Source organism: Dromiciops gliroides, chromosome 3 (assembly GCF_019393635.1).
Source record: "Dromiciops gliroides isolate mDroGli1 chromosome 3, mDroGli1.pri, whole genome shotgun sequence".
NCBI classification, from domain to species: Eukaryota; Metazoa; Chordata; class Mammalia; order Microbiotheria; family Microbiotheriidae; genus Dromiciops; species Dromiciops gliroides.
Window position 1 is genome coordinate 357,886,001 of NC_057863.1, and position 263,064 is coordinate 358,149,064.

Here is a 263,064-nt window from a genome sequence, read left to right on the forward strand (position 1 = left end):
GTCAGAATCGAAAATGATTTTTGACAAACTAAAACATTAGGCCAAATCTAATAAGATTAAATGTATCGGGGATAAATCAATATATAATTAAAGTCTTATGATGTCAATTTCTTAAATCCTAGATAGCAGAGCGATGGTCAGATAGCAGTTTGATAAATTTGGGGAGGAGGGAAAGAGGAGGGTTTCTGTGAACTGCCAGCTCAGTATGTGATATAAGCAGGCCCAAAACAGCTAATATAATCTTGGGCTACATTTCAGAGACCCTTAGCTTCCAGGAATAAGGAGGTAAGAGAATCCTGCTGTCTTCCACCCCCCAGGTCAGACCACACCTAGAGTATTTATTGGTTCTGCGACCATGTTAAGCTAGAGAAAGTTCAGGAAAAGGCAACCAGGACATGGAAGGGAGCAGAAGCCATCTGGACCTTATAAGGACTGGTTGAAAGAACAGAGGATGTTTGGCCCCGAGAACAAAAGACTCAGGCCCAGGAGGGTGGATGCCTACTCATGTACTTAAAAGATGGTTGTATGAAGGAGGTATTAGACTTGTTGGTTCTCCAAAAACAGACAATGGGTGGAAGTTGGAAGTAAGTAACTAGGCTTGAAGCCAAGAAAAACTTCCTCACAATTAGCGCTATCCGAATTCCCACCACTGACCGTCTTTGAGCAAAGCCTGGCCGGCCCCTTGCTGAATGTCTTCTTGTAGGAGGTATTATTTCGTAGGGTCGGGGCTTTGTGCCAGAGCTTCCTCTCAACGCTGATTCTGTGAAATATCCGGTATTTCTGGTGGATAACACATTATAGAAGATACAAACACAAAATAAAACTCTGTCCTCCAGTTGTTTACAGTCTAGAAGAGGATGCGAGACAGGTGTAGGAAGACGGAGGATTTTCCCAGGCCAAAATAGGACAACCAAACCAGGAGATTGCCGCTACAGATACACATAGTGAAAGCAGGAATGAGAGCTGGGTGGGTTGGGAACAATGAAAGACCTTGTCTACTTAGCGTCAGTTCTGATCCACATTCATTTGCTGGACACACTCAGAAGAATCTTAGCATAGCCTAAGAGAGATATTCCTCTGGGACCATGGGTCCCCACCTGGGCAACCCTCTGGTCCCATTCCAGCCCCCCCCCCATGTTTTTACTTTCACCCTACCCTATCCTTCCCTCTCTCTTCCCCTATCCATATCTTATTTATCTTACCACCTCCTGCATAAAACCTCTCACACTGGTCTCTCCTCCTTCCCCTAAACTCCTGTAACACTTGGAGGGTGTTTCACACAACTTTGAACTTTCTAATGATTTGCTCTGCATTAATTGTTAGTTCTATTTCGCCATCTAGGCTGTAGTTTTCTGGAGAGCAGTGGCCATGTCTTATCTTTTAGCATAGGACATACTGGCTTACTGATGTGTGGTGCCTTGCAGAAAGTGCTGGACCTGGCTTTCGGAAGATCTGAGTTCAGATCCTGCCTCAGACACTAGTTGTGAGACCCCAGCAAGTCATTTAACAGTGGTTAAGATTGCCTCAGTTTCCTCTTTGGCAAAATGGAGATGATAACAACACCGACCTCACAGGATTGTTGTGAGGATAAGATGAGGATATGAAGAGGTCTTTGAAAACCTTAAGTAAAAATAAAAAGTTAACTATTTTATCTCCTAATTGTGGGGTGAGGGAGAGTGAGCTCTTTGGCCTTAGGGAGGAGGAAGCTGAAGAACCAACCAAATACTCTATAGCAAAGTTCTAATATATCCGGCTGTGTGGTATCACTAAGGAAGAGAGTAGAACTCTGAACATGGTGATCTTCTGAAGGAATGGGGTGGGGGTGGAAGAAAGATGGCGCCAGACATCCCCTCGGGTTCCCAAATCCTTGGTGCTTAAGGGAGAAGAGGATTTCCTTGGAGCTGGGAAAATGGCCAGAGGGGAAAGAGGGAAGGAGACAGGGAGACGGGGAGACAGGAAGGGGGGTGGAGGAGAGAGGTGGGAAAGAGAGGGAGAGGGAGAACGATCCCGTTAAAGAATGCATTAGGGGACACCTCCGCTGCAGGTTTCCCACAGACTTTGCTCCCTAGACCAGCTGTTGCTCCTCCCCCTCCCCCTATTAAAGCGATCCAGCAGAGGACATTCTTGTTATTACTGGGAGCATATGTGACCTTCTCATAGGAGAAGCGTCCTCAAACCCCTGTTTTGCCACCTACCACAAGCCCTCCGTTCTCCCTTTAGACCTGAAGGGAATAAACTGAGGTTTAGAGAGTAGAGCAAAACCAGGCTCGAAGTCCCTAAGCCGCTTTGGACATGTCGCTCCATCCTCTGAGCCTCAGTTTCCTCGTCTGTAAAACTGAGAAAGTTGGCACTTTCCAATTCGAACGATCTTCTGATTTCCCCAGCCAAAACATCCACAAGTAGTATTGTGCTGGGGTTGGAGTATCCCCAAACTATCGGATGGAGGAGCGGGAGGATGAGCAGCTTGGGCAAAGTGAGGGCGGGGATTGGGCGAGTGGGCCGGGATGAGGAATGAGCACCCCAAACTCTAACCTAACGCCGCAGGCTTCTCCTCCCCACTCCCCCCACCCCCACCCCCACCCCCGCCACACCCCTTCTGCTCGCTGACCAAATAGCTAACAAAGCCCATTTGGAACCTAAAACATCTTGTTACTGCCCCCTCCTTAGTGACAGGGGTTTCTGATGTTTTCTGAACTCCACTTCCCAAACTGGACACTGGGGCCTGGGGACAGAAATCCACAACGCCCACCCCACCCACTCCGCCCACCCCCAAACCTTCCAGTCCTTCTCAGTTTCCACAGTGAGTGGGAAGAGGGAAACTGAATAAGCCTCAGAAAGCTCAGAAGACCGGATCCCAGGTTTCTGAAAGGGCCCCACGGTTTAGTCTCTTCCCACCCACCCCACCCCCCAGCCTAGCCCAGCCCCTCCTCCAGGCTTCCGAGACAGCTGCTGTGAGCATTTAAGGTAATGTTTTGATTGGTGTGAGCAGCGGCCGCCCTGCTGCGGTCCCTCCCTTTTGACCAGCCGCTAGGCAATAATCTAGTTTAAGGTTCTAGGTGAGACCACAGACACTGCTAGAGGCTGGAACTGTGCCCCATCAGATCCCCTCATGGGGACAAGGGAAATTTCTTTGTTCCTTTTTCTTCCATGGGGCAATTTTGATTTAAGGAAGGATATTTTCTTCCCAGGTTGGGCAGAGGCCTTGCTGAGAGCTGCAGTAGGTTCCAAAGGAAGGTCCAAACAGGTGGGTTGGGGCAGTGCTAGAGGGAAGGAATCAGTGGTGGGAGGCTTGGGAGAAAAGGGGCATGGGGCTGGACATCAAAGCACACACAGGAAACAGATCTGAGAGCTCGGTTTATCTCCCCTTCCCTCTCTTGAAGTGGAAGGGGGTGTGCTCTGGAGCCCCTGTGCTCCTAATCGCTGATGACCGTGCCAAATCCCGGAATATAACAGTGATTCATCTCAGTTCAGAGGCAACAGGGAATCAAGAGTGGGCATTGAAGGACACATCCAAAAGTAATTTCTGCCTTCCCGAATTGGGAGACCCAGACCCATAGGGAGATCCCAGATGGATCACGGGCCCCTCTTTCTCCAATTCCCCGCTCTTCCCTTTACCCCTACCCCTAAATACACACACAGACAGAGTAGGGAAGAAGGAATGGAGAAGCCTGGAACTCCCGTGGGAGCAGCTGGAATGTTGGGAGCCTGGGAACAGGCCCTCCTGGTCCCTGGGAAAAACAGGCAGTGGGAATTCCACTGAAAATCTCCCCTCACCATGAGGGCAAAGGATGCCAAGGACCCCTTAAGAACTCAGTTCATGGTAGAGGAAGGAGAAGGGTCCCCCACCTACTCAGGCCTGGCAGGACCCCAGAGTTCAGTAGGCCAACTGTGACGAAGATGCTGGGCAGCTCCGCCCCTCCCCCTGCTTCCCCTTCTCAATCTCAACATAATCCTCACTATTGTACAGGCCCTCTTGGCCCCCCTCAGACCCAGCCCCCTGCACAATGGAGCCTTTGCTGCCTCTGGCACTCAGTTAAGAGATGAACTCATGGTTTTTCCACATTTAAAAATAGGATGTCCCCCTTTTGCCAAAGAGCCCCCCACTCCTGGGGATGCCCTTCCAAGATCGGCGTCACTCTCCTTCCTCTTGCCCTGACTCAGGTGCAGAGGACACGAGTGAGACGTCGTTTGTCTGGATCAGGGGAAGGGGGGGTTGCTTCCCCCCATTCAATCTCTTCCCCACATCCCCCTCCCCGACACAGACCCAGTGTCCTGTTTCCTGGCCCTAATGATGACCGCAGCAGCAGCTGTCCACTCCCCTTCCACCCTTTCTGTTTTCTGTTCCCCCAACCTCTTCCCCCACCCAAACCCCCCCATCAAAGAAAGCTCTCCCACCCACTCCCTTGCCTCAGTCTTCTCCCCCATAGTGTTCCTGCTGGGGGTTCCCAGGCCTTCCTCTAGGACTGCATGGGAAGTTCTCCATGTTAACTTCTAATTGTTCTCTGCACGTAGTATGTAGGCATTTAATAGTTGTGGATTGCAGCTGCAGATTCATCTTTATAAGCTGTAGCTTCCTTCCTCCTCCCCCTCTCGTGTCCCCTCTAACCCTATCGGAAGGGTGGTGACTTTATGATTATAGAAAAAGTAGGAGCCTGTGGGTGAAGTGAGATGTAAGACTCAAATGTTTCAACTCAACATTATTGTTTGTCCTTCGTTCCCAAAGAGCACCATGACATTGGGGTGATGTTATGACTTGCACTGAATTGGATTTTTAAGTGAGGCAGGGCTATGCAAGGTCACTGACCTCACTCTCTCCTTCAGAGCCATCTGAGTCCAGTGGCAAGATACATATCAGGACGACTGGAGATGGCCCTGGATGTTTGAGGCAATTGGGGTTAAGTGACTTGCCCAGGGGGCAACTGGATGGCACAGTGGATAAAGCACTGGCCCTGGATGCAGGAGGACCTGAGTTCAAATCTGGCCTCAGACCCATGACACTTTCTAGCTGTATGACCCTGGGCAAGTCACTTAACCCTCATTGCCCCACCAAAAAATAAAAATTTTTTTTAAAAAAGTGACTTGCCCAGGGTCACACAGCTAGTAAAGTGTCTGAGGTGAGATCTGAACTCAGGTCCTCCCAATTTCAGGGCCAGTGCTCTATTCACTGTGCAACCTAGCTGCTCCCAACTCAACATTAGTGAGCCCCCAGATGATAGAATCTAGGTGGCTTTCTTTTGGGGGGTAGACGGCTACTCTTTTCCAATTTTCAAATTCCCTTAGATCTGAAAAAACATAAGACAAACCTCAACCAACTTCCTCCCCCAGTTGCCTCCTTAGACTCCCAGTGTAAGTCCTCTCAGCCCTGAACATACACACACACACACACACACACACACACACACACACACACACACACACACCAGCAAGGAAGAGACTGTGGATGAAGACCGGAGAGAAGCTATGGTGCTTGCTTCAGTTTCATCACTTGCAATCCCACAGCTACAGATAAGTGATTCCAGTCTGCTGGGCTCCTTTATTCCTAAGGAACTCCCAGTTTGACTAAGCTCTGCAAGGCTGGGGAAGAGAAAAAACAAGCTTCTTCCCTACAGAGGGAAGAAATAATGAGATACAGAATTAGATTATTGCCCCCACTTTGGTTATCCGATCCTCTGGTCTGGACTTCCAATCCAGCTCACAAAGACGAGCTTGGCACCATAGAAAATCTCTCTTGACTTTGAAGATACCCTGAGGAGGAGAAGATTCCAGAAGGAGCCTGCCCAATAATACGTCCTGCTGTATTAGCACTGACCCTTGCTTCTATGAAGTTCTTTCATAGGATTATAGTCAGCCAACACACATTTATTAAGTGCTTACCATGTATGAGGTACTGTGCTAAGCTCTGGGAGAGAGAGTGAGGCTGGTGACTTTGCACAGCCCTGCCTCACTTAAATCCAATTCACTGAAAGTCATGAAATCACCTCCTGATGTCTTGGTCCTCTTGGAGAATGAAGGACAAATGAGGCAATCTCAGAGGGAAGGGACTCATATTGTGTGTGTAGGGGGAGTGAAAGGGAACTGAGAAAAGCATCTTGCAGAAGGTGGGATTTGAGCTAAGTCTTGAAAGCCTGGAAGGGAGAAGGGAGAGAATCCTAGGCTTGAATGATAACTGAGAAAAAGGCTAGGATCTGGGAGATGGAGCAAGGAGGCCAGTGCAATGAGATGATGTAGCATGAGGAGAGTCAGGTGTAAAAAGACCAAAAGGGTAGGAATAGGTCAGCTTGTCAAGGACTTTAAGAGCCAAACAAGATTTTGTATTTGCTCCTGGAGGCAATAGGAAGCTAATGGAGTTTACTGAGTAAAAGGGTGACATGGGCAGATCTGCACTCTAGCAGCTGAGTAGAGAATGGACTGGAGTGGAGAGACTGGGCCCAGCATTGGGTGGGGACAATGTCAGAGTAGAGAAGCATATATATCTGTTGGCAAACAGATTGGCTATGGGGGCTAAGAGAGAATGAGACTCAGTTGAGGATGACATCTAGGTTGTGAGCCTGGGTGACTGGGAAAATGGAAGTGCTCTGGAGAGTAATAGGAAAATTTAGAAAGGGGAAGGTTTAGGAGAAAAGCTGAGTTCAGTTTTGGATATATTGAGTTTAAGATGTTTATGGGATGCAGTTCAAAATGTACAAAAGGTGGGGCAGCTAGGTGGCACAGTGGATAAAGCACGGGCCCTGGATTCAGGAGGACCTGAGTTCAAATCCGGCCTCAGACACTTGACACTAGCTGTGTGACCCTGGGCAAGTCACTTAACCCCCATTGCCCCGCAAAACAAAACAAAACAAAAAAAGATCATTGAGGGAGCCATTACATGCAGCAGCAGCAGCAGCACTACAACCAAGCTGCACAGCCAAGATGTGTGACTTCATGGAGGATCAGACTGCTGAGTTCAAGGAGGCCTTCCAGCTGTTTGAGCACCCGGAGGATGGAAAGATCTTATACAGACAGTATGGGGACATGATACGGCCCTGGGCCAGAACCCCACTAATACTGAGGTGCTCAAGGTCTTAGGGAATCCTGAAAGTGATGAGATGAATGTGAAGGTGCTGGACTTTGAACACTTTCTGCCAATGCTATAGACCTTAGCAAAGAATAAGGACCAGGGCACATATGAAGACTACGTTAGGAAAAAACCCTCATACTTACTGGCTGTGTGACCCTGGGCAAGTCACTTAACCCTCATTGCCCTGCAAAAGAAAAAAAAAAAGGAAAAAACCCACAGAAGAATGTGCTGAAATCATCTTCCAACCAAGGACAGCTTGGAAGGTCAGAAGGAGGGAGCTGCTGTGTTGAAACAGGAGTGGAACCCAACCCCACAGTCACACTGACACAGATCCAGTCCCAGGAAGGCCTCACCAGAGAAAGAGACACCCCTCCCTCCCCCAAGAGTCTCTGAATCAGCTGCAGCACAAGGGTTGTCTGGAACTAAGCTCACAGTCTGGTGAGAGGGCTGAGCCCTGGGCAGGGGGGGAGACTACAGGGGTCTCTGCTGGTGCTGAGGCAGAACGTGGGTTTTTCACCCCTGCTGAGAACCAGGAGGTAGGCTTGACTAGCAGTGACCCAGGTCGGGGAGGGGCACAGGCTCCTCGGAGCTGACAACCACAACACACAAAGCTGGTTGATAAGTAAGTTGGTCTGGGGTCATCTAAGAACCAGGGAACAGGCCAGTCGAGTGAAGAACCTGATCCTCCTTAAATCATACCACCTGGGACTTCTTATGCTTGGGATACTGCAGCCTGGAAACAGTGCCCTGCTTTAAGGAGCTAAAAGTCAAGTAAAAGAAAGGCAAGATGAGCAGACAGAGAAAGGTGAGGACCATAGAAAGTTTCTTCAGTAACAAGGAAGATCAAGGTGCACACTCAGAGGAAGAAGTCAACATCAGGGTCCCTATATCTAAAGCTTCCAAGAGAAATATGAATTGGTCTCAGGCCATAGAGGTGCTCAAAAAGGACTTTGAAGATAAAGTTAGAGAGGTAGAGGAAAAAATGGAAAGAGAAATGAGGGTGATGCAGGAAAGACATGAGAAAAAAGTCAACAGCTTGAAAAGTCAAATGGGCCAAATGGAAAAGGAGGTACAAAAGCTCTCTGATGAAAATAATTGCCTAAGAATGATTGAACAAATGGAAGCTAGTGACATTATGAAAAACCAAGACACAATAAAGCAAATCCAAATGAATAAAAAAAATAGAGGACACTGTGAAATATCTTTTTGGAAAAACTGCTGACCTGGAAAATAGGTCCAGGAAAGATAATTTTAAAATTATTGGTCTACCTGATCAAGGAAAACGCTTAGACATCATCTTCCAAGAAATTGTCAGGAACAATTGCCCTGATATTCTAGAAGCAGAAGGTAAAATAGAAATTGAAAGAATCCACCCATCACCTCCTGAAAGAGATCCCCAAAAGAAAACTCCTAGGAATATGATAGCCAAATTCCAGAGCTCTCAGGTCAAGGAGAAAATATTGCAAGCTGCCAAAAAGAAAGAATTCAAGTACTGTGGAGCCCCAGTCAGGATAGCACAAGATCTAGCAGTTTCTACATTAAAGGACTGGAGGGTGTGGAATATGATATTCCAGAGAGCAAAGGAATTGGGATTACAACCAAGAATCACATATCCAGCAAAACTAAGCATAATCTTTCAGAGGAAAATGGGACTTCAATGAAAAAGAGAACTTTCAGGTATTCATGATGAAAAGACCTGAACTAAATGGAAAGTTTGACTTTCAAATGCAAGACCCTAGAGAACCATAAAAAATTAGAGTTGGGGGAAATACCTGAGGTTGTGCAGTGGGTGACTGTCTTCTGTCTGAGCCCAGGTTTTGGCCAGGTTCCCCCTGCGTCGAGGGTGGGTGCTTTGTCCACTATGTCACCTAGCTGCCCCATGATGACATCTTTAGAGTTAAATTGAGGGGTGAGGGGAATGCACTGGGGGAGGGGGAAGGGCAGAGGTAGCATAGGGTGAAATCCCACAAGAAAGAAACAGGAAAGGGTTTATGGAGTAGGGAAAGAGATGGGGGAGGAGCAGGGCAGTAAATGCATTTTACACTCATCTGAATAGGCTGGAAGGTCTTAAACTCCTCAGAGTTGCCTCAAGGAGGGATTAACGCACACACACCCAATTGGGTAGAGTAATCTATTTAATCTGGGCAATAAATGAGCCTAACACTCATCAGAATTGGGAAGGAAATAACAAATACACTCAATTGGGTGGAGTAATCTCTCTAACCCTGCAGGAAAATAGAAGGAGAAGGGGATAGAGAGGGGCAAAAGAAGGAAGGGCAGAGTGGGGGAGGGGACAACAGAAGCAAATCCCTTTTGAAGAAGGATAGGGTGAAAGAAGATAGATAATAGAGTAAATATCATGGGGAAGGGAATAGGATGGAGGGAAACTGAACAATGATGATCATGAAAAAGAGAAAAGGGGGGAAAATTGTACAAAAAATATTTATAGCAACTCTTTGTGGTGGCTAAGAACTGGGAATCAAGGGAATGTCCATCAAATGAAGAATGATTGAAGAAGCTGTGATATATGACTATAGTGGAATGGTATTGTGCTATAGGAAATGACAAACAGGATACCAGAAAAAAACTGGAAAGACTCATATGAACTGATGTATAGTGAAGTAAGCAGAACTGGGAGGACATTGTGCATAATGACAGCAGTATGGCTCAATGAGCAATTGTGAACGACTTAACTACTCTCAGAAATACAATGATCCAAGATAATCCCAAGGGACTGATGATGAAGCATATTATCCACCCCCATAGAAAAAAAACGATAAAAAGAGCACTTATGGATTGTACATATATAACCTGGTTGATGTCTTGTGGAGGGGGGAGGAAAGGGAGGGAGGGAGAAAAATTTGAAACTCTAAATCTTATGAAAATGAATGTTGAAAACTACCTTTACATGTAACTGGAAAAAATAAAATAAATGTTGTTGAAAAAAAAAAGACTACGTTAGAGGTGTCTGATAAGGAAGGGAACAGCACAATCATGGGGGCTGAAATATGACATGTCCTCATCATTCTAGGTGAGAAGACGACAGAGGAAGAAGTGGAAGTGTTGGTGGCAGGGCATGGGGACAGCAATGGTTGTATCAGTGATGAAAAGCTAGACCAGATGGTGCTCAGTGGCTGAGAACAAAAGTCCCCTTTCCACAAAGAATCCTCTAACTTTCTCAGTGTGAAAATGATCCTCTCATTCCTGAAGCAACTAACTACATTGTCAAGGTTACCAGCATGCTTCCTTCCACCCCCCACCACATGTCCTCTTTGCCGTACCTGCTCTCTGCTTTCACCAAATAAACTTACTAACTACTCCTAAAAAAAAAATTCATTGGGAACTTTGGAGAGAGAAGTCTTAGTTGAATGATGAGTTTGGAAGCCAGGTTGCAGAGAGTTTAGAAGTGAGCAGAGAGGAAATGGAGGAATTGACTTTTTTCAACTTTTTAACTAAGAAGGGGAGGAGAAACATAGGATGGGAACTAATATATCATATCAAGAATAGTAGGATCAACAGGGGCTCTTTTAAGGGTGGAAGAGACATGGGTATGTTTGGAGGTAGTAGGAAAGGAGTCAGTAGTTAAGGAGAAAAGGAGTTGTTGAAGATTAAAGGGGGTGCTGATCAAGGGGGGGAATCATCTGAAGAAGGCAGGATAGGATGGGATGGATTTGATGGGATGGGTTGGGATCAGAGATATGTGTATTTGTCTTGTCAAGGAGAAGGTCCATCATTTCATGAGAGATGGGGTAGAACAGATACTAGGGAAAGATGTCTGAGTGATGTGAAATGAAAAGAGAGCTCTCAGCAAATGACATCAATTTTTTTTGAAGTGTAAATGAACCCCTCAGCTGAACCAGTTGATCAAAGGATGCCATGGGAGCCTTGAGGAGGGATGAAGAAATTTAGAGTAGCCACTGTGGTGAGAGATTGAACCATTAGGGAAGAGTAAAAGGATTGCCCTGCCCCAGGGAGAGGCCATCTTGTCCAACCCTTTCATTTTACAGATGAGGAAACTGAGGCCCAGAAGATTAAATAATTGGTCCAAGGTGCCAGAAGTGGGATTTTAATCTTACTCCTGTGTTCTTTCCACTTTCTTTGGTCTAACTTTATCCCCTTCCTGCTATAATAATAAGAACAAGAACAAGAATAACAACATCTGGCTTTAAGATTTGGAAAATACTTTATGTACATTATTTCATTTGAACATCACAATGTGATGGGAATTATAAGTACTATTGTTCACATTCCACATATGTAAAAACTAATGTGTAGTGATTTGTCTAAGGTGAAACAGCTAATAAGTGTGGCAGCTGGGATTTAAATCTGTTTCCTAATTCTAAAGCCAGTGTGCTTTTCCCCATCCTACACTATTTATCCTAATTTTTCCTGTTTCAAGCTCTGTGGAGCTAGGAAGCAGCTGTTTATCACCTCCCAAGAGCTCCCCTAAACTATCTTCTCACTCTTTACCCTATTTCATAACTTACTCCTAACACTTCCCATCAGTATTAATCCTCTTGGAATCCTCTACAATGTTACTCACTCCATTTCTCCTAGGTTCTTTTTGAAATCAAGAAAATGCCTAAAGTCCAACAGGAAGAGATAGAAAGAGAAATTCAACTATGATAGACTTTGCTCTTCTCAGCAATACAATGATTCAAGACCATTCCAAAAGACTCATGATAGGAAATGCTCTCCACATCCAAAGAAGGAACTATGGAGTCTGAACACAGATCGAAGCATACGATTTTCACTTGTTTTTTTTTTCTTTCTCATTTTTCCTTTGTGTTCTGATTATTCTTTTACAACATGACAAATGTGGGAATGTGTTTAACATGATTGTACATGTATAACCTATATCAGATTGCTTGTAAGGTCTTCGGGAGGGAGGGAGGGAGAAAAATTTGGAACTCGAATCTTATTAAAATGAAATGTCACTAAATAAATAAAATAACTGCAGGGAGTATAAAATACTTGGGAATCTACCTGCCAAGACAAATCCAAGAACTAAATGAACACAATTACAAAAGAAATTTTACACAAATAAAGACAGATCTAAAACAATTGGAGAAATATCAACTGTTCATGGGTAGGCTGAGCCAAAATAATTAAAATGACAATTCTACCTAAGTTAATTTACTTATTTATATGTTTATATATTTATATAAGGTACTTATTTACTTACCAATCAAACTGCCAAACAATTATTTTATGGAGATAGAAAAATAATAACAAAGTTCATCTGAAGAACAAAAGGTCAAGAATATTGAGGAAATCAATGAAAAAATGTGACAAAGGTGGCCTAGCAATACCAGATTTCAAACTGTATTACAAAGTGGTAATCATGAAAACAATCTGTTACTGGCTAAGAGATAGAGTGATAGATGAATGGAATAGATTAGGTATGTAATACACAGTAGTAAATGACCATAGCAATCTGTTATTTGATAAACCCCAAAATCCAAGCTTTTGGGGACAAGAACTCACTATTTGACAAAAATTGCCATGAAAACTGGAAAGCAGTTTGGCAGAAACTAGGTATAAACCAACACCTCACATGATATACCAAGATAAAATCCAAATGATTTAGACATAGAGGATGGTATTATAAGTAAATTAGGGGAACATAGAAAATTTTACCTGTTAGATCTATGGATAAAGGTAGAACTAAAGAAGAGATTAAAAAAAAATCCCAGGAATTAAATGGATAATTTTGTTTAATTTAAAAGGTTTTGCACAAACAAAATTAAAGCAGCCAAGATTAGAAGGAAAGTATGAAATGGAGGGGGTTGGGGGGAGAGGATTTTACAGCAAGTTTCTCTAATAAAGGTCCAGTTCTCAAACACATAAGGAACTGAGCCAAATTTATAAAAATATGAGTCATTCCCCAATTGACAAATGGTTAGAGGATATGAACAGGAAGTCTTCAAATGAAATCAAAGCTATGTATAGTCATATGAAAAAAATGCTTTAAATTACTAATGATTAGAGAAATGCAAATTAAAATAACTCTGAAGTACCACCTCACACCCACCAGATTGACTAACATGACAGAAAAGGAAAATGACAAATGTTGGAGGGGATATGGAAAAATTGGAACACTAATGCACCATTGGTGGAGTTGTGAACTGATCCAACCATTCTGGAGAGCAATTTGGAACTATGCCCAAAGCACTATCAAATTCTGCATAACCTTGACCCCAACTATACCACAACTAAGTCTGTATCCCAAAGAGATGAAAGAAAAAAGCCAAAGGATCCATATATATATTCATAGCAGCTCTTTCTGGAAATTGAGGGGATGCTCATCAATTGGGAAATGGCTAAATAAGTTGTGGTATATGATTGTGATGGAATACTATGATATTATAAGAAATGATGGGGGCAGCTAGGTGGCTCAGTGAATAAGGCACCGACCCTGGATTCAGGAGGACCTTAGTTCAAATCCTGTCTCAGACACTTGACACTTACTAGCTGTGTGACCTTGGGCAAATCACTTAACCCCCATTGCCCCGACCAAAAAAAAAAAGAAAAGAAAAGAAAGGAAATGATGAACAGGATGGTTTCAGAAAGACCTGGGAAGACTTATATGAACTGATGAAAAGTGAAGTGAATAGAACTAGGAGAATATTGTATATACTTTCAGCAATAGATCAATACAATGATCCAAAACAATTCTGAAGGACTTATGATGAAAAATGATATCTACGCCCAGAGAGAAAACTGATGTAGTCTGAGTGAAGATTGAAGCATATTAAAAAAATTTTTTTCTTGCCTTTTTTCCCCCCAAAATGGCTAATATGGAAATGTTTTGCATGATTTTACATATATAGTTGATATACTACTTGTTCTCTCAATGGGTGGGGGAGGAGCCAGAGAGAGGGAAAAACCTCAGAACTCAAATTTTTTTAAAAAATGAATGTTGGGAGGATGAGCAGCTAGGTAGTGCAGTGGATAGAGCACCGGCCCTGGAGTCAGGAGGACCTGATTTCAAATCTGGCCTCTGACACATGACACTTACTAGCTGTGTGACCTTAGGCAAGTCACTTAACCCTCATTGCCCTGCCTAAAATTTTTTAAAAAATGAATGTTAATAATAAATATTTATTTTGAAGGGAAAAAAAACAAAAAGGACACCTCACCACATGTTGTTTACTACCTTTAGTCCATTCTCACCACTCCCACAAAAAAAAATACAAAAACTATCAGGTTTAATTAGAGAGGGGGAGCTGGAGGGTCTTATTTACTATAAATAAGGAGATTTGGCTTGACATTCCTAACTGGATAGAAATGACCAGGGAATTCTCCCTGATTTATAACCTTAATTCCAACTCTTTGGATGCTGCCCCTGCCTATTCCTTCTCCTTTCCCTGAAGCTAAAGAAGAATCTAGAAGTGTCTGTCCTTGTAAACTGCCCGATCGTTGGCTGGCTTCCCTCTCAGGCAGGAGAAAGGAAGCCAGAAGAAGGATGGTGAGTTAATGGTGTTAAGTGGAAGGAAAGGAGGAAGGGAGGGGGAAGGGCAGGCAGTTCACTGCTCAGTCCTTGGCCTTGTAAAAAAAAAAAAATTTGACAGTACGTTTGAGTCATCCCTTCCTCTGTTTTTCAAACAGTAACCCTCATTCTTCTCCCACCCAAATTCCCCTTCATACCCTTCCTGAATTCTGGGTAAACTGGGGTACCTGGCCTATGATATCCCAGGCACCTAAGTCTCATCTGGATCAGAAGGCATTCAGGAAGCAGAGGATTCTAGGGTCCATGCCTCCCTCCCTCCCTCCCCCAACCCCAAACCCTCCTGCTTTGCTTTCCCAGCTATCTATCAAAGGAGAGTGCTAGGAGGAAGAGGGGCATCTGTAAATATCTGGAACACAGAAGCTAATGTGGTTTGTGGAGTCATCAGTCATCCAAATCTGCGTCATCACTAACACACACACACACACATCTTTTTGTTCTTATTACCCCTATTCTTATAAGAAATCTCAGCTTCATCTACACTAAGCTCGCTTTCAGCACTGTCAAATACCAGAGTTCCCTCCCGTTCTGAGAAAGCCCCCTTCCTAGTCCCCCAGATCAGACCCTAGAGGAGGTTTGGGATAAAAGGTGGCCCATACTTTTCTCTCCTTTTTCCCTGAAGAGCTGATATGGACAAAGGATCCTGGGAGAAACTGGAGGCTAAAGTAGTGGGATCTTTGGTGAACCTTGTCAAGATGGACCCCTAGGGAACCTTGATCCTGTTCAGTAATCCTCAGGTCAGGAGGGGTTCATTCTCACCTAAAGAAAAGGGGGACCTTAGATCTAGGTCTGGACTGAGTTTAAGGAAATATTGGGGTTTCGGGGAAGTCTTTAATGAGAGGTTTTTTCAATTGTTCTCCACCCCCACCCAAACAAAAATAAAACTATTCTACCTCACCTGAGCCCCAACCAGGCAGGGTTGCTCATCTGAAAATAGGCAATTGAAATCAGATCACCTGTCCTTCTCAACTTGGGCTGAACCACCACAATCGATGACCAGAGAGGAGATGCTGTGGCAGATGGATAAGATAGATCCAGAAGGGCTAGGATGTGGGCAATAGGTTCAAGGACTCTGAGCCCTCCCCCAATCACTTGTTTCTCCTCACTGTACAAGTGACAAGGTCACTGTTATTTAGAGTTGGTAGAAACCTTAGAGAACTTTTAATTCAACTGTATCTAGGAGCTGGGGCAAGTGTCTATTGTATGCAGAAACATTGGGCCAGGCCCCAAAAGATATGAAGATGAAATAGCAAACAACCCTTACTCAGAGTCTACAATCTATTAGAAGATGAGCCTATAAGCAAATATCTATGATACAAGAGGAAAAATGTGATAAATACAGGGAACTCCTGGTAGTGCTAGAAGAGATAAGAGGAGGGAAAGAATACTTCAAGTTAGAGGGACCAGGGAAATTCACATAAGTGAAGTGGTACTTTTGAACAAGGGATAGACAGAAATGAGGAATAGCTCGTTCCATGTAAGATAAGAATGGGGTGTGGGCAGGAGAACAAGCAATAGGGAGCAATCGAGTTTGGCTGGAAATGTGTATGAGCTAAGGGTAGAAGATCAGACTGGAGACAAAATGTGAATGTCCTTGGACGCCAGGATAGGGAGTTCATAGACAATGGGAAGTCAATGACGGTTTTTTAATCAGCATGACAGCAGCAGACATGATCAGAGCATTAATGATTCCCTTTATTCTTTATGAATAAATAAATAATAAACCTGAAGAAAAGCAGAGCAGAAGGTCAACCTTTATTGTGTTGTGGAGTTCTGGTGAAGCCTATAGACCCTTTCTCAGAATAGGGTTTTTTTTTTAATTCATAATTTAAGGAAATGCTAAATTTCCCTTAATGAAAATAAAGATGTAATGTTTTTTCTCCATCCGAGTTTCGCGGACCCCAAGGTTAGGAACTCATACGTTAGAGGCTAAAATAGTTGGCAAACTTTTAAGCTCTTAATAAATGCTGCCTGATATTATTCATACAGGTGAGGTAAAGAATCACAGAATATTAGAAGTCAGAGATCACCTAGTGCAGGCTCCTTGTCAAGATGAAGAAACTGAGACCCAGCCAGCTAGGAGAAATAACTGGCCCATCATCACACAGCACACGAGTTGCAGAGCAAAATGCAAACGGGTGTGCAAGCTGGTCAGGCTTCTGTAGATCCCTGGGGGTAGCTGGAGAACAGTAGGCTGGGGGTAGGGGCCCAATACTCTCATCAGCACCAAGGAACCTCCCACCCCACACCCTGATCCACAGCAGGAGTTGCTAGGGGGTGAGAATGAAAGGGTACAACCATTCAAAACTCGCCTTCCCCTGTCACCAAGCTGTCTTGGTGTGTGTCGGGTTAGAAAGAAGGCTGCCTAGCCGCCAACCCCCCGCCCCCATGCCAAAAATGTGCCAGAGAGAAACGGGAAGGGCTTCAGCAGTCGCTGGAGTGCCAGGGAGGAGCTGAGGGAGCGAGGTGGCTGGTGCAATCTGTCCGAAAGCGATCGATGCCCTGACCTGAGCTGCGATGGTGAAGAGCATTAGTCTGGGAGAGGAGCTGAGCGGGTCTGAGCTTAGAAGGGAGGAGGAGGGGCGGGGCGGGGCGGGGCAGGACTCGGAGGGTCGGTTTGACTGAGATACTAGGGACTTTGTCTGCTATTTGCTCCCCATTTGGTGCTGGGAAATTGCTGGGGGAAGTTACCTAAGGAACCCAGACATTCGAATCTCCTTGGGGTCAGAGTTAAAAGGGTCCTGGGTAGGGGTACATGTGTATGTGTGGGTGGCTCGGTGTGTGAGTATTCGAGGCGAGAAGAAAGATCCACGGGGCGGGGGGCGGATTTGGAAGAGGGAGTGGTGCTTAGATGTCCTGGGAAAGAAAGCCAAGTCCTTGATAATCTCTTCCGGACTTTCTCGGTGGTTCAGTCCGTCCGGCCCCCGAGACACCTGTCTCGGTCCCTTCTTTCTCTCCCTCCTCCTATCCCCTGCCCCCAGTTAAAGACCGTAGATTTGGGGGGACGAAATGAGCCTCCTTTTATGTTCTCGTCCCCATTCTGGCCCATGCAACTCCAGGAAAACGTGTAAATGGGGACCCTGGCCCCTTGGGGTTGCAGAACCAGGAGGGGGGCGGGGGGCTGCGAGAGGCGGGGCAGATGGTCCGGGAGCTTCAGGCCCCCTCCCTCCGCCCCCCTGACGTCAGCCCCCGGGCTGCTGTGAGCTAGCTCACTCGGCTTTAGCCCTCCGGCCGGGAAACATGGATCTGACCAGGCTGCTCTGCGCTCTTCTGCTGACCGCCTGCTGCTGCCGCCGCTCGGCTGGTGAGTTTGCCAGGAGCCCCCAGCGAAGCAGGGGACCGCATGGCCTGGGGACTTCGGGGGCGCTTCTAATGAGACTTGTTTGGTGGGGGGCGGGGATGGGGTCCTGGCATCTGGGCGCACGAGACCCCTTCTGTGCCCCATCCCGGAGACAGCAGACTGCTCGTGCAGCCTCAGAGTGGTACTTGCAGCTGCGGCTGAGCAGAGTTGCGGGCTTCCCGAGTCCCAGGATCGCGATCGTGGTTGGGGGGGCCGGTATTGGCAACTGCTGAGTCGGGGAAGGAGTGTTGGAGCGGATCGGGAGCCTTCGAGGAGTGGAGTGGAGAGTGCATCTCCCCCATATGCTCGCCTTATGTGGGGGGAACCCTGGTGGAGGCGGCCAGTAGCGTTGCCTATGCCCCTTCCCCCAAAATCCTGAATGAAATAACCGCCTCTTGCGAGGGATGGCGGTTTTTCTAGCGGGGATGGGGGAGAGTCCCGGGAGCCAGAGCCCCTCCTCCCGTTTTTTGGTTGTTTGTTTTTTTTGTTGTTGTTGTTTGGTTTTTTTTTAGCCCGGGCAGAGGGCCAAGTTGGAGGTGAGGTGGGGAGGGGGATGGGCGGCCGGGACTCCCCTCCCGCCCTGGGCGTTGGCAGAACTACCAGCCAGAGGAGGAGGGTATCTGGTCTGAAGCCTGCCTATGCTAGGGGAGGAAGGAAAGAGGACTCAGGTACTTTAGCCAAGGCAAAGCCCCCTAGGGACAGAGGAAGTCCAGGCTCCTAGACCCACCGAGCTCAGGAGCATTTGTAGACAGTCCAGGAGCAAGGGCCCCACTCTTTGCTTCCATACTCTTTTCATCCCTGAGCAGGGAGCTGGGCACACCGGGGTCCCCTCTGCCCTTGTATGGCCCGGAATAGAGCTACAGATGTTTCTCTTGGCTTGGGCTCCCCAAGGCCCTGCCCCAGTCAGGCTGGGGGGTGGAGGATGAAGGGGCAGTACCCAGTTCTCTGGCCCTGTTCCCAGTGCAGTCCCAGGGGTCCCTGGCGCCACCTCCCAGACTAGGTTTATTTCTGGGGAAAGAGCTAAAATGGGCTTCTGAACTCTGAAGTATGTTCAACTGACCCAAGCCAACTCTCTTACAAGAAAAGAAACTGAGGCACAGCAACTGAACTTCTGCCTCTCTCTTTAATGAAGGGCAGCCCCTCTGGTTCTACACCTATGCCAGTTCCCTCCCACCACCATGGTATCCCCATTCATGTACTGTAGTGTCAGGATTCAGACCCAGACTTCCCTACATACAGCCCTGGCCACAGGACTGATGACATCACCAGCCTGAAGGGGATGGCAGTGCGGGCACGAACAACTGGCACCAGTGACATCATCCTAGGAGGGGGCAGGAACAGGGATGAGGGGAGCAGAGAATCCTGGGGTTCACTGGCCTACCACCTCATGTTCTTAAATGTAATTGCTCCTGAGGGTTCCAGGGTGCTAGGTGGTGACAAATGAAGGAAGCAAGAGAGGATGCCCCATGTGGAGTGATGTGCTTCAGGCCCAGGGCATGTCCCTGGTACAGGAAGAGAACACTGACCATTTGAGGAGAGGTCACATAGGCCTAGCACCTTCCCTTTACCTCTGGGAGGGTGGCACACAAAGAATAGCTGTATTTGCTGCCCCAGCCCTCCCCAACCAGACAAATGCCTGACATTCCCACAGCCTGAGCTCACCAGAAGAAAGCTGAAAGGAGGGCTTCCTCTCGGCTCCAAGCCAGGGCTGCCCCTCTCTCTTCCTCTGCCATCTGGCTTCTGGAGAGATCTAGCTTCATCTCCAGGGCTCCACCCTAACTAAGCAGGTGCCTCTAGGACCCAAATATCCCTGACTCCTGTCCAGTAGGGGCCTGGTAGCCTGAGAGGGGAGGAAACCCAGCCAAGGGAGAGAAGGAGTTGAGAGAGGACAAGGCCAGGGTCAGACCCCATCTCTCAAGGAGTTAAGAGGACAGCTGTTAGGGAACAAGGTGGGGGTGGGGGGAGAGGCTGATGGGAAAACAGCTGGAACTGGGAACAGCTGCTTGGGTAGGGGCTCCTAATGATTCTCCCCTTCTCCTTGCACACACATCCATGTTCACCATCCCATTCTAGGAGTGCCTGGTGAGGTGGAACCCATCACAGAAATACAAGAGTTTCAAGTGGGAGACAACGCCCGTCTTAACTGTGACAGCTCCTTGCCCATTGTCAACCTCAGCCATGTCGACTGGTTCTTTGTAAGTGCATAGACACTTGGAGGCAAAAAGGGAGAGTCAGGGTGAGGGGAAGAAGCATGGGCTAATGGCACCCTTGGCATTGCCAAAGGTTAAGGGGAACTACCACTGTCCCTTGGGAGTGGGTGATACCTCTATTCCTAAGGTATCTTGGTAACCCTCATATTGTTCCATTCATTCTTCCCTCCATCCCTTAGACACATAAGGATCAACACATTCGCATGTTTCAAGTGCGCCGGGGTCAGGGCCAGCCTGATCCTGGTGAATACGAACACCGACTCACTCTCCTGGATGGGGCCAACCTTTCTTTGGCACATGTTACCCCCAAAGATGAGCGTATCTTCATTTGCCAGGTCAAAACTGGTGGCTCCCGCACCCAAAAGAAATACACCCAGCTCCGCATTTATAGTAAGTGCTTCCATCCATTCTTTTGTGTGTGTGTGTGGGGGGGGGCAATAGGAGTTAAGTGACTTGCCCAAGGTGACACAACTAGTGTCAAGTGTCTTTGTCTGGATTTGAACTTGGGTCCTCCTGAATCCAGGGCCAGTGCTTTATCCACTGCACCACCTAGCTGCCCCTGCTTCCATCCATTCTTCCTTTTTTTTTTTGGTGAGGCAATTGGGGTTGACTTGCCTATCCATCCATTATTAACCAGCATATTCTTCCCCTCTTGCCCATGGATAACTGTCTTGGGTTCCCTGGCACTGCCTTTTCTCCTTTGTATGTCTGTATGGATCTTCTGTTATGTTTCCACTTCTACATGCCTATCTGTTGCCCCTCACTCACTTATCCGATCAAACTTACAGAAGCCCCCAAGGAGCCTACAATCCAGGCCAGCACTTCTGGCATCTCTGTGACCAGCCAGGTCCCTCAGGAGGTAAGAAATGCATAGGCAAAGGAGAATTAGGAACTAGAGAGACCGGGATCCAATGCTTAGGGACCCAGGAATACTCAGGTTTGGCATCTTTCTTCCCAGGTTGCCACCTGCAATGGGGAGGATGGATATCCGATCCCACAGGTCACCTGGTATAAAAACAGGAGGCCCCTGAAAGAAGAGAATAATAGTGAGTAACAATGTGTCCTGTGCCCAGCTGTCCACTGCCCACCTTTGAGGAGACCCTTTGCTGTGCCAGTCAGCCATTCCCATTTCTCTTATCTTTCTTGGAGGGAATAGTACCCACCCTGTGGCTATCAGATGAAATTGGTATTAGATTATCTAAAAGGTAATGGTCTAAGAGGCAGAGAATAGAGCCAGCTGCCTAGTGTCCTCTAGTCAGGGACACGGGTAGATACTAGCAGTCTGGCTCATTTAGGAGAGAGGCTGTAACCTTTTTCTTCCTTTACCCACCCTTTTCAGGGATCAGAATTACAGAATTACGAACCAAAGAGTCGAGTGGGCTCTACACTGTGAAAAGCACTCTGTGGGCACAGCTGGATAAAGAGGATAAGGAGGCCCTCTTTTACTGTGAGCTCAGCTACCGGCTTCCCGGGGGTGACCACATGAAAGAATCCAAGGAGGTCAATGTCACCGTCTACTGTGAGTCCTGCTCCTCCCCTTAAGTGGATCTTTCTGCGTTTGTGTTTCCAGTGGGGTAGGGTCACACTAGAGCCCAGCAGCTGTTCTTTCTTCTTTACCGCTTCCCTCTCCAGGCCCCAACCTCCCCTTCTCCCGTTGCACAGGAAACCAGTACTAACAGCTTTGCCCTCTCCCAGAGGTGGGTGGTTAAGGTGCCTGAAGCTCAGTGCTACTGCTTGTGTCCCTCTAGACCCAATGGAGAAGGTGTGGCTAGAGGTGATGCCAAGTAGACTGCTAAAGGAAGGAGACAGGGTCGAGCTCAAATGCTTGTCGGACGGAAACCCTCCACCACACTTCACAATCCGGAAGCAGGTGAAGAGGGCATGGCGGCCTGGACAAGACCCCAGGCGACTCGGGTCAGGTCAGGGAATTGTGGTAGAAAGCTAGTGTTTCCTGACATCAGGTTGTCTCCCTCTTTACCTTCCAACTGCCTCGCTCTTCCCCCAGGACCTGACCAGTGTCAGTTGGGTTGACGTAGAAAATGTAAGTGATGGGGTACTGATCCTGGAGCGAGCACAGAGGCATCACAGCGGACTGTATGAGTGCTTGGGTCTGGACTTTGAAACTGGAGCAGAGGCAACTGACCAGCAGCAACTCTTGGTGAACTGTAAGAGGGCCTGATGCCCAAGGGAAGAGGGAGGTCATTGGGAAGTGAAACCCTAGGCAAGGTGATGGAGGCCCGCAAGATTTCTTTGGGCTATGGAGGGTTGCGTTATGCATGTCCCAATACTGTTGGCTGTGTCCCCAGATGTGTCCAACGTCCAGGTGCGACCCAAGGCTCCGGTGATATTGGAGGGCAGCAGCCTGAAACTCAATTGTTCTGCAGAGAGCTCCCAACCTGTGGTATTCCACTGGAAGCGAGAAAAGGTATCCAAGTAGGATAGGTAGGTCTGGGGTGGGACAGGGTGAAAAAAGGCAAGCCCACTAACTTCCCCTCTCCCTGAACTTTCTCATCTAGACCGAGGAGGTATTGAAGAATGGATCTGTATTGCATCTGACCAACGTGACTAGGGAGGCAGGAGGAGGCTATTTCTGTGTGGCCTCTGTGCCCAAAGTGCCCGGCCTGAAACAGGCACAACTGGTCAATGTCACCATTAATGGTGAGGTCCTTTGGGGGTGGGGATAAACTCATTTTCATGCTTTGTTGTTTTGTTGGCTCTTTTCTTAGCTGATATTCTGATATCTATATGCTTCCTTCTGAAATGCCAACTCCCTGTGAACAGGAACCCCTAACCCTGCCCAGGTGGAAAGGGACCCAGGCTAGGAAAATTTACCCAGGTAAAGCAAGCAAACAAACAGATCCTAGGACACCTGGCTCTACTCCACCCTTCCCTCTCTCCCAGGGTCTCCGTGGGTGATGGCAAAGGAAGCACACATCTGGGTAAGAGAGAATGAAGTGGTGAACCTGACATGTGAGGTCTCAGGGCAACCCAGGCCCACCATCTCTTGGAGTGTCAATGGAACGGTAAGAGGGGGTTACCACCCGTAACCCCAGTGGGTTCTTCCTCCCCAATGAATACCCACACCCTGACCTTCAGGCCTCTACTACCCAGGACCTGAGGTGCTCCCTCACTACATCTTCCCGTCCCCACTCCTTGACGCAGTGTCCATCTGCTGAGCTGGGCCATTTCTTGGGCAGGTCCATGAACATGACAAGGATTTTCAGACTGTCCTGAGTACTTTGAAAGTCCGAGTGATTCCAGAACTGCTAGAGAAGGGTGCCGTATGCCAGGCGTCCAATTCCCTGGGAAGTAACAAGACCACCATCTTCCTGGAGCTGGGTAAGATCCTCTGCTCATGAGAGGAAGCAAGCAAGCAAGAAGGAAGCCCCCAAGGAACATTACCTCCTCCTCCACTATTTCTAACCCCCTTCTCTACCTTCCAGCCAATTTGACCACCCCCACCATCACTACCGCTGAGAATACTACCAGCAGCCAGAGCACCACCACCACCACCACCACCACCACCACCACCACCACCACCACCACCAGCAGTCCTTCTGCCAAAGGCAACAGCACCTCTACAGGTAAGTCAGGCCCAAAAGGAAGAATAGAAAAGGGCAGGGCAGAGAAGTGCTCGTTCACTCACCTTACTCACTCCCCCTCTTCCTTCCTGTGCCCACCCCAGGAGACCCAGTCAAGAAAGGTGAGTATTGCCTGACTTCCTCCCCTGCTCCTGCTGTGAATTGTGAGCCCTGGACTGAGGGCAGAGGACAAGAGGAGAGGGAGAAAATCCATCACAGGCAGTGAATGGATGTCTTTGGGTAGCAGGAACAAAGCAAGAGAGCAAGGGAGTGGTCATCGTGGCGGTCATCGTCTGTATCCTGTTGCTGGCTGTGTTGGGTGCTGTCCTTTATTTCCTCTACAAGAAGGGCAAGATGCCTTGTGGGCGATCAGGCAAACAGGAAATGTAAGAATAATGTGCCCTCTTGCCAGCCTGTTTGCTGCCAAGGGTTGGCCCCTGCCTGCTCCTGTGCTGAAGGGGGACTATGGGGGATGGGGAGAGAATGCATGCTTCATTGCCCACCACCCCAGCTTCCATTGATCACACCTCCCAATCCCATTTCCCTCGGAACTGTTCCTGGAGGAACAATGTTTCCCATAGCACCCAGCACTTCAGCCCTTGCACCCTTGTGCCCCACATTGTCAACCTCTCCCTCCCTTCCCCTAGCACACTGCCCCTGGCTCGTAAGAACGAAATTGTAGTTGAAGTTAAGTCAGATAAGCTCCCAGAAGAGATGGGCCTCCTGCAGGGAAGCAACGGAGACAAGAGGGCACCAAGAGACCAGGTAGGAGGCAGCTTCCCCCGGCTAGTGCCTGGCCTGGCTCCATCTTGCTAGGGACCGGGGAAGGTGCCTAACTGGTCCTCCCAACCTAGACATTTACTCTCCCTGGTCTTTGTCTTCCCCTGAAGAGGTGGAGGGGGTCATGGAACAGAGTCCAACCTGCTTCAGTCTCTTTGGTCCTTTTCACAGCTATCAGGCTGAGGATAGGGGTCGAGGGGTTTTGGGAGGGGAGGGGAGAGAGAAGGCAGCTAGTGACAGAAATGAAGATCTCAATGAGGAAGATAGCGAAGTCCTTCTCACAGCTGTTTGTTGCCATGTCTCTTGTCATTAGGTGGGAAATAGAAGGTGGTTTGTCTGTTGTTGGTTTTTTGTTGTTTGGGGGGTTTTTTGGTGAGGCAATTGGGGTTAAGTGACTTGCCCAGAGTCACACAGCTAGTAAGTATCAAGTATCTGAGGTCACATTTGAACTCAGGTCGTCCTGAATCCAGGGCTGGTGCTCTCTCCACTGTGTCACCTAGTTGCCCCGTTTGTTGTTTTTTAAGCAAAATCTAGGGCTTTTTTTTTTAACTATGCCCCAGACATGGAGGCTCAAGTCATAGTCAAAATTTTTCTTTCCCCCATTCATTCTTCCTCATCTCTGCTGCTTCTATTAGAGGCTGCATCTGGTTCACCAGCTTCTGCACCACCCTCTCCTCCATACCCAGTGTTGTCTCTTTCCCCTGGGCCACCATTCCCAAATCCTTCTCTCACTTTTGTTCTCCACCCACTTCCAGGGAGAGAAATACATAGATCTGAGGCACTAGCCCAAAGAAAGTCCTGCAGTGCTTCCTCCTCCCCTGTGTGGGACAGCTTCTGCTCTTTTTTACCCCTCCACCATCAGCACCCGGGATGACTTTGAATAGATGGAAACAGCTCTCCTGCAAAATCCACCGTGGAAACCAAGGGAGTGCAAAGAAGCCAGGCTGCATCGTCTTATCAAGTTTACCTGACCTTGAGGATGGGGATATCATCTCCTCTATCTAAGGGGCCCAAGTGGAGTTCATACCCCAAGCAGAGGCCTTAGAGTCCCAGGAGATCCCCTGTGTGCTGGAGGGATGTTGTAGCTCCCCAGCTTTCTCACGACATTTGTGGAGGTCTTATAACTATGTTCTTCTGTCAACAGCTGAAGTGAGTGGTCCCATTTTTGCCAGCAGATTTTTCAGGTAGCCTTGATACCTAACAGTGGTATCCATTTGTGGGAGTCAATGTGCCTCTAAACCAGAATTCCTGTCCCACTAAGGTGGTCATACCTGCTCTGCAGGGAGCAGGCTCTGAAAGCCACTGACAACAATGTTGTTCAAATCACTTTGGGGTTTCTTATGGCTTCCAACTGAAATCATAGGGATGAGGTGTCCTTCATTCTCTACCATCCTCCATTCATCCACCATCAGTAGGATGTGAGCTTTCAAGTTTCTTGTCACAGTGACTAACTTGGGTAGGAGGAGACAGAACAGTTTCTCTCTGTGAAGCTAACTGGCCCTTATAGTTAGGGATTTAACCTGGGGGCTCATTAGCCTCATACTACCAGTTGAGAAGCACACATCCTAGGGTATGGCCCCAATAAAAGTGAATGGTACTTGGAAGTTAGAAATGGGATCTGGTCAAGGCTTTGGTTTCTGTGTGTGTGTATGTAAATGTATATATATATACATATATATATAGTTCTGTTGGGATGCATGTAAATTTACAAGTTTGTTGCAGGATTTATATATATATATATAGATATGTGAAAAATAAATTTGAACTATCCCCAAAGTTTCTCTGCTTCCAATCCCTTATTTAACTCTAGTGCACAGGAACCAGGGGCTTTTAGGGTTGCAGATGCTAGAAGAGAACTTGGGCAGACCTCTTCCTGTAAAGCAAGTGGCGTAGTGGTCTGCCAACAGAAACACACACATCATTTCTCACTGGGAAGCCTCTGTTCTTAAATGGGAAGGTATGGTGGAGGAAGGTGGTGTTGGGAGCCTACCAGCCTCTCCTCTCCTCCCTTCTTGACACTTTGGAGATTCTCTCAAATATGACAGTACTGACTTAGTGTGTCAAAGGAGCTGGCCCAGTCGCCTGAGAATCTGTTTGCTTCCTGTGTCTCCAAAATGGCTGGACAGCAAGTCTGCTACAACAAAAGGAACTTTATTTAAAAATAATTTTTTTTGACAGACATGGGTGCGTGGAAAAGCTCTTTAGTTGGCTATGTATGGGAATGAAAAATAATTAATAAATAACATTAGTATAACAGACCTCTAAACATTAACAATGCATTGGCAAACAAAGTGGACTTAACCCAAAATGAATCTTAAAGCTCTGCTAATTACTCTCTGCAAGAATATTTACCTTCTGTTTCTTTACAGGTGAGAAGTGATTAAATACTGCTAATATAAACTTTATATTAAGGACACATACTCTTTAAAATAGTCCACGAAAATCTTGTCTGAGTTTTGTTGGTTTGGTTTTTTTTAAACACTGATATACAAACTGGGATTCTTCATTCTGAAGAGAGAAAGTTACTGGTTCTTCTCTCCAGCCCCACCCATAAAAAGAATTTTGAAATGAGAAATAAGTATGAATGAAAAAAAAATAACCTATTTCCCAATCCTTTTGTTAGTTACCAGTAGGGAGAAAATGAAGGGAATGAAAGAGAAAAAACACCATCAAGTACAGAAAACCCACTTTCTTTGCTTGAAATCAAAACTTATGGCAGCCACAGACACTGAGACTCTCTGAGGGGCAAGGAGGAGGAGTGATTTGTGGCTGCCTTGGACTTATCTCCCTGGGGTCAGTAAAGCCCTGTGGAGGCACTGCCTACTTCATGCTCAGTCTGATGCCTTCACCTAGGGAGAAGGCCAAGGTGTCTGGAAAGGCAGGAGGCTTGCAATTGTACATGGGATACCCAACTCCTCCAGCAACATGGAAATTTCTAGCTGTCTCTCTTCTCTGGCTAACACCTACACTGTAATTAAATGACTCGAACCACCCCAGTGATCCTGGGACACAATGCTTCCTCTTCCAACTAAATGCTGTGACAGGGACAAAAGGACACAGGTTACCGCTTACGGCATTTCAATCTGTCGTCTCTCCAGCTATATATAAGCACTCCCTTCCCTGGCAACTTTCTTTTCTCTAGGGACTAATGAAACTGGGTGGGATAGGGCTGGGGGAAGACTCTAGGATTTCCACAGTAAGTTCTTAATATGTAACTAGGGATGCAGTGCTCCCATAGAAAAGGCACAAGACATTTGGCTTTTTCAGTGTGTGAGAAATGAATAACTGTAAATAAAGAAAAAATATCTTTATGGTTAAAGTCTTTTATAAAAAAAAAATAAAGTCTTTTATAAGTGACTCGGGTCATCACAGAACCAGAGTGGGAGGAGTGCTCATTACAGCTGCCATTTGCTCCTCTTTCCATGTCGTTAAGTAAAAGGCTGGGCTTTTCCTTCAAGGATAAGTTGATTAACTACTTTAGCTCATGTTGAAAGTTAGGAAGGAAAGGCATCTCCGAGGGCTGGCAGTGTATCTGCAGGCTTTTCCACTGAGGCATCAGAACAAAGGAGGGGCTGGCCACAGGAGAGGGCACATGTTCTATAGCCAGCCACAGCAGCCGTGTTCCCCAGAGATTCCATCCAGTCCCTGCCATGCCGGCCACACAACAGGGTCAGAGGTGGACCAGCAGGAGGGAACCAACACGTGAAACCCTAAGCCTTGGGGCAGAACAGAGGGCACACACATGGCCTCACTCTAGTTTCAGGAGCATGAAAGCAAGCTCCACATGGCTTGCAGGCTGTGATGCTCACTCCTGTGAGCACTGCTTCCCTCTCCTTTTCAAATCTGTTTCTGAGGGTGGAGAGGGAATGAGATGAGTTTACTGGGGATTGGCTCTTTGCATTTCCTCCCGGGCTTATGAAAAAACATGATCCCAGTCAACTGGGCTAGGTTGTGCTGATGCCAAACCAGTAAGCAGGAGTCCCAAGCCTGGCCTCAGGCCTTTGCCCTGCACAAGCAGGCGGAGTGGTTAGACACACTCACACTACTGAGGGGTAGGGACAAAAGGTCTCAAACAACTACCTCTGCAGTAGCTGCTTCTGCAGCCTGACACTTCCTCCTCCACAGCACCTTCACCTCTCCTCCCTTTTGCCCTGCTTTATGCCAATCCCTGTGACCAAGAGGCAATGGGGAGTTTCCTCAGTGTCTTACCCAGGGTAGAGCAGAGCCAGACTTTGTTCACTAGTAAATATGGGCCAGTCCAGCTGAGCAAGTGCATCAGTCTCCCCAAAACTATGTGCCTGAAATGTCTGGTCTCTTCTGAGTTATCACATTGTGTATACATAAAGTGACTAGGAGCTAATCAGCTAAATTAGTTTGCTAATTCTCCCAGGAGAGACAATAGAGAATTAGTAAGAGCAAAAGAAGCAGGGAAGCTAAATAAGTAGGAAAACTTTTCAAGTTCATAAAATGGGGCTGAAGAGGTATTCTGCTAGGAGGGCCTTAGTGAAAAGTTTCCAAACTTTCTATCAAATTCAGGTACGTGTAACTGTCAAAACCTTAAGACATTTAACTGCTATCGCAAAGTGGTTTCTATTACACTTAAAATAGTTGACCATCAAATACTACCTGGGTTAGCAACTCTATACCATTTTTACTTTTCACAGCTTATTTCTTCTTCCATATCTGAATTCAGATTCTCTAAAAGCTCTAAATTGTTTCATAATGACTTCCATGGCTAAAAAAAAATAAAACAAAATAATTTTTTTTTAAAAAGGGTTTCAAGGTTCCAATGTAAGCTAGGTGGGCAGCCCTTCAAATATCTGCTTTTAGTTAAGGGTTTCATGAACGCACAATGTAACAAATGAAAAAGGCAGCATGGTGTGTGAGGACAGCACTACATTTAGATCAAGGATAGAACCATAGCATTCTGCTGTTTCCTTACTTGTGTGATTTTCGTCATTTCCCCTCCCTGAGCTGGAAATTTCTCTGACTTGTAAAAACAAGGGGAATGAACTAGAATTTTAAGGATCCTTTCAGCTCTAGATCTTATGATCTTTCTCAACAAGATAATCAAGTGCCTTCACTTGTGTTTGAATGCAGGGAGATCCCAAGGTTCTACAATTTCTCCCATTTTGTGCTCGTATTTGTGAGAAAGTCTGGAGTTCACCTAACCTCTGTGAATTCCTTTACATGGAAGGATCAGGGAGCAGGAAGCCAAAACTTTGTGGTTGGTGGTTCAGAGCAATCATGTGTTGATCATGTTGAACAAAGGAGCTACAGATGTTACAGACTGTATAAAGCAATTTGGGGAAGGTCTAGAAGAAGTAGGATTATTTAATTGTATTAAAAAGCCTAGTGTGGAGGAAGATTTTTTTCCCATCCATCAATCTAAAAGGTAGCAGAAGATAGACATTTTGTAAATAAAAGGGGGAAAGGGGTGGTGTTTTCTTAGCAGACAACAGAACTCAAGGCTAATTCAGTTAACCTGAATAGATGACAACATAACTAGGAATTGATAAACTAATGGGGGAGAATTTCCTAAGGGAGCTCCTTGGGCCAAGACCCCTTGACTTATAGCCTCCTAGCAGCTATAAAAACATCAAAATGTCCATCCTAAAGCAATGTTTCCAAATGAAGGAAAGAATCAATTTGGCTAGTGATTGCCAGAACAGTTTTCAGATTATAAAATACCCTTGATATGATTCAGGGATCCGGATAAATTAATCTGAGATTTTCTCAGTCTAAGCGGCAATAAGCCCAAACAAAAATCCCATGTAGGCAGATAGATTTTGTCACAATAGAAAAAGAACATCTCCCTAACAATTAAAGCTACCTAAAAATGGAATGGACTACAGTCGGGAAGTATTAAGTACCTCATTACTGGAAATGTTTAAGCTAAGATTAGATGACCACTGTGTGGGGGATGTTGTAGAGGGGATTCTTGCTTCAGGTATACCCCGGACTGAACAACCTCCAAGTTTCCTCCTGGCTACGAGATTCCATGGTTCTATACCCATTTTCTGTGAGCACAGACAACAAACTGAGTCAGTACACGACACATATGCACTAATAACCTGGCACTGGCTCATGCTCACGGGGGAAATGTCACAGATCAAAGGTTGGGAATTGCCCCAAATCAAAAAGCATGTGAAAGCTTTTGAAGATTCACCAGTTATCCTAAATTTTTGCCTCAATTAAAGGAAAGCCTCTTAGAACAAATGGTCAAAAAGAAAGTCTCAGGTAAATTGATTTGGATCCCTGAATGTTAAGACATTTACTAAGGAGGTGCCCATCAACTGGGAAATGGCTGAACAAATTATGGCACGCGAATGTAATGGAATAGTACTGTGTTGTATCAATGAAGAGATAGCTTCAGAGAGACTAGAGGAAATCTGTACGGATTGATGCAGAGTGAAACGAAAAGAACCAGGAGAACAACTTATAGCATAACATCCATACTGCAAAAACAAAAAAATCAAAAGATTTAAGAACCCTGATCAACAGACTGATCTCAGTCATTTATTCCAAAGGACCAATGATGAGGAACATTATCCACATCCTGACAGAAGGGAGGCGGACCAATATGTAGAATGAGACACACATTTTTGGACATGACCAATGTGGGAATTTGTTTTGCTTGACTATGCTTATTTGTTACAAGGGGTTTGGGCTGGGGTGGGGGGTGGGGTGGCGGGCGGTGTTGTTTGTTTGTTTGTTTGTTTGAAGAGCAAAGTTGCTGGGAGAAAAAAGAGGCATTTAGCAAATGCCTGCTGTCACTATGTCATATATCCCTAAACACACAACCTTATATGTAAGGCTTTAGACAGAGTTTTTGCAAGTCAAAAAGGGATGAAATGGTCTGTATTTTATATAAGCAGAAGAGTCAGCTGTAGAGAGGAAAACTTTGTATCCACAAAGGTAGTATGTGTAACAGATAAATATTATATATTTGGAAGCAGAAGGCCCCGCAACAGCTCTAGACAAGGAAGAACTCCAACAGCAGATTCTAACAGTGCACAAGGAATTGCTGAGACTTGTTCTTTGATTCTTCCTCAGAGTTTCAATGTCTATGCAAAGGCAGTTGGCTCTGGTCTCAAGTGGTGAAGCTCTACACTGGTCCCTAATAGTGGATGGTGCTTCACTAGGACAAATTCTACTTCTTTCCTGCCACTCCTGATTCCTGAATGTGAGATGTGTATGTGTGAAGAGAAGCTTTTCTATATCTTCCTTGGTAGACTAAAAGGATCTGGGGTTTACTCCCTGGCTGCAGCAATTTACTCTATGCAGGGGTACAAAAGCTAAGGATCGGAGAGACAGGGGAAAAGAGGCTGCATTCTCTAATGCTACAATCACACAAGAGTTGGTCTCTAAGCCCGTGGATAAGCACCAACCTAAGCAGGGAGCTAGCAGTTGCACACCATGACAGCAAAAAAAAAAAAAAAAAAAAGTGCCCCGTATTTTGGGGAAAACAAAAGGGAAGATTTTCTGAAAATGCTAATTTGGCCCTTGCTGAAGGAAGACACCTGCAAAGCCTAAAAATTTCATAAGAAGGAGAGCCAAACTGATGGATGCTTATACTTAGTCTGCTTTTTTTCATTCATTATACAAAGGTAAAAGCATATGGCCCCACGGCTCCAGAAAGCTTCCCAGTATCTGGATTATAGCATTATCTTAGATATGATGCCACTTTCCCACAAAACAGAAAAGCATCTCTCAGGGCACACACCTGGTATCAAGGCAACTGACTCCTCCTCTGAAGCATACGGAATGTATCTGAAGGCCTCCACCTCAGTTGAGCCACAGTTTAATTAGGATAGTTAAAAAATCTTATTTTGCCAAATTCAATGTTCCTATTGAAACAACGTTTTGGAGTGACCAGTGTTAGCTGCTAATGTCAAACACATCTGCAATGATAATGCAACAATACTTTATACTCCACTCTCTCTACCCCCCTACAAAAAACAAACACAACCACATAAAAAACGGAATATCTCATAAACTCCCTGGCTTCACTTAAGTTAGTCATAACCAGTCCATGGCCAATGACAAGAGCACCATGGACAGCAAAGCAAATAACAGAAAAGGAGACAGTTTAAAAATACAGGACTTTAGCTATGCACATGATAATCTGGAGTAGCATTGAAATCACAATACACACTAGGATGGGGGTATAATACCACAGTAGATGGAAGTTACCAAAAGATCCCTTCCTAAACCTCTTGTGCCTATCCCCAGGAAATGGAGGCCTGTCTGGGGTTAATCTTCTGACCACAGGACACACACACACACACACACACACACACACGCACACGCACACGCACACGCACACGCACGCACATGAGTGCACACATATATATACAAAGTGACACCCACCCACCTAAGCTGGAAAACTCAAAGCCCTCAGTTTGGTTTTTTCCTCACAATACTTGTCCCGATGCCCTTGGACTGCTTCCCAAGGGGCTGAGCTGCACCATACCATGTCATCGTCAAAATGAACGCTCTCTCTAAACGGGGACTGAAGGCAAACTGCCCTCAAACACACACTATAAAGTGAACAAAACAAAACAACATCCTAGTTGTTTGCTCTGTGTTTGTTCCACTGCTTTGAAATCTTGAACCACAGATGAGACATCCACCAGACAGGGCAAGACTTCAGTTTGAAGTCTCCAAAAAAATCCCTTTGCCCTCTCAGGTGCTCCTGGAGCATGTTGCCCAGCTCACTGGTCCACTGAAATTGGAGGCAAGGAGGTGATGTGCTATGTGGCTACATGGGCAGGGGAGGAAATAGAAACAAATTCTCGGAGGATGTTTTTGGCCATTTCAATATTGTTATGGGCAATGACCAAAGCTTTTTGAATGTCCTGATATGAATACCCCTGGCTCATGAGGCTCTCAATTTCACTGGATAACTGAGGAGAGGTGGAAGGAACAGCACCAGCCTGCTGACAGCTTCCTGCTTTCCGTTCAGAGTTGATCCTCCGAGGGAAAGGCTTGGGAGGCCTTTCAGGAACTTGGGAACCCTCAGTAAAACCTATAAGGAGAAACAGTAAAGTAATTGACCATCTGTATACCTGGTCAAAACAATTAGTGACATTAATATGAGTAATAATGTTTTAAAATGAAGAAGCCACTAGCAAACCAGCTGTCAGAAGAGAATATACTTCCCACCCAGTTGTGGGGATGGATCCTCAGTGATATATCATAACTTGAAATTTAAAGTCAAGAACCTAGGGCTTAGTTCCTCATAAGATTCTCCTAGTATTGGGGGGAACAAACTCACTAAATATCACAACTATTTATCAAGCACCTTTCCTAATCAACATTGGGACAACATATCTGTATAGTACTTCCGTGTACATTATTTCATCTGATCTTCAAAATGCTCTATGAGGTACTCAGAACAGATAGTATTATTCCCATATTCAAAATATGGAAAAAGACAGATTAAATGACTAGCTAAAGATCACATTGCTGGGGGCAGCTAGGTGGCTCACCGGCCCTGGATTTAGGAGGACCTGAGTTCAAATTCGGCCTCAGACACTTGACACTTACTAGCTGTGTGATATTGGGCAAGTCACTTAACCCTCCTTGCCGCCCCCCCCCAACAACAAAAGGATCATATTCCTAGTGAATAGAACATAGGTCTTCCCAACTCCTAACATAGTGTTCATTCTATCCCACTCCCCAGTCGCTTAAGAAGCCTTACAAAGAGTCCTAGGAAGAAATTAACTAAAGTTGCAATAAGAACATACTAGGCCTTAAGGAAGGAATTACAAAATCCCTGGTCAACTTGGTGCCAAAAGCAACTCTCCCCATTATTTCCTACTGAACAGCTGTTACCCTGGGAGTTGCCTCAAATTTCCAAAGTGACAGCAACTTCAGTTACCATCCTGCTGGGTAGCAACAGGTGCAAGAAGTCTGGCCCTTGACAGTGAGTATCCAAATGTGGGCTGATCCCCAAGTCTGCCTAGTGCTATCTCTAGATCCAATAAACTCTCTTTTCTAATGGGAACTGAGCCAGAAACCAAGAACATTTGGTATCAAGTACCAAGCTTAATTACCAGTGTCATTATGTATACTTGGAATAGCTAGTAATCTTAATGGCCTCAAGCAGAGTGTGAGCTGTGGTTTAAGGACAAACCTAGTATCCTTTGGCAAAATACTGTATCCACAACCTTCAAACTGACCAATATTATTAGTGATCTAGTTTGGGGCCTACATGATTCCTGCCCCCCACCCCAATCTCTGCCAGCAGTCATCTCTGCTTCAGGACTAAAACCGCATAGCAAGCTATCCCAAACTTTAGGGCCCACTCACCTGTTGTGGGATCACCATCCAAAGACATCCAACTGAAGGAAGAGCTGGCATTAGAAATGTCTGAGAGAGTCCGACGAGCCAGGACTGCTGGCACAGGGGGCTTGGGGACATCATATCCATCCTCCTCATTCTCTGACTCCTCAGGACCATTGCTGGGAAGGGTTGCAGCCAGATCTCCCTCGACTAGCGAGAGAAGTTATATTTTACAAATACTTCTTAGAGTAGAAGAAATCAAATCCCATTGCTAATTGAGAACAAACACTCAGATATTTCAAAGGCCAGCAGTAATTCCACAACTGACCTCAAATGATCATCCAAAGGCAAGCAAGGGACCCTGAGTTCACTGGCTTCTTAACCTTTCAACTCAGCTAGTTAAGAGGGGAATTAAGTACTCCCCACCCACACACAAAAGAATTCCATCAATGCTGCAAAGCAATAGGAATAGAGAGGAGCAGCCTACAAGCAGGCCCAGGCAAAGTAACCTTCAAACGCCCCCAGGCCTTGAGAAGGAATTAAAAACAAAAGAGCGACTGGTCTGTGAGCCCCAGTAAAAAAGTGTTAAAACTGGTTTGAAGTTTAGCCTCCAACTCAAGAAGTTGCCACTTCAGTCAAGTTATTTACATGAACCAAAGGGACAAAGGCTCCACATTCCACTGCCCTTAAGGTGGAAACACTCACCAGATGTACTACTGCTCTCTAGGCCAGAAGAAGTTGCCTGTGACTGAATGTTGTACATGGCCTCATAGGTGCAGCTGTCAATCTGCTGCTCCGAATCAAACACTCTGAATGGGGAGAAAAAAGAGAGCATGACAAATTCTTCAAAACAAGCCTAGCCTTCATGCTACTACCTAAAGGATGGCATATAAGACTTCTAACGAGTATTACCCAGAAGTCAGTCTTTTTCTTGTGCAGTCAAATGGAAAAGCAAAAGGTGTGCATAGTTTAAAGCTTTTGCTGATGTTGAGAAAAAACACAAATAATATTAATAAAAACTGCAAAAGAGGATTAATAACTAAAGTTAAAAAAGATTGCTTTAATATTGACTAATCAATGCTGAAAAAAAATCCAAAAATAACAAGTGGTATACAGACTATGGCAATGAAACCACCTGCAACAGCCAAAATACAGACAAAAATACAGAAAGGACCTAGATATGTCAAAATATTCACAGCAGAATTTTTGTTTGTTTGTTTGTTTGTTTTTTTGGTGAGGCAATGGGGGTTAAGTGACTTGCCCAGAGTCACACAGCTAGTAAATGTCAAGGGTATGAGGATGGATTTGAACTCAGGTCTTCCTGAATCCAGGGCCGGTGCTCTATCTGTTCCGCCACCTAGCTGCCCCTCATAGCAACATTTTTTATAGTAGCAAAGGGGGAAGGGAAAGTACTAAGCATTTAGATAGAACCTACTATGTGCCAGGTACTGGTCTAAGCACTTTTTGATTTTCACAATAACTTTGGGAGGTAGATGGTATTAACACCCCCATTTTACAGATGGAGAAACTGAGGCAAACAGCAGTTAAGTGACTTGCCCAGAGTCCCAAAGCTAGTAAGTATCTGATGTTGGATTTGAACTCAGGTCTTCCTGACTCAAAGCCCAGGGCTCTATCCACTATGCCACCCAGCTGCCTCTAAAGAAGCAGAGGAAAAAAAATTTCTGCAAAAAGGGGCAAACAAAGTGAGTAACGGAAAACAGTTAAATAAATTATGGTATGGGAATGTAATGGAGTATTACTGCACTCTAAAAAATGATTAATATGATTATATGAACTGATATAGAGTGAAATAAGCAGAACCAGGAATACAACATATATGATGTCTACAACAATGTAGACAAAAAGAATGAAAAGAAACTGAACATTGTATAATTATAATGACTAAGTTTGGCCCTAAGAAGATACAAGAACTGAAACTTCTTCCTTTCACTGCAGAGTTGGAGAACTACAGTGGTGGAATGCTACATGTTTTCAGCCACAGTAGATAGGTGGAAGGTTTTGCTGAATTGGGGTTTTAGTCTTTTTAAAAAAGAAAAGGAAAGGGAGCAGCTAGGTGAAGCAGTAGATAAAGCACCGGCCCTGGAATCAGGAGGACATGAGTTAAAATGTGGCCTCAGACACTTGACACTTCCTAGCTGTGTGACCCTGGGCAAGTCACTTAACCCTCATTGCCCCTCCCCCCTCAAAAAGGCCTATTTGGAAATAAGTGTAGTGTAAAAGCAAAGGGCATTAATAAAACTTTTAAAAAACATAAATAAAAAAGGGACATCATAATCATTGCACAAGTAAAGTTTGGGCATGTTAGAAACTTACTGTAAACTGTGGGTCATCTCCGAAGGTCTTTTCAGTTCTACCTTTTGGTGGCTGGCACCAGGAAGCACCAGAGGCCGAGAAGAAGGAGACATATACTCTGTATCCTCATCACTTCCACACTGCTCCCCAAGGGGCAGCTTTGGCACAGGAAGAGGTCTGGGAGGTACAGAAAACAGAAGAAAAAACATCATGAGAGAATAAATCTAATCAAGCAGAGCTAACAAACCAGTAAAGAGCTAGAATACTATCAAGGTTTGAAATAAGGCTTGAAAATGGTTTCTATCAAAGAGGTAGTAAATTAAGCCCAAAATTCATGTTAAGCTTTTTGAATCCATTCTTTCTCCTGACAAGAGAGGTAGCTAGGATAAGGTATACTTTCTCAGGGCAAGAGACATTATCTGCCATCACCCAGCAGGTGTGACTTCTATACTGAAGATCTTCGACATTTATACAGCAACTTGGCTCTTGATAATACTAATCCCAGAAATTTCATTTTAAAGACTGGGTCCTAATGGACCAGGAGTGAATTTTTTTACTCAAAAAGTTATGATTGGTATTATCAGGGAACTTTTCTGACAACTCTTCTAGAAGCATAAATTCATTTTTTTAATTCCAAAAACTCTTTACCCAAAAACTTTCTGAACTACTCTAATAAACTGATTCCATCAAATTTGGTTTTAATAGTATACCTGGCAGCAAGAGAATAGATGGCATTGGCAGAAGAGGAAGGCTTGATTTTAGGGTGTTCACACTCTGGCCCAGCTAATGGACTGTTGTTCATGGTCTGGAATGAGAAAAGAAGTGCTCAAAAGCTCTTTCCTGTCACCACGATGCATTCAAATCTCCCCTTTCCCTTTATCTATTTCAGACAACATAGTGGCCATTTAGACCTTTCTCCCATGGCTTTGTTACAACTGAATTCAGCTCCTTAAGAAAGCTCACATAGGAGAAGGATCATGAAAGAGTGAAGGAAACAGGATTATAGATTTAGAGCTTCAAGGGACTTTAGAAGCCACTGAGGCAAACACCTCTATCTCTATTTTTTAGAGGAAACTAAGGCATATAGAGGTTAAATGATTTGCCCAGGGTCACAAAACTAGTGCCTGAGGCAGCACTGGAACCTAGGTTCTCCTGATTTTAAGTCCAATGCTTTATTCACTATACCATACCGCTTCTCAGGATTTACCCCATACATTAGATATATGACAATAACACAGACTAACAACTTTTCTACCATAAACATTTATATCCAAACTCAGAATAACATTTACATATTGATAACCAGAAAATTAAATTCATTTGTTATTTCCCTACTTAGCTCATACAGAATCATAATGAACAAAAATGGTGGAAGAATGAAATAATGAAATTAAATTCTCCATTATATGGAGGCCATTTTCTTTATCCCCTGCCTTTCCCTGCTCCAAGGAATGTTGAGTTCTTCTAATATAACCAGAACAATTATGTTCTTCATGTCTCATGGAGCATTAGCTTTCACTTGACCAATTCTAATTTTTAAGAAGTTTTTTCCTTCGGTCAAGATTTATACCTTTTTTACATTTGGCCAATTCTGATCTTTAAGGAGTTGTTTTCTTTTTCTTTTTTGGCTAGGCAATGAGGGTTAAGTGACTTGTCCAAGGTCACACAGCTGGTAAGTGTCAAGTGTCTGAGGCCACATTTGAACTCAGGTCCTCCTGAATCCAGGGCCAGTGCTTTATCCACTGCACCACCTAGCTGCCCCCAAGGAGTTGTTTTCTTCAGTATTTTCTTTTCCCAACTTTTCCTCTCACACTCTTACTTGATTTTTAAACAATTTTTTTTTTGCCTTAAAAAATAAAAAAACAAAAAAACCCTTTTTCTTTAGCCCTCCAGACATTCTTGTTCAACAGATTGATATACAATCTACATTTTTCTTTGAGGCTTTGCTTGTAGATATTTTCAAATCACTGTCTTCCAAATTTATGTCCTGAGCTTCCCTATCACTATAGTAGCTTTTTATGGTCAGGTTCTTCTTTTGTTGTTTACTCATTTTCCTAGCCTACTTCTTGACTTTGAATTTTATTTGTTTGTTTGGGGTTTTTTTGCACGGCAATGAGGGTTAAGTGACTTGCCCAGGGTCACACAGCTAGTAAGTGTCAGGTGTCTAAGACCAGATTTGAACTCAGGTCCTCCTGAATCCAGGGCCAGTGCTTTATCTGCTGTGTCACCTAGCTGGTCAACTTTGAATTTTATATTAGAGTTGAGTTCTGCTCACCTCTGGGAACGAGGGTGTTGTCTCCCCCCTCTGTGTGATGGAGTAAGGAGTGGGGGGAGGAGGAAGATGACTGGCCTGAGCCTCTGTCTTTTATGGCCTTCTGATGCTTTCATAGCTCAATTTGAGCACTTGTAGGTTTTTGGTGTTTCCAATGGAAACACCAGCAAAGGAGCTGGACATTGCCTTTTTGTTCTTGTCCATACAGAGGTGGGGCCCCAGCTCCCTAGTGACTATGATCACTCTTCTCCGCCCTGGAACTGAGACCCAGAATTGGCTAATAGGCAAGAGACTTGCCAAATGGTACCTGGTCCTGGTCTCAGTGCTACTATTGAGATCCCCTGGGATCTCTTTCTGACTAGATGTTCAGTCTACTTACTGTACCAGGTGGCTGCTGATGCCCCACAACTCACAGCCCATATTGCTTCCATGTCACTTTGCTGCTAACTCCAGTATCCACAGACCTCTCTTTCTGTCTTCCTAAGCTTCCCTGGGCTAGGAAAATGTTTCCCTTTGACTTTCTGCTGGCTTTACCGCTCAGAATTCTGTTCAGCATTTTCTTCTGTAGTTTTGTAGGAGAGATTTTGGAGATATGGCAGTTGTGACATTTCACTCCTCCATTTTGACTCTGCTCCAAACAGAAGATTCTGAAAAATTATATCCACCCGTTCTTTCCTACTGGCCTCCCATCTCTTCCCCTCTGACTGCCTGCTGAATATGATACGTTACACTTAAAACTCAAATCTTGAACCAGTTATCCAAACTTGACACTTCTTTGATGCCTACCCTATATAGTTACCAAACTATTCTTTTTTCCTTTATAATCATGCTTATGAATATTCTCTTCTTTCTGTTCTCACCACTACTCCTCATGCTTTATCATCTTTCCTCCAAAATCTGTTTCTCTTGACTTCACTACCATTTACCCAATCTATGTTTGAAACCTTAAAGTTATTTGACCTTTTCCTCTCCTTCACATCACCTATCCAATCCATTACCATATAATATATGTAATCTTAGCTCTACAATTTCTCAACTATTTTCCCTTCTCCCTATTTCCATTGGCACCATACCCAAGTATAGGTTTTCATTATCAACTACTAGTCTATTTCAGTAGCATTTGAATAAGTCCCTGACTCCATTCTCTACTCCCCTTTAAACCATCTTTTACACAGTTACCAGCCTTGGTTTTGTTTTGTTTTTCTTTTAATTTACAAGTCTGGTTATAACACTCCTCTGCTCAAAACCTTTCAACACCTCCCTATTTCCTACAGTATTAAGTTCAAATTCCCTTAGGAGGGCAACTGAGGCCCTCCACAATCCAGCACTATCCTACCTTTCCAACATTATCTCATACTATTCCCAGCTCCTCCTTCTTCCCAACCCATTGTCTTCATGAAATCCACACTTTAGTCGAAGTGAACTAACTCACTGTTCTCTACACATGTCCTATAGTAACCCATCTCATGTCCCTGGCTTATGATTCCTATGCTTGGAATGCTCTTTACTCATCATTACTTGCTGCCTGAAAGAGTTCTGTCGAGCCCAATTTAAATGTTAAATGTTATGTTATCTACCCAGGAAGAAGTCCTCCTTCCCTGATACCCCCAGTCAGTAATGATTCCCTACTCTTCTACTCCCACGGGCATCACGTAACACTCTATTAACACCTTTCTAATACATGTATTATTGTGTTCCAGTTATTTGTGTATGCTTATCTTGTCATACTACCGGACTATAAATTCTTGAGGGCAGGACTGCAATTTCTAGGTCAGCTAGATGGCACAGTGTTTGGAGCACCCAGTCTGGAGTTAGGAAAACTTCTTCCTGCATTCAAATCTGGCTTCAGACACTTATTAGATGTGTGACTCTGAGCAAATCACTTAACCCTGTTTGCCTCAGTTTCCTCATCTATAAAATGACCTGGAGAAAGAAATGGCAAACTACTCCAATATATTTGCCAAGAAAATGCCAAATGGGGTCACAAAGAGTTGGACATGACTGAAAAACAACTTTACAAGAGTACCTGCCAGCACCTAGCATGGTGTTCTTTATATGCAGTATAACAAATTAGACTATTACAATCATTTAACACCAATTTAAAGATAGAAATAAGCTTAAGGGTCCTCTATTTCAGAGATGAAAAAATGGAAGCCCAGGCAGGTTAAAGTTGATTGACCCAAGCTCAAACAGTCACTAATGCAAGAACATCCCAGATTCTATTTCCACCTCAGCTCCTTACCTATCCTGCCGCTACCCCCCATCCAACTCATCTTTCACACTGTCACAAAATTAATCTTCCTACATGATCACTTTCACTATTTCAAATATACAGTGTCCAACAATCTCTATAGGTCTTCCCTGTCCAGAGAATGAAGCCCACTCTGTTTAGCCTGGATCCATTACCTTCCCATACGATTCCAGCCACCCTTTTTGGTCTTATTTCCTACTATTCTCACCCATGGATTGTCTACTCTAAACCAGTCTATTTATCATTCCTTAAAAAGACCTTGCATTTTCTTGATTCTCCCCATAAACTTGGAAAATCCTCCCTCCCATTTACAAGTTCTACCCATCCACTGAAGCCCAGATCATCTTCACTGGAAATAATCCCTTCCACTTCCAAGCTCTTTTATGACTTATTGTCTTTGTTCTCATGTGGCCTTTATATTAAAGAAGAGTTGCCTGGGTACATGTTTCCCCTAATATATGCTTTATAGTCCCCAGAGTATCTGCTCACAGTGCTATGTACAGATAATCATATTTTTTTAATAGCTTATAATAAAACTGACTTACCACTGGGGCATCCAGGCTGAAAGTGCTTCCATGCCTAAGACCATCAGCTCTGGGATCCATCTGAGAAGGCAGTGAAAAGGGAAGCGAATGACGATTGGTCAATTCTCTGCCTGACCAGGGGTCACCAGGACTTAGGGTAGCTGTAGGTAGTTTGGGTATTGGCCGGGGAAGCCATGATTCCCCTGCACGGCCAGAAGGAATAGGGGGAAGTTTGTCCCTGGATGGACAGTCGCCTGGTGTACAGGGTAGTGGGCGTCTCTGAGGCCGACTCTCTGCCCCAATGGAATGTGGTCTGTCTGGAGGAGGTGGTGGAGGGAGATCTCGAAGTGTGGGAGGGATTGGCAAAGGTTTGTCTTTATGAAGGGAGCCAGGGGCAACCTGTTGAGACATAATGGAAGATGGTAAACATCTACTTTCTCAGCACTAAAAAAACCCAGGGAAATACCAAAGACAGAAAAGTCTTTACCTTTGAAGCAGTTCCAGGACTAGAAGCACCTGAGGGAATGGATGTTCGCTGTTGCAAAAGATCCAGTCGTGGTGGCACTGGAGGAAGAGAAGCTTGTGGGGCCATGGAGAATGGAGAAGGAGGCCGTTCAATCTAGAAATAAAAGTTTGTTGCAAGGAGTTTCATGTTCTAGGGAAAAAAACCTATCCCAAAATAACACTGATTTTCTCCAAAGTAGCATCTAGCAACTGCCACACAAACACCAGACGGTACAGATATGGCAAAATCAGTCCAGATCCTAGTAATCCAAACATCTATTAAAAAAATATTCTTCCAGAATCAATGTTAAATTTCGACTGGGATTTTACTGCCTCCATGCCACCATGAGAGGGCACTCAACCCATAAACACCAACCAAGCAGGGATCCAGTTAGCTATCAGAGAATAAATTTGGAAGAAGGAGCCTTAAGTTTTCTCTCACGTTGTTGCTGTCCTTTAAGAGCTCATTCCACTTCAAGTGGAAAAATCTTTACTAAATTGCTCTCTCTTGTTTTTCTACTGCTTTCTTTCAAGAAAGGTTAACTGCTAATGCTTTTCAAGGTTAAAAACACAGCCCACAAAAAGACAGGACAGGAGCAAGAAGATATCAGCCTGAACAAATCACCAGGAGAAATAATGTCTTTAGGACAAGATAAGAAAGTAGACCCATGGGCTTTTCTTTATATGGTTTTTTCTTTAAGAGAAAATACAGGGGCAGGGGGCGGCAAGGCAGCTAGGTGGATAAACACTGGCCCTGGATTCAGGAGGACCTGAGTTCAAATCCAGCCCCAGACACTTGACACTCACTAGCTGTGTGACCCTGAGCAAGTCACTTAACCCTCACGGCCCAGCAAAAAAAAAGAAAAAAGAAAAAAAAAGAAAATACAGGGGGCAGCTAGGTGGTGCAGTGGATAAAGCACCGGCCCAGGATTCAGAAGGACCTGAATTCAAATCTGGCCTCAGACATTTGACACTTACTAGCTGTGTGGCCTTGGGCAAGTCACTTAACCCTCATTGCCCTGCCAGAGAGAGAGAGAGAGAGAGAGAGAGAGAGAGAGAGAGAGAGAGAGAAAATAGAAACTAAAAGGAATTCATGCATATATCCATGCATCCTCATACTGAAAGACCTTGATTAGCTCTTTATGGCTACTAAAAAAAAAGTCAAATTCCTTAGCTTTACCCTTCAAGACCCTCCCACTTTGACAATCTGGTGCACATCTTGCATTTCCAGTCTTCTACTTTTCCTCCCTCATCCATGTGTGCTATACACTTCAAACAAACTGGACTACTTTCCAGTAGTCACATATGTCCTATATTGTTATCATCCATCTCTATACCCTTGCTAATGCTATGCTCAGATTCTGTTCTACCCACTCTCCACAGCCTCAGTGCCATGTCTTCTATAAAATTTTCCCTGGTCTGTAAGGATCCACTCAGACTTCACCAAGTACTTCAATTACACTTCCCTCATACACTTACACATGTCATTATGATACATGATGTTTCAAAAGCCCATACTAGACTATGTGTGCCATGAAGGATCATGTTTTATCTTTGTGTTTCCCCATATACCCAAACGGTGTTTTGCACATAACAGATGGGTGCTGAAGATCATGTCTGTTGAATCCTGAAGAAGATGAATGAAATTTTTACAGATGAAAATTTTAAACTAATGAGCATCTTCAATTTTTTGGGGGGGAGGGGCAATGAGGGTTAAGTGACTTGCCCAGAGTCACACAGCTAGTTAACTGTCGAGTGTCTGAGGCTGGATTTGAACTGAGGTCCTCCTGAATCCAAGGCCAGTGCTTTATCCACTGCGCCACCTAGCTGCTCATCTTCAAATTTTTAAAGAAACATGCTACTTCAATCCAATAAATAGAAGTAATTAAAACTTATCTTTCCATTAAAGTAAAAAACAGGCCCCAAATTATTTGAAACAAATATAAAGCTTTTTCCATCTTTCTCCACAAAATATCACAATGATCAGATAAGCACTTGGCACAACAATCCATGCAAAATGCCTCTCTGTGTTCACAAGAGAAAACAAAACTAACAGAAGATAGTCAAATGTATATTGAATGCACTCATAATAAGATGACAGCCCATATTTCCTTAACATAAACAGCATGCCCTGCACTTAGGCCAGTTATTATTGCTGAGCAGAAGGGGGAAAGAGAGAAGATGACAGATCTCATCTTCTGGAGCAGCTTGTGCTTACTTTTTTGTTTTGAGAATGGGTTCAGTTTCTGCTGACAAGGCAATAGAGGAAACCATAAAGCAAAATAAGATTGATCTAGATTGTATAATAGGTTAGACTGACTTATTTCATTCTCTCATTTAGTCACAGTTATGTCAAAATTTCCCTTGAAATCTCTTATCAATTCTTTCCTATCCATACCTACTATCATCATTCCCTAGTGCAGATCATCAATTGAGACTTAGGTTATTACAACAACCTAATAACTAAGTTCCGTATCTCTAGTCGATCTCTAATCCAAACCAGACTAAATTTAAAAGCCACCAATCACTTCCAATTTCCTACCAAGGAAAAGAAGAATGTCTATTTTCCATATTAAAATAAGCATTTTAGGGGGAAGCTAGGTGGCGCAGTGGATAGAGAACTGGCCCTGAATTCAGGAGGACCTGAGTTGAAATCCAACCTCAGACACATGACACTTACTAGCTGTGTGACCCTGGGCAAGTCACTTAAACTTCATTGCCCTGCCCCCCCCCCAAAGTATTTTAATGGATAATCTGCAGAATTTGTCCATCGGTGTGTATATGTATATCTGGGACATAAAGTACAGATGGGAAGCAATTTGGTCACAGAGATGAACAAGAGAAGGAAAGTGAGCAAACTCCTACAAGGACTTCAGCTTCCCATGAGAACAAAGGGAAATTTTTTTAACACCAAAGTTCTATTATTGCTCCTATATGTGAACTACACATGAATACAACAATCTCCAAAGAATTAAAAATGAATCTCACTCAAAGGCAATGGAAAGGCATATGAAAAGTATGAACAGGCTGCAAAATATAACCAGTGAATAACTGTGATGAACAGTAGTAAAAAATGTCATCAGGGAATTGTGTGATAGTGAGAGAAGTGGGGCTGATCACAAAAGTGAGGAAAGAAAGGTAGATAGCCAGAGTGGTCCACTGGTGCTCTTACAATATAAGGAGAAAGAAAGGAAGGCCTCCAGAGAGTAGACAATCTGGGTGAATTGTGGGAGGATATGCTTAAGAGTCATACAGGATAGGGGCAGGTAGGTGGTGCAGTGGATAGAGCACTGGCCCTGGATTCAGGAGGACCTGAGTTCAAATTTGGCCTCAGACACTTGACACTTACTGGCTGTGTGACCCTGGGCAAGTCACTTAACTCCAATTGCCTCACCAAAAAAACACACCACAAAACAACAACAAAAAAAGAGTCATACAGGATATGTAGGCACTGGTAGGTTGAAATCTGCACTGGTAGAGAGAAATTCCAAGCTGATGAGATCAGAGATACAAGTGAATGTGTATATTTGAATGGTATGACTTCCCCCATGACTATTTAACAGCTTTGTTAGGGTGATCCAGGGTTGAGGATCTTCAAAAACACAAGCGGACAAAGATGCCAAGTATGAAGAAAAAATTTTAATTGATTTGGTAGATGATAGGCTTAATACTGTTACAGTAAGAAAGTGAAGGCATGGTTGGGGTAAGGAACCAAAAGGACAGGAATGGAAAGTCAGAGCCCAAAGCTCATGGTAAAGATAAAGACGAGGGTTCAGAGGAATAAGGCAGAAGGAAAGATAGAATAATAAAAACATAGGATCACAGAGGAGAATTTCAAAGTTCAAAATCACAAAGTTGACACAATTGCGAATGATGGTGTGATTAAGAGTGTGATCATCCCTAAGGGGATGAAGTGAAGTGAAGATATAGGTCATGGGAGTTAATTTAGTTGATGAACTGGGAGCCCACCATGTTCAAGGAGACATCCAAATGTATATGGAAGTTCCCAAGTATGAAGGAAAGGGCTAATGCAGGGAAGGAAAACTACAAGTCCAGTACTGAATTCTTTAAAATGGGCTAAAGTGACCTGGAGGGTAGTACCACAGAAATGAGGATCTAAATTGGGTGATACTGACTGATGGAATCAATGACTGAGCAGGGAATATGCTAAGATCACCATCCTGGCCCCAAGTATTAGGGGACATGAGAAAAGTCAGCCCCCAAAAAGATCACAAACAACAAAGTTTCTGTGACTACAAGAAGCTGGAAAGAATGTGAAAAGAAAACTAGGATGAACAGAAGTTAACAATAGAGCAGGGCTTCCTAAGAGTACAATGGAAAGGAAGAATCACAGGAGGGAAGCAACTAGAGAAGAATAAAGTTGAATTAGATGGTGATGAGTGCACAAGCAGAGGTAAGGGTAACATGCTGTAGTCCACGTCTTTCTAATATTGTTTGGGAAATTGCAATTTTGATTCCTTTATAGCAATACAGTAACACCAGGAGAACATAGGTATTTTAAAAACAGGATTTTACAATAGGGATTATCTTGGGGTCATGGGAAGTGCTGCATAATTTTCCCAAAGGTTTAAGCCCATTCTTTTCCTCCTTAAATTTTGGGCCCAGCTCATCTGCAGTGAATAAGATACCTGTATGCAGTAATCAATTAACTCAGAAAGCTAGCCTTCAGCCAAGTGCATGCCCTAAGTTAGCAATAGGAATTTTTCATCTTGATTTTTTCCTGTGTGAATTGTATTTTTCAGTTGCACAGTGTATTTTCAGCTTTATCTACCTCTCTCCTGACCCGTCAACTTTTTTGTTTTTAAAATTGCACCATCAATTTGATCATCATTTATTTTCTTATTTTAATTTTTTTCTGGTTCTTTCTTTCTTCTTCCTTTTTTTTTTTGTGGGGCAATGAGGGTTAAGTGATTTGCCCAGGGTCATATAGCTAGTAAGTGTCAAGTGTCTGAGGTCAAATTTGAACTCAAGTCCTTCTGAATCCAGGGCCAGTGCTCTATCCACTGCGCCACCTAGCTGCCTCTTAATTTTTTTAGAGATACAAAAATTTTAGGGGACTTCTTCAATTATATCCCATGAATTTTGGTATACTGCATTACTGTTATCCACTATTTATAATTTTTATGATGCCTTGTTTGGCATACTAATTATTGAAAATGTTTTTTAAAACCCTAATTTAGGTGAGGCAGTCAAGGCTTTGCCCAAGTGCTATTGGTAGGACAACAGGTTTCCTTCCCACTGGAGATTGTCATTCTTGTACCTCAGACCTTGTGGTCTTCCACTGGCCTCTAATCTACAGAGGTAGGGAGGGAATAACTCAGTTAAATCTCCAAGTTGCAGTATTACCTTGGCGCAGGCCAGTTCCTTCATCATGAAAAGGGAGTCATCAGCTCTTTCATCATCATCATCATCATAATTTGGTGAAGGAGCTCCCTCTGCTCCTTGCCTAAGTAGGCCGCCCCCTCCTCTGGGGTCAAAGGGATCCACCACGATAGGCTCTGTACCTTTAATTTCACACCGACAGAAAGGACAACCTTGACCTTCTGATTCCTGTAAAGAAAGAGATTAGTGCCAGCCTCAGACATCTGAAAGTATTTAGAATAGCTTACACTTGAGGATAGTGTAGATTATATAGTGATGAAAACTAGACAGATAAGTTAAAATCTAAACTTATCAATCACAGGTCATGATTTCATTATCTGAAAAAGGGCTGAAAATCAAAAGGAACAATTTTGTAGTGGGACTATCTTGACTTGAAAATGTAGGATTTGGATCCATACCTGCCAAGCTGTGAGACAGGATGTGCACATGAGGTGGCCACAAGGTTCAATCTTCACATCTTTGTCATTTTCAGCACATATTTTACATAGCTGGAAGGTGGAGCCCATCTCACAGTATAATTCATATTGTTCCTTATAAGAAAAAACAAAGATCACTTAATCTGCTAGAACCATATATCCTAAAATACAGATCAACTCAAAAACATTACTTGTTTTATAGGTCTTCCTAGAGGTTTAAAAAAAAAATCGGTTTAAAAGAAATGCTCAGAGTTTCTTCCTTTAAAACTAGCAGCAGCTATTCCTAGTGCTACTGGATTATAAATATAATGACAAGACTGGTTTGAAAGAACACACAATCTGACTAGTTTAACAAAAGCTATCAAAACAAAAAGCAGCTCTTGGATGATATTCCAAATAATTCCAAGATGGACACTACACCTTGAGACTTCACACAGTTCCTTCTCATAAGACTGAACTAATGAATTCAGTGGCTTAATTTTTGAGAATAGGGCAATTATTACAAGGAAATAAGTATGCAATTAACCTGGGTAACTTTAATGTGGTCTTGAGGAGTAGGCTCACATAAGCCAGTCAGGTCGGGATTTTGATTTCGTCCATCAGGAAACAAATAGCTAGAAAATAAATAAGACAGGTCTTATTGTTCTTTTTTATTCTCTGTGATTAAATGATGTCTTTTTTTTTAAAGTAATAAACATCTTTATTTGTAGTTTTGGGTTCCAATTTTTATCCCTTTCCTCACCCCCAATCTTCCTGAGGCAGTAAGCAATTAGATATAGGTTAAACATGTACAGTTATGTAACACATTACCATATTAGTCATTTTGTTTAAGAAAACTTGAAGAAAAAAAATGAAAAGAAAGTGAAAGATAGCCTGCTTCAGTCTGTTCCATTAATATCAGTTCTTTCTTTGGAGGTGGATAGTCTGTTTCATCAATAGTCCTTTGGGATTGCCTTGGACCATTGTATTGTTGAGATTAGTAAAGTCATTCACAGTTCTTCATCAAACAATATTGCTGCCTCTGCGCAATGTTCTCTTGGTTCTGCTCACTTCACTATGCATCAGTTCATACAAGTCTTTACAGGCCTTTCTAAAGTTATCCTACTTGTCGTTTCTTATAGCACAATACTATTCCATCATCATCATATACCACAGCTTGTTTAGCCATTCCCCAACTGATGGGTATTCCTTTGATTTCCAATTCTCAGCCACTACAAAAAAAGCTGCTATAAATAAATATTTTTATACAAATAGGTCTTTTTCTCTTTCTGGGGATGTCTTTGGGATATAAACCTAGCAGTGGTATTGCTGGATTAAAGGGTATGCCCTTTGGGCATAGTTCCAAATTGCTCTCCAGAATGACTGGATCTTTTTTCTTTTGGGGGGGGGGGGGTGAGGCAATTGGGGTTAAATAACTTGCCCAGGGTCACATAGCTAGTAAATGTCAAGTGGCTGAGGCCACATTTGAACTCAGGTCCTCTCGACTCCAGGGCTGGTGCTCTATCCACTGAGCCACCTAGCTGCCCCACGATTGGATCTTTCCACAACTTTACTAACAGCGGATTAGCATTCCAGCTTTCCCACGTCCCCTCCAACTTCCAACATTTTCCGTTTTTGTTATATTTGCCACTCTGATAGCTGTGAGGTGATACCTCAGAGTTGTTTTTAATTTGCATTTCTCTGATCAATAGTGATCTAGAGCGTTTTTTCATATGATTATAGATAGCTTTGATTTCTTTGTCTGAAAACTGCCTGTTCATATCCTTTGACCATTAAATGACTAGTCTTCTGTGTCACTGTTATGAAATAAATTAATAATAAGACAGGCACATCAACACTTCAGATTTTTTAGAACAGGTTCCCTCAAACCTTCACCTATTGAAAAATCTTTTTTATTCCTTCAAGGCCCAGCAGAGATAGCACTTTCTTCCTTGAAGCCTTCCATGATCTATCTAGGCAAACATAATCTGTCCTTTCCTTGAATTTCTCATGCTTGACCCCTCCAAACATAAGTAATCTTATTCTGTTTTTATTCTAGTTATCTATGTATGTGTCTTACCTCCCCTATTAATTATTTTGGGGAGTTGGTGGGGCAATGAGGGTTAAGTGACTTGCCCAGGGTCACACAACTAGCAGTGTCAAGTGTCTGAGGCCGTATTTGAACTCAGGTCCTCCTGAATCCAGGGCTTGTGCTTTATCTACTGCGCCACCTAGCTGCCCCCTCCCCTATTAAATTATAAGTTCCTCAAGGGGTAGAGGTTATATTTTTTCTTAATCTTTGTATTTTCAGCAACAATGCACAATATTTTGCACATGTAAACACTTAACAAATGTGACTTCAAACTATATTACTAATGACTGATGATACAAAAAAATAGAAGAGAGGCAAAGACAAAATTCACAAGAATTTCTACAGAGAGTAAAATGACTAAAAAGAATTCTAAGAAGATGATGTTATATTACAGTGATGTTTGTTTTCAGGATGCACAGTTGACAGAACATTATAACATGGAGAGAGAGGGGCTGGCATTTTCCCATACAATAGAAAAACAGGATATCAGTTCTTGCTGGGAGTTTCTTTTTAACCAAAGGACTTAAATGTCCTTGGGTATCTAATTACTACCACATTAACAAAAATCTGTTTTAGAGATGGAGAAAACACACTAAGACACTGAGATCATCTACCAAGAAAGTTCAAGCATTTATTGCTACAAGGTCTTTGCTCATATGTTTCTGTGGGTCGTGCGGAGACAAAGGGGAAAACTGACTTTCCTCATCCTTTTAAAAGGAATGTGGCATGCAGATACTCAGTCATTCCTTGTTACGCTCTAGGTATGCCAACAGATATGCAAATCAGCAAGAGTTTTGAGTCAAATGTTGGATCAGAAAGAAGTCAGAATGCAAATAGACAAGGTTTTTTAACATTGTTAAATTGAGATTCTCGGGTATATTCAAGCACTCAGATGTCCTTCTATAATACGGCTATATTGTGGAAAGGTCAAATAAACTTATTCTGTTTTTTCAAGGTTTATCAGATAAAAAATAACAGATAATCCCCTGCTCATAGAAAAGCAGAAAACCAAATAATGAAATACAAGAAAGCTCAATATCCCAAAGAAACCAAGTTCGACATAATGGGAAGGCCAAGACAATAAACTATAAATACACACCCCAGGTGAACCTATAGAAAGAACATGAAATAAAGTGCTGGGATGGTGCTTTAGCCCCTCACGTTCTTAGACACCATTGAACGATAAACAGCTACTCACAAGCCTTCCCTGAAGCCATCGATCAGTGCTTGGAAGAGAGGTTTGTTGTGAGGGATTGTCTGGAGGATATTCCCATCAGCAGTGACATAGCCAATGGCCCACTGGCCCAGCCTCGTACAGCTCAGTCGGAAAATGTAGCTGAGAACAAAGACAGAGAATGGGTTTAATATATGCTGAAGTGAGGATGGCAGAGAAGAAAGAGATTCCCCCCCCCCAAAAAAAGCTTTACAAAGCATCATGGGTAACTTCTTTCATGTCTCCAGATAAAAAACCAAAGGGCTATTAACTTAATATTCATAATATAAAACAATTCTCAGATCACTATAGCAATGTTTCCATTTGTTTCTTTAATTAAACCTCAATCTAATGACGAAATCTTGGCAACTGGATACCAAAGTCAAGATTCTGCTTCCAATATTCTAACAGAAGCCATAAGATAATAAAAAAGACAAATTCCAATAGGGTGCTAACCTGCCAGGCTTGTGAATGAATTTCTGGAGCCGGGCTTTCACTTCATCATATGTCAGAAAAGCCATGTAACCCGGATGAGTCACAGCAAGGCTATTCCAATTCCTGAGCAAAGACGACCAAGGCTAAAGAAACAAGAGAGTGATCACAGACTATCGATAAACAATAAACAATTATTAATCGCCTACTATATGCCAGGTACTGCTGAGTGCTGTAGATATAAAAAAAGGCAAAAGATAGTTACTGCCCTTAAGAGGCTTACACTCTACTCTGGGAGATAACATGCAAACAAATCTATACAAAGCAAACTACATACAAGCTTAATAAGGAAACAACTGGAATTAAGAGAAGTTGAGAAAAGCTTCCTGTAGAAGATAGGATTTTTGTTGGGACTTAAAGGAAGTCAGGGACCTCGGTAATTGGAGTAGAGGAGGGAGTGTTCTAGGTATTAGGAAAACCCAGTGAAAATGCCAGGAGTCAAATCAAGTATGCTGTTTCTGGTATTCGTGCTGTTCAGGAGGCCAGTGTCACTGCAAAGAATATATATCAAGGGGTAAGGTGTAAAAAGACTGGAAAGGTAGGATGGAGCTAGGTTATAAAGGGCTTTGAATGCCAAGTAGAGAATTTTGTATTTGACCCAGGAGGTAACAGGGAGTCACTGGAGTTTATCGTATAGAGGGCTGATGTGAGCAGAACTGTGCCTTATCAAAATCACTTTAGTGGCTGGTTGGAGTTTGGATTGGAGTGGGGAGAGACTTATGGTAGGCAGACTCACTAACAGGCTACTGTAATAATCAAGGCATGATGTGATGAGGGTCTCACTATTGGGTGGGAGTGTCGGGAGGGTGGCGGTTGTATCAGAGAGATGTTGCAAAGGTAAAATCAACAGTCCTTGGCACCAGCTAGGATATGGGGGTGACAGATAGTGAGGAGTCCAGGAAGACTTCTAGGTTTTGAGCCTACTGATATTATCCTCTATAATAATATGGAAGGGGATAGGTGGAAGGAAGGGATTAAGGGGAAAGAGAACGAATTCTGTTTTGGCCATGTTTAGTTTAAAATGTCTGCTGGACATCCAGTGCAAGATGTCTGAAAGGCAGCTGGAGAGGTCAGTTTGGAGGTCAGCAGAGAGGCTGGGGCAGGATAGGTAGTTTTTGTTAATTAAATCCCTGGGAGCTAATGAGATCTCCAAGTGAAGTAGTATACAGGAAGAAGAGAAGAGGACCTAGGACAGACCCTTAAGGGCCACCTATGGTTAAAGGGTGTGACCTGGAAGGAGCTCCAGAAAAGAAGATAGATCTGTAACAGTCACATAGTTAGAAGAAGCAGGAGAAAGTAGTATATTGAAAACCTAGAAAGAAGAGAATATTAAGGAGGAGAGACTGATCAACAGCATTCAATTTAGCAACTAAGAGATCATTAGTAATTCTGGAGAAGTTTCCAGTTTGGTAGAATGATAAACTCACAAGCTAGATTTTAAGGAGAGAGAAGAGAGAATGTGGAGGCACCTGCTGTAGAGTCTTTTCAAGGAATTTAGCTACAAAAGGCAAAAGAGATCTAGGATGATACTACGCATCTCAATCAATCAATAAGCCGTTATAAGCACCTACTAGGTTCTAGGCATTATGTGAGGTACTGGGGAGAGAAAGACAAACATGAAATAGTCCTTGCCTTTAACGAGCTTTCTTTCTACCAGGGGAAGCAACATGTACATACATAAGTACATATAAAATAAATATAAGGAATTGTCAGAGGGAAAGTACTAGCTAGGATCAGGAAAGGACACACAGAGCAAGTAGCATTTGGTTTAGCTTTGAAGAAAACTTGATTGTATGAAGAAGGGAAAATAAAGCACATACACACAACGGATAACAAGTACGTACACAAAGAACACGGGATGTCATGTGTGAAAAACAGCAAGAAGGGTAGTTTGCTCACTATAGTATAGGTGTGAAGAGAAGTAATATGTAATAAGAATGAACTAGGAGTGGGTAATAAAGAAAGGTGTATATTTATATAAGAATTTAGCTTTGCTTTAAAAAAAAGGTCAAGAAATCTGAGGTCAGTTCTGGTCAATAGGAGAGAGAAATTAGTTAACACAAAAAGGGATAAAAGGGTAGGTCCTAGATGTGAAGTTGAATTTCAAGAAATCTATATGAAAATTGGCATCTCCATGCCAAAGCAAACACTGTAGAAAACAATGTTAAGACACATCATGATTAATAGTCCATAGTTAAGAATACAAATGTGCAGGGTTTGACCCACCTGAAAGAGTCGTGTGAAGATATCAAATTCAAAAACTGAAATATAATCATTGCAGGTCAGATCAATAGTGGATTTCAGGGCCATGGCCTCTAGTCCAGAGCTGATGGGATGTACTTCATGAAGTGCCTGTCGAAAGCTCTTCCAGGGAACTATAGTCCTGATTAAAACAACAAAAACAAAAACCCAGTCAATAATTCTAGGCATAAATGTAATCAAGAATAAAGGGAAAAGGGGCAGCTAGGTGGCACAGTGGATAGAGCACTGGCCCTGGAGTCAGGAGTACCTGAGTTCAAATCTGGCCTCAGACACTTAACACTTACTAGCTGTGTGACCCTGGGCAAGTCACTTAACCCCAATTACCTCACAAAAAACCCCCCAAAAAACAAAAAAAAAAGAATAAAGGGAAAAGTAGAAATACCTACATCACACTTTTCAAAAGCAATTTCAACTGTCCCTAAGTGAAGCTGAGTTTTATTTTGGAATGGGAACATTTGACTAAAGGCTCAGTTTTCATTAAAGAAAAAAAATTTCTATCTCTTTTTAAAATCAATTGAATTTTGAATGTTGCTTTTCCCTTCAGCCCAGAGAGCTACACCTTGTAACAAAGAATTAAAAAGAAGGGGAAAGAAAAATTTAGCAAAATTAACCAATGCACCAACTGAGTCTGACCATACATAAAATCTGCCACATACTCATAGTTTCCTACCCCTATAAAGAGGGGCGGGGGGCGGCTTCATTTTTTCATCCCTTCTTTGGGGCAAACCTTGGTCATTATATTTGCACATGATTCATGGTTTTTTGTGTCGTTTTGTTTGTTATTCTTTACATTTATACCACATGTAATCCTGGTTCTATGTACTTCTCTTTGAATGAGTTCATGTCTTTCCATGCATCTATATTCTTCATGTTCATTGTTTCTTACAACATAGTCACGGTTCCATTACAAACATGTACCACATTTTGTTTAAACATGCCTCAATCAATGGGCATTTTCACCACTACAAAAAAACACTGCTATAAATATTTTGGGGGTGTACCTGTCCCGAAAATTCAATTTTCCAACTTTCCATTGGCTAACAGGAAAGGAATCCTTTTCTACTATTCCTTTTCAGAACGTCAAATTTAATACTACAAACTAATTCATGACTTGGTGCTGTCACTCAGATATGCTTCTTTTATTACAAAAGTGTATGGGTGGGGCAGCTAGGTGGCTCAGTGGATAAAACACCGGCCCTGGATTCAGGAGGACCTGAGTTCAAATTCGACCTCAGACCCTTGACACTTACAAGCTGTGTGACCCTGGGCAAGTCATTTAACCCCCACTGCCCAGGGGGGAAAAAAGAAAGAAAAAAAAAGTGTATGGGTAAGAAGACAACATTAATGCTCTTTTTACTGTCGCAAGCTATTTGTGGTTTGTCTCTTCCATAGATCCTTAGTAACTACTGTTAATTTATATTTTTGAGTGTATATGCTACCACCTGCATAGAATAAAGCAAAAAGAAACAATAAAATTGCAAGTTCTGAGAGAGATAAAGAAGAAAGTTTTTCCTACAAGGATAATTAACCCATAGGTAAAAGCAACCAATTCAATTCAAATATCTACAATGTGACTACTAAGTGTAAGTCACTGCTAGGATACTGGGGACAAAAAGACAAAAATGAAAAACAGTCCCTGCCCTCAAGGAACTTATACTCTCTTGGGGGGGGGGGGGCAGGGAGACAGTATGTACACATATAAGTAAATACAAGGTAATTTAAGGAAAGAGAGGACATTAACACCTAGGATCATCAGAAACGCTCTGTAAAGGATATGGCAAGCACACTGAGTCCTGAAGGTTGAGAATGCTTAAGACACAAATAGGAGAGGGAACACAAGGAAGAGATGGAATTTCACCACCATTTCTCTGGAATAGAGAGTAAATGAAAGGGGATATAATGAAAAATAAGTCCATGAAGGTATGTTGGAACCAGACTGTGAAGGACTTTAAAGGCTAGGCTGAGGATTTTGTACTTTTTTCAAAAGGCAATAGATAACCACTGATAATGTTTATGCAGATGGAGTGACAAAGTCAGCGCTATACTTTAGAAGATTCCTAGGGCAGTTGTGTGGATAAGGGATTGGAGAGGGCATGGGCTGAAATCAGGGAGGCAGCTTAAAAGGCTATTATAGTCATAAAGGTGTGAAAGAAGAGTGATAGTCATATGAGTTAAAAGGAGGAGGGTACAAGAAATCCTGGGGAAATCTAATCAACAGGGCAGGGCAACTGATCAGCTATAGAGAGTGAGGGAAAGGGAAAAGTCAAGGATGACTTCAAGGTTATAAATAACTCCCCTTGACAGAAATAGAGAAGTTTGAAGGAGGGGAGCAGTAGGAGTTAGGGAAATAAAGATAAGAAGTTCCATTCTGAATATGAAATGCTAATGAAATACATAGGTTAGTCCTACAGGCAGTTGTTGAAGTAGGATTGGACTTTGAGGGAGAGAGATAAGAGCTGATTATATAGATTGGGGAAGAGAAAGTGAAGAGAAAGTTATCTATGTAAGGATTATGTTTGAACCTATAGCAATCACTGGAATCACAGGGGTGTAGAGGAAGAGAAAGGAGAGGCAGCGTGGCACAGTGAAAAAAGGCTGGATTTTGTGTCATAGAATCTGGGATCAAATTCCTGATCTGACTTTTGCTTTTTTTTTGTTTTTTTGGTTTATGCAATTTTATTGAAGAAAAATAAATCAATTACTAGCAGAACTATTAGTTGATCACTCATCCATTGACAACTTTGCATCATTTATTCAGTGTTATATTAAACAGTGTATTGGAAGATAGATTAACTAATAGCTCCAAGCCTCTTAACAAAATTTAAATGAAAATTACAAAAAGTTCAAGACCCTATTTTGGAATACAAGGGGTGTCTGACTTCCAATTTCCATCCTCTGTAAAACAAGAACAGGTCATTCCTTTATTGACATGCATAAAATACATCACATTTTCTGCTCTGCTGATGCTATAAATTCAGTACCAATTCTCCAACCACATCAGTTATGAGCATAAAGTATATCATGAAACCTCAAGTCTCTAACAATGGAAGGCTTAAACAAGATGGATGCTGCTACAGTAATGTTACTTCCTTTGATATGATAATTGCACATCCATCTCCCTCCCCCTCAGATGGTATCCTCGGCATCTGTCAGAGCAGTAAGGAATGGTTTTAGTCTCATAACCAAGTTATAGTGAAGACACTGGCCACATAATACACATGCTCCATTTTTTAAAAAATTCTGAATCTTGGGCAATTGTTCTCTTGTAACTACTTTAGAGTTTCTAAAAGCGGTTATTGTCCAAAGCTGGAAGAACTTAAGTCTTCTCAGAGGAGCATGTGCATGAATGGAGGGAGGCAAACAAAAAATAAAATTAAAAAAGATGAGGTCTGCTAGGGGAGCAGCCGGATAAGAAAATCAAAAAAGGAACAGTAATTTAAAGTTTATTCCAGCTACAATGCAGGTTATTCTGACTTGAAGGTAGTATCGCATGGCATACTTCTGAGTCCTTTCTCGAGATATTCTGTTGTACTTGTCTCTGTCTGTTTTATAGATCCGTGCAATCTCTGGCACTAAGGGCTCATCTGGGTTTGGATCACATAGCAGTGAACAAATGGATAAAAGAATTTTAGAAATAGTTAAAGCAGGAGACCACTGTGATCTTAGAATATCGAGACAAATGCTGCCATTACTGTTAACGTTTGGATGCTAAATTCTTGATGTAAATGCAACCTTAGGTGGTTTGAAGGGGTAGTCTTGTAGGGAAATGAATTGTCAAAAAGAATACACCGCCTTGATATGGGCTGTCATTAGGTCCCATAATTGTGACTTGCCAATGAAACATATCATCCCCAACAGGACCTGCAGAACACTGCTGGATGGTCATGGGCCAAATCACTAAGTTCCTTATTTTTTTTTTTTTTTTGGTGAGGCAATTGGGGTTAAGTGACTTGCCCAGGGTCACACAGCTAGTAAGTGTTAAGCATCTGAGGCTGGATTTGAACTCAGGTCCTCCTGAATCCAGGGCCAGTGCTCTATCCACTGTACCACCTAGCTGCCCCTAAGTTCCTTATTAATCTGTTTCAATGCCATGGTGTATGCTTCTTTCTGCCTGACTCCTCACTCTCTTGATGGGCAGAAGGATCAGGCCAAAAACTCTGATTATCCCGGGCAGCAAGGAAGGGTTGGGGGGAGGGGATCTCTCTTCTTACACCGCCTCCACCCAACACAGGTACTAGGCCAGCCCAAGTCCTCTGGCCTCCCTTTCCCTTAGTCACCCACACTTACGCATACAGAGGGGCCAGGGCTTCAGCCTCCTCCCTGCCTTGGCCTCCTCCCCAAACAGCACCTGGTGCTTCCCCAGCCCTACAGGGCTCACATGCATGACACAGCCACAAGATGTCTGCTCTGATGGAACTACTCCTGATTTTTGCTTCTTGAATGACCTTGTGTATCACTTAACCTTTCTGCACCTCAGTTCCTCATCAATAAAATAAGTGAGATGGAATAGATGCACTCTAAGGGCACTTCCAGCTATGATTTTATAAGAAAAGAGAATCAAGGACAGACCTCTGAAAGGCATCCACAGAAGGTGAAAGATGGGAAATGATCCAGTAAAGATAAGCAAGAGTGAACATATATTAGGAAGAAAACCAGGTGAAAGCAGTGTTATGAAAGTCAAGAAAAGGCAGCTAGGCACACAATAGATAAGAGTGTTGGACCTAGAATCAGGAAGAACTGAGTTCAAATCGAAGCTTCAGATACATACTAGCTGTGTGGCCCTGGGCAAGTCACTTAACCTGTTTGCTTCAGTTTCCTCAACTGTAAAAAGGGGAAAATAACAGGACCTACCTCCCACAGTTGTTGTGGGGATCAAAGGAAAAAATATTTGTAAAGTGTTCAGTACAGTGCCTGCCATGTAGAAGATGCTTTATAAATGCTTATTCCCCCTCACCTTCAAAGAAAAAGTGGTCAACAGTATCAAAAGCTGAAGAGTTCAAGAAGTTTGAAGGACTAGGGAAAAGCCACTGGACTTAGCAATTAAGAGGTCATTGGTAAGGGGCAGCTAGATGGCACAGTGGATAGAGCACTGGCCCTGGAGTCAGGAGTACCTGAGTTCAAATCTGGACTCAGACACTTAACGCTTACTAGCTGTGTGACCCTGGGAAAGTCATTTAACCCCAATTGCCTCACTAAAATAAATAAATCAATAAATAGACAGACAGACAGACAGATAGATAAGATAGATAGATTAGCAAACAAATAAATAAATAAAAAGAGGTCATTGGTAAGCTTGAAGAGAGCAGTTTATTTAAATAGAATGGTATAATCAGATGGCTGAGAAATGAAAAGGAAGTGAAGAAATGGATGCAATGAATATAATTTTTTTTAATTTTTTTTTGTAGTTTGGCTGTTAAAGGGAAGAGAACAATACCTTTCAGGAATGCCACAGTTCACTGAAGGCTTAAGGATGGAACTCTGAACAAGATAATGATTAGTGATGATTCCTCATGATATAGAAATGATAGACTAATATGCAGAATGATTCACATGTTTTTGCACATGGGCAATATAGGAATGCATTTTTCTTGATTAAAAAAAAAGCTGTGTTTTTTAAAAATGTATTTATTCATTTATTTATTTGAGGTTTTAAGAATGGGAGAGCGCGGGGCAGCTAGGTGGCGCAGTGGATAGAGCACCGGCCCTGGAGTCAGGAGTACCTGAGTTCAAATCCGGCCTCAGACACTTAACACTTACTAGCTGTGTGACCCTGGGCAAGTCACTTAACCCCAATTGCCTCACTAAAATTAAAAAAAAAAAAAGAATGGGAGAGCGACCTGGAACCACAGGATGGCAAAACCAAAAATAAGTACATAAGGAAAGATTACATTTGACTTTCAAATACAAGACCCTAGAGAAGCATAAAAAGGTAAAAAGGAAAAAGAAATCATAAGGGATATTAAAAAGTTTACATTCCTACATGGGAAGATAATACTTGTAACTCATAAGAACATTCTCATTATTAGAACAGCTGGATGGAGTATATTTAGACAGAGGGCACAGGTGTGAGTTGAATATGAAGGAATGACATACTTTTATTTTTTATTTTGGTGAGGCAATTGGGGTTAAGTGACTTTCCCAGGGTCACACAGCTAGTAAGCGTTGAGTGTCTGAGGCTGGATTTGAACTCAGGTCCTCCTGACTCCAGGGCCAGTGCTCTATCCACTGAGACACCTAGCTGCCCCATGATATCTTTGAAAAAATAAAATTAAGGGTTGAGAGGAATGCACTGGGAGAAAGGGAAAGGGAGAGGTAAAATGGGGTAAAGTATCTCAAATAAAAGAAACAAGAAAAAGATTATACAGTGGAGGGGAAGATGGAGGAGGTGCGGGGGAGTGAGTGAGCCTTACTCTTATCAGAATTGGCTCAAAGAGGGAATAACATACATTCAACTGGGTATAATAATGTATCTTACCCCGAAGGAGAAGTAGGAAGGGAAGGGAATTGGGGGGGGGGGGTGTGGATAGAAAAGACAGCAGATTGGGGGAGGAGATTATAATGGAACACTATTGTGCTATAAGAAACGATGAGCAGGATGCTATCAGAAAAAAACCTGGAAAGATTTACACGAGCAAAGTGAAATGTACTGTATACAAAGTAACAGCAATATTTTAAAATGATCAGCTATGAATGACTGAGCTATTTTCAGCGATACAATGTTCCAAAACAACTCTGAAGAACTTATGAAAAATGTAATTCATCTCCAGAGAAAGAACAGATGGTGCCTGAATACAGATTGAAGCATAATTTTTTTAGTTCCTTTTTCTTAAGGTTTTTTTTTTTGTTTTCTTTCACAACCTGACTAATGTGGAAATGTTCTGCATGACTACACATGTATAACTTATATTTAATTACTTGCATTCTTAAGGAGGGATGGGGAGGGAGAAGGGAAGAGAATATGGAACACAAAGTTTTAAAAACTGATGTTAAGGGGCAGCTAGATGGCGCAGTGGATAGAGCACCAGCCCTGGATTCAGGAGTACCTGAGTTCAAATCCAGCCTCAGACACTTAACACTTACTAGCTGTGTAACCCTGGGCAAGTCACTTAACCCCAATTGCCTTACTTTAAAAAAAAAAACCCTGATGTTAAAAATTCTTTTTACATGTAATTTGGGAAAAAAATAAAATTCTAAATAAATGGGGGGGCGCAGCTAGGTGGCACAGTGGATAAAGCACCGGCCCTGGATTCAGGAGGACCTGAGTTCAAATCCGGCCTCAGACACTTGACACTTACCAGCTGTGTGACCCTGGGCAAGTCACTTAACCCTCCTTGCCCTGCCCCAAAACAAAAAAACTAAAACTAAAACCAAATAAATCGGGGGGAAAAGTTGTTGTTAACTGTGGAAAAAGCACTTTAAGTCAACTGCTTAGGAAGGAAGATTATAGAGAGCTGAGAAAAGCAGAAGTTACCAATATTGACATTTTTTCCCCTAAGAATTCAGCTCTGAAAGGGAGGGGTGTTTTTTGTTTTGTTTTGTTTTGTTTTGAAGAATAGGAGAGTTGAGAACAAAAAAAGAATGGAGAATGATGTAGAGATGTTCTGAAATGTGGAAGATAGAAAAAGAGAAAGTTCATGACAGATGGCCTCAATATTCTCATGTAAGATCATTTGCGGAAGAGAGGGAAAGTATGGGAAGAACTAAATAAAAGTATTAAATAGTCAGTAAGGGAACATTAAAGAAATGACGTGATGCAGGGAAATTAGGAAGTATGATAGCTCGAACACTGCACCTTAGGTCAGGAAGACTTGAATCTGGATCCAGTCTCAGAAACTTCCTAGTGCTGGGACCCTGGTAAGTCACTTAAGGTCTGTTTGACTCTGCTTCCTCAACTGCAAAATAGGGATAATAATAGCGTGTCTTTATTTCCCTGGCCCAAAGCCTAATATTCCATCCATTATGGAACTTCTAGGAACTAAAAAAGCAGTTCTCGGATCTCTAAATGCAATAATTAATCTGCATTTCAAATTCAAGATCCAATAAAAAGAAGGCTTCCTTCAGAGAAAACTGGCTCAACTTTTTTTTTTTTAATTTTTTAGTGAGGCAATTGGGGTCAAGTGACCTGCCCAGGGTCACACAGCTAGTAAGTGTTAAGTGTCTGAGGCCGGATCCGAACTCAGGTACTCCTGACTCCAGGACCGGTGTTCTATCTGCTGCGCCACCTAGCTGCCCCTGGGTCAACTTTTAAATGAAACAAACCCTTAAAGAGGAACTTAAAGCTAGAAGGGGCTTATTTTATTTGAAAAGCTTCTTTCCTTCCACATGATACTAGTTCCCTAAGAACTTCAGGAACTAGTCAAAAGGAAGTACTTGTATTTCTTTAGATATAGAAATATATACTTTACCTCCCTTTCTTTTTTAGACTAGAGGTGGAAGGTTATGGGTATGGCATGTGTTATATACTGCCAAAATTATATTAAAGAATTGACTGATTTAATTAACTGAATCTTTATCTCTTTTTAAGTCTTTGATATAAAGGATGGTTTGCTAGGTAGAGGAAGAGATACTGATATATCTGGAAATTAAGGGAATGAAAAAACAAAAGACAGTAAATGGTCCAAAGTAAGTATACTGAGACTTACTTTTCTCCAAAAGCTTTTCTCCAAAACTCTGCAGCATCTGCCTTGGTTATCCGGAATGTATCTCCTTGGAAGAGTCCACTTGGAAAGATACCTTTTAGTTCTGCTAGCATGTGGCTGAAGATCAGGGATAGTTTGGTCAAATTTCGCCTATAAATGACAACAACAGAATACTTAAAGGAACAAAAGGAAAAGATTTAAGTGAAATGCAAATGGCTGACAACATACAGTGGCAAAGTAACAAAGGTATCCAAACATATCTAGATACTATCTGGATATTTTCTCTGGCAAATAGCATTAAAAATATTCTTCTACATTGTCACCCTTGTTTTGTCATACATAGAAAGAACATGGAAGAAAATACTTGTTTTCTTTTCATTAAACAGCTCACTAGCACTCCAAAATTTACCGGGTACTTTCCTCAAAAAAACATGTGAAACAGGTAGTGAGGATGGTTTTATCTCCATTTTACAAATGGAGAAAACCATGGTTCAGCAAGCTTTTTATAAAAAATAATAAACTTAAAAAAAAAAGTTTTGAGTTGCAAATTCTATCCCTCCTTCCCTCCTCCCTCCCTGAGGCAGTAAGCAATCAGATATAGGTTATACATGTGCAGTTATGTAAAACATTACCATATTAGTATTTTTGTACAAGAAAACTTGGATAAAAAAAGAAAGTAAAAAATAGCATGCTTCAATCTGTGTTCCATCAATATCAGTTCTTTCTTTCAGGTGGATAATATGCTTCATCATTAGTTCTTTGGGATTGTCCTAGATCATTGTACTGCTTGAGAATAGTTAAGTCATTCACAGTTCTTCATCAAACAATATTGCTGTTACTGTGCCCAATGTTCTCCTGGTTCTGCTCACTTCACTGTACATCAGTTCATACATGTCTTTCCAGGCCTTTCTGAAATCATCCTGCTTGTTGTTTCTTATAGCACAATAATATTCCATCACAATCATATACCACAGTTCAACTTGCTTAGGTGACTTATCTGTAGTCACATACAGTCATTCTTCAGTCAACAATCATTTTTTAAGCATGCGTGATGTGCCCAACATGACACAAAAGAAAGCAAAAAGTTCCTGCTTTCAGGTACATACATTCTAATAAGGAAGACAACAAATAACTTGATACATACATGATGTAAACAAAAATCAGTAAAAGTAATCTGAAAGGGAAAGGCATTAGGAGCTGTGAGATCTCGAAAAGGCCCCCTGCAGAAGATAGGAATTTAAAATGAACCTTGAAGAAAGCAGAAAGAGGTAGAGATAAGGGGGCAGAACATTCCAGGAATGAGGGACTACCAAAGCAAGAGCACAGACTCAGGAGATGAAGTGTCCTATTGGAGGACCCACAAGTAGCCCAGTGTTCTGGGATCATAGAGCATGTAGAAGGGAATAACGTATAAAGAGCTTTAAAAGGAAGAGGTCAAGTTATGAAGAGCTTTAAATGCCAAACAGGGGACCTTATATTTGATTTTGGAAGTAATGGAGCTTATTGGAGACTGAGGTATGTGTGCCACAGTCAGACCGATGATTTAGAAAAGCCCCCCCCCCCCAGGAGGGTTTAGGAAGAAAGATAATGAATTGTATTTTGAACTTGTTAACTCCAGATGCCTACAGGATATCCAGTTTAAGATATATAAGAGATAGTAGAGCTAAACAAGAGGAGCATGACTATAGCTGAAGGGAGAGACGGGGTTAGATAAACAGATCTGAAAATCATGATAATATAAAATGATTAGCACTTTGCATGGTGTTTTATGGTTTGGAAAGTGTCTTTACATGTTATCTCATTTGTTAAATCTACCATGGGAGCTAATGAGCTCATCAAGTAAGATTGTATAGAAAGGGGGTCAACAGGCCAATTGCCTGCTTTTATACTCTCATCACTCTAATATATCCTCCAATTCACCCACCAAAGTGATTTTCCTAAAGCATAGGTCTGACCATGTCACCGCCCCCCCCCCAATAAACTCCAGTGGTTCCCTATCACCCCCAGGATCAAATACAAAATGCTCTGTTTGGCATTCAAAGCCCTTCATAACCTAGCCCCTTCCTACCTTTCCAGTCTTCTTACATCTTACTCTTTTTTCTTAATATTATTTTCTTTTTTCCAATTACATGTAAAGATAGTTTTCAACATTCGTTTTTTAAAAATTTTGAGTTCCAAATTTTTCTCCCTTCCTACCCTCCTCAAGACAGCAAGCAATCTAATATAGGTTATACAGTATATTCATGTTAAGCATATTTCCACATTAGTCATGTTGTGAAAGAACAAAAGGGGAAAAGCACAAGAAAAAAAAAACAAAAAAACACACCCCCTCAGACTCCATAGTTCTTTTTCTGGATGTGGAGAGCATTTTCCATCATGAGTCTTTTAGAATTGTCTTGGATCATTGTATTACTGAGAAGTTCTAAGTTTATCATAGTTGATCATCACACAATGTTGCTGTTACTCTGTATAATGTTCTCCTGGTTTTGCTCACTTCACTCAGCATCAGTCCACGTAAATCTTTCCAGGTTTTTCTGAAATCTGCCTGCTCATTACTTCTTTTTCTTTTTTTGGTGGGACAATGAGGATTAAGTGACTTGCCCAGGGTCACACAGCTAGTAAGTGTCAAGTGTCTGAGGCCGGATTTGAACTCAAGGCCTCCTGAATCCAGGGTCGGTGTTTTATCCACTGCGCCACCTAGCTGCCCCCCCTGCTCACCACCTAGCTGCTCCCTTTTTCTTTTTCTTTTTTGCAGGGCAGTGAAGGTTAAGTGACTTGCCCAGGGTCACACAGCTAGTAAGTGTCAAGTGTCTGAGGTCAGATATAAACTCAAGGCCTCCTGAATCCAGGGTCGATGTTTTATCCACTGCGCCACTTAGCTGCCCCCCCTGCTCATTATTTCTTATAGCACAATAGTATTCAATTGCATTCATATACCACAACTTGTTTAACCATTCCCCAATTGATAAGCATCTCCTCAGTTTCCAATTCTTTGCCACACCTTACTCTCCAACATGTACTCTTTGATCCAATGATACTGACCTACTGGCTCTTTCATGAACATGACACTCCATCTCTCAGTTCCAGATCTTTTTTTCTGGGCTCTCCCCATGCCTGGCTAGGATGCCCTCCCTCAACTCCTGGCTTCTTTTAAGTCCCACCTAAAATCCCATCTTTTACAAGAAATCTTTCCCAACCCCTCATAATTCTAGTGTCTTCTCTCTCTTATTTCCTATTTCTCCTCTATATAGATTGTTTGTATATATTTGTTTTGCATCATGTCTCTCCCATTAGACTGTGAGTTCCTTAAGGGCAGGAGCTGTCTTAGGCACTTAATAAATGTGTTATCAATTGATTGATTACTGCTTGCTTACTTTTGTTTTGCTAGGGAGCTAAGAATGGTTTCTACATTTTGCAGGTGGCTGGCTAGCCTTGGCCCATGGGCTGTATATAGTGTGACAATCCCTGTTAAACAATCAAGAGAACAGGGACCCAGGACAGAGCCTTGGGAAATAACCAGTTAGTGAGGGAACGTGGATGAAGAAGCAACAAAAAAGTCTTTGCAAGTGTGGTCAGAGAGAAGAGAACCAGAAGAGTGTAATGTCACTAAAATTTATAGAAAAGAGTATCCAGGAGGGGGTAATCAACAGTCCCAAATATTTCATAGTAGTCAAGGAAAATCAGGATTGAGAAAAGGCCATTAGATTTGGCAATTAAGAGATCACTAGTAACTTTGAAAAGTTTCTGTTAGAGGATGAGCCTAAGAGGAGAGCGTAGGAGGTTTGGAAAAGAATGAGAGAAGAGGAAATAGATAATTTTCCCAAACTCAGCCATAAATAGGAATATATTATAGGATGATAGGGGGCAACTTGCTGGAGAAGTTAGGTGGGAATGAGAGTGCATGTAGAGGAGCCACCACTTAGCATCTGAGATAAGAGTGTAAAAGGAGGTAGTGGAGGAAGATGTCAATAACAGATGAGAGAAGATAAACTCTTGTAGAATCTCAGTGGAGTGTTGGGGGAGCCCCAAGGGAAACTTGAAGAGAAATTCTACTTTGGGAAGTAGAATGGTGAATTACTCGGAGAGAGATGACAAGAAAGATTTTTTTTGCGGTGGGGAGGAAGGGGGGCAGTGTAGTTTTGTGGCTTCATTCACCAGCATATGAATGGGAAGGAAGGAAACCATTGTTGGGAGTAGTCCAGGATTAGAGCTTGGCAAGATTTGTTCAGCGACAGAATAAGGGAGTAAAGGAATTGTTCGGTGGATGGAGGATCATGCAGAGTAGAGATGGATTACCATGAAGTTAAGAAAGATAAGGGGGGGGGGGCCAGCTAAGTGGTGCAGTGGATAGAGCACTGGCCCTGGATTCAGGAGGTCCTGAGTTCAAATCCAGTCTCAGACACCTGACACTTACTAGCTGTGTGACCCTGGGCAAGTCACTTAACCCCCACTGCCCCGCAAGAAAGAAAGAAAGAAAGAAAGAAAGAAAGAAAGAAAGAAAGAAAGAAAGAAAGAAAGAAAGAAAGAAAGAAAGAAAGAAAGAAAGAAAGAAAGAAAGAAAAAGGAAGAGAGTATAGCCAGTGAAAAAGTGATAGTCTGAAAAAGGGTAGAGGAAATGGAGGTCATAAGATAAAAAAATAAGGCTAGTGATTGTCAGACATAAGGAAAGCTAGAATAACAAATTATGATCAGATAAAGGAATTCTGGAGTTTATTAACATGGAAGTAAAGAACACTTGTGAGTGATGGCGATATCAAGGGTGTGGCCATCTGTTTATGTAATTACAGGGAGTAGAGGAATAGATCATAGGAACTGAGTAGATTGAGGAACTGGGAATTCATGATATTCGAGGGGGTGGAGGAGCAAGGAGGAAAGACTTTAAGCCAGGCACTGAACTCAATGAGGAGGGAGAAATAGGAGAAATAGAAGGGAGGGAGGGGGAGATGAGTAGGGGCACAGGTTATAGATAACAACCACCAGATTCTAGATTGGGTGATAAATCAAGAAAGTATGAAACTAAGGGAGAAGTAGCTCAATAGAAAGTAGGAATGGGGAACAAGGAATATTCTTGCTCCTTCACCAACACCAGTGAATAAGAGAAAGTATAGTCAGCTACAAATAGCTAATAAGTGGTAGAACAAGGCCTAGAACAAAGAGTTCTAGACTTTTAAGCACATAATATGCTCTTTTAGATACCAAGCTAGCTCTCTTAATTAATGGTTTATGAAAAGTGTTAACAACCCAGGGGAATGAAATCCCATCACATACACAAGGGTAAGACAAACAAGAATGAATGTTATCTTAAGCCTAAATCTTAAATTTCGCCTTAACTTATGCCAGATAGGTTTGAATTGAAGAACCCACCCATCACCTCCTGAAAGAGATTCCAAAATGGAAACTTCCAGGAATATTATAGCCAAATTCCAGAGCTCCCGGGTCAAGAAGAAAATATTGCAAGCCCCCAGAAAGAAACAATTCAAGTACTGTGGAGCTACAGTCAGGATAACACAAGATCTGGCAGCTTCTACATTAAAGGATCAGAGAGCATGGAATATGATATTCCGGAGGGCAAAAGAATTGGGATTAAAACCAAGAATCACCTACCCAGAAAAACTGAGTATAATCTTTCAGGGACTTCAATGAAAAAGAGGACTTTCAGGCATTCATGAAGAGAAGAATAAATGAACAATCCAGGACTGATGATGAACTATGCTTCCTACCTCCTGACAGAGGTGATAGATTCAAGAACAGAATGAGCTGTACAGTTTTAAACATGGGCAATATAGGAATATGTTTTTGCTTGACTATGCACGTTTTCTATGCACCCACCCCATCCCCCAATAGAAGTGGTCAGAAAGGAGAGAAAATTAATGCATAGTAACTAAAAAAATAAAATAAAATAAACTTTTAAAAAAATAATTAATTAGTTAAAAAACATTTGATAAACCTTTATATTTATATTTACTATACTGTAGGTGCTTCTCATGGGGGTTACAAATACAAAAGACAACTAGTCCCTGCCCTAAAGACATTTATATTTTAATAAGGAGAGAAAGAACACACACAGAAAAGTTAGTGGCTAAAGAAGAATCCCTTCCTCTGTCTGGAAAGTCATAGGGCTAGTTAAGTGACTTGCCCAGAGTCTATCTAAAGTCAAATTTGAACTCAGGTCCTTCTGACTTTAGGACTGGGGTTGTATCCACTGTGCTACTGTGGCAGCTGCCTGCTTTGGCAGTCAGTTCTAATGCATGCACAGGAACATGGAAGGAAGACAGCCAAAGTGAAGCACGGACAAGAACTGCATATGTAAACAACACCAGAATGTTTTTTAAAAAATGCATTAGGGGCAACTAGATGGCACAGTAGATAGAGCACCGGCCCTGGATTCAGGAGTACCTGAGTTCAAATCCGACCTCAGACACTTAACATTTACTAGCTGTGTGACCCTGGGCAAGTCACTTAACCCCAATTGCCCAGCAAAAAAAAAAATGCATTAATATGGTATTAATTAATACGCCTCCTTAATGATCAACCAGTCTAACCCTCTCATTCTGCAAATGAGGAAAAGTGAGAAAGAATTCTACCTCAAGAGTTTATTTTCTCAAATTGAGACAAAGTAATTTCAAATCATTAAATACATCATACAACATTAACACTTAAAAATATCATTTTCTATAATACCAATAGCCTTTGCTTCTCAGGTAGCTAGGCAACCCAATGGATACAGTGTTGGGTCTAGAGTCAGGAAGACCTGAGTTCATATCTGGACTCAGACACTTACTGGCTGCATGACCCTGGACAAGTTACTTAACCTGCCTGCCTCAGTTTCCTCAACTGTAAAAGGGGGATAGATAAAAATAGCATCTACCGGGGCAGCTAGATGGCGCAGTGGATAGAGCACGGGCTCCGGAGTCAGGAGTACCTGAGTTCAAATCCGGCCTCAGACACTTAATACTTATTAGCTGTGTGACCCTGGGCAAGTCATTTAACCCCAATTGCCTCACTAAAAAAAAAAAAAAATAGCATCTACCTCACAGGGTTGTTGTGAGGATCAAATAAGATAATATTTGTAAAACCCTTAGAACAGTGCTTGGCAAAAATAGTAGGTGCTTAATAAAAGCTTATTCTCTTTCTTCTCGCCCCCCCCTCCCCTTTTGCTTTAGGCCTTTTATTCAGCCTACTGTCAATCCCATTACAAAAAGTTGTCAAGACAATATTATTAAATTTTTCATAGGGCCTCAGAAATGATCCATATACTTTTCTTTCTGGAAAAACTTGCTTACTCTATGAAATAGCTCAACACAAAAGATAAAGGTGACATCATGAATCTAGTTCTTAAACTCCAATAATTATTCTTTATATACTTAAGATATTGTTACTACTATTCTTTAGGTATTTATCTTCTTTTTACTAAGGAGGAAATTAGAAATTTAAAAGGCTATGGGATAGGGGCAGCTAGGTGGCACAGTGGATAGAGCACCAGGATTCAGGAGGACCTGAGTTCAAATCCGACCTCAGACACTTAACACTTGTACTAGCTGTGTGAACCTGGGCAAGTCACTTGACCCCAATTGCCTCACCAAAAAAAAGGCTATGGGATAGGTCTTGATCCACAAAACAAACATGAAACAAAAACACCATAATCTTCAGTTTATGTTTCTAAAATATCAGATTTTTTTAAACACATGACCAGTGGATGTGAGCATTTCCGAAATGTTTAAAAACTGAATAACTCTAAGGAATATCAGCAAAGCAAATATTTTTGTTCCAAAAACTAAGGGAAAATTTTCCTATGTAAAGTAATTTTTAAAACTTTTAAGAGCTTAAATTAGCAAACTGGTTGTACTGTTGCAATCACCCCAAACATTTGCTTCTTCCATGCGTCCTCTTGATTTCTTCATCTCTGCAGGCCCTGTGTGCTACCTTCTTCTCATGATACATTTAACCCCACACAGACAAAACAGCTAAAATGAAGTAGCATGGAATGATGTTCTGAAAATGAGCCTTGTGAGAAATGCATCCTGGAGATTTATCCTTTTTCCTATTACAACTATATAAGCTTCAGCTAGATTACTTGCCCTTGAGCTGGCAGGAGAAATGGCCATCTCTAAGCAGTGGCATACTGTAATGATACTATTTCCCTAGCTTAAGAGAAAAAACCAAAATTAATACAAAATTAGAAAAAACAAAAATGAGGAAAAAATGTGTGACAAAAACAAGTTATTGTGCCAAAGAATAGTAAATGGATAGAGAAAAAAATGATGTCCTTAAACAGATTACAACAATTTCATTAGAAAGAAGTTTAAGCAAGTTAAGAACTGACATAGTGGGAGCAGCTAGGTGGCTCAGTGGATAGAGCACCGGCCCTGGATTCAGGAGGACCCCAGTTCAAATCCGGCCTCAGACACTTAACACTTAACTAGCTGTGTGACCCTGGGCAAGTCACTTAACCCCCAATTGCCTCACAAAAAAAAAGAAAGAAAGAAAAGAACTGACAGTGACAAGACCAAAAAGACTAAAGTCGAAGGAGCAAAAGAAAAATCAAATTTAAACAATGTTTGGCAAAGGACCTAACCAAGCAAGCAAAACCATACCAAAGGAACTTAAGGATGAACTTTGAAGGAAGACAACCAACAGATGGAAGAGAGAAAATATGGCAAAGATTTTTTTAAAAATAATAAGCCTCATCACCAAGAAGACTGAAATAATCACATATGGACTCTAACATAACTGTCTCAGATGTGTTTATCTAGAAAATGGAAATGGCATGGACGAAAACAAATATGGAAGAAGCAACTAGATTCTGCAGAGTATAAATAGAGTTAAGTCCATGCTGGAGACAACACAGTTTTGAGGGTGTTGAGATTTATTCTCAATTAATCTGAAAGAGAGGAAAAATAATCTCAGCTCTTATTAGGATACCCTCCTCCAGGAGTAGTAGTAGTAGACTTCCACCAGTCGTGGACGACCATGGATCAGCGCCTTGAAGAGACACAGGCCACAGTGTGGCTGTGCGGTCCGATACAGGAGCCGCAGCTCCTGCCTCAACAAGGACATCAGAAAACTGTGCTCTCTGTTGCCCATCGGTTCCTGCGTCTCATTCGTTTTTCTTCCTCCTGAGCTTGAAGGCCCATCTCAGCTGCACACAAGCTGCTCCTGAGTACTTGAACTCCACTGGGTGCGGTCCTTAGCCATCTCCTCCCAGCTGCCAATGTCTATTCCCAGAGCCCTCAAGTCTCGCTTGCATACATCTTTGTAGCGAACCTAGGAGCGTCCAGCAGGTCTTTGGCCTGAGGCTAACTCGCCATAGAGTAGGTCTTTAGGAATGCGCCCCTCTTGCCTGAGGTGCACATGACAGAGCCAGCACAGCTGTCTTTGTTTCAGTAGTGTGTAGATGCTCAGAAGTTGCGCATGTTGGAGCACTTCTGTGTTGGTGATCCTATCTGACCAAGATATGCCAAGGATGTGCCGAAGGCAGCGCATATGGAAGCTGTTAAGCTTCTTCTCTTGTCTAGTATATGTAGTCCATATTTCGCTGCCATACAGTGAGGTACTCAGGATGCATGCTCTATAATAGACAGCAAATTTGGTTCATCTTGTCAGTTTACTGTTACTGATACACCAGCTACCAGTTGGATGTTGTAAACCAATTCTCGTATCTTGGCTCTATTGTCGGTGACAATTTGTCACTTGATTCTGAGATCAATCAGAGGATTGGGAAAGCTACTTCAAACATGGCTAAGCTTGCCAAGCGTGTCTGAGCAAACTCCCTCCTCCAAGATATTGATAACTGTCAAGCTATGTGTTTTCCCATTTATACAAAATTTTAAGAGAATAAGATATACATGCACTGTCATCCTTGATGAGAATATTACAAAAAAATAGGTAGACTTTCACAAGTCATCTTACCATCATAAAAATCGAGAGACGCAGAGAATACAGTATCTCGTTATAAAAAAAGTAAATTACGGGGGCGGCTAGGTGGTGCAGTGGATGGAGCACCGGCCTTGGATTCAGGAGTACCTGAGTTCAAATCCGGCCTCAGACACTTGACATTTACTAGCTGTGTGACCCTGGGCAAGTCACTTAACCCCCATTGCCCTGCAAAAAAAAAAAATAAATAAAAATTGTTAAAAAGTAAATTACCGTCCACCTCCTGTCAGAGCTGGATTAGAGATGAGACACATTTTTGGCCATGGTTGGTATAGAAAATTATTTTGCTAGACTATATGTATTGCTTCAATGGTTTTATTTTTCTTTTTCCAATAGGATTGGGGAGAAGAGAAGGAGAAAAAATAAAGTCATGTTAATTTAAAAAAAAAAGAAAAGCATGGCAGGGCAATGAGGGTTAAGTGACTTGCCCAGGGTCACACAGCCAGTAAGTGTTAAGTGTCTGAGGCTGGATTTGAACTCAGGTCCTCCTGAATCTAGGGCTGGTGCTCTACCGACTGCGCCACCTAGCTGCCCCTAAAATTCTTCTTATTATATGAGTTGGATGGCCAGTAAGTACAAATTGAAAATTACTCTAGGTGAAAAATCTATTTCTGCTTTGTCTGAAAAGTCCTGAATGTTTGTTTGGTTTTTAAAATCTTAACTATTATGATATTTGAACACTAGGTGGCACCTGAAAAACTGGTCTCCAGCTAAGCCACAGAATACTATAGAGTTGCTGTATCCCCAAATGATTTGGGGTTATGTTGTGTTTGTTTTTTAAAAAGGATTGCCAGAGTTAAAAAACAAAAAAATTTAATGATCATCACTGTCATTTCTAAGTGTAGCATTAAATGCATTGATACGTGGCTCATAAAGATAATTAGTTGATTTTTCAAAAAAGAAATGCCAAGAGATTTGCAAGGACTCTAATAACTTTCAGAGTTAAATATAACGTAACCTTTGCGGCCTTGTGTTATGACAGATATTGAGACACATTTTAGGCAAAGGATCATATGAAGAGTTGAAACTAATGATGAGTAACTACACAATACTCGGTGATAAGAATATTCCATTTGTTGTTACCATTTTAGTAACAACTGTGTTTTGCACATTCATTTAATTCTAACTCATATACAAACACTGATGTCTTCCAGAGAATGCTGAGTGAGAAAATGTTGAGAGATGACAGATGACATTTATAACTAAAGTGCACCACAGCCTCCACTGCACACAGTAATCAGCTTTAAAAATAGATACAGCGGAACTACTTTCACCAAAGCTCCTCAGGAAGTGAACAAAGTAGTTTAACTCTTACCTGCTTGTGAAGCTTTAAAAACAGAAAAACAGCACCTATTAAAAAACCAGACAAGTGGATAAAGCACCGGCCCTGGATTCAGGAGGACCTGAGTTCAAGTCCTGCCTCAGACACTTGACACTTACTAGCTGTGTGACCCTGGGAAAGTCACTTAACCCTCATTGCCCTGCCCCAAAAACAAAACAAACAAACAAACAAAAAACCAGACATTAAGAGTCTACCTTTAAAAAGATAAACCATTTCACTGATTTTATGGCAATACTGTATTTAAGTTATTGAAGTCCTCTATTTTATCACCATTTTTTAGAACCCAAATATGACCACAGTAAATTTGTAATTAAGGAAAGCGTAGCCATTTATGTTCTTAACTAAATCAAACAATTCTTGAATCCTGGAAGCTGACAAAGCGCCCCAGCAATCATCTAGTACTTAAACTTTTAGTCTAGTTCTTAAACTTTTAGTCTCAGGACCACTTTACACGATTTTGTTTTGTTTTGGGGTTTTTTTGCGGGGCAATGAGGGTTAAGTGACTTGCCCAGGATCACACAGCTAGTAAGTGTCAAGGGTCTGAGGCCAGGTTTGAACTCAGTCTTATCTTCTGTGCCACCTAGCTGCCCCCACTTTACATACTCTTAAAAGCTTCTGAGCACCCCTCCACATCCCTGACAAAAAGTTTTTCTTTTGTGAGTTAAATCTACCTCTGTTTACAGTATTTCAAGTTAAAATATCTTAGTATTATTACATAGTTTTGACCTTGTGGACCCTGAAAGGATCTTGGGGGCTCCCAGGGGTCCCCAGACTACACTTCAAGAACCACTGGACCAGTAGAATTCATTAAGCAGATGGGATACAATGGGACACCTCACTGCTAAATTAGTGAAATGAGAACTCTCCCTTTCTTAAGAGTCCAACTCAGGTACCACCTGAAAGTTATCTCTTGGAATTTCTCGAAGAAGAGGGTATATATGTAATTTTCCTTTGCCCTGATCATTTCCCCCAGTTTTCATGTTAATTATTTATGTGTTTTATCTTTCTGGACAGACCAATCTCTATAAGAGCAGAGACTAAGTCTGCTTTTATCTCTTTAAGGCCAGCACCTAAAGCCAGGTTGTTCCCTATACTGTAGAGATGCTGAATTTGAAACCAAGTATCTGGCTCTGTTTTACTGACAGGCAAGAAAAGATTAAGTTTTGAAATCTTCCCACTCTCCCCGCCCCCCCCCCAAAAGTCTGAAAATTCCTCTTTGTAGTGCTATATATGAACCATTTTGCACTAGATGGATTTCTGTAAATCCTATTATTGGAAGATGGGACCACTGGAAAAAAGCACATGACAAATGTACAGAGACCACTTCTCCTTTCCCTCTTCCATCTCTTTACTCCACCCCCATTTAGATACTAAGTGTATTCTAGAATCAAACCATAGTGATTAATAATGTGATATTTTCAATTAGAAGAACTGCCTACTGAGGCAATTCTTAAGTGTTAACACTTTTGGATTTAAGTGTGCATGGAAAACACAAAAATAGCTATAAGAAAAACATCACTGTAAACACAACAGCAGTAATAAAACTTGAGTTAGAAGGCAGCTGTAGTTGGTTTTTGTTTTAATTTTCTAAAATAAAGGCTGGACTTGGTTATTATTTCAACACACCATACACCTTCGTTCAACTTGTATTCTGAAATACAGTTAGCTACATATTAAGTAAGGTTATATGTACTGGGTAACATTTGTCCTTAACTAAGCAAAGTGGGTTAACCCTGCTTCTTGGTTAGGACTTCCTTATACCACTTCCTCAAACAGATGTGCAAAGGCAGAAGAAATGAAAAAAGAGGGGTGTACATACAGAAAGCTATGTGGAGCTTCACTCTTTTATATTCTTTTTAAAAAATGAAATGATACTACGAAAGAAAGGAGATATATGCCTTACATGGCCCTAAATAATATTTCAAGAAGCTCATCTAGTTACCATTTCCTTAATACTTCAAAAGATGTGGGAGGATCATCATCACCCATTATCCCCCCACTGATACAATATCCAAAATCCTCCCACTTGATTTGGTAAATGGTTTCCCAAGTTTGTGATGACCCCAAAGTTCAAAGTTCAAAGTAGTCAACTTTTCATCAAAAGTCTACACTTACATGAGCAGGTCATGGTTGAAAAAGCCTGTTTCAGGGGCAGCTAGGTGGCGCAGTGGAGAAAGCACTGGCCCTGGATTCAGGAGTACCTGAGTTCAAATCCGGCCTCAGACACCTGACACTTACTAACTGTGTGACCCTGGGCAAGTCACTTAATCCCCATTGCCCTGCAAAAAACCAAAAAACCCTCCCCCAAAAAAAAGAAGAAGAAGAAAAAGCCTGTTTCTAGGCCCATATTTAAAACCTTTCTAGTTTTATCAGTTGAACATATATTAAGCTCCTAATACACACTAGGCACTGAGGATGTAAAGAAAGGCAAAAGACAAACCCTGCTCTCAAGGAGCTTATGGAATAATGGGGAAGACAACACGCAAAAAATATGGACAAACACGATATAAGCAGGGGCAGCTACATGGCACCGTGGATGAAGCACAGGCCCTGGATTCAGGACCTGAGCTCAAATCCAGCCTCAGACATTTGACACTTAGTAGCTGTGTGACCCTGGGCAGGTCACTTAACCCTCACAGCCTTGCAAAAACAAACAAAAACAAACATGATATAAACAGAGAAAATTAGAGCTAATCAACAGAGTAAAGGAACTAGAATGAAGAGATATTAAGGAATGCTTGTAAAATATGGCATTTTAGCTAGGACTTGAAGGAAGTTGGGGAAGCCAGGAGGCAGATATGAGAAGGAAGAGTATTCCAGGCATGGGGTACAGGCAGTGAATGACCAGAATAGAAAAATGCAGTGTTTTGTGTAATGAACAAGGAAGACAGGTGTCCCTGGATCAAAGATTACAGAAGGTATATTAAAGTGTATGAAGCCTGGAAAGATAGGAGGGAGACAAATTGTTAAGTACAACCTGAGCAAGAGTCCACTCCACTGATAGAACCTTTGACACCTCAGGGTCACCTCCAAACCATAATCTTTGGAATACAACTTTCTAGGAGGTGGTCTATGGCTCATCAGATATTATGTCTTTCATTTAAATATACCACTCCCTCATTAGGTCTAAAGAAGGTACATGCTACCACTACAGTTTGCTATGCCAGAGGACCAGGAAACATCTAGAGCTTCCCACTTTCCTTTTATACAACTGCAGAGCCAAAACTAGGATCCTGGGCTACTTCACATTTCTCTACTAGTCCTGGAACTTGAGATTGTTTGTCATTTTCTTCAATATCATCCGCGAATAAGGAGGCCTGGTGCATATTAAGTAAAAGGTAGTGCTACAGCCAACTAGATTTGGAACTGGACCAAGGTTCAAAGCTTCACTCTACCACCGATTTCCTGTCTGACCTTGAGTTAGTCATTTCACCGTAGTTTTCTCATGTGTAAAAAGAAGAGCTGGACTAAGGCCCCAGAGTTACTTATAGGATCTTTAGGGTTATTCTACTGCAAATTCACTCAAACACAATGAAATCCGATGGCATTCTAACTGAAAAAAAAAAAAAAGACACTGGAAGATGAATTAGTCAAGATGGGTGTTTTTGGTTTGTTTGTGTTTTTTTTTGGGGGGGGGGGGTGGAGCGCCTTGATGGCATTAGGTACAGGAAAAGGAAAAATGTGGTAGACAAATTAAGATCTAGTACATTGGTACAAATTTCTTTTGTGAATTACAGTATAAATCCATGTGAATGTTGTTAATATTAGCTAGCCCAGCACAGTGCACATCGCAGCTAGACGGTACAGTGAATAAATAGCCAAGTCTGTAATGACCCAAGTTCAAATCTGGCCTTGGACACTGTTAAAAGGAAAATTCTTTGTTCTGGCTTTCACCCTGACTAAATGAGGCAAAACTCAGGACAGAGAGAATTAAAAGGAGTTTATTAAAAGTACACCATGGGAGCAACGCTTTGACAAGCTGATCCCTGGAGATCAGCAAGGGACGAAAAATGGATACCTTCATAATGAGTTAAAGACAATTCAGAAAGGTCCAGGTCAGCAAAACAGAATGGACCACTGCATCTCAGCAAATTCCCAATTGCCAATATGTGAGGGCTACATGATGTTGAAGAGGTGTGCAGGGCAGTGATTTGGTACTTGTAAATAGCAGGTAATACAAAGGGGAAGACTGGGCAATGTCTCCCCCAACATTTACTGACAAGCAGGTCTGGGAACAGTAAGTCACTGAGTCAGCATAACTTTGAATATACTAGACGTGTCATTGGCTAAATCACTTAATCCGTCTTCCTCAGTTTACTTATCTATAATGTAATGATTGGAATGACGCCACCTGCTGGAGAGTTACTGTAGGAAAGCTCCGCTATGAGAAGAAGGTGTCTGAGGGCAAACCATGCGGCTTTCCTTGGCGTCTGCTTGTGGGTACTGTCAATCAAGGCTACCAACCAATTAGCTTGGAGATGTGTGTGCATGTGGATGGGATGTTGCCAGTTTCACATGGGCCTTGTGGGATGAAGGAGGTGTGGCTCACTCTCTTTTGTGAGGACTCTCATGGAAAGTGGAGCTAAAACATGCTCTCCCTTTGATAGCCTTTCTTTCTCTCTTCACCAAATTCTTATTCTCCTTAATAAATGCTTAAAAGTCTAAACTCTTGCTAAAGCTTATAATTAATTGGCAACCACTCAGATATTTTAGACAGACTAGCTAGAATTTTAGCCCCTTACAATAAAATAAGGATAATAATAGCACCTACCTCACAGGACTGTTATGAGGATCAAATGAGATCATAATTGTAAAGTGTTCAGTACAGTGTCAGCTACATAGAAGGTACTATATAAATTAGAAGTACTAATAGCAGACATGTTATTTGTGAAATCAAATGATCCAACAAAGCTGCCCACTTTTTAGAAAGTTTTGCTAATTCTTTACTTGTTCTCCTAAAAGACTAAAGTAAACATGACCATCAAAGGCCCAATCTGTTTCCTAGTTTGCTATATATAGAAAAGATGAGGAAACGCATAGACTGTCAGCATTTCTTAGCAACTTCTCAGTCTCCAGGGCTTGGGACTCCAGCTCTCTTAACCAGGCCTCTCCACCACAAAACCAGCGTGGGATTTGCATATTGATGTTAAACAAAACTCATACAAAGTGTTTATTACATTAAGTCAGACTTTTTTTTTTTAGTAAGGCAATTGGGGCCATGTGACTTGCCCAGGATCACACAGCCAGTAATTGTCAAGTGTCTGAGGCCGGATTTGAACTCAGGTACTCCTGACTCCAGGGCCGGCGCTCCATTCACTGTGCCACCTAACTGCTCCCAGTCAGACTTATTAATACAAAGGAGACTTCAAATTCTCAAACTGAGACTTTAAAATGCCAAAAGAAGAAAAACATTCAATTAAAATTTTGTTAGTGCCCAAAGGAATAATAATCAATAGCAAAATTGAAGAAATCACATAAATGATTTCACAGCTGTCAACAAAAAATAGTTGTGCTGGGGGCAGCTAGATGGCACAGTGGATAGAGCACCGGACCTGGATTCAGGAGTACCTGAGTTCAAATCTGGCCTCAGACACTTAACACTAACTAGCTGTGTGACCCTGGGCAAGTCACTTAACCCCAATTGCCCAGCCAAAAAAAAAAAAAAAGTAGTTGTGCTAGAAAATACTTGCCAATAAAAATCTTTGGGGAATTTATGGGTCTAATAAAAATACAGGTATATATTGGACAAGGTAAGATACCAATAATGAGAAGTTCAATAATAAAATAAAACTGAATCCTTGTGAACCTGAGGCCTGAGACTGTGTGATTATGATCAAGTTTGGACCACTGAAAAGAAATTAAATGAGAAAAAGAGGAAAAAATTCTCCTCTCCTTTCATTAGAGGTGGAGGGGTATGGATGTTAAATACTGCATGTCAAATAGTTGATATGACCATTGGTTTTACTGAACTTTTCACACACACACACACACACACACACACACACACACACACACACACACACACAAATCTGTGTTACAAGGAAAGGCTCACTGGGCAAGGTAGGTGAGAAACATATATTAAGAAATTAATGAGAGGGGCAGCTAGGTAGCACAGTGGATAAAGCACTGGCCCTGGATTCAGAAGGACCTGAGTTCAAATTTAACCTCAGACACTTGACACTTACTAGCTGTGTGACCCTGGGCAAGTCACTTAACCCTCATTGCCTCGCCACCCCCAAAAGTAAAGAAATTAATGAGATGTAAACAACAAAAGGAAGGCATCAATAATACTCTAAAAAGAAAATTTGAGGTAAACCAAAATAGACACTCATAAATTATGTAATAGTATTTCTTTTCCTCCATATTTAATAAAGAAAGAGCTCCTTATAAATGACCTTCAATAAAACATGACGCTATCTAAATTGCTACAAAAAAATTCTGATTGTATTATTTCTAGGAATCATGATTCCTGAAGACATTGAATCACCACAGCAAATTCTCAAGAAGTCACTAACGCCAAACTTTTCTTGGCTTTTTTTTCCTGCTGTCAATTATAGGAATATTTACTATGGGGGTGTTAAAATGATTCTATAGTAAGTGGGACCAACATAAAGATAAATATAGAAAAGGAAGGTTTTATCAAAACCTGCCAATAAGATAAAATGTGAGAATACATAACGCTTATTGTTTTTAAATTGTGAACTAAATTAGATGACACACTACCATTACAGGCAAGAACTAAGTCAGCTTCTACATCTATCTGGAATATATGATTACTGTTCATCCTGCTGCAGTGATATTACCAGCATTCTTATGTATGTCTTATAAAAGTGCTTGTGCTCCATACCTGCTTCAGTGTGTAACAACACAATTTGCTAATCAGCCAATGGACAATAAGTAAGAAAAACTAAGAAGTTCTACTCTAACCAATAGTTTATTTGATTTGAAGGCACAGTGGCTAGAGCACCGGCCTTGGAGTCAGGAGGCCCTGAGTTCAAATTCGGCCTCAGACACTTAACATTTACTAGCAGTGTGACCCTGGGCAAGTAACTTAACCCCAAATGCCTCGCCCCCCCCCCCAAAAATTTTTAATTAAAACTAATCTGACTTTTTTTTTCTTTTTCTTTTTTGGCAGGGCAATGAGGGTTAAGTGACTTGCCCAGAGTTACACAGCTGGTTAAGTGTCAAGTGTCTGAAGCTGGATTTGAATTCAGGTACTCCTGAATCCAGGGCCATTGCTTCATCCACTGCACCACCTAGCTGCCCATAATGTAACATATTTCAACTAAATTCATAATAAAAAAGATTTATCATCTGTACTTGGACAGAGTATATAGCTATAGTACATATAGAAGGAACTTAATAAATGTTTGCAGAATGTTCCCTGTGGGTTTATGTGGAAGTGGGAGAATTTGATTTCCCTCTTTAATAGAGAAGTGGAAATATATGCTGTTATCTCTCTTGTCTCTTGTTTTTAAAGGAGAATAAGGAGGGGGAAAGGAGATAGAATCAATTATTCAACCAATTCTTTTAAATGTAAATCTTATGAAAGATGAAAGTAAAATCAAGTCATGGGATTCTAAATAAAACTCATTATATTACTATAGAGTGAGGCATTTTCAAACTTGTATTCTAATAGCCTTTCTATATTAAAAAGAAAAAAGACACTCAACTGCTTAATGATGGTGGTGCATGTCAAAGTAGCTGGGGGAGGGGAGGAAGAAAGGAGAAAAGAAAGGAGAAAACAGGAAGACTAAAAGAAGCTTTTTATCCTGTTCCTACACCATATTTAATCAATTATATTTGCATTGTGCAGCAAATATATGTACTTATAGTGCAATGTACAATAAACAAAATACAAAAATGGACTGCCTACATCTCAGGTTCACAACACTTCAATAAAAAGCAGTAGATTTCAAAATAACTGGATTTTTTCAGAGGTAGAGCAGTTGCCACTTTGTACATTACAGTCATTCTTGTAGCCAGCTTTTGAGTGTGCACTTTAAGATGTTCTCATTTAAATGCAGATTGGCTCCACAAGTATTATAGTTTTAAAGCAAGTCTTGGTTAGTTCCATTAAGACAAAGTATTTAGGAAAGGACTCTTTCAGGCTAATTGATATATGGTTCTCTCTCCCCACTTTTCCCAGTAATGTTTTATAACAGCATCATTGATTTTCTATGCTCACTCAAATTCCTCAAGAACTCCTCAGCATTTCTGAGACAAACCTGTCTAGTCAGAAATTTTCTGGTTGTACTTTTCTGGGTCAATTATAATTAGTGCCTAAGTATTTCTTAGGACAGAGACATTCACTATCTGAATGGCAATTAAAGGAGAAAAACATTTTTTTAAAAAGTTCCTTCCACAGGGTTATCATTCTTCTTCCTCTGAATCAGTACAAATATTCCCATTCCCAGAAGATACTGAATATTTGTGACATTTTCAGTACATCAATAGTTCTCAAACTTTTTGGTCTCGGGAACCCTTTATATTCTTGAAAATTATTGAAGATCCTAAAGAGCTTTTGTTTATTTGGACTATATCTATCGATATTTGCAATATTAGAAATTAAGATTTTGGGGCAGCTAGGTGGCACAGTAGATAGAGCACGGGCCCTGAAGTCAGGAGGACCTGAGTTCAAATCCGGATTCAGACACTTGACTTACTAGCTGTGTGACCCTGGGCCCCACTCAAAAAAAGATTTTAAAAATAAGTATTCATTAAAAAATAGCAAAGGGGGCAGCTAGGTGGCGCAGTGGATAGAGCACTGGCCCTGGATTCAGGAGTATCTGAGTTCAAATCTGATCTCAGACACTTGACACTAGCTGTGTGACCCTGGGCAAGTCACTTAATCCCCATTGCCCTACAAAAAAAAAATAGCAAGAACCCCATTAAATGTTAACACAAATAACATTTTTATGAAAAAGAACTTTTCAAAAAAAAAAGTTTCTAACAAGTTTGGCATTGTTTTATCTTTTTGCAAATCTCTTTAATATCTGGCTTAATAAAAGATAATTGGATATCTGCTTCTACATTTAATCTATTACAATACATTTATTTTAGTTTAAGCATAAGAAGAAAATACAGCCTCATACAGATGTTGTTCTTAAAGAAAACATCACAATGTTGGGGTAACTGGCTCTATCACAGGTCAGGCACAAACAGTCTATTTGAACATTTGGAATGGAAATGTCTATAGATTTGCACATTTCCTGTTTCTTTTGAGCTACTGCTCACAGATCAGAGCTGCTTTATTGATGCAGGGAAACCATGCTGGGCAGTCTTATGCCAGTGTCTCACAATCAATACTAAAATTCTTTAGAGAGAGCTTGAGAGTGAATATGTATCACTTCTTTTGACTTCTGTGTAATAACTTGCCCTGTGTGAATTCTCTGAAAAATAATCTTTTAGGTAAACATATGTTTGACATTTAGGTCAAGTGGACAGCCTGTTAGAGTTGCACTTAAGAGGACCTCAGAGGGGGCAGCTAGGTGGCACAACAGATAAAGTACTGGCCCTGGATTCAGGAGGACCTGAGTTCAAATCTGGCCTTAGACACTTAGCGGTGTCAACACTTACCAGTTCTGTGACCCTGGGCAAGTCACTTAACCCTCATTGCCCCACAAAAGGAAAAAAAAAAAAAAAAGAAAAGGAAAAAAAGAGGACATTAGAGTTTGGTACCTTATCTTGCCAGGTAATCTTCAGAAACTTCCTAAGACAATTCAAATGGAAGCAGTTCAATTTTCTCACATGGCACTGGTAGACCATCCAGGTTTCATAGGCAAACAATAATGAAGTTGGCACAATGGCTCTGTAGACCTTCAATTTGGTAGCAGCCTAATACCTTTTCTCTCTCACACTTTTTTTTTGGAGGGGAGGAGCCTCCCAAAAGCTGAGCTAGCTCTGGCAATGCATGCATCAACTTCATCATTTATATGCACATCCCTGGAAAGTATACTACCAAGGTAAGTGAACTTATCCACCGTGTTCAAAATTTCTCCATTTGTTGTAACCAAAGCTTCCACATACAGATGATGCACTGCTGACTGGTGGAGAACCTATTTTCTTGATATTGATTGTCAGGCCCAAATTAGCACAAATGCCAGAGAACTGATCCATACTATGTTGCATCTCAGCCTCAGATGCTGCACTGAGCGCATAACCATCTATCTACAAAGAAAAAGTTACACACCAACTCTCCCTCTACTTCAGTCTTGGCTTATAGCCTTTTCAAGTTAAATAGTTTACCATCAGTGTGGTAGCTGACCTTAATGCAGCTTTAATCCTTGTTGAAGGCATCTGAAAACACTGTGGAAAACATCATGCTAAAAAACAGAATAACAAGCACACACCCCTGCTTCACTCCACTGGTGATTGAGAAAGTATGAGAGAATTGTTCTTTATCCAGAACCCATGCAAGCATGCCATCACAAAACTGGAGGACAATATTGATGAACTTCTCAGGGGCAACCAAATTTGCCATCATCTTGCACAAGCCTTCACGACTGACCATGTCAATGGCCTTAGTGAGGTCCACAAACGCTGTGTACAGACCTCTATTCTGCTCCTGGCATTTCTCCTAGAGCTGTTGGGCAACCAACACCATATCCACTATTCCTCAGCCCTTTCTGAAGCTACACTGGTTCTCAGGTAGAGGACCATCTTCCAGGTGAAGAATCAGGTGACTAAGGAGAACTCTGGCAAGAATCTTAGTAGCAATGACTAAAAGAAAGATACACTCCACCTCCGTGACTGTCACAGGTCAACCCGTTTCCTTTTCCTTTATAGAAATGAAGCATCCTTGAATTCCTAGGGGAAAAGCTCCTCTTGCCATATAGCCTGGAAGATTTCAGTCAGTTTCTGCATAAGCAGAATGGGATGGAATCAGCAACAGGCACTTTGCTATATAACAAGAGCTTAATGGCTTTAAATACCTCTTGTTCAATTAGAAGTCCAGCTAGAGAGGGACTGACTTCAACCTGATGTATATGGTCAATGGCTTCAGCATTGATTGATGACAGTCTGTTGAGAACACTATGGAAGTGTTCAATCCCTCTCTCCTTATTATGTCCTTATTATTATGTCCTTATTCACTGATCAGTATGGTTCCATCAGTGCTGAGTAGCTGAGATGCACCAGAGGTCTTTGGCCCCTAAACAGTCTTTAGGACATCATAGAAATACTTTGTATCGTTGCTATCAACTTCAAACTGAATCTCATCTGCCTTCTTACTGAGCCAAGAACCATGATTCTTTCTAAGCTTTGCCTGCACTTCACTTGTGATGGAGTTAAACACTTCCTTCTTAGAGACTGATGAAAAGGTACCCACTCCTTTTCTGCTCCACTGTTGATAACTGTGTGCTAACTCAGCTTTTCCTCCAGGTCAGCAATAAACTGTTCACTCACTGGCTGTTGGGATTTCTGATAGTCATCTTGCCTTGGGGCTCCTACTTTTGTTGAATGTGAATATTTAGCTTGTAGAAGATAAGTCTATGATCAGTTCAGCACTCTGGCCAGACATTGCCTTCATCATTCAATGACATAGTCCATTAGTGCCAAATTTTGCTGTGAGAGTGTATCCATATTTTATTATGTTTCAGTAAACAGAAGACAGTGTTGGTGATGAGAAGGTCATGAATCCCACAAGTCTTCAGTAGTAAGTAAGTGACTATTGCTGTTGCTATTTCCAACTGTTCCTCCCAAGGACACCTTTTGTATCAGATAGTCTGTGCTTATTCTGGTGTTAAAGTCACCCAGAATTACAAGCTTGTCCTTGATGATAAGGGTCTCCAGCTCTTCATACAATTGTTCTTTGACCTCATCAGAGCACGTCATAGTGAGAGCATGATACCCACCAACGATGATAGCACGGTACTTTCCTGCAAGTGGTGAACACATTGTCATGAGCCTGTTGTTCACTTCTGGGAGGCATACAAGCTTGCTTACTAGATTAGACAGAGCTGACTGCAAAACCTGCACCAGCTTCTGGGTGTTCCTCATCACAGTGGCCACTCCAGAAAAGCATGTATCCAGCTCCGACTTCAGTAAGCTGGCCTTCATTTGCCAACCTTGTTTCGTTCAGGGCTGCTATTTGGATGTGACACCTGTTGAGTTCTCTCACAAGAGCTGTTTGTCTTTCAGGTCTATAGGATTTCATGTTGTCTGGGAGCCAGTGCACATTCCATATACAAATGGTGAATGGAATTATATCTGCTTCTACATTCAATCTGTTTGCAATATGTTGTTTTGGTTTAAGCATAAGAAGAAAATACAGCCTCATAGATCTTTTAAAAATAATTGTAGATATCATTTTTTGATATTACACTAAAACTCAACAAGTAGTAGGTTCTTAAAAGTCAGTTGCAATATGGAAGCTGAAACCATATCAATGAGCTTTTCATATTCTATTACATTAAAATCCATTGGTCTATCCTGTACTTTAAAAAGATCTTTTATCCATGCATAATTTTGTAATGTCATGCATTGATCATTTGGAAAACATTTGTTCACTGAGTTATGCAGCTCTTCTAAAAGGATGGCACACTTCATTATACAATATCAAAAAAAAAATCACATTCATTAATATAGCACCACCAATCTCATTATCAAAGTTTTTAAGTATTCCAAAGCTGTCAAGCACACAGTGGTAGATACCAGTTTTCCAAAATTCTAATTTTCACTTGAAAGCTTGTATTTTATCATTGGCAACAAATACTGTCACAGTTGTTTTTCTTGAAGTGACAGGCTCACTTTGTTCATTTTCTAGAAAATGTCTGCCAAATACTCAAGTCTGAGTAACCAAGTTGGTCTGTCAGTACTTCTTTCAAGTGAAAGTGGTGTTCAGTGAAAGAAAGTGCTAGTTCAGCTCATGAGTCAAAACAACTGCACAAGGGCTTTTCCTCCAGACAACCACTGTCCTTTAGTATGCACCACTAGTGTTTTATGCACACTTCCATCATCATATAGAATATTAAAAAGACATGTTCTCAAGGAACAAGATTAAATAAAATAAATCATTTGTATTGCTTCACCAAGGAAATTCTTAAGTGAAAATGACTTTTTTTAAAAAACTGTAACATACATATATTACTTTGGTGCTACGACCAGGAATCTTGCTTAAGGTGCCAACAGTTTTACCTACTATTATTTTTATCATCAGTGCAAAATGTCTACACAGTCGTACCAGGATAAACCATGAGATTCTCAAAAGTTATTCAACATTTCAGCACCACTTGTGCTTGTTGCCAAGCATTCACATAAAAGATATTTACTGATATCAAAAAAATATCAGCAAAACAACAAGTCTAACTCCATGCATAGATTCATCCACTTGCAAGGATAAGTACAATTCTGCAGATGACCTATTAACAGTCTTCATGTTTGCAGCTAAATCTTTAATTCACAAGTTTATGTAGCCTCTGGAAGGCCCCACTGTATCCATGTGAGAGAACAAGAGTAGAAAAGGTAAATAACGCAAATATGGCTTAAACCTCACAGATCCCCTGAAAGAATCTCTGGCACCTCTAAATGTTATGTCTTAAAGCAAAAAGGGGCAGAATTATGAGATACTCCTGGGGCAACATCACAGTATGTGAATTAAGGCAGGACTATTCAAATATGTTCCAATTCCTCAAAATTTATACAGTAATACATTTCATATGCCTCAGCCAAGCTTCCCAAAAGGGTACATTTAATACCAATTTTTTAAATACCAATTTTCTCCCCATGTTGCTATATGGCAGTGACATGAAATACAAGTCTCTGAAGATTTTTGTTGTTGTTGTTAATTTCACAAAAAAGACAATGGATAAGCCTATGGTGGGCTGTGATCAGTCTTCAACATATGAACAATGAGGAATTTTTAAAACGTAAGTAAAATATGTTATGAAACACACAAGGTAAAGATATCTCATTTATCTTGTTGGTTGGCCAGAGGCCAAGTTGGCTTTTAGAATGAAACAAGAAAAGGAGGTAGCAATCTCAAAGATTCCCTTCTCTGGGTATATATTGATTTGGCCACAAACTCCAAAAGCTTTAAGATCAGGGCAGGAACAGCCTTCATTTCACTGTCATCCAGAAGTTGTCTATAACTTTTTTAAGACACAGAAAAGTGTTATAAAACTGTATAAAACAGGGGCAGCTAGGTGGCGCAGTGGATAAAGCACTGGCCCTGGACTCAGGAATATCTGAGTTCAAATCCAGCTTGAGACACTTAACACTAGCTGTGTGACCCTGGGCAAGTCACTTAACCCCCATTGCCCCGCAAAACAACAACAACAACAACAACAACAACAACAAACAAGATTCTGGATTAGAGAATGCGGCTGATGACCTTGCACAGCTCTTTCTCACTTAAATCCAATTCACTAGCAAGTTGAGACATCATCCCCTTGATGTCATTGATCCTCTTCCAAGAATGAGGGATGAACAACATAAATTTGTTTCAGGGCAGCTAGATGGTACAGTGGATAGAGCACCGGCCCTGGATTCAGGAGTACCTGAGTTCAAATCTGGCCTCAGACACTTAATACTTACTAGCTGTGTGACCCTGGGCAAGTCACTTAACCCCAATTGCCTCACCAAAAAAACAAAAACAAAAACAAAACCATGAGTACAGGCAACCAGGTAGAGGTTTGGTAAAGGTACATTGCTCTAGGGCAAGTGTTCTCAACCCAGGGTCCCTAAACTTGGGGCTTTCCCCCTAATATTTTGATAATGGTATTTCAATATAATTAACTATGTTCATAACTACACACACACACAAACTATGCATCTAAAAACATTCTGAAGACTCTCTAGATTTCACTGCCTGCCCAAGGGGTTCACAGACTGCCTGCCCAAGGGGTTCACAGACACACAAGTTCAGAACTCCTGCTCTTGGGAGTATTCAGTCAGCATAATATTTTTTAGGTACCTGCTCACATGGGGAGAGACAGGGAAAAGGAGAAAGGGGAAGTGGTTATTACAAAGTCTAGGGGCAGCTAGATGGCGCAGTGGATAAAGCACCGGCCTTGGATTCAGGAGTACCTGAGTTCAAATCTGACCTCAGACACTTGACACTTACTAGCTGTGTGACCCTGGGCAAGTCACTTAACCCCAATTGCCTCACCAAAAAAAAACAACAACAACAACAACAACAAAGTCTAGATAAGGTATGATCCTTATCTTCATAAAACTTTATATAGTCTAATAGATAAATAGATAAAAGTTACAGACAAGCATACAACATGTAGAGGCATACTGTACATACGAATGTACACTATACAAAGTATAACATACAATATTCAAAAGGTGGTCTTACAAGTTATTCCCTTCTACAATCTCTCCTATGCATGTTAAAATCATACAAAATTCCTTGATATTTCCAAGAACAGACAATCTCTAAATTGGATGATAAAACACAACCTGATACCTTTTATGAGGTAAATATGTTGTTGATTTTAAAGCCTGGCAAAGATAACACTAAGAAAAAAGATATTTCCGTAATGAATATAAATGTGAAAAAGTAAAAATATCAGCTAGCATAAAATATGGTGATATATCTTTAAAAATTATAGCAGATTTAATTCTCTTAGGTATGCAAATCTGGTTGGAATTAGAAAAATTATTGGCATAATAACAGCCAACATTTATAGAATACTTCAACACTTCCTAAGTACTTTACATATTCTTATTAATACAACCAGAAATAAAAAAAAAAATCAACAGATATGGGAAAAGGTCTGATTAAAATCTAAATTTTCTTCTTGACAGACATGAAAAATAATTAGAATACTGAGATTGTTTCTCAACACAATAAAAAGGTAACCTAAAAGCCAATATAATATGCAAAGGAGAAAGATTAGAAACCTTACCATTAAAAACACATACAACAGAAGGATGCCTGCTTTCACCACTTTTTTATGACACAGTTATTCGAAATTCCAGCAGTTACAAATAGAAAAATATACCAGAGGAATTAACACTGGAAAGAAAGAAATCAAAATATCACTGTTTGCAACATAATAGTGTTTCTAGACAACACAGCTTTCACAAACCAAAACTTAAGAAACAAGAAATTAGTTTGGTAAGATTATAGGATACAAGATTAAATCATAAATATATTTAAATTCTTATTTGCGAGATAAATGTAACCAGAGATCCTCTGTTTGGTGACCTTATTATCAATATCAAATGAAGGTGGTAAATAAGATGGCTGACTGAATAGAAGTCTGTAGCTTAGCTCCACCCCTAACCCCAACATCAACAAAAAAATTTAAACTGTACAAAAAATCCAAGGAGAAACTGGAGTGATTTCTGTCATCCCAGAACTGTGCAAAAAGTCAGTCTGAAACCGAAAGGCAAGAGAAAAAGAACCCTCCAGAAGAATCAGTAGAGGCACACCTCATTTTATTGCACTTCACAGATATTAAGCTTCTAACAAATGAAGGTTTCTGGCAACCCTGAATTGACTAAGTCTATTGGTGCCATTTTTCCAACAGCACGTGTTCACATCATGTCTCTGTGTCACATTTTGGTCGTTCTCACAATGTTTCAAACTTTTTCATTATTATTATATCTGTTATGTGATCTCTGATCAGTGATCTTTGATGTTACTGTTTTAATTGTTTTGAGGAACCATGCCCATATAAGACAGCACACTTAATAAGTATGGGGATTCTGACTGCTCCACCAACCAGCCATTCCTCCATCTCTCTCCTTCTCTTCAGGCCTTTCTATTCCCTGAGACACAATAATACTGAAATTAGGCTAATTAATAAATCTACAATGGCCTCTAAGTGTTCAAGTGAAAGGAAGAAATAATCAGTATAGCAAATTTCATAGCTGTCTTATTTTAAGAAACTGCCATACCCAATAACTTTCAGCAACCACCACCCTTAAGAGTCAGCAGCCATCAGCATATAGCAAGACTCTCCACCAGCAAAAATTATATTATAACTCACTGAAGGCTCAGATGATGGTTAGCATTTTTTTTTAGCAATAAAATCTTTTTTAATTAAGGTATGTACATTTTTAAAAGACATAATATTATTGTATACTTGATAGTCTATGGTATGGTGCAAACATAACTTTTTTTAAATTTAGTCTAACTTTACTTTATTTTATTTAGGTTATACATATACAATCATGTTAAATTTCCACATTAGTCATGTTATGAAAGAAAAAAATCAGAACAAAAAGGAAAAACCACAAGAAAGAAAAAAAAACAAAAGTGAAAATAGTATGCTCTGATCTGCATTTAGACACCATAGTTCTTTTTCTGGATGTGGAGAGCATTTTCCATCATGAGTCTTTTGGCAGTCAGTGTGTTAGATCATTGTATTGCTAAATACACTGTCTATCACAGTGGATCATCACATAATGTTGCTATTAGTATGTACAATTAAACATATAACATTTATATGCACTGGAAAAGCAAAAAACTTGTATGACTTGCTTTATTGCAATATTAGCTTTACTGTGGTGGTCTGGAACCAAACCTGCAGTATCTCCAAGGTATGCCTATTGTAACGACTGGAATGACGCCACCTGCTGGAGAACTATTGTAGGAAAACTCCACCACGAGGAGAAGGCCTCTGGGGGCAAGCCATGTGGTCAAGGTCCCTGGCATCAAAAAGCGATGTTTGCTCGTGGGTACTGTCTATCAAAACTACCAGCCAATCAACTTGAGGAGCCTCCCATTTCTAGGAGAACATGCAGTAGGAAGCAGACACTGGCAGAGGGGTTCTCTCTCTTTTGGTTCCTGACCTCGCCATGGTGGGTCGGATGATGGGGTCTCTTAGAAATCATTATATTTTTACCTTTCTCTATGATCCTAATGCTCTTTAATAAATACTTAAACACTTAAATACTCTTGCTAAAGCTTATAATTTATTGGCGACCACTCATTAGATTTTAGATAGTATAGCTAGAATTTTAGTCCCTTACATTATACTCCCATTCAAACAGGTCTGTGGCCTTCCTGCCCCACTAGTGATATAACCTGCAAGGCCCTTTCTGCAGAGACAGTAAGAGCAGAGACTCCTTGGGGAAGGCAAGGTTCCTTGGAACAAGGAGAAACAGCCAGGCAGCAAGCACAGTGCTCAGACTAAGGCAGCCCCAGACCCTGGACTCTGAGTTCCCTAGTATTCTGTCCTGGGATGACAAAGATCCTGAAGATCCAATACTCTGAACCTCAAAGACCCAGGAGGGTGTAAGTACAAGAGGTAGAGGTCAGCGTAGAAACCCAGTGACCCTGGTTAAGACCAAACAGGGTTAACCACTCCACCAAAAGTGTAAGACAAAGCAGAGCTTGATGATCCTGGCTCAAAGACCAGATTCATAAACTAAATAAAGCTGTGGAGATGAACAAATAGAAGATACAAAATGACTATTAAGGATTATAGCTAGGGCAACTAGGTGACACAATAGATAAAGCACCGGCCCTGGATTCAAGAGGACCTGAGTTCAAATTTGGCCTCAAACACTTGATACTTACTAGCTGTGTGACCCTGGGCAAATCACTTAACCCTCAATGCTCCACCAAAAAAAAAAAAATTATAGCCAAAAATCCAATTTAAGTAAACTCCCTAAGAACTCTAAGTAGATACTCAAAGGAAAAATGGACATTCCACAAGGACTACATTAATATCTAAAAGAAATTGTAATAAATAAATATTTAAATAAAAGCCCTGAAGAAAAGACTTTAAAAGAGAACAAACAGCGTAGTTTCACTTGACCATGAATGTAATTTCCAGTTTCTGTTCAGATCTCAACTCTTCTACTTGCTTACTCATGTCCAGGAGCTACTCACTTAAGTTCTCCAAGTCTCTTCTGTAAAATGAGAGGGTAATACTGCTACATTCTATTGGGAAAGCTGACCTACACATGGGGGAGAAAGAGCCTGAGAAAGCCATTTTGACTTGGAAAATTATAGCAAAGGTAAGTAGAGCCACAGGGGAGTAGAATGACACATAGTTTCCAGTAGCAATGGTGGTATTGATTTGATTATGGGTGGATAAGCAGAGACTAAAGTGGAACTAAGTAAGGGTACATAGAAGACAGTTTAGTCTTGGTGAAAAATAGAGCTCCTAGGGGCAGCTAGGTGGTGCAGTGGATAGAGCACCGGCCCTGGAGTCAGGAGTACCTGAGTTCAAATCCGGCCTCAGACACTTGACACTAGCTGTGTGACCCTGGGCAAGTCACTTAACCCCAATTGCCTCAAAAAGAAAAAAAAGAAAAGAAAAGAAAAGAAAAATAGAGCTTCTTCTGGCATAATGTGAGCGATTATGCTAAGTAATTTTGAGCAATAAATGAAGGGGGGCTGAGAGAGTTCATGTTGGATGTCCTTAATCTTCTTGTGAAATACAAGGCTACATCATCTGTTTTAAGTGCCAATATCTTTGCCAAGAAAATCCCATAATGGGTCACAAAGTCAGACACAACTCAACAAAAGCAACAGCAACACAATGATTGTAAGAATAATCAAAGAAACATCTGAAGTTACATAACAATTTATAATAATCAAAGCTAGCTAAGTTTCAAGATTTTTCTCTACTGAACAAAAAAGAAAGAGAAACTCAATGGCAACCCTTTTATTAAAGTGGGGTTTTTTTATAGAAAACTATTTTTTCTCCCTCCTACACTCCCTACCCCACCAGAAAAAAAAATCCCTCTTAACAAATATGCAGTCAAGCAAAACAAATTCCCTTATTGGCCATGTTCAAAAACATGTCTTATTCTGCATCTTGACTCCATCACTTTTGTGTCAGGAAGTAGACAGCATGGTTCCTTATTTGGAATTAGGGATAGTCATTGCATTTTAAATATCTTCAAAGGTGTTTGTTTTTATAATATGGATCTTATAACATAAATTGTTTTTCCAGTTCTGTTAGCTTTACTCTGCATTAGTTTACATTAAGTCTTTTCATGTCTCTCAAACACTTTCTATGTACTCATTTCGTGTCACAATTCTATCACATTCAGATAATACAATTTGTTCACCTATTCCCTCCAATTGATGGGCATCCCCTTAATTTCCAATTTTTTGCTCCCACAAAAAAGAATAGCTATAGGTATTTTTGTACATATAGGACCCATTTCTATTTCTTTGTTCTCTTCTAGGTACAAGACCAGAGGTGATTTAGCGGGGTCAAAAAGTATGTATGCATTGTTTACTAGCATTTTTGTGTATAATTTCAAACAGTTTTCTAGAATGGTTGTATCCATTCACAAGTGTACCTATAGTGGATCAATGTGCCTGTTTTTCCCTAGACCCTCCAACATTTGTCATTTCCCCTTTCTATTATCTTTGCCAATTTTATGGGTGTGCGTTAGAACCCCAGAATTATTTTGATCTGCATTCCTCTAATTTCTAGGGATTTGGAACATTTTTTTTTTCCCACATGGCTATAACTAGCCTGGGTTTCTTCTTTTAAGAACTGCTTGTCTATAGTCTTAGACCATTTATCAATTGGAAAATGGCTCTCTTATTCTTAATGTTTTGGTTTTTTAAAGTGAGGCAATTGGGGTTAAGTGACTTGCCCAGGGTCACACAGCTAGTAAGTGTCAAGTGTCTGAGGCCAGATTTGAACTCAGGTACTCCTGACTCCAGGGCCGGTGCTCTATTTACTGCGCCACCTAGCTGCCCTTGGCTCTCTTATTCTTAAGAATTTGAGTTGGTGGCATTGCACTCTGGTTCGGCTTAGCCATGGCGGCCCGTGTCCTCTTTGCTTGTATCCGCCACCTGCCTGCGGCCTTGGCACCTCCGTCCAGGCCCTGGGCCCCCACGCTTGCTTTGGGCTTGGCAGTGGGTTGGCAGAGGGCAGCCGCGCGGTTCCGGTCCCTGCACACATGCAGGTTTCTGGGTTATCCCTACAGTTGAGCTGCCAGTATAGAGACATGCCCCCCTGACACTGGAAAGCATTAAGGACCGTGTCCTCAATGTCTTGAAACTATATGATAAGATTGATCCAGAAAAGCTTTCAGTATCTTCCCACTTCATGAAAGACCTGGGCTTGGATAGTTTGGACCAAGTAGAAATCATAATGGCCATGGAAGAGGAATTTGGGTTTGAACTTCCTGACATAGATGCTGAAAAGTTAATGTGCCCACAAGAGATTGTAGATTACATTGCAGATCAGAAAGATGTGTACCAATAAGTTTGTTTTTTTTTAAATCAGAGATCCCAGCGAGTGTCTGAATGTGAGAACACATTATGAGACCATCGCTGATGTTGTCGGAGTATTTCTGTTGGAACTATATTTAAAGTTGTCTAAATATGTGTGGGCCTTTAAAAAATAAATATATAAAGTCAATATTCTCAGGCCTTTTGCATATAGACAATATTCTTTCTCAGGCCTTTTGCATATAGAGTACTGCCTTTATATTAATTCTGTTTAACGTTTAAAAGAGATCTCATTGTTAAAAGAACCTTTATGTCAGATACAAGGGGCTTTTCTGGAATTAAACATTGGAATTGGTTCCCAAACTCATGTTTTCTCTTTAGTACGACCATCCCTCTCTGAATAAACATGCAGGTTTTGCTTCCCAAAAAAAAAAAAAAAAAAAGCATTTGAGTTGGAAATGTGACCTTAATCAAAGAAATTTGCTACAAAGATTCTTCCTGATTGTTTCCCTTTTAATCTTAGTTTTATTAGATTTGTTTCTGCAAAATCTTCTAACTTTATGTAGGCAAAATTACCCATTTTATCTTCTGAGATTTTTTTTTTTTAATTTTTCCCAATATTTCCTATTACACTGTTTTTGAAGGTAGCCCCTGTAGCACCACAGCAAAGCATGAGCAGATGATCCTGGTCCTTAATTCACCTATATAACTCAAGTTTAAAGGCCTTTTCACAAAGAACCACAAAACAAAGGGAACTGAAAGTTGCAAAATGACAAAGAGTAAGTTTGGTCCCAAAGAATAAATATGAAAAGACATCTCCTCCCCCCACCCTCTGCAAAAGTTGTGGTCTACAGGTATGAATCACTGCATATAATGTCAGTTTTCAATTTGCTGAACAGTTTTGCTGAACCTTTTTTCTGTTCTTCCATTGTATAAAAGCTCCTTGTTATAAGCAATGTCTCTCTTGAAGGGGAAGGAATAATACAGGGGGAAATCAAGGCAATGTAAAAACAAAAACTATCAGTAAAAAATCTTTTTAAACTATGAAGGCCCCATCACAGAGACGGACAATACAAAATCTTAAGCTTTGAAACCTAGACAAAAAAAGTTTTAAAATGAAGACAACAGTACCATCTGAGGCCAAACTCACCAGTACTCATCATACCATCTGAGGCCAAACAGTGGAATTATTGATCCACAGTCAATGATAAGTGCTTCATTAATGCTACCGCCTTTTGACTACCATCCAAAAGTGGAACAGACATAGTTATTTTTCAGATGATTTCTGGTCCAAATACTTCAGATACAGTCTGAGTAGGAGGAAGCAAAACCCAATATATTGATTCATTTCAACTGAGGTGTGTATTTGAAATGCCCAATGAAAACAATAAAATATTTTGTGTGCAACCTTACAAAACCATTCCACTGAATATATTTAAACAAGATGGCCCCAAAATGGCAAGTGTTTCACTCAATGATGATGAAACAAGAAAGAATAATGAGTTCTGCTTTGAGTAGACTGCATGGTTTCCTATTATTCTGATAGTTTGGCTCTACCTCCCTGCCCAGTCAGTCTTCAACTAACAACAGCCCAAGGCCCAGAATCATCTAGGGCTATTATCAAAGGGGAATATGAGTATATTAAAAGACAAGCTGAACAAACCAGAGCCTTCTTTTCTCCTCTTCCCATAGATTCCCTTAGTCATGGTACAGCACATGCTCGGGCCCAAAAACAGAATCAAAGGATCACAGAATGTAGAACTGGAAAGGATCTTAAAGATCATCTAGTCTAGCACCTTGATTTTTAGTGGAAGAAAAAAGCCAAGAGAGTAGAAGTGACTTCCATAAGCTTACATAATTCAATTTAAAACAAGAATGTATTAAGTGTCTACTATCCTCTAATATTCCTTCCAGTTCTAAATCTATTATCCTACCTGCAAGGCACAGTAGTAGGCTCCAGAAATACAAAGACAAAAAATGTAAAAAGTTCCTTGCCCTCAAGGAACTTACATCTACTGGGGCAAGATACATCCATCAATAAACAAACATGAAAAATAAATACAAAGTAACTGAAAAGAGCTCTAACAACTAGGAGACTTTAGTAAAGGCCTCTTGTAGGAAATGGCACGAGTTGAGTTGAAAGAAGCTGGGTAGTCCACAAGGCAGAGGTGACCAGGGAGAGTATTACAAGCACAGGAGAAACCCTGTGCAAAGGCACCAAGGCTCGGATATAGGACATCATGCATGGAGATCAGTTCCTACTAGTAGGAACGCAGCAAAGAATATGTGAGTGGGAATGTTGTATAATCATCTTGGCAATAAGTAGCAGGGGCAAGATTCAAACCCAGGTCCTTTGACTCCAAAACCATTATCTCACTTATCTAAACTGTCCCTTTTAAATAAGGTATTCCCAAACAGGGACTCACCCAGGGATGCTATGGCACTTAGATGGTGCAGTACATAGACTGCCCTGACTGGAGTCAGGAAAACTTGAGTTTAAATCCAGCCTCAGACACTTACTACCTGTGTAATCCTGAACAAGTCACTTAACCCTATTTGCTTCAGTTCCTCATCTATCAAATGGACTGGAGAAGGAAATGGCAAACTACTCCAGTGTCTTTGCCAAGAAAATTCCAAATGGTGTTACAAAGAGTCAGATATACCTGAAAAATAAACTAAACAATAACAAATTCCCAAACAAGCAGATATGCATTGATTGGGGAATGGCTAAATAAAGTGGTAGTATATAGATATAATAAAATTATGACTATGCTGTAAGATTTGGTGAATGTAACAAATACAGAAAAATATGTAAAGATCTACATGAACTGATACTGAGGGAAATAAACAGAGCCAAGAAAATGATATACATAATGACTACAAATGTAAATGGAAAAACAAAAAATCCAATGTGTATGCTGCAAAATTACAAAGAAAAAGTATAACTCAAAAAAAGAATTATTAAAATTAATAAAGACAAGTATTGAGCCTATCTCTCATGAGATAATGCTAATTCCATTAAAGCCACCTAAATTCAAAACTACTCAAGACAAAAAAAAATTACTGATTTCCTTTTATTTTAAAAAGGGGAGGGGGGAAATAAACAAAAAGACAGGTAAGAAAAACAATAATGCAATAACTACAAAAGTATAAAATGAAAGAACCACCACCACAAAAACATTAAAAATTAATATTGGGAGGGGCGGCTAGGTGGCGCAGTGGATAAAGCACCGGCCCTGGATTCAGGAGTTCCTGAGTTCAAATCCGGCCTCAGACACTTGACACTTACTAGCTGTGTGACCTTGGGCAAGTCACTTAACCCCCATTGCCCCGCAAAAAAAATAAAAATAAAAAAATAAAAATGAATGTTGAAAAATTATAAAAAAAACAAACAGGGGCAGCTAGGTGGCGCAGTAGATAGAGCACCGGCCCTGGAGTCAGGAGTACCTGAGTTCAAATCCGGCCTCAGACACTTGACACTTACTAGCTGTGTGACCCTGGACAAGTCATTTAACCCCAATTGCCTCACCCCCCCCAAAAAAAAATTGGCCCCAAAGAAGCAATATAAAAAAATAATCTCTGCCCCCTCCCCTTTTCTTCTACAGAGGTAAAGAATTAACAGGTGTGGAACATTACATATGATGTCAGATTTTTTTTTAATGCATTGAACAGTTTTGCTTATTGTTTTTCTTTTCTTTTTTCTTTTTAAAAAAAAAATTCTTTTTTATAAGGGATGGCATTCTGGAAATAGTGAGGAGCAATAAAAGTGAAAAACTAGATAATGTAAAAACAATCTATTGATAGTTTTTATTTTTTAAAAGAAAATGGCCATTTGAACCCAACAGTAGCAAGCAAGGAAGAAAGATGTTTACTTGATAGATTCAACTTCTCGAAAGCTTTAACTGTGAGGAATTTTTCCTTATATTGCACCCAAACCTGTCTCTGTAACTTCACCTAGTGTTCCTACTTTGACTTAAAGGAATCAAACTGAATGAACCTAATCCCATTACCATATCATGCTTCCATATGTTTCCTGAATTTTTTTTCTAATTCTTTCTTTTGGCTAGGTAATCTGTGAATTACCATTTTTGTTTCTGACTCCACTGATCTTCATTTAAATCATTATGCTTCCCTCTCTGCCCCCAGCTTTAGTTAGTTACGAAATGTCCTTACATGAGTCTATGTTTAATACTCACTGCTATTTTAATACCATCACTCTCTTTTATCTGGTTTATTCTTTTTCAGTAAGGTATACCGTACTAGAACTAATTCCAATCATGGATGCCACCCCACCAAGTCTCAATAAGACCTGCCAGGCACAAGTTGCCTCCTTGAATAAGGTCTCTCACCTTATTTAGTAACCACACTTGAGACATTTGTGTTGACATCTGAAGCCATGGATATTATTGCAGGTTATGTTTTTGTATTCTGTTTCTGTGAATTACTGAACAACTATATTGCTATTTTTCTTCCTACATTGTAGCTATTCTTTAAGGTAAAAATGCAGTAGATGCATTTAGGCAGATTTCTTTCCCCTCCCTTTTTAGTGGTTAAATCCATTTTGATTAAATGTACAAGGCTTAAGGCAAATATATTTTTAGTGGGCACTGTTATCCTTGGTCAAGAATTCATCATTTCTACATTAAGTTGTGGAACAGAAATCTAAATTCTATTTTCAGACACTATCTTCCTAACCAGTTGTTCATTTCCTAAATCTTCCTCTCTCTCATCTGAAGCCCTTGCCTTCAAAGGCAGTTCTCAAGAGAAGAAAATGTGGTTATCTAAAGTCATTGGGGGGGGGGGGGCGGGCCAAGGGCAGAGAGAACTAAAAAAAACAACTAATAATTAGATAAATGCATAATTAAGGTAATTCTGAGCTTCTACCTCACACCCAACAAATTAGCAAAAAGGAAAATAACAAATACTGGAGGGGCTGAAAGGAATCGGGCACAAACACACAAATTGTGTATATAGTGGACCTGTGAATGAATAAATTCATTCTGGAAAGCAATTTGGAATTATACATAAAGTTACTAAACAGTAATCTCTGATTAATATCACTGCTGGGCCAAAAGAGGTTTTTGAAAAATAGAAAAGGGTTCTATGCATATAAAAATATTTATAGCAACTCTTTTTATGGAAGCAAAAAACTAGGATCTATGGGGATATCCATCAATTGGAAATTGTGGGATGCGGTACATGTTAAATACCATTGTGCTTTAAGAAATGAAGAAAATAGATGATTTAAAAGAAATACAAAAAGACATATAAAGAATGAAATAGGGACAGCTAGGTGGAGCAGTGGATAAAGCACTGGCCCTGGATTCAGGAGGACCTGAGTTCAAATCTGACCTCAGACACTTGACACTTCCTAGCTGTGTGACCTTGGGCAAGTCATTTAAACCTCATTGCCCCACCCAAAAAACAAAAAACAAACAAACAAAAAGAATGAAATAAGCACACCCAGAAGAATAACTTATAAGATTAATATTACAAAAACAATTTTAAAGACTTTAATGAATTGATGAAGAATGAAATTAGCAGAAGCAGGAAAATGATTTCTACAATAACAACACTATAAAGACAATTTTCAATATGGTTTGACAATTTCAGTGGGTACGGGAGGAGTAGGAGGAAGAGAAATTGGAACTCAAAAATTTTTTAATGAATGTTAGAAATAAACAATATTTTTTAAAGGATAAAGACATGCTTATATTTGTAAACAAACAAACAAAAAAAGACAAACCATTTTGAAAGTTCTAAGAACTACAATCCATACAATGACCTGGTATGATTCCTGAAGTCTGATGATAAAACATTCTATCCAATACCTTACAGAAGTTATCTTTAGTGAGATGTATACACACATAGTGGAGCTGTGAAGTGATCCAACCATTCTGGAGAGCAATTTGGAACTATGCCCAAAAGGCTATGGGACTGTTCATACCCTTTGACCCATTGGTACCACTGCTAGGTCTGTATCCCAAAGAGTTCATAGAAAAGGGAAAAGGACCCACATGTACAAAAATATTTATAGCAGCTCTCTTTGTGGTGGCAAAGAATTGGAAATCAAGGGAATGTCCATTAGTAGGGGAATGGCTAAACAAACTGTGGTATATGAATGTAATGGAATACTATTGTGCTGTAAGAAACAATGAGCAGGAGGAGTTCAGAGAAACCTGGAAGGACTTAGATGAACTAATGCTGACTGAGAGGAGCAGAACCAGGAGAACATTGTACACAGTAACAGCAACATTGTGTAAGGAACAGTGGGGATAGACTTGGCTCTTCTCAACAGTGCAACAATCCAAAACAGTTTCAAAGAACTCGTGATAGAAAATATTCTCAACATCCAGAAAAAAAACCTGTGAATTATGAATGCAGATTGAATCATACTGCTTCTGCTTTGGGACTGGATTTTTTTTGTTTGAGGTTTTTCCTTTGTGCTCTGATTGTTCTTTCAGTTTCTTTTTTGTTTGTTTGTTTTGCGGGGCAATGGGGGTTAAGTGACTTGCCCAGGGTCACACAGCTAGTAAGTGTCAAGTGTCTGAGGCCGGATTTGAACTCAGGTACTCCTGAATCCAGGGCCTGTGCTTTATCCACTGCTCCACCTAGCTGCCCCTTCTGATTGTTCTTTCACAAGATGACTAATGTTGAAATATGTTTGACATGACTGTACATAGACAACCTATATCAGACTGCTTTCCGTCTTGGGGAGGAGGGAGGGAAGAGAGGGGGGAGAAAAGAAAAATTTGGAACTAAAAATGCAGTATAAACAAATGTTGAAAACTATCCTTATATGTAATATATAACTGGAAAATAATAAAATTAAATTTTTTAAAAAGAGAGATGTATACACACGTATATAGTCAATAAGGGAATGTTTTACTTCAGTGTATTTGTTATAAGGAATTTGTTTGTTCTTTTTTTCCCCTTCCTTTTCAATGAGATGGAGTGAGAGGGAGAGAAAATATATGTCTATTAATTTTTTTAAAATGTTTTTAAGTAGTTACAGGGTGTTAGAGATCAGGAGTGTTTCATGTATTTTCAGATGAATGCAATGAATAGTTTTGCTTAAACTGTTTTACTCCAATCTGTAAAATTATAGATAATGTTAAAACAAAGCATATCAGTAAAATGAAAAAAAATCAGTAGCAATGTTTTTTTTTTTAATTTACATGTTTCTTGCTCAGGGTTTATAATCTTTCTAGCTTCCTTCTAAGAGTGTCTTTCAGTCCTCATGGTAACCTCCAGAAATGGCTATTTGTTACATCCTCGGAGGTTCACCAATGCTATCCAATACATATTCAGGCAAGAAAGAGAACCTCTCTATTATTAATGTCAGGTCAACTAATAGTTGTCTCAATATTCCTCAGCAGGAAATCATCACCACTGACAGTCTACCCTTCCTCAGACCCAAAATGAATAATCTCTCCCATAATGGCCTCAGTAAATCCATATCACCATTCCTTGGGGCAGAAGCAGCTTCTTTCTCTTCAGAGGGTCTGGATTTCATCTCTACAGGAAGACCCTTATATTTATTGCTTATAGCCAAGGTGGTTAAGGTTCTTCTCTTCCTTTTCTTCTCAGTATCAAATTCTCCCCCTCTCCAAAACTTGCTGGCAAGTCAGGATTCCTTTCTGCCTCTCCAGAGCCTTTTTTTACAGTTGTTTATAATTTCTCTCCTCACCACTACATTTAAAAAGAACCCTTCATTCATTTACCTTCTCTTTTAGGAGAGAGGCCAGCCCCTTATGTTGAACACTGAAAGCAATTTACTTGGCCACAGCAACAAGACAACCATTACACTCTATGCAAGTCACTGCATAATTCTCCTTGCCCTTGGAAACAAGATCCTCAGTCCTCAAATGGAAATCCAGGCAGTTAAAAAGCACTATAGGATAAGGTGCAGGAAAAAAAGAGGAAATAACTAGAGAAAAAAGGGAGGTGATTTTGAAAGGGACATTTTTATAATTTTCACTTTTGTGATTAGAAAGTTAAGTCAATAAAAGTCTTGCTTAAATCAAATCAAACACTCACCACAAAGCATTGTGCTAATTGGAGAGGATGGAGAGGGGAGAATACAAATATAAGCAAAACTCACTCTTTGCCCTCAAGGCAATCCAACCTAATATGAGAACTAAAATATCATTCTTTACATTACTACTGAGACAACATAATTTCTAAAAGCTATGAAAGATGAAGACATGAAACAAATATATACATAAGTGTGGGTGTGAGGGCGGGGTGGGGAGGGAGAGGAAGAGGAAGAGTGAGAGGGTGGGAGGGGTTGAGAGGAAGGGAAAAAGAGGGGAGAGAAGCACAGTGGTCTCTAAAGTGGGAGCCTAGAAGGTTTGTGGCATGAAACCAAAAAGTATGTTACCAACTAGTTGGAGAGTAGGCAGATGAGCTACATAATAATAGCTAGCACTTACAAAGAACTTGAAGGTTTGCAAAGCACTTTACAAACATTTCATTGATCCATACAACATACAACCTGGGGAGGCAGGTGCTCTTATTATCCCCATTTTATAGATAAGGAAACAGGGATTAAAGAGACAGGGATTAAAGGCCTTGTCCCAGTGTCACATAGCTAGAAATGCCTGAGGAAGGAGTGAACTCAGTTCTTCCTAACTCAGGGTCTAGCATTATCTACTCCACTGGCTACCATCTCAATGAAAGTGCTTATTAGAATTATCTCCAACATAACTATACCTATGCTTCACCTTTATTGGGAGAGAAAAAGAGCGAGAGAGAGAGAGAGAGAGAGAGAGACAGAGAGACAGAGAGACAGAGAGAGAGGAGGAGAGGGAGAGGGAGAGGACCAGCAAGAGCTGAGCTATGCAACCTCTCAATTTCTCTCCCCTTTCTCTCCCTTGAAGCAGTTAAAATTCAATGGTATGTACAGTTGTACAGGTGCTATTGGGAAAATTCCCACCATACTTACCAGCATAGCTACCCATTTTCCTCAATCCCTCAAAACTTGTGGCTGTAAACAGGTGCCCCTCCAAGCTCCAGGACAATAACTGATGAATGAGAAAACTATCAGTACCTCTTCAGTCTTTAGTCAACTAGGATGAGCAGTCTTGGATGAACTGCCTTTACATTATATTTTCCTCAAAACTAACTACTCTTCCCTATTTCTATCAAAGGTATAGTTATTCTTCCAGTTACTCAGGTTCATAACCTCAAGTGTTATCCTCCACTCCTCACTTTCACTTTTCCTCTCACATATAGGCATCTGCCAAGTCTTATTTCTATTACCAAAAGATCTCTCATATCTGTTCCCTTCTTTCCACTTATAAAGCCACCATTGAGTTAAGGCATCCTCACCTCTCAGCTGGTCTCCTAATGGTCTTCATGTCTCAAGGACTCCTAATGAAAAGGATTCCTAATGAAAGTGTTCCCTAATTATTATGACCTATCATTTGATTGTTGTAAAAAAATGAAATTTACCTATGTAGTACGACATGTATTAAATTATTTCTTTAACTACTAACAAGCTATTATTTATAAGTCAGCCCTAGCCTCCCGAAAATACACAATCTTTTTTTGTTTTGTTTTGTTTTAAATAGCAAAGCATATGGGGCAGCTGGGTGGCGCAGTGGATAAAGCACCAGCCTTGAAGTCAGGAGTACCTGAGTTCAAATCTGACCTTAGACACTTGTGTGACCCTGGGCAAGTCACTTAACCCTCACTATCCCATATAAATAAATAAATAGATAAACAAACAAACAAATAAATGAATGAATGAATGGAAAAATGATAGATAGCAAGCAAAGCATATTCAATCACACTGCTTGAATATAGGGCCTACTTTTAATAAGGAAACAATAATTTATTAAGTGTCTACTATGTGCTAAGCACTTTACAAATATCAGATTTGATCCTCACAAAAACTCTGGAAGGTTAGGTACTAGTTATTATTATCCTCATTTTAATTTAGGAAACTTGGGTAGACAAAAAAATGACTTGAAGCCAGATTTGAACTATGCTCTTCCTAACCACAGAACCACCTACTCTACTGCACTAACTCGATATCTCTAGTAAAAGTTAAAAAAAAAAAATTTGAACCATTAATACTTTTTTGTGTGTGTGCAGGGCAATGGGGGTTAAGTGACTTGCCCAGGGTCACACAGCTACTAAGTGTCAAGTGTCTGAGGCCAGATTTGAACTCAGGTCCTCCTGAATCCAGGGCTGGTGCTTTATCCACTGCACCACCTAGCCACCCCTTGAACCATTAATACTTTAAAATTTTAAATGTTTTTAATTTCACCTTTACATTTTCAATTTCTATATTTTATGACATAAATAATATAACAGTAATAGATTCTATATTTAATAAACAAATATAAGTGTGTGGAAAGGCATATGCTCAAAAATATTTCACTGATATTTGAAAGACCACTGATTTGGAATAGATCATTATAATGCCTATACTCTGAGGGCAAAAAGTCAAGTATAATTCTCAAATTCAAGAGCCAGATGCATTTCTGCCTCCAAGGAACACTGCAATTATCACAAGAAGAAAAGGATCAGTGATTGTCCTTTGGATTCCTCTGCTTGTTTAACATCCTAGAAGTTATTGAAATGTTCCTATTCTCCTGCCTCAAAGGCCTTAGAACTGGAAAGATAATGGACAACAGCAATACCATGCCCCAGTATTCCCGTCCTTGGGTAACTAGCCTAGAGTCAAGAAGACCTGAGTTCCAATCTGGCCTCAGACACAAGCAGTGTGACCCTGGGCAAGTCACTTAGCCCTGTTTCCCCTCAGTTTCCTCAACTGTAAAATGAGCTGGAGAAGGAAGTGGCAAACTATTGCAGTATCCAAGAAACCTACCCCTCCCCCCAAAGTGGTCACAAAGAGTAGGACATGACTGAAATGACTAAACAACAACATAACTGTACTTATTTAAAGGCTTAGCAAACAAAAGTGAGTCTTAGTGTTTCAGAGTAGGAAGAACCTGATCCTCAGAACTCAAGATCTACAAAAAGGGCTAAAAGAAAATGTATTTATCACAATGAATTTCATGTAGTAAAATACATTTTAGTTGTGATAGTATATCTTTATAACCTAAAAACCACAACTGAATTGCCACTGATTTGGGAAATAGGAGACAAAAAGCAAAATAAAACAATCACACAGTGAGGTTGGGCTGGAAGATTAAGATAAATTATGAAGGAAATCCATTGATAAATATGTGAATGTTGTTGTTTAGCATTTACAGTATATCCAAACTAATCAAAAAGCTCTATTTTCCCTTTCTTCCCTTCTCAACAAAATCATAGTGCCAGCTTGTAGCATTTGTAGGCAAATTCATTCCCCAAGTTATTCTGAGAAGAAACAAAATACAGTTTTCAATGCTGTAAAATGAAACATATTCCCAAATAAGATGGACTAAGGTTACATGTAGCAATAGTTGTTTCCAAAAGAAATACTCAATTTTTAACACTTAGCTTCCTTTTTTCTCAGAAAGAGTACTCTGTATCTGTTTAACAATGAAGCATCAATGGAGGGAAAAACCTTTTGATTTACTACATTATTAGTCTCTTCTGTTTCAGATTTTTGTCTACTCATAAGCTGACAAAGAACCAAAAAACACTGACTTTGTTAAAATTTAGCAGTTTATCAATCCATTTTTATAAGAAATTAAGAAATTTGTGACGTAAATAGGTTATACTTTCAAATTTAGCATGTCAAATACTGGATTAAATGACTATGTCCCCAACATTACATATTTAGGTACAAATCAAGTTAGTTAGACTTAAAGCATTCTTATGTCCATTAAGATAATATTGAATATTTCAATTATGCCAAAAATTTCCCTTCTCTATCCTTTCCCTCCATACTATTCCTCCTCCCACCTAGTTCCACCTCCCCCCTCTCCCATGGGAGTAGTGGGGGTGGGGAAGGAAACTCCTCTGAGTCCCCCTACTCCATGGCTTCAAATTTCACATCTCTAGGACATGGTATAACACATTGCATACTCAGTTTCACATCACTATGATCTTTACTTCTTTAGCAGGAGTTTTATTTTATTTTGTTTTTTTAAACATGGCAGTTGACTCTACATAAAAGTTACTGTTTACACCTTTTAGAAAACTCTCAAGTATGGATTTCAAATTTGTTATTAATAAGTAGTAATACATATGAAACATTCATCCAAAAGCAACAAAGATAATGTGCCAAATCACTTTCAGTTCCATTTCCTATCTCTCATCAACAAATAATTTAAAAGCTTGATTTTGTAAGAATTTCGTTTTTTAAACTATGTAAGCAAACCACATTCAAGAAGCAGAAAGTGGGGGTATCTAACTGAAAAAAAAAAACCATTATCCTAAATTCACAATTCAAATTCAAATTCAATAAACACTATAACTCTTCAAGGCTTAGCTCAGTTGCTATCTCCTACAAAAGGGCTTTATGCATGCCAAGTTACTTTGTATTTATTTTATCTGTGTATGGAGTAATTTTCCCCCAACTAGAATGTCAATTCTTCAGGACAGAAATTACCTTGCCTACACAACCCAGAGCCTAATATAATGCCTTCATATAATAGAAGCTCAACAAATGTTTGGGGGCCATAACTAAATTCACTTTGTTAAGCACCTCCATTATATAAACACTATTAGTTTAAAGAGGACAAGATCCTTGACCTCAAGTGGTTTATAGGTTAATAGAAAATATGATGTATACCCAAATACCAAACATAATCCTCAATGAGATACCATTTCTTAATGAAATGAATTGAAATGATCTTCTCTCTCAAATACAACTTAATTCCCACATATTTAACACCAAGGGAACAATTTCTGCAAAAACATGGGACTTAATGTCAATAATCCAATAACTAAGCAATAGCATTAGTATTCATTGATTTTAAAACTTGAATGCCAACTATATAGAAGGGTCTGTGGGTACAGAATAAATGCAACAGGCTATCTCATGGCACAAGATAGCTTCAACTCACATGTATAACTACAAACAGAAACACAAACTCTAAACGTGCAAAAAGAGTTACACAGTACTACAGAAAGTTCAAACTGACAACATGGCATTCAGGTGGAGGTATGTATACAGGAGGCATTTGGAAATATGTGTCCAGATATTAGGTTAGGTTGAAACTGCAGATAAAAGATTTGCATGTCATCTTCATAAAGGTGAGAGTTGAAGCTCCATAGAAGTGAGTAAATGAGTCAACCATACATTAACAAAATAGAAAAGGAGAGGATTAATGAAATGAATACGCATTTTTTAAAACAAATAAATCTAAAATAAGCACAAAAGAGGAAAATTAAAAATTAGAAGATTGGTAAATTGGAAACAAAAAACTCATAGAAACAATAAATAAAAACTAAAAGTCTTTTTTTTTTTTGCAGGGCAATGAGGGTTAAGTGACTTGCCCAGGGTCACACAGCTAGTAAGTGCCAAGTGTCTGAGGCCAGATTTGAACTCAGGTACTCCTGAATCCAGGGCCGGTGCTTTATCCACTATGCCACCTAGCTGCCCCCTAAAAGTCTTTTAAAAGACTAATAAAATTTATAAATTTTTAGCTAATCTGATTTAAAAAGAGGGTAGAAAATCAAACTGACAAAACAGCAAACAGGCAAGGTGAAACCACAGCAAAACTAGAAGGAAAAAGAAATAAAGGAATAACTTCAAAAATATAAAATAACCAAACTATCAAAAGGCCAGGAAGAACAATGAGGAATTATGCCCAAAGAGTGACCCAGCAAAACAATATCAGGTCTGTTTACCAAGGTCATCAAGCAAAAAGGAAAAGAACCTATATTTCCTAAAATATTTATAGCAACTCTCTTTGTGGTGGCAACCTAGAAATTATGGGAATGCCCATCAATTGGGAAATCGCTAAACAAGTGCGGTATATGATTGTGATGGAATACTACTACTGTGCTGTAAGAAATGATGAGCTGGTTGATTTAGAAAAACATGGAAAGACTTACATGAAATAATAAAAAGTGAAGTGAGCAGAACCAAGTACATTGTATACAACAACAGGAATATTGTTCAAAGCATAATCGTAAACAACCGAGTTATTCTGAGTACTATAAATATTCAAATCAACTATAAAAGACTTATGATAGAAAAACCTATCCACCTCCAAAGAAAGAACTGATAAACAGAAGTATGCATAGCATGGTTTCACATATATTTATAAATCTGTGTCAAATAGTGGCCCTCTCTCTAGTGTAGGATGGGGAGGAAGGGAGAAAATTTGGATCTTAAAATGTAACAAAAAAAAATTTTTTTAAAAGAAGGCCCATTTGAGATCTTAAATAAACTAATCTCAGAAAAGGAAATAGATCTATTTGCAAAGGGAAGAAGGGGAAAAAAAGTTCTTGGCTTGATGGATTGACAGGAGAATTCTATTAATCTTTTAAAAAACAATTAGTGCCAATACTTCACAAATTATTCTCAAAAACTGAGAAAGCACTCTACCGGAAATCTTTGGTGAGACAAATATAGTTCTAATAACTATGGAAAGATAAAACACAGAAGGAAACTTATAAGCTAATATCATTTTTAAAGGCCAATATCATTAATGAACGTTGACACAAAAATTTTAAACAAAATCCTGTCAAACAGTATATAGTGATTTATCCAAAAAATCATTAATTATGACCAAATGGGATTTATACTGGGGATGCAAGGATGATTCAACATTAGGAAAATAATCAACATAATTGATAATATTAAAAACTAAAACATTTAAAACCTCTCAATAAAACTTTCTCAAAGATGAAGAAAAAGCCTTAAAGTGCATAACTCTTTTATGCTAAAAACTCTTACAAAGTATAGGCACAGAGGGATCATTTTTAATATCACAAAAAGCACCCATCTGAAACCAAAAGCAAGCACCAAATGCAATAGGGATACGTTAAAATCCTTCCCAATAAATACTGGAGTGAAGAAAGAATGCCCACTCTGTCTACTACTATTTTATATAGTTATGGAAATGTTAAAATCAGCAATAGGATAAGAGAAAGAAATTAAAGGCAGAAAGCTAGGTAAAGAGCAGATAGAACTATTCTTATTTGCTGATGATGTGATGGTATATTTTAAAATCCTAGGGAATAAGCAAGAACACTGAGACAATTAATAGCTATAGCAAAGTTGCAGGCTACAAAATAAACCCTCAAAAATCAACAGCATTTCTATATAATAAAAAAACCCAATAATCAAAAACAGAACAGGAGATACCATTCAAATAACTATAAAATGGATCAAATTGACACTCACCTGCACATGTTTTGGGGCTTTTTCAATATATCAATCAGTTTGCACTGACTTTTTTTTTTCTCTTAAAAAAAAAAAAATACTGGGGCAGCTAGGTGGCGCAGTGGATAGAGCACTGGCCCTGGATTCAGGCGGACCTGAGTTCAAATCCGGCCTCAGACACTTAACACTTACTAGCTGTGTGACCCTGGGCAAGTCACTTAACCCCAATTGCCTCACTAAAATAAATAAATAAATAAATGAAATTTTTTTAAAAAATTACTACTGGGACAGCTAGGTGGTACAGTGAATAAAGCACTGGCCATGGATTCAGTAGGACCTGAGTTCAAATCCAACCTCAGACACTTGACACTTACTAGCTGTGTAACCCTGGGCAAGTCACTTAACCCTCATTGCCCCACCCCCCCAAAATACTATTTGTTATTGGGATGGCTCTCTGGGAAGGGCTAGGGGAAGGGAGAAGTATACTGAGGATAACTATGATCATGTAAGAAACAGGAAACATGAATAAAAACTTGTTTTTTCAATTAAAAATAAAATGCCTAGCACATAAAAAAAATTAACTGTATGAGATATAGATGAAGAAGAAAAATGGGGAAAAGTCCTGAGGAACACCAACATTTAAGGGTTTCAGAAAAGGATTCAAGAAAATCAGAAATGGAACAGTTAAGGAAAAAATCAGGAGGGTAATAGATTATGGAAGTTATGAAGTAGGAGATAGACAACAGCTCGCATTTAGCCAGAGCTTTATGATTTACAAAGCGTCTTCTTCAAAACAACCCTTGGGGGTGCAGCTAGGTGGCACAGTGGATAAAGCATCAGCCCTGGATTCAGGAGGACCTAAGTTCCAATCTGGCCTCAGACCCTTGACACTTACTAGCTGTGTGACCCTGGGTAAGTCACTTAACCCCAATTGCCTCACCAAAAAAAAAAAAATTTAATTGCAAGGTTACCTTAGTTGGTCAATGGCACTGAAAGTATCTTAAGCCCAGATAGCACAATAGCACTCCTTATACCCCGGGGCTCCTTCTTTCCTCTAACTGGAGAGGAAAGGTCCTCACCAGTCTTCTACCATTTAAGGAGGGCACATGGAAAATTCACCTCATCATTTCCCACCCCATGGGTCTCCAGGAACTCCTGTAAGATGCAGTCAACTCTACAACTCACACCTCCTCAAATCATTTCCTCCCATTCTGGCTGCACAAGACTTCACAGTGCTCCTTCACCATCCTTCTCTCTTTTCAGCTTCTTTTTATGTGCTGTCTTCCTCCACTCAACTGTAAGCTCCTTGAGAGCAGGGATCCTCTTATGACTTTCTTTGTATTTCTGACTCTTAGTACAGAGCCTAGCACATAGCAAGTACTTAATAAATGTTTGTTGACTATTATTGATTGCTGACAATAGTATAGATTTCTCCAATAACAATTTACATATGTATAGCATACTATAGCACTTTAGAATTTACAAAGTACTTCAACATACATTATAACTAATAATAATAGCTAAGGTTTGCAACTTATATTACTATTTACCTCATTTGATCCTCCCAACAAACCAGTGAGATAGGAACTATTATCAACCCCATTTTATAGATGGAAAAACAGGTACAGAGAGGCTAAGTGACTTGTCCAGGGTCACATAGCTCTTAAGTGTCTGAGGCAAGATTCTAGACTTTATCTCCAGCACTCTATCCACTGGGTCCACCTAACTGCGGAATCAATAATCACAGGTTTGCTGGGAGGATCAAATGAGGTAAATAGTAATATAATTTGAACTCAGGTCCTCCTGAATCCAGGGCCAGTGCTTTATCCACTGTGCCACCTAGCTGCTCCCCCCATCTTTCTCCCAAACCTCCAAGTTTAATGTCTTTTGAAGTCCCTAACAGACTATACAACCACAGACTCCAAATGACTCCCCAACTCCATATCCATCTGGTTACTCCCTTGGCCCCAGTCCAAGAAAATAAAATGAGAAGACTGAAAGGTAAGACATGGTCTCAAGACCTGACATAGCAATTCAAACCGCTATAAAAAATGCAATTATGACAAATTCTACCTTTATATTATTCATTTAATATACTTAAAACAGGAGATTCATTCAACTATTTTTAAATATCACTCATTCAGATTATCAAAGAGTAGAGCCATGAGTATTTCTGTAGAACTCTCCATTACCTAGGCTGAGAATTCTCTTCATACATCCTCTCTTTCCCTTCTTTAAAAAGGCTGATGGTCTGCTTAGTTTTCTTCATCAAATTTTCCATGAATACCCTGAAATATTCATTTTCTCCAAGTGTCTCCATTCTCCCCTCATATCTTGACAAGATTGTGCGAAGATGCTGGTAAGTATCTGGTAGCAGGTCCAATATATAAGGAGGACTATTCTTTAGAGCCAGCTTTGGATTCTGACACAAACGTACCACCTGGAACAAATGGAAAAGGAAAATTATGGAAAGATCAAGGAAAATTTCAAATTTCTGATTTAACAGCTAACTATGACTAAATCTCTAAATATCAAGGAGGATATTAAAGAAATGCATTTAATGGTCTATGTTTAAGTTCTTTGTACATCACTAACTGAACACATTGAGAAAATGTTCTTTGTAGACCAAGCAAACATAATGAATCAATAAAAATGTGTAACATAATCTTGAACAATTCAAAAGAACTGCAATTTCATCAATGTAGGCACTCCCTCCACCAACACATTTCCTTAGTAGACTAATACATGAGTTGCTATGGTAAATATTCTGACACATACTTGCTGTGTGACTCTACATAAGTCACTTAACCTTTCAGTGCTTAGAAAAGAAAGCGCAAACCTGCACTACTAGAGTGAGTTTCCTCACCCAGAAGCTCCCTACACCAGTGAAATTGCAGGTCTAGTTCCTATCCCTATGAACGGAACTTACCTTACCATTTCTCCCTGGTTTTTGCTAGTACTGTATAGAAATGCTGATGGGTTTTTCTATTTTTATTTTATATACAGTCATTTGACTAAAACTATGAATCATCTCAGTTTTATAACTGATTTTCAGGGGTTTTCTAAGTATACCATCATGCTATCTCCACATAAGGATAATTTCATCTCCTCCCTGCCAATATTTACACTTTTAATTTCATTATCCAACATTATTGCTATAGCTAGCATTTCTAAAACTATGTCAAATAAGAGTGGGTAGAGAAGCCATCTTTTCTTTATCCCAGTTTGAATTGGGAAAGCTTCTAGAATTTCTCCATTGCAACAATAATAGCTCATGGACTTTATAATAACCTCTTAACTTATCTCACTAGCCGCAGTTCTTTACCCTCTAAATCATCCTTCACACCACTACCAGAACGTTCTTCCTAATGCATGTTCTCGTCTCCCTTTAAACTATTTCATTTGTTGAAATCATCAGTTTCCCATGGATTCAGTTATCATCTCTATGCAGATGATCCTCATATCTACTTATCAAGCCCAAACCTCTCAGCTGACATCAAGTCTTGCCTCTTTAACTGCCTATTGGACATTTTGAATTGAATGTCCCACTGACATCTTAAATTCAACATATCCAAAATTGAACTCAGAACCCCAGAATCCTCCCCACATCCTAATTTCCCTGTTAACATTGGGGGTACAAGGGCAGCTAAGTGGCGCAGTGGATAGAGCACCGACTCTGGAGTCAGGAGTACCTGAGTTCAAATCCGGCCTCAGACACTTAACACTTACTAGTTGTGTGACCCTGGGCCAGTCACTTAACCCCAACTGCCTCACTTAAAAAAAAACAAACAAAAAAAACATTGGGGGTACCACCATCCTCCCAGTCACCCAGACTCACAACTTGTGTCATTCTTGACTCCTCACTCTATCTCAACCCTCCATATTGTAAGGGCCTAAAATTCTAGCTGTGTTGTCTAAAATCTAATGAGTGGTTGCCTTAAATTAGAAGCTCTAGCAAGAGTTTAGCCTTTTAAGTATTTATTAAAGTGCATCAGAAGTTGGTGAAGACAGTAACATCAACATTCAGTGTTGATCTACTGTGATGGACTATATTCTTCTCACCAGTGCTATGGTACAGAAGAGTTCCAGGGAACTCATGATGGAAGAGGATCTCCAAATCCAGGAGAAAAAAAAAAAAAGAACTGCGGAGTATAGATACTAAATGAACCATACTATTTCTTTTGTTTTTGATGCTGTTGTGTTTTTTTCTATTTTGAGGTTTTCCATCATTGCTCTGACTTTTTTTCTCTTATAACATGACTAATGCAGAAATAGGATTAATGTTATTATGTGTGTGTGTGTGTATATATATAACCTATATCAGATTACCTGCTGTCTAGGGGAGGGGAGAGGGAGGGGAGGGAGGGAGAAAAATCTGAAATTGTAAAGCTTGTATAAACAAAGGTTGAGAACTATCTTTACATGTAACAGAAAAAAAATAAAATACTTTATTAATTTTTAAAAAAGAATGTATAATGGAGGGAAAAAAAAAGAAGTTAGTGAAGAGAGAGGTAAAAAGCAAACTTCATCTAACTATCTAAGAGAGCCCAGCATCTGTCCTCCCACTAAACCCAAGTCGGGTACCAAAAGGGGCCCCACTCCTCTGTGGCTTCTCCCAGAAGTCTCCTGTGAAACAGGAAACAGGGCCATCCACACACACAGCTCCAAGCTAATTGACTGGTAACACTGATTGACAGGACCCACGGACGGACAGCAGACATCACTTCCTGACGCTAATCTGACCTTTGAAACCCCAGAAAGATCCCTTCCAGATGCTAATTCACATGCTTTCTTTTCATGGCGGAGCTTCCTTGCAATGTCTTTCTCAACAGGTTGGTAGCGCTCTCATTCTCACAATATCCAATCTGTTGCCAAGGACTATCAATTTATATCTTTATAACTCCTGCATATGCCCCCTTCTCTCCTATGACACTGCTACCATCCTTATACAGGTTCTCACATGTGAACTGCAGTAGCCTACTAGTTGGTCTTCCTGACAAGTCTCTCCTCATTCCCTTCCATCCTCTACTCAGCTGCCAAAATGGTCTTTCTAATGCACATCTGACCATATCACCTCACTACTTAATAACCCCAGTGGTTCCCTATCACCTCCCGGATCAAATATAAAATCTTGTTTTGTGTTTGAAGTCCTTCTTAACATGTTCCTGTACATTTCCAGTCTCCTTACACCTTACACACCCCACCCCTCTCCCAAACGTACAATGTATTCTGCAATTCAGTTACACTGGCCTCCTTGTTATTCCTTAAACAAGACATACCTTTCCTGACCTCAGCATTTTCATAGGTTGTGCTCCCTTTATGAAATACTATCCCTCCTCCTCTCTACCCCCCAGCCTCAGCTAATATCCCACCTTTTACAGGAAGCCTTTCCCAATCCCCTTAATTTCTAGTGCCTTCCCTCTGTTGATTATTTCCAACTTTATCCCATACATATAGTTGTTTGCATGTTTGCATGTTATCTCCCCATGTGAGCACCTTTAGAGCAGGGTCTGTCATTTACCTTTCTTGGTATCCCCAGTGTTTAGAATAAGCCTAACAAATAATAGGTGCATAATAAATACTAACCACAAAACTGATAATAATAGTTCACATTCACTTAAGGATTTAAGGTTTTGCAAAGTGCTTTACATTTAATCCTTATAACCTTGATGAGATTTTTAAAAAACTGAAGCTAAGAAAGGTTAAAGGATTTCCACAAGATCACACAGCCAATAAGGGTCAGATGGAGGATTTCAAACCAGATCTCTCCTGACTCCAAGATCATCACTCTTTCCATTACACCACAGATGTGCCTTCACATCTTCAAGGTTCCCACAACTTACCAAAATAACAAAAACTCCTTAGCCTGGTATTCTACATTAATTCCAGGCTAATCAAATTCTACAAATTGATTCCAACCTACTTTTCCAGCTTTACTATAGTCTTACTCCTTATTGAGCCAAAATGGACTACTCTTCATTCCCCAATCTCATTCTCTTCTTCTCTCCCATGCCCAAAAAGGCAAGACCCTCTACTGCTGCCTGTTGAAATCCTTTCCCTCCTTCAAAGTCTAGTTCAAATATTTACCAAAATATAAATTGCCCAGATTAACAGAAGAGGAAATAGGATACCTAAATAACCCTATTTTAGAAAAATAAACAACTCATAGATGAGCTCTCTAAGGGAAAAAAAAAAAAACCCAGCACCAGATGGATTTACAAATTCCAAACATTTAGAGAATCATTCATTCCAATACTATATAAACTGTTTGAAAAAAATAAGTAGTCTTTTACTTAAAGGAAGTAAGTATAAGTTCCTTATACTTAAAGGAATAGAAATTTCTTCTTTGACATGAATATGGTTTTGATATCTAAACTAGGAAGGGCAAAAAATAGAGAAAGTAAACTACAGTCCAATTTCCCTGATGAATATTAAAGCAAAAAGTATAATTACTAGCAAAGAGATAATAATACATCACAAAGATCAAATATTATGTTCAGGTTGGGTTTATACTAGGAATGCAGGACTGGTTAAATATGCGCTTAGTAATCATAATGGTGAATGGAATGAACTCACCCAGAAAATAGAAGAGAATAATAAAACAGATTAGAAACCAGATTCTTTTTTTTTTTTTGCTTTTTTGGGTTTTTTTGTTTTTTTTTTGCAGGGCAATGTGTGACTTGTCCAGGGTCACATAGCTAGTAAGTGTCAAGTGTCTCAAGCCTGATTTGAACTCAGGTCTTCCTGAATGCAGGCCCGGTGCACCACCTAGCTGCCCCCAGATTCTTTTTTATTTTTTTAAAAACAAGAAATACACTTGAAACAGAAAGATATACACAAGAGTTAAAATAAAGGGCTAGAGCAGAATCTATGATGAAGTAAAAAATGCAGGGGTAGCAATTATGATCTGAGACAAAGCAAAAGCAAAAATAGACCTAAATTAAAAGACATAATTGGGGAAACTAAATTTTCCTAAAAGGTACCATAAACAATGAATCAATATCAATACTGAATATATATGTATCAAATGGCACAGCATCCAAATTCTTTAAGGAAAAATTAAAGGAGTAACGAAGTAATAGGCAGTAAAACTGTAATGGGGGCAGAGGAGCTCAATTTACCTCTCTGAGACCCAGATAAATCTAACCATAAAATAAACAAGAAAGAATAGGATTTTGGAAACATTAGACAGACCTCTAGAGAATACTAAATGGAAAAAGAAAGGATAACTATGTTCCTTGAGAAGCTATGCATGGCAACTTCACCAAAACTGGCCATGTATGGGGCAGCTAGGTGGCGCAGTGGATAAAGCACTGGCCTTGGATTCAGGAGGATCTGAATTCAAATCCAACCTCAGACACTTGACATTTGACTAGCTGTGTGACCCTGGGCAAGTCACTTAACCCTCACTGCCCTGCAAAAACAAAAAAAAACTGGCCATGTATTAGGGCATAAAAACTCTATAAATAAATGCAGAAAAGCTGAAATACTAAATGCATCTTTTCCTGACTATAATGCAATAAAAAATTTAAGAAAGTGTCACTGAAGACTAGATTAAAAAATTAATTGAAACTAAATGACCTAATCCTAAAGATAGGTGCAAACCAAATGTTACATGAAGTTGAAGAGGATAAAGATCATTACTGATGTGGGGGTTGAGGTGGGCATGTAAATCAGGGAAGACTTCATGGAGGAAGCAGTATTTTGTAGCACTTAAAAGACATAAAGGAAAGCATATTGAAATAAAGTCGGGGGCAGCTAGTGGTGCAGCTGATAGAGCACTGGCCCTGGATTCAGGCGGACCTGAGTTCAAATCCGGCCTCTGACACTTGACACTTACTTACTAGCTGTGTGACCCTGGGCAAGTCACTTAACCCTCATTGCCCCCACCAAAAAAAAAAAAAAAGAAGAAGAAGAAGAAAGTCAAGAGCCCTAGGTTATACATTCCAATCTGCCATAAACTAGTTATATGACATTGGATGGAATACTTTACCCACTCTGGACCTGTTTTCTCATCTATAAAATGAAGAGAGTTGAAGTGGACCAAAATACCTGGTATGTTCATTTCAATTCTAATATTATAATATCTCTCTATATGGCCACTGCTATGCAGCTAAGACCAGTCTCTGCAAAGAGGCAAGTAGCTAACCTTCATCTTTTTGTTACTATAAATGTACTGGAAATTGTCCCCTTTATTCCTGGCAATAGCCACACCTCCATTACTAGTAATATCTGGTTCTCTCTTCCTTTAGGTAACCATTTGGTAACTGGGGGGGAAAAAAAAGAACATGAGTTTCAGTCTCCTGTCAAAAACTGCAGCAAGAAACATATAGAAAGAAAGGGAAAAAAAAAGCCAGTCCATTGCAGCTGTTAAGCCTCTTCCTCCCAGGGTCCCAGCCAGCCAACCAGCCAGTCCTAAAAAAAAAAAGAGTATTTGCACTTTTACATAGCCAGAGACAAGTAATCCTCCCACTCTATACCCAAGTAGCTGTCAGCACTACACTAACTCCTCAAAAGTCCATATACACTACACAATCTCAGCCAAGTAACTACTGGGTATTCAACATTAGCTATAAGAATAATCTAAGCCTTTTATCCCCTGGAAAACAATCTGCTAAAATTTGGGGTCATTTGTAGGAAAGAAAAAGGACATATGCTCAGAGTTTAATAAGCTGGAAAGATCTCCCCCAAAAAAGTTCCCTGTAACTATTTCAAGTCAATAGTTAACAGAGCATTAGAATCTAGAGCAACCTGCCTTTAGTCTACAATGAATTTAAATAAGCAGGCTTAATGAGCCGCCAAGAAAATAGGGAGTTCAGCTATTTCAGGCTTAAGAAAATTCTATAAACACTCCAATGTTAAGGGGAAAACTGAAAAATAAACAGCTTTCTAATCAAGTTTGTCTTCAATTTAGTAAACTTGTTTTGATTTTCATTATCCTACAGTAGCAAAAATGACTACCTTACTTCTTTCTCCATATTATGAACTTAAAGTATCATTCACAGCAATGTCAAAAAGAGAAGTGGATAGCCTGGGAAACCATCAGGAGCTCTAGTACTGTTTGTTGTACACTACATCCACAATAGGCCTCTCACTGCCTCTGTTTAGTGGTTTTTCAGTCACGTCTAACTTTTCGTGACCCCTTTTTGGGGTTTTCTTGTGAAAGCTACTGGAGTGGTTTACCATTTCCTTCTCCAGCTCATTTTACAGATGAAGAAACTGAGGCAAACAGAGTTAAGTGACAAGGTCACAAAGTTACTGTCTGAAACCAAATTTGAACTCAGGTCTTCCTAACTCCAAGCTTGGCACTTTTAATCTACTACTTCGCCTAGTCACTCCCTGCCTCTACTTTCCCTATTTTCTTCTGTCAAGTAAAGTGTTCAGTAGGAAAAAGTGAATTGGAAATTTGTATGATCGTAGTAATTGAGAATAAAATTCTCCTTGAAAAATTGTAAAAAAACAAAAACAAAAACCAACCTATAGAAAATGGACAGAAGAGTAATGAATACAGTTCTGGATTATTAAATCCTAACAATTTTCTGCACTAAAAGGTTTGCACTTTTAGTGTGGTCTAGAAAAATAGGAAATATAAATCCATAGTTTATATGATTACTGCTTCCTTAAAACTTAAATTGGGGAGGGGGGGGCTGGGCAATGAGGGTTAAGTGACTTGCCCAGGGTCACACAGCTAGTTAGCGTCAAGTGTCTGAGGCCAGATTTGAACTCAGGTCCTCCTGAATCCAGGGCCAGTGCTTATCCACTGCGCCACCTAGCTGCCCCGCATTTTAAATTTTTTATATATCCATCTTACCCAGTGAAGTATTTACCCTCTAAAAAGCTTCATGTACTTAACTGGAATAAAAGACAGTAGAATTTCCACCATATTTTCTTACTTTTGCTATCAATTTCTTATTATTAACTTGTTCAGAATATAATTCAAGTTGTTTAAAAATTTCAATCTGGGGCAGCTAGGTGGCGCAGTGGATAGAGCACGGGCCCTGGATTCAGGAGTACCTGAGTTCAGATCCGGCCTCAGACACTTAACACTTACTGGCTGTGTGACCCTGGGCAAGTCACTTAACCCCAATTGCCTTACGGAAAAAAAAAAATTTCAATCTGTGTGAAATTAATTTAATGTAAAACAAAAGAAAAAAATGTACTAGTGTATAGATAACACAATGAAAATTCTGTATACCTAAGTGACTATAAAAATCAATCAACTTGGGGCAGCTGGGTGGCACAGTTGATAAAGCACCAGCCCTGGATTCAGGAGGACCTGAGTTCAAATCCAGCCTCAGACACTTGACATTTACTAGCTGTGTGACCCTGGACAAATCACTTAACCCTCATTGCCCCACCAAAACAAAACAAAACAAATCAATCAACTTGAGGGACTTAACAGCTTTTTAACTAAAAACAATTTGCATTTATATTTTAAGACAGAACAATTAATAGCTCCTCCAAAAAATTTTTCAAAATGAAACATAGTCTCCAAAATGGACACAAGAAAAGCTTTTTTCTCCTAATTACTGTTCTCCTTCACCTACTTACCAAAATAGGTGAACTATAATTACTAAATCAGGTTTTTTGAATAGCACCAAAGTACTTTTTAGATACACCCTGTCCCTTATGGTTGCAAACCAACTGACTTTCAGTTATCACATCAACTGCAGAAAAAAATGCATTCAATTTTGTTTTCAATGCAATACCCAATCTGACAAACATAAAGAACACAGCAAACTATAGAACAAATAAAGTATTCTTAAACATTTCTCAATTAGCTGGAGAATATGTGGAAAGATGAGGGTTGATTTCATTTAGATTTTTGGCTAAATATGCCATCTCCGGGGGCAGCTAGATGGCGCAGTGGATAGAGCACCGGCCCTGGAGTCAGGAGTACCTGAGTTCAAGTCCAGCCTCAGACACTTAACACTTAACTAGCTATGTGACCCTGGGCAAGTCACTTAACCCCAATTGCCTCACTTAAAAAAAAAAAATATGCCATCTCCCCCACCCCTAGCATTTTGTACAATCACACCTTATAGCACACAGTCTAAAAAAAGTATAACACGATTCTCCTAAAAGAATAATTAACTCATTCAATAATAAATTAATAACATCCCCCAGAACAGCACAAAGCACCCAAGTAAGTATGTTAAATATACAATTAGATAATAACTAGAATGTTGTGACAACTTGACTTTGTAGTCAAACTAATTCTTATCCCTGAACCTATCAGAGAATCATTAATTCTCCACCAAGAATACCGTGATTGTTTCTATAAATGCGAACATGACATATGACTATAAACTGGAAATAACACAAATGCCAATGTTTTAAATATATAGTATACTTTCATTTGGGGGGTAGTTTTGAAAGATTTTTTTTTAATTGGTGATTGTTCTTGGTTCTTTGGTAAAATTTATGCTGATGCTTTTGAGGGAGGGGAGGAAATTGGGACCAAGGACCCCTAGGTCATTCTTACTTTAATAAGTGTAGAAACTGTAACAGTGACATTGGCATCCGTGTCACTTCCAGTTAGTAACTTATCCACTGTTTGGTCAGACCAATCCTGATGACTCCTCTTCTATCCAGCATCTGCTCTTTCTCTGTACTTACATAACAACTTCTACTCAAGTGGAGGCCCTCATTGCCTCTAACCTGGGACACTGCAACAGCCTCCTAATTGGTCCCTGGACTGCCAATCTCACACCTCTTCATTTCTTTTTTTTTTTTTTTTTTTTTTGCGGGGCAATGGGGGTTAAGTAACTTGCCCAGGGTCACATAGACACCTCTTCATTTCATCTTTCTCACAGCTGCCAAATTAATATACCTAAAATATTACCTGTCGGGGCAGCTAGATGGCGCAGTGGATAGAGCACTGGCCTTGGAGTCAGGAGTACCTGAGTTCAAATCCGGCCTCAGACACTTAACACTTACTAGCTGTGTGACCCTGGGCAAGTCACTTAACCCCAACTGCCTCACTAAAAAAAAAAAAATATTACCTGTCCATGTCATTCCCCTACTCAAAAACCTTCTATTATCTATAAGATAAACAAAATCCTCAGCCTGCCATAGAAAAGCCCTCCACAATCTTGCTCCCAACTTATCTTCTAGTCTTATTTCACTTTACGCCTCTTCATGTACTCTCCATTCCAATAACACTAGCTTCTAGCTGTTCCCCTACAAGACATTCCATTTCCCTTCTTCATGCCTTTGCACAGTTTGAACACACTCCCTCCAAGACTTGTAGAATCCCTAGTTTCCTTCACAGTATAGTTCAGATGCTAGCTCCTCCTACATGAGGTGTTTTCTGATTCCTCCAGGTTATTAGTGCTATCTAAAACTGGAAATTACTTTGAGTAGAATATGAAGTTTGTAAAGACACTACATTTATTTAACTCTAAAGAAGGAGCTCTTAACCTGAGGTCTGGATGGTCTCACCTATGGAAAAAAAGTTACATTCTTATTTTCATTAACCTCTAAGGCAATTTTTAAAAAGTATTCTGAGAAAGGCTCCACAAGCTTCACTAGACTACCAAAAGGGTACATGATAAAAAATAATAATAATAATTTTAAAGGGTTAAGAACCCCTGCTCAATTATGAATCAGCACAACCATTTGGGGGGGGGGGGGGGTTGAGGCAATGAGGGTTAAGTGACTTGCCCAGGGTCACACAGCTAGTGTCAAGTGTCTGAGGCCAGATTTGAACTCAGGTCCTCCTGAATCCAGGGCCAATGCTTTATCCACTGTGCCACCTAGCTGCCCCAGTACAACCATTATTAAAACAATTTTGAATTATACAAATAAAATAACTAAAATGAACTAACATGCCCATACCCTTTGACCCAAAGATTAAATTCCTAGCCTTATGCCCCAAGGAAATCACTGACAAGGAACTCCCTATACCAAAATATTTATAGCAGCATTGCTTGTGAAAGCAACGAATTAGAAATAAAATATATGCTCATCAACTGAGAAATGGCTAAACAAACCATGATACGTGAATGTAATGGAATTTTACTGTGCTTTAAGAAATTATGTATGTGATAAATACAGAGGAACATGGAAAGATCTACATGAACTGATACAGAGTGAAATAGTAAAAAATGAAATGTGATGTATACAAATATGATGAATAAGAAGAAGTATGGAAACATTTGTACAATCAGATGCAGAATTAAGTAAGCAGAGTTATTTACAAGAATGCAAATGGGTGGGGCAGCTAGGTGGCTCAGCGGATAAAGCACCAGCCCTGGATTCAGGAGGATCTGAATTCAAATCCGGCCTCAGACACTTGACACTTACTAGCTATGTGACCCTGGGCAAGTCACTTAACCCTCATTGCCCTGCCCCCCCCAAAAAGAATGTAAATGTGGGTGATAGACTTAGCTCTTCTCAGAAATACAATGATCCAAGACAATTCCAAAGAACTCATGATGGAAAACGTTCTCCACATCCAGAAAAAAGAACTGTGGATTCTGAATGCAGATTGAACCATACTGTTTCTACTTTTGTTTTTGTTTTCTGAGGTTTTTCCCTTTTGTTCTGATTCTTCTTTCGCAACATAACTGATGCTGAAATATGTTTAATATGATTGTACATATATAACCAATACCGATTGCTTTCTGTCTTGGGGAAGGAGGAGGAAAGGGAGGGAGAAAAATTTGGAACTAAAAATCTTATGAAAATAAATATTGAAAACTTTCTTTACATGTAATTGAAAAATAATAAAATTCTTTTATGATTAAAAAAATAACAAAAAAGGGGAAAAAAAGAGAATGTAAATGGAAAGAACCACAAAACAACCAAAAGTGAATGTTGTAAAATTACAAACAACCATGGCCCCAAAGAAGAAATATAAGAAGATACTCCCAACCCAATTTGTAGATATGGGAGTTCCACAGGTGTGGTACACTGCGTATATTTTTTAGAATTTTTCATTGCTATTGCTAATTTTTTGTTTTCTTTAAAAATATTTAACATATAGGACTTCTCTCTTGGAGGGAAAAGAGGGAGAGACATTGGGTAAAATTTTGCTGACGTAAACAAAAAAGACATCAACAAAAATTAATTAAAAAATAAAACACAAAAAAAGAACCCTTGTTCCAGAGATACATATTCTATCACCCCAACAGAATGTAAATTCCTTTAGAGTAAAATCTGTTTCCTGTCTTTGTATCACTTAGCAACTGCCTAGCAATGCACCTCACACAGAGTAGGTGTTTAATAAGTATTGTAGAAGTGAATACAAAAACTTTCATGGTTTCCTATTTCCTATAGAGTAAGATACACCATCTTATTCTGACACTTAAGGATCAAAATCTGGCTCCAACCTAACCTTTCCAATCTAATTTTACATTACTCCCCTTGCAATTCTGGCTTCAGTCAAAATAGACTTAGTTATTACTAGATCACCTTGCTATCTCATCTCCCAACTTCCTCCATGAATTCCTGTCTTCTATACCTAGAATCCACTTCCCTTTTCATCTCTGCTTATTGAAATCCATATTTTTCTCCTTCAAGACCTAGTTCAGGTGCCACCACTTCCTTTATAGAAGCCCTAGGTACAATTAACCCTTCCCTCTTCAAATCTATAGCACTTTTTTTTTTTAGGTTTTTTTTCCCTTCCCCATAACACATTATACTATATTAAGTCATATGCTCTCTCTCCAGGTAGAATATAAAATCTGAGGCCAAGGGCCATATCATTTTTCATCTTTGTTTTCCAGTACTTAGTACAGTGGCCTAACATATACTTCAATGATTAGTGATTTAGTCAATGTGGATACTTCCTCCACTGATGCAGAAAGCAACCACTCTATAGTTCAGTAGACAGTTTTTAAATATTGCTATGGCAGAAAAATTCACCTCCCTGCAGCCAACTTGGCAATGAATCTCTCCAAACTTAATTAGGTTGGTCCTTGGGCAAACTGTGTCACCATGCCCACACTGGTAAGACTTGGAAGCTTGGTAGAAGGTCTGACAAGGACTGTGTTCTGTTGGCATAGTCTCAAGAGCCTAAAGTAACCTTCATGCCACACTGAGTCCCAGGAGTAAAGCCTAAGTGGAAGTGATTCTTGCAATAAAACAATAATACACAAACAATAAACATTTATTAAACAACTACAATATGCAAGGTATTGTGCTAAGCACTGGGGATACAAATAAGAAAAAGATAGTCCCTGCCCTCAAGGAGCTTACAAACTAATGTGGGAAGACAACACATATACCAAGCACTTAATAAATGTTTCTTTTGTGTTGGTGCAGGGTCCTTGTGTGCTACTCTTAAATGTAACTGAGATAAATAGATAAATGAAAGAGACTGGTGGAGTTAACCAGGACCCTACGCTATGGAGTTAGCCTCATTTAAGTTGCTCCTCATAGATTCCAAGAGCTTGGGAAATGATAGCACGTAGTAGTGAGAAGCCTAATTCTTAACACTGTCTGCTACTACTAGGCCACTCTTAACACTTTTTCCAAACTTACAAGGTAGAACTAGTCAGTCAACAAGCATTTATTAAGCACTTATTATATTCTAGGCACTGTATTAAGCACCTGGGACACAAAGAAGGCAAAAACACAATGCTAAAGGAGAAGGAGAAGACAACATGCAATCAACTCTGTACATGTGAGATATAGTATATAGTGGAAATGGAAAGTAATACCAGAGGGAAGGCACTGGGGGGGGGGGGGGGGAGCCAGGAAAGAAAGGCCTCTTACAGAAGGTGGAATTTACCCCAACTGAGATATGGGCAAAGGATATGAACAGGCAGTTTTAAAGTGAAGAAATCAAAGCTATCAATTGCCATATGAAAAAATGCTCTAAATCATTAATGATTAGAGAAATGCACACACCTATCAAATTAGCTAATATGACAAAAAAGGAAAATAATAAATGTTGGAGAAGCTGTGGAAAAACCGGAACACTAATGCATTGTTGGTGGAGTTGGGAACTGATCCAGGCATTCTGGAGAGCAATTTGGAACTATGTCCAAAGGGCTATGAGGCCGTGCATACCCTTTGACCCAGTATTACTGCTACTAAGTCTGTATCCCAAAGAGATCATAAAAAAGGGAAAAGGACCCACATGTACAAAAAATATTTATAGCAGCTCTCTCTGTTGGTGGCAAAGAATTGGAAATCGAAGGGACGCCCATCAACTAGGGAATAGCTAAACAAGTTGTGGTATATGAATGTAACATACTATTACTATGCTATAAGAAATGATGAGCAGACAGATTTCAGAAAAACTTGGAAAAACTTAAGTGCACTGAGGCTCAGTGAAGTAAGCAAAATCAGGAGAACATTGTACACAGTGACAGCAACATTGTGTGATGATCAGCTGTGACAGACTTAGATCTCTTCTCAGCAATACAATGATCTAAGACAATTCCAAAACACTCGATGGAAAATGCTCTCCACATCCAAAAAAACCCCCTATGGAATCTGAATGCAGATTGAACCATACTGTTTCCACTTTTTTTGTTTTTGTGTTTTTTGAGGTTTTCCCCTTTTGTTCTGATTCTTGTTTCACAACATGACTAATGCAGAAATATGTTTAATGTGATTGTATATATAACCTATATCAAATTGCTTTCTGTCTTGGGGAGGGGGGAAGGAAGGGAGGAAGGGAGAAAAATTGGGAACTCAAAATCTTATAAAAACAAATGTTGAAAACTATTTTTACATGGAACTAGAAAAAAATTAAATACTACTAAGAGTGAAAAAAAGAAGGTGGAATTTCAATTGAGTCTCAAAGGAAGTCAGGAGGGAAAGATAAGGAGAGCAAAGAGGGAGAGCATTCCATACACAGTGGACAGCTAGTGAACAATGTGAAGAAACAGATTGTGAAGAGCTTCAAAAGCCAAACCAAAGATTTTCTATTTAATCCTGGAGGTAATGGATGAGTGGAGTGGGACTGACATGGTCAGACCTATGTTTTAGTAAGATCACTTTGGCAGATGAGTAGAGGATGAACTGGAATAGGGAGAGATCAAACCAACAGGCATGAGGTGCTTCAGGGTTGCACCAGGGTGGTGGCTACGTGAGGGGAAAGAAAAGGAGAAATGGAAAAATGGAAACAAGATAGCAATACATTGGATATGTGGGGGTGAGTGCAAGTGAGGAGCCAAGGAGAATACCAAGGTTACTATCATGGGTGATTGGCCCATAGCTTTTTTATAAGAGAAACCTTCATGCCAGTCAACCTTTGGAAAACATTAATTTTCAAGCACAGCAAGAGATCAATAAAAACCACAGCTACTTTCCTGGCCTTCTTTCCCTTTCATAAAATTGTTGAGGGAAGGAATTTTATGGGATCTGTACTGAATCTGGCCTCCAATGCTCCTGGTTGACCCAACACAAAATGTGATCATTCTAGAAACATTTCACGGTGGCTTTGTTGTTATTTCTTCTCCCCAAAAGTCTAACATAGATCATAACTATTTCCCCATTTTAAAGATGAGGAAAAGTAAAACATCAGAGAAGAAAAAAAAGTTCTCAGAAAATCATCAAAAATTAAAGACTGGGGGCAACTAGGTGGTGCAGTGGATAGAGCACTGGCCCTGGATTCAGGAGGATCTGAGTTCAAATCTTGCCTCAGTCACTTGACAGTTACTAGCTGTATGACCCTGGGCAAGTCACTTAACCCTCACTGCCCCGAAAAAACAAACCAAAAAAAAACATTAAAAAAAAAAATTAAAGACTGAACTGATCAAAGCATGCTCAGTCACAGAATTTTTAAACCACTAAATGGTCTAACAAGCTTTAAATGCTACAAGATAATCTCACTTGGAACAGTGTTTTTAACAGTATAAAGTGCTTTAAAAGCTAAGAATGCATTGTTTCTACTGTAAATGGCATTAATACTTCAGAAACTCTACCAGTACTAAAGAACAATACCAATTCCTGTGGCTATTATCAATAAATATTTTATTATATGATATTCTGAGGAATGTGGCTCCTTAAATGAACACTGATGGCCAAAACATGCAAAAAGAATTTTACTGAAAATGTTTCCATTAGTATTAAGTAACTAATACCCCTACTTTCCTCACTATCACTATATACACAAATTCCAAAACCAAGTTTCACTGATGCAGAAGCACTGCTAATAAATATTAAAACATCATATCCTATCCAGAGGGGCAACTAGGTGGTACAGTGGATAAAGCATGGGCCCTGGATTCAGGAGGACCTGAGTTCAAATCCAACCTCAGACACTTGACATTTACTAGCTGTGTGACCCTGAGCAAGTCACTTAACCCTCACTGCCCCACCAAAAAAAAAAAAGCAAGAAAGAAAGAAAAGAAAAGAAAAGAAAAAAACACCACCACACCATCATATTCAGTAAGTACTACTTTTATTCAGTTTTCAAAAATGTTCCCCTCTAAATCAAATGAAACTGGGAAAATGTGATTTCATCTTCCACTCTCCTCTTCCCTATCTATATATGTACTATAATGTATATGTATAGATTCAGCCCCAGTCTTTACTGAGCTCAGGCCCCATATCAGTGATCACCTACTAGACATTTCCAACTAGACTTACTGTAGGCATCTCAAACTCAACATGCCCCCCATAATCCATCCCTCTTCTGAACTTCCCTATCTCTGTTGAGGTACTACTGTCTTTCCATCACCCAGGTTCACAACCTCAGTCATCCATGACTCATCATTCTCACCCCACAAACTCCATCAGTTGCCAAATCTTGCCAATTAGACTTTCACACTGCAACCATCTCCTTCTCTCTAAACACATCTACCAACCTAGTTCAGATCTTAATTACCTCTTGCCTAAACTACTGCAATGGCCTCTTAATTGGTTTCCCAGCCTCACTGCTTAGCTTCAATTTATATTTTATACAGCTACCAGTGGCATCTCTAAAACACAGGGCATTCCTCTGCTCAATAAATACCACTGGCTCTCTACTATCTCAAGAATCAATACAAACCCCTGTTTGACAGTTAAAACCATTCACAATTTAGTTCAAAGCTACCTTTCCAGGCTTATTATACATTAGACTCCACACATACTCTGGTTCAGACAAACTGGTCTTCTTCTTCACACATGACATTGCAATTCCCAATTCTATTCAACAGAATCTCTCCTTATGACTCTCAATGCACTCTTCTGAATTACATCCTGAGAATTCCCCATTTCCTTCAAAGTAGAGTTCTTATGCCTTTAGTGATTTCCCAGCCACTAGGGCCCCCTGAAAATTACCCTGTATGGATTTGCATGCGTCTCCCACAACAGAAAGGGTCTTCCTTAAGGACAGGGACAGTTTCATTTTTATCTTTGTATCTCCTGATGCTTCTTAATAAATGCCTTTTATCTATTTGATTGTACAAGTTAGATTCATTATAATAAACTTCAATAAATTATCCAAAATATTTTTTATTGTTCTATTAAAGTCTGGTAAATAGAGCACTACTCGAAATAAGCGATCACGGATTAAAAAGTCCTTGTTATAGCAATACCTTTCCTTGTCGATTTAATAAACATTTATATGCGAGGAACCTGGCTCTTTCTATGCTTTCAGATGAACACATAACAGATAAATTCCAGTAAAGTCTGCTGACTGACAGATTTCTATTATGTGAAACTTATTTTTCCATTATTTTCTACAACTATCTGAAGATACTTTCTTTGGGGGCCTTGGAAGGAACCATCCACAGCATGCCACATGATAGTAATGTAGTGATATGCAAAATATTTTTAAAATATTTTTAGTGAAAACCTTTACAATAAACTTCATTGTCAACTAGAAATGAGAATTGACATATTAAAAAAAGAATACAGTACTCGTGATAACTTTTTGAAGCATAGTACCCAAAACTTTGACAAAATAATAATCTGTTCTACACAGCCTGCCTATAGAGGCAGTTATTCCCACTATAGAGGTAACCACTTCTAATGAAAATGCTTGAATATGAAGCTTATCACCAACTCAGATTGCATTAATACTTTTATCTAAAGTAATTCATGGGGCAGCTAGGTAGCACAGTGGATAAAGCATGGGCCCTAGATTCAGGAGGACCTGAGTTCAAATCCGACCTCGGACACTTGACATTTACTAACTGTGTGACCCTGAGCAAATCACTTAACCCTCACTGTTCTGGGAAAAATTTTTTTTTTTAAAAAAAGAAAGAAAGTAATTCATTTCTCTTTCTCAGCCTTCCCCTTCCTATCAGTTGAAGGATCTGGTTCTTCCTTTAGTAGCCTATTTCTCCAGCCAGTAACACCTGTGAAGCCTTCCCCTCAAGCGGAAATGATCTCTTTCTGAACTACAGTACTCTACCACTTGTTCTCCACTTTCACATTCTATTTCACACAGCACAACTATTGGTCGTATATGTATGTCCTCCTCCCCAGGCAATGGTAAAGCTCCACGAGGACAGGGATGTGTCTTATTTTTGTATTTCCCACAGAATCTAAGTTGCTGCCTCACACAGAAGAGATGCTCAATAATTATTATGGAAGGAGGAACGGTGGGAGGGAGGAAGGGAGGAAGGAAAGAAGAAAGGAAGGGAGGGAGGAAAAACAAAAAGAGGGAGGTACAAAGCTAAGGGCTGAATCCCCCAAAGTCTGTTAAACAATGTAGATTTGGGGTTCAGAAAAGCAGTTGTCTAGCAAATGAGTAATATCCATCCAAGAAATAGCAAATTAGTATATTGTGACTACAACCCTTAACTTCCTTCCTTCTAAGAAACTGAATGACATTTACTAAGCTGATAAGACTCTTACCACCCTAAAGCCCAATTTGGAGCTGTCAGCTCTCAAAAACCTGGTTGTAGAACCTGCTAAAGTATTGTATTAATTAATATTAAGGGCTGATAATGAGTGAGATGAGCAGAACCAGAAGAACATTGTACACAGTATCATCAATATTGAGTGTTGATCTACTGTGATGGACTATATTCTTCTCACCAATGCAATGGTACAGAAGAGTTCCAGGGAACTCATGATAGAAGAGGATCTCCAAATCCAGGAAAAAAAAAAAACTGTGGAGTATAGATGCTGAATGAACCATAATATTTCTTTTGTTTTTGGTGCTGTTGTTTTTCTATTTTGAGGTTTTTCGTCATTGCTCTGATTTTTCTCTTATAACATGACTAATGCAGAAATATGTTTAATGTTATTATGTGTGTGTGTGTGTGTGTGTGTGTGTGTGTGTGTATAAACCTATATTAGATTACCTACTGTCTAGGGGAGGGGGGAGGGAGGGAGAAAAATCTGAAATTGGAAAGCTTGTATAAACAAAAGTTGAGAACTATCTTTACATGTAACAGGAAAAAATAAAATACTTTATTAATTTTTTTAAAAAAGCTAAAAAAATTAATATTAAGACTTGTTAAAATATATAATAGGGGGAGCACTTTTGTTAATATAGCAAAAAGGATTTTTTTAAATAGGTAGAACTAAGTTACTGTGCTCCTTAATGGAGTGACAGTCACCATGACGACCCAAGAATTCTGAGTTCAGAATCTGGGATTTTCTGTTGAAAGTCATACATGTAGGGGGCAGCTAAGTGGCGAAGTGGATAAAGCACCAGCCCTGGATTCAGGAGGCCCTGAGTTCAAATCCCGTTTCAGACACTGAACACTTACTAGCTGTGTGATCCTGGGCAAGTCACTTATCCCTCATTGCCCAGCCCCCCCCAAAAAAGACATACATGTAGAATATAATGTAATAGAATTTGATGGGAACAAGAAGGCTAATAATACTTTCAAAACACCATATATTTGGGAGCCATTTCTTTACTGAAAATTATAAACCCAAGAACAAAAGTCAAATAAAACCTTGCCTGACTGGCACTCAACTAACCAGAACCCTCAATTAACTGTGATTATTTTGTATTTAATAACCAAAAAACCCATTCATACCAGAGATTTATTAGAGATAAAACCAGTAACACTCCTGGTATATCCTACAGTCAGTCTCATTCTCCCACATAATCTAAATTTACAACACTTTAAAGGGAATATTGATGATCCTGAGGTACAATGAGGTGTCACAACTACCCTAAGGAAAGCTGCAGTACTTGAACTGCTACTTTCTTGGGTCAAGCATCCTTTCTCTCCTTTCAAGAGTGCAAGGCTCATAATCTGACCCCTGCCTACCCTTCCAGTCTTCTCACAATTTAGTTATCTCTACCAGTATATACTACAATCCAGCTATGTGATCTTGTTCTTCCAACGAGACACTCCATCTACATCTCCATGCCTTCTCACTGGCTGTCCCCCATCTGTGGAAAGCTCTCCCTTGCTCACCTCTACCTTCCGAACTCCCCCACTCACTTCCTTCAAATCTCAGTTCAAAGCTCAACCTTGTTCTACAAAACAGCAGTTCTAGGTCTGTTACCTTTCTTTCTGAGATAAGCTCCCATGTAATCTGTATATACCTAATTATTCTCATGTTATCGCCCTCATTAGAACATGAGCTCCTTGAAGAAAAGAGCCAATTTTGAACCTCTTCTTGCATCACAAGGGTTTAAATCATTATAAATACTTAATAATTGATTTCAGATTTGTAACCAGGGGCTCCAAGTCCATTGCTTCCAGCATACACACATACACCTCATAAATGTATTGAGTCAGTCTCAGGATTGTTGGTAATTAGTCATGCATACTTTATTTGTGAACTTAAGTCAACTTAAATAACCTTTCCCACTAGCACTTTCACATTGTCTACTTAAGAATTAAATCCTTTCCCAAGCAACTTCCACTCTGGAAAGAATAGGAGGCTATACATGAATTTATCCAATACCAATTTGTATTGGAATAACAGAAAACTCCCTGCTTAACAATCCTATTGCTCAGTAACCATGCCACTGCAAAACTCCATTCCCCCAAAGATTTGCTATTTAATGTTAGATTTGGGGCATCAAGGGTAGATAGAGATATGGAGGTGGTACAGTGGATAGAATATAGAACCTAGAGTCAGGAAGATTTGAGTTCAAATCCACTTCCCAATACTACCTGTGTAATCCTAGGCAAGTTTGTTTGCCTCAGTTTCCTCAACAGTTAAAATGGGAATAAAAGCACCTACCTTGAAGGGTTGTTGCAAAGATCAAATGAGAATATTTGTAAAGCACTTAGAACAGTACTTGGCACATAGTAGATGCTATATAAATGCTTATTCTCTTTCTTTCCTTTCCTCTTTCCCTTCCCTGTGTACATAAAATATGGAAGCCAAATTTCATCTTAGGACTGATCAACACCTTTTTGTTTTGGTTTGGTTTGGTTTTTTGTGAGGCAATTGGGGTTATGTGACTTGCCCAGGGTCACACAACTAGTAAGTGTTAAGTATCTGAGGCCAAATTTGAACTCAGGTCCTCCTGACTCCAAGGGCCAGTGCTCTATCCACTGCGCCAGCTAGCTGCCCCCTGATCAACACCTTTTAAAACAAATACCAGTTTTCATTTCAATTCTGTCAAATATATGCTGTGGAATGTAGATTGATCACATAATAATTGACCCTCCTGGAAAAATAAGAAGAATGGAAACAGCCTCCAAAAATTCTAAGAGTTCATACTAAGATAAGGTAAGAATCTCAGCTGAAAACTTCCCTTCCCTAGGAACTGCCAAAGGCATTTTTTGAACCCAAAGGCTGGCAGTTTCTTTATTCTGATGCAAATGGCTACAAACATTCTGAAGAATAAAAATTCAACATACTAAAACTAGGAAAAGATTTGATGAAGCTATTAAAAAATAACTTAGGGTGGCAAGGAATTGGAAGTTGAGGGGGTGCCCATCAATTGGGGAATGGCTGGACAAGTTGTGGTATATGAATACAATGGAATACTATAGTGCTGTAAGAAATGATGAGCAGGAGGAGTTCAGAGAAACCTGGAGGGTCTTGCGTGGGCTGATGATGAGTGAGATGAGTAGAACCAGAAGAACATTGTACACAGTATCATCAACATTGAGTGTTGATCTACTGTGATGGACTATATTCTTCTCACCAATGCAATGGCACAGAAGAGTTCCAGGGAACTTGTGATGGAAGAGGATCTCCAAATCCAAGAAAAAAAAAAAAAAGAACTGCGTAGTATAGCTGCTGAATGAACCATACTATTTCTTTTGTTTTTGATGCTGTTTTTTTTTCTATTTTGAGGTTTTTCATCATTGCTCTGATTTTTTCTCTTATAACATGATTAATGCAGAAATTTGTTTAATGTTATTATGTGTGTGTGTATATATATATGTATATATATATATAAAACCTATATCAGATTACCTGCTGTCTAGGGGAGGGGGGAGGGAGGGGAGGGAGGGAGAAAAATCTGAAATTGTAAAGCTTGTATAAACAAAAGTTGAGAACTATCTTTACATGTAACGGAAAAAAAAAATAAAATACTTTATTAATTAAAAAAAATAACTTAGCAGAACATATACATATCTAGATTTTTAGGAAAATATGAGAACTTTATGGTTCTGAGGAAAAGTCTCCATCTCTAAAATTTTGTATATATTGCACCCCAACCCCTGATTAAGGTTACTAATTTGAAATTCAAATTTTTCTTTTCTAAAGTCAACTCTTTGCTATAAAATTTAAACTACAAGTACTTCAGATAGAAAGAAATATTCAAAGCCAAGAAAAATGATGTCGAGAGGTCTTTTGCAGATAACTTTTTATAGAATCTTTATTACATCAATGACTAAAAATGAAATTAACATTTTAGCACCAGTAAGCTAAATCTTGCAAGAACATTGAGAGCAGCTGATCTTTGGCCACTGTGCATATGATCTCTATCAGACAGATACATGTATCATGAATGAAAATGCCAGTTCTTTAGATGAGCGACTATAACATCGAAAATTTTATGGAATGATTTTTAAATTGCAGATATGAAACAAAGCTGTTAATTCATAACAAAGGGCTTATTAAGTATTTGTATCACACCTTATCACAATGACCTATTAGCTGTTTTTCCAAACCAGCTGGGTGAGAAATTTACAAATGAGGAACCAAAGAACAGTGACATGCAAAGAATCACACAACCTCTTCTACACTACAGGAAATACCAACTGTCTACATTCTGACAATTACTAGAGGAAATAACAACACTGTCTATATTATAACAGTTGTTCACTTCCACCCTCCTAAAGTGACTCCGTGTTGAATTCTCCCTAATAGTCCAGATTGGTTTGACATTGTTTCAAATACCTTGGATACTTGTATTATTTTTCTTTGAGTAAAGATCTGATCACTAAACTTAAAAGTGGTTAAAATACAGAAGGGTTCATGAATTATTTTCTATCATTTGTGGCAGTGAAGGAAAAAGTTTCCTCGGGTTGTACTGCTAATCAAGTTAAATCAGCATCAAGGCCTAAGAAAGAGTCTAATCAGTAGCCAAAGGAAGCCAGAAAAAAAGTTAGACTACAAGGGGTATGCATGCAGCTCAGCTTCCTCAGTCATTTCATCTCCCAGGAGATGATGCATTGGACCAGAACTAGTTAAATCAGCCCACAAATCAATTCAGTCTATAAATACCAGCATATATAATATTTCACAGAAAAAAAAACTAAAAAAAAATGTTTTTAAAGTCAAACTTAAGTCATCTGATATATCTAGAGAATAAAGTTCCTTCCCTGCCCCCACTAGGCACCTTACATCCCAATTTCCTTCTTGTTAGTCTATTAAAATACAAGGGAAACCATATGCTCTACCATAATGAAAAGGCAAAAACAAAAACAAAACTCACCAACGCTTGGCATATTTTAACAACTAATTCCAGATCTAACTAAATCATAATTCATAGCCATATCTTGATGATCCACAGGCTCTTCAAGTCTCTAGTAAATCAAATGTCCCTGGTCTTCTTCTTCCAACTTGCCCCCCACCCCCGAGACCCTTTTCGTGACCCTACCCACACATCCACCCCCTCTGTTTTTGCAGCCCCATCTATCCTTGGATCCCCTGACCCACTCCCTGGAGACTTCCTCTTTCTAGGCTTGAGAAACCCTTTGCTCCAACTCTCACCAGCTCCATGCCAAACCCCTAAGCCCCTGCTCTTAGACACCCCCCCCGCCCCCGCCCCATCGCCCCAGTTCAGAGTCCACCCACCCCCGGCACAGCTCCGGGGTCCCAGCTGCGCCGGCCTCCTCAGCCCCCGGCCCCTCCCCCACCTTCTCGGCTTCCCCTCCCCCGGCCCGGCCCGAGCCCCCTCACCTTGTCCATGAGCTTCCAGCACTTCTCCACCATCTTCTTGTCCACCGCTCCAGGCGGGTGGGGGCTGAGGTGGTGGTGGTGGTGGTGCGGCTGGAAGGCGTCCTTCATGAGCCCGATCAGGCCGCCCGAGCCCGAGCCCCCGGAGCCGCCGCCGCCCCCGGCCCCGGCGCCCTTCTTCACGTTGCCGGCCATGGCCCGGGGAGGCTCGGGGCAGCGGGGGGAAACCCACCCGGGAACCCGGCACCGAGAGAGGGAAGGAAGGAAGGAAGGAAGAAGGGAGGGAGGGAGGGAGAGAGGAAAGAGGGAGGGGACCGGAGGCGGAGCCTCCCTCTGCCGGCCGCCGCCACCGGCTCTCGGGGGCCAGGGCGGAGCGCTAGTCCAGAGGGGAGGGCAGGGGGCGGTGCGCGGAAAGGGGAGGGCAGGGGGCGGTGCGCGGAAGGAGTGGGGACGGGAGGAGCGCGCATACCAACGCGGGCGCGCGCGCGTCCCTTTAAAGAGGGGCTAGGCGAAGGCGTCTCGGAGGTAGAGCAACCCCCACCTTCCCATCCCCCGTCTCGGCTTTCCTCCACTCTGAGGCTGAGGGCAAGCTTCCGGCGCGCGCGTGCACGCTCCCGGACTGGGGAAGGGAGGCGTCGCGTGCGTGCGCTGGGGTCGTAAAACGAACACGCTGACAGGACGCTGGAGGCAGAGAGCTGGGAAGGGGCACGCTTTATTTAGAGGAATTGTCAGCCGCCCCCACTGCCTTCTCCTCGCACCTCGTGAAGTTAATCCAGAAGTTGGGGGGGGGGGAAGCTGGCGAAGATAGGAGGAAGTTGGCGGTGGGGCCCGCCATCAAGTCACGCCCCACATTCTGGGCCGGAGGTGGGCGGGGTGGGTAGGGTGACCCTGCAGGTGGGTGGAGAGGAGCATGCGTAGAAGGCAGGCGGGAAGCTCAGGCCACCATGTTTTATGTGGGTAATGGGCTTAAAGATCTGGAGGGATCTTAGACCTAAGGGTCCCAACTTCCCTGGATGGAATTTTGACGCTTTCTCCTTGAGGTCTTAATTGTTTGTTAGAGAGGTAAATTATTACAACCCTACCACCATATTGGAGGAGGAGGAGGAGGAGGAGGATTGGGGGGGATAGAATCATTTGCCCTGCAAACCCTTTGGGGCCCCTAGAAAGACCTTCAGGGTTAGGGCTCTTAACCTCTTTTCCATGCTCCCCGCCCCTCACGCACAAAAATAACACATTTCCTCTTTTGGGTTTGGGACACTGTGTTCCTTTTCTTGGAATTGAATTTCTGCTTTAAGCAAGATTCTCTTCCTCTACTTGTTGCACGAGATGCGAAGACCTTGCCTACGTAATCTGAAAGCAGCATTTCTAATCATAAACTTCTGTTTTGGGGCTCTTTTGCCTGCCCATAGAATCTCAGAACATGAAAGGACCAAAGAAATGGTCCATTCCAACTGGAACATGAGCAGTACTAGGTACTCTACTAGAAGAAAAATGAACTCTCATTTCCTCCATTCCACTTTTGGAGAGCTCTACTTGTTAGCAAGCTTTTCTCTACGTGGAGTTTACACATTGCATCTGCTTTCTGGAGTCAAGTAAAATAAACCTAATTCCTGCTCCACTTTCTTTTTTTTGTGAGGCAACTGGGGTTAAGTGACTTGCCCAGGGTCACACAGCTAGTAAGTGTTAAGTGTCTGAGGCCGGATTTGAACTCAGGTCCTCCTGACTCCAGGGCCGGTGCTCTATCCACCGCACCACCTAGCTGCGCGCCCCCCCCCCCCCCCCCCCCCCCCCCCCCCCGCGCTCCACTTTCAAATACTTGTAAACAGTTCATCGAATTTAGTACTGAAAGAAACTTAGAGACTATGGTCTAATTTCCTCATTTTAGAGGTGGAGAAATTTCTCAGAAACGTTACTTTCCTAAGATCATTCTGGTGGTAAGCATAGCCAGCATTAAAATCCAAACCCTCTTATACCAAATCCAATGCTCTTTTCATTATACCACTCTGCACTCTTCATGTTTTTGCCATATCTCCAGTCTTCTGAAATCCAAGTATCCTCAGTTCTTTCAACTGGGGAGTAAAAATGACTTATTTCCCTGAGCTGATACACTCTACCACTTCACTGATTCATCTTATTTTCAAATGGTTTGGTTGGGAAGGTTTTTGAAAAAGGAACTAAGTCTTCCTCCATAAAAAGTCCCTTGTCAAAAAAAAAAGTCCCTTGTCATACCTTGGTAGCTCTGAACTTTAGGCTCCACAGCTGCAAGTCTGTGGGAAGTAAAACCCTGATCCCACCCCCAGATCCTGCCTTTTCCCCAAACCACTGCAGTGATAAAGGAAGTCAATTTTATCTGGGTAAGAAAGGAACCTTCCTGACATCCTGATTCTACAATTCAATTAAAACTTTGTTGATTACCTCCAATTTATCCTGTATATATCTTGTTTGTACTTAGTTATTTGCATGCTGCCTCTACCATTAGATTGCCATTCTTTGTATCCTCAGCAATTAGCATAGCATAATATGTAATAGGCACTTAATAAATACTAGTTAACTGAATTTACCTTTCTGACATCGTGATTCTATAGTTCAAACCCCCTTTTTCTGAGGTCAGTTACAAAGAAGACACTTGGGGCAGCTAGGTGGTGCAGTGGATAGAGCACCGGCCCTGGATTCAAGAGGACCTGAGTTCAAATTTGGCCTCAGACACTTAACAATTATTAGCTGTGTGACCCTAGGCAAGTCACTTAACCCCAATTGCCTCACCAAAAAAAAAGAAGAAGAAGAAGACACTATCAGTTCCCAGAAGCAAAAATTTCCTCATTAATTCTGGGCTTAGGGACAAAGGGACAAAGAAAAAACAAAAATCCAGCAAAAACAAGAGCTGAGACGCTAAAGAAGCAGGATGTTATGTTGCAATTGTCACTACCTTATTTCAGGTCTTCATTATCTCTCAACTCTCACTATTGCATTAGCTTCTTAGACTTCCTGTCTCCAGTCTCTTCCCCTCTTGAAGCTATCCTCAATGTTACTACAAGATTAATCAGGTGACTTTCCTGTTCAAAATTCCCATTGCCCACTTAGTAATTAAATTCCTTGGCCTTACATTCAATACCTTCCATGTTCTGGCCCAACCTTACCTTTGTTGTATGGTATTGAACTCATCACTTCAACTCTGGGTTTTATCAGTTAGAGAGCAAAAGATAACCTCCCCTGACACTATAATAGCATTCCAGCTTTATCTCTCTCTACTCTGTATACATATCCTCTATATGAATTAGACTATTCCCAGCCGACTCTCAACACTTTCCAGTCTTGTTACCTTGGTAGGTAATATCCCTTGTCTGTCATCCATCTCTTCTCCACTACAAACACCACCATCCCACTACTTTCAACACACAATGACAGAGTGTGATTGTTTAAAGAGACCTCAGTAGCCATCTAGTCCCACCCAGCCATGAAAGGAATCTCCATTATAATATACCCAATATGTGGTCTGCTAGAAGGCTTCTAAGGAAGGAATATCTATCACCTCTAGAGGCAGCTCATCCCACTTTGAGACAGTTCTAATTGCTGGGAAATTTTTCTTGATGTCAATTCTAAATTTGCCTCTTTGCAATTTTCCCCCCATCATTCCAAGTTTTGTCCTCTGGAGTCAAACTGAACAAGTCTAATCTCTAACATGACAATCCTTTAATATTTGACCATAGCTATCAAGTTTCCTCTAAATCTTATCTAAACTGAACATCTTTAATTGCTTCATGATATAGACTCAAGAACCTTCACCACTGTTGTTGCTCTCCTCAGGATAGTCTAATTTTTTAATATCTTCCTTAAACTGCAGTACCCAGAAATGAACACAATATTCCAAATGTGATCTGACAGGGGCAGAATCCAGAAGGATTGTCATCTCCTTGTCCCTTGAAGTTATACCTCTCTCAATGCAACCCCAAATCACATTAGCTTTTTTGACTACTGTACTATAGTACTGACTCCTAGTGAACTTGTAGTCCACTAAAAAAAAAAAAACCCAGATCTTTTTTCAGACAAACCCTGTCCTGTATTTGTCAAGTCAACAAGCACATATTTATCCTTACTGGATTTCATCTTACAAGATTCAGTCCAAAACTTTAGTCTGTCAAGATCCCATTGGATCCTGAGCCCACCAATCAGTGTGTTAGCTCCCTGGCATTCCCCTCATCTGCTAGTTTGGAAATCCTGTCCAAAAAATGAATGAAGATAGTCTGACATGGTCTGTTCTTGATAAAGTTCTTGGTAGTCACTGCATCACTAAGCATACATTAACCATCTCTTTAATGATCTGTTCTAGAATTTCTCCAGCAATCAAAGTCAAGCTCACAGGCCTATAGTTTACAAACTCTGATTTCTTCCCCTTTTTGAAAACTGAGACAACACTTGCCATTACTTAATCTTGTGGCACTTCTCTTATTTTCCTATTTTTTTAAACATTGCTGATAGTGACTCAGCAATCACACCTGACCTTTCTTTCAGCACCTGAAGATGTAGTTCTTCTGGGTCAGATGACTGGGTCAAGTCATCAAAGGCTTCTAAGTCAGAGGTTCTTAACCTGGGGTCCATGACCTTGTTTTATTAATATCTTGATAACTGCATTTCAATATAATTGGTTTCCTTTATAATCCTGTGTATTTTATTTTATACATTTAAAAACATTATTATGAGAATAGATCCATAGGCTTCACCAGACTGCCAAATATGTCCATGACACAAAAAAAGGTTAAGACCCCCTAATCTAGGTGCTGTTTTCTATCTCATTATTTATCCTGGATATTTCTGTCATCCACATCCATGGAAATCTTCTTTATCCTTCATTAAATTTGACCCATCTCAGTGCTTACTACTTTAAACCACTCCTTGCTTTGAACTCCTATAGCACCTTGTTCATAGCTCCCTACTGTGTGTATTTCTAGTTTTATATATATATATATATATATACACATACATACACATATATACATATACATATATATACACACACACATATATACACACATACACATATATACATATATATACACACATACACATATATGCACACACATGTACATGTGTTTTCTGTTAGATTGTAAAATCATCAAGGACAAGTATGTCATTCATTTTTGTAGCTCCTACAGCACATGGTACAGCACATTTATAATAGTGTTGTATTTTATTAATTAATTGATATACTATTAATTGAACTAATAGTACAATATACTCTTCTTTGTTTTGTTTTTGGTTTTTTGTTGGGGCAATGAGGGTTAAGTGACTTGCCCAGGGTTGTCAAGGGTCTGAGGTCACATTTGAACTCAGGTCCTCCTGAATCCAAGACCAGTGCTTTATCCACTGTGCCACTTAGCTGCCCCTATACTCTTCTTTGAATGAAAGAATAAATGAATGTGTAACTAGCCTCTGTTCCTGCACTTTTAAAAAATTATTAAACCAGGCACCTCTGACCTGTAATCAGGGTTAAACTAACTGAAGTTCTTTTGAAAGGTTTTATATATATATATATATATATATGTGTGTGTGTGTGTGTGTGTGTGTGTGTGTGTATCTAGTGTGTTAGTGTGAGAATAAAAGGACCTTGGGAGAAAAAAATATATATATACATATATATATACATATATACATATATATATACACATATATCTTTCCTCCTAAGGTCCACTTTGATGTAACTAATCTGGTGGACTTTTTCCCAAATCATATCTTCTTCAGTATGCTTCAAATTAGAATATATAGTATCCCTTCAGCATTTATATATGTGGTTTTCATTCTGCTATTTAAAATTATTTCTACATCCTTTTTGTATGGGTCCTATCTCTCACATTGAAAATACAAAAGAAAAGAAAGGGTGGTCTGCTTTCTCTATTGGTTCTACATATAACTCTTTTTTTTTTTTAATGAGGCAATTGGGGTTAAGTGACTTGCCCAGGGTCACACAGCTAGTAAGTGTTAAGTGTCTGAGGCCGGATTTGAACTCAGGCACTCCTGAATCCAGGGCCAGTGCTTTATCCACTGTGCCACCTAGCTGCCCCTACATATAACTCTTAATACAGAGAGGGGCCTTTGGACTGAATATCCAGAGACTTGCAAGGATGATGTCCCCATCCTTTCTAAACTTAATAAAAAGATCAGCTATTGATAAAACCACTTTCCCTTCTGTATTTCTGTAAGGTATAGAAAGTATGAAAGGTAGGATTCCAAACCGGGTTCTAAGCTGTGTTCATAAATTATCTAGTATATCATGAGTTCTACTGTTTCACTTCTTTTCTTGGGGGTGGAGCAGGGCAATGAGGGTTAAGTGACTTTCCCAGGGTCACACAGCTTGTAAGTATTAAGTGTCTGAGGCCAGATTTGAACTTAGGTCCTCCTGAATCCAGGGCCAGTGCTCTATCCACTGCACCACCTAGCTGCCCCCATCTACTGTTTCATTTCACCTGCAAAGAAGAGAATATACTCATTTCCTATCCTAAAGGCCGTTCTATTTTCATGTGTGTAGTATAATTTGTAAATCATAAGAGTATTACAGTATTTTCTCTATTGTCTATATGTTGTTTGCTGCATCATCAAATCTTGGACTTTGAGTATTCAGCATAGTACCTGTTTCACAAATAGACTTTTTGATGAGGACAGGAATCTCTGTTGATTACCTTGAAGCTCTTCTGAAAAGACAAATAAAATTCATTCATTCTTTTATTTCAGTACTTATTAATTGTCCATGTTTTAGGCACTTAGGAAGATATAAAGATAAATAAGGTGTCTAGCCTTTAAGGATCTTACAATCTAATAGGAAAAGATCTGACATGCACAGATACAATGAGAGCTGTGAACTCATTGATGTAGGTAGCCCTTTCAGTGATAACAGATCAACATGTATCCATGCCTTGCATCCTGTTTAACTCATTTGCCTATATCATCCAATAAATCATCCATCAAGAATCCATTCTACATGCTAGACACCTTCCTCTAAGTATTTTAACATTTCATGAGTACCAGTATGAGCACTGGCCCCCCATTTTCTCTTTTGTTCTTACTACAAGATTAGCTTACCTCCTTTTCTGATCATACATTTCCTGGATGTGATAGATGTGATATGCTTTTTGCCACTTAGTCTTTGAGCTTCATATTATCGAGACTAACCATGATGGATATAATATAAATTAGATATGATAACTATGTAAGTAAAGTATAAAGTGCTATGAGATAAGATGGAGAAATAACTTTTACCTGGCAGGCTCAGAGGAGGGAGTATTTGAACTAAACCCTGAAGGATGATAGGTAGAACTAGGGAGAGGGAGGGCCAGTTAAAGGTGCATGAGCAAGGGGCAGCTAGGTGTTGCAGTGGATAGAGCACTGGTCCTGGAGTCAGGAGGACCTGAGTTCAAATCCAGCCTCAGACACTTAACACTTACTAGCTGTGTGACCCTAGGAAAGTCACTTAATGCCAACTGCCTCACCAAAAAACAAAACAAAACAAAAGGGCATGAGCAAAAGTACAGAGTTAGGAAATGGTACAATGTATGAAGGGACAGTGACGATTATAGTTTGGCTATTGTGTAGACTCTACAATACTGTACACCAAAGCGTGTGTGTGTGTGTGTGTGTGTGTGTGTGTGTGTGTGTGTGTGTGTGATGGGGAAGTATTGTGTTTTGAAATCTTTGGAAGAAAAGTTATAGAGATTTAAGAAATCAATTCAATAATACCTATATGTACATGGATTATCTATTCTGGCCAATGTTAGTGTCTTCTTCCAGTCCTATTAAATGTCTGGAGTACCTAGAAGAGTACCCAATGCCACTACAAGGTAAATAAATGTGAATGGGCTTCTGCTGAATCTCCATGGCCTGTTCCTCAGAGGAAGTATGGTGTTAATTTCAGATGATGTACTTGTTCCTGCAGATTTATTTCTGATATTGAGAAGAGGGTGGAGAGAGGAAGGAAGAATTATCCAGAGACAGATTCATCAGGTGCCTTAATTCCTGCCAGAACAGGCCATTGGAGCTTTTGCAGCTTTTAACACTGGCCAAGTCTTTTACCCAAGTAGATGAGATGATAATGGAATTTGGGTTGGAGTGGCAAGGAGTAGCTTACAGGCCAAGAGAAGGACAGTAAATCTGTAATCTTTTTCTCCCAACTTCCATTACCAACAGTTCTTCCTCTCCTTCCCCCTTCAGTGGAGAATTACCCAAAGGGTAGATGGAGGTCAAAAGCAGAAATCCCACTAGAGGGAGCTCCAACCAAGACTATACACAGTTCTAGTGCAATAGGTTTTCTCATACCTTTGTCAGTTCATGCAACTGAGCCATTTTCTCCTGGAAGAGATATGTCCATCTAATCCTTTATAGCCTCATTTACCATTCCTATAACATTCAGAACCAAAAGGCCCACTGCCTAGCCTTCATTGCCCTTTCTATGTTGTTTCTCCTTATTAGAATGTAAACTCCTCGAAGGCAGGAACTGTCTTTCCTTTTGCATTTGTATCCCAAGTGCTTAAGACAATATTTGACACATAGCAATTGTTATGAGATTAGGAAACTGGCTAGCTAAACTAAAGGACACAGGTCTGGGGTGACTCTCCTTGAGAAGCTAAACCAAAGGACAGACACACCTAAAGAAACAAGGGAGATAAAGCAGCACCAGCTCACTAAGTTAACTCCAGGACCACCACCCTTCTTTCCAATCTCCCCCAACCCTCTGGAAGATAATGCCATTAGGCATGGCTGCTGCCTGAGTGGCACCAAGGGAACAGAAATAGCTCTAACAACCACCCCTCACAGAGCTTCTCCCAGCCCACCCCCAGTAAGGGACATTCCACTCTCAGGTGATCGCCCCCATCTACCATCTATAAAAGCTATGGCTTTTCTCCTGTTTGGGGAGATAGGTAACTCAGAGAACCATGTCTGGAACTATCTCCCCTCAAGACCCCTCTTGAGGTTTCCTTTCTCTAGTGCTTAAAGAGATTATTTTATTCTAATTGGATTTGTGTTTGAGAGGGTGTAATTTTTTTTTCTTTTTTTTTTTGCTGGGCAATGGGGGTTAAGTGACTTTCCCAGGGTCACACAGTTAGTAAGTATCAAGTGTTTGAGGTCGGATTTGAACTCAGAGCTTCCTGAATCCGGCGTGGTGCTTTATCCACTGCGCCACCTAGCTGCCCAAGGGTGTAATTCTTTAAAGAGGAATACCTAAGGACCCCCACACCAACCATTTCCCCCATGACAATAATGCTTTTTCATTAATTCATAACATCACAGTTCCATATGTGCCTATAGGGGAAGTCAACAAGATGCTAAAGAGAACGTTTGAAAGGCAGCTGGATTGGATCAAATTAATATATAGGAGATCTATGCTGAAGATAACATAATTGTGAAAGCATTGAGGAATCAGTGTACAGGGTATCTAAAGAAAAGGAGGAATATAAAATGGGGGGAGTTATCTTAGAATTTATTCATATTCCCCCCCCCAAAAAAAAAGGAAGTGAAAGAACATTAGACAGCCCTATATATCTATTTTGCCATCTATGCAAAATATTTAAGAAAATAATTTATACACAAATCAAAGACATCTTTAATGAGGATATTAGTAGGAAACAAGCAGGATTCTGCTATTGATATTGAACAATGGAAAACACCTTTACTATTTTGCAATTGCCTGAAAGACATAGAAAATATAAGAACTCCCGGTTCTTGTTTGTTGATTGTCAAATGCATTTGATTTTGAAGAGTACAATGATATCTTTTTTTTCTTTTTTTTTGCAGGGCAATGAGAGTTAAGTGACTTGCGGGGGGTCACACAGCTAGTTAAGTGTCAAGTGTCTGAGGCCGGATTTGAACTCAGGTCCTCTTGAATCCAGGGCTGGTACTTTATCCACTGTGTCACCTAGCTGCCCACAATGATATCTTAAAAGCTCTTTTTCAACAATGTATCTCCTATCCATACATTAAAATCATTTAAAACTTTGTGAATTATAACAGCAAAAATAACCCTTTTTGATGACCCTCTGATCACCAATGTCAGCTGAAGCATAAAAAAAGGAGATGTTTGCTTACCAAAGATGTTCACCACCATGATGGAAATAATCCAGCATGAAGTTGAAGTTGAAGTTTTTGTTCAGTTACTATGATAAGGTCCATATATGCTCCTGTTAGCAGATGTTATTTCATTATGCCCTAAAAACAATGCAAAGAATCCTACAAGATATAGTCATAACACTCAAAATAGTTTATCCTGACCATCCATGAAGGAAAGAACAGGAAAGAAGGAAAGAAGAAAGCAGGAAAGAAGTGGATGATTAATTTCTATTGCCCAGGTTATGACATGCATTTTGATGGATAATTTATAGAGTTTGGGGCAGCTAGATGATGCCGTGATAAAGCACCGGCCCTGGATTCAGGAGGACCTGAGTTCAAATTTGACCTCAGACACTTGACACTAGCTGTGAGACCTTGGGCAAGTCACTTAACTCTCATTGCCCACAAAAAAAAAATAATAATGATAATGATAATTTATAGAACTTATTCTCTAAATTTGTGCCTCACTACTATTGTCCATAATTATATCTATCTGGAGGGCAGCTAGGTGGTACGGTGGATAGAGTGCCAGGCCTGGAGTCAGGAAGACTCACCCTCCTGAGTTCAAATCAGACACTTAGTAGCTGTGGGACTCTCGGCAAGCCACTTAACCCTGTTGCCTCAGTTTCCTCATCTGTAAAATGAGCTGGAAAAGGAAATGGCAAACCACTCCAGTATCTTTGCCAATGAAACCCCAAATGGGGTCAGGAAGAGTCAGACACAACTGGACACTGAGTTAGGGACAATAAGATATGAGAAGAGAGGTCTGGATTGCCTTAATGAAACTGCAAATCTCCTTTAATGACCCCAGCTATACCCTGGAAACAGTGGCACATCTTTTTAATGCTAACTTGTCATTTGTATTGCTTTATGCTAGCAAGAAATGGAATACAAAAAGACTCTGAATAATTAAACATTTATATCACATAGAGGGCAATGTAGAGGTGAAGGATGGATGTGATCAGACTGAAACACAACCAGTGGGAATTTTTGAATAACAAGAGTAAAATATATCATCAAGGAACTTTAGGATAGGAAGAAAAATGGGCTAGTTACTTAATAAATTTGAGGGATAACAAGATAATCAGAGTGAACCACTAGTATCCCTCCTTAAGCTGTCAAGAAGAACAAGGAAGACCTCCAGTACACAGGGTAGATCCCTGTAGCAAACTTATGGGAGAACATGAATAAAAAAAAAGTCACAGAACAGGGGGCAGCTAGGTGGCGCAATGGATAGAGTATTGGCCTTGGATTCAGGAGGACCTGAGTTCAAATCTAACCTCAGACACTTGACACTTACTAGCTGTGTGACTCTGGGCAAGTCACTTAACCCTCATTGCCCTGAAAAAAAAACAAACATTGAAAGTCACAGAACAAGGGGGCAGCTAGGTGATGCAGTAGATAAAGCACCAGCCCTGGACTCAGGAGGACCTGAGTTCAAATCCAGCCTCAGACACTTGACACTTACTAGCTATGTGACTTTAGGCAAGTCACTTAACCCTCATTGCCCCACAAAAAACTAGAAGAAAAAAAAAGTCACACAACATGAGAAAGCATAGATGGATTGTAATCTGCATCATTGGAGAGAATACCCAAATTGATCATATCAGAGATCCACTTGACAGTATTTGAGTGATGTAATCAAAGGTATATTGGCAATGCTTTGTAGAATATGTTAAAGAAAGAAGATATAAAAGACAGGAAGACTAATTAGTGACAAACACAATTGATCAAGAACAGACTGAATTCCATCTAGTTTTGTTCCCAGGCCAATGAATTTCCTGGGGTGACCCAACATTATATTCTGATTTCTGATTAATTTGTTTTTTGGTTTTTGGTTTTGTGGGTTTTTTTTTTCCAGGGCAATGAGGGTTAAGTGACTTGCCCAGGATCACCACACTGCTAGTAAATGTCAAGTATCTGAGGCCGGATTTGAACTCAGGTCCTCCTGAATCCAGGACTGGTGCTTTATCCACTACACCACCTAGCTCCCCGATTCTGATTAATTTGTGTTTTTTTCTTCTGATTGATTTGTAATACCCTCCATTTCCCCTCCCCCCAAACTCTCTTCCTCCTGAGATTCCCAAGGTTTCCTCCAGATCTTTAACTTATTATGCAAATGAACCCATCTGGTGAAAATGTGAGAAACTTATTCTTCCCAAAGGCAATCTCATGGCTCTCTCTGTTCTGGTATTTCATATAAATCTTGTCCCCAGTTCCCATCTTCGGGTACTCTAGCACCTGCTGTGTGGTATTATGAGTTGCAACTCCTCTGTCCCAGTTAAATACTTTAATTTTGCTATGTTGATTGTTTTCATTAATTTTCAGGTTAACAATAGTAAAGCTTTGAAAAAGTCCAAATGAGAGGCAAAAAGCTTCTCAACTAAGGTAATGGTAGTAAGAATAGAAAGGAAGGACCAGATGCAACAGATACTACCCAGGTAGAATCTATGGGATTTGGTGTTTGTTATGGAGAACAAAGGAGTCAAAGCTTTGATCCCAATATGACTGGAAAAATGATGAACCATTAACAAGAGTTTGGAAATTGAGAAAAATGGTTAGTTGTTGTTTTGGTTTTTTTCCAGTTACATGTAAAGATAGTTCTCAACTTTTGTTTATACAGGCTTTCCAATTTCAGATTTTTCTCCCTCCTTCCCCTCCCTCCCCTTCCCTTAGACAGCAGGTAATCTGATATAGGTTATATATATATATATATATATATATATATATATATATATATATATATATATATATATATATATATATATATATATAATAACATTAAACATATTTCTGCATTAATCATGTTATAAGAGAAAATCAGAGCAATGAGGAAAAACCTCAAAATAGAAAAACAACAGCACCAAAAACAAAAGAAATAGTATGGTTCAATCAGCATCTATACTCCACAGTTCTTTTTTTTTTCCTGGATTTGGAGATCCTCTTCTATCATGAGTCCCCTGGAACTCTTCTGTACCATTGCATTGGTGAGAAGAACATAGTCCATCACAGTATATCAACACACAATGTTGATGATACTGTGTACAATGTTTTTCTGGTTCTGTTCATCTCACTCATCATCAGCCCACACAAGACCCTCCAGGTTTCTCTGAACTCCTCCTGCTCATCGTTTCTTACAGCACAATAGTATTCCATTACATTCATATACCACAACTTGTCCAGCCATTCCCCAATTGATGGGTATCCCCTCAACTTCCAATTCCTTGCCACCACATAAAGAGCAGCTATAAATATTTTTGTACATGTGGGTCCTTTCCCCTTTTCCATGATCTCTTTGGGGAAAAGACCCAAAAGTGGTATTGCTGGGTCAAAAGGTATGCACAGCTTTATAGCCCTTTGGGCATAATTCCAAATTGCTCTCCAGAATGGTTGGATCAGTTCACAGCTCCACCAATAATGCATTAGTGCTCCAATTTTTCCACAGCTTCTCCAACATTTATTATTTTCCTTTTTTGTCATTTTAGCCAATCTGATAGGTGTCAGGTGGTACCTCAAAGTTGTTTTAATTTGCATCTCTCTAATCATTAGTGATTTAGAGCATTTTTTCATATGGGAATAGATAGCTTTGATTTCTTCATCAGAAAACTGCCTGTTCATATCCTTTGACCATTTCTCAATTGGGGAATGACTTGGATTCTTATAAATTTGATTTAGTTCCCTATATATTTTAGAAATGAGGCCTTTATCAGAAGTACTGGCCATAAAAATTGTTTCCCAGCTTTCTGCCTCCTTTCTAATTTTGGATGCATTGCTTCTGTTTGTACGAAAATTTTTTAATTTAATGTAATCAAAATCATCCGTTTTGCAGAAAAATTGTTAGTTTTTCAGGAAGATAATGAGTTCAGTTTTGTACATGTTAAGTTTGAGAAACTAGAAGAACATCCATATGGAGACATCCAGTATATGAATTGGAAATGCATGACTAGAGTTTAGGAGAAAGGTCAAAACCAGAAATGTTGCATAGAAGTGTCAGGGGGAAAAATGGGTAGGGTTTTTGGGTAGGGGTTAGGGGTTTAGGGTCCTTAGGAATTCCTCTTTAAAGAATTACACCCGGGGCAGCTAGGTGGCACAGTGGATAAAGCACCAACCCTGGAGTCAAGAGTACCTGAGTTCAAATCTGACCTCAGACACTTGACAGGTACTAGCTGTGTGACCCTGGGCAAGTCACTTAACCCCCATTGCCCCGCCAAAAAAAAAAAAAAGAATTACACCCAAGGGGCAGCTAGGTGGTACAGTGGATAGAGCACGGGCCCTGGAGTCAGGAGTACCTGAGTTCAAATCCGGCCTCAGACACTTAACACTTAGTATCTGTGTGACCATGGGCAAGTCACTTAACCCCAATTGCCTCACTAAAAAAATAAAATAAAAAAAAAAAAAGGAATTACACCCTCTTGCACACAAAAGCAATTAGAATAAGATAGTAGTTTGTTTAGGGGCAAGGGAAGGGAAGGGAAACCAAGAGAGAAATCATTAGACTTTTTCTCATGGGGAGAAAGGCATGGCACAGAGTGTGGCTCTGAGATACCAATCTCCTCGAGCAGGAGACAGGCAGATACTTTTATAGAGGTCCCATGGTGTTCTAATAAGGTGATTGTCTTACTGTGGAAAGTTCCCCTATTGAGGGAGGACCATCCCCCCTGGTGGTGGCTAGAGTAGTTGGGTGAGGGTTGGCTGCAGATCTCTCAAGCCATCTCCTCAGGACACAAAGGTATCAACCACACCCAATCTTATCTCCCTAGGGGTGAAGGAGACTGCAATGAAGGGTGGGGGTCTCGGAGCTAGCTCAGTCTGATCTGGTTCCACTTATCTCCTTAGGTGTGTCTGTCCTTTGGTTTAGTTTCTCAAGGAGAAGGTTCCTTGATGTACCCCAGATAACTTCTGGGGTGCTTTGGGCCCATAACAGAAGTAATAACTGAAGACTTCTTGCAGATGAAGTTGACAAGTAAAATACAAGAGGGCTAGTGACAAAACACAAATCTCAAACAAAACAACCTCAGAATTTCTAGATTCTTCAGTTCATCAAGATTTTAGGTTTGGAAAGTCCCTATTGAATCATTTCATTAAGGGGTAGCTAGGTGGTGCAGTGGATAAAGCACCGGCCCTGGATTCTGGAGTACCTGAGTTCAAATCCAGCCTCAGACACTTGACATTAGCTGTGTGACTCTGGGCAAGTCATTTAACCCCCATTGTCCTGGAAGAAAAAAAAAAAGAGAGAAAAGAATCATTTCATTAACAAATGAGAAAACCAAGACTCAGAAGGTTGTGACCAGATGTATAGCTACTAATCATTTTTGGCTATTTAGTGGTGGAGCTATAACTAGGACCCAGATCACCCCAGTCTTATTCCATTGCTCTTTCTAGTATAGGCTATTCATTCTGAGCAGTACAAGCCTTATTTTCCACTTCTCCGATAGAAGATATCCTCCCTGCTATATCTCAGAGAGTAGTCTCTGAATCATCTCCCCTTGAGAGAAATCCTTGGCTTCTCTCTTGGTCTCCTTTCTCTAGCACCTAAATAAAAGATTATTTTATTCTAATTGGATTTATGTGCGAGAGGGTTTAATTCTTTAAAAAGGAATACTGGGCAGCTAGGTGGCGCAGCCAATAGAGTACCGGCCCTGGATTCAGGAGGACCTGAGTTCAAATCCGGCCTCAGACACTTTAACACTTACTAGCTGTGTGACCCTGGGTAAGTCACTTAACCCCAATTGCCTCACACACACACACACACACACACACAAAAGGAATACCTAAGGACCCCCACCAACCAATTTCCCCCATGACAATATTTATTTGTAAAAATGTGTTCCACATAGTGGATTCATAACAAATGTTTGATACACCAAAGTATATATAGCAATACTTTTTTTGTAGGAGCAAAGAACTGGAAACAAAGTATATATCCATCAATTGGGGAATGGCTAACTAAACTGTTACACAAGTAATGGAAAATTGCTACATCATAAGACATGCTGAATATTGTTATGGGCCCAGGGCACCCCAGAAATTCTCTGGGGCACATCAAAGAACCTTCTTCTTGAAAAACTAAACCAGAGGACAGAAAAGCCTAGAGAGATAAGCAGAACCAGTTCAGACTGAGCTAGTTCTGTGACCCCCACCATTCATTCTAGTCTCCCTCATACCTGGGGCGATAGATAAGATTAGGTGTGGCTGCTTCCTTTGTGTTGAAGAGATCTGCAGCCACCCCTCACCCAATCCCTTCAGCTACCACCAGTGGGGGATGGTCCTCCACCCCTCACCCAATTCCCCCAGCCACCACCAGTGGGGGATGGTCCTCCCTCACTAAAGGAACTTTCCACAGGCAGATGGTCACCCCCATTAGCCCTCTATAAAAGTACCTGCCAGGGGTGGCTAGATGACGCAGTAGATAGAGCACCGGCCCTGGATTCAGGAGTACCTGAGTTCAAATCCAGCCTCAGACACTTGACAATTACTAGCTGTGTGACCCTGGGCAAGTCACTTAAACCCCATTGCCCCGAAAAAAACAAAAAAAAGGTACCTGCCAGTCTCCTGCTTGAGGAGACTGGTATCTCAGAGCCATGCTCTATGCCTTTCTCTCCATGAGAAATCCAAAGATTTCTCTTGGTTTCCCTCCCCTTCCCTTCCCTTCCTCAGCCCCGAAATAAACTACCATCTTATTCTAACTGCTTTTGCGTACAAGAGGGTGTAATTCTTTTTTTTTTTTTTTTGCAGGGCAATGGGGGTTAAGTGACTTGCCCAGGGTCACACAGCTAGTACGTGTCAAGTGTCTGAGGTTGGATTTGAACTCAGGTACTCCTGAATCCAGGGCCGGTGCTTTGTCCACTGCGCTACCTAGCGGCCCCGGGTGTAATTCTTTAAAGAGGAATTCCTAAGGACCCTAACCTCTATCCCCTTCCCAAACCCCCTACCCTATTTTCCCCATGACAATGTGAAGAATAGAGGACACATGGAAAGCCATGAACTGATACAAAATGAAGTAAACAGAACAAGGACAAAAAAGTACAAAATGAATACAGCCTTTGTAAGGGAGGGAGCTGGTCCCTGACCAAATTGATTATACTCACCTAGGTGATCACAGGAAAAAAAAAAAAAAGTAATGAAGGACAGGAAGCTAAAGGGTAAATAATTGGGTGATAATGTGTTAACAAAATGCTAACACTGCTGCCTTTTTTCAAAATGTGTGAAATTTTCCTTTATGGACTTAGAGAGGAAGCCTGACAGATAAACCAGCCATGCCCTAGATCACCTCTAAAATGCTAACTTACTAAGCTCTGCAGTCACTTGAGACAGGAAGCAGTTCAAGGAATGGGACCTCTGCCAACAAAAGAAGAAATAAGACTAAGAATTCAAGAGAGAACTAGCCTTGGCAATGGACGCAAGCTAAGGAAGGGAGTAGACCCTGGGAGCCCAGCTGAGCAACAGGAAGAAATGCTGTGCCCAAAGGAAAGCAGTGTCAAGACTACAGAGAGAATAAATATTGAGAACATGAAGTTGCCTTGACCACACTACTATTGTACTTTGTGCTTATTCTTTTCATGTACTGTATGTATTTGTAGGAACACATACCCAAGTTTAATAGGGGAAATGTTTTGTAGCTACGTTTTTACTGCTCTATCTTAGTAAAAGCAGCTTCTTTGAGCTAATTGCATCTACTGGTTGAATTAAGGGAAAGCCCATTGGCTTGGGCTCCTAAACTAATGAAAGACAAATAACAACAGCAGTGTAGACCCAGAGTACCTTGCAAACTGATAGTAATGTCTGCCTTCTGGGGAGGTAGCCTGGAGTGGGTGCTACAAATGTAAATGGTAAGAACAACAACAAAAACGATTTAAACTGAACAGTGTGTAATTATAATAACCAAGCCTGGCCCCAAAGGAGGAATGAGAAAATGTATTTCCCTTCCATCTTAGCATTGTCAAGGGGAGTATGTCTGTAGAATACAGCATATACTGTTGGACTTAGTTGATCTGATAGTTGGTTTTGCTGAAGTCTTATTTTTTTGTCTTTTTAATTTTTTTTTTTTTGGTGAGGCAATTGGGGTTAAGTGACTTGCCTAGGGTCACACAGCTAGTAAGTGTCAAGTGTCTAAGGTCAGATTTGAACTCAGGTCTTCCTGAATCCAGGGCTGGTGCTTTATCCACTGTGCCACCTAGCTGCCCCGTCTTTTTAATTCTTTATTAAAAGGGTTGCTTCTCTGAGTAGGGGAGGATGTATTGAGAGCTGAAAGTTATATAAATAAAAGTATATTGGTGAAAAGTAAAACAAAACCAACAATAATGTAAGAATGAAAAAATGCAATAAAACCATGACATTTTAGAACTAGATTACTCAAAAAGAAGAGATGAGCATATTCACCTCCTTTTTTTTGCAGAGGTGTTTGTAAGTATATGTTGCATATTATACTATAAAATTTAGATGTGTTGGTTATTTTTGCTGAACTTTTTTCTTCTTTGTAACATGGTTCAATGGGTAGGGGGAGAACATATTCAGAGAGTAACAGGTAGGTAATATAAAAGCAAAAAAATAGAAAAATTAAGAAGAAATCTTTTAACTCAAACTTTTCATCTTATAGGATTTATACCAAATAGTTATCATTGCTGTTGTTATCATCAGCATAATAAAACTATTTAAAATTTTTTAAAATTTATGTTCCAAACTGATGGGTCTCCAAAAATGTCTTAACCAATCTTCCCCAAGTCATTCTTCAGCAGTTCCTTCTGGGATATGGATTCAGGGAAGAAAGTACATGGAGAATAGGAACAAACTCACTAGTTAATTTTTCCTAGGAACTCCCAAGTTTCTCAGTTGCTAGGGCAGAAGGCAGCCCAGAAACTCAACCTTCCTGCCACTAGCCCCACCCACCTCTACTGCTGATCTGGATTGGTTCCCCTAATATAACCCATTCCTCAGTATTCCAGCTCATTGGACCATTCCACTGCCTTTCAATATGAGCTCTCTGGGGAGACACACCAGAGAACAGATAAGGAGGCACAGCTGGGGAGGTACTTATAGGTAGGGGAAAGCAGAGAAAAAGGGGGCATAGGCAGGCACAAAGCCAATCTTATACAAAAAATTATTTTCTTCAAAAGATGACCCAGAGGAATTTTTTTACATAGAGGATAAGAGCCTGATAACCCATTATTATTCCACCAAAGAGAGTCACCTTGAAATGAAAGTAGAGGGCATCTCCTTAGTACCCCAAACTTGAACACAAGCCCATTTCCTCCTACAGGACACCAAGATGCCACCAAAAAGCAAAGGAAAGGGATCAAGAGCTGGGGGACAGAAAAAGAAAAAGAAGAGTCCAGGTGAGTCAGGTGGGGAGAAGCTGGTGGAAACAGTATCAGTAAAATGAGAAGACATTCTTGGCTTTGTCGACCTAGCATTTCTTAGAGTCCTGATCCTCTTCCTCATGGTGGAATTTAGTCTGAGCTTGTTCTTCCTCCTAGCCTTGTTTCCTTCATTTAGGGAAAGGGTACCCAAAGAGCAGGATTAAGGAATGGGGAAGAATGGACTCGTGTGTTTCTCTAATTGGAGGCCCATCCTCCATCTCTTCCTGTTCCCAGGGACCAAGACTATGCATGAAAACAAAATTCAGGCTCTCCTGGGATCATCAGGGTTCCCAAATCTCATCTGGGTCAGCCTAGCCTATTGTGACCTACTCAACTTTTATGATTGTCACTATCTATCACCCCTGTACCACCAGCTCCAGAGAGCCTGCATGTGCCCACAACAGACACCTTTAGTTTTCACCCCAGCCAGGTTCCCAAACTTGGAGTTTGAAGGGAAGAATGAGAAAGAAGTTATAATAGTTTAGGCCCTTTATCTGGTTTTCATAAAACTGTCCCCCACTTCCTGTTTTGTAATATGTCATAGACTAGGAGGTTTTGTTTGAATTGCTGTGTGGCCTTAGGCAAATTCACTCCCCACCAGATTCTTCATCATAAAATTAGGGAATTGTACTAGATAATCAGGTCCCTCCTAGCTCTAAATCTATGGTCCTATGATTCTTCCTTGCCAAGGACAGATGCTGAAGCCAAGATTAAACACAGGAGAACAGCCCCGGAGTTGGACATCCTTCGTGACCATCTGGGTAAGGAGACAGTAGAGGAAGTCCCCCAAGGAGGTTGTTATATTCCTCTTTATTCCTTGGACAGTAGAAGTGGTACCGATTTCAAATTTGCCCCTAACTAGATCATAGCTAAATACACTTCTGGAAGATTGTTTATGTGGGAGGTCTAGGTAATGAAGGTTAGGATTAGAATTCATTATAATCCTTACAGACATATGAGGATGCCATTTTCTGTGGACCAGAGTAGAGAAGGAATTTTTTTCCAGAATGACTGATAGACTTCAGGGCTGGGAGAAGTAAAATATTGAGCAAATAGTTGCTTGGAGTCTCCAGGAGGGGGAAGGAAAGGAGTCTAGCAGTGTGTGGAGGGATGTGGGGGGAGGATGACAAGGTACCCTGGGAGAATAGGCTATTCCATGTGGACTGAGGACTTCATTGGTACCACCCCCAGCTCTTCAGCGGGATGAGACTCGTCAGGCCATTGCCTGCAGAGAACGCCTACGAGCAAGGCTGCAGGAGTTGGAGGCTGAGGCAGAGGGCGCTAGGGCTGATGTCAAGGCTGTGTATTCAGGTGAGAGGAGGGGCCTCAGACTATAGGACAATTTAGGACAAATTCTGTCATTGGGCTTTCTCCACTCAGCATAAATTGAATGAGGGTCTTGTGGAATCTTACAAAGGGATGTCCCAAGGTTCATGACCCTTCTAACCCACAGTGATTGTAGAACTGGAATTGGGACAGGGGATCTGGTTGCCTTTCTATACTTAATTTATTATAAACTCCCACCATTTTGGTGACTTTACAAGCAGGATTTTCTATATTCATTATCACCAAGCCATGGAAAAGGGTTTCCCAAAGCAACCTCCTATACTATCATCCCCCCATATCGAGTATCATGTTCATTTCTGAGTACCACATATTAAGAAGGATGCAAGTTGGAAAGTATCCAGAGGAACACAACCAGGATGGAGGACCTCAAGATCATGATATATAAGGATCAGATGAAGGAACTGGGAATTTTTAAGCCTGAAGAAAACTTCTAGGGGTAATGTCTTCTAATATTTGAAGTACTGTCATATGAAAAGGGGATTAAATTGGTTCTTTTCAGCTACAGAGGACAGAACTAAGAACAATGGGTAGAAGCTCAAGAGGAGCAAATTTAAGTGTGATAAGGAAAAAATTTCCTAAAATTTAGATCAAGACAAAAGTAAAATGGACTGACTTGGAAAGTAGTGTGTTCTCTCTCACTAGAAATCTTCAAGCAAAAAATAGGTGACAAATTGGTATGTTGTAGGAAGGATTCTTATTCTGGTATGAATTAGACTAGATGGTCAATGATGTCTCTTCTAATTCTAATTCTATGCTCTTCCTTACTGGGAGTACCTCCCACTCCTCCTTCCATCCCATAACCCAAGAGATGAGTCGTCAGTACCAAGCCCTGAGGGAGGAGACTGAGACACAGAGCCATCGGCTGAAAGAAGAAGTAAAGGTCCTTCGGAAAGAGCTGGGTATGAATTTCTACTTCCTAGATGGGTAACTGAGAATCTGTGTTCTGAGAATGGGGTATAGCAGAACTAGAACTGGACCAATGAGCAGAGGTTGACAGGGATGAAGAGATGAGACTGAATTATTTTAGGTGGGACAACCAATGGTATTCTGTTACTTGGAAAAAATGCAAATGGGGCAGATTCCCACAGGTCACTAAGCAGACCCTGTCTAGTTGGGCTTCACATTCCTCATTAATCCTCTTCCTGGATCCCTAGAGACATGCCAAAGAGAGGCAAAAACTGCTAAGGGAGAGGCTGAACAGGCATTAGCAGAGCGAGACAAGACCCTTGCTCAGCTACAGGCCTATGTGACAGAGATGGAGGCTAAATATGAAGAAATTCTACATGTAAGTACCATCCAGTAGGCATTGTTCTTGGACCTATCCCTCCCAGACTTTGAGACCCCCTCCCTAACTAGCTCTTCAGATCTCAATGATGAAGGCAAAACTTGACTTGGAAATGGGCTACAAAGAGACATATCCACAAAGGTCTGGGGTCCTCCATCTCCCTCAGCATAGAGCAGGGGGCATGGCTAATTTAGGTCCTTGGAGCTAAGGGCTTTAAGAAAACAATGAGGGGACGGCTAGGTGGGGCAGTGGATAAAGCACCAGCCCTGGATTCAGGAGTACCTGAGTTCAAATCTGGCCTCAGACACATGACACTTACTAGCTGTGTGACCCTGGGCAAGTCACTTAACCCCCATTGCCCCGCAAAAAAACCCAAACAAAACCAACCAACCAAACAAACAAACAAACAATGAGAGGGGCAGCTAGGTGGCACAGTGGATAGAGCACTGGCCCTGGAGTCAGGAAGACCTGAGTTCAAATCCGGCCTCAGACACTTGACACTTACTAACTGTGTAACCCTGGACAAGTCACTTAACCCCAATTGCCTCACCAAAAAAAAAAGAAAGAAAACAATGAGAAGTAAGGTGAAATTCCAAAGCCATTGTGAGGCGTCATTCACTTATCTCTTCTGTGGAGCTAAGACCAAGTAAAAAATTATCCTGCTTTACAGCGCAGCCTGGATGGACTTTTGACCAAACTGACAACAGCCAAGCTGGAGTGGGATGCAACGGCTCTGAGGCTCCATGAGAGGCACAAAGAACAGCTTCAGCAATTTGGGCTCAACCCCCTGGACCTCTGAAGCTGGGGACCATGGACTTTAGGGCCTTCTAGGCTCCCCGACAATAAAGGTTTTGTGCTATAGCTCTTTCTGAGCCCTTGAGTCTCTTCTCTGGATGAAGCTGGCACGGGAAGAAGCTCTACTAGTTGGGAGAAAGCATATTGGGTTGAAGGCAGAAACATCTAATTAATGCTTTGTCTATCGAGTTGTGCGGAAAGAAATGTTGGCAAACCCAACCCCATCCATAGAAATAATGCCTTCGGGGCAGCTAGGTGGCGCAGTGGATAGAGCACAGGCCCTGGATTCAGGAGTACCTGAGTTCAAATCCAGCCTCAGACACTTAACACTTACTAGCTGTGTGACCCTGGGCAAGTCACTTAACCCCAATTGCCTCACCAAAAAAAAAAGAGAAAGAAATAGTGCCTTTACTCCACCCCCCCACCCCCCCACCCCCCCACCCCCGCCCTGACTTGTGGAATCTTGGTCTTTGTGTCAGAGGCAGCTAAGTGTTGCAGTGGAGAGAGCACTGGGCCTGGAATCAAGAAGACCTGAGTTCACTGGGGGCAGCTAGGTGGTGCAATGGATAAAGCACCGACCCTGGATTCAGGAGGACCTGAGTTCAAATCTGGCCTCAAACACTTTGACACTTACTAGCTGTGTGACCCTGGGCAAGTCACTTAACCTCTGTTTACCTCAGTTTCCTCAACTATAATATGGTAACAGCACCTACTTCCAAGGGTTGTTGTAAGGGTCAAATGAAACAATATACGTAAAGTGCTTAGCACAGTTCCTGGTACACAGTAAGCACTATATAAATGCTTATTCCCTTCTCTCTGCCCCATACTCCTTCTTCTACTCAAAGACAAACACAGGCAACCAGACTTGTGGGAAAGGGTAATTTCAATAGGTTCTAAGTCAATGTTGACTTGTTGCCCTGGAATCCCAGTGTCCCTTGCTTTCCCCATAGGTTGTGAGGGAAGGAAGGAAACAAGCATTTTATTAAACACTTTACAAATATCTCATTTGAGTCTCATAACAACCCTGGAAGATGAATATTATTACCCCCATTTTACATTTGAGGAAACTGAGGCAGAGATTAAGTGACTTGCGCAGGGTCATACAGATAGTGTCTGAGGCCAGATTTATACACAGGCCTTGGGGGCAGCTAGGTGGTGCAGTGGATAAAGCACCAGCCCTGGAGTCAGGAGGACCTGAGTTCAAATCCGAACTCAGACACTTGACACTTACTAGCTGTGTGACCCTGGGCAAGTCACTTAACCCCCATTGCCCCACAAAACAAAACAAAAACAATAATACATAAACACAGGCCTTCCTGGCCCCAGGGCCAGAGCTTTATGACTTGATATCATGTAAAGGAAGATATCACAGAGGGAATTATGATACTGGTCTCCAACTTTAATGGAATGTTCAGCATCATCAAACATCAATGGAGAGCACCAACCCCACCCCTCAGGTCCAACAGAGAAGACCCCATGTTTGCAGATCCTGCTCTCTCACAAACAAATTTTATCCTGGGGGCCCCCAGCCCTCCTATCAAACTCCTGCACATTTCTCCTGGATGGGAGTATGGATGGGGAGCTGTTGACAGCAAATCCAGTGACTACATTGGGCAAAGCTACTTCCTCCACCCTTTCCCAAGGAGTGAAGACCTGGAAAAGGAAAGAGACTTATCCCCGGAGGCCTATGGAGTCCTATGAGGACATCCCATCTCTCTAGGCCCTAGGCGCAGGAATTTCCATCCACTCCTGAAACAAAGAGGTGTAGTAGACAAAGCAACATCAGGCAGGTCCACACCAGATAGGCTATTCTAGAGCCTCTCAGAGGGAACAATCCAGTCCTAAGTTTGGAAATAAAAGAAGATACCGATTGAGAACCCAGAAGCCAATGATCATTTTCTTTCCCCCAAACCTCTCAGGACCAACCTTGGTGCCCTCTATGCTGTCCATCTGTCTAACCCTGAGAGCTATACTATAATCCTTCCCACCACCACCCGCCCCTCTAAATTCTCACCTTTCCTGGTTCTAAAGAGCTCCAGGCCTCAGTGCTTCCTCTTCCCTGGGCCACCAGCCTCAGGCGAAGGGGTGGCTTAGTGTCAATCAGCTGCTGCAGCACCTCAAAAATATTCTCCCTACTCACAGATTGTCCATTCACCTCCAGAATCACATCCCCTATATGAAGTCCTGCTTGGGAAGCTGAGCCCCCTGGGGTCACCTGGGAACAAAGGCCAATCGGCAGAGTCAGATATGGTACAATGGAGGGAGGGCACAGCAATAGGTATTCCTAAGGGACCACGCCATTGTGGTGATATGGAACACAAGATAACATGGAAGGTGAGATATGAGCTGGGGAGGAGGCTCCCTTAGGTATAGGAGCTAAAATCAAGGTACATCACCTGGGAAATAACGATATCAGGCTTATCGGCTCCACAACTGAGTCGGAAACCATAACCACCATTAGGCCCCGGGCTCAGAAGGCATTGCCGGAAGCTGGGTAGGGCAGGAGGAACAAGGGAGGTAGAGACTCCAAGTGGTGAGGCCAGATCTGTTGACAAGGATGCTTGATCCTCCCCCTGGGATACTGAAGGGAGCTTCTGGGAAGAAGCAGGACCTTCTGCTTGGGAACCAGCATCCTCCAAGAAGAGGAGAGGAGACAGGCGGACCTAAACAGAGACAGAACAAAACTTGTGCTCCACGGTCTTGATATACCTTCTAGCTCCACCCCCAGGTACTAGTTCATACCATCCTATAAAAGCTGTCAGCATCAGGGTCCACTACGATCAGGGAGAGATGGTGGCCCTCGGCCCGGATCCTGGTCACAGCCTCCTCGTGATTCATTCCCTCCACACTCTCCCCAGCCACAGCGACCAGTCTGTCCCCAGCCCGCATCCCAGCTTGATCTGCTGGCAGCCCTGCGTCCACCTCCCATAGGAACTGCCCTGGGATACAGACATGCTCATTGCTCCTTCCATCAGCCCAGGCTTATGCATGTGGCCGGCCCAGGACAGGGAGACACTGACCTGTTCTCCTGAGTTGTATGGGGAGGACACATTTGCCAATACATACATGGGGAGCGCAAGAACATGTGACCTTAGGATCAAATGGGACATGTTATCACCTGGGTATGGGAAGGGAAGGAAACATGGCTCCCTCCACATGCCTGGAGGAGATAGGTAGCTATTGGCTTATGTGCATGCCCACCCCTGCTCTCCCCACCCACCCACCACTCTCATTCCATACTCTCCACAGTTCCCCACTCACCAAGCTTCCCACTGGGGCCTTTCTCCTCTCGAAGCAAGAACCCAAAGCCCTTGGGTCCTTTTTCTAGATGCAACCGGCGTGGCCGGGCAGGCAGTGCCCAGCCCTCAGCCAAGGGGGCAGCCAGGGGTAAGCCCAGCTGACGACACTGTTCTTCCACTTCTGGCCCTACCACCAAGAGGGCCACGTGATCCCCGCTCTCCCGAAGCTGTGGGGACCCCCGGGCCAGACATAAATACCCAACAACCAGAGAGAGTAGCTCGACAGATACTTCCCCAGAATCATCTCCTCCCAAACATCAAGGGCTTTCTGGGTCATCATGTGGCCCTGGCACAGTGAAAGGTCAGGGATAGAAGGGACCCTAGGATGAACCATCAAAGGAGGGGTCAAGGTTCAGCACAAGATTTCAGAGACTGTCTATTCCAACCCTTCATCTTACAGATGAGGAAACAGAGGCTTAAGGAAATTGTGGCTTTCCAAAGTCACACAGGTGATATGTATCAGAAGTGGGATTAAGATCAAGTAGGGTCAGAAGACACAGGTCCTCTGACTTCAGAGCCAGTGTGCTTCAAGTGTAACATCAAGAAAGCACATCCTGGGGCAGCTAGGTGGCACAGTGGATAGAGCACCAGCCCTGGAGTCAGGAGGACCTGAGTTCAAATCCAGCCTCAGACACTTAACACTAGCTATGTGACCCTGGGCAAGTCACTTAACCCCAATTGCCACACACACACACACACACACACACACACACACACACACACACACACACACAAAAAAAAAGCACATTCTCCAGTACTGAGGTAAGATTAGTCTAGTGTGAGACTGGGTGAAAGGAGACACCTCTTTTAGGCAGAGAAGATCCTTCTTTACCCTTCCTCCCCACCTCCCCCATCTATAGATGTGCTGATTGAAGGGAGAAGACAGGACTTCTTGGATGTCCAGAGGGCAAGTAAAAAAGGCAGGGGAAGAGGCTCTGTACCTTTCTGCTGAGCTGACTATGTGAGAAACTCTCCACACTGATCCCATTGACTTCCAGCAACCGAGCCCCCTGGGGCACCCCTGCCAGCTCTGCTGCTCCTCCACAACTCAACATCAACCAGAAAAAGCCCCTCTTTCCTGGGAGCAAAGAACAGGGTTCAGGCTGCTGCCTGCCCAGGACATCGTGAGAGCCTTCTCCCTGCCTGCCTGCCTGCCTCCCCCCATTCAAATCCTCAGAACCAGCTCCCACCATGGGTGATGCTGAAGCCAAAGCCACCCTCATCTTTTGCCACATAGCACAGCCGAGGTCGGACACCAGAATCCAGGACAGGACAGAGACGGCTGCCATCAGGCTGCTGAGCACGAACAGCCTCCTCCACGTGTCCTGCCAACACTATCAGCAGTACCCGGGGACCGCTAGCCCGGATTCGCCGTACCACCTGGGCAGGGAGAGAACGAGGGGAGCTCCTGAAGGAACACCCCTCCAGATAGTCACATCTGGACATATTCCCATTTAAACAGTCTCACTTTTTCCTGAGAGTACCACTTCTTTCTGGGTCTCAGTGAGTGACCAGCCTTGGCACCACCCCTGTTCTAGACAACCTTACCCCACAGTAGTCCTCATGCTCCACAGTGTCCCCATTGACCCCCAGGATCCGGTCTCCATTCTGAAGTCCTTGGCGCTGAGCAGAAGTGCCTGGTTCCACCCTTCGGACTATGTGCCCAGCCCGGCCCAGCTCTTTATGCAGATAGAAGCCAAATCTTCCCCCCTCCTCCTTGCTCAGAAGACAGAAGCGAGGGCGCTGAGGGCCCCAGGAATCTGTCAGAGGAGAGACCAGACTCAGGGTGGGAGGAAGGGCAGTCTAGCACCATGGACACTGTTGCTATTCCATTTTACTGCCAAAGGGCAGTACGAGAAGCAATGGGGAAACAATGGAGAATAAAGTGAAGCACACATGTGCGGTGAGAGTGCCTATCACATACAGGGCATGGTTTAGGGGACTCTAATGGCATGGGGATGAGGAAAAATGGACGAGGCCCCCTTCACTGGCTGGGTGTTCTCTAGGTGATGGAAGAGGGTGGTTGCTATGGAGATGGAGGTATTTGGGGGAAAGCTGAGGTACTTTTCTTTTGAAGGAAATTGATGAATTTGGGGTTTGGAGAAAATTACCAAGGTGGTCGTCAGCTAATGAGAGTGCAGGATTATCAATCCCCAGCTTTGGGTTAAATTGAAACTTCCTGTGAAGAGGCAGGTGGAAAGAAGCACAGTACCATCCTGGGCACCATACCACCCATCAGGTCTCATCAGAGCCCCACCCCAAGCTAAAACCATCCCTTTTCTCCTCTTTCCAACCCCAGTCCCCAACCCCACTAAACACGGCAGAAACAATATTCCCTGTGTCCTCTTCCTTTCTTCCATTCCCCTCAACATAGAGAGGACAACTCATCTCCCCTTTCCTCTTTATAGAACTCACAGAGTTAATGTGGTTGTGTCCTGGGGATCTGGAGGGAAAAAAGCAGGGTGAGCACAAGGTCCACACACACCCTCCCCAATTCTGGATTATGCCACCAGAATGATCTTTTATTATCTGAACCCTATTCCTATACAGGTTGCCCCTTTGCCCCCAGCTCCTTCCCTAACCCCAGGATCCCTGACGCAGATACAAGTAGAGATATATGCAGAATGTGAATGGAGCAAATATTTGTCCTGTCATAATTCCTTCCTCCCTGATACCCACACCTTGACCACTACCTCCAAGGTACCAGCCTCCCCATCTTGAGTATCCCCCACCAAGGTCCCCTCCTTAGGGGGCACTTCATTATGCTCGCTACCTGTTGCTGCTTCCATGTCTGGGCCCAGTGCTCAGGGTAGGGACAAGGTCCACCACAAGCAGCTGACCCTCCTTTTCCTCCCCCAAGTCCCGCCTCCTTCAAGACACTGCTGCCTAAGGTAATGGTTAACGGAAGAGAACCTTGCTTCTAGGAAAGTGAAGAACTTTCTCCTGTCTCCCTTCTTAGGCCCCAACTTTCCCCAGAAGGTGCCCCTCTGCCACTGTTCAACCAGCTTCAAGAATCTCCCTCTACTCCACTCTGTGTATTCCAAACCAAGAGGTACAGGTACTATCATTATGAGCCTAAAGATAAAGTTGAGATGAACACTGCCAGCCCTGAAGCAAACCATGGGCTATCATTTCTCCAATTATCTCCCTTAACCCCTAAAGCCTGTTGGCCCCCATACCTAAATGACTTCTAGGTCATGAAACCACTCATAACTAAAATAAGACGGGAGATAAGTTAGTTCAACCCTATCACCAAAAGGGCCAGGGCCTCTGCTATGAGCAGATTATTGAAGACAGAAGTAGAAGGAAAGAGAGAGATGGGTGTAAGGGGCTAAAATTCTACCTTTGTTATCTAAAATCTAATGAGTGGTCGCCAAAAAATTATAAGCTTTGGCAAGAGTATTTAAGCGTTTAAGTATTTATTAAAGAGCACTAGAATCAGAGAGAAAGGTAAAAATCTAACTTTTTCTAAGAGACCCCATCATCCAACCTGCCATGGTGAGGTCAGGAACAAAGAAAGGAAGAACCCCTCCGCCGGCGTTCACTTCCTACGTCATGTTCCCCTCCCAGAAATGGGAGGCTCCTCAAGTTGATTGGCTGGTAGCTTTGATAGACAGCACCCACGAGCAAACATCACTTCCTGACGCCAAGGACCTGACCGCATGACTTGCCCACAGAGGCCTTCTCCTCATGAAGGAGCGTTCCTACAGTAACTCCCCAGCAGGTGGCGTCATTCCGATCGTTACATGGGAAACTGATGCCCTTTCTTGCCCCAGAACTCTGAAGAAGGGAGCCCTCATGGTCAGTAGTAGAGCTTACTTGGTTATTTCCTGAGAACCATGCCCAGGGTCATCTCTGGGTTCAGTGAATAATGCAGTTTTTTATTTTTATTTTTTATTTTTGCCAAGGAAGAAGACACCACAGCATCAGGTGGAAGACACATGTTTTTGTTTTTAATGGCAGCAAATCAGGGCACCTGCTTCTGGGAGCCACCAAGCTTTGTGCATCATTGAGTCTCGGTAAAGCAAATAAGGAGAAGGCACCAATGGAAGAAAAAGGCGTCTGCTGATGCCCTTTGATTCCATAAAGAGGACTGATTAGCCCACGGAGAAGGAGGAGTGGACAGTGTAGGCAGGTAGATGGTCATCGTCTTCACAACTCTCCAGGAACAAGAGGCAAGCATGGGCCACATCAAGTAGGGGTGGCTGAGATGACGCTCAGCCTTCATACCCTAATTCTCAGGGAGAGTGGAAGGAAGTGACTCGACCCCTTAAAATGCTAAGGAAGAGGGGCAGCTAGGTGGTACAGTGGATAGAGCACAGGCCCTGGATTCAGAAGGACCTGAGTTCAAATTTGACCTCAGACACTTGACACTTACTAGCTGTGTAACCCTGGGCAAGTCACTTAACCCCAAATGCCTCACACAAAAAAATAATTTTAAAAAAATGCTAAGGAAGAGCCCACCTTACTCCACTGTTGAAACACCACCCCTAACAAAACAAGAGCAAGCAAGTCCCACTAATGGTAATACAGCAACAATTTCACAGCTGTGATATGGATTCCCCAGAATTTAGGGAGCACAGGAAGAATATGCCATATCAAAGCAGTGCTGTGGCCATTCCCTCATTATCCCAAATTCTGAAGAGGCCCTTTAAATCAGAGAAAGCTCCCCCCCCCCCCATACAGAGAGGCTGACAAGGGACAAGGGGGTGGGTACCAATGACTAGGACAATTCTGTGCTTAATGCCTGCCTCAGCTCCCTGGGCCACCTAAATGCTCCAACAGAGATTTGACTTCACCCTCCACCCGCAGCAGTTGGGCTTTGCGCCAGGGATTAAGGGTGGCACTGCGGCTGTCTTCCAGGTCTCGAAGTAGCATTGATAGGTGGCGCTGGACCCGGCCTCTCTCCCAGCTGTTCAAGTTGCGCTGAATTTCACCCAGGATCACAGACCAGTGCTCTGACACAGCTGTGCCTTCAGTCAATGATGCTACAACTCGGGCCCCTCCAGTAGTAGCACCTTCTAGCTCCCGTAGTCTCTTCCGGCCCTCTGGGCTCAGCTCATTGAAGTAGAGGCTAGTGGGGAAAGGGAGAAGAGAAGGGGTGATTCATCAAGAAGCACAGTGGGATGGGCAAAGTAGATAATAAGGGAGAAAGGACAACAAGGCAATGAGAAGCAGTGGAGAAGGGAGACTAATTGGAAGTTAGAGATGAGAGCATGGTGGCCAATGATGACTTAAGGGTGGGGTAGTGACCAACCACAGGGCACAGTGTAGACCAGAGCCAGTGTGGGAACCTGGCAGCTAGGGTCACAGGAGAAACAATGGTGGAAAAATAAAAGTTTGGTGCCAATCACAAAGGAGTCAACGTTAAGTAGGAACCAGAAGAGTTTAAATCGCAGGCATTAATCAAAAGATGTGAAGACTGAGGAGGATCCTCTGTACAGGTAGGCCTCAAGGGTAGCTGATCTGATAAGGAGAGTGGGAAGAGTATCTGGCCTTGGAAAGATGGAAGTTGGGCCCAAGAATAGGGGAAGAAAGGAATGGATGATCACTCACTGTAACAGCTCCAGAGAGGGGTGTTTCCTGGCAGCCCTGGCCAAACCAAGGGCTGCTGCATCACCTGCTCCATTATAGGCCACGTTCAACTCCCGAAGCTGTTGGTTTCGTTCCAAGTGGGTAGCCAGCAGCTCCAGTCCTTCATCTGCAAGCCCAGTGTGCAGCAGAGACAGGTGGGTCAAGGAAGTGTTCCCACTCAGCCCTTCTATCAATAGGGCCAGGCCTGCTGCTGTGATTGGGTTGTTGGAGAGACTGCAGTAGGAAAAGGAAGGAGACATATGGGAAACTGATGCCCCCTCCTACCTCGGAGTTCTGAGGCAGGGAGGCCACATAGTCAACAACCTTTACCGAGAACTAACACCAGGGCCATCTCTAGGAGGGTGTTGGGTTGAGAGCGAGTCATACAACTGTCCTCCCATAACATTGTCATTAAGGTGAAATCTGTTTAGCAGCACAGGATTTAGAACTGGAAGAGACCTGAGAGATCATCTAGTCAAGAGGTTAATTTTTTTTGTAATGGACCTTCATGGTGGTCTGGTGAAGTGAATGTACCCCTTCTCAAAATGATATTTTTAAACACATAAAATAAAATGTATAATATTACCAAAAAGCTCCATTTATATTGAAGTAGCTACCATTTTATTTTTTAAAACCAAGTTCACAGATCCTAAGGTAAGAATACTTGGGGCAGCTAGGTGGCGCAGTGGATAAAGCACTGGCTCTGGATTCAGGAGGACCTGAGTTCAAATCCAGCCTCAGACAGTTGACACTTACTAGCTGTGTGACCCTGGGCAAGTCACTTAATCCCAATTGCCCCGCAAAAAAAAAAGAAAAAGAAAACTTGATCTAATTCAATTGTTTAATTTTACAGTTGAAGAAACTGAGGCTTAGGGGAAAAGAAACAACTTGCTCATGGTCACACAGATAGTAAACAGCAGAACCAGAATTTGAACCAAGTGCTTTGATTCCAGATCAAGTGCTCTTTCCACTACTCCAGTGGTCTCAAACTCAAAGAGAAACCATGGCCACTGAGCCATATATAAGGATGCTTGCAGGCTGCATATTGACTTAGTCATAAAAATGTCATGTTATCTATGTTTTATTATATTTTTATGTATTTTATTAAATATTTCTCAATTACACTTTTTTGGTCTTTTTTGGGGGGGGCAGGGCAATGAGGTTTAACTGACTTGTCCAAGGTCACACAGCTAATAAGTGTCAAGTGTCTGAGGCTGGATTTGAACTCAGGTCCTCCTGAATCCAGGGCCAGTGCTTTATCCACTGTACCACCTAGCTGCCCTCCTCAATTATATTTTGTTTGTTTTGGTTTGGGGTTTTTTTGGGGCAATGGGGGTTAAGTGACTTGCCCAGGGTCATACAGCTAGTAAGTGTCAAGTGTCTGAGGCTGGATTTGAACTCGGGTACTCCTGACTCCAGGGCTGGTGCTTTATCCACTGCACCACCTAGCTCCCCCACCAATTACATTTTAATCTGGTTCAGGTGGCTCTCATGTTTTTCCCTCCAATTTTGAGTACTTGGCTCTGTGGCCCACCAGCCTGAGACTTCCCAGACAGGGATTCCTTTATTCATTAAGAGCAGCTTTGAAGAGGAAATCAACGGAAGAAGCCATAAAAGAGTCAGGTGTGACTTACATATGGTAGAAAGGAAGCAGAGGCAGCTAAAATTAGAAGAGAATCAGGTAACTGGAGAAAAGTCTTTGCAGCATGTTGCTCTGATAAAGGTCTCAGCTAAGACAAGCTAGGTGGTACAGTGGATAGAGCAATGGGCCTGGAGTCAGGAAGACCTAAATTCAAACCTAGACTCAGATACTTACTAGCTGTGGGACCCTGGGCAAGTGACTTAACCTCTGTGCCTCAGTTTCCTAAAATGTAAAATGGAGATAACAATAGCACCTACCTCCGAGGGTTGTTGTGAGGAGCAAGTGAGATAATGCTAATAAAGTACTTAGCACATTGCCTGGCACATTACTTTATATCCTTAAGATACTATCTTGGCGGGGGCAGCTAGGTGGCACAGTGGATAGAGCACCGCCCTGGAGTCAGGAGTACCTGAGTTCAAATCCGGCCTCAGACACTTAACACTTACTAGCTGTGTGACCCTGGGCAAGTCACTTAACCCCAATTGCCTCACTAAAAAAAAACCAAAAAAAAACAAGATACTGTCTTGGGGGGGCAGCTAGGTGGCGCAGTGGCCCTGGAGTCAGGAGTACCTGAGTTCAAATGCAGCCTCAGACACTTAACACTTACTAGCTGTGTGACCTTGGGCAAGTCGCTTAACCCCAATTGCCTCACTAAAAAAAAAAAGATACTATCTTAAAACTTGTTGTTCAAGGGGCAGCTAGGTGGCGCAGTGGATAAAGTACCAGCCCTGGGTTCAGGAGGACCCAAGTTCAAAGCTGGCCTCAGACACTTAACACTTACTAGCTCTGTGACTCTGGGCAAGTCACTTAACCCCCATTGCTCTCAAAAAATAAATAAATCAATAAAATAAAAATAAATAAAACTTATTGTTCGGTCATCCAGTCATACCTAATTCTTCGTGAGCCCATGGACTATAGCACACCAGGCCCTCCTATCCTCCACTATGTCCTGAAGTCTGTCCAAGCTCCTGTTCATTGCTTCCGTGACACTATTTCATCCTCGGCTGTCCCCTCCTCCCGTTGCCTTCAATCTTTCCCAACATCAGGGTCTTTTCCAATAAGTTCTGTCTTCTCATTAAGTGGCCAAAGCATTTAAGCTTCTGTTTTAGTATTTGATCTTCTAATGAATAGTCTGAATTAATTTAAGTATTGACTAATCTGTTCTCCTTGCTGTCTAAGGGACTCTCAAAAGTCTTCTCCAGCGTCATAATTTGAAAGTATTCTGTGGTGCTCAGTTTTCCTTATAGTCCAACTCTTACAGCCATACATTGCTACTGGAAAAACCATAGTTTTGACTATACAGACCATTGGGGGGCAGCTAGGTGGTGCAGTGGATAAAGCACTGGCCCTGGATTCAGGAGGACCCGAGTTTAAATCTGGCCTCAGACACTTGACACTGGGCAAGTCACTTGCCTTACCAAGAAAAAAAAAGGTTTTAATATAAATGAATTAGAGATTCCAAATTATGGTAATTGCTAAAAACATCTTAGAAGATCTTTGAGCTTTGGAGATTAAGGAGATTAGAAATTAATCATTAAGGAGTTTGGAAATTAATCATTTTAAGATTGCAGGGGAGAACTCCTGGGACTTTGGGTAACTTCAGGAATTCATTACCTTCTCTTTGTCCTATCTGATAAGGCACTTAGGAGAAACATAGAATATTTGGAAATATCTCAGTGAGTTTTGAGGTACCACTCAGTAGAGTTTGTATGTAGGAAAAATAAGAATTAAATTCTGTGAAAGTTTCAGAGATAAAAAGCACTTAGATGACTTTTTCCATGAAGACTGATAGAAATACTGTTTTAGTGTAATGAAGGAAGGCAGTTAGTTTGAAAGTAATCCCAGTATGAAGGGGAAAAATAGATATACCGTTTGCATGTCAAAATTTATCTGGAACTTTATAGCTGCCTCTCAGTAACTCTTTCTTTCTTTTTTTTTTGGTGAATCAATTGGGGTTAAGTGACTTGCCTAGGGTCACACAGCTAGTAAGTGTTAAGTGTCTGAGGCCAGATTTGAACTCAAGTCCTCCTGACTCTAGGGCCGATGCACTATCCACTACACCACCTAGCTGCCCCCTTATTAACTCTTTCTTGACCATGAGAAGAGAAAAGCTTTTTTAAATCAGGGAGCAAATTTATTTTTTTGTTTTGTTTTGTTTTTGAGAGGCAGTTAGGGGTTAAGTGATTTGCCCAGGGTCACACAGCCAGTAAGTGTTAAGTGTCTGAGGCTGGCTTTGAACTCAGGTCCTCCTGAATCCAGGGCCGGTGCTTTATCCACTGCAACACCTAGCTGCCCCCTGGGGAGCAGATTTAAAATGAGTAAAATGTAATTAAGTAATGGAAAGGGTTATTTAAACTGAAAAGGGGTCTGTGAGGAGAGACCATCTATTCTACCCCCATGGTTACCTGGGCCTAGACCATGAATAGACAAACAATTATGAGAAAGGAAGGTGACCAGCAACTAGGAATGTCTTTTGGGAAGGTTGAAATAGAATTTTCAAAGCATCATAAAACAAAACTAACTGCTTAAGTAAATTAGAAGCAAGTCCACCAAAGAATATTAGAAAGAAACCATTCATTTATAAGCTCTTAGAAACCCCAAAAGATTACCATATTGCAATTAATCAGGGCTGTGTAAAGTTTTGTACTAACTTGCAAAGGAGAAATTCTATGGAATAAAGATTAGTTATATGGATTATTTGGGATATGACTAGGAAATACAGTACTCTACCCCTGAAAAAAAAACATTCTGGAGGTATATTCCCTGGTCTTTATAATCTCATGAGCTCCAAAGCAAGGGGATAGGAATTTGAGGCTGCCACCTGGAATCTTTCCATAACTTCTACCCAGGATTAAAACTAAAAAGCCTCTAGGAAAGACAGGGTGGAGCTAGATTACAAACACTAAAGGAACTGAGTTCCCTCTTTGGATGATTTTTAAAAGAAAATGAATTAAAAGTTTATAGAAGGGGCAGCTAGATGGCGCAGTGGTTAAAGCACCAGCCCTGGATTCAGGAGTACCTGAGTTCAAATCCAGCCTTAGACACTTGACACTTACTAGCTGTGTGACCCTGGGCAAGTCACTTAACCCCCATTGCCTGCAAAAAAACAAAACAAAAAAAAAACAGAAAACAAACAACAAAAAAAAAAAAAAGAAGAAAAGTTTATAGAAATGTGAAAGTACTACAGTGAACCTTTGAAAATGAGCTGAGTTAGGGGACAGCTAGGTGGCGCAATGGATAAAGCACTGGCCCTGGATTCAGGAGGACCTGAGTTCAAATGCGACCTCAGACACTTGACACTTACTAGCTGTGTGACCCTGGGCAAGTCACTTAACCCTCATTGCCCCACAAAAAAACCCAAAAAAACAAAAAACAAAAAACAAACCCAGAAAATGAGCTGAGATACTTGTTAACTCTGGGCTCTAAATCCTAAAGCACAGGTGCCTAATGGGTCTGGAAAATTGAGGTTTTGATTTTGTGGTTGCAAATCCAGATTAAATTTGGTTGAGATTTGTCCTGTAACTAAATTATGACGTGGTAAAATGTGCTCTATTAAATGTGGCATCAAATGCAAAAAAAAAAAAAAAAAGCGCAGGGAAACCTGAATTATACTTTGGTCTCAGAAATTTATTAGCTGTCTGATCTTAAGCAAGTTATCTGTTTACCTCAGTTTCCTGATTTGTAAAGAAGAAAATAATAATAATGGTACCCACCTCCCTGGGTTGTTGTGAGGATACTGATTGTGAAGTGCTTTACACAGTGCCTGGAATATGGTATTATATAAAAGTTTATTATTGTTATTATTATTTCTTTCATGTGGATAATTCCATAGAGTCAGTTAGGCGGCACAGTGGATAAAGCAATGGGTTTGGAATAAGGAAGATTCATTTTCATGAATTCAGATCCAGCCTCAGACACTAGCTCTATTACCCTGGGCAAATCACTTCACCCTGTTTGCCTCAGTTTCCCCATCTATAAAATGAACTGGAGGAGGAAGTGGCAAACTACTCCAGCATCTGCCAAGAAAACCCCAAATGGGGTCATGAAGAGTCAGACATGACTAAAATGATTGAACAACAAAAATACTAGATCTTAGATATTATTAGTACAAAACAGAGCTTCTTAAACTTTTTCTACTTGTGACCCCTTTTTGCCTGAGAAATTTTTATGCAACCTCAGGTATATAGGTATATAAAATAGGTATACATAACCTTTTTTTTTTTTTTTGCGGGGCTATGGGGGTTAAGTGACTTGCCCAGGGTCACACAGCTAGTGTCAAGTGTCTGAGACTGGATTTGAACTCAGGTCCTCCTGAATCCAGGGCCAGTGCTCTATCCACTGCACCACCTAGCTGTTCCCTTATATATAACCTTTTAATGTTGCCAAATTTTTTGAGACTCCTACATTCAGACCCTCTATCTCGGGTCATGACCCACAGTTTAAGAAGCTTTGGTACAGAAGGGCAGCTAGGTGGTGCAGTGGATAAAGCACTGGCCCTGGATTCAGGAGGACCTGAGTTCAAATCTGACCTTAGATACTTGACATTTACTAGCTGTGTGACCCTGGGCAAGTCACTTAACCCTCATTACCCCACCAAAAAAAATTAAAAATAAGGAGCTTTGGTATAAAACGCCAAAGGTGATAAGATTAATGATTTTCTTGGTAAGATAATTTGGAAATATATTCAGCTGAATTGACCTCATCTGGCTGGTAATAAGATTTATTTCATGTTTTAAATACATAATATTATATATGTTATTATTATATTTCTAATTTCTAATAATGTAAAATTTTAAATCCTTGTATCAGAAATGCTGTTAGAAAAACAACTCTTGGCTGATGAGGAGTGAGATGACCAGAACTAGAAGAACATTGTACACAGTAACATCAACATTGAGTGTTGATCTACTGTGATGGACTATATTCTTCTCACCAATGCAATGGCACAGAAGAGTTCCAGGGAACTCGTGATGGAAGAGGATCTCCAAATCCAGGAAAAAAAAAAAAAAGAACTGCGGAGTATAGATGCTAAATGAACCATACTATTTCTTTTGTTTTTGATGCTGTTGTTTTTTTTCTATTTTGAGGTTTTCCATCATTGCTCTGATTTTTTTTCTCTTATAACATGACTAATGCAGAAATAGGATTAATGTTATTATGTGTGTATATATGTAACCTATATCAGATTACCTGCTGTCTAGGGGAGGGGGGAGGGAAGGGAGGGAGGGCGAAAAATCTGAAATTGTAAAGCTTGTATAAACAAAGGTTGAGAACTATCTTTACATGTAACAGAAAAAAAAATAAAATACTTTATTAATTAAAAAAAGAAAAGAAAAGAAAAACAACTCTTGGGGCAGCTAAGTGGCACAATGGATAAAGCACTGGCCCTGGATTCAGGACGACCTGAGTTCAAATCCAACCTCAGACACTTGACACTTACTAGCTGTGTGACCCTGGGCAAGTCACTTAACCCTCATTGCCCCCCCCAAAAGCATTTTTTTAAAAAAGAAAGAAAAACAACTCTTTTTATATGGATGCTATTAGATTATGAATTGAGCTGTTAAAACAATGTGACGCTCAAAAAAATAGATATTTGAAAATTGTTAAATATTTAATGGGGTATATTTTGTTTTTAAACCAGATGATAATAATAATAATAATGATAACCACAATAATAATAATTTACTGTTTAGAGAAAAGAAGAAGTTTTACAGACCCTTTAAGATATCTTTATCTATGAGATACCTTGAGACTTTGTATTTAGGCAAGTCATAAAAATCTTATCAGCCCTACTGACTGCATGTTGTAAAATTCTAAAGTACTGAAGTTTAAGTAACTAGAACTGAGAAAATATGATCCCTTCTCCCATTCCTTGTCAAAAAGGAGGAATTTACAAGTTTACCATAATAAAGAGTGAGTTTTCATTTGAAAAATTTTGACTATCACTTATAAAAATTATGAAAATGTAGAGGGTAGTTTAAAGATGTAACTTCCATACATTAATATGAGTCAACTATCAGGTAATTGTTGTATGTCTCCAGAATGCGGTTAGGTTTTTTTGTTTGTTTGTTTGTTTGTTTGTGGTGAGGCAATTGGAGTCAAGTGATTTTCCCAGGGTCACACAGCTAGTGTCAAGTGTCTGAGGCTGGATTTGAACTCAGGTCCTCCTGAATCCAGGGTTGGTGCTTTATCCACTGTGCCACCTAGCAGCCCCTCTGTGGTTAGTTTTAATGTATAAATAAAGGATAAATGAAATGTAACTGTTAGGGAAATATGAGAAAATTAATAGTATTCAAGCCCTAAGTCGTGATTAGTGAAACTCTGCTATTTGTGAAAAAATTTCTTGGGACTATAATTTTGTTTGGGGTTTTAATTACAGGGATGAAAAAAAATTAATTACAGGGATGGTTTTCTGAATTGTCATGAAGCCAACACTAGAAAATGGCATGTGCTGAAGTCTAAAAACTGCAACAGATGGGTGTCTGTCCCTGAGAAAAGCTGAGGAAACTAACTTGGCATGACCTGAGAAAGGATCCTCTTGATTCAGTTTCCTTATCATGCTATTTTCTTTCTGAACAGGAAATTTCCCCAATCCTGAACTTGTCTTTTGGTATTTTGTGAATAATGTGGAGTCTTAATACATGATTGGTTGTCACGTATGGCTCATGCTAAGGGAATTCTTCCATTGTTATGGTATGTCAGGTTAGTCTGTGCCCTTGAAGGAACAGGCTTGACATTGTTATAACTATGTTCTTCCTTTTCCTTTCATAGCAAATTTCTTTAATCAGGGCAGGTGAGTCATAGAAGTTTTATAAGTACAATACTAAATATATTAATTAATAGATGGATATCGGAGCATCTCTCAGTTACTATAATAGGGTGCAGGTATGAAAAACCTAATTCAATCTGTAGTTGTGGTCAAAATATAATATAGGGATGATTTTCTCCTATGGGGGAATTAGACAAAGTAATAAGACAAAGTTGTAATGCAAGTTTTCTAATTAAACAGAATAGTGAAATTTGAGAAAGCAACAGAATTAGACTATTTTCTCCAAGAGCTATATGTATACGATTAGCTTTCAAATGTATCTGGAAGGGAAATTTAGGCTTTGATTATGTTTTAGCAAGAAGTTCTCAAAATTACATTAAGGATTTTACATTTTACAATTATACTGATAATTAGAAAGATAATGAAATTATTTTTCCATTCTTAATGTATATATCTCATAATTTTAAAGGACAGAGGGCTTATTTTACAAGTCAGAACCTCATGAATATTTTTTTAAGATTCTTATATTAGGTACATGGTTTAGGTAAAGAGAAAAATAGCAAAAACGGAAATTTTCTACAGTTTCAGGTGAATTATAGGTTTCTTTTTTTTTTTTAAGTGAGGCAATTGGGGTTAAGTGACTTGCCCAGGGTCACACAGCTAGTAAGTGTTAAGTGTCTGAGGCCGGATTTGAACTCAGGTACTCCTGACTCCAAGGTTGGTGCTTTATCCACTGCGCCACCTAGCTGCCCCTGAATTATAGGTTTCTGATTTGATGTTCTCCTTATAGCTCTGTTGTTAATAATATTAGCTCCATAAGGCTTGAACTGGTTTTTACATGAACTAGTTATTGGAAAACCAAATTTAAGAAGTTGTACTAAATTATACTGAGTCTTGTTACTGGCAGATTTTAGCGGAATTACTTAGGAATCTCTACAAGTGGTTTGGGACCAGAGAAGCAGAGTCCACTTTTAAGCAGCTCCAAGAATGAGGTCTATTCCAGAATGTCCAAGAGAAGATTTTTCAAGTACCAGATGACTACATGGGACATCTGGGACTCGAGACAAAATGTGCTAATTGAATGGACATTGGGAGTGAGTTACTAGGACAAAGGGAGCTTGATGTTATTTAATATTGATAATTATCATTGTGTTGCTTTGGCTTTTGTTTCATGGCATTTGTTTGCTGTGTTGTCTTGGTTACCTTGATGACATATAAATTTCACCTCTCAAAATTAGTCCATTGTGGGGCAGCTAGGTGGCACAGTGGATAGAGCACTGGCCCTGTAGTCAGAAGGACCCGAGTTCAAATTCGGCCTCAGACACTTAACACTTACTAGCTGTGTGACCCTAGGCAAGTCACTTAACCTCAATTGCCTCACACACACAAAAAATTAATCCATTGTAAGCCCTCAAAGTAGTTGATCTGTAGCCTGACTCATACTAATACTGATTATGAATATATGAAAAAACTTATAAATTTGGCAAATAGTGATTCATGGGGGAAGTGGCTGGCCCTTCCCCCAAGAATCAAAGGAGGGGAATTAAGGGAATTGTGGGAATTGAGTGAACCATACTAACTCCATCTTGTGACTTAATTGTGGAGCTAGCTCAGTTCCCTTTCCATTCAATTATGGGTCTAGTCCAATTTCTGTCTTGTGAAAAAACTTTGTTGTATTGTTTGAACCAAGCCCTGAATGGCTGGGAAGCTAGACCACCCCTGACTGTTGCTTAGAGACCCTTAACTAAGGACCTAGGTTATGCTGACCAGAAACCTAGTCAGATCCAAAGATTGATGCAAGGATTCTTGCAAGCCATGTCTTATCTGAAAACTGGCCCCATACTGATCAATCAGTTCCTGTTTCCTTGTTCTTATGATTGAATACAGATAATTGGCAAGGGTCTTTGTGTGTTAAGGATCCATATTTTACGGATTTCAGGGAATTACTCCTGTTTGCTCTCCCCTACCCAACTCAGAAAAACCCCTAATCTTTCCTCCACTTAAAAATCAGATTACCTAATCTTTTTTTTTTATTTTTTTTTTTTTAGTGAGGCAATTGGGGTTAAGTGACTTGCCCAGGGTCACACAGCTAGTAAGTGTTAAGTGTCTGAGGCTGGATTTGAACTCAGGTACTCCTGACTCCAGGGCCAGTGCTCTATCCACTGCGCCACCTAGCTGCCCCAGATTACCTAATCTTGCATCCTGATTTATATCCTGTTAATTGTTTTCTTTTAATGCATTAAAAAAAGCTGTCTCCTCCTGTACCTGGGGTCCAGTACCAAAGCTGAGGAGGTTTGGTCCTGACTTGTTATGCGATTGGCATGCAATGCTTAATAAATCAATATGCTCGGAAGCTTGAACCTTTCTCTCCTTAGTCATTTCACTCAAACCGCCCAGCATGTGGATGAGGCTCTCATGTCTTTTTTTTTTAGTACCAGTAAAGATGACACCTTCTCCTCTGACAAGTTCTCTTTTCCCCATGCCTCCATACAACTAAAATCACCTGATCCCAGGAGCAACACGGGCAAGCACCCCAATTTACTTTTTTTTTAGTGAGGCAATTGGGGTTAAGTGACTTGCCCAGGGTCACACAGCTAGTAAGTGTTAAGTGTCTGAGGCCGTATTTGAACTCAGGTACTCCTGACTCCAGGGCCAGTGCTCTATCCACTGCGCCACCTAGCCGCCCCACAATTTACTTTTTCCTACGGATGATGTGGGGCACATAAATTAGTTTAAGACAACATTCTTTGATCTCAGTTGAAAGTATTCTTTCCATACTCAGATTTTCCTAGGGCAATAGCCTTGTCATTTCCTTCACTTCCGTCACTTTCTGCTCTTGTATCACAGATTTAGACCTTGTAGACATCTTAGAAGCCAACTAGCACAGTTGCCTTATTTTATGGACTCAGAAATTGAGACCCAGGGTTGAAAGGCAACTTTACCTAACTTCGGAAGACTGCAAGCAGCAGAACCTGGATGTGGCCCCAGGTCCTATGACTTCAAAGCCATTGTTCTTCCCACTGTACCACATTGCATCCCTAATTATATATACTATATTTATTTGTACTATTATGTGTGTGAATTTGACCCTAGGCAAACCTCTTCCTCTCTTAGCCTCAGTTTCCTTATCTGCTAAATAGGGATGATACTTGTACTAACTACACAGATTGTGAGAAACATGCTGGTAGACCCGAAAGCGCTCTATAAATGGGTTATTTTAATCTTTGTACTCAGCACATAGCACCTAGTAGGCATTTGATAAATGTCTATTGAATGTTGACAAAGTCCCTATCCTTTTTTTCTTTTGGGCAGGGAAATGGGAGTTAAGTGACTTGCCCAGGGTCACACAACTAGTAAGTGTCAAGTGTCTGAGGCTGGATTTGAACTCAGGTCCTCCTGACTCCAGGGCCGGTGCTCTATCCACTGTGCCACCTAGCTGCCCCCAAAGTTCCTATTCTTAAGGAATTGAAGGGGAGGGGACCAGGAAACAAGGCCCAGAGAAAGCCAGCCTTCCCATATGCTCTTAGTTGATCCTAACACACTCACCGAAGGGTGGTGACTTGGCAATGGTCATTCAGAAGGAGTTCTCGGATGTCCTTACAGGCTTCAGGGCCCAGACTGTTCAACTGCAGGCTAGAGCAGAGAGAAGGGACCCAATGAATGTGAGGAGGAGGAAAGGAACAGGGGTGGGGAGCATCGGGGCTGACAGCATTCACTTTACCTATCACTCCGGTCCTTCAGCCTTCTATTTGACATATTCTCCCATCCTGTTCTCATCTCCTTAGTCAGTCAAACTTGCCCCATTTAGCTTTTGCTCCTCTGCTCCCCAACATCCCACTTCAATATCTAAGATTTCTTCCTAAGATTTTCTTCTATCATTCCCATCCTCACTCCCAACAATCCCAGTCATCTGGAAGGGACCTTAGAGATTATCCAAGCCAACATCCTCATTTTACAAATGTGGAAACTGAGGTCTGGAGAAAAACGACTGGACAGAGGTCACAAAGGTAACATTTGGGGAGACAGAATTTGAACCTCCCTTCATCCCCTATACTGAACAGTCTGTCCTTTTGCCTGACAATTTCCTGCCAGGTTGGGTAGTGCCAAGGAACCACAGCAGTTTCTCACCCAAGTTTCCGGGCACGCAAGAAGACAGGCATGAGTGTGCGAAGTCCAGCAGGGTCCAGTTGGCAGGAGGCCAGGTTGACCTCATCCAATGTATGTGTACCACTGCCTAGCACCGATGCCACCACAGAACACTTAAGGGGTGTCATTCGCACACCTGCCAAGTTGAGCTGGCGCAGGGAGCTGAGCACCTCAGCTGAGAAGTGCTGGTTCTGAAACTCATAGTGAAAGAAAAGCTGATCTAGAAGCTCCGAAGGAGGCAGCCCTTGCCGGCCCAACTTTACCAACTTCTTCTTAATGGCCTGAACATTTTCCAGAGCATCCATGTTCTTGATAGGACAGCCCAGCTGAGCCAGCACTACACGATTCCGGGAGGAGAGCAGTCCGCCCATGAACATGGGGAAGAGTTCAAAAACCTCATCATCTGGTGGCTCGTCGGGATGGCGCCGTGGACCCTCTACCCCCAGGATACTGGCCCCCAACTGGTCCAGTACATCATCGTTGTAGTAGTCCTCCTCACGAAACATTTCCAGGACCATGGCCTGGGCAACTGCTTCCCGATTTTTGCCTACCCACTTTCCAAACACCTGAGGCACAACCTGAAGAGAGAAGCAAGGGGAATGGCCATCATGACTGGTAAAGCCTCCTCAAACAACTCCAGCCTTCAACATCTCTCCCTCCCTTCTCTGACTTCCTTGTTCATACTGACTCCATACTCTATCACTAGCCACTTCACGACATCCCTTTCATGTTGTATATAGTTATATGTTGTTATTTAGCTTCCCACCTACCCCCTAGAATCTCATTTCTGTTTTTTGTATCGTGTTGTGCTCTGTGGTGTAGCAGGAAGAACAATGGTCTTAGAATTATGAAAATCTGGGTTGAAATCCCAGCTTTTACCCCCTTTCTACTTGTATAACTTTGAGTAACTCAAGCTCTGCCCTTTTCTATGCAGGTTTCCTTATCTGTTTAAACAAAAAAATAAGAGGGAGTATAGCCTTAACCACAGAAGCTCAGAGTTGGAAGAGAACTTGGGGTTCTTCAAATACCCAAACCATGAAGCTCACCAACAAGATCCCCTAAAAATAACTTCAGCTTTCTGACCTCCAGAGATAAGGCATTGACTGTTTACCGAGTGACACAGTGGATAGAACACTGGAACAAAGGTCAAGACGTCCTGAGCTCAAATCCAACCTCAGACACTTATTAACAGTGTGACCCTGGGCACGCCAATTAACCTTGGTCTGCCTCAGGTACTTCATCTGTAAAATATGTGTAATAAATAATAGCACCTACTCCCCAGTGTTGTTGTGAGGATAAATGAGATAATAATTACAAAGTGCTTTGCAAACCTTAAAATACTATATAATGCCAGCTATTTCTTATTGTTGTAGTTACTGAGGCAGAACTCATTTCATTTTTTAATAGTTCTAATCTCCTCCAAGTTTTGTTTGTTGGTGTTGTTGTTGTTTTTTATGGTGCTAATAGCTACCTCTTTGCTCCTTCTCCCCACTGCTCTTAGTTGTGCTCTCTAGGGCCAAACAGAACAGGTCTATTCCCTCTTGCATAGGAAAGTCCCTCAAATACTTGTTCCCCTTAGTCTCTGCTTTTGCAAGGTTGCTTCTGGACATGAAGCCCCAGCAGAGGGATGTGGCTTGCTGCCCGTGGGGAGCCACTGAGGGGTTTTATCTCATTCAAGGGAGTGACTTTATCAGTCCAGAGAGTGACACGATAAAGGATGTAGTTAAGGAAGATTAGTCATAGAGCATTTTGTTTATACCACTCTCTTGGCCCTATGAAATGTCTATTTCTCTACTTGATTATTGTGAGCCCTGAGAAAACAGAAACCATGTTTTATCTTTTTTGTTTTGTTTTTGCGGGGCAACGAGGGTCAAGTAACTTGCCCAGGGTCACAAAGCTAGTAAGTGTCAAGTGTCTAAGGCTGAATTTGAACCCAGGTCCTCCTGAATCCAGGACCTTTGCTTTATCCACTGTGCCACCTAGCTGCCCCAAAGATGAAGTGTTATACCTATAACAACCCAGGAGGTAGATTAATTTTGGGACCCTGGCCAAGTTATTTAACCTCTCAATGCAACTCCCTAAGACTATATATTTGGTTTTTTGGGGGGAGGGGTTGTGGGGCTTTTTTGTGGGGCAATGCGGGTTAAGTGACTTGCCCAGGATCACACAGCTGGTAAGTGTCAAGTATCTGAGGCTGGATTTGAACTCAGGTCCTCCTGAATCCAGGGCCCATGCTTTATCCACTGTGCCACCTAGCTGTACCTCCCCATGTCTTATCTAATCTCTGCATCTCTGATAGTTTCCAACAAATTGCTTTATACACTGTAAGTGGTTCTTTGACTTAAATGTCTTCTCTACCCAATAAGGTCACAATTTCCTTCAAGGAAGAAAACATATCTTATACTTCATATCCTCCACATATTCATATTTGTTCATTGATTTCTAGGAAACAGGTGGCTATTGGAAGCCAGTCCCTCCTGAGGTCTACCCTCAGTCCTTCCCACCACTATCATAGAACAGGTTTCCCAAACTGAATCATTCCAAAACCTCACCTGCCTCACTTTCTAATCCCCCTTCCCCAGAAATATTGCTCCCTTCTACCTTTTTTCCATGAATTCACAGGTCCTTTGAAGCTAGGGCCCTACTCAGAACTGGCCCTCAGATCATTTATAGCTAGAAGGGATGTTAGTCCAGCCTCTTCATTTTACTGATGGAGAAACTAAGGCTTCAGTGGGGAAGTGACTTGTCTAGATTCATCATAGCTAATAAGTGTCAGAGCTAGGATTTGAATCAAAATCCTCTGTTTCTAAGTCAAATAGTGTTCCTACCCACTCTGGGGCCACTTCATTTTTTTGGAAGGGGGCGGGGCAATGAGGGTTAAGTGACTTGCCCAGGATCACACAGCTAGTAAGTGTCAAGTGTCTGAGATCAGATTTGAACTCAGGTACTCCTGAATCCAGGGCCAGTGTTTTATGCACTACGCCACCTAGCTGCCCCTCTGGGTCCACTTCCAAATAGCTACCAGCTCCATCAAACAAAGTAAGTTATGGTGGTGAAAAACAAATTTTCACTCCTGGCTGGAGAGGAGATGGTCAAGAACGGGACCTGTTAGAGCATAGCTGTCAGAAAAGAGGGTGTCAGGGCAGCTAGGTAGCGCAGTAGATAGAGCACCAGTCCTGGATTCAGGAGGACCTGAGTTCAAATCTGGCCTCAGTCACAACACTTACTAGCTGTGTGACCCTGGGCAAGTCACTTAACCCCAATTGCCTCACCAAAAAAAAAAAAAAAGAAAGAAAAAAAAAGAAAAGAGGGTGTCTAATGAAATTTGGGGATAACTGAGTTCAGATTCAATTATTCTTTTTTCTAGGTGATGGGCACAACTGTAATTAAATCTCTTATGAGTTCTTCCCTCCCTCCCATTCTTTTCTTTCCTCCCCAACCTCCCCAGGAAATCTGGCTGCCTAGAGCACTATGTCCCTGAAGGATAGGATGTAAAGAATAGGGTCCTAATACAGAGAGGAGGGATGGTGGGGTGGGAAGACAGAACTATTACCTTGAGTAAGTTGAAAAGCAGGGGCAGCACCCGAAGGGGCAGCAGCTTGGCTATAATACTCAGCACCAGGCTAACATCCTCACCCACTCGGCCCACCAGCTCTGCCGCCTCCTTACCCACTCGCTGCCAGGCTGTCTTACGTTCACCCAGCACGATATATAGAGCAGCTAGATACTCTTGCATGGCAGGCACTGTGAATACAAAAGTACCATGCTTCCCTGACTCCACACAAGGTGCCAAGAAAAACCGCAGGGCATCCCGGCGGAAGACATGCAATAACCGAAACTCTTCCTCTGTCTTCATCCCAGACTCTAGACATTCCCGGACATCCTTCTCAGAGAAGTAGGTTTTCCGAGATGCCACACCCTCATAGGCCAATTTACCCATGGTGCGGGCAGTGTAGGCCATCAGTGATGTCCGAGAGGGATCGGCACTGTCTAGTATCTCCCCGCTAAAGTTGAGTCTCAGAAAGCTGGTATAAATGCCGGTCAGGGTCTGCCCAACAGGTGTGGGTACATGGAGGAAGTACAGGGTGGCACACACCAACCAACAGTAGGAGGGCAAGAAGCAGGCAGCAGCGATTTGGTGGTGCCCCTCCAGATTTCGGGAAAGCATTTCTACCAGATTGTCCCTCTGAGCTGGGGTGATGGGAGTACCCACTCCATTTGCACTGTATCCACAGTCGGGCTGGTTGAGGCGGAGCTGAAAGTACAGTTTCTGCAGGTTTGTGTCAGAGAAGCCACAGATCTCCCCATAGCGACCCACATACTTGCTGGGGATGCGGCCAACTGCAGAGGCCCGGGTGGTCACCAGGATGCTAGCCTAAAGTGATGGCAGAGGGATGGAAGGATGACAATGGAACTTAGTTATTAGATTTATTTACTTCCTCCTTCTATTTCCTAAGAACTCAGAAGTTCCTTTTACCTTTAGACATTAAAGCAAATGAGTCATCACCATTTAAAGATGATGAAAGTGCAGCCTAAAGAAAAGAGTTTGCCTAAGGTTACAACACAGTACAATAGGCCACAACACAATGTAGTAAAATAGCATAAACATTTTGGAATTCAGACCCTAGATTTCCTCTTTTGTTAGGCTTTCAGAAAACTTGACATTGCAATAAAGGTCTATGTGTAGGGGCAGCTAGATGGCGCAGTAGATAGAGCACTGGCCCTGGATTCAGGAGTATCTGAGTTCAAATCCAGCCTCAGACACTTAACACTTACTAGCTGTGTGACCCTGGGCAAGTCACTTAACCCCAATTGCCTCACTAAAAAAAAAAAAAAAAGGTCTATAGGCAGAGTAGGTATGGATAATCTAAAGGAACTAGGGGAAAATGCATTCCTACTTACTTAACTTGCATGACTTGTTCCCAGAATGTTTTAATCACAACTTCGTCACTATGCCCAATGAACTATCCCTCCCTCTGCCCAAGCACCGTACTTCATCCATTTGTCTTTCAACTCTGTACCCCCATCAATAGAGTCGTAAGACTGAACTATTCAGCCCCACTCAGCCTACACATGGCTGTATACATGGTATGGTCCTATTCTTCCCTTGTGTAAGACATCAAATGCCTTGGTTAAGCCAGGAAAAATGCAAAGCACCAGGAGTTTTCAACATATTTCACACCAAGAGGTAATGGGCTCAAGTGGTAGAACAAGATATGCATTTCTGGACATGTTCAAAGTGAGAATTTCTTTTGCTTGATTATGTATATTATTACAAGGGCTTCTTTTTTTTTTTTCCAGTGGGAGGTAAAGGGGGTGAGGGAAGAAAGGAGAAAGGAGAAAAAATAGATGCTTGTTAATTAAAAGAAAAAAAATATTTCAAAAACCTGTCTTTATTGTCATTCTTCATTTGTCTTCTCTTTTCCTGTAAAGCCCCTGGTTCAAAGGACTCAGTACAGAAGGTGCTGAGAGAGGAAGAGTGAAGTGGATGTGCTCAGGAAAGAGTAGGATAAGAAAGAGAAAAAAGAGGAAATCATAGCAGATAGGAGGGTTAGGGTGTGAGAGGCAAAAGCCAGAGAAACCACAAAGACTAAAGGTCAAAGACAGTGTTCAGATATGACATGGACACCAGAGGCTGTGGCACTTGAAGGGTGAGATGCTGATAACCACCTACCTCGGGCAACATGAACTTGCGCAGCAGATTAACAATGATGGTCGTAGGCACCGCAGGCACTTCAGGGTCACCATGCAGCCCTGTGCTTTCCATTCGGAAGTCTAGGTTGAGCCGCTCCATGCCATGGAGCACAAAAAGCAGCCGGGGCCCAGCCTTGTCTAGCAGAGGTAGCACTTCTTTCAGATGTGGGTATCGGCGAGTCACTATTTGGTACAGGGAGATGGACGTGGGACCTGGGGCAGAGAGATCCTCACAGGAGAAAGGAATAACCAACTCAAAGCTGGGCAGCCGCCCATGACACCAGTCCAGTACCATTTTCCTAACCAGGGTGCTCTTGCCTGTACCAACCGTTCCATACAATACCACTGTCTGCACTCGTCGCCCACACGCATCAGGGTCAAAGAGCTGGGGCAGAGCCAGTGGATGGTATGCCACAGGAGGAAGTGGGTGTTCCAGGGTGGGTTCAGCAGGTGGGCGCAACAGCTCATCAGGGGTGCTTTCACGGATTACAGGATGCACATGGACTGTGTCCAGGGAAAACGTTGGCCCAAACTGGCGCTCTTCCCGTGGCAACCGGATGAACCACTCAGCCAGGCTTCGGCGGTACCGATGCACTGATTCTGGTGAAGAGATAGGGAAAAGATGGCCGGGGAATGATGGAAAAGGCACCAGGGAACCTGGAGGGAAGGTGCCATGGGGAGTCAGGAGGGGTGCCAGTACATCTTAGGAGTCAGGACAGGTACTGGGACCAGGTGGGAGAATCAAGCAAACTAGAAAGAGGACTCAGGCTGAATCACAGAAGAATTGGAGGAAACTGGAATCATGAGAGGCAACAGCAGGTAAGAGAAAACTAGGGAGGTTAAGGGAACTACAGGATGGGTCAGCAGAAAGGCATCTGGGATGGGGAGTGAGAAATCAATTAGGAGTCTAACTAAGATATTGACCTATGTCCAGTTTCTACCTTACTGTTTTCCAGTTTTCCCAACAATGTTTACCAAATGATGAATTCTTATACCAAAATCTTAAGTCTTTCCACTTGTCAAGTAGAATATTTGTTTTTGTATGACTGTAACTGGTGCAGATTCACAACTTAACAGCAATTTATAGGCTTGGAAAGTTGCTTGGGTCATTGAGAGCTCAAGTGACTTGCCCATGGTCAAAAGCTAGTATATGTTGGAGGCAGACTTGAATCTGGAACTTCAATTGTAGTCCCATATCTAACACACAAGGCTTACTCTCATAAGGACAGTAGTTGCTGGATAAACATGGACTAACATGAAAACCCAGGTAGAGGATTAGAGTTAGTAGGGAGCCAGTAAGAGTTTATGGTCTGGAAGGGAAATAATGAAGGGTGTATTTAAGACAGATTAGTCGGGGGTAGCTAGGTGGTACAGTGGATAAAGCACTAGCCCTGGATTCAGGAGGACCTGAGTTCAAATTTGGCTTCAGACACTTGGTACTTACCGGCTGTGTGACCCTGGGCAAGTCACTTAACCCCCATTGCCCCACAAAAACAAACAAAACAAAAAAAAACCCAACCAAAAAAAGACAGATTAGTCACATAGCACTCAGTTTATACTACTCTTATGGCATTTGTCAAATTCAGCTTTGTATGATTTGCATTATACTTATTTGTTTGGAAGCTCTCTTTTATTGGATGGATGGATGGATGGATGGATGGATGGATGGATGGATGGATGGATGGATGGATGGATGGATGGATGGACACTGTTAACATTACAACCTTCTTCCTTTGTAACCTAACCAGGGTAGTCTCCTGAAAACTGACCTATCTCACCAATTACTTACCCAGAGCTGGGATGCTTCGGAACAGTTGCCCTTGCCTCCCTGGGGAAGCTGTGCCACCCACAGAATTTCCTTGGTGTCGGATAAAAGCCCTAAGAACAGAGAAAGGGTGAGACAAGGTCTGAGGTCCTTCATCTCCAACCAAAGAAAAGGACAGCAGTATGTGTGGAAGAGAGAAAATGGAAGATGGGAAGTTGGTAGTGGAGAGACAGAGAGAGCTAGAAATAGAAAGGAAAAGAACCATTCCAATGGAGGGAAGGGACAAGTGGCTGAGTGAATAACGAACTAGAAGGATGGGATTTGAAGGAATAGGTGTTAAAATAACAAGAACTAGGGCAAAGAGGGACAAAGGCAGAGTGAGCTAGTCAAGTAAATAGAATCAGAAGCCTGAAAAGGGATGGGAGGGAGAGTCAAGGCATTGAAAGTAATGTGGGAACCACTTTATACTGAGAACTAACCTGAAGGGGAAATCAGAACAGCGGACTTCAAGGGGTTGACTCCAGTGGAGGAGGAATCGGCCATGGTTCCCTGAAAACAGCAAAAACAGAAAACAATGTTATACTTTATTCTTACCCTAGCCATAAGTGACCCGCCAATCCTGATCCCATTCTTTTTGTTTTGTTTTGTTTTTTGTTTTTTGCAGGGCAATGAGGGTTAAGTGACTTGCCCAGGATCACACAGCTAGTAAGTGTCAAGTGTCTGAGGTCACATTTGAACTCAGGTCCTCCTGAATCCAGGGCCAGTGCTTTATCCACTGCACCACCTAGCTGCCCCCCGCTGATCCCATTCTAACCAACAATATCCCCAGTGGCCTAGAGAAATAGAAACCCAGACAGAAGATCCTAGCCCCTAAAATCACTCACTTCTCCACACCTCTGCCAAACTGATACTCCTATAACACCCCCTTGGATGGATTCAGAGAAACCTGGAAAGACTTGTATGAACTGATGAGGAGGGAAATGAGCAGAACAAGGAGAACAATTTATATTAACTACAACATTGCAAAGTACAACTTTGAAAGGCTTGAAAACTCTGATCAATACAATGAACAGTCTTAATGCAAGAAGACAGGATAAAATACGCTTCCCACCTTTTGGTCAATGAACTCAAGGTGCATTTCAGATCTGCCCATACAATGTAAATTTCTTTTGTTTCACTATTTTCATTTGTTATGTCAGGATCCTGATGCCAAGACCACCCCTCTCTTTTTTACTATTAGGAAACACCCTGTTTTCCAGAGCTAAGACCAAGCAAGCTGTGCCCTAGGCTTGGCATAACAACAATCCTTTGCGCTCACCCTCTGGATGAACTCTGCTGCCGCTAAATCACAGAACTGTTTCACACCAGCCCAGCTTGTCCATCCCCAACTTGGAAAAGCACCTACTTGTCTGGACCATGTTCTGATCATGACTCCTTGCTATGAATCAAACTTGCCTCATTGTTGCTGTTACTCCCTCATTGCCACAGCCACAGCTCGATGGCGAACCACTACTATATGTATCACAACTCAGCCTCACTGCAGTAGGTCTCCTTGGTATTAGAGCAGTCCCCGGCACATATACCTAGTTTTCCTCCTCTAATGAAATAAAGAAGATTTTTTGCCTATAACTTCTGTGAGCTCTTTGGGCATTTGTTTTCAGAGTTGATAGTGATATAAAAAAAGAGAAAAAAAACATTAATATAACACATAAAAATACACAGGAGAAGAAAGTTCAAAAGAGGATAGATAAGATGGGCTATGCTGGTTCTATCATGGAAAAGCTGATGTATAATTTTTTTTGTTGTTGTTTGGTTTTTGTTTGTTTGTTGGCGGGGCAATAAGGGTTAAGTGACTTTCCCAGGGTCACACAGCTAGTAAGTGTCAAGTGTCTGAGGCCAAATTTGAACTCAGGTCTTCCTGAATCCAGGGCTGGTGCTTTATCCACTGCGCCACCTAGCTGCCCCCCCCCTCTCTCTATATTTTTTTTTAAGTGAGGCAATTGGGGTTAAGTGACTTGCCCAGGGTCACACAGCTAGTAAGTGTTAAGTGTCTGAGGCCAGATTTGAACTCATGTACTCCTGACTCTAGGGCCGGTACTCTATCCACTGCGCCATCTAGCTGCCTCTCTGATGTATAATTTTTAAAAACCAAACTGTATGGGGCAGCTAAGGGGTACAATGAACAAAGCACCAGGCCTTGGAGTCAGGAGAACCTGAGTTCAAATCTGGCCTCAGAGACTTACCAGCTGTGTGACAAGTCACATAACCCCAATTACCTAAAGCAACAACAAAACCCAAAGCTGTACATGGAAGATCCGTGGTTGTATATGAAACCCTTTTTCTCTGACTTTGCTCATAAATGGAAATGTTCATGTTTGCTGGTAACTATCCATTTCAAAATAAGTGTGTGTGTTTAAAGGCTCCTCTTTCAGATAAATTAAAAACTCCTCCCTTCATAATCTGGATCCAATCTACCCTTTCAAGTTTATTACTCTTCTTCATTTTCTCTGTGTTCCATCTAAATTGAATTCCTTGCTGCTCCATCTCTCATCTCCATGCCTTTGTCTAGGCCGTCCCGCGTGCTTGGGATATACCACCTTCTCACTAGTTTCATAGAATCTCTAGCTTTCTTCAATGTTCAGCTCAAATGTTACCTCCTATGAGAAGACTATCCAGAATCCCCTCGCTACTAGTGCCTTCTCCCACTAAAATTACTTTGCATGTTGTTTTTCAGTTGTTTTTCAGTCGTGTCTGACTTCATGACCCTATTTGGGGTTTTCTTGGCAAAAATACTGGAGTGGTTTGCCACTTCAGCAGCTCATTTTCCATGTGAAGAAACTGAGGCAAACAGGGATAAGTGACTTGCCCAGGGTCACAATGCTAGTAAGTGTCTGGGTCCTGATTTAAGCTCAGGAAGATGAGTCCTCCTGATTCCAGGTACGGTGCTCTCTCCATTGTACCACCTGGCTGCCCTTACTTTGCATGAACTTTACATTTATTTTGTATTTACTTATCTGTGCACCTATTGTTTCCCCAAAATAGAATGTCTTTGGGAAGTGTTTCATCTTGGCCATGGCATCTTCAGCTGCCTAGCCCAGTGACTCAAACATAGCAGGCTTGTTGAATCAAATGGTACTGAAGCAGAATGCAGAACTGAAAGGGATTATAGAGATCATATAATCCAACTTCCTTCCTTTATAGATGAGGAAACTGAGGCCCAGAGAGATTAAATGATTTGTCCAAAAAGACATAGCTTCTCAGTAGCAGAGTCAGGATAAGCCGACCTTGGGATCCAAGCCTATGTTTGTTTGGTTGGTTTTTGGAGGGGGAGGGGTGCAGCCTCCACATCCTACAGAAGGAAAGAGACAGGCATAAAGAACTCTAAGACTGAAGAACAAGACCCCCAACTTTCTGCTCACCTGTTGGCCAAAATGGGCCCCTCAAATTTCTGCCCCAAGATGTCCAGGGCAAGTGACTTCGCCACTGCATGATGGGAGGAGGGTTAGTCAGAGCCAGGGAGACTCAGCCCCACATTCCATCCTCCTCCAGCTCCCCAAACCTGTAAGAACAGCATCTCTGAGTGGTGGATTCTCTCCAGACCCACTAGCCTCTCCATCCCAGCCACAAAGGAACCAACTCCCCCATTTCCCTCTCGGGAGGACTCTACTCCCTTAGTCCTAAAACAGGGATCCTTCCCTGAAAGCTCTGAGCCTCGACTGCTTGCTAGTCACATGGATGAGAAGAGGCATCAGTCTGAGGACACCAGACAGATGCTTAGAGTAGGAACCCAGAAGGATGTGGGAGACTATGAAAAATTATTCTAAGAATCACAAGAGGGGCCCAAGGGCCCAGGAAGGACCCAGGATGAAGAGCCCAGTCCCTCTTCTGATGGTCCACTTCTAAATAAAAGTGGTAAGGGATGAGTTCCCAGTCCCCTTCCTGATAATCATGCTTCTAAAGAGTGGGAAGGAATGAAGGTATGGGGTAAAATACAAGGCTGGTATCACAGCAGCCACTGAGCACTGTGCTTAGGTCCTTCCTGTCTCCCTGCTGGGGCCCCAAATTGCCCTCCCAAGTGAGTTCTCCAGCTTCTAAAAATAAAGCAAAGAGCTTCCCACTATGCCCAAGCTTCAAACAGTCTCCAAAGATCCCTGCCTCCCTTACACTGGAAAATGCCAACCTTACCCAGCCTTTTTCATGGCTTGTTCCTGCCTCCAACCCCCAAACCCGGCACTGGCTCCAAATTGTACCCCGACTTCCTGACTCCTCAGTGCTGGACCCTATGCCTGAGGGGCAGAGGGAGGAACAGGATAAAGCCCAGGGAAGCCAGGGTTGGGGGAGGGGGGAGATGAGGGATACGGAAATAGAATAAAGGTTTTACCAGCTGCTGCCCAGCCTCGGGGAGCAGCCCCTCTGGGTCAGGGACGGCTAAACCCCAGCCCCAGTGCTGCAAGCTTCAGGGATTAGAGCTCCCAGAGTCCCTTGCTCCTCAGAGCTGAAGGAAGACTTCCTGGCCAGCTCCCTCCCCTCCCTGCCTCCGCTACAGAGATAGGCTGTTGGGAGTCCAGCCCAACCCAGTCCAACCCAGCCCAGCTGGGCCACGGTTCCTCCTCTTGACAATTGGCTGTAGCTGCACCCTCCCTAGTTCTTGCCTAATTAAATAATGAGTTGATGGCCCCTTCAGGTGTAAATAGAGAGATGAAGCACTGGGGGGAGGGCATCCGTTGGCACGCTCTCAAACTGTGAGGTAACGCCCCCTCCCCTTGCCCTCAGGTCAGTCCATCCCTGGGAGAAGGGTAAACCGACCTTCCCCCTAGACTGCTGGGGAGGGGGGCAGGGCAGGGCCATCAAGGCTTCTAGCCCCGACATCTCAGGGGCAAGGAGTCCGGGTGGGGAGGAGCATTATTTCCTAGTCCCCTGAAAACTACGCCCTACAATCCCTCTTCTCCTTTGGTTCTAGCTCAATGTCTTCACTTATCTAGAGCTGGAGATGAGTTTTCTGGAACCCCTAGAAACAACCCACTCCACATCACTCTATACAGGGACTAGGGCCATCTGCTGTCTCTCCCTGACCTGCCCAGCACCTGGGGTGCCACCCGGGCACATCCACAATGGCACTTACAGACTCAACCATTCCAGGCCCCAGACCAGTGGACTTACCTAAGTTCCATGTGTGTCTGGCTCTTTAGGCCTGATCAGTGTGACCAGGCTTAGGAGGAAGGGGTAGGGGAAGCTGCGTCTACCCCCATCTTGCTCCCCCCACCCCCAGCTGCTCTGATCTGACCTTCCCCACCCAGGCCAGTGACTAAACTAACCCTCAGGGCTTCCTGCTCCTTAGTCCCCCCACCCCCCAATAGTGTGCCAGCATAAAGTGCTAGAACTGACACACCCAAGCCCACGTAAGCTGAAGAAGGGGAGCCACCCACCACCCACAACTAGGACTCAGTCTATACTTATACACTCACACTCACTCACCACAGAGCTATGCAATACAAGAAGAGCTCCTAGAGCCAGCTCTCAGTTGTGAAAGAGATGTTTGCCTTAAGCATGCCTTCTCTACTGCTTACTAGTAAGTGTCAGAGCACCATAGAAGCCCTTTCCGACATGAATTTATTTAATGTCTCATCCCTTCCATTTTCTAGTAGAAAGTTCTAAAATCCCAGCTCTGACACTTACTAGTTGTTTCACTCTGGAAAAACTCCTTAACCTTTCTGGGTCTCAGTTTCCTCATCTGTAATACTGTATACTTCAAATCCAGCCTCAGACACTTAACACTTACTAGCTGTATGACCCTGGGCAAGTCACTTAACCCCAACTGCCTCACTTAAAAAAAAGATAATATACTAATACTTGTGTTACCTACCTCACAGGAGTATTGGGAGAAAAGTGCTTCTAGAAATGTGAGCTATTTGCACTTTTTAAGAGGCTAGCAAGGAAATCACCCCCTCCCCCCAAAGAAAGTAATTTCTAATAGTGGAATATTCCCAGCACCTAGTGTACGTGGCACTTTAGTAGACTGAAATGAACTGACCTGAGTTTAAATGGGTTGGGGGGGTGTGGAGGGTAATATGTTAAATAGGAAAACTTGCTATTGCCCCTTAAAGGTCATTCTCCTTGGGCAACCAGCCCTTTCTATTACTAAAGGTTTTTTTCCAAGTAAAAGAGGGTCAAGGCCAAATCCATGCATGAGAAAGATTAGCCTGGGAGCAACGTGAAAAATGGGCTTGGTGAGGGTGAAGAAAGAGGAGGCAGGAAAAAACAGTTAGGAAGTTTTTGCAATAGTACGGGAGATTAGTAATCAGGGCCTGTGGCAGGATGCTGGGATTAGAGAAGAGGGGACAGATAAGAGACTTTATGTAGCTAGAAATCTTAGGATTTAAGTTTGGTGAGGAGGGGAAGAAGCAAGGATAACACCAGAGATTCGAGGATGGACGATTAAGTGAATGGTGACAGTAATATTGCCATAAGGAGCAATCTTTTGTTGTTGTTGTTGTTGTTGTTTTTTGAGGGGCAATGAAGGTTAAGTGACTTGCCCACGGTCACACAGCTAGTAAGTGTCAAGTGTCTGAGGTCGGATTTGAACTCAGGTCCTCTTGAATCCAGGGCTGGTACTTTATCCACTGCGCCACCTAGTTGCCCTCAGGAGCAGTCTTTAGGGGAAACTCAGAAGGCTTGGGTCTTTAGCCCTGCTGAGTTTGAGGTGAGATGGGAATGGGAAGCCGAGGTGGAAATGTCACATAAGCCCTTTGAGATTCAAATATGGAACTTCAAAGAGAGGTCGGTGCCAAAGAGAGATTCAAGTCCCCTCTGGAGGTGATCATTGAAGCAGTGGGAATGACTAAGATTAGAGGGAGCTCAATGAAGAGGGTCAAAGACAAAATGAATATTATGCAATACCCAGTTCAAGGACCCTGTACATATAATAACAATAGCCAACATTGATATTTGGGGTTAAGGTTTGCAAAGTACTTCACATACATTAAATCATTTGGTCCTAATAGAAATATAATCCACCCATTTGTGCAACACACAGTCCCCTAGCTGGTATTTCTGCAACCAGTCAATCCTCTTTCAAAACCAGCCTTTACAAAACTGCCAGAATAATCTTTCTTTCTTTCTTTCTTTCTTTCTTTCTTACTTTCTTTCTTTCTTTCTTTCTTTCTTTCTTTCTTTCTTTCTTTCTTTCTTTCTTTCTTTCTTTCTTTCGGGACAATGAGGGTTAAGTGACTTGCCCAGGGTCACACAGCTACTAAGTGTCGAGTGTCTGAGGCCAGATTTGAACTCAGGTCCTCCTGAATACAGGGCTGGTGCTTTATCCACTGCACCACCTAGCTGCCCCCCAAAATAATATTTCTAATGATTTGATCTCGTATCTGGTATTTATTGGTTGAATGGCCACTGGACAAGTCATTCAACCTCTTGGTACCTTAAGTAACTCTTTTAAATTATGGAGCAACTAAATTACGGTAGGTTTTGGTAGAGTGTAAAGACTGTTTTTGTCCTTTTTTGTATCCTCCAATGCTTAGCACTGTGTCTGACACATAGTAGGTGTTTAATTGTTGAGCAGCAGCTAGGTGGCACAGTGGATAGAGCACAGGCCCTAGAGTCAGGAGGACCTGAGTTCAAATATGGCCTCAAACACGTACTAGCTGTGTGACCCTGGGCAAGTCACTTAACCCTGATTGCCAATGAATGAATGAATGCCTGTTGACCGATGCCAATGAAATCATAAGTTCAGCTCCTAAACAATCCTATGTAGCCCATAACACAGACATTCAGCAAGTACGCCTACACACAATACATATAGAGTATATTCACAGTAGTCACCTATGGTGTACACATACCATTCAATAATACTCAGACGTTGCACACCTTGCCCAACCACCCCTTGACAAGTGTTCCAGAGATCACCTCACTGACTTTAGCAGCCAGACACACCCAGATGCATACCCATCCATGAGCTCAGTAACATGTCAAAAAGGCTTTACTCATGAAGCATTGAATTCTACAAACTCCCCTCACAATTTCCTAAGAGGAAAGAAGACTGGATTGATGAGGTACCAAGACAGGGGCGTTACCCTGCGCATGAATGGGGAGCTCCTCTTTCACTTGATCCTCAGACAAATGCTCCTAGAGAGCTGAGAGCTGGAGAACCAAGACTCCCCCTGAAGCAACTGTGCTTGTTTTATCCCTTCTCCAAGCAGAGGACCCAGCAGGAGTGTACCCTGCTACTTGGGGAGGTGGCCCAGAAAAGGCCTTGCTGCCCCATGATTATTTGAAGTGGGGATCTGGGGACAGAGGCTCTAGGAAATCCAGCCAGCCCAGCCTCTCCTGAAGCCCAGTGCTACAACCCCAGCCCTCACTATAGAGAGCAGAGGAGCTCCCAGGACCCCTTCTTACATTGTAGAAGCAAGCTCTGTAAGGGCAGAGACTATGACTGTTTTTTATAAATTCTCTGTATCTGCAATACCCAGTTTACATGTAGGTCTTTAATAAAATGTTGAATTGAATTGAAAAGATATGCTCATCTGGGGCAGCTAGGTGGCACACTGGATAAAATACTGGCCCTGGATTCAGGAGGACCCGAGTTCAAATTTGACCTCAGACACTTGATCTTAGCTGTGTGACCCTGGGGAAGTCACTTAACCCTCATTGCTCTGAGAAAGAAAGAAAGAAAGAAAGAAAGAAAGAAAGAAAGAAAGAAAGAAAGGAAGGAAGGAAGGAAGGAAGGAAGGAAGGAAGGAAGGAAGGAAGGAAGGAAGGAAGGAAGGAAGGAAGGAAGGAAGGAAGGAAGGAAGGAAGGAAGGAAGGAAGGAAGGAAGGAAGGAAGGAAGGAAGGAAGGAAGGAAGGAAGGAAAAAAGAAAAGCTATGCTCTTCTATATCACTTGGCCAGTATTCTCCAGAAGAGGTAGAACCCTGACAGCTGTTCCTTATGCCACAGCCTGGAACTAGGACTACACCCACACATACACCCTGAACACATACATACCACTTATATGAAGTCAATCCATTTTTCTCAGCTGAAGAGTTCTCCCCACTACTCCACCCCCACCCCCACCTTGGCCTAGAAAATGACTTGGGTCTAGGCTAGGTTTCTCAGTTTTATACCTGGCATATTCAGGGAACCTTGGATGGTTACCTACTCCCACACCTCTGCCAAGGTTCGTGCCAGTCATACCATCCAAGCTACAAAGAAAGTTGCCAAGAGGGAAGGGCTGGGGGAATAAATCGATCCTCTTTGGCCTGACCTGGCCCAGGATCTGTGGTCCCATTGAGGCACTGTGTCTTCAGCTTCGTAGTCTCAGCACCCCAGGACCTGGGTGCATTCATTAGAAGTCCATGTCTTTATGCCTTGTCTTTGTTGTCAGGGGAAGAACTGTGTAGGGCTTAGCAGCTCAGGAGCTGTTCCCATTGCAATGTGTTCCCCCTGCTACTGCGGTCTGAGCCTCCCCTCCCAGCCTAGTGACTAGGCTCATTCCCCAGGACCCCTCAGCACCCCCCCCAGACCCTCCATTTATATGCTCGCACAAGACACAGAGACAGCCACCACAGAGCCCACAGAGTCCAAGTACCAGGACCACACCTCCGCGTCCACACAACAGGCAAAGAGCAGGCAATGGGCACAGAACACACAAATCCAAGCCAGACACATCACTACAGACTCCACTACTACAGGGATAACATATACCTTTACCCATAACCATGTATTTACCATAACCAGAGTATTTACAGATGGACTCTCATGCACACAGGCAAACAAACACCTGACTGACACACACCAGCTGCTTCAGAAACCCTCCAGCTGCAACTGGCAGACACATACCCAGCCAACATACCGTATAAATATAGGTTTTATTAATAATGAGTGAAATCCCACAAATACACTGGCATCTCCATGTGACAGGAGACTGTGGGTCTGTGGGGGGTGGGAGAGGGTGGGTAGGAGCCAGCCACAGCTCCCAGGCCAGGGAGCTCAGCAGCAGGGGGTTCTGGACCCCCACCAGGGAAACCAGAAATGCTCCGGATATTTCTGTCACTCTGACAACCATCAGGTGGTGCTCTCATGCCCAGGGGCAGCCTTGGCTGGTTGGAAGGAGAGCTGAAGGATGGTCAGAAGTTTGAACCAAGCAGCAAAGAGGAAAGGGAAGGGGTGTGTGTAGGGGGTGCCAGCCCCAGGGAGGCGTGCCCTAGGGCACAGGGAGAAAGGATTTGGGGGGAGCTGGCCAAGGCCAACTTGTGCCAGCCGCCTGTGCTTTTGCCAGGTCCTGAAATACAGGTGGAGGGAGCACCCTGTGCCTGCCCCTGGCCTTGTGGAGGGACAGAAGAGTGGAGAGGAGTCACCTACACAGATCCTTAAGATGATCCTGAGCAGAAATCCCACCTCCCCAGAGCTTATGGAAGGTCATAACCAGGGTCCCTCTCCCAGGGCCAAGTGATGATTGTGGGTGTGTGCCTATGAATCTGGAGAGGGGATGGGAAGGCCTGGCCCATAGGGCTATAGGAGGGCAGGATCAAGGTCATCCCCTCAGCCTCTCCTCACCCCTCCACCTCCCAAAATAAAGTGCATTCTCCAGTTCCAATGGGCAAAAGAAACATGGGCATTATTGCTAAGGTGCCACTGTGCACCATCCCTCCCCACCAAATGAAGATGGACAAGAGGGATGTGGAACCTTAAGACCCCAGGCCTTACCTTCCCTGGGGCCTGAGAGGGGCAGTCAAGGACAGAATTTCCAGCCTCTGCCTCAAGAGATTGTTCCAGCAGCTTAGAGTTGGGGGTGAGGGTATGACTACCAGAGTCTCCCCCTGCTCAATTTCATAATGGGATCATGGGACTTTTCCAGGGAACCCAGCCAGGGACCAGCCCTGGGTATTATAACAACCCTTTGCAGCCTAATTTACAAACATTTATGTGGTGGGGCCCCCTGGGGAGGGGAGGGGGCGCTTTGGTCAGTTGTAAGGGGGAGTTTCCAAAGATGAAACCCAGATGGGCGCCCCCTCCCCAGGCAGACAGTGGGAGAAAAAGAGGGCTCTGAGCCCGGCCGGGGAAGTAGAATTGGAAGGAGGGGAGAAGGGAGCTACCATAGCCCAACAAATGTCCTTTGCATGCAGGTGTTGAGGAAGAGGTGAGAAGGAAAGCCACGAACTGCATCAAAACACAGGAGGTGATAGGGCCGAGGGAAGAAGTTTAGAGCCTTCCACCATCCTCCAGGAGGACCTGGAAATCCATGGAGCAGATCCACAATGATGGGGGTCTGGGTGGGGGTGGGGATGGGGTCAGACTAGCTGCACCAGCAACCAGTTCCCAAGTCTCTGAGGTTAAAACAGTCCCAATGGGCTGGAGGGTGGGGTAGAGAGGGAGAACAGGCTTCCTGCTCCGGTCAGTAGGACGCAGGGAGCTCTATCTCTCCGACTTCACCCGGTAGCGGAGTACAAGGTATGCCAAGAGCCTCAGTGCCAGGAAGAAGATACCCAGGACCAGGAAGTCCATGTACAGCTTGGAGTCCTCTACATCCAGCTGGTGGAGGATGCTCTCAGGCTTCTGGAATGGGCATCCCGAGGAGTTCTCAGAGCAGTCTAGATCCCCACGTTCCATGCCATAGATGGTCAGAATCACACCCTCAAAGCCATACCTGGACACAACGCCAACAGCTGCTAGTCCCTGCTTCTCCCCATGGGTGGAACATGTCCCTTTCCCAGACACAGAACCAGATTGCCAGGACATGGACCCTGAGGAGGTGGGCTAGAAATGGGCTTATCTTCATAGGTCAAGGTGGGGCAGCAACCCCAGGCTGAGAAAGAAGAAGGTGGGTCCTGACCCTGCCTAGGAAGAGGAAGGTCTCAGGCCCCTGAGTCCTGACCCCCTGGGAGTTAATGAGGATGGAAATGATGCTGGCCCCACTTACCTGACATAGGAGAGGTAGGAACTCCACTGCAGGTAGGTAGGGATGGTTTTGAAGCTGACGAAGAAGCCGGAGAAGAGGAGGACAGGGATGGCGGTCACCGGACCCACGAAGGTGGCCACCTGAGAAGGGGGGGGGGCGGCGGGGCAGGAAGGGACTTAAGGTGACTGGGGGGGCAAACACCCGCTCACACATACGGTCTGAACAGAGGGGTGCACATGTACACATGCTCTACTTCTCTGGGACGGGATGCAGCTGCTTCCATAGCCAGCTCCCAGAGTCGTTCCCTTGGGACACTCTATTTTGTCTTCTCCTATGAGGATGTGAGCAACTTGAGGGGAGGGACTGTCTTTCTTTTTGTCTCCTGGTCTTCACAAAGTGCCTGGTATATAATAGGCCCTGAATCCATCCTTTTCTTTCCTTCTTCCTTCCTTCCTTTCTTCCTTTTTTCCTCTCTTCCTTTCCTTTCTTACTTCCCTTTCCTCCCCTTTTCCCTTCCCCCTTTTTTCTTTTTTTCTTAATTTTTCTTTCTCTCCTTTCTCTCTTCCCTTTTGTTCTTCCTTCTCTTCCCCTCCTTTCCTTTCTTCTTCCCTTCCTTTCTCTTTTTTTCTTTCCTTCCTTGCTTCCCTTTCTCTCGATGCCCCTACCCCAGACACATACCTACTTCCTGTTGGTCCCACTTCCACCCACCTGTAGGGAGTTGGATGCAGCCCCAATCAGTAGCCCCAGTGACTGAGCCACCAGGGCAGTGGCTGTGGCCAAAGCAGAGAAGAGGAGGAATCGGGAGGCTTCAGCTGGCTGGCTGGTCATCCAGTATACAATGCTACAATAAGCCATGGGGCAAATCACCTAGGGGGAGCAAGAAGAAGGCTGGAGAGAGGGGCTGGTGTAGGAGCAGCGAGACTCCTCCCCTCCCCTTGAGGCTAGACCTCCTCTTGTCTTGGGTTCTAAATGCCTCATAAGACTCAAATGACTGCCCAGGACAGGCCTCATAGAATCCTAGACTGGAAAGGATCCTAGTCTACCTCCCTCATTCTGCAGGTGAGGAAAATGAACCTGATAGTAGAGAGTGTTAAACACTTTTCTCTGTCCCTATACCTTTGACCACCTTTCTCCTCCATCCAGCTCCCCCAGGGTAAGCAGACCAAATGAGTTAACATGTGTATAAAATACTTCAAGCACCATATAAAAGCTAATTGTTGTCATGGGGAAAATGGGGTAGGGGGTTTGGGGTCCTTAGGAATTCCTCTTTAAAGTATTATACCCTCTTTCACACAAAAGCAATTAGAATAAGATGGTAGTTTATTTCGGGGCTGAGGAAGGGAAAGGGAAGGGAAACCATGAAAGAAATCCTTGGACTTCTCATGCGGAGAAAGGCATGGCACAGATAGAGTGGCTCTGAGATACCAATCTCCTCGAGCAGGAGACAGGCAAATACTGGGGGTGACCATCTGACTGTGGAAGGTTCCCTTAGTGAGGGAGGACCATCCCCCACTGGTGGTGGCTGGGGGAATTGGGTGAGGGGTGGCTGCAGATCTCTCAAGCCATCTCCTTAGGACCCAAAGGAAGCAGCCACACCTAATCTTATCGCCCCAGGGTTGAGGGAGACTAGAATGAAGGGTGCGAGTCATGGAGCTAGCTCAGTACAATCTGGTTCCGGTTATCTCTCTAGGCATGTCTGTCCTCTGGTTTAGTTTCTCAAGGAGAAGTTTCCTTGATGTACCCCAGAGAACTTCCCATAACATTGTCATTATTATTATTATTATTATCATCATCATCATCATCATCATCATCATCATCATCATCATCATCATCATCATCATCATCTAGCCCAGAGAAGGGAAATGATATGATCAGGGTTCCATAGCTAGTAAGTATAGGGGATTCAGACCCAGGGTTCAAGTCCAGGCTTCTTTCCACGATGCTGTAGTATAGGCTCATCTCTGGGACTTCACCATTGTTCCCCTGCTTGGAATACCCTCCTCCTACCCCTTCTCTGGATCCCACCTGTCCTCAAGGCCTGCCTTCAAGTGATACCTTTTCTGATGACCCCAGCTGGGCCCTCTCTCTTTCTGTGTATGCATTCTGCCCTTGTCAAACACTTCCTGACATTGTGAGTTATCCTCTTACATTCATCAGTTTCATTTCTCAAACTAAATTTTACATTGAAAGTCAGGGATGATTTTTGTATCCCACACAGGGCTAAAAACACATTAAGCACTCAACAATGCTTACTGACCGAGTCACTGATGGATCAGCTTACCTGGAAGGGTACATCAGCCATGGTCTTGGCCAAGTAATAAGCTTTGAGGCTATACCAGTAGTTGAGATGCTCCCGCATGAAGACAGCCATTTCCAGGGGAACTGGAACAACAAAAAAGAGAAGGCTTTCAAGGCCTTCTACAACTTGGCCCCATCCTATTTCTTTCCCCAACACAAACCTTCTTCTGCTGCATCCTGAATAGACTATTACTGGGACTATAGGGTTGGGAAATTCCCTTCTCCACCCCCCAGCCCCTGCCATAAGGTATCTGTCCTACCCTCCCCCCCCCTAGTCCCCAGCCTGCCTGAAACTTGGGACCATATCTCCAGTCTCCCCCCAGCACAGCCTCCCCATCTCACTAACAAGCCCAGCCCCCATTCTCCACCCCTCCCTCCCAGGTGCTGAGGACTCACAGGTAAGAACAGTAGGCATAAGGGCAGCGAACATGAGGAAGAGCATGGAGAAAAAGAGGCAGCCCGTGTTGTTGAAGACTTTGCTGGCATCATTTCCGATGTGCAGGTAAAGGAGACCAATGAGTACCCCAATCACCACGTGAGACATGAATCGGAGGTGGGTCAGAACCTGGTAGGTAGAAAGTGGTCAGGACTGGGGGCGGGCAGAGCAGGGAGCTCTGTTTGGAGGAGACGTACCTGGGTACTGGGGTGAGGCACAGTACCGGAGGAGGAATGGTAACACCATTCAGGGGGAAGGCAGGAGAAGGCAGTTTGGGAGAGGAGACTAGACAAACTCTATGCTGCCCACATTAACTAAGAGCCCTCATAGCTGTCTTCAAGACACCCTCTGGTGGAGGCAGTGGGGCTCAGCCAGGAATCTTTTTCTTTTTTTCTCCATTCCCATGACAGCTTGCAGGGTCTTGGGTATTGGAAGTTCCCAGGATCCCCATAGTACAGTCTCTCACCGTGTCTCTGAGGATGGACAAGAAGGTTCTCTTGAAGAGGATGCAGAACTGGGTGAACGTGTTAGTGGCGAACGTGTGACTCTCGATGGTGTCTACTTCCTGAGCGGAAGGAAGGTCACAATCCAGGGTTATGGGAAATGGGACCCACTGGGAGGGGTGCCCAACAGAACCCAGCCCAGCAAACAAGAACCTTCCAAACTTCCCATGAGGACAGCACAAGGCAGAACCTGTTGGCATCCTGTCACTCCATCCCCAGGAGCAGAATCCTGGGCAAGGGGAAGGATCCCCAGATTGCCGGATTTAAAACTAGAAGGGACATTAAAGGTCATCTATTCTAATCCTTTCATTTTCTAGATGAAGCAACTAAAACTCGGAGATGGGAAGTGACTTTTGACACATCACATAGAGCCGAGATTAGAATCCGGGACCTGACTCCAAATCCAGTATTCTTGTCATTGCTCTTTACCCTGGCCTCTTCTCCCTAACTCTGATCTCCATCTCTACACACATATACCCTGAATTCTCTCTCTCACTCACTGGAGGACAAGCAGGGCAAGGCGATTGGACGTGGTTTTTCTCGGCGCTGTCCTTCTTCTCTGCCACAGTACATAGTCCATTCTGTACTGCTCGGAACAGCATTGGATTCAGGTCCCCATACTCTCCTGATGCTACTTCAATGACTGTGGAAGAGGAGAAGATGAGCTGCTCAGGTGCCATTCTCTTCAGGACAAAACTAGTCCCCAATTGGGGACAGACTGCATGCCCATGGATTACTGCCCAACACAGGCAAAGGGGAGAACTCAAGACCCAACCCCTTCCCCAAGGAGGCTCTGCCCACATGGTCACCAAGGTGCCAGCCTAGAGTCACACTTCCACTCACTGAAGTCCGCGGGATTGTGGTAGGTGGGACAATGCAAGCCCAGCCCCTTCAGGTAAGGGATCAGGTTGGTGACCATACCCTTGAAGATGCACTGACCCTGGCTCAGGATGTAGAGCTGGTGATAAGAAATGAGGTAAGATGGAAAAGGAGTTAGCTGGTGAGATTGGCATCCCCCACTATACCCTAACACCATGTTGGTACCACTGTTCCTACTAGGGACCACACCTAGACAGACATTTTCATACCCGGCAGACCTCCCTATTCCCTGCTATCCCAGGGCTTGGCCACAATAGGCACTAATGGGTTTCCTCAACTGTATCCTCTCTGACCAGAAGGACAGCCAACACCGATAGCCAACCTTGTCAAACATCTCAAAGAGCTTGGCACTGGGCTGGTGGATGGTGCAGATGATAGTACGGCCCCCCTGAGCCAAGGACTTCATTAGTGATACAACCTGGAAACAGGAGGCACTGTCCAGCCCACTGCCCAGAGGGAGAGAAGAGAGGGAGAAAGAGTGTGTGTCAGGAGACAGGGTAAGGGAAGTAGGAGAACAGAGAAAGAGAAAAAGATGAAGGAATATTAGGGATGTAGAGAACTCAAGTGAGGGGAATGGTTCTAGAATGGGGAGGGAAAAGTTCCCACCCTAACCTCTTCAATTCAATTCAATCAACATTTATTAAGTGCCTACTATGTGCCAGGCACTAAAATAAGTGCTGGGGATACAAAAAGAGGCAAAAGATAATCCCTGCCCTCAAGGAGCTTTATAATCTAATTCTACCCCCACCCCCAACCTTACTGCATCCTTATTTTGGCTCACTGGAATGTCAGAAAGCACAGAGCCTAGGTCTTTTTTTTTTTTTTTTGGGTGAGGCAATTGGGGTTAAGTGACTTGCCCAGGATTACACAGCTAATAAGTGTCAAGTGTCTGATGTTGGATTTGAACTCAGGTCCTCCTGACTCCAGGGCTGGTGCTCTATCCACTACACCACCTAGCTGTCCCCCCCCCCCTTCTAATCTGGTCTTGGAAAGCAAAGGCTCCCGGGTCTCTCAATAGCTCTATAGCATTTGGCATGGTGGGATGCTGTTGAGGGAAAGGTTAGCCTGAGGAGAATACCTGGTAGGCTCATCAAAGAACATGACGGGTGGGTTGTTGACAAGCTCCAAAGCAATTGCCAGTCGCTTCCTCTGACCCCCGGAGAGCATGGCTGTCCTCGTGTTGGAGCAGGACATCAGCCCCAGAGCTGTCAGAATCTCAGTCACCTGGCCAAAGTCCACCCCACATCAGCCTAGAGGGTTTCCAGAAGCCCATTCGCCATCCTGCCATTCCTCTGCCCTAAAAAAACTTCAGCAAGGTGCTGACTCCACCTGCAGACCGCCTCCCGCCTGCCCTCACTGAGCTCACTCCAGGGCCACTGCTCCCTTCCCCCAGGGGCTACCCTGCCCCCTCAGTGCCACTGGCCCGGCTCACGGAGGAAGGGGGCCTCTGACCAGCTTCTTCCTCCACTCACCAGCTCCTTCTTCACCTCCTGTTTTTCATTCAACTTCAAGTTGGCAGAGACCTGGGCCCAAAAATAGGAGCTGTTCAGTAGTGTGGGTACCATAACCTGAGCACCCCATGAATGCCACCTCACCCCACTTCTTCAGTTAGTCAGAGGGACAGGTGGAAGAGTAGACTTTACCAGAGTACCCTAGTGTTGGAATCCCATGGTGCCCATCTGCCATGATGGGGGAATAAGGGCAGTGAAGTATCTAATGTTCATTACCCCCCCCACTAGACTATAAGTTCCTTGAGGGCAGTAGCCATATCTCATCTCATCTAATGTTTGCATCCTTCCTTCACACACATAGCATGATGCTTCCTTTGTATATAGTAGGTGCTTAATACCTTGATGGATTGCATCATTGTTATGCCTATGAAACCCGAGGAAAACTCTTGGGAGAGAGGAAGTTATATTAGAACCTCAGTGCTTGGCCACGGAAGGGTGGGGGGTGGACACTCACCATCATAGCCTCTAGCACCGTGAGATGAGGAAGCAGCATGTCATCCTGCATGATGTAACATGACATCTTTCGGAAGGTCCGCAGCTCCCGAGGTCGACCATTCACCAAGATCTGCCCCTTCATGCCAGTCTCCCTGCAGGAGCAGCACGTAAGGGGGCTCACAGGCTAGCTTGTGCACAAAACCGTAGGCTGCCCATCTCTGAAAAACTGCAAACACTGCCCTCTGTTCCTTCCCAAAGAATTCTCCCACCCACCAGATTCTCTACCTAAGCTCTAGTCCTATAGTGCCTCATTCCTCCCAATTCCATCGTTTCCCATACACACACACACACACACACACACACACACACACACACACAAACAAACATACACACAATCCCCTCCTCACCTATACCCAGCAAGGATGTTCATGAATGTTGACTTCCCAGCCCCTGATGGTCCCATGATGCCAATCAGCTCCTTTCGACAGAACTTGCCAGACAAACATTTGAGAAGGGTCTTATAACCTGGGGTTAGGAGGAGGGAGAAGCCATCAGGGAACAGAGACACCCCAATCTCCCAAGCAGTTCAGTGCCTTTTCCAGGAGGGACCTTGGGTAGAGATGAAGGAGTTGATTGTTTAAGATGATTATTTTGACTGCATGGCCTAGTAGCAGAGGGCAGCTAGGTGGTGCAGTGGATAGAGTGCCAGGCCTGATCATTCAAGAAGACTTATCTTCCTGAGTTCAAATCCAGCCTCTAACACTGTGTGACCCTGGGCAAGTCACTCAACCCTGTTTGCCTCAATTCCTTATCTGTAAAATGAGTTGGAGAAAGAAATAGCAAACCATTCCAGTAGCTTTGCCAAGAAAACCCCCAAAAGGGGAGGGGTCACAAAGAGTAGGACATGACTGAAACAACTGAACAACAAAGTAGCAGAATCCCTGATTTGGAATCAGAAGAGTTCTTATGCTTTGATCACAAACTAGCTATGATCTTTTTTCTTTTTTTTAGTTTATTGATATCTTTTATTTTTATATATTTTAAATTTCCCAATATATTCCTCCCCCTCCCATACCCAGTATGAATCATCCATTGTAACAAAGAATTTTTAAAAGAGAAAAAATACAGTTCAGTGAAAACAATCAATACATCATCTAAGTCTGACAGCATGTCTCTATATTACAGCCACCGCTCCCTCAGCAGAGAAGCAGGAGCTGCATTTCCTCATCTCTTCTTCAGGACTAGGCTTGGTCATTAGAATTCCACCAGATTTGTGATCTAATGAAAGTCACTGAACTACTCTGAGACTCAGTTTCCTCATCTATAAAATGGCTATATACTACTTACACTACCTACCTCACAAGGAAGTGCATTCTGTAAATCTTTTTTTTTTTTTTTTGGCAGAGCAATGAGGGTTAAGTGACTTGCCCAGGGTCACACAGCTAGTAAGTGGCAAGTGTCTGAGGCTGGATTTGAACTCAGGTCCTCCTGAATCCAGGGCCTGTGCTTTATCCACTGCGCCACCTAGCTGTCCTCCAGCTTTCTGTAAATCTTAAAGTGTATAAAATTATTGAGGTTAGCACTCCACACACAAAAATACCTACCTACTCTGAGATGACTCCCCCTAGAGTCAAGACATCTTTTTTCACTCTTTTTGTTTGTTTGTTTGTTTTGGGGGTTTTTTTTTGGTGAAGCAATTGGGGTTAAGTGACTTGCCCAGGGTCACACAGCTAGTAAGTGTCAAGGGTCTGAGGCCGTATTTAAATCCAGGTCCTCCTGAATCTAGGGCCAGTGCTCTATCCACTGCACCACCTAGCTGCCCCGAGTCAAGACATCTAAGGTATAATTTCCTGGATTTACTGTGAAAGTTATTTACGTACTTTCTAGAAGAGAAGTGAGGAGTCTGGGTCATGAAGTAAGGGGTAAGAAGCCTGACTCCTCTCCTCTGTGGGCATGAATTATTCTCTCTCCTTTGCTCCAAGGAGTTCTTTCCTGTCTTCCCCTCCATCTGGAAAAGCCTCCTTCTCTTCAAGGCCTGGCATAAAGCCATCTCCCTACAGACTCCACCCAAGGACCTGAAGGGGACACAGAGACCTATACTGGTCCTAGTAACTATTATTGTCCTTCCCCCGACTTCCTCTCTCTTACAGCACCATACAACCCACTTACTCTGAAGTTGGATAGAAAACATCACCAGGTGGAATATTATTGTGCTATAAGAAATGACAAGCAGGATGATTTCAGAAAGGCCTGGAAAGACTTGTATGAACTGATGTATAGTGAAGAGAGCAGAACCAAGAGAAAGTTGTGCACAGACACAGCAATATTGTTTGATGAAGAACTGTGAATGACTTTACTAATCTCAACAATACAATGATCCAAGACAATCCCAAAGGACTATTGATGAAACATACTACCCACCTCCAAAGAAAGAACTGATATTGATGGAACACAGACTGAAGCAGGCTATTTTTCAAATTCATTTTTTTCTTTTATTCAAGTTTTCTTATACAAAATGACTGATACGGTTATGTTTTACATAATTGCTCATGTATAACCTATATCTGATTGCTAACTATCTCAGGGAGAAGGGAGGGGAGAAAGGGAAGGAGGGATAAAAATTAGAACCCAAAATAAATAAAAATGTTTATTACTAAAAAACAAACAAATGAACAAAAACATCACCAGGGACCCTTGATGGCTAGCTCACACATCTGCCACACGTAGCTGCGTGGGGACCCTGCTTTGTCATTCCCATTACTCCCTTCCCAGTGCCTCTCAGAGAAGTGCTGTGGAACATGTGGGTTTTTAATTCAGTCTTGACCCTGTGATTCACAGAATCACAAAGGATGGAAGTATCCTCCAGGTCACATAGTTGAGCTCCCTGCCCACAGGCAGATATCTATCTACCTACTTGCCAGATGTCACAACTGAGGCTCAAAAGGTTTAAGTGATTCACTCAAGATGACACAGGCAGCATAAGGAAGGCCACAAGTCCTAACCCTATGTTTCCATCATCAAAAAACTATTCAGGAAGTGACTGTGTGTACTTGTCTTTTAGGGTCACTTTAAGGGAAGGGGGAAGTTGATGGGTGAAGGCAACATGCCTTCTTTCCCTTGTTTCTCCCCAGTTTCTAAATTGGATTGAACTCCCTGGAAGGTCAAGTTCAATTAAATGAAGAGTGGCAGCAAGCATGGTTTCATTGGGGTGGGGGGAGGACACTGAAGTCACGGAATAATAGATTTTAGAACAGAAAAGTACCTTAGAGACCATCAATCCAACTCCCTCAGACCCACAAGAGCTATGTTTAAGTCGCTATTTACTAGCTGTATGACCTTGGACAAATGACTTCTTGCTATAATGGGAAGGTCACTAGACTTGGAATCAAAAAACCTGGGTTTGAATCTTGGCTCTACTGTTTTCTTGGGTAAATCACCTAACCTGTTTTCTCTGAGCCTCATGTCCACCTGTCAAATGAAGAGGTTGGACTAAATTATCTCAAGAGTCCCTTCCACCCCTAAATCCCAATTCCACCATTAAGATCTCTTCAAGCATGAGATCTTGTGAACTTTTTGAGTCTCAGTTTCCTCACCCATATAATGGGAAAGTAATGCTTGTATTACCTTCTTCACTAGGCTATTGGGAAGATCAGATGAGATCATGGAAGTCAAAGAGCTCTGGAATATTAAATGCTATGCTTTATTTGCCATCATCACAAAGGTCGGCCAGAGAAAAGAAATACCTTCTTTCTCCCTGGTATTCTCCTGTTCTCTTTCTTTCTGCCAGCCCCAAACTTCTTTTTCTCTTCTATTCTCTTGAGTAAGAAGTTAAGGAAGAGAAGAAAAGAAGGAAGGAGGGAGTCAGAGAGTATTAAAGGTGTGACCAAAAGATAGCAGAGGTAAAAGGGGAGGGATTGGGAGAGGAGGTGGGGGAGAAGACAGACAAGGAAATCACACCTGGGATTTCGTCAGAGTTGGGAACTCCCTGTGTGGAAACTGCTTCTTTGTAACCTTCCAGAGATTTGCCTGGGGATTACTGAGAGATCATGACTTGCTTGAGATCACATAGCTAATATGAGTCAGCAGCAGGATTTGAACCCAATGCTGCCTCAATTAGGCCCAAATACAGGATATATTAAAAATACCATAGTATTTCAATAACTTCAGAAATATAAATGCTAAAACCCATACATCTGAAAATTAATTATTTAGATGTTTAAAATATGGATATTTCTTAAGAAACATAGCAACAGGGCAGCTAGGTGGCGCAGTGGATAGAGCACCGGCCCTGGATTCAGGAGGACCTGAGTTCAAATACAACCTCAGACACTTGACACTTACTAGCTGTGTGACCCTGGGCAAGTCGCTTAACCCTCATTGCCCCACCCAAAAAAAAAAAAAGAAAAAACAAACAAACAAAAGAAACATAGCAACATAACTGCCATCTTGTGCTATATACATTATTCTTAGTCACTTTTCTAACTTTTTAAAAGCTTTAACTAGCTGCTGCTCAGTGGCAGAAAGGATTGTATTTGTAATTCCAGTGTTAAGACCATCCAAAGAACAAGGTTTTAAGGCATATGTGACAGTTTTTATATGGCTCTACAAGAAAAAGTCAGGGCAGCTAGGTGGCACAGTGGATAAAGCACAGGCCCTGGATTCAGGAGGACCTGAGTTCAAATCCAGCCTCAGATACTTGACACTTACTAGCTGTGTGACCCTGGGTAAGTCACTTAAGCCTCATTGCCCCTGCAAAAAAAATAAAAAAGAAAAAGTCTAAGGGAGATAGATCAGCTGACCAAAGTGGCCAAGCAGGAGCATCTCCTCTGCCAGTGTATTAGTCTGAGAAAGTATCCAGAAACTGTTATTCAGGTGCAGCTAGGTGGTGCAGTGACCCTGGAGTCAGGAGAATCTGAGTTCAAATCCTGCCTCAGACACTTGACACTTGGGCAAGTCACTTAACCCCAATTGCCTCGCCCAAAAAAACCCCCAAAAACGTGTTATTCAAAATTCACAAAATTAGGGGCAGCTAGATGGTGCAGTGGATAGAGCACTGGCCCTGGAGTCAGGAGTACCTGAGTTCAAATCCGGCCTCAGACACTTAACACTTACTAGCTGTGTGACCCTGGGCAAGTCACTTAACCCCAATTGCCTCACCAAAAAAAGCCCCCAAAAAACAAAACCAAATTCACAAAATTAGAGAAATTTTTAAAAAATTAATAATTAAACTTTCAAGTGAGGTTTTTGTAAGTTTGTGGCATTTAGACTTATGAAGTTATTAAAGCTTAAACCTGCACTAAGACTTTTGGGACACTCTATAGCCTGTCTTCCTACTCCTCTTTTCCTCCCACAAAAAAAAATCTGGCTCACATGAAACTCATAGGTAACCAGAGTGTGTGTGTGTGTGTGTGTGTGTGTGTATACTCTCTCTCTGAAAGTAAAATTACATACATATATATGTAGATATGTAATATACTTTCTTTGGGGGGGGGGGTGAGGCAATTGGAGTTAAGTGACTTGCCCAGGGTCACACAGCTAATAAGTGTCAAGTGTCTGAGGCTGGATTTGAACTCAGGTCCTCCTGACTCCAGAGTCAATGCTCTATCCACTGTGTCACCTAGCTGCCCCTATAATATACTTTCAAAGAGAGTTCATATTAGGAGTGTAGTTTATATTCAAACTGAAAGAGTAATTAAATTTTTCACAAAATAGGGAAGGAGGAGGATTCTCCTTCAAAAATTTTTCCTATAGGGGCAGCTAGGTGGTTCAGTGGATTCAGTAGGACCTGAGTTCAAATCCAACCTCAGACACTTGATACTTACTAGCTGTGTGACCCTGGGCAAGTCACTTAACCCTCATTGCCCTGCCCCCCCCAAAATCCTATTTCATTATTTTATTGAAAGCTAGCTCCATACCCTGCAATTCCATTGATTCTCAAGTTCCCATTCAACTCTGGCCCCTGTCCTGTTTCAAATTCATAAGATGAGAGAAGGTTGCTAAAAGCCCTGCTCAGAAGTGTTTCGGTCCAGCTTTTTTAATCCAGGAGAACGATTCACCCCTCCCAGTCTCCACCCTGGTTCTGGGAACCCTGTTTTCCCTCTTCTCAGCTCATGTTGCTTGGGGTGGAGGAGAGACAGCAAAGGTTTACTGAACCCAGGACACTCAGTTCCAGTCCCCAAAACCCTGGCTCACCATCCCTAACACTTCCACTGAGACCAGCCAAGACAGCTCCAAAGTTTGACCAGGGAAAGTAATGGGAACCACCTTTTCTACTATCTGCCTGGTTCTGTGCTTAGAGAAGCACCAACATGATACAATACAAAGTATATGGGCTGGTGATCAGAAGATGTGTTTGTTATGAGTCCCAGTTCTGCCATTGACTTGCTGTGACCTTAAGCTAGTTATTTAATCTCTTTGGAACACTTCTTCCTCTGCAATGGAATTCATCCTTTCCCTGTATTCTTCTTTCCAGTATTCACTGCTCAAAAATCATTGGTAGCTCCCTATTGCCTACCAATTTAGGCTAAAAAGCCTTTGCCTGGCATTCAAAGCCCCATTCAACCTGGCACTACCCTTTCTTATTTTATCTTAGATACCTTTGCCCTCCAGCCAAATTGGATAACTTTCTGTCACCCTTGCCCAAGAGCAAGAGTTCATTCTCACAATTACATGCTTTTCTCAGGTTGTTTCCTATGCCTGACTTGTCTCCCTATCCCTCTTCACAGTCCTATCCCTCTTCAACAGTTTAATTTCTTTCTGTCCCTTAAAGCCGAATTTAAATATCACCTCCTCCAGAAAGCGTTCCTTTATTCTCTTCCCTAAAATGATTAAAAAGTTTTTTAATCCCCTGACTTCATATAACATTTTGTTGTTATTGAGACTTTGATTAATATATACATACACACGTACATAATACTTCAGAAACTTTAAAACACTAAGTGCCTGGGGGCAGCTAGGTGTCGCAGTGGATAGAGCACCAGCCCTGGAGTCAGGAGTACCTGAGTTCAAATCTGGACTCATATACTTAACACTTACTAGGTGTGTGACCCTGGGCAAGTCAACCCCAATTGCCTCACTAAAAAAAAAAACAAAACACTAAGTGCCAGATATTATTGTAATAAATTGTGGTCAGGGGAACATAGATTTAAAACTGGAAGGAACTTCAGAGGTCTTCTGATTTACAGAGAGGTGGACTACCTAAACTCCTATTAGATGTGAGTGGTTTGCAAGTTTAGGAGTATTGTGTCCAATGACCAGAGAGAACCTCTGCAGAGATAGGTCCCCACAACTTTTTGGTTGTTGTTGTTGTTGTTTTTTTGCAGGGCAATGGGGGTTAAGTGACTTGCCCTGGGTCACACAGCTAGTGTCAAGTGTCTGAGGCTGGATTTGAACTCAGGTCCTTCTGAATCCCGGGCCGGTGCTTTATCCACTGCACCATCTAGCTGCCCCTCCCCACAACTTTTTTATTAGAACCCAGAATTTTGATATATGGAGGAGACTCCGAATCAGTGAAATTAATAGGAAGATGATAGAGGTAATCAGATAGCAAGCAAATGGAAGGAAAGGGTACAAAATCTCCACAGGAAGTAATGAGCTTCTTATCTCTAGAAAGATTCCAACTTGAGGTGAATGAGCACTTATCAGGGATATTACAAAGTGTATCAGAAAATTCAGAGCCGGCCAGGACCTTAGAGAGCATCGAAGTGAACGCCTACATTTCATACCTGAGGCTCCGAGTAAGTGACTTGCCTAAAGTTACCCAGGGCAGAGCCGTACATCAAGTTATGATTCAAGCCTAAGTTCTCTCCCAAACCAGGGCTCGTTCTACTACAACCCACTACCTTGTCTGCCTCCTGTATTGTTTCAGAGATTCATGATGCTGATAGGGAACGAGACTAGATAGTCTCTGAAAACCCTTCTAACTTTTAGATTCCATGGTTTTCTCAGTTTTCAGTGCCCGCTCAGAGGACAGAAGGCATGGCGCCCATGTAGAAGGCAAAAAACATGAATGACCAGTTAAGAGGTACAGGGAATGGTATGCAGATACTACCCACTGGGGAGGAGGAAAAAAAAGCAAAATAAGGGGACAGGGAACTCAGGAACAGAGATAGGGACCGTTCGTTCCATACCTCTCTTGCGCCAGCAGGGTCCCTCTCGAACAGAGTAGGACAGCTCCACGAATTCTACGTCAACTGCAGAGCGCTTTGGAAGATGAGAGAAGCGCTGGGCTTCTGTGATGTGGTTCTCCACTTTCTTCAGGTGTGTGGTCAGTAGAGGGGGCTCTGTGGGGCCAGGGCGCCCTGCCATATCCTCCAGGGCCACTGCCACAGCGCCTGGCCCCAGCCCACAGCTGCCCACCTCCAGCGCCTTCTCCTCCATCACTTTGCCCTGCAGGGAACCAGGGAGCTGAGAGGGACTTATTTAATATCCCACCCAGCCCTGGGCCCTTCTTCCATCTCTAACACTGCTCCATCCCCACTCGCCCAGCCCCAACTTGCTCTCTTTCTCTCACCTTATCACACAGTTCTCTAAACAGATCCCTTATCTCATCCCCTGCCAATTCCTGCTTTCTCCTGTCCCACTCCATTCCTGTTCTCCCTCAAGGTCTCCCTTAAGTGTGTCTCCCAGACCATCTCCCCCAGCCCTACCTTCTCAGAAATCCGGTCCAAGCTATTCAACATTACCCATCTGCCTCAGGGCTCTGCTCTCTTAATGCATACCTCAAGATATCCCCTTTTACTAGCCATCAAATTCTAGCCCCTTCGTCTGTGTCCGCCAACCATGCTATTCTGCCCCTAGCCCGTGCAGGCCCTCTCCTCTCTCTCCTCTCCGAAGCACTAATCTCCTTACCCGGCAGGACTCTGGCCAGCAGCCCCAGCCCTAGGGAGGAGGGAGGAGGGTTAGAATCCAGAAGGGAGGACAATGGGAGGGGCAAGAAGGGACGAGTGATAGGAGGGGATCCAGAGAGGGGAGGGTGTGGGGGAGATTGAGCATCCCCCGAGCCAAGGAGGCCTCCTTCATCCCCCTGGGAAAATAGGACCCACGGCCAGTCCGGCTCCTCCAGAGCCCCGTTCCTGTGCGCTGCGGCGGCCCTCCCTAGAGGTAGGCGCACGGACTGGGACTCCTGTCCCTGCTGCAAGCCCCTGGACTAACAACCACAGCCCCCCACATTTCTTTCCACACACCCAGTCACCTTGACGCGCCCCGGGAGCTCCTCGATGGGAGGCCCGATAGGATAGGAGGAATGAGGCGTTCCCCACCCCCCAGACTGCAATGGGGTCTTCGTCGCTGCCCCCCCTTACCTGCCTGTGGTTGCAATACAGCTGTCCAGGCTCCGGGTCCGGCGGCCCGGGCTGGGCGGGGCCGGGGCGGAGCCGAGATGTGGGGAGGGCCCCGGCCCCGGGTTTGAGGGGATGGAGAGGCAGGCGGGGTGGACACCCCAGCTCTGGGCCAGCTGCGCAACCCCCTCTGCCTGGAGCCCGTCCGCTCCGCTGCCTCCTCCGGAGCCGGCCGGCGGGGCGGCTGCGCTCTCCTCGGGGCGGCTGCCTGGCCCAGCCGCTCTTAAAGGGGCGGCGCAGCCCCGCAACTGGAGGGGGGGAAGGGGGGAGGGAGAGCATGGAGAAGAAAATAAGGAGCAGGTGAAGTGGGAGGCGAGAGTGGTGAGGAGTTGTGGACAAAAGGGCTCAGGGGAGACCTGAGGGGGAGGGAAGAAAGAAGGCGCTAAGAGAACCCAGGATAAGGCATCTCAAAGAATAGGGGTCCTGCAGCACAAGGAAGAAGACAATGGGGGACAGTGTTTCTGTCCAGTCTAAACACCCTTTGCACCCATCTGACGTCCCTCTCCTTCTTTTGCCCTTAGCTCCCAACCTTCACTCAGCATCTCTTCCCCCGGGAAAGACTCACTCCCAGGAGTCACTAATCAAAGTGTCAGGAAGTCACTAATTAAGTGTCAGGAAGAGAGGGGACAAGGGGAGGTCACTTTCTAATGAACTTTTAATACCTTCCCCCAATCTCCAAATATCTGTCCCCCACCCCCAACCAGAGCCCCAGGGTAAGAACGAAGAATAGTTTTTTGGGGAGGGACTTCCAAGGTTGTACACACACATGTGAAACTACACAAGCACATGCCTGCCTACAAACATGCCATGGCACTTACTCCTCCCTGCTCAGTTGGAGAAACACTTCTTCCCATCGGCCAACCTTGAATCACAAGCACTGACACGACAATGGGAACATTAATGTGCATTCCCTCACAAAGACCTCGGTGGTTTGTGTGATTTTCTCATTTCCCACGTTCCAGTGTCTCCTGAATATGCCTTCACATGCATGTACTGCAAGGTGCATGTGCACACATGCAGGGACTTCATCCTGCTTGGCCTTCTCCTAGGGCATCCTCTCACAGTGCCCGCCTGTCCCTACCATCCTACCATGGCATCTTCTCCAGGGTAAGTAGGTTAGCCAACCCGAGGCACATGATGCTGTGTCTTTAAGTCTTCCACCTGTCACACAAGCCCTGAGCTAACAGGGAGGGGAAAGGAAGCTGCTGCTGCCGCTGCTGCTGCTACGACTGCTGCTGCAGTAGTGAGGTTACTAGCAGTCAAACCTCATCTATCTCCTCCCCATCTGCTTTCTGCCAACCTGGAGGTTGGCTAGGGGCTGGACACAATCCCTGACCTCCTCCTATAACTATGCTTCAACCTTTACCTTGGAAACCACATTTGAATATCTTAGATTCCCTTTGCTCTTTCTCATTCATTCCCCAGACAGAAGTCCACCTCTATTTTCCAGAACACCCCTTTCCTTATTCCCTAAGACCCACTCCTCCAATTTCCTAGGATATATTCCTCACTTACCTAGAATAGCCCCAAGCCCTAAAAGATATCCAACCATTTGCTAGGGCAGATGGCCCTCCTTGCCCCAGTATTTATGCCTTCTTTGCCTAAGGCATACCCTCCTATTTCCTAGGACAGATTCCCTCTACCCTCTGCTCCTCCAGGACAACTTCCTATTCTCCAAGAATATACCCCTATTCCCTAAGAGCCCCCTCCATAAAACAAGCCTTCCATTCTTTAATGATATACTCCCATCCCCTAGGACTTTCATTCCCTAAAACAAATCCTTTCTTTTTTTATTTTTTTAGTGACATATCCCTCCCCATTTCCCTGAACAACCTCTCTATTCTCTAAGGACAGACCCTCTTTATTATTCCTTAGGACATACTCTGCAGTCCCCAAAACAACCTCCTCATTCTCCAGGGATATGCCTCCCCTTTTCCTAGGACAGGCTACCCCATTTCTCAGAACCTCCATACTCCAAGAATAAAACCCCATTACCTAGGATATCCTCGTTCCCCAAGACATATTCCCCATTCCTAACAACAATTTCCCTTTTTGTCCAAGGACAGACACCGCTCATTTTTCAGGATATACCCCCGTACCCTAGAACAGTCATCCTTCCTACCTCTCCCCTCCCATTGCTTAAAACATTAACTCATTCCTTCATTCACTGTCTCCACTCATTTATTCCTCAGTACATTTTTACTGGGCTTCTGTCATGTACAAAGTACCGATACTCCCACTCCCCTGAAGGGACAACCTCCCCCACTCTTTCCTTCTTAGAATCTCCATCCTAGAACAGTGTCCCCAGCTTGAGCACAATCCGAAGGTTGCTGGATGGAGGCTGGGGCAGAAATGTCCTTGTCTCAGATCAACTCCTAGAGCTAATCTACAGAAAGGGGCTGGACTGGGGATTTATGCAAGAGACAGCTGCTGAGCAGATTTATGGGGCTGTGGAGGGAGGAGGCAAGTGGGGTCCTGTGGGAGCCAGAATGGGGACACCTAAGGCCATCTGAGCCCCAGCTCTGCATCACCACTCTCCCTCCCCCCATTATCTCTTAGCCTGCTGAGTGTACTTGTCTCTCTTGTACCCCCTGCTGTTTCTAGAAAGAACTGCAACCAGAGAAAAGGAGGCAAAGACAGCGAAGGGAAACCAAAGGAAACTGTCCTCCTTCCTCCCAAGTAGACAATAGCCAGATAAGCAGGAAAATCACCTTTACAGAGGCAAGTGATAGGGAGCTAGAAAGGAGAGAGGTGACTTTTTCCAAGGAAACAGCTGGTCATCCTCAGAGACACCGTTATGGTGTTTTTCCTTCCTCCAACCATAGACACGAACTACAATCATACCTTCCATTTGTTCCCAAGGCTGCATTAGCAGTTTCAACTACAGCGAGCATCCACACCTCCCTGCACCTTGGGTATGGAGGGTGGAAGGGAGAAAAAAAATGAAGGTAAAAAGGGAACAAGAGGGAAGAGTAGTCTTTGAAAGAGAGGACCAGGACCAACCCCAACCAAAGATTCAGTCATAGAACCATCATTCTAGAGCTCAAATGGACTTTAGAGGCCATTGATCCTGATCCCCATATTTTATAGATAAGGAAATTTAGGGAACTGGAGACTATGTCACTTGCTCAGGGTTACACAGCTATTCAATGTCTAAGACAGGATTTGAACCCAAGTCTTCCTGACTCCAGGTTCAATGCCATATACACTTATACTAATGCTGCATCTCAGAAATTCAATTGACAGCCTAGGAGAATATGGAGAGATCTCCACCCTTCATTTCCACTACAGAGAATGAGGAATAGACAAAAGTTAGCTTCACTGCAAAGCTAGAATTCTGAGTGCACTTGGTCATTTCCCCACACCTAGCCAGAGAATAACCCCCACTGTCCACTACTCCATCTCTGTTCCTAATGGATCCTCATCAGCAGGGTATATCCATTCACAGATCTGACAGCAGGAAAAGCAGCAGCAGGCTTAGCCTGGGGGCTTGGGGAGATAATGGTTAAGAAAGCAGCCTAGGAAGGGCTGAGGTCCCTGGGGAATAATAAGGCAGAAGGAAGACCAGTGGGAGGTCAGTTCCAGTAGACCCTTTTCCATCTGGCTCTGGACAGGGACTCCTGGATGGCAGTGAATAGGAATAAGTGATGGCTTTTCTCATTTAATAATTCAATTCAATTAATTACTCAAATAATAATTCAGATAAATTAATTTCTCATTTAATAATTAAATTACATTTCAATTCAGCCAACTTTGAGAGCCTACTGTGTGCAAAGCATTCCTACAGCGTGAGATCTGAGGACTGATTTACAGAGAGATGGCAGGAGAATGCCGCCCTCCCCCTCCCCCCCAGCCTTGGGAATCTACAGGGGCAGAGACTTAAGGTACACTGACATCTGGAAGGTTCTAAATAGAGGGGATCATAGAAATTAGAGCTGAGAAGGACATTAGATGCCTTCAAGTCCATCTCCCTTATATTATAGATCAAGAAGTTGAGGTACTGAGAGTTCACACAAGGAGTGAAGAGCAAAACTGAGATTTTAAACCCACATCTTCTCACTCCTAACCCATTGTGCAAAGCCCCAACCAGGGCAAGCCCTAATTAAGCACTGAACTGGGGAGGGGAGGAGCAGGAATGGGTACCAACTGAAGATAGCTTGTCAACCTACAGACCTCATTGTGTAGACCGCTCAGAGGATACTGACCCCCATACTACTTTGTAGTATCTTAACCTGGATTGAAAACTTTGAGGGCACAGATTATCACAACCCATGATTTGAGACTATATCTGGGATTTCCCAGTATACCTCATGTAAAATACAGCTTGTCTTGATCTGGGGTTTGGGAAATACTGTCACCATCCTTATGCTTTTCCATATCTGCCTCTCCATCCGGAGACCTGCCTGTTTCGGTCCCCTTAGGCTCTCTGTCAATTGTCATTCAGGAAAACCAGAGAGGAGGGGGGAGGATTTTCTGCCATTTGTGGTGATGTTTTCTTTTTCTTTTTGTTGTTGTTTTTTGGTGAGGCAATTGGGGCCAAGTGACTTGCCCAGGGTCACACAGATAGTAAGTGTGTAAAGTGCCTGAGGCCGGATTTGAACTCAGGTCCTCCTGAATCCAGGGCCGGTGCTCTATCCACTGTGCCACCCAGCTGTCCCTGTGGTGATGTTTTCTGGTATGCCCTTACCTGTCATTTTCATAACCTAGTGGAGACTACCTATCAGAATCCATTCTATGTTGCAATACTATTTACTATCTATGGCAAAGTGGACTGACCCAGCCTTGGAAACAAGAAGACTCTCTGACTCATCGTGGCTATGTGACCCTGAGCAAGTCATTTGACCTCTCAATGTTCTAGGCAAGTGTCTAATACTGACTGTCGGACAGAGGGTGCTGACCTACACTGGCAGGGGAAGTTTCCTCACCTAGAAATTCCAGATAAGTAAAATTATAAGTCTGGTTCCTATCTTTATGAAGGAAAGGAATGAGATGAGATACACACATACTTCCTTTTATTGTGCTTCACTTTATTGTGCTTTGCAGATATTGTGGTGGTTTTTTTTTTTTTACAAATTGAAGGTTTATGGCAATCCTATATATATAACTTTTATATGCACTAGAAAACCAAAAAACTCCTGTGACTTGATTTATTTTGATGTTTGCTTTATTATGGTGGTCCAGAATCAAATCCACAACATCTTTGGACTGTGCTTGCTCTGCAAAGTTATAAAATGTCTAAGCTCTTCTATTCCCCAGAAAGAGTGTGTCCCGTCAATCAAAAAGCATTTATTGGGGGCAGCTAGGTGGTGCAGTGGATAGAGCACCAGCCCTGGATTCAGGAGGACCTGAGTTCAAATCCAGATGGAGACACTTGACACTTACTAGCTATGTGACTCTGGACAAGTCACTTAACCCTCATTGCCCTACAAATAAATAAATAAATAAAAAGAGACACAAGATATATGTGTATATATGGATATGTATGTATGTGACATGGGGGTTGGGAAACTGGCCAACTAGCTATCAGGATGGACACACCTAAGAAGTAGGGGGAGATTAAATTCTATAGCAAGAAAGTCAGTTAGGCATAACTACTACCTGAGCTAGGAGACAGAGATAACTCCAAAGGTCGGGACTATCATTCAAAAAAATTAAAATCCCCCTGACTCTCAGGAAGCTTTCCCCACCCCCAAAGGGAACTTTCCATTGTCAGGTGGTGGTCACCCCATCTACGGTCTATAAAAGCTTTTGCCTTTCTTCTGTTTGAGGAGCAGTAAGTCTCAGAGAATCATGTCTCTGGGCCATTTTATCTCCTTGAGGGAAGTCTGACTTCTCTCTTAGTCCCTTTCTCTAGCACCTAAATAAAAGACTCTCTTATTCTAATTGAATTGTGTGTGAGAGGGTGTAATTCTTTAAAGAGGAATACCTAAGGACCCCCACCACCTATTTCTCCACAGACATATGTATGTATGTGTATATCCACACATAGTAGATAGAGAGTAATTGGGGGAAGAGGGTGTGCAGTATGGGAGAATCAGGAAAGGTCTCATATAGAATGTGGCACTTGAGGAAGATAAAGATCCTGAGTGGATGTAAGGAGTTAGTGAATTCCAGGCACAGGAACCAGCAAGGAATGGAGGCAGGGAATGGAATGTCATCTCTGGGGAACTAGGTAGGTCAATTTGGCTATAACGTGCAAGAGAATAATTCTCGACAAGCGTCAGAAGTTAGATGGGAACCAGGTTGTGAAGAGCATTAAATGCCAAACAAAGCACTCTGTATTTTAACCTTGAGGAAACTGGGAGCCACTGGAGTTATGAAAGCCGTTCTATGACCACATCCTCCTCCCTGAACGTGCAATCCTTCCAGTTTTTTCTGAATCTTTATCACACCCCTTATTCTCATACTTTTTTTTTCCTGAAGCTGGTGTAGGATTAGATATCCAGAGGTATTCACAGGTGCCACCCTTATGACAAAGAGTACTGTTCAGTGAAGACAATAACTATTCACTAGTCACCTCACCCTTCCAGTAAAACACCAGCCCCAGTACTGGTCCCCTCCCAATTGTATAGGATTAGAATAGGAGTCAAGATGGAGGAATAAGAGGAAGCAGTTTAGCCTAGCTTCTCACTAAACCTTGACAGAGATCTAAAAAAAATGCACTAGACAGCATCCTGATTGGGAAAAGTCAAGAAGTCACAATGAGTTATTTTGCTAGCCCAAGTGGCTCAGGGAGACAGAGAGATCTGTGGACACTGGGATGGGTCTGGCTGTGAACATGCAGCTCAGTGAGCAGTCTAGCACCCAGGGATTGAGACAGGACTAAGACTAGGTACCATGGCAGGAAGCACTGCCATGGTACCTAGTGGATCCCAGTGGATCTCAGAACCAGACTAAAATACGGGAATGGGGACCACCTGCCAATTCTGTCATCCACTACCTAATTTTGGGTCTCAGATCCAGGTAGAGAAGGGGTAGGAGTGTGGGCTCTATCTGTGTACTTATAAACATTTTAAAAGATATAAGTGGGGCAGCTAGGTGGTACAGTGGATAAAGCACCAGTCCTGGATTCAAGAGGACCTGAGTTCAAATCCGACCTCAGACATTTGACACTTACTAGCTATATGACCCTGGACAAGTCACTTAACCTCAACTGCCTCATCCAAAAAAAAAAAAAAAGATATAAGTTCTTTTCTTCTTTCCCTTTTCCCCTAATCATCTTTGGAAATAAACCTAGTAGTGGTATTGCTGGGTCCAAGTTTAATAACCCTTTGGGCATAATTTTAGATTGCTCGCCAAAAAGACTGGAATAACTTAAGAAGCAAACCATAACTGTGTGGCTCTGATTCCAGGAACAGAGCAAGGACTCAGTTATAGCCTACAGCCCACTCCCCACTCCCACCCTGCCTCCCACCCCCTCAGAAGCCCACAGTGGCAGGGTCCCAAACCAAAGAGGAGCCTATAGCTCAGTCACTCTGAATCAGCAGAGCTTCCCAGAGGGCTAATAGTAGCTGAATTCAATCGCAATTGGCTGAAACTTCCAACAAGGGATAAGCTGACAAACCCAAACCTGGGTCAGGAAGCTGTAGAGCTCAGACCAGAAAGGTAGTGAGCCACCTTTGCTCTGAATCACATCACTTTGGGAGCACTGAAAGCTTACAGGCCCCCAACCTAGCTATGAAAGCAGTAGAAGGATGTCAGAGGACAGAAGCTCAGGCCAGACATCCTCTCCAGTAGTATGCAGAGCCCAGCCACATGAAGTCCAAAGCCAAGAGCAGGCTTTGATGATTGATGATGAGCAAACAAACAAATGAGAATGATGAACAAGCAAAGACTCACATCATAAAGAGCTATTATGTCAAGGGGGAAGCTCAAAACACAGATCCAGAAGAGAATGGCTTAAAAACATCTACAAGCAAGCTTCAAAATAAAATACAGTTTGAACACAAGTCCAACCAGAATTCCTAAGTTAAAGCAAGATTTAAAAAAAAAAAGAGCTAAAAATTTATTTTAATGAGAGCACTAGGGGCAACTAGGTGGTACAGTGGATAGAGCACTGGCCCTGGGGTCAGGAGGACCTGAGTTCAAATCTAACTTCAGACACTTCCTAGCAGTGTCCTTGGGCAAGTCACTTAACCCCAGTTGCCTCAAAAGGACAAAATTAGTGGTAAAAGAAAAAAAAATTGAAAAAGAAATTAGAGTTAGGGAAGAAAGACATTAAAAAGAGAATTAATGGCTTAGAACAAGAGGTATAAAACCCTACCAAAGAAAATAACTGCTTAAAAATTAGAATTGACCAAATAGAAGCGAATGACTCCATGAGACACCTATTATGGGATTAGGGCAAAAGAGTCATTATTTGGTAGTCCAATAAATAGTTGTTGATGAACTGAAGAGAAGTAACAGCATCTCTCAGCCAGACATGGATAACAGCTTCATCCCTGAGCCCTGCCCATCTTCTCCATCTTGCTCTTTAGCTTTAACCCATATCTCACTTTTCTTTCTGGCCCATTCCTTTCACTCTTCTTAGATTTGTGAAAAAGTGAGGCCGTGGGGCAGCTAGGTGGTGCAGTGGATAGAGCACCAGCCCTGGATTCAGGAGTACCTGAGTTCAGATCCGGCCTCGGACACTTGACACTTACTAGCTGTGTGACCCTGGGCAGGTCACTTAACCCCCATTGCCCCACAAAAAAAAAGAAAAAGAAAAAGTGAGGCCGTGCTTGGGGTTGTATGGGTATGCCAGCTGACCCTAGTGTCTTTACTTTCCGTAAGTCTTCAGACAGAAAGGGTGTTATTTACCATTAACCACCAGGGGAACCTAATATCGATTTGCCCTCCAACGTGATGTATGCTGGCTAGCAGTCCCATCAGAGTCCTTTTGATCCATGCACACATGCAGACAGCATACCCCTTGCCAAATAGCCTCAAAAGGCCCACCACAGAGGAAATTCTCATTGATCTGGGTTCTGAATTCCAGCCTAGGAGTTATGAAATATCATGCAAAAATAAAAAATAGAGAACTCTTAAACTCATTATGCATCCTTCCCCGATGCCCAATCCCACCAAAAATGCCCTATTCATCGTCAACCAGGCAAGACATTCATAAGACCAAGTGAGTTTTGATGCTGGTTTCTAGGGTCTGGCTTCTGGTCTTGAACTACACTGGGGAGGGGCAGAAGGCAAAAGGAAGATCCTTCTCAGCAGCCCTGTCATTGGTGAGTGGTAAGAAAGTCCAAATTCCAAGGACAAACAAGAGGAAAGGGAAAGAATCCAATCCAGTATGCTCATAGCTTCCCCACTGCTGGGTTCTCTTTACAGATGGTTTAAGAACAATAATTCCTACCATCCCAGACCCAGACCTAGGGCAACACTTCTTTGACCTAAAACTTCTGGCACAGAGGAGTATTATTTCCACAGACCTAGGTCTAACTCTTCCTACAGCCCCTAAATCCAACCTAATTGGTTCATCCTACACTAGCTTGACCAGCTGTGGGTAGGGTACTTAAGGGGAAAGGCTTTCCAGTATTCTATCTGCTAGGTAAGGCGAACAATAGAAATGTTTTGTTTTTTGTTTTTAGGCAATGGGAGTTAAGTGACTTGCCCAGGGTCACACAGCTAGTAAGTGTCAAGTATCTGAAGCCGGATTTGAACTCAGGTCCTCCTGAATCCAGGGCCGGTGCTTTAACCACTGCGCCATCTAGCTGCCCCCGAACAATAGAAATGTTAAAGTTCCCAACAAGACATCTACAGCAAGGTTTCTTAAACTTTTTCCACTGGCAACCCATTTTCACCTGAGAAATTTTTATGTGACCCCAGGAATATAGGTATACAAATCACACATTTATTGCCAATTTTTTGCAACCCCCACATTGTTACAGGAGCCCATATGGAGCCACGACCCACAGTTTAAGAAGCTTTGATGTAGAGCAAGAGACGTAGGGATGAATTAACCCCATCCTGGCTGACCTATCCTATATCCTATGTGGCCATCGTTAGAAAGACAATCACCCTAGCTTGGTACCTGGAACATGCATGTCAGCTTTCCTCCATTTCCGAGTTCGTCCCCCAAACACTCTAACTGTTCAGCGAGTAGGAAAATCCACACCAAACCAGAAGAGGGAGCAGTGAAGCTAAAGAGGCAGGCATTCAAGCCCAGAAGAAAACTCAACTCCTCCACCTGTGATGGGTGGATGGAGGGACAAAGACACGAGAAATAAGGAGCATGAGACAGGCATAATGTTTTTATTGCCAATAAAAAAAGTCGTCATACCATCATATTGATACTCAGCACCCCTCATCGCTGTCTCCCCCATCCTTGTCCCTGAGGGTACCCACATATGGGGATGGGGGAAGGACCCAGAGACCAGGGCAAAGTCTCTTGACTTAGAGATGAGGCTAGTTGAAATGGTAGAGGCCTTTGGAGGACGGAAATAAGAAATGGCCTGGAGATACCCACAGTCCAGAGAGTCCCAGAAAATTAGAATAATTTGGCATCCTTGAGGTTTGGAATTTAGTCTAATGCCCCTCCACACCCAAACACCCCAGCCAACAAGGACCCAAATCCTGGGGACACTTCCAGAACTGCTGCCCACTCCATGGGCTGGCTTCCTATTGAGACTGCTCTGAATCACCAACTGTTCTGCAGGCATAGTTGAGAGATGTTGCTCATTATAGGGTGACCAAAACAGTGATGTCCCCAAGTGTCCTCTGAATAGCCTCCTCCTCCAACTCCCAGGGGACCCTTTCTTCTCAGGTTTGGCTCTTGGGGTAAGAGACTTCTCCCCCTACCACACGCGCGTACACACACACACACACACACACACACACACACACACACACACACACACACACACACACAAGTGCTGCCCCTCACATTTGTTACCACAGGCAGTTCAGAAGGTCCCTCTACATATTTCTAGAGCAGGCCATAGCAGAGAATATGAGAGGAGAACAAAAATTTTAAAAAGAAGAGCCAATCTCAAATCCATGGTGGGAGAACAATGGCTCAGCCAGACCCTGAAGAGGGCGGGACCTTGAGCCCCTCACTCAATTAAGATTCCCAGCTCCTCAGCTGTCCTGTGCAGTTTCTCCATGATGCCATCAGGGGGATCAGGCTCAGGGACTCCCTCTTCTGGCATTGGGGGCTGAACGCCCGGGACTGGGGCCAGGACATAATAGACTGTCTCATGTTCGCCTTGGGAATTGGTCCTGTTCAGCACGTGAATGACAGGGCTGGGAGAGTCCTGGGTAACGGAAGCTGAAGGGGCTGGCCCCTCACTCTCCTCCACCTCTGCTTCCTCTTCTTCCTCCTCTTCCTCCTCCTCAGGCCCAGGTTCTAGGACAATGCCTTGCAGGCTGCCCTCAGTCAGGGCTGTCCCTGGGCCTGACCCCGCCTGCTCTGCTCGTTCCCTTAGCAGCTGCTCAGTCAGCTCCACACTCTCGTAGCGAACCAGCTGCAGGCGCATGTAACCATCCTCATGCTCCTTGTACCTGGGGAGCAGGGACATATGAAGTAAGAAACACAACCACCCACAGAGGGAGGGGAGGCTTACATACAGGTGAACCCATAGTCCTGAGTGGGCAAGGACATCAATGATACAAGGAAGAAAAGAGATAATAGAAAGCTGCTGTAAGCAAGGCTAGGAGTTGGGGAGAAAGATGTATTCACTGAAAATGCAGCGGAAAAGGGAAAAAAACTCTTGCTAGGTGGCCCACTGCAAAAAGTGCTGAGTTGATGGGGGCGGCTAGGTGGCGCAGTAGATAAAGCACCGGCCCTGGATTCAGGAGTACCTGAGTTCAAATCCGGCCTCAGACACTTGACACTTACTATCTGTGTGACCCTGGGCAAGTCACTTACCCCCCACTGCCCCGCAGAAAAAACAAAAAAACAAAAACAAAACAAAACAAAACGTGCTGAGTTGGGAGTCAGGAAGACCTGAATTCAAATCCTGCCTCAGATTCTTATTAGTTGTGTGACCCCAGCCTCAGTTTCTTCATCTGTAAAATGAGAGCGTGGCAATCAATGGCCTCTAAGACCCCTTCCATCTCTAAACTTGGGATAATCTTACTCCTACTATACAGGACAGGGATCAAAGGTTTGCAGACCACCTTCTCACAGTCCTATGAGGTAGGGGAAGGGACAGGTAGTAGTATTTATGGATAGGTTCATGAAGAACCTTACCCAAAATGGGGGAAAGGGAAGGTTGAATGAAAAAGACATGGAGAAAGGCAGTAGCCATTTTTTTTGGGGGGGGGGTGATGCAATTGGGGTTAAGTGACTTGCCCAGGGTCACACAGCTAGTAAGTGTCAAGTGTCTGAGGCCCCATGTGAATTCAAGTCCTCCTGACTCCAGGGCCAGTGCTCTATCCACTGTGCCACCTAGCTGCCCCAAATGAACCAATCCCCACTTTCAGGGAGCTTACCTTTTGTTTGTTTGTTTTGGGGGGCAACGAGGGTTAAGTGAATTGCCTAGGGTCACATAGCTAGTGTCAAGTATCTGAAGTAAAATTTGAACTCAGGTCCTCCTGAATCCAGGGCTGGTGCTTTATCCACTGTACCATCTAGCTGCCCCGCTGGCAGTAGCCTTTTTTTTTTTTTTGGGTGAGGCAATTGGGGTTAAGTGACTTGCCCAGAGTCACACAGCTAGTAATTATTAAGTGTCTGAGGCTGGATTTGAACTCAGGTCCTCCTGAATTCAGGGCTGGGGCTCTATCCACTGTGCTACCTAGCTGCCCCTTGGCAGTAGCCTTTTAACTGGTCTCTCTGCCTCGTAGTCAAACCTTGATACAATTCATTCATTCATCAAACACCTATTATGCACCTACTATATACAATGTGCTTCTCTAAGCCCTGGGATCAATAAAAAACAACAAAAAAGATAGTTTCTTCCCTCAAAGAGCCTAAGTCTATTAGAAGGATGAATTTGGAGAGCTAGGAATAGACTGAAAAATCCCATAGTTGTAGAGCACCTTGAGTCTTTACTGAAGACAGTTACAGCAATATGGAATGAAAATCAATTTTCAAAGACTTGGCTACTCTGATCCAAGACGTTGGATCTAAAGGAATATGATGAAGAATGCTTACTGACCTTCAGAAAGAGAACTCATGAGCTCTTGAGTGCAAATTGAAGCATATTTTTTTTACTTTATTTTTCTTGCTTAACCCACCCCCCAAAAAACCCCCACAGCTAATATAAACATGTATTTTGCATGACTTCATAAGTATAATAGGTACTGTGTTTCCTCCCTTAATGGGGGCTGGGGAGTGAAGGGAAAGAATTTGGAACTAGAAATATAAATTTAAAAAAGAGTCCCTTGTGACATTACAGTCAAACGCCCATCTAGCCTTTGCTTCAACACCTCCTCTGAGGTGAAGGACAGACAGTCTACTGTATTTCTGGAGAGCTCTAAAAGTTAGGAAGTTTTCCCTGATTTGTTCCCTCTGTTATTTTCCTTAGGTGGTCCCTGCTGCGCTGTTGGTGGCCAAGTGGATTGAAGCAAATTCTTCTTCCACAAGACAACAATGCCTTAAAGTGACTGAATCTCACACACTGAGGCGTCTTTCCCATATACAACTCAGATCACTTCATTCCTTTGCCCAAAACCCCTCAGTGGCCATATCACTGGTTAACAAAAGAGACAAACTCCTTGGCCTTGCGCCCAAGGTTCTCTAAAACCTGGTCCCGGTGCACTTGATGGCTTTAAGCTCTCTCCCCTCTCCCTACTGAACAGTCCTGCCAATAGTTATCCCCCTTTTCTGCTTCTAGGCACTTACCCCATCCTGCTCCCCAGGAATGCCCAGATCATGCCTTCTTCACATTCCATCCCCTGATACTTCCCCTATCCTCCAAAGCCTAGTCGACCTTCCCCGTACCCCTCCCCCCTCAGGTAGCTCCGCCTCAGATCACTCCCAGCACTCCATCCGTACCTCTTCTGTGTCCAGAGTCACAGTCTCAGAGGTGGAAAGGACCTTTACTCAGAGACTTCCAGTGAAAAACTTGCTACCTCCTAGGCAACCCTGTCTGCTTATTACATACCACTTTGCATTCTAATTATGCATCAATCTTATCTCCTTCTACTGAATTATAAGATCTTTGAAGGCAGTTATTATTCAGTCTTGTATTTGTGCCTCCTCACAGCACCTAGCGCAGGGCCTTGTGCATAGTGGGAGCTGATAAATGTCAGAACTTAAATATTAAATTGAATTTTAATTCTAGCCCCACCCGCAGCTCATGGTGTTCTTGTAGTAAATCATTTATTTAGCTGTTCTGTTTTGTAACGGGGAGAATCATCTTTGAGGTATAATGAAGTCGGGAGGATCCAAGTTCAAATCCAGCCGCAAACACTTCCTAGTTGTTTGACTCTGGGCAGGTCACTTAAGGAGATAATAAAAGCACCTAGCTCCTAGAGTTGTTGTGAGGATCAGATGAGATAACTGTAATGTACTTAGCACAGTGACTGGCACATAGCATTATATAAATGTTAGCTCTTATCTTTGCTCCCTGCTTTTGTTAGGATACAATGGAATGAAGTATGTGAAGTAAAAATTCCAAGGCAAGTTCTTTCTTTCTTTTTTTTTTTTTTTTTTTAGTGAGGCAATTGGGGTTAAGTGACTTGCCCAAGGTCACACAGCTAATAAGTGTTAAGTGTCTGAGGCTGGATTTGAACTCAGGTACTCCTGACTCCAGGGCCAGTGCTCTATCCACTGCGCCACCTAGCTGCCCCCGGCAAGTTCTTTCAAAGTCCCTCCAAGATCATTGCTGCCCTTGTTGAACACCTAGGGAAGGAGAACTTACCGGAAACGGGGATGGCCCGAGGGCCATTTGAACTGATGCTTCTTTCGCAGGTGGACGGTGAGGTTGTTTCCCCGAGTGAAGCACTTGTCACAGACGTGACACTTGTATCTTGGCTCTGAGTCACCCTGTAGGTGAAGTCAAGGCTGCTGGGATCCCACTCCCCCACCTCCTCCACTGGAGCCTTCCCTCACACCCTCAGCTGGTGGGTCAGAACACAGCCTTGGGCCTCGCACTACGCTTGGACACCACACCAACTGTAGGCACTTAGAAGGCATTCAGGAGGGGCTGCTTGGGAGGCAAATTATGACTAAATTGTCAGCATTGGCACAGCGGTGATTGTATTTTATTTAATCCTTCTAGGTTCCCCAGGAGCACAGTGTCCTCAAAAGCGAGAAAGACTTGGTTTCATGCCCCACCTTCAACCTGACTCCTCAGTGCCTGAGGAAACTTGACAAGCTGAAGAGAAGATGCCAGCCTGCTTTGGGGCACTGACAGAGGGAGCGCCCTATATAATGAAATCCTGGGTCCACCCCTTTCACTATCCTGGCACAGGAAACCTCCCCCTATTGGCTGAAGTTCCAATTAGCTCCTAAACCCAGTGCACCCACAAGGCTTGGGATGCTTCCAGGCCCACAGCCCCAGCTCCATATGTCCTCTCACTCTTGATCAGCCCCCGCTCACCTCATGCACTTTTCGGTAATGGGACTTGATGGAGCAGTGGGAGCGGGCACTGAAGTTGCAGCTTTCAAACTCGCAGTGGTAGGCAGGCTCCTTGCTGTGAGTGTCCAGGTGTTTCCGGAGGTCAATCAGGTTCTTGCAGCTGCCAGAAGAGGGAGAGGGGTCACCAGGGCAGGGGGGAGGCTGGGAATGGAACTGCCAGCCCCCTGCCTCCCACCCTCTTCACCTGTAGTCACAGTAGTCACATTTAAAGGGCCGGTCCTCACTGTGGCGGAAGCGAATGTGGTTTCGGAGGGAGGAGGGTAGCGGGCAGGTCATGTCACACAAAGGACACTTATAGTGATTGACTGCAGGGAGCAGAGAGGAGAAGGGTGTTGGGGGGAGGGGAGGGAAGAACCAGAGAGAATGTGGCAACAGGGGCTTGGGAACACTTACCATGGTTGCGCATGTGATCACGCAACAGTCGCTCTGTGGCAAACCTCTTGGAGCAATGGGAGCACTGGAATCGTTGTTCTAAGGTGAGAAAAGGAGACTGAGAACTTTGGGCAGCTAAAGAGAAACAAGAGGTGAACAGAGAAGAGGACAACTCCAGACACAGAAAGGAGGGGAACTTTCGGGCACTAATCATGGAATTGTTTTGAGATGGCGCATTTGGTCAATTCTGCCCCCATCTTACAGATCTGGAAAATGAGGCCTAAAAAGGTTGGGTGACTCATCCAAGGTGACACAGCTACTAAGTGTGACTTGGAGGGGTTGCAGGGAAGAGAAGGCACTGAGATGAGAGGGGGCAAAAGCCCAAAAGCAGATGCAGGCACCAGGTCTCCCAATACCCAGCTCTGTCCTAAGCAGGCCAGGTGGTCCCTTTCCTCCCATCCCGACTCCCTCCATTCCCAAGCTCACGGTCCAGTGACGTCTGGCGCCGGATGTGGTCAAAGAACTTGGTGTTATTGGCAAACATGCCCCCACAGGTGGGGCAGGCCACCACCTTCTCCTGGGTGTGGCTCCGAAGATGCTCTCTCAGTTTACAACGGCCTTTGAAGGTACAGCTGCAGTCTGGGGAAGATACCAAATCAGACACCTCCTACCTGCCCCAAACCCCACAAAATGCCCCCCCCACCCCCGCAATTTTCCTCTAAGCCCCTTCCATGACCAATAGCTGAGTCTTTCATGTTAAAGAAGGGGAAGCTGAAATACCCAGGTACTATCCCAGCCCTCTCACCCCTAAAGGCAGGGCTCCCCACCAAATGGGAGGGTCACTTAAGTAGCAGGTGACTGAAGTATCCCTAACCTTTCCAGCCACATGGCACCACATGGTTCTCCTTGCTGGCTGCCTTGTATTCACAACACAGGCTATGAGCCTCCACGTGCCGGTAAAACCACTCTGGATTGTCAAAGGAGCTCTGTGGAGGGCAAGAGGGGAGACTAAGGGTAAGGAATGAGGTGAGGGGCACTCTCAGTGATCCAAGGTCATACTCTAATCCCAGACCACATGCATGGTTAAAAGGAAGCCAGAAGGGGCAGCTAGGTGGCGCAGTGGATAGAGCACTGGCCCTGGAGTCAGGAGGACCTGAGTTCAGATCTGGCCTCAGACATATAACACTTACTCGATGTGTGACCCTGGGCAAGTCACTTAACCCCAATTACCTCACTAAAAAACAAAAAAAAAGAGGAAGCCAGAAGAAACTGGAGGAAGAAGAGTGCTTGATAGGTTTCCTAGGTCTCTCTCTGAGACACAGTACATCCTCCTCCCCCCCTCCCCCCAAGCCCTGTCCCCTGCCTGCTGACCTCACAGTGCTCCCACTGGCACAAGAAGTGGTCGGGAATGTCAGGGATCATGTTTCGGCTTTGGAAGTCCAATAGGCAGTGGCTGAGTCCGGCCTGGCCTTGCAGAGCCTGAAGTCCCCACTGTTTCAGCTTGGTGTGGTAACAGTGGAAATAGACATGACGGACCAGGTCGGCTGAGCTGTCCAGGGAGCAGAAGCCACACTCCTGCCACAAGCAGGAGTACTCTTCAGCTGAGGTAAAGAAAAGACAGCTCAGGTCCCTCTGTCTCCAGGACACAGCTGTGCCTGAATACAGAACCAGGCAGGGCGAACCCCCTCTCTGGTTCTAGTCCAGTGCTCCTTCAGTCAATCCCTGAACCTCCTTCAAAGACATACGCCCGTTCCTCCCCTCCACTAAGGCCCATCTTTCCAGCCTGTCCAAGGACAACAGAGGAAAGGCAGAGCTGGTCTTACAAGTCACGTTCTCCTTCCCCTGCTCACTCACCAAGCGGGTCCACCTCATCTTCGTCTTCTTCCTCAGGACCCTGGAGATGCTGCTGGAGATGCTGTGTGACGTGTTCACAGAACTCCTCCATGGTGGAGGCCACAAAGGTACAGGATCCCCATTCACACTGTAGCACCAGGGCCTCCCTTCGGGGGACCTTCGTAGGGGGTGGCATGATTGCCACGCTGTAGTAAAAAGGAATAAAATCACTTGGTTGTCCAACAGCCAAGGCTGCAGCAAGGTAGTGCACTGGAGAGAGTACTGTGCCAGGAGTAGTGAAGACCCGAGTTCAAATCTAGCCCCACTGCTCAGCTGGGCAAGTCATTTAAATTTCCCTCAGCCTCCATTTCCTCTGTAAAATGGCGATAAATAATAGCACCTACCTCCCAGGGTTGTGAAGATTAACTAAGAGAATATTTGTAAAACTTCTTTGCAAACCGTAAAGCATTCTATAAATGTTAGCTAGCTATGATTCTTTTTAGATATTAAGAAGATTTCATTGGTGGAGTGGGGTGGGATTACTCCAGCGAATCATTACAGGGGGCTAGACGCCACAACCTCAGAAGTGGCTTTCAGCTCCGAGTCTAGGACCCTATGATACTTTTCTGGGAAGGACAGTAGCAGGGACCAGAACCCCTGAAACTTGACAGTGTTCTAGGGATTTCTCCAGTGCTCTGATTCCATCTGCCTCCACCCTCCCGCTCCAGCCTTATTTGTTCCCACTGTCCTTTAGGAATTGTTTCAGCCAAACAAGACTGTAAGAGTCAATCCTCCAGAATAGATCACCCTCCTCATTCCAACCTCCTCGAATTCACTGTGCTGTGAAAGATTTCTTCTCATCTCTTTGCCTCTGGTTCCCCTTACCTGAATCACTTCTCTCTCCCCCACCAAAACCCTGCTTATCTTTCTGAATGAAGCCTTTCTATCTTATTCCAATCTTCATGCATATTCCCTGGGTGACCCCACCCCCCAGGCAAGTCATTAAGACTTACTGCATCAGGGCAGCTAGGTGGTACAGTGGATAGAGCACCGGCCCTGGAGTCAGGAGTACCTGAGTTCAAATCCGGGCTCAGACACTTAACACTTACTAGCTGTGTGACCCTGGGCAAGTCACTTAACCCCAACTGCCTCACTAAAAAAAAAAAAAAAAAAGACTTACTGGGTCTCAGTTTCTTCATCTATAAAACCTAGGGGTAGGAGGTTCTCAAACTTTCTGCTTTCGGTAACCCTTTAAACTCTTAAAAATTACTAAAGAATCCCTCTCCCAAAGAATTTTCATTAGTGCATTATATCTATCGATATTTACTGTATTAGAAATTAAAACTTAAGGGGCAGCTAGATGGCGCAGTGGTTAAAGCACCGGCCCTGAATTCAGGAGTACCTGAGTTCAAATCCAGCCTCAGACACTTGACACTTACTAGCTGTGTGACCCTGGGCAAGTCACTTAACCCCCATTGCCTGCAAAAAAACAAAAAAACAAAAAAAGAAATTAAAATCTTAATACTATTATGAAAACAGTTTGGACCTCACAGACCCCCTGTGAAAGGGAAACAGAGAACTACTGGACTCAGTGAAGTTGAAGGCTCTTCCCAGCTCTATTCCCTATGATCTTATGTCCCTTCCCAGCCCAACCTTGACCTTCCTGTACACTGAAGAAAGAGGTGACTAATTATCGTAAACAGAACATTATACATGAAGGCAAAAGACCTATGTTAAAATCTCAAGCTATGTGACTCAGCAAATCACTTAAACTTTTAGAATCTCAGTTTACTCATTTTGTAAAATGAGAATCATAATACTTATACTACCTACCTTACCTTGGTGTCATAAGGATGTGCTTTGCAGGCCTGAAAGGGCTATAAAAATGTGAATTATGTTTATATTTACATTTAAAGTGCTTTCTATAAATTACCTCGAGGGTAACTACCCTGCAAGGTAAGTAATTTAAAAGACTACTAGGGGCAGCTAGGTGGCACAGTGAATAAAGCACAAGCCCTGGATTCAGAAGGACCTGAGTTCAAATTCGACCTCAGACACTTGACACTTACTAGCCGTGACCCTTGGCAAATCACTTAACCCCGGCTGCTCCGCAAAAAATTTTAAATAAAAAGACTACTAGACAAGACATTTCTATAAGGAGACTAAGTCTCTTCTCTTAAGGACAGGAAAATGCACCTCCTATAGGCATAGAAATACAAAGTATTTCGAAGAAGAAACCACTAACAAATGGGAAATCAAATAAGCAGCTGAGTCAGCATGAGAGCCCAAACCTTCTGAAGACTCACAATAAATCTTTATTTGTACAGGGCTTTACAGGTTAACAGGTTTGAGAGGCAGTATTTTTTAAAACCTAACCTGTAATTTGTGTGTAGGAAGCTACCCGACGGCATTCGAGCACCCAAAACACCTTAGAATTTTGTGGCAGTAGAGAGGTTCAATAACTTGCCCAGTGTCACACAGCTCCTACTTATCAGAAGAACTTGAACCCGGTTCTTCTTGGCTCTAGTTCAGCTCTCTATCCATTACATCAACTGCCTCTTAATTTAAAGGAAAACCAGACTATGAAAAGGCTTCAGCAGAGGCAGGAGGATGCAGGACAGGAAGCCTGGATTAAAGCCTTGGCTGCCCCACTTATTATCAGTGTGCTGGTAAAATTTCTCCTTCTGAGCCTGTTTTCTCACCGGTAAAAGGGAATAATTGTACAGTGTAACACATTTAAAGGCCAACCATTGTTTCATTTTTTGTCTTTGCATTCCCAACACCTGGCACACTGCTGAAGCATACACAATTCAATGTAACTACTTTAATTAACTCTCCTGCAGAGGGCTATTTCTGGGGAAAGCCTGCATACATCCTAAAATCCTACAGAGTAAGTGATCTGCAAACGAGTTTTTACAGCAGGCTTCCATCTTATTCGGTCCTTCATTCTGTGAGACGGCAAAGTGTCGTTCTCCCCACTTCAGAGAGGAGGAAACTGAGGCCCGGGGAGGGAGTGATTTGCACAAGGTCACAGAAGAAGGGGCAGGGCCAGGATCCCTCACTTTCCAGTCCTTTCTCCTTTCTATCTTTCTCAGGGAAAGGCTCACAGCCGCAAACGGGGCTAGCAAAAGTATGGGTGGATTTCCTCCAGCCCCAGCTCCCGGGGAAGCCTTCCAAACGCTTAGAGATCTCCCTGGGGTTACTCGAGAGGAGTCCAGGGGGGGAACGCCTGGCCCGCTTTGGATGTTAGGAGAAGCAGGAGCCCACCCGTACCGGGGTCTCGGGAGTCCGCAGAGAAGAAGCCCCAGCCCCCGCCCCCACCCCCAGCCTTACCGTGCCCTCCGCTCCCAGGTCTCTCTGCTCCGCTCCCACGTCCAGCCAACTCCAGGGGGACACATGTGAGTGACGGCCAACAAGAGCCAATGGAGGCCAGTTTCTGGGCTCCACCGCCCCGGTTCTCAGCCAATCACAGAGCGGCCGGGGGCGGGTCCCAGGCGCTACCAAAACACGGAAGGGGCGGGAGCAGGCAGGGGTCTGGTGACGCGTTCCAGCCGAGGGGGCGGGGCTTTAGGGGGCGCCCGGGAGTAGGGAGGCGGGGTTGGAGCTGCTGATAAGCGCCCTGCTCTGGGACTTCGGGGACCTGGACCAGCGAAACAGGGGTAGGGACAGGGGCGGGCGAGGTCACGGCCTCGGGCTTGGGCGACTCGGAGCCACGGCGACTGCTCGGGCCTGCCTTCTCGGCCCGGCCTTTCTGGGCATGCGCAGAGCTAGAGCTTGGCCCAGGACTGGTGACGACGGCCCTTCGGGCATTTGCGGGGAGCCTGGTACCGCGTGTTCCTATCCCCAGTGAAAGGAGGAAAAGCCACGCGCGATTCGGTCGCGCATTTGGGTTGGCAGAACGGATAAATACAATGTTTGGCGAGTGAATGAAAACGCTTTCTTGAGTCAGGAAGACCTGAGTTCAAATTCTGCCACAGACCCGAGCCGTGTGAGCCTGGGCAAGTCACTTCACCTCTACCTCAGTTTCCTCAACTGTAAAATGGAGATAATAATAGTACCCACTTCCCTGGTGCTATTATTATCCCCATTTTACAAATAAGAAACTGAGGTTAAGTAATAATAATAGTTGGCATTTATTTAAGGCTTGCTGTGTGTCAGTCACTGTAAGTGCTTTACAATTAGCTCATTTGATCCTCACAAAAACCCTAGGAAATAGGTGTTACTCTTAATCTTCATTTCAATTGAAGAAAGAGAAGGATTCAATAATAACACTAGTAGTAACTGAAGCTTAGTAATAATAATAACTTAAAAATTATATAGTGCTTATTGTAATTGTAACTAAGGTTAGTGCTTAGAGTAATAATAGCAATAGACTGATAGTAACTGAAGTTAAGTAATAATAACAACAGCTAACATTTATCTAGCGCTTACTGTTTGCCAGGTGCCAATCACTTCATTATCTCATTTGATCTTTGAAAGAGCCCTTCAAGTTAGGTGCTATAATGCCCATTTTATAGTTGAATAAACTGAAGTTAATAATAACTGCTAAGTGCTTTACAGTTATTATCTTATTTGATTCTCACAACAATCCCGGAGAATAGGAGCTATTATTATCCACATTTTAGAGATGAGAAAACTGGGGCAGATAGAGCTTAAATGACCTGACCAGGGTCAGATAGCTAGTAAGTGCCTGAGGCTGGATTTGAACTTAGGTCTTCCTGACTCCAGGCCCAGCACTTTCCCCACTTGGTCACCTAGCTGCCTATAAATATATAAATGAGGAGACACACATAGCATACACATAAAAATTCAAAGCAAGGTTTCCTACAATAACAGCTATTCACATTCATGTAGCATTTTGTTTTTTGTTTTTTTTTTTCGGTAAGGCAATTGGGGTTAAGTGACTTGCCCAGGGTCACACAGCTAGTAAGTGTTAAGTGTCTGAGGCCAGATTTGAACTCAGGTACTCCTGACTCCAGGGCCGGTGCTTTATCCACTGCACCACCTAGCTGCCCCCTCATGTAGCATTTTAAGGTTAAAGTAAGCCACTGTCTGGCAACAAGCCTGTAAAATATTGCAGGTTAAAGTCCCACCTCACAGTGGAGAAACTAGTCTCCTAGTGCTTCAGTAAATTGCCCAGGGTCATACAGTTACCCGGCAGGATTGGAACTCCGGTCTCCAGAAACAATTTGATGATTCCATTGAATCTATCAGTTGCAGAGGGTAAAGGTGAGATCCAACATTCCTTTCTCATAGGTCCAAATCCTCCATTATGTGTATTTCCAGGGTTGATGTGAGGATCAAGTGAGAAAATAATTGTTAAGCACTTAGCATAGTGACCTGGGCATAGTAGGTGCTTAATAAAATGCATGTGCAAACCAGTTATTCCCTTTTTCCATGAGCCCCAGAAAAGGTTTAGTGATTTTTCCTGAGTGACACAGCTAGTGAGATTCCACTGGGGATTGGAACTGTCATCTCCTAGAAAAGAGCATTAGATTTGGAGTCCTGACTCTGCTACTTATGAAAAGGGTCTGGGGTCTTTCCAATTACCCAGCCATTAACTGATGAGCTTGAACCTGATCCTCTTGCCCCAAAAGTTCCCTTCCAACTCAGTATAAAGAAATATCACCATGCAGTAAGAAATGATAAATATGGAGAATACAGAGAATCATAGGAACATACATGAACTGATGCAACGTGAAATAAACAGAATTAGGAAAACTACGCAATAGCTACAACAATATAAATGAAAGAACAAAATTGTAACCTGCAAAATTAGGACCAAGCTTGGTCCTAAAGAGAAGGTACCTCTCACCCTTCTTTATAGGAATGTGAAACACTGCAGATGTCAGACTTTGTTCCAATATGTTAATTAATTTTGTTGAAGTGATATTTTTTTTCTCATTAATTTTTTTTTGTGTATGAGGAATGGCTCTTTTAGAGGGGCAAGGGAAGAGATACATTGGGAAATGTAATATAAAAACAAAGATATCAAAAATTTATTTTAAATTAATTAAAAACATTCTATGATTAACCATTTCCAAATCCATTGTTCTTTTTGTTCTTTAATATTTAATGTTATCTTTAAATTTTTAACTGAAACACAAAATGAGCGTCTCTATATGCAAAGTAGAACAAAGTAGATTGTACGTGAAACTGCAAATCTATTATATACAGCTTGATTTTCCTTTTAAGCATGATAAATTCAACATGTAATTTTCAAAGTAATACTTGTGTTTCTGGCCTTTTGCACATTTTAAAAAATGTTTCAATATCTCTTTTACTATTTTTGCTACACTATCCTTATTCTCCCTCTTCACCTCCCCAACTCCAAAAAAACAAAAACCCTTCTTGTAAAGAATATAATCAAGCAAAACGTTGCATTGACTATTTCCTCAAAAAAAGTCTCCTTCTGTACTCTGAATCCGTTATCTCTTTACCAGGAGGTAGGCAGTCATTCTGCAAATCTGAGTCCTAAGTCTTTCAAAGTTCTTTGTTTTTATGATACTGTTATCATTGTATTAATTGTTCTCCTGGTTCTGTTCACTTCACTTTACATCAGTATACCAGTTCATATAAGTCTTCCTAGGATTCTCTAAAACCAGCCCTATCATCATTTTTTTTTTTTTGCAGGGCAATGAAAGTTAAGTGACTTGCCCAGGATCACACAGCTAGTAAGTGTCAAGTATCTGAGATCAGATTTGAACTCAGGTCCTCCTGAATCCAGGGCCGGTGCTTTATCCACTTTGCCACCTAGCTGGCCCCATTTCTTAAAACACAATAACATTCCTCATATTCATATAACAATGCAGCTGGGAAGCATAGTGGATAGAATGCCAGGCCTGGACTCAGGAAGACTCATTTTCCTAAATTCAAATCCTGCCTCAAACACTTGCTAGCTGTATGACCCTGGGCAAGTCACTTAACCTTGTTTGCCTCGGTTTCCTTGTCTGTAAAATGAACTGGAGAAGGAAATGGCAAACCACTCCAGTATCTTTGCCAAGAAAACCCCAAATGGGGTCAGTCAGACATGACTGAAATGATTGAACAACAATAGGCTGTTAGATGGGAATAAAGTCCTACACTAAATATAATCCCAGGAGTAGTCATTCTGGATCATTCAAATGGCATGGTTTAAGGACAAGAACCTGGCACACAGAAGACCTTGTGCAGCAGCTAGGTTGGGGCAGTGCATAGAGTGCCAGGCCTGGATTCAGGAAAATTCATCTTTGGGAGTTCAAATCTGGCCTGAGATAGTTCTTAGCTCTGTGACCTTGGCCGAGTCACTTGACCCTAGTTGCCTCAGTTCCTCATCTATAAAATGAGCTGGAGAAGGAAATGACAAACCATTCCAGTCTCTGCCAAGAAAACCTCAAATGGGGTCACAAAGAGTTGGACACAACTGAAAAGTACCTCTCTCTCAGGGTTATGGCAAGGATCAAATGAGATGTTTGTTTGTAAAAGTGCTTAGCAAAGTGACTGGAACAAATAGTTTTGATAATTTCTGTTTTGCAGTACACTTAGATAGCTGGTAGTGCAAGGCTCCCTTCCTTTTCACTTTTTTTCATGATTTCCCTTGACGTTCTTGACCTTTTGTTCCTCCAGATGAATTTCATTATTATTTTTGATTGGTGTAGCACTGAATCAGTAAATTAATTTAGGTAGTATCATCCTTTTCATTATACCTGCAGGGCCTAGCAATCAGCAATTAATCTTTTCTACAATTTTTTTAGGTCTGTCTTTATTTCTGTAAAGAGTGTTTTGTAATTGTCCTCATATCATTCCTCTCTACGTGCTGTGCTGGTAGATGGACTCTTCTGTATTTCTTCTTCCTTCCTTCCTTGTGGGCATGGGGGCAGAGTTCCTCAACACCTCCAGAATCAGAAGGTGTGATTCTTTCTCTCCTCCCCTTTAATTATCTTTTTAATGACCTTTAATGATCTCTTCCCCCCCTCCAAAACACCCTTCTCCACCTGATCCATTCGTGATGTAAATATTACATAGCCTCCTGTCAGAAAGGGCTCATTGAGGTGGGAAAAGCCCTGGATTTGGAAGTCAGGACACCAGATTTAGCATGTGTGTGTGTGTGTGTGTGTGTGTGTGTGTGAGAGAGAGAGAGAGAGAGAGAGCTTAAACAAGTTTATTTAATTTCTTTGACCCTCATTCATCTAAAAAAATGGGAATACTGCCTCTTAAAAGTTCTTAGAAATCACCTCATGCATACCCTTCCTCTAGCAGATAAAGACACTGAGGTCTAGAAAGGTGACCTCTCCAGGGTCCCTTCAGAGAATCCTATCTACAGCTGGAAGGAACCTCAGGTTTCTGGTCCAACTCCCTGATTTTTCAGCGGAGGAAACGGAGGCTTAGGGAGAGACTCGTCCAAAGTCACCCAGGTAGCTAGCATCTGAGGCAGGATTGGGATTCCCATCTGCTTCCTCCCCTGGACTTCATCCTCTCCACAAACTCTTCATCCTGCATGATGAAATCAGCTTGAAAACTCACACCTCAACAACCCCCCAGCCCCTGGGGCCTCTTCCTCCTTCTAGCAGGAGGCCGTGTCTGGGAGAAAGTACAGCTCCTCCCAGTTCTTTAAGGAGGGCACACAGGGAATTCACCTCATCATTTCCCACCTGGCCACTCTCCTGGACTTCATGACCTCCAGAAACTCATCATTTTGCAAGACGAAATCAACATGGAAACACCCCTCCTGAGATCATTTTCCTCCCCAGCCTCAGGACTCACTGTGCCCCAGAGCCCAACTCTAAGCTTCTTTTTCTTACTTAGCACAGTGCCTGTCACACAGTAGGTGTTTAATCGATGCTTACTGAATCTGACCTAGAAGTACGCTGCTCCCTGGCCTGATCTGTATCTTCCTTCCTTCCTTATCACTTCCTTTATGCTACCCAACACATGGCCAAACAATCAGTCACGCAAGGCTTTTGGATAAGATGAGAAGCTCTTGTCTGTCTGGACTGAGGAAACAGCTTGCCTAACCCAAAGCCTACGTCCAGACAAAATAGCTCCTGTGTGGCCCAGCTGACTCCCAAGATGTGAAGGGAAATTCTTGCCTCCCCCTTCCCTAGCTCACACCTCAACGGTCCTCCTACCCATCAGGCATTTTACAGATAAACCTCACACAAATGACATAAACCCTGGTCCCCCTCAGCCTCCCTAAGCCTGTCACCCTTCCCCACCCCCACCCCCACTAGTGGCTCTATCTCCCAACTCACAGAAGACTGACCACTGGTTTTTGTAAACTCCAATTTAATTTTAATTCAATAAGTTAAGTTCCAGGCCATCACACAGCAATGGAAATCATTGTCTCCTGAAATTCACAAAGGTGCAGAGTTAACGCTTCCTCCTTCATCACACATTCCTTAAATAAAAGCCAGTCATGGCCACTACTGGCCTGGGGAAAGTTCCCGCCTGGCCCCTGGCTCCTTCCTTCTGCCTATGGAGAAGGCATCAAGTACAAAAACAGTAATAAAGAGGGAGGGATGTGGAGGGTGTTGGGGAGGGGGGGAGTACCTGCCCCCCATCCCGGGCACCGGCCCGGCTTCCTATGAGCTGCCAATGTACCCTAGGGCAGACATTGGTGCTGGTCTGAGTGATGATCTGAGGCCTAGATGCCCCAGGCCAAAGGAAAATGCCCTATCCTGGGGCATGAAAGAAAGGGCACCTTGGAATGAGGCCCTTTTTTGTCCACTCACTCAATCCCCAGCCCACTGAGGGTCAGAGACCACACATATAAATAGAATAAATAAAGGGAGAGAGGGAAACTTTGCGGGGCTGGGCATCCTGGGACTTCTATGAGGGGACAATATCAGTAGGCACCAAGTTCTGGGTGCGGCCCATGTGTACCAGGACAGAGCCCTCCTGCATGTTCCCTGCCCTTAACTACCCTCTTCTCGATTCTCAGACACTCTTAGCCCTCATCGTAAGTACCCAGAAAACTGGCCCCAAAGCCCAAGGCTGACAGGGGTTCCCAGCATCCAGAAGACTGCCCCCAGCCCAGGTTGCCTAGGGGCTGGGAGGGGGTGTGGTAGGGGGAGGGCAGGGTTGAAATCTCAGCCCTTTCCTGGTCCTGTAGTAGTTGGGAGACGCTCAGAGCTGGGGACTGGGGCTGCCGTTGGCCTTGGGTTTGGATTTAAAGGAAAATCGCTTAATGAGGCGCCGGGAGAAGCTGCCAGCCTTCTTTCGGACACTGGGCACAGCAGCCGCATTGGAAAGGTCGTCGTGTGACTGGCTCAGTCCTGCCTCCTTCTGTCGTTGTCGACGGCGGAAGATCAACTTCGTCCCACTTCGAAGGAAACTCACTGTGGGGGTGTGGGGGGGGAGGCAGAGAGGAGACTGAGATCCAAGAAGTCTAGAGAGAAACTAGTATACAGAATTGGAGGAAGGACAAGATGGGGAAGAAGCTACATCCTAAAGATATGTACACAGTCTAGGGCTGTGACCTAGAAGAAGGTCCTGGGCATCCCCAGGGGTGGAACTAGAAACACAACAGAGAAGATCCTTCCTGTCCAAGAAACTAGGATAGATTTGGAATACTGTGTGCAGCTTCAAGCCCTGCAGCTCAGGAAGGAGTCAGTGTAGGAGCTCAAGAAAGATGAAGGCTGACAAAGGGGGACAGGAGGGGTGGTGACATCCCAAGAATAGGCCATGACACTGCTCAAAATCCTTCCATGGCTCCCTACTGCCTGTTAGGGAAACTGTTCTCTCCTAAAATAAACTTGGTCTAGCTCTCTCCTGGCCCCCATCACACTCTGCCTTATGTTGTTATATTATACTTATTAATGAACACACCTATGCCACGAGAGCAGATGGTAAATTCTCTGGGGGCAAGGGTTATAGCAGTCACTTAATAAATGTCGGCTCCCTTTGTCTGGGATTTAAGGCCTTCTACAACCTGAAGCCAGGACTGATTTCTTGCCTTTTCTTATACTACTTCTATGCTCTACTATAGAGGCAGCAGCTGGCCTTGGAATAAGTAAAACTCTGCGTTCAAATTCAGCCTCAGCCACGGTAATGACTGTGTGACTCTAGGCAAGTGATTTCACCTCTATGCCTCAGTTTCCTCAACTGTAAAATTGGGATAATAATAGCATTTACCCCCCAAGGTTGTTGTGAGGCTCAAATGAGGCAATAATTGTAAAAAATGCTTAGCACAGTGCCTGGCACATAGTAGGCACTATATGAATGTTAACTATTATCATTATTATACATAAAATGAGAATTATAACAGCACCTACCTTGCTTGGTTGTTATGAGGATTAAAAAAAATAAATTTTCTCAAACATTTGGAAAGTGCCTAACACAGTGCCCAGCACATAGAATCGCTTAGGAAATACTATTTCTCTCCCCATCTCCACTCCAACCATTCTTTCAGGCCCAGCCCACAGGTCCCCTCCTCTGTGAACTCTGAGCTTTCCCCAATTCCTCCAGCTGGAAGTGATTTTTCATTCAACATAACTTCTTATGGTCCCCTATTCTGTGTAATTCATGGTCCCTAAGACAGCTAAAAGATAAATAAGACATGGGTCTCTGCCCTCAGAGAGGTTAAAAATCTTTCCTTTCTCAAGCTTTCCCATAATATTTTCTTTACACTTCATTCTGGATTGTAATATTTTTAATTTTTGTGTGTCCTGTGCCCCCCAGTACTAGGATAAAAGATGTGTCAGGGCAGGGTTCGTGCTGGAGGCCAGGCACCTAGCAGGGTACTCTATACTCTAAGTGCTTAATGCTTGTTGGCTTGTTGAATCAGGCAGGAGTCTCTTAAAGCTTGAAAAGAGGTAATTCAGGACCAACATAATGAAGCCCTACTTGACACAGGAAACAATCAACTTAAAGAACTCATTAGCCCAAGCTGGAGTAGAGGCTAAACATGTAAAGAGGTTCCTGAAAGGCCTAGATGAATTCACAGAACATTAAAGCTAGACAACAGGTATGCAGGATGGATGAGTCAAGAATGGGATGCTTTCTGGTAAGCCCCGGCCCTTTGAGGCTTGAGACAAAGACAACCATTAACTGCCACAAAATGTGTCACAATCACCAACAATCCTGGGCTGGAATCACTCTGGGTCTCACCCAGTGTGGCAGTTCTTATGTCCTCAGGGACAGACAGACGGTGGGGTATGGGCGGGGCATGACTGAAAGGCAAAGTAAGGGTGAGACGGACAGACAGAGAACAAAAACTGGAGTGAAACCTAAGGGAGAAGAGAGACTGGTCCAGAGGATGGTCCTGGACCTGCGGGGAAACCTGGAAAAGAGGCCCAGAGAGAACGGGGAACTAGCTGGACCTATTAGATCCTAGCATCTAGGGAAGCCCTCTGTGCCTCGGACAGGTGATCTATGTAAGGTAAGGCCTGGCAGCCTGGCCTGTGACCAGTATGCCCATGAGTATCACTGACCCATGGGCTGGTACCAAGGAAGAGTCCAGGGGAGTCATTCTTCCCCCTCCTCACCTTTGTGGTCCTTGAGGCTTCGTGTCTCCAAGGCTCCTGTAGAACCGGTTTCTGACTCCACATCATCCACAGATGGCCGTTCTGAAATGTCTGAGCGCGTCGTCTCATCCGTCTCCTGAGTTCCCGCCGGACTGGACAGGGCTTCCAGGGGTCCAGGGGACATGGCGGGAGGATCCAAGGGAGGTGAGGAGGGATCCCCGGTGCTCTCTGCCTCACTCTGCATTGAAGCCTCCATAGAGGCTGCATAGCCCAAAGACAATGCCAACTCATCTTGGGCAATGGGAACCTGGGCAGGAGAGGTGGGCAGTTAGAGGCCGGCTGGACACCCTTCCCAGTAAATTAAGAAATCAAAAAAAATGGGGCAGCTAGGTGGCACAGTGGATAGAGCACTGGCCCTGGAGTCAGGAGGACCTGAGTTCAAATCCGGCCTCAGACACTTAACACTTACTAGTTGTGTGACCCTAGGCAAGTCACTTAACCCCAATTGCCTCACCAAAAACAAAAAACAAAAACAAAACAAGAAAAAGAAATCAAAAAACCATTTATTAGGCAATTTCTCTGTACACCAGTGCTAAGCACAGGAGATAGAAAGAAGCAAAAATAGAAGCTCACGTTCATTCTAATGGGGAGGAGGTCAAAAACATATATAAATTGGAATCTACAGGATAAATTCAGAGCAGAAGGTCATTTTAGAGGGGATGGCACTAGCAACTGGGAGTAAGGATGGGGGTGGGATCAAAAAAGTGGTACTTGATATGATTCTTAAAGGAAACCAGGGATTCTAAGAGCTGGGGTTTGGAAGGGAAAGCCCTGCCAAGGCCCAGCTAGGGCAAATGCATGGAGATAGACGATGGTGTCTTGTGTTTCGGGAGCGGCCCAACCCCTTCCCCTTTACTCTTACTACCTTAGAGACACCAGATATGATGAGGGTGCTACGCTTGGTGGGCGTCTTCTTAGCAGACCGTCCACTGGGTTCTGTCAGCTGTCGGATGGCTGTTTCTGCCACAGGGTCCAGGCCATTGGAAAGGTGGCTGTCCCCTGCCAAAGAGCACTTATCAGTGCTCCTTGTCCCCTAGATCCCAGAGTCCGTCCCAGCCTAGCTCCCAATTTCTTTGATATCTGGTGGCTGGGTGTTGGCAGCATTCTGTGACTCTTCTGCCTAACCTGCAGCCTCCCACTGTGGTTACTGCATCCCACCACCACCATCCTCCTACCCCCCCCCAGTCTGTGTGCACATGTGCACACTGGATCACTCACACACTCACACACACACACTCACGGCTGCTGCTGGGGGAGGCACTGCTGGGGACACTGCTCTCGCTCAGCACAGTTGTTGTTTTCTCTGTTACCTCCACCTTGGATGGGGAGCGGGAGGGGGAATCTATGGATAAGGAGAAAGATCAGTGAGTTGAGAGCACCCTCAACCCCCTCCCAATAACTTTTCTCGGTAGGTCAGAACTAAGGTACTAAATAGCTTAGGAAGAGAAAAGGGAAAGGCAGGGGCTGAGGGGGTATATGGACAGAGACTGAAGAGGCCCAGAAGGTGGGACAGGGAGACAAGTGAGACTGGAGAAAAGACACAAGAAGAGACTGAGGGGAAAGGAGGAAACTATTGAGAGAAGGAAGAAGGAAGAAAGGAGCCAGATTAGGAGTAAGGGGGAAAGGACCCGAGTTCAAATTTGGTCTCAGACACTTGACACTTACTAGCTAGTAACCCTGGTGTGTGACCCTGGGCAAGTCACTTAACCCTCATTGCCCTGCCCAAAAAATAAAGAAATAAAGGAGTAAGGGGAAAAACGGAACAGGGAAGGAACTGGAGGCTGTGTGCCCAGATATGGAAGGATAGAGACCCATGGGATTGACGGCTAAAGGGACTGAGAGCTAAAGAAGTTGGAGTGTAAGGTCATCCTTCTACCCTCCCTCCTCCAGAGGGTTAAGGTCAAGCCTAGCTGACCAAGCCCTGTCTCTGAGGTCTTCCTGTTCCTTCCCAAGCCTCTATATCGTCTCCCCTTTTACCTAGCTTGCCATCAGCTCTAGGCCGGGACTGGACAGTAGTCACTGTGGTGACAATGGTGCCGTCGGGCATAATGGTCCGATCCAATTCAATCTTTTTGGTGGGTGTGATGCTGGGTCGTGGGGTGGGTGGAGCGGGGCTACTCAGGTTCCCAGGGGAGCCTTCTTCATATAACAGCTACCAGGAAAAAGGAGAACACAGAAAATGGAGATCAGGGCCTTGGGATGTCACCCTCCACCCTGATGTCCCCCCATACACAGGCTGCCTCCCCCAACTAGGGGCTCAGTTTCTCACCTCTAATGCTAGAGTGGCAACTTGGCCTGAGGTCTTTCCTGGCCCAGGAGTCAGGGGACACAGCTGCCTTCTGGAGGTCTGCCTGGAGGGGGAGCCCACAGGCAATGTGGCATGGCCCAGGAGTACATCTGCAGAAAAGGAGGGGTGGAGGGGGCGGCTAGGTGGCGAAGTGGATAAAGCACCGGCCCTGGATTCAGGAGTACTTGAGTTCAAATCTGGCCTCAGACACTTGACACTTACCAGCTGTGTGACCCTGGGCAAGTCACTTAACCCCCATTGCCCCGCAAAAAAAAAAAAAAAAAAAGAAAAGGAGGGGTGGCCTGGTAATTGATGCCCCCTTCAAGGCCGAGTCTACCCTACCCCACTCCCAGGATACCCTCCCCACAAACACTTACTGTCTCCAACATTGCTGCTCCTTAGCACCTTCAGGGTCAGCTCCCGGCTCTGGGGACCTATTTCCCTATGGGTTAAGGAGGAGGGCAGGGGAAAATTATTGATCAAGTGGGAAACTGTATCCTCCTGGGCGACCCATTTCCTCCCTGTCTTGGAGCCATCACCCTCCCAGGGTCCCATTGGGTTAAAGGTACTTGACCAGGATCATCTCCTGGAGGTAGCTTCAGTATGACTATGCAATGACATATGGGAGAAAGAGTTATTGAGATTCCTTACAGAGCCAGTTCTTCCATCCACTCAACCTCTGGGGCAGCTCTTACTGGCTTGGTCCACTTCTGCTGCTGAGGACTGTCCAGCTCTGCCACACAGCACAGATCCCCATTTCCTGAAAGGGAACCAGAGGTCAAAAGTCAGAGATTGGGCAGGGTACAAAGATCACTGAGCTGGAAGGGACCTTAGAGATTATCAGGTCTAATTGCCTCATTTTATGGGTGAGGAAAATGGGAATTTGAAAACAGGAGGTAACTTCCCCAAGGTAACACAGCTAAAATAAATAATACAAGCCAGGATCAGACCCACATTACAAAGAGAAAAGTCTAAGAGTCACGGTGAAAGAAAACTGGTTTAAAGATATAATACCCGAGCCTCAGTTGCCCCAACAGTTCCCCCCCCACTCCAATTGCTCACCTCCTGTTTCATCTCCTGTCTCACCTCCTGTCTCACCACCTACATGGGTTGCCCTTAACTGTCGTAACAGAAGCCGAATGGGTTTGGGGGCAGCTGGTTGAACTGGGGGCCCTGTGGTTGGCTTCTCACAGGATACCTAAGACCAGTTGTAAAGGAAAAGGTAAAGATGTTGAAAGTCCCCAGAAGAAGAGATTATAGGGGACAGCCCATGATTTCAGCCCTGGTCTCCTCAGGGGTCTACTTACCATGCCCCCTGGAGCTGGACAAGCTCTGAGGTTCACCATCATGGCAGGTTGTGTACTGACAATGGTATCCTTAATCAATTCCTCAATAGTAGACAGATCCACCTGTTCCTCACTTCTCTGCAATGATGGCAAAGAGAGGGTGAGGAATCACAGGCCCCCTAGCCTTCTCCCCTTTGTTCGGCCGTCTCCTGACTCCTCCTTCACAACCCCATTTGGGGTTTTCTCAGCAGAGATACTGAAGTGTTCACCATTTCCTTCTCCAGCTCATTTTACAGATGAGGGAACTGAGGCAAACAGGGTGAAGTGACTTGCCCAGGGTCACACAGCTAGGCTGAGACTTGTCTGAGGCTAGATTTGAACTCAGGTCTTCCTGACTCCAGGCCCAGCACTCTATCTACTGCACCACTTAGCGGCCCTCTCCCTTTGCTTCCCTGAATACATTCTCCATTGAATTTTTCCTCAGCTGCCTCCTAATCCCCCTCCCTTCCCTGGTCCACTTTCCCTTTGTCCCCTCTCATCGAATCCTCCAAACCTTCCCGACTTATTCCAGCCTCTATCTCACTCAGTCTCTTCCTACCTTGTCCCACCTACTTTCCTCCACCATCTTACATGCTCCCCCTTCCCCTCCTCACCACCCCAGCCCTCTACCAGCCCCAATCTACTCACCTCCTTCCCCTGCAGCTTGGGACAAACTGTCATGTTTAGCTCAGGACGGTCCTTGAAGGCCCAGGAGACCAGCAGCCCCTCATTGGCTATTTCTTCCAGGTTGACCTCCAACTAGGGATGGGGGGGTGGGAGGAGGCATGTTGGTCTTACGCTTGCTCATCCCTCATCACTTCTCTTCTGATCATCTTCCTGGTCTCCATTCCCAAAAGGAGGTTCTGATTTAAACCTCAAAACATCCTCTCCTTACCCCTGTCCCCAGTTTCCCCCTTTCCCCTCTACCTGTGCTGGAAGAAGTGTCAGGGTGACGTGGTAGGTCTCCATGGAGACAGCAGCTGGGGACTGCTGGGTCACCGACACTGGGAACTGAACGTCCTCAGCACAGAGCTGGCAATGAAGGACCTGAAACGGGCACAGGGAGCAGAGCGAGGCAAAGGATTCTCTCTAGCTTCTCTATCTGGGCACACATTTCAACACAGACCCTTCCACCACCACCACCACCCTTATCACAGATCTCTGGGGAACCAGAGGAAACCCCAGAACTCTGCCACAAGCGTTACTGCAGGCCCAGAGCTGTGCTAGGGACTGGGGAGGGAAGATGAAGTTTAGCTAAGTCATGTTCCCTGCTCTGGGAAAGTCTAGTGGAGAGATATGGATAACATTAGGGAGACAAAAAGTGATGTGAGATAGAGGGGGAAGGAAGGGCATTGAGATGAATGGTTATGGAGGGCTTCCAGGAGGAGGTGGCATGTGAGTTGGTCTTAGAATTCAACAGGTAAAGGGAATAAAAGGAAAGGCTTAGAGAACTGAAAGGACTCTGGGAGCTCACCCTATGGATCCAGAATTGGCTATCTATCACCCACCCAAGCACTATCCCACCCCTCACCATGCTGTGCTCTGACTGGTCCACACAGGTCACGTGACTGACAGTAGCATTAGGTGGGAGTTGGGGTATCTCTTCGAAAGTGATCTGGATGGAGCTCTAGAAAAATAATTGGGGGTTGAGGGGCAGGGTCAGGCTCCCTGAAGCTGACCCTACCCCCATCAGAACTGGTCTGCTTCCATCTGGCCAGGTTCCTGGCAGCTGCAGTCACTTCGGCTGCAGGGTTGGCTCCTGGCCTCCCCCTGGACCAAGACCTGGGTACAGGGAGCTCTCCCTTCTAAAAACCCCTCCCCACCAGGGGGCTTGATTGATGCCACTTCTGCAAAAACAGGCTGGGGAAGGGGGCAGGGCCCAGAAGACCAAGGTACCTGTTTACCAGTTTCCCAGCCCCTACCTACCTCCTCCCCCAAGCAAAGAAGACTATGGATTACCCTGGGGGGGAGGTGGGGGAAACCTGGGAGAGGGGACCAGGATACAATAATAACAACAATTCCTATTTATCGATTGCTTTAAAGTTTACAAACATTATTCCTAAATGTTGAAATCCTGGGAAAGGAGTGGTTGAAGCCTAGGGCTTGGGCTGAGAATAGAAATCTATTGGGTGGAATGTTTCAGGCTGACACATGGGGGTGGAGTTGGAATTTTTTTTTTAAGGATAGGGGAGGGGAAAAGAAAAGAGAATACAGCCTTGCCCGAAGATCAGCAGTATCTACAGAGCTAGGCATGGTTCTGGGGAACAGTACAGGAAGAACAACCAGCATACAGGGTTCAAATCCCTAAGGGGCCCAGGATAGCAGCTAATTCTTCCAGCCAGACACCAGGGTGAGATTAAGCAGAAAGCTCCTTAGCTCAAACCTGGGAAGAGCTGGCTCCTAAATCACCCGTAGCTCAGCAAGAGTGGGATGGGGGCACTAGAGATGGGAGGCTCACCCAGGATTCACAAGAAGGGGTACAGGCCAGGGAGAGCTCACTGCTTGGGGGGAGGGGTACAAGTTGGCGCCTTCCCTAGGACTTATTGGCAAAGGGAGCAAATCCCCAGAGCTCATTTGCCTGGCAAAGCAAGTCAGTAAGTGCTTCTGATCCAGCAGTCTCCCACCCATTCCTGGCTCAGACCCACCCACTAGAGGCAGAGGGGATGATGCTCAGGGCCCGTCTCCCCACACCTAGGGGAGTCCAATGTCCAGCTGAGTTGGCAACTCTTCACCTGAGGACAAGGAGCACAGAGCAGGGCAAGGGGGAGGGAGAGGGGTCAGGGTTTGGACTGACAACTGCCACCCTGACCCTGGAGGGCACAAGAGGGAAATAGAACAAGTCAGTGTAGCTGTTAATTCTTCGGAAAGGGACAGGGGCACTAGTCCAATAAGGACTTCCCCCTCCAGGAACTGAGCTAACTTTCTTAGAGGGTGGAGGGGAAAGGGGGTGGGGCAGAAAGAAAATGTTTGGGCTGGGCTGGTAGGGGGCTCCAGAGGAGGGAAGTCCAGCCCCGTCCACCCCGGTCTCGTGACAAATGCTTCCTGCCCCACTTCCTTAGTGGTCAGATGTCCCATGGTGCAATCCTGGCGAAGTGAACGGATCCCTGCCCAGGTTGGAGCCTCTGACTGACCCTTGAGGGTCAGGTCCAGTTGGGTCTCAAGCATCTCCTACGAATAGCTCCCTTCTAGCCCCATCCATTTATCCATATGGAGGAAGACATGGGGACTAAATGAGCTGAGACTGGTAGGAAGTAGGTAGCAATGGATTTTGGAGGGAAGGTCAGGGATTCGGACATGGGGAGTGCCCACTAGAGGCGGGGGAGAGGACGATAGCAACCAGGTACAACATTCCTAAGGCTGCTCGGAGCTTCTTATCCAACCGGGAACCCTCCCACCCCCCCAACCCCCAGTCACCACCACCACCACCACCACCACCACCAATACCACAGCTCCAGGTGGAGAAGCAGCTCCCTCAGCACAGGGATTAGCGTTGCTATGAGAACAGCAACTTCTCTGTCGGTTTTGGGCACTGAGGTTCCCCCGCCCACGGGGACCGGGTACTGGGGGCATAGAGCGCTCCCTCCACCGCTCACCTTCACCCAGACCCCTCTCTCCGAGGTGGAGTAGGGAAGTAGGGAGAGAGCCTCAAAGCTGGGGTACTCAAAGCTACACACACACACACACACACACACACACACACACACACACACACAGCCCGACCTGCTTTAGGTGCACCTGAAGAGCCCTGCTGGTCCGAACAGAAAGTGGAACCAAGCCCCCAGGACACCCTTCAACTTACCCCATCCCTGCAGGCCTGCTGATTAAGCGCTCGCACCCAAGCTCGCTGCCAGTTTTCCCGGAAAGATTTGAAGGCGAAGAGTGAAGCCAGGAGGCCCCGGACACCTGGCTCCTCCGGGACGCCTGCCCGGCTGGACCGTAGGCGCAACAGGGAGCGCCACACGCCCAGCTCTCGTAGCGACGTCCCCGGTTCTGCCACCCCGAGCCCCAGCCCCCGGCCCCGGCGCGCTCGCCCCAGCCATACACCTCGGGCGTACTGCAGCAGCCAGCCGGCCACGGTGAGCAGCGAGGCGGCGAAAAGGAGCAGCAGAGCCGCCCAGCCCACGTCTCGCCGCCCCCAGCCCGGATCCATGCTCCGCACGCCGCCCCGGCTCGGGCTCAGCAGCAGCCCCGGGGGAGCATGGCCCGGGCAGCCCTGCGGGCGGGGAGCGGGGGCGGGAGCGGGCTCGGCTGCGCGCGGAGCTCGGCTGGAGCCCGGGACTTCTCAGGGCTCGGGGGCAGCCGGGGCGGGGGCCCGGGCGCCGGGCTCGCTCTCGCTGGCTCCGGATTCTCTCTCCTCTCTTGGTCACATCGCGGGCCGGCGCCGGCGGCTCAGCCCGGGCTCACTCTCTCTCTGCCTCTCCCCGGCCTGCCTGCCTGCCTGCTTGCTTGCTCGTCTCCTGCCCGCCGCGTTGGCTCCGCTGGAGCTGGCTCTGGCTCCGCTTGGGGGGCTCCGGGGGCTCGGGTCGGCTCGGGGAGGGCTGCGTGCGCAGAGCTGACACTGACAACACCGCCGACGCCCCGCCCCCACCGCGCCTTAAAGGGGCCGCGCCCGACCGGGCGGGGCGGCGAAGCCGGGAGCCCGGGGGAGGCCGCCCGTACTGGGCGGGGGCTGGGGGCTCTGAGGAGGCGGTATCATCACTCGCCTCTCCATCCTGGGATGAGGGGAAAGGTGCGCACGCCCCGCACCCCCACGCACACCAACCGGAGTCGGTTCGACCTTCGGTGATGCTTTCCACTTCCCCCACCCCTTCTTCTACAGCCTGAGGTCACATCCCTGGGGGATTTCGCAGAACCCGAGGGAGCCCGTGCGCTTGTCAAGTTCTGCCCCGCCTTCCAGAGTCACTTGTCCCTGCACCTTGTCAATCCTCTATGACCCCCCTTCTGGGCTGGAGCACGGATGGGGGGTGAGGGCCGTGCGTCCCATGGCAGGGTTAGATGGAGGAGCTAAAGAAGGGAGGTGGGGTTGGATGTGGGGGATCCTGGCTAAGCTGGGAAGGAAGGGGTAGAAACTGGGAGGAGGAGACGGGGTGGGGGTGGGGGTGCGCTATATTGAACGCCTTCCTTCCTCAAGATAAATATAGGGAGCCTGTACCTTCGAATCCAGTTTCCAGGTGTCAAGGCCCTGGGAGGAATCTGGGGTTGGGGATGGGGGTGGAGGGAGGCTGGTGTTGATTCAGCTTCTGAATTATCTCCCTAACTCTGGCTACATACTTCCAAAGGAACACCTCCTGCCTATGGAAGCCGGATGGACCAGGTAGTTTGGGCGGTGGCGGGGTAAATGCCGTGAGAGCGTCAATAGCAACCCTTAGAAGTCTCAGACCCCTGAAACCCAACTAGTAGAAATCAAAGGAGGAGCTATTGTGGACACACTGTTCAGCCCAGGCTGTGGCAACCAAGGAGGGTGGGGATATTCACTATCTGCCCAGAGATTGGAGGACGGACGCAGAATGAAACCCCTGGTGCAAATAGTTTCTTAGATTACTCCTTTCCTCTAATAACCCCCCCCCAAAAAAAAAAACAAAACACTGACAGGGTGTAGGCACTCAGGCCCTTCTCTTGGAGAAGGGTGGAGAAGGGGTTAAACATCTCCCTTTTCCTTCCTTCCTGCCCCCTGCCCCCAACTCATAAATCCAGCTACTAGCCTGGGGAGTGACCCAAACCCGAGTAAACAATGCAGCCCGAGAGGTTGGAGAGCCGGACAGGGCGGATCTAGGCTGGGCTATGGCAGTCCAAGCCCCAGGGGGCCAGAGGGGGTGGGGATGCAGACTTCACTGAGGTCGGCTCCAGGCCCTACCTCTCCTTGGAAGGTTTAGAAAGCGTTGGAGTTTCTCGGGTTTATGGCCCTAATCCCAGGGGATTTAGGGGACAGGAGATTTAGGGAGCAGACTACAGTTTTTTGGCCTGAGGGAGTAGTTAGTAGTTGGAAGAGTAGCTGGGGTTGGGGGAGCTGGTTCTCCGGGAAAGCAGCCAAGAGCTACGTTGCTATAGCCGGGCCCTCCGATCTGAGCAAAGTGTACACATCAGAGCCCAATTCAAGTCCCACTTCTAGAAATCCAGAAAGAGCTCTCCGACTACTTTGGTGACCACAGGTCTTTTTTGAACCTGGGTTCAAATCCAGCCTCTGATGTTGATGCTAATGGGCAAATATTTTAGCATTTAAGATTCATAGAAAAGTAAAACAGAAAGGAGTTTACAACCCCTCACTTTACAGAGACCCTGAGAAGCCAGAAGTCTTGCCCAAGATCATACAGTTGTTATAGGCTGTCATTTATTGCTCTAATTAGATTGTAGTTTCTTGGGGAAAGGAACCAGATCAAAACCCCTGATTAAGTCGGCTTCAAAGAATTACTTTGTCAACCAGAGGGGAGGATCCAGAGGAAATGGAGATTGCTCAAGAGCTTGGGAGGGGCTACAGATTCAGCCCAGTAAGCAGGGTAGATAACTATGAAGATCTAGTGATTGGCTATGGGAATCGTCACACCCCTTGGGCCTATGTTAAAAAAAGTAAGTTGAGCAGTTTGAGATAGCTTCACTTTTTTTTTTTGCGGGGCAATGAGGATTAAGTGACTTGCCCAGGGTCACACAGCTAGTAAGTGTTAAGTGTCTGAGGCCGGATTTGAACTCAGGTACTCCTGAATCCAGGGCCGGTGCTTAATCCACTGCGCCACCTAGCTGCCCCCGAGGGCTTCACTTCTAACCAGATACAGAGTAAAATTCAGGGTCCTGTTGGTCTGGTTCCTCCTCGGTCTCCTTTGCTGGATCATTGGTTTAAGGGTCCCTCAGAGGGTCGTTTTCTTTTCCATCTCTATAACTTTCTCCCTTAATGATCTTGACGTAGAGGGCAGTCGAGGGAACCCAGCTAAGGAGGCAAGGATTCCCAAGGGATCGCCAAGGCAGCATGTGCCAGGTAACTCAAACTACTGCCATTACCCCAATCACCAACTCACTTCAGATGCCCCATAAGGATAGCTAGGGACCCCAAACCCTGGGGAATAGCAGGGCCACCGGTCAAGCGCCCTCAGTTATCTATCAAAGCCGATCCTGTGGAGATGGCACATGGTAGCTACTTCTTCGGCTGCTGCATTAGCCACAGTGAATTCAAAACCCAGCAAAGAATGGTCTTGCCACCGAAGTCTTTGGCCCTGTACAAAACGGACATGATTTTTTTTCTGAGCGGGCATTACATGAAATAAGGGGTCTTACCATCTGCTTTGCTGCCTCAGCCTGAGAACCATGGGACCTTTCTCTTTGACTTGCAGTTGAAACTCCTCTATGTTGTCTCTCCCATCAGAAGCCCTTTGCTTTACTTTTCTATTGGTATCACCAGTGCTTTGTACAGAGTAAGCCCTTAATAAATGCTATTTCATTTACCTCCCATGGGTTCGTAAGTAAATCACTCTGTAAACCTTAAATCTCTATGTAAATGTCAGTTGTTATTCAAGTACCAAATTTATATATCTAGCCCTGTCTTTTGCCTGAACTACACTGCCACATGACTAGCTGCTTGCTGGACAGCTCCACCTTGATAGATATCAAAGGCAACATGTCCTAAACAGAACTCATTATATTTCTTTTTTTAAATTCTGAACTTATACACCAAAAAATCTAGCATTTCTATTTACAAAGAATACAAAAAGAAGACTGTATATGAAAGTAAGAATGTTTCCCATTTTTCTTGTTTGTTTTTGGTTTTTGTTTTTTTGTGGGGCAATTGGGGTTAAGTGATTTGCCCAGGGTCACACAGCTAGTAAGTGTCAAGTGTCTGAGGCCAGATTTGAACGCAGGTCCTCTTGAATCCAGGGCCAGTGCTTTATCCACTATGCCACCTAGCTGCCCTCCAAACAGGACAGTTTTGAAAGTAATAGTTTGAATTTATTATATGCTTTTTTTAGTAAGAAAACTGGAGGGCAGCTAGGTGGCACAGTGGATAGAGCACTGGCCCTGGATTCAGGAGGACCCGAGTTCAAATCTGGCCTCAGACACTTGACACTTACTAGCTGTGTGACCCTGGGCAAGTCACTTAACCCTCATTGCCCCACCAAAAAAAAAAATTAAAAAAAAAAACTGTCCTGTTTGTTTGTGCTCCTTTCTGTACTACCTTCCATATTCAATCTGTGCACTTTAAAAATTGTATCAATGGCTGACATCTTTTTTTGGGGGTATCATCATTGATAATCCCTACTTCAATTAAAGACAGAAAGAAGAAAAGTTCTTTGTAATGAAATAAATATAGTCAAGCAAAACAAATCCCCACAGTAGCCATATCCAAAAATGTATGTATTCCTCTCCCAGAGAGTAACATGCTGCATCATAGGTTCTCTGGGGATATGTCTGATCATTTCTCTAATTGTCTTTCTTACATTTATGTTTTTTGTTTTACAATGTTGTTGTCATTATATAAATTGCTCTAGTTCTTTTTTCTTTTTTGGTGAGGCAATTGGGGTTAAGTGACTTGCCCAGGGTCACACAGCTAGTGTCGTGTCTGAGGCTGGATTTGAACTCAGGTCCTCCTGACTCCAGGGCCGGTGCTCTATCCACTGCTCCACCTAGCTGCCCCCTCTAGTTCTTTTTATAGGATTCTATGTCCTTGCTTCTCAGGATTCTCTGAAATGATCCCTTTTCTCATTTCTTATGGTGCAAAACAGTCTATTATATTCATATACCACCATTTATCGAGCTCCTCTCCACTTGCATGAACATGCTAAGTGTTAAGAAACTGGCCCTGGGGGCAGCTAGGTGGCACAGTGGATAAAGCACCAGCCCTGGATTCTGGAGGACCTGAGTTCAAATCCAGCCTCAGACACTTGACACTTACTAGCTGTGTGACCCCGGGCAAGTCACTTACACCTCATTGCCCCAGAAAAAAAATAAAGTAGGTGGGTGGGGGAAGAACTGAGTTTCCTGTCTCTGATCAAATGAACTAATATTCTCAAGTGCTCAACATAGTACCTGGAGGCACTTAATAAATGCTTATTCTGCCCACCCCTCTCCTGCAACCATATTGGGAGCATCTGAACTTATTTCTCCCCCAAATGCATGATTCCCCAAAACTTCATGATGCCACCCTTTGCCTTCTGTTCACAAAGGTTCACAGATTTTGAATCACCATTGATTCCTTCTCTTTCTCAACCCTTGTCTCCTATTAGTTATCAAGTTCTGTTGATCTTATCTCTACAACTCTCAGATTCATTCTTTCAGTATTCCTACCAATTCTCCCCTTTTTCAGACTCACAAGACCTTAAGCCTGGGCCGTTATAAAAACCTCCTAATTGGTTTCTTTACTTACAATCTTCTCTCTCGCATCAATCCATCCTCCACACAGTTGTTCAATTGATATTCCTAGAGCCTAGATCTGATACCCCTTCCTCAGATGTCTTCAATGGTTCCCCATAAATAAGTTTTTTGATGAAATACAAAACATTCCCAACCTCGGATGGCCCTCCAGAATCTGGATCCTTCCTCTTCTAGTTGTCGTATATTACTTGCCTTCACAAAAATCTCTATACTAGTCAAATGGAACTTCCCACCTCCACCCCACCCTAGACACCTATGACGTGATACCTCCTGCCTTCTTGCTTTTACACCAGAGGTTCTCCATGTCTGAAATGTACTCTTTATTTCTGCTTCTTAGAACCTTTATCATCCACAGCTTAGCTGCTATTTCCCACACAGTGTCTCTACCTGATTCTTCCTCCCCTGCCAGGCAATGGGGTTAAGTGACTCTTTGCTACAGTCACACTGCTAGTTAAGTGTCAAGTCTGAGGTCACACTTGAACTCAGGTCCTCCTGACTCCAGGGCCAGTGTTCTACCCACTGTGCCACCTAGCTGCCCCGAGTAGTATTCTCCTTGAAATTGCTTTGTATGTACTTGCATAGAATATAAATTGCAGTAGAACACAAGTTCCTTGAAGGCAGGCACGACTGCATTTTTGTCTCATATCCCCAGTAAATGGCACATAGTAGGTACTTAAATAAATACTTGTTGAATTGAGGATTCTTCCTATTCATTGATCTTAACCCCCCCCCAAAAAATCTCCCAGCTGAATCTGACCTGGTTTGAATCACCCAGAATTCCACTCTCATCTTATTTTTCTAAAATTTCCAGTTATGGCATCCAAAGTAGTTTCCTCAGAACAAGGCAAAGGTAGATAGTGCTAGTATTTTACAGACGAGGGCCTTAATTACTTGGCACTTATGTCTCTCTCTGTCCAGCTCTGTGGTATGCTTCTATTTACTGTGTTTACTTACATAAGTCTAAGTGTTTTGTCTTCTCCATTCAACAGGGAATTCACCAAAGGCAAGGATTATGTTTCCTCCTTCCTCCTTGTACAAGATTCTACACAAAAGCAGTATGGAACTGCTGTATGAAGTTACATGCTTCTGCCCTGACCACCTCCTAAACCCACTAGCTAGCTTGAGAGTAGAGACAACATGGCTGACATGTTTCCCAGGGTCTGTTTGTCTTTGTCCACCTAAATCCTTTGAACTATCAGGAAACTCAAGAGAGGAGGAAGAGAGGCTTGATTTTTCTTTCTCAGATTAGGTTAAAAGGAGTTTACAGGAGGCAGCTAGGTGGCACAGTGGATAAAGCACCAGCCCTGGATTCAGGAGAGCCTGAATTCAAATCTGGCCTCAGACACTTGACACTTACTAGCTATGTGACCCTGGGCAAGTCATTTAACCCTCACTGCCCCGCCAAAAAAAAAAAAAAAAAAGACCTTACAACAGAAAGGGATTTTAGTAATCCAAGGTTTCTTAACCTTTCTTATGGGCCCCTTGTGGCAGTCCAGTGAAGCCTATGGACCCCTTCTCAGAATAATGGGGTTTTTTTTAGAGCAGTGAAGATTAAGTGACTTGCCGAGGGTCACACAGCTAATGTCACGTGTCTGAGCCTGGATTTGAACTCAGGTCCTCCTGAATCCAAGGCCAGTGCTTTATACACTGCGCCACCTAGCTGCCCTAGAATAATGTTTTTTGATGTATAAAATAAAATACATAGGATTACAAAGGAAACCAATTATATTGAAATAGCTCTCAAAATATAAACAACCAAATCCAAAGAACACAAGTTAAGAACTCCTGATATAGTTGAAGCCTTTCATTTTATACAGGAGAGAATTGAGACCCAGAGAAGGGATATGAGTCATCCATATTGTACATGAGTACAATATGAGTCATATTGTACAAAGTAGCAGACAGGATTTGAATCCAGTTCTCTGATTTCACATCTAGTGTACTTTCCAACTTTGCCATACCTTATGGCATATCACATTAACGTTTTTTTTTTTTTTAGTGAGGCAATTGGGGTTAAGTGACTTGCCCAGGGTCGCACAGCTAGTAAGTGTCAAGTATCTGAGGCTGGATTTGAACTCAGGTACTCCTGAATCCAGGGCCAGTGCTTTACCACTGCGCCATCTAGCTGCCCCGAACATTAACATATTATAAAAGAGGCCAAGTATAACCTAATAAAAAGTATTTTCTTTTCTTTTCTTCTTTTTTTTTTTTGCGGGGCAATGGAGGTTAAGTGACTTGCCCAGGGTCACACAGCTAGTGTGTCAAGTGTCTGAGGCCGGATTTGAACTCAGGTACTCCTGAATCCAGGGCCAGTGCTTTATCCACTGTGCCACCTAGCTGCCCCAGTATTTTCTAATCATTTCCTGGTTCTGTGATGGGTAACATTCCTTAACAGGTCCAGTTCCTCTTGATGGAGGCCTCCACACTGAGTAATATGACTTCTATAGAAAAGGCAAGGCAAACTTCCAGGTCACTAGTACAGGACTCAGCCTTGCTTTCACCTGGCCCAATAAAAAAGGGCATTAGGTATGGATTATCTCTAATACCTTGTGGTAAACTCCCCAAAAGCAAATAAATGGTGGTTATCAGTACATCCTCATTCAGTCCTAATCTGAACTACTTGCTCAGATAAACTCCAGAGAAATAAATATAAAAAGACCCTCTCCCCTAGGGATCGCAAACACATACTTATCTATCTAGCTGTTCTGGCACATCTGCCTGTCCCCTACACCTAGATAAGTTTCTTCTCTGTCCCATTCTCACCTTTTCCCTTCCTCTTCCTCCACAAAGTCCTCCTAACATTCAGGCATGTGCTTTCTCCCCTCCATTGTTCCACACACAGCCAGGGAACACTGTGGACTTTCTAGGTAAATCTCCATGATCAACGGGAAAGAGCTAAGAAAAGTTAAGCTTCTCTCATTAGTCTAAAAGTCATGGTTAGCAGAGATTTCCCCTCCTACTATATTGATGAGGCCTCACAATATTAAAAATGTTGTATTTGGAGGATGATTTAGGTTTGCAAAACATTTTCCTTATACTCAACCAGTGAAGTAGGAAGACCTCCCTTACAGGCCATCTCTTAGAGAAGAAAAAGAAAACAGGGATTTAATGGTCCCTACAGCCTACAGAGCCATCAGACAGTCACTTAGCACTTGAGGCCAAGCTACCTGGATATGCAGAACCTTATGTTGGACAACAGAGAGGGAAAAAGTAGATCCTTGCTCAGTAAGTGAGTCTGATGGGAAAACTTAACACATAGGCAAGAAATATAGGAGACATACAAAGAAGTAATAATACCTATATTCCCCTGGCTGTTCCAAGAACAAGGTACGGAGGTGTCAGAGCACCCAGCATTTTCTCTGTCCCACCCTCCCCCCCATGCTCTCCTTTCTCGGTTTGGATTACTTATCACCCTGGATTCCTTTTTTTGTTGTTGTTTGTTTGGTTTGGGGTTTTTTAAGCAGGCAATGGGAGTTAAGTGACTTGCCCAAGGTCACACAGCTACTAAATGTCAAGCATCTGAGGCTGGATTTGAACTCAGGTTCTCCTGAATCCAGGGCTGGTGCTTTAACCATTGTGCCATCTAGCTGCCCCTGGATTCCTTTTAAGTTCCAACTAAAATCCCTTCTTTTACTGGAAGCTTTCCCTAACCCCTCTTAATTCTCTGTTGATTACTTCCTATTTATCTCATATATAGCCTGCTTTGTATATATTTGTTTGCATGTTGTCTCCCTCATAGATTGTAAGTTCCTGGGGGGCAGTGACTGTCTTGCCTCCTTTTGTATCCCTAGCACAATGCCTGGCACAAATAGAAGCTTAATGTTTCCTGACAGACAGAACTATATAAACAGGTATTTGGGGAGGTGAAAAGATAACAATGATCGGATCAGAGAAACCAGAGGT

General features: G+C 43.0%; 8 protein-coding genes and 2 pseudogenes across 19 annotated transcripts; 3 read left to right on the forward strand and 7 right to left on the reverse strand.

Moving 5' to 3' along the window:
- The first annotated feature begins 17,731 nt into the window (after window positions 1–17,731).
- On the forward strand, window positions 17,732–26,301 carry MCAM (melanoma cell adhesion molecule). 5 transcript variants are annotated; one of them, XM_043994847.1, is made up of 17 exons: window positions 17,732–17,871; window positions 19,981–20,102; window positions 20,297–20,507; window positions 20,906–20,976; window positions 21,076–21,163; window positions 21,457–21,636; window positions 21,866–21,987; window positions 22,123–22,282; window positions 22,424–22,542; window positions 22,634–22,775; window positions 23,019–23,140; window positions 23,315–23,456; window positions 23,561–23,701; window positions 23,803–23,820; window positions 23,943–24,084; window positions 24,346–24,463; window positions 25,234–26,289. In XM_043994847.1, exons 1-17 carry the CDS (start codon window positions 17,808–17,810, stop codon window positions 25,261–25,263), a joined length of 1,992 nt encoding a protein of 663 aa, XP_043850782.1. In that variant the 5' UTR covers window positions 17,732–17,807; the 3' UTR covers window positions 25,264–26,289. The 5 variants fall into 5 exon arrangements, with proteins under 5 accessions (XP_043850782.1, XP_043850784.1, XP_043850787.1 ...); XM_043994849.1 differs by having other exon boundaries at window positions 23,946–24,084; XM_043994852.1 differs by lacking the exon at window positions 24,346–24,463 and having other exon boundaries at window positions 25,234–26,301.
- A 256-nt stretch (window positions 26,302–26,557) lies between these two features.
- CBL (Cbl proto-oncogene) lies at window positions 26,558–137,508 on the reverse strand. Its single transcript, XM_043992467.1, has 16 exons — window positions 136,932–137,508; window positions 112,943–113,190; window positions 63,132–63,278; window positions 54,454–54,610; window positions 52,192–52,313; window positions 51,721–51,858; window positions 48,978–49,065; window positions 48,434–48,565; window positions 48,000–48,203; window positions 42,616–42,747; window positions 42,150–42,527; window positions 37,792–37,886; window positions 37,103–37,258; window positions 35,474–35,577; window positions 34,796–34,978; window positions 26,558–33,509 (listed from the first exon to the last, which is right to left on the reverse strand). Exons 1-16 carry the CDS (start codon window positions 137,121–137,123, stop codon window positions 33,235–33,237), a joined length of 2,751 nt encoding a protein of 916 aa, XP_043848402.1. The 5' UTR covers window positions 137,124–137,508; the 3' UTR covers window positions 26,558–33,234.
- Window positions 56,226–58,403, reverse strand: LOC122746092 (annotated as a pseudogene).
- Window positions 95,093–95,543, forward strand: LOC122746666 (annotated as a pseudogene).
- On the forward strand, window positions 137,369–159,804 carry CCDC153 (coiled-coil domain containing 153). Of its 2 annotated transcripts, XM_043992468.1 has the most exons (7): window positions 137,369–137,453; window positions 156,274–156,349; window positions 157,069–157,134; window positions 157,565–157,684; window positions 158,527–158,619; window positions 158,875–159,005; window positions 159,676–159,804. In XM_043992468.1, the coding sequence occupies exons 2-7, from the start codon at window positions 156,283–156,285 to the stop codon at window positions 159,802–159,804; spliced, it is 606 nt and encodes a 201-aa protein (XP_043848403.1). In that variant the 5' UTR covers window positions 137,369–137,453; window positions 156,274–156,282. The 2 variants fall into 2 exon arrangements, with proteins under 2 accessions (XP_043848403.1, XP_043848405.1); XM_043992470.1 differs by lacking the exons at window positions 137,369–137,453; window positions 157,565–157,684 and having other exon boundaries at window positions 156,231–156,349.
- A 1,449-nt stretch (window positions 159,805–161,253) lies between these two features.
- PDZD3 (PDZ domain containing 3) lies at window positions 161,254–166,877 on the reverse strand. The gene is made up of 11 exons (XM_043997324.1): window positions 166,590–166,877; window positions 165,515–165,542; window positions 165,211–165,278; window positions 164,648–164,859; window positions 164,290–164,479; window positions 164,041–164,177; window positions 163,062–163,266; window positions 162,543–162,739; window positions 162,197–162,463; window positions 161,815–162,015; window positions 161,254–161,641 (listed from the first exon to the last, which is right to left on the reverse strand). Exons 1-11 carry the CDS (start codon window positions 166,594–166,596, stop codon window positions 161,612–161,614), a joined length of 1,542 nt encoding a protein of 513 aa, XP_043853259.1. The 5' UTR covers window positions 166,597–166,877; the 3' UTR covers window positions 161,254–161,611.
- A 153-nt stretch (window positions 166,878–167,030) lies between these two features.
- NLRX1 (NLR family member X1) lies at window positions 167,031–193,178 on the reverse strand. Of its 2 annotated transcripts, none has more exons than XM_043997323.1 (10): window positions 193,071–193,178; window positions 192,109–192,248; window positions 189,169–189,238; window positions 188,714–188,802; window positions 186,905–187,524; window positions 184,784–185,605; window positions 181,213–181,808; window positions 180,631–180,717; window positions 168,656–168,907; window positions 167,031–168,173 (listed from the first exon to the last, which is right to left on the reverse strand). In XM_043997323.1, the coding sequence occupies exons 2-10, from the start codon at window positions 192,176–192,178 to the stop codon at window positions 167,852–167,854; spliced, it is 2,928 nt and encodes a 975-aa protein (XP_043853258.1). In that variant the 5' UTR covers window positions 192,179–192,248; window positions 193,071–193,178; the 3' UTR covers window positions 167,031–167,851. The 2 variants fall into 2 exon arrangements, with proteins under 2 accessions (XP_043853258.1, XP_043853257.1); XM_043997322.1 differs by lacking the exon at window positions 193,071–193,178 and adding an exon at window positions 192,875–193,008.
- A 5,363-nt stretch (window positions 193,179–198,541) lies between these two features.
- On the reverse strand, window positions 198,542–216,173 carry ABCG4 (ATP binding cassette subfamily G member 4). 5 transcript variants are annotated; one of them, XM_043997945.1, is made up of 16 exons: window positions 215,941–216,173; window positions 215,485–215,514; window positions 214,764–215,022; window positions 207,042–207,159; window positions 206,654–206,786; window positions 206,161–206,211; window positions 205,767–205,912; window positions 205,011–205,134; window positions 204,653–204,767; window positions 204,310–204,452; window positions 203,773–203,871; window positions 203,267–203,435; window positions 202,854–202,954; window positions 201,281–201,439; window positions 200,594–200,712; window positions 198,542–200,320 (listed from the first exon to the last, which is right to left on the reverse strand). In XM_043997945.1, exons 3-16 carry the CDS (start codon window positions 215,011–215,013, stop codon window positions 200,089–200,091), a joined length of 1,959 nt encoding a protein of 652 aa, XP_043853880.1. In that variant the 5' UTR covers window positions 215,014–215,022; window positions 215,485–215,514; window positions 215,941–216,173; the 3' UTR covers window positions 198,542–200,088. The 5 variants fall into 5 exon arrangements, with proteins under 5 accessions (XP_043853880.1, XP_043853878.1, XP_043853879.1 ...); XM_043997943.1 differs by having other exon boundaries at window positions 198,543–200,320; window positions 215,937–216,173; XM_043997944.1 differs by lacking the exon at window positions 215,485–215,514 and having other exon boundaries at window positions 198,543–200,320; window positions 215,937–216,173.
- A 10,027-nt stretch (window positions 216,174–226,200) lies between these two features.
- LOC122751393 (histone H4 transcription factor) lies at window positions 226,201–237,089 on the reverse strand. 2 transcript variants are annotated; one of them, XM_043998410.1, is made up of 10 exons: window positions 237,026–237,089; window positions 233,714–233,898; window positions 233,231–233,460; window positions 232,734–232,845; window positions 232,346–232,498; window positions 231,881–231,958; window positions 231,672–231,792; window positions 231,449–231,587; window positions 230,768–230,892; window positions 226,201–227,462 (listed from the first exon to the last, which is right to left on the reverse strand). In XM_043998410.1, exons 2-10 carry the CDS (start codon window positions 233,886–233,888, stop codon window positions 227,015–227,017), a joined length of 1,581 nt encoding a protein of 526 aa, XP_043854345.1. In that variant the 5' UTR covers window positions 233,889–233,898; window positions 237,026–237,089; the 3' UTR covers window positions 226,201–227,014. The 2 variants fall into 2 exon arrangements, with proteins under 2 accessions (XP_043854345.1, XP_043854346.1); XM_043998411.1 differs by lacking the exon at window positions 237,026–237,089 and adding an exon at window positions 235,132–235,162.
- A 5,850-nt stretch (window positions 237,090–242,939) lies between these two features.
- Window positions 242,940–253,965, reverse strand: C2CD2L (C2CD2 like). Its single transcript, XM_043994736.1, has 14 exons — window positions 253,607–253,965; window positions 251,339–251,434; window positions 250,735–250,854; window positions 250,456–250,566; window positions 249,790–249,906; window positions 249,545–249,680; window positions 249,134–249,242; window positions 248,860–248,924; window positions 248,465–248,592; window positions 248,173–248,347; window positions 247,436–247,537; window positions 247,061–247,194; window positions 246,157–246,442; window positions 242,940–244,008 (listed from the first exon to the last, which is right to left on the reverse strand). Exons 1-14 carry the CDS (start codon window positions 253,955–253,957, stop codon window positions 243,797–243,799), a joined length of 2,142 nt encoding a protein of 713 aa, XP_043850671.1. The 5' UTR covers window positions 253,958–253,965; the 3' UTR covers window positions 242,940–243,796.
- Between the last annotated feature and the right edge of the window lie 9,099 nt (window positions 253,966–263,064).

Coding starts and splice junctions, on each gene's coding strand:
- ABCG4 (XM_043997942.1), bottom strand. CDS start 215,315: ATGTTGAATAGCTTGGACCGGATTTCTGAGAAG. Junction 205,135..205,766: donor TTCTTTGATGAGCCTACCAG/GTATTCTCCTCA, acceptor CCCTCTGGGCAG/TGGGCTGGACAGTGCCTCCT. Junction 201,440..202,853: donor TGGCTGATGTACCCTTCCAG/GTAAGCTGATCC, acceptor TGCTCCCCCTAG/GTGATTTGCCCCATGGCTTA.
- C2CD2L (XM_043994736.1), bottom strand. CDS start 253,957: ATGGATCCGGGCTGGGGGCGGCGAGACGTGGGCTGGGCGGCTCTGCTG. Junction 249,907..250,455: donor CCAAGCTGCAGGGGAAGGAG/GTGAGTAGATTG, acceptor CCATCATTGCAG/AGAAGTGAGGAACAGGTGGA. Junction 247,195..247,435: donor TGCCTCCCCCAGCAGCAGCC/GTGAGTGTGTGT, acceptor GCTCTTTGGCAG/GGGACAGCCACCTTTCCAAT.
- PDZD3 (XM_043997324.1), bottom strand. Junction 162,016..162,196: donor CTGATATCGTTATTTCCCAG/GTGATGTACCTT, acceptor CTTTGTTCCCAG/GTGACCCCAGGGGGCTCAGC. Junction 161,642..161,814: donor GCTCTTTAGAACCAGGAAAG/GTGAGAATTTAG, acceptor TTCCAAACTTAG/GACTGGATTGTTCCCTCTGA.
- CBL (XM_043992467.1), bottom strand. CDS start 137,123: ATGGCCGGCAACGTGAAGAAGGGCGCCGGGGCCGGGGGCGGCGGCGGC. Junction 54,611..63,131: donor AGAAAAGCTTTTGGAGAAAA/GTAAGTCTCAGT, acceptor TGTTTTAATCAG/GACTATAGTTCCCTGGAAGA. Junction 35,578..37,102: donor GAGATGACCCACAGTTTACA/GTAAGTTTCTAA, acceptor CTCCCCATTCAG/AGTGTTTGATTCGGAGCAGC.
- NLRX1 (XM_043997323.1), bottom strand. CDS start 192,178: ATGCAGTGGCGAAGTCACTTGCCCTGGACATCTTGGGGCAGAAATTTG. Junction 180,718..181,212: donor TTGCGTGCCCGGAAACTTGG/GTGAGAAACTGC, acceptor TCTCTGCTCTAG/CCTGCAGTTGAACAGTCTGG. Junction 168,174..168,655: donor CCCTCTCTGGAGCTGTTACA/GTGAGTGATCAT, acceptor TTTCCCCACTAG/CCTCTACTTCAATGAGCTGA.
- LOC122751393 (XM_043998410.1), bottom strand. CDS start 233,888: ATGCCACCCCCTACGAAGGTCCCCCGAAGGGAGGCCCTGGTGCTACAG. Junction 231,959..232,345: donor GCGCCAGACGTCACTGGACC/GTGAGCTTGGGA, acceptor TTCTCACCTTAG/AACAACGATTCCAGTGCTCC. Junction 231,793..231,880: donor TGATCACATGCGCAACCATG/GTAAGTGTTCCC, acceptor TGCTCCCTGCAG/TCAATCACTATAAGTGTCCT.
- MCAM (XM_043994847.1), top strand. CDS start 17,808: ATGGATCTGACCAGGCTGCTCTGCGCTCTTCTGCTGACCGCCTGCTGC. Junction 23,457..23,560: donor CACCATCTTCCTGGAGCTGG/GTAAGATCCTCT, acceptor TCTACCTTCCAG/CCAATTTGACCACCCCCACC. Junction 24,464..25,233: donor AGAGGGCACCAAGAGACCAG/GTAGGAGGCAGC, acceptor ACCCACTTCCAG/GGAGAGAAATACATAGATCT.
- CCDC153 (XM_043992468.1), top strand. CDS start 156,283: ATGCCACCAAAAAGCAAAGGAAAGGGATCAAGAGCTGGGGGACAGAAA. Junction 156,350..157,068: donor AAAGAAAAAGAAGAGTCCAG/GTGAGTCAGGTG, acceptor TGCCAAGGACAG/ATGCTGAAGCCAAGATTAAA. Junction 159,006..159,675: donor AATATGAAGAAATTCTACAT/GTAAGTACCATC, acceptor CCTGCTTTACAG/CGCAGCCTGGATGGACTTTT.